The sequence below is a fragment of the Esox lucius genome, chromosome 12 (genome assembly GCF_011004845.1).
Source record: "Esox lucius isolate fEsoLuc1 chromosome 12, fEsoLuc1.pri, whole genome shotgun sequence".
Classification (NCBI taxonomy): Eukaryota; Metazoa; Chordata; class Actinopteri; order Esociformes; family Esocidae; genus Esox; species Esox lucius.
Window position 1 is genome coordinate 13,661,088 of NC_047580.1, and position 243,793 is coordinate 13,904,880.

The 243,793-nt window shown below is 41.1% G+C and overlaps 5 protein-coding genes across 32 annotated transcripts; 1 reads left to right on the forward strand and 4 right to left on the reverse strand.

Moving 5' to 3' along the window:
* Positions 1 to 4,074: 4,074 nt before the first annotated feature.
* kcnq2a (potassium voltage-gated channel, KQT-like subfamily, member 2a) lies at positions 4,075 to 46,253 on the reverse strand. Of its 10 annotated transcripts, XM_020052112.2 has the most exons (18): positions 45,828 to 46,253; positions 35,703 to 35,793; positions 35,338 to 35,464; positions 33,738 to 33,913; positions 33,367 to 33,492; positions 32,626 to 32,736; positions 32,114 to 32,209; positions 31,206 to 31,300; positions 30,376 to 30,438; positions 30,035 to 30,064; positions 29,071 to 29,127; positions 27,628 to 27,818; positions 18,287 to 18,334; positions 15,724 to 15,741; positions 10,838 to 10,940; positions 9,672 to 9,803; positions 7,210 to 7,327; positions 4,075 to 6,987 (listed from the first exon to the last, which is right to left on the reverse strand). In XM_020052112.2, exons 1-18 carry the CDS (start codon positions 46,121 to 46,123, stop codon positions 6,109 to 6,111), a joined length of 2,757 nt encoding a protein of 918 aa, XP_019907671.2. In that variant the 5' UTR covers positions 46,124 to 46,253; the 3' UTR covers positions 4,075 to 6,108. The 10 variants fall into 10 exon arrangements, with proteins under 10 accessions (XP_019907671.2, XP_019907672.2, XP_010874082.2 ...); XM_020052113.2 differs by lacking the exon at positions 29,071 to 29,127; XM_010875780.3 differs by lacking the exon at positions 18,287 to 18,334.
* Positions 46,254 to 51,522: 5,269 nt separating this feature from the next.
* prex1 (phosphatidylinositol-3,4,5-trisphosphate-dependent Rac exchange factor 1) lies at positions 51,523 to 144,911 on the reverse strand. 5 transcript variants are annotated; one of them, XM_034295833.1, is made up of 40 exons: positions 144,076 to 144,909; positions 114,163 to 114,228; positions 113,914 to 114,036; positions 107,334 to 107,438; positions 99,995 to 100,096; positions 99,442 to 99,603; positions 95,048 to 95,181; positions 94,540 to 94,655; positions 92,588 to 92,737; positions 89,494 to 89,641; positions 85,805 to 85,905; positions 84,965 to 85,068; positions 84,134 to 84,183; positions 82,911 to 82,986; positions 82,698 to 82,770; positions 77,638 to 77,783; positions 75,164 to 75,256; positions 73,976 to 74,124; positions 73,677 to 73,762; positions 72,854 to 72,993; positions 71,643 to 71,757; positions 71,308 to 71,492; positions 70,987 to 71,148; positions 70,639 to 70,849; positions 67,573 to 67,846; positions 66,445 to 66,651; positions 62,543 to 62,631; positions 62,373 to 62,455; positions 61,736 to 61,826; positions 61,494 to 61,622; positions 61,335 to 61,376; positions 58,789 to 59,006; positions 58,078 to 58,180; positions 57,665 to 57,808; positions 56,959 to 57,073; positions 56,557 to 56,623; positions 56,273 to 56,448; positions 55,241 to 55,343; positions 54,484 to 54,551; positions 51,523 to 54,207 (listed from the first exon to the last, which is right to left on the reverse strand). In XM_034295833.1, the coding sequence occupies exons 1-40, from the start codon at positions 144,217 to 144,219 to the stop codon at positions 54,165 to 54,167; spliced, it is 4,893 nt and encodes a 1,630-aa protein (XP_034151724.1). In that variant the 5' UTR covers positions 144,220 to 144,909; the 3' UTR covers positions 51,523 to 54,164. The 5 variants fall into 5 exon arrangements, with proteins under 5 accessions (XP_034151724.1, XP_034151725.1, XP_034151722.1 ...); XM_034295834.1 differs by having other exon boundaries at positions 54,168 to 54,207; positions 55,241 to 55,392; positions 144,076 to 144,910; XM_034295831.1 differs by lacking the exons at positions 51,523 to 54,207; positions 54,484 to 54,551 and adding an exon at positions 54,558 to 55,130 and having other exon boundaries at positions 55,219 to 55,392; positions 144,076 to 144,281; positions 144,542 to 144,911.
* Positions 144,912 to 147,563: 2,652 nt separating this feature from the next.
* LOC105013918 (ral GTPase-activating protein subunit beta) lies at positions 147,564 to 181,516 on the reverse strand. 6 transcript variants are annotated; one of them, XM_020051934.3, is made up of 29 exons: positions 181,065 to 181,511; positions 180,062 to 180,285; positions 179,522 to 179,724; positions 177,848 to 178,014; positions 177,333 to 177,519; positions 176,412 to 176,543; positions 175,127 to 175,305; positions 174,699 to 174,844; positions 174,116 to 174,341; positions 170,665 to 170,866; positions 170,184 to 170,351; positions 169,650 to 169,764; positions 169,378 to 169,525; positions 168,090 to 168,154; positions 167,839 to 167,965; positions 166,919 to 167,223; positions 166,560 to 166,708; positions 164,503 to 164,690; positions 164,125 to 164,228; positions 162,243 to 162,395; positions 161,196 to 161,405; positions 160,638 to 160,796; positions 159,735 to 159,903; positions 158,849 to 158,971; positions 158,443 to 158,585; positions 155,625 to 155,730; positions 155,262 to 155,340; positions 154,631 to 154,779; positions 147,564 to 150,959 (listed from the first exon to the last, which is right to left on the reverse strand). In XM_020051934.3, exons 2-29 carry the CDS (start codon positions 180,236 to 180,238, stop codon positions 150,763 to 150,765), a joined length of 4,476 nt encoding a protein of 1,491 aa, XP_019907493.2. In that variant the 5' UTR covers positions 180,239 to 180,285; positions 181,065 to 181,511; the 3' UTR covers positions 147,564 to 150,762. The 6 variants fall into 6 exon arrangements, with proteins under 6 accessions (XP_019907493.2, XP_010874093.3, XP_010874092.3 ...); XM_010875791.5 differs by having other exon boundaries at positions 166,919 to 167,232; XM_010875790.5 differs by having other exon boundaries at positions 162,243 to 162,398; positions 166,919 to 167,232; positions 181,116 to 181,510.
* A 5,323-nt stretch (positions 181,517 to 186,839) lies between these two features.
* On the forward strand, positions 186,840 to 192,902 carry LOC105013920 (RING finger protein 223). Its single transcript, XM_010875794.3, has 2 exons — positions 186,840 to 187,182; positions 191,393 to 192,902. The coding sequence occupies exon 2, from the start codon at positions 191,477 to 191,479 to the stop codon at positions 192,179 to 192,181; it is 705 nt and encodes a 234-aa protein (XP_010874096.2). The 5' UTR covers positions 186,840 to 187,182; positions 191,393 to 191,476; the 3' UTR covers positions 192,182 to 192,902.
* Positions 192,903 to 193,166: 264 nt separating this feature from the next.
* On the reverse strand, positions 193,167 to 242,933 carry ptpn11b (protein tyrosine phosphatase non-receptor type 11b). Of its 10 annotated transcripts, none has more exons than XM_010875796.3 (16): positions 242,761 to 242,933; positions 222,079 to 222,201; positions 216,135 to 216,329; positions 215,230 to 215,422; positions 207,617 to 207,736; positions 207,185 to 207,298; positions 206,301 to 206,397; positions 205,962 to 206,041; positions 205,022 to 205,177; positions 204,422 to 204,553; positions 203,935 to 204,092; positions 202,827 to 202,894; positions 202,115 to 202,266; positions 198,523 to 198,623; positions 198,220 to 198,312; positions 193,167 to 197,247 (listed from the first exon to the last, which is right to left on the reverse strand). In XM_010875796.3, the coding sequence occupies exons 1-16, from the start codon at positions 242,772 to 242,774 to the stop codon at positions 197,238 to 197,240; spliced, it is 1,806 nt and encodes a 601-aa protein (XP_010874098.2). In that variant the 5' UTR covers positions 242,775 to 242,933; the 3' UTR covers positions 193,167 to 197,237. The 10 variants fall into 10 exon arrangements, with proteins under 10 accessions (XP_010874098.2, XP_010874103.2, XP_034151816.1 ...); XM_010875801.3 differs by lacking the exon at positions 242,761 to 242,933 and adding an exon at positions 230,674 to 230,794; XM_034295925.1 differs by lacking the exon at positions 242,761 to 242,933 and adding an exon at positions 226,524 to 226,975.
* Between the last annotated feature and the right edge of the window lie 860 nt (positions 242,934 to 243,793).

Consider the following 243,793-nt stretch of genomic DNA (forward strand, 5'->3'; position numbering starts at 1 on the left):
GTGAATCTACCTGAAAAGTGAAAATGTTTATAGCCTTTTTAGCTCATTTTACCTAGGGGATCAATAATTGTGAAGGGGTATGGGTGAAGATTGGTGACTAACGGATCAGTAAATACAGGTGGGCTGTGTCCCGAGTTTTCAAGCAGAATCCAGATCACCAGCACAATCAGGTGGACTTGAACATGGATGACCAGATATGCCATGTTTCTGCAAATATAATGGTAGATGTATTTGCCTAATGTTCTTTATGGCATGTTGTGTTTGCTAATCCAAGTTTATCATTTTAAAAGGACAAATCATTAGAAAACCCTTTTGCAATTATGTTAGCCCAGCTGAAAACTGTTCTGCTGATTAAAGAAGTTATAAAACTAGATTTTTTCTTTTACCAGTTTAATGTCTGGAGCATCAATGTCAACTTTATTTATTTATAAAGCACATTTAAAACAACTGTCGTTGACCAAAGTGCTGTACAGGACCAAATATCTAAGTATACAAAATATATGAAATTTACAGGTAAAGAATTACGTAGATACACATAAGACAGACAATATAGCAGCACAGACATTTAATGCCAACTCAACTAAGATTAAAATCCAGAGTTAAAATATGCATATTTAGCAATGACTTAAAAGTGTGTATAGTCTGGGCATTTCAAATATGCAGTGGTAGGCTATTCCAGAGGATGGGACCACCCACTGCGAAAGCTCAATGCCCTCTAGTTTTTAGCCTGGCTTTTGGGACAACTAGAAGTAACTGGTTAGCTGACCTCAGTGCTCGGGCTGTAGAATGACAATGTAAAAGTTCAGACAGGTATAAAAGGCAAATCCATTTAAAACCTTAAAATCAATCCTGAAACGAACAGGAAGCCAATGGAGGGAGGCCAAAATGGGTGTTATATGCTCCCATTTTCGTATACCAGTTAAAAGTTGAGCGGCGGCATTTTGTACTAACTGGAGCCGATTTAGGGTTTTCTGATCTATCCCCAGGTACAAGGAATTACAGTAATCCAGCCGAGACATAATAAATGCATGGATAACATTCTCAAAATTCCTCAGAGGAAGATAGACCTTAACCTTTGCCAATAGTCTTAGCTGAAAGAAGCTAGATCTCACTACTAGACTAATAAAACTGAGATTCTTAACAAATTGTCTTCTCTAAGATGCTAGAGGGCCTAGGGTACCAAGAGGATCATTTAAGCAGTCTAAGATAGGCTGTACAGTCTTTAGATGTTGTTTTTATCGGCATGTAAATTTGTACATCGTTGGCAAAGTAATGAAAGGAGATATTGTGTTTCTTAAAAATGGACCCCAAGGGCAACATATATAGTGAAAAAAGGATGGGGCCTAAAATGGAGCCTTGGGGGACCCCACAAGTGAGAGGTGCCGTGGTTGATAAAAATGTGTCTAGGTGGACCGAAAAACTCCTATCAGTCAGGTATGACTCGAACCATTTCAGGACAGTTCTTTTGATGCCAATGGACTGTTCAAGGAGTTTCAAGAGAATCCTATGATCCACTGTGTCAAAGGCTGCAGACCGGTCCAGAACCACCAGAATAGTGGGGCTCCCTGAGTCAACAGTTTCAAAGAGATCATTAAAAACTCTTAAGAGTGCCGTTTCAGTACTATGACGTGGCTTTAGCCAGACGGATACTTTTCCTGGATATCATGATTTTCTAAAAACATTGTCAATTGGTAAAGAATTACTCTCTGTAGTACCTTTCTAGAGAGAAAGGATAGCTTAGAGATGGGCCTAAAACTTTAAAGAACATTAGGATCCAGGTTTGTTTTTTTTATCAGTAATTTTGGATTCAGTCACAGGCTCAAAATGTCCAGAAACAAAGAAATTTCTTCTGAAACTCATCAGTCAATTATTTTTCTGAGAAATGAAGGCTATGTCATATGAGAAATTACCAAGAAACCAAGTAGCAATAGAACAGTCTCTAACCAGAATAGAAAGAAGAGTGGGAGGTGCTGGTGCAAAACTGAGCAAGAAGACAAATACCTTTGAGTGTCTAGTTTGACAAACAGACGCCCCACAGGTACTTTACTGGCAGTTTTATTAAATAATACCTGCAAAACACCAGTTTCAATGTCAACAGTGAAGCGGCGACTCAAGCATGCTGGCCTTCTAGGCAGAGTTGCAAAAAAAAAAAAAGACATAAGGTTTTGTGCCAAAATTGCCTGGTATATGGAACTGTTCATAATTCCCTCAATACTGACTAAGGCCCCGGTTCCAGCTGAAGAAAAACAGCCGCTGCTGCCACCACCTTGCTTCACTGTGGGTATGGTGTTCTTTGGGTGGTCTGGAATGTTGTTCCCACGTGCTTTAGGGAGACTTGATGTTTGTTTTTGCAAACTTCAGCCAGGCTTGGATGTTTTTCTTTGTAAGAAAAGGCTTGCCACTCTACCCCATAGCCCATTCATATGAAGAATACGGGAGATTGTTGTCACATGTAGCACACAGCCAGTACTTGCCAGAAATCCCTGCAGTTCCTTTAATATTGCTGTAGGCCTCTTGGAAGCCTCCCTGACCAGTTTTCGTCTCATCTTTTCATAAATTTTGGAGGGACGTCCAGTTCTTGGTAATGTCTCTGTTGTGCCATATTTTATCCACTTGATGATGACTGTCTTCACTGTGTTCCATGGTATATCTAATGCTTTGGAAATTATTTTGTACCCTTCTCCTGACTGATATCTTTCAACACTGAGATCCCTCTGATGCTTTGGAAGCTCTCTGTGGACCACAGGATTTGCAACTAAGAAAATGTCAGGAAATTCCTACTAGAACAGCTGAACTTTATTTGTGATTAATCAGTCACTTTAAATGATGGCAGGTGTGCAATAACTTCATGAGTTTGAATGTGATTGATTAATTCTGAAACACAGCCACATCCCCAGTTATAAGAGGGTGTGCACACTTATGCAACCAGGTTATTGTAAGGTTTTTATTTTTCATTTTTCCCCCTTGAAGATTTCCGTTTGTTTTTCCGTTTAATTGTTCACATTATAGGTCACATTAAAAGTGGAAAAAGTTCTGACGTGGTTTATCTTTGTCTCATTCTTTTACAACACAAAAACCAGGTGTTTTAACGGTGGTGTGTAGACTTTCAGACTGGCCAATGAATAAAAAGATTAAGATGGTCAAAAGAACAGAGACATTGGACAGGGGATTAATGGAAAAAAAGTGTTATGGACAGATTAATCTAAATTTGAGAAGAACATTTGTGAGATGCAGACCAAATGGAAAGATGCTGGAGAAGCATCTGTCAAGAATGGTGGAGGCAATGTGATGGTGGTAAAGTGGGAGAATTGTACAGGGTAAAAGGGATTTTGAAGAAAGAATGCTATCACTCCATTTTGCAATGCCATGCCATACCCTGTGGATGGCACTTGATTGGCGCCAATTTCCTCCTACATCAGGACAATGACCCAAAGCACAGCTCCAAACTATGCAAGAACTATGAAGGGAAGAAGCAGTCAGCTGGTATTCTGTCTGTAATAGAGTGGTCAGCACAGTCACCGGATCTAAACCCTATTGAGCTGTTGTGGGAGTAAGTGCCCATCAAGCGAATCCAACTTGAGGGAGGTGCTACAGGAAGCATGGGGTGAAATCTCTTCAGATTCCTCAAAAATACCTCAAAAAATAGTCAACTAGAATGCCAAAGGTCTGCAAGGCTGTAATTGCTGCAAATGGAGGATTCTTTGATGAAAACAAGTTTGAGGGACACAATATTTAAATTACAAAAAAATATTTCTAACCTTGTCAATATTACTTTTGTTGTATTTCTTATTCAAACTAATTGAATGTTTGTTTTCATGGAAAACAAGGACATTTCTGAGTGACCACACACTGTTTGAGTTATATAAACAATAAACAGTGAATTATTAGCCAAACTGATGACATAAAAAACAATTTAAAAAGACAGCATCTGGACTGAAACTTTATTAGATACAGAGGGAAAAGACTAACTTCCCCTTGAAATTACTGTTTGATAACATTTTTGTTTTTCTTCATGTGATATACAATTTCATGTGAACTGAGACAGAGTGAAAAAAATTGGAAACGGTCTGTTTTTGGAAAAGTGGTCTTTACCACCCTCTATTGAGATTACTTTTTTACTACACTATGCTGGTTCTGCTTTTCTGCAGTCATCTGAAATACGATACCATTTTGTTTCACTAACAGGTGAAGCAATAATGAAACCGAGCAGAATTTGGTGTTTATTTTTATATTCCTTAGCTGAAATTAGTGGTTATCTATATTAATTGACCATAAAATAAACATCAACTCAATCCCAGTGATGTACAAAGTTTATTTTTTCTTTGTCTTTGAGGAAGAATGTGAATGCAGATACATACAGTAGCTACAGATATTACCAATGTAAAAGCTGTGGTAATTTCATTGGGTTGTACAAAACATGCTGGGAAACATGTATTTCGACAATTAATATAGAATTTTTTGTTGTGAACAGTGCTTAGTACCTTCTGGATCTTCGATGATGTAATGGCATCAACAAAAAATACAAAATGGGTGATTCTGACACCAGTAATAATACTTATGTCCCAGAAAATTAGTTAAGGCTTCATGATGGACTTCTGATGCTACTAAACCAACTAATACTTTTGCTGTCTTCATTTTAACTATACACACAAAAAATAAGAACAACAAATAGTAAAGGTGAGAGTTAAGGTGCATTGGGGTTACATTCAAATGCATGTTTTTCTTTATCATTCAGTGCTTATTAACTTATAACTAGTTGTTTGTGCATATTATCAGAATTCTGATAAACCCCATGAAAAATTATGAAAACTTGCAAGCAAGACTGCATTTATAGAAATGTTCAGAGCTCCTAGACCCAAACTTTAAGGTGAGGATATTTAATTTGAAGTGAGTCATGCATTGTTTCTTGGTTTTATTTTCCTGTTGTTCCCTCTTAGTTAATCTTGTTAATCATCTGTAAAGGACAATGCTTAAGGAATGTCTATTAGTTTAGGACATACTTGCCACCGTCACACCTTTTTTCTACCTACAGCAGTTATTCAAATGTACATGCCATGCAGTTAAGTGGTTTGTCAAAGTTAACTATTTAACAGAAACCAGTGTAAGATAGTGTTGCTGAAAAACTAAAACAGTAGAAAGCATACCTAGTATCCGTTTTCTTAGTTTTACAACTACTCTGAAATATGGTCATCAAACTTCTTTAATCTTGATGATGAAAGTCAAATCTTTCACATAATTTACAAAAAAAATTGTAGAACTATGCTTATTTTTTTCTTCACAGAACTCGTTAAGGCATGCTTTTCCTGGAGTCAACTCTTTGGTTTAGACCATATGCTTCAGGAGGGTGGAACGGCTGCAACTGTTCTCCTCTATTTTCATTTTTGCAATAATGTTTTCTGTCAAGGACTAACGGTAGCCTACATAAACTACAGCACACAACACATCAACATGTTATAGTTTGGCCTTTAGAATTGTTTAGCATCCAAACAAAAAGACTCAATTTTAAATGAATGCATTGTGTCATGTGGTAATAAAGGCAGTGATTGTTTTTAAAGGCTTATCGTAAGGACTATTGGACTATTATATTCACAAATCAGTAGGTCCAATATTTTTTGGGTCCAGAGAAAATACTGTGAGTGTTCAGAAAGCAGGAGAATTATATACTTCAGTTAAAATGAAAATCCTCTAATTTAACATTCAGGTGATTGGACACTCATCCCCCCCAAAAAACTTGGGGAATGCCTTAATGTCCTACACATAATCATACAAGATTCAACTAGACCTTTCTTTTGTTTGTGAACGTATCAGTGAAAAGCAATTCACGTAGGTTGTGTTCCACTGCTCAGACATTCCATGCGTCAACCAATGGTTGCGTGCCATATCATTGACTGTGTCATTGTTTGAGATTACAAAATTATTACATATGACCTCATTCGTTGAAATGGAAAACGCCTATGTAAATAAAAACCTGTTCAGCAGTGCCTGGGCAAAAGAATGTGCCTATAATTTGTAACTGTGTCTCAGCTTGACCACGCAACATCTAATTGATCACTGTATACCTTAATCTTATCCCAGATCATACTAAAGGCCAGTTCTTCCAAACCTAGCTTACTTGAGGGGCGGCCAGACTCTGTCTCCATACCCCCCCGCCCCCTCACCGCTGAAGGAAAGGGGCGAAGGGGCGCCGGGGGTGTACAGGTCAGAGTCTGTGTCCGATTCGCCCTCAGCAATGAAGGGTCTTACCCTGGCACAGAGAGATGCCCCTGCCCCGGTGTCTGCTACCGCCCCTGCCACCCCGCTGAAGAATGATGCCCCAAAGAAGTCCTCCTTGGCCTGGGAGATGCTGAACCCGCTAAAGGAGCGCTCCAGCTCCTCATGGTCCACCGATGGGATGGACAGAGACGTGTCGCTGTCTGCCGCGGGTGGTGGGGCGACGTCCAGCTGACGCCTCTGCCTCCTGTTACGCTTCCTGCCCTGGAACGAGCCCTCCCGGCTGCTGCCCTCGCCCGTCACGGAGGCGGAGCGCTCGTGGATAGGCGGAGGAGGTGGTGGTAGGCGGAACAAGGACGGGGAGTGCTCCCCGCTGCCCCCACCGACCGGCGACGGGGTGTTGGCCACGCTGCTGTTCCAGGCCGGCTGGCTAAGGGGATGCTGCAACTGGTGCTCCCAGGAGGTACAGGGGCGGCTGCGGCTGCCGGACGGTGTCCCCAAAGACCTTTGTTCGGGGGACGACTTCTTCTTCTCAGAGGATCCTGTGGAGCGGAGGATCTCAGCGGCAGAGCAGCTCTTCTCCTCCTTCTCCTCTTTCACATTCTTTTCCACCTCCAGCTTTTCCTTTTCCTCCTTGCTCTCTTCTGGGCTGACGTACGGGGGTGCTGGGTAGACCTCCTTGGAATTAAAAAAGGCCTCTGTCTCAGAGCGTGGAATCCCCATGCGCTGCACGTACATGTTGACCAGGAAATCTAGCTTCCTGTCCATGGAGCCCACCTGCAGGAATAGGGCGAGTCCCATGGAACTTTTACATTATATGGCTTTCCCTTCCAAATGGTAATAACAAGGATTTGGGGAGGGTAATCTAAACACATAATTGCCCTATGGTTTATACACACAACAAAGAAGAATGGCTAAAAGGTGTGCTTTGACAAATGCTTGGCACATCAACATTTTTCATAGTTAGGCTAAGAAAAATCTGAAGAACACCTGCCCTACCCGTTTCTCTACTTTCACCAGACGTCCCATCATGCTTGGGTCGTCATCCTCTTTCTCCCCATCACCGACACTTTTGGCACCTTTTTCCGGAGGACCTTTACCAACAATCTGGTCCACTCTGGTATTTAGAGAAAATGATAGAGGATAAAACATTGCTTTTAATCAAAGAGTCAAATATCTTTTTTCAAATAAATAGACTGACATCACAATTTAAATTGCATCTCACAAATGATTAGTGAAGCAGGCGTATTAACGGTTAGATGTGGAATTACTGCAGAGTTGGTGCAGAGGAATGGGAATGTTATTTGATGCTGAATGTCTGTTTCAATTTGGAAGATATGAATTCCATCCTCATCATACTCGATCGAGAAAACAACAATGACAAAATGAGGAGACAGCATCACATGGCATGCTCACTGTGGTTCATGCTTAATTTCCATTGCATGCTAACAAGGGAGATCTCTCAGCACTGACAAACCCCTGATGTTAGGCTACATGACACATCCCATTAATAATATATTATAAGAATTACACAGCCTACACAGCAAGTCCAGGCTAAAAGATGGCATTGTTGGTGTTCACTTTCACTCCCCATCTAAGATCCTTAGGTGCAGGAACAATGAGGTGTTGGAATTTATTTCTGTGATGCTCACATTCTTCAGATGAGCTGTTTAAAGATTGTAAATTCTTGTTGTATTTCAAAGTAGAGATTAAGAGACCAGGGGAGAGAACATCATCAATGATCTAAAATAATACCATAGAACTAATACGTTATATAATGTGCTAACTGAATAATAATAATACAATTATTCAAGTTAAAGTGTCTTTGAAACATCTAATACCTTTTGCTGATTTCAAGGTGCAGTCTCTGTCTAAAACACAATTGTCGTAGCCACTCATTCAATGCAATTTTCCTACGTTCGCACTGTTGTCACTAGTTATGCAAACTCTTAGCCCTTGGGTGATATTTTATCCCGTATTAAGTATATTGGCAGGCACTCACCGTTAAACTGACCATGTGGTTGTGTGTGTGGTATCACAATGGAATCAATCTGTGTTTTTTGAAGTTTTACTTCATTGACCACCCAGAACAACCACTTAGCATTCGCTAGCTACCTATAAGAGGGAAATTGATGACAGGGAAGTGAAGGGGAGTTGGACTCAATTTATTGACTCTGAACTTTTCATTTGCAATGCAGCTTTTGTTTCTCGAGAGACGCACGGTTTCAACTCATGAATTCGAACAATGCTAATAATGCTATTTCCAGGCTGTGAAAAATGACTCCACGTGTCTTCAAAAACAACAGGGTAAGTGTCATTTCACCCAAATGTGAATCTAGGTCAAACTATTACTGATATAAGTGATCCCTTACACACTGATGAGGGATTAGTCCTGGTCTTAAACTATACTATACTGATTTTTTATTGGTGTCGCATCAATTCCAGATGAGCATCGATGGCCATGTTAGTGTGAAATTACATCCCATTGTTCTTGGGCGCCAAATGTAAATTTGCTGTGCTGAATAAGAAAGCATCCTCTGTACTTATTAAATCAGATATTACTAAAGTCTGGCTTATTTTATTGGAGGAGGTACTGTAGTTTCATTTCTGTCATTAAATTTGTCAAAGAATGAGTAAAGTCACAGAAACTGGCAATTTAGATATTGTACATTGTGATACAATATTTGTAAACTGTACAATTAAATTATCTAAACATGATGTATAGTTTCTTTTGAGGAGCCCACCCTAATCAAAGATGGTCCTTCTGGCATTTCCCAGTCAGTCAAAACCCTTTAAGGAATCTAATGAGAACATGTCCTTATGACGTCCCGTTTGCAGTAAATTGTTTAAAGTTTTGAAGCATATGGTGAATGTGTTGTCATCATACATATCAGAGGATGGCATACATCAATGGGGTGAATGTAAGTTTAGTGATGTATTACATCATGCGTGATTCCTGTGACACAAGAAAGTATCCAGGGAAAGATGGTGTCAAATCTATAGGTAATACTCCACAAGACTAAATAAGACTAGACAATGAGGAATGGCTATTAAATTACAGTCCATGAGGGCTGAAATACTTGGTAGCAAGGCCTACATTAATCCCTTAGGTAATGCAACCTCAGCCTTCACTTTTCTCTTTCTAATCAGGAAAATTTATTTAGACCTGGAACACAAGGTTTAATTACTTAACCAATCCAGTAATTATTGATCAATTATCTACCATGTTAGAACTATTCTATACCCAGCTTTGACACTGGGAATTGAATATACCTGCTGAAATGTGTGTACTGCTTAAAGCCTGGTGGGTCAGTGGATGTTTGAATCAGACTTGCCACCTAGGTTCAGATAGAATTTGTCTTCTTATTGATGTATTCATTTATTCTGCTACGTTCAAGGTTAGCTATAATTGAAAGGAGGGTGTGAATGGATCTGTGAAGGATGTAATGGGATGGTCTTGCCTGGACTGTAGTTGCTTAATCCGACTGAGCATGTCCAAGTGGCCTGCAGAGTACTGCTCGATCACATCCATGACGTCATATGGCCGTAGACTCTCCTTAAACCTCCTCTTTGACACCAGAAACCTCATGATGCTGAAGGAGACATTTCTGATATTAATTATTGGTGAAGATGAGCAAAAAAGGCTTGCAAAATAATGCAATTGTTGTTCATTAGCTTTATCTTACTCTCAAAATATTAGAAAAGTCTAACCTTCAGTTGAGGTAAAGAGTTTCAAGGAAAACATTTTACTCCAAAAAAATAATGTAATAATTATAGGCACCCATTTGAAAATGTAAGTACACCCCCTGGGAAGTTGAATTTTGTGACATAATTGGACACATATTCTAACTACATTCATTGATAAAGGAAATCCAGTTGAACAAATAACACATTTTCACTTAGGGGTGTACTCACTTTTGTTGCCAGCGGCTATATGTTGAATTATTTTGAGGGGACAGCAAATTTACACTGTTATACAAGCTGTACACTCACTACTTTACATTGTAGCACAGTGTCATTTCTTCAGTGTTGTCACATGAAAAGATATAATCAAATATTTACATAAATGTGAGGGGTGTACTCACTTTTGTGAGATACTGTACATTAAATGAGATAAAAGTAAATTTAGTCTTAGTCGCCAAAACTACAATTTGACATCACCACCATCATTTTAAACATCTTGTCAGACAAAAGCCACTACTCTGATCAAGAAAAGGCATCAACCATATAAACATTTAGCAAACTCCAGTCACTGATGTTGATGTTTTGATGAGAGTAAAGGCTTTCTTTGTTAAAGAAAATAAGGCCTTTTTTCTGTGTTTTTCCTTTAGCCGGATTAAAGGTTAAAGCAGGATTAAAGTTAGAATTCTCCTATTTTGAGTGTAAGATTAAATCGTTCCTATAACCTCATGTTCTCAAATTTACCAAGCTGGGCAATCATTTTGGAAGGACCTGTATGTATTTTCCTAAATTAAAGCTGGTGTTGACACAGTACAGTCATTTACTATTCATAAAATCTGAATTTGTTTGAAAGGTTTCAGAATAAAATCACAGAGTTGAGTTCATGTTTCTAAGCTTACAAATACATATTGTTATTGGGGAAAGAAGTTAAATTAAAATCTCTTACATTATTGCCCTGATTGTGACCTTCAACCCAGGAGATAAATCTTGAAGGAATTCACAGTGGCAGCTCTTATCGTCCCCAATGTCTTCCCCTGGGAGGCAAGCCTCTATGGAACAAACAGAAGGACACCACATCAACCACAATGTCAAAGCTTCATCTGCTTTTTCCCATACATATGGTCACTATGTTATTATGTCCACATTAAGCCAGGCAAAATTGGTGCATAGCTGCCACTTTCAACTGTGCAGTGGAAGTAGTAGCACTTACAGCAAGTTGGAAGTAGAAGTACTTTTTGCATACCATTGCATTGGTGGAATTCAACGGTAGTTATTCTGAGTTTTTATTCAATGCAGGAATCCAAGGATATACTGAATATATCTATGTAGCTGAAGTCAAGAAAGCTTTGTGATTATGTCCTCTCCGTCCACCACCAATGACTCAACTTGGCCATGCATCATATTTCAGTTTTAGGTGTAGTTAATCATCTCAAAAGCAATTTCAATATAGCATTTACATGCACACTAATAATTTGAAGTACAAAGTAATTATAGCAGTAGACTCTCATGGCAAATGTCATCATGTAAATACCTGCACATCTTAATCGGCATATGCTCATAATCAACTGGGGGCCATACTAATGAACTTTTGCTAAAACCAATAGTTTAAATCAATGATCTGTTTCTAGTGGACTACAAGCTGAGGAGAGACTTACACATATCTGATAACTACCTCCTTATCAGCCAATTAAAATTGTCTCGCGTTTTACTTCTACATGCTCTGTACCTGACTGCTAATACCTTTCATCTCATATGCCCACCCTTTTTACTCTATTGTACCTAAACTTTGATTAGTAAGTAGCGTACCACTACTTACGTCTGAATGTTGTGGTTAACATTTATCTAAAATTGGACTAGCAAAAAATAGCTTACAGTGAAGTTTATTTCTAATGCTGCTTAGTGTGAAAAAGTAAGCTAAGGTGCAAAAGGAGATTTAGACTTTTAGGCCAATATAGGCTAGTGAGAGTCACAACAGATAAATGGTTTGTATTAGGGCTAATAAGTGCATAAGTCCAATTGTCACTCAGATACTATTTAATTGTTAGGTTTTGGTAATATATTTTTTTAACTTCATTACATAAATTTGCAAAAATTGAGAAAATCTGAAATGGATCAATTAAACTGGCTGGTGGCCAGTTTTATTGGATACTGTTTATAGTGCCTGACTAGTAACTCCGTTCTTTATATAGTGGGTAGCCTCAGCATCATGGTTAATTGTCCAATTTTGGCCTTCGAAAACAGCTGGAAGGTAGCAATTTCAAAACAATGGCTTTAGCAAAATTTCACAAAAATAGAACATGGTTTTCTGGGTATTCTTTTGAATTATTTAGTGCATGCCTCTTAACAGATTAATCAAAGTTCCATCAGGGATATACAAATCTGACGGCAACCAGCAGCCTCTTATATGCGAGTGAAGTGAGTACAAAAACACTTAAAGTATGCATTTAAGACATTATCATTCACATATTATGTCAACACTCCCAATCAAACATTTATTTTGATAGCAGATTTTCAGCATTTATCATAGACCCATTTGATAGCCTAATTTCAGATATCAAAATTATTAGGGTTTATGCTATTTCTGCATAGCATAATGCTATTATATTTCTTTGAATATTCACAATGATAATATTATTCTGTGCATGTTATAGTCCTTGGACTGTTCTGTAGTATAGTGCATACTACTACAGTATATTTTGGTCTATATTTGGTAAGGAGTTGAGCACATTATATAAATAAAATAATGGAGAGCCCATTAGGTGTTTTCATGCATGTTAAATAAGGAACATGCTGAATGTGTGGCTATTAGAATTTACTAGGTTATAATTTGCTTGGCTGACTCAAAAATTACATTTTCCTCTAATCTACATTCACTACATGTGGTATCACCAAAATGAGGGCTGTTAAACAGGACAAAGTAATCAGCAACTTCATAATCTCTTAACAATTACAGCCTCTAGCACATTTTCAAAATGCTGCTTTACTCACGTGTGCTCTGGATCTGGCCCAAACCACTTAATAGGCGGGCAAATATTTTGCTCTGTTGGTAACGCTTAACTTGAATCCTCAGCTCATTCTGCCTCTTGTATTTAACTTGGAATGATAATTGAAGTTGTCAAAATCAGCCAGAACATCTATTCATTGCATGACTCCTCTCAAAAAGGCTGTATCGAATTTGTGGTGATTCTTTTTCAAACACAAAGAAGAAAAGATTCGAAAGAAATGTTCATTTTATATTGAGTTTTTTTTGTGTGAAATAAATCTAAGCATATGTTGTCATGTATCTAGTACAGTACCTGGAATCTAACAATAGCACAACACTTTGCAAATATCCAAATGTTATCTAGTTTATATCAAACTTTTATAGTCTTGCAATTGTTATTCCTTTGGCCAAGTCATCATTGTAAAGGAGAATTGGTTCTAATTTGACTTACCTGGTTAAAGAAAGATTCAATAAACCAAATATTCCCAGGGCTGTCCCCAAAGAAATTTGAAAGACGTTCATGGGAAATTATTTCATGGACCCCTGAAGGTTTTTGTTTACTACTTGGCCACCTCCTCCTAATCATCTCTTTCTTTATACATTCAATGGATATGCAGCTTTTCTTTATGTACTAAAGGTTGCAAATCAAGGCCAATCATGTCCGACCTATTTTCTATCTTTAAAAATATCTAAAAACCAACAATATTGAAGAGAAAAACAAATAGATTTCTCTGAAACGTTATTTTAAAAGATACTGTCAATGCTTTGGTTGCATAATTATGTACACCAACTAAACCTGCGTGGAAGAACCTTTTATATATTATAAAGACGTGCATACTTCTGCACCTGTGGCATCAGTGCCTGAAATAGCCTTTTAGGGGCCCTAAGCAAAATTTGATTTGGTGCCACCTCTCCCATAGCGGTCAGGGCCCCCTAGCAGTTGAGGGCCCTGAGCGATTGCTTATGTCATTTATGCCAAGAACCAGCCCTGCAAGGCATTGACATTTTTCAATTTTTTTTCAGAGAAGAAATGTTCTGACATTTAATAGAAATGTATAAATGAATTATTAAATGAAAGAAATAATTATACTGTGTATACAAAGTGGATGTCAAAAGTCCACACAACCAGTTGAGCCAGTAGGAGCTAGATCAAGTACTGTATGGACGTCAAGAACTGTCACCTGGATGTCGTCTCTCAGGGGAGCCCTCAAGTGGATGTTGAGCAGGGATGGGTGATGTTGAGTGATGTTCTGCAGGATATTAAGCAGGAAGGACGGACGATGAGTGATGTTGTGCCACATGTAAGCCAGTGGAGGGTGCATCAACCTATTAGCTTACTCAAAAAGTCTAAATTTCCCATTTTTAAAAGTCACATTTTTGGTATGTACAATAAGTACTTTTCTTTGTTTTTAATGTAGTTTTTAAATTAATCTTGATTACATTGCATTCATTGTTTTGGTGGGATATTGTTTTTTACATACAATTCTAACAAATCTTTTAGGAAATGTAGGGCTGCTCGGGGTGCAGTGCTCATGTCCAAGTGTCATTTTGCTCATGTCCAAGTGTCAATAAAACACTTCCAATAATTGTTAAAAACAGCCCAGTCAAGCCTGAATTAAAGCATAATATTCACAGAAAGAATAAGTATTATCATAGAATTATAGCTGTTAGAGTTGATGGATGATCAAGTCATAGTCAAGCGTCAACTCTATTATTACATTCAAGATATGCTCTCCCAAACACATCCAAGTCACTCCAATGTTGCTCCAATGCTGACGTCCAGGCTGCTTTCCTGTCCATCCAGACGGCACCCAACCCCCTTATCACATTTAGCTCAACATCACAAAACGCCCAGCTCGCATCCTGCTCAACATCGCTGAGTGTCCCGTCTATCTTGCTCAATGTCCTGCCCAACATCACTCAGTACACATCCATCCTGCTTAACATCCCACTCAACATCACTCAGTGCACGTCTATTCTGCTCTATATCCCTTTGTGTTCGTCCATCCTGTTTAACATCCTGCTCAACAACACTCAGCACCCATCCTTCCTGCTCAACATCCACTCAAAAGCTCCCTCTAGTGACAACACCCAGATGACAGTACTTGAAGTCCATGTTGCCCTGAGGGATCAAGCTGCCTCTCCATGTGATTTCAACTTAACAAAATCTTAAAACCACCCTAATACAATTTACTTTAACTATAATTCTTCAGGACATGAACATCCTAAGAACTTTTCCAGGACATCCCTGGGACCAACCTGGAACTAGAAAATTCCTCGACTGGACCAAGATATAACATTGTAAAGGTGGCCAAAGAGATGTGCAGGGACTGATTGGGATACAGACAAAACCTCTAGGGGACCATGACACAATGTCCTGACCACTTCAGCTAACCTATTTGTGACCTGAAGACATCCTAACAACTTGTTGTTTTTAGAGTAGTAACAGAGGACCTAAAAATATCCTATCATCACCCTCAGTAACACGCTGGGAATTTACAGGGAAGTACATAATCGTCCTCGAGAAATAATTTCATTCATGAAACATTCTCAACATAGAATGAACATAACTGTTTTTCATTCTTTCAATATGATTGTTTGTGAATGGGTAGGAAGGCGAAAAACAATCCCGTTTATCAGGATCTATGTGAAGCAGACTCAGCTTTAATAGATGAATTGCATGAAGCATGAATTCCTATAGTTAGAGGATTTAAGTTAAGTAAGCAAAATGTAGCTAATTTTGACATGCATGCTTTCCAGGGGAGCTGGAATTTGTGAGTATGAATTTAGCAGGTTTTGCTTTTGCTTCTTCTCTACAGCCAACCGTTAATTAAAAAAATTGTTCTTACTTATTAAGCCCTCAATTGCTGCAAAGAAGAGGAGAAATATAGAATAGTATAAATAGAATGACAGCCATTTTATGTAGGCTGTGGCTACAGATAATGTTTTTACCCCTTTTTCTTTAAAACCTCTTTTACAAATCTTGTTATTTTATGCATACATTCTTTGTAACGTAGCTGTTCACATCCTCTCTTCTTTCTGTTTTTGCCCTTTGCTCATCCTCTTCTGAACCATGTCACCTAGTGCCCTCCATAATTATTGGGACAGTGAAGTGTTTTGTCTTATTTTGGCTCTGTTCTCCAAAATAAAATTCTGAGATTTAAAATCAAACAATTACTCTGAGGTTAAAGTATAGATGTCAGGGCATCAAAAGTGTTTCGGGCAATTGGCTTGAAATGTGTTTCTGGTGTGTCAGGTGTGCTCCTTTGCAACATTTGTGCAGGCATAAGAGTGCTGTCAATGTTTAGTCTTGATTCTAGGCTTTGAGTTTGCCTTTTGCCTTTGGATTCAACATAAAGACCAAAGATGTGTCAATAAAGCCGTTATGAGATTAAACATGTTATATATCATAGCCAAAACCCAGGCTTATCAAAACAACTCATTAAAACATAATTAAATAGAAGAAAAGCACTGATTAACTCAGCAATCACAATTGGCCTAGTAGGCCAAGAAAGACCTGAGTGGATAGCCAAAGAATGCTCACCATGATGATGATGAAGATAAAAGGTGTCAGAAGTCAGGAACACTCCAGGAGGAAGGTCTGGATATTTTACCCACTATTATCAACCAGCAGAACTACAGACGCAACACTGCAAGTTGGCCTAAAATAGGATGTACAGTTTACAGTTAGCTAAAAAGTACCCAAAATGGTTCCAGAAAAGGTCTTGTTGACAGATTAGACAAAGATTAACATGTACCAGAGTGATGGCAAGAGGAAAAAGGAAAGGCAACTGCTCAAGATACATAGCACATATCTGTGATACAGTGGAGGGGGTGGAATAGATTGTTCATGTATTGCTGCCACTGAAATTGATTCACTTTTATTAATTGATGACTTAACTGCAGATGGCAGAAGCAGAATGGAAAGGGCTTGACTCCCCAAGTAAAAAGCCAGATTTAAATTAAATTAAGCTTGCCTTTCATTTGTTGAATGCAATTTAAAAACAAGAACTGAATATTGTTGAAGTACAGACCGGCAGAACATTCCCAGAGAAGCTACCCAGAATCTAGTTGGGTCAGTTATTGCATGCAAAATATATGCAACCTAGTACTAAACATTAGTATTAATATTAATTTGTCCCAAATATTTTGATGTTCTGTATGTATAAAAATGTATGTTGTTTTTAAATGGTAAATTAATACCCTCAAATTAAATGTGAGAATCTACACTTTAACCTCAGTAATTGTCTGATTGTCTGAAACCTTTGGAATTTTGAACCAGTGAATCAAATTGCAATGGCTTGCCAGATAAAGCAAGCAAACAGGTGTCAAGGCATTTATTGTTCAATCGCACATTAGAATTGGCTGACCAATGACTTAAGCAACTGAACGTGGTGGGATCGTCAGTGCCAGTAGTATCTCAGAAACGGACACCCTCCTGGGCTTTTTAGCCAAAACACTGTGTTTAGGGTTTACCGAAAATCGTCAAAATAAACAAAAAACATCCAGTAAGTGGCAGTCCTGTTGGCAAAAACCACACGTTGTTGAGGGAGATCTAAGAGGAATGGAAACAGTCCACAAACCTGAGCATTAACGTTTGTTTTAACAGTTTTCTCTACAACATGATGTTTGCAGGAAACTGAGTTAATGCTTAGTAGCTTAGTAAGGCATGGCAATAGTTTTCACAGCTTGGTGTACAATGGGACATTTGTAGGCTACACCGTTGACCAGATAAAGTCAATCAAGGATGGGTGAGTGGCAGCAGAGCAGTGAACAGCTACGTAAGCAGCAGATTGGGCAACAGTTACATAAAGAAACTCCTGTTCATGCACAGGAATCTTTGTAACTTACGCCACAGCAATTTGGGTTCTCTAAAACCCTACATGGGAACACACATATGCAATCCTTTGTACATTCTCATTAATGGGCAAATGAAGTAAAATGGTAAGATGACAAATGTTAAGTCTTGAAATGTTTCTACAGTAGGTATTCTGTCAGTTACATTGCATCTATGATGAGTTTATAGCAGGGCTGCCCAACCATGTTACTTAAGAGCTACTGTTCTGTACACTTTCTCTAAAATCATAAGTATACCTGATTCTATATAATATGGTGATTAAGAAACTAAATCAGGTTAATTGGAAATAAAGTTGGAGAGAACCTACAGGACTGTATATCTCCTGGAACAGGGTTAGGCAGCTGTGCTCTATTGTATCAGATAATGCATATGTGTAATGTTGAAATAGGTTCAGATTTCAATGTCAACATATTGAAATTACAACAGAGACTGGTATAGAACATTCTACACTCCACATCAATATTCCTCTATAGAATCAAAGAATAACAAAATATTAAATAGGTCCCGATCATAAATTGCAGCTAGTAAATACTATGGCCAGGGCTGTCTCTAACCTGGAGAACTCTTCAATCCAAAGTCTTCTTCCTGCATTTCAATCAGCACTTTATGCATGCATGATGTAGAGGAGAGCAAAAAAATCATAAGGATCAGCTTGTTCATTCAATACACAGTATAGAAAATGTAATATGTAGCATACATTCAAAAGTTTGTGTTCACACGTTTGACTGGTAATGTACACTACCATTCAAAAGTTTGGGGTCACTTAGAAATGTCCTTGTTTTCAAAAGAAAAGCACATTTCTTGTCCTTTAAAATATCATCAACTTGATACAGTGATAGACATTATTAAGAAATACAGTGAAGACATTATTAAAATTGTAAATTACTATTGTAGTTGGAAACGGCTGATTTTCAATGGAATATCTACATACAATGTATCAGAAACCATCACTCCTGTGTTCCAAAGGCACGTTGTGTTTGCTAATCCAAGTTCATAATTAAAAAAATCTAATTTATCATTAGAAATCCCTTTTGCAATTATGTTAGCACTGCTTTAATAACAGCGCTGATTAAAGAAGCAATATAACTGGCCTTAGGACTAGTTCAGTATTTTCAGCATCAGATTTTGTGGGTTCGGTTATAGGCTCAAAATGACCATAAACAAAAAACTTTCTTCTGAAACATGTCAGAGAATTGAAGGCTATTCCATGTGAGACATTGCCAAGAAACTGAAGATCTCATACAACGATTTGTAGTACTCCCTTCACAGAATAGTGCATACTGTCTCTAACCAGAATAGAAAGAGGAGTGGGAGGCCCCGGTGCACAACTGAGCAAGAGGACAAATACATTAGAGGGTCTAGTTTAAGAAACATGCGCCTCACAGGTACTCAACCAGCAGCTTCAATAAATAGTACCCTCAAAACAACAGTCTCAACATGAATTGTGAAGAGGTGACTCCTGGATGGTGGACTTCTAGGCAGAGTTCTTCTTCTGTCCAGTGTCTGTGTTCTTTTGCCCATCTTAATCTGTTCTTTTTACTGGCCAGTCTGAGATATGTCTTTTTTTTTGCAACTCTGCCTAGAAGTCCAGCAATTTGTAGTCACCTATTCACTGTTGTTGTTGAGACTGGTACTTTGTGATCCCGCACTTTGCAAGGATGACCACACTTCGTCTTTAGAAAGTATTCAGTTTCTTCACTTCAGCTTCACTTCCTCCACATTTTGTGTTATAGACAAAACTTACAATTCCCTAAAATATTTTCTGTTGCAGTCAATCTACATACAACATTCCATAATGAGAAAGTCAAAACCAATTGTTAGACATTTGTTCCAATTTATTGTGTTAAACCCCCCCAGAAATATCTCATGGACTAAAGTATTCAAACTCTTTATTTAGTAGTTTGTAGAAGGGCCTTTTGCAGCAATCACAGCATTGAATCTCCTGGGATATTCCTTTACCGGCTTTGTATAGCTGGGTTTAGGCGGTTTCTCCCATTCGCTCTGTCAGATTGGATAGGGATTGGATGTTCAGATTTCCCCACACTAGGGCAACTCCAGCATTGTCTTGGCTGTGCACTTCCGGTCATTGTCGTGCTGGAAGATTAATCTTTGCCCCATTCTTATGTCCTGTGATCTTTGAGATCAGGGTTTTACTCAAGGACCTCTCTGTATTTTGTTCTGTTCATTTTTCCCTCCATTCTGACCTGTGTCCCAGTGTCTGCTGTTTTGGTTCCTTCACTGCCCATCATCTTCATAGCATGATGTTTCCACTGCCTTGCTTCACCGTCAAGCCGGGCTATCATAAAGGCCTCATTGATGGAGTGTTGCGGAGATGGTTGTCTTTCTGGTAGATTCTCCCATATCTGTAGAGAAACTGAAGCTCTGTTGAGTTTTCACTTCCATGACCAAGGCCCTTCTTGCCCGGTTACTTACTTGGCCAGATGACCAGATCTAGATTGAGTCTTTGTCAATCCAAACCTCTTCCATTTCACAATGACGAAGCCCCCTGAGGTCATGGCAACATAAGATTTGTTTTATACCCTTCCCTAGATCAATGCCTCAACACAACACTATCTTGGAGGTCTATAGAGAGTTTCTAGGACTTCATTGCATGTCTTTTTCTCTTATATGAAATTGAAGTGTTGGCCTTTCTAAATCATGCTCAATCAATTTAATTTGCCACAGGTTAAGTCCAATTAAGTTCTTAAGACATCTCAAGGATAATCAAAGGATGCACGATGCATCTTATCTCAGTATGGAATGTCATGGCAAAGGGTCTGAATACATATGTACATGAGATATTTTGTTTATCATTTTCAATAAATTGGCACACATTTCCAAGAATATGTTTTCCCTTTGTCATTATTGTGCACTTACACAAGCAGACACTCCAGAACAAAAATGTCCATGACAGTGTAATTCCTTCCAACATGTTCTCCAATATATATATGTAAAAGCTCTGTGCCTTTATTATTGTAAGGAGAGGGTGCATGATTTACTGCAAACAAAGGTGCCAATAATTGTGACTTTTAGGGAAATACATTTCTAATGAGAAATCTGTAATATTAGTTAATATTTCCTCTTGAATCGTTAATGAATTACAACATATTCCACATGTTGAAAAACTGCAACATAGCTCATTATCTGAGTTGACATACTGCCTTTTTTCAGAAATTCATATCACATTGTTTGCCCTTATGTCAGTACATTTGCTTAAATGAAAAACATTTATGTCAATCAACTGACGTTCATTCAGTGAGAAAAGAAATGTGTCACCATGTTAACACTTACATCAATACATTTTCCATCATTTGGAAAACCAATCCTAACCAGTAAATACACTTGCACTGGTTCCTCTCTGGTTTCTTCCTACATTTCAGCCCCTCTTAGGGAGATTTTCCCTAGACACTGTGCATCAACACTTGTTGCTTGCTCCTTGGGTTTTCAGGCTGGGTGTTTTGTAAAAGCACTTTGTGACAACTGCTGATGTAAAAAGGGCTTTATAAATACATTTGATTGATTGCACTTAATGGTAAAAGAAAGGGTTACAATGTTTACAAATGTCATTACATTGCATTGAGTAGATGAGTGTCAACTGAATTGTTTTTGTCATCAGATGGTGTTCAAGAGTTGATGCTTATAAAAACAGTTTTCATTAATGGGAAAAGATGTCAACCTGTTTTCACTTTTGTCATTCAGTGGGAAGACATTTACAGTTTATACTTATGTAAATGCATTTCATTCCATGGGAAAAGATAATTATTGCCGATGTGGTCTCAGGGGACTATGCAGACTATTTTAGGTAAATCCTTGGCTCCTGATTTCGTATGATATGTTACATTACGTTAGGTTACATTACAATGCACTACCACAACGTATAATACATTACGAATTGGCTAAAATACAACATGTTACGAACGCTATTAAAACGTATATGTTACGAATGCTATTCATTAAAATGTGTAATATGTAAACAAACGCCAGACAAACGAATAGTACCAAAACATATCATTAATTTCGAATTTGCACAAAATGCACAAGCAGGGTTTTCAACCAGAGGCATACAGCTCTGAAGGCAGGCGCCCTGCCCACTGCTCCACACAGGGCTGATAGGCTTCAGTGGATTTGTATACCCTACTAAGGTCGACATAATATGTAATTAATGCATTTTAACATTACAGTTAGGTCAGGGTTAAGTATCACAGCATTGGGGATAAGGTTAGTTTTAAGATTTGAGGTAAGCCTAGAAAATGAAAAGATTTAGGTTACGGTTTGGTTAGGGTTAGGTATCACAGCACTGGGGTTAAGGTTAGGGTTTGGGTTATGCTAAGGTATTACAGCACTGGGGTTAAGGTTTGGATTAGGGTTTGGGTTAGGAAAGAAAATCACTTGTAACATATTGATGTTGTAACACCACTACCCGCCACCTCTAACAGGAAGTACCTTTTTGGAGCAGTGGGTAGAGCACATATATGCCGAGCGGAATGACTGGGGTTCGAAACATGGTCTACCATTTTTTTTCAGGATTATTACTCTAACGTTAATTTACCTAAAGTAATATATCCTATAAATTTGTCTGTCAAATATTTACGTAAAATAGTCTGCGTAGTCCCCTGAGACCAGGTTGTGACTGATCAGTAGATATACACATATACAGCAGATATACACTAATAAGCCTTAATATTATGACCACTGACAGGTGAAGTGAATAACACTGATAATCTTGTTATCATGGATCCTGTCAGTGGGTGGGATATATTAGGCAGCAAGTGAACATTCTGTCCTCAAAGTTGATGATTTAGAAGCAGGAAAAATGGGCAAGCATAACGATCTGAGCGACTTTGACAAGAGCCAAATTGTGATGGCTAGACGACTGGGTCAGAGCATCTCCAAAACTGCAGACCTTGTGGGGTATTCACAGTCTGTAGTGGTCAGTACCTATCAAAAGTGGTCCAAGGAAGGAAAAGCGGTGAACTGACAACAGGGTCATGGCAGCCAAGCCTCATTGATGCATGTGGGGAGCGAAGGCTGGCCCGTGTGGTCCGATCCAAACAGACCAGACCAGATCAGACGAGCTAATGTAGCTCAGATTGCTGAAAAGGTTAATGCTGGTACTGATAGAAAGGTGTCAGAACACACAATGCATCGCAGTTTCTTGGATATGGGGCTGGATAGCCACAGACCAGTCAGGGTGCCCATCCTGACCCCTGTCCCCTGCCGAAAGTGCATACAATGGGCACGTGAGTATCAGAACTGGACCACGGAGCAATGGAAGAAGGTGGCCTGGTCTGAAGAATCTGGTTTCCTTTTACACAAAGTGCATGGCTGGGTGCGTGTGCGTTACTTAACTGGAGAACACATGGCACCAGGATGCACTATGGGAAGAAGGCAAGCCGGCGGAGGCAGTGTGATGCTTTGGGCAATGTTCTCCTGAGAAACCTTGGGTCCTGCCATTCATGTGGATGTTACTTTGACCCGTACCACCTACCTAAGCATTGTTGCAGACCATGTGCACCCTTTCATGGCAATGATATTCCCTGATGGCATTGGCCTCTTTCAGCAGAATAATGCACCCTGCCACAAAGTAAAAATTGTTCAACAAAGGTCAGATCCATGGAGGCCCCACCTCACAACTTACAGGACTTAAAGGATCTGCTGTTAACGTCATGGTGCCAGATACCACAGCACACCTTCAGCTCACACCTTTGGCAGCAAAAGGGGGACCTACACAATATTAGGCAGGTAGTCATAATGTTATGGCTGATTGGTGTATATATTGCTGTATAAGGAAATAATTTAAGGTTTGCCAATTCAATCAGGGTTAAATGTTGCATAGACAGACATCAAATGCAATGGGAAACTTGCTTAGAGACATAGACAAGCAGACAGGCGATCAGGCAGCAAAGCAAACCGTCAGATACACTCATAGACATCCAACATGACACATATGCAGGACTACATATCAATTTAAACAGACACACAATTCATGGGAGAAAAGTAGGCCTTCCTTGAAGCCTTGAGTTAAAGTGCTTTAGAATGACATTGGCAGAGTCCAGATACAAAATGCACATATGGAATCATTAAGCAGACATTCCCAATGAGTGCATGCCTACTACTATTTGGCTTCAAAGGGATAATTTGATCTAGATTCATAATTGGGTGAAATAACACATAAATTAAGTTGTTCTTGAAGGCACATGTAGTGATTTTTCCCAAGACATTATTCAACTCTGTCCCAGCCTGGAATTAGCACAATTAGCACTGTCCAAATTCATGAACTGAAAAAAAAGTATCTTGGGCAACAAAAGCTGCAAGTGGAAACCTACTCCAAAACACTTCCAGCTAATACTAGTGGTGTTGTTTAACTCAAATAACTTTTCAATGTTGAATTTCTCAAAATAATGTTTTCATTTTCGCTATATACATTTCATTTTCATCTGAACTGATACTTCATTTGTTTACTGGTCTGTTTTGTTCACAATGGTATAAATGTGCATTTTTTGGCATAACTACAAACAAGCGTTAACAACCTAGACCAACCACTTAGCATTTGCTAGACACCGATGACATCATTGACAAATAACAAAGGCTGGGTCTGATGGCTACAGAAAATAGTTTGCATAGTGCCAATTTGAAGTAATCGAATTCCACTAGCTTTTTCATCAGTATGTGGTCAAAAAGAATCCATGCTAGCGGGGTTACTGAATTGTGTTTGATTTTTTTTGCTTGCAATGTAGCTGTTGCTTGGGACGCACAGTTTCAATTTGTATAATGCTCATAATGTTATTTCCAGGCTGGAACAGAAGTGAATATTTGCTTGTCATGAAAAAGTACTCCATGAGCCTTCAAAAACAACTCAAGGTTAGTGTTAGGTCAAAATATCCCTTTAAGGTCAACCTGGTCACACAGTAAAAAAGCATTATGCCATTAAAAATATTACCTTTTGCCAGTAGGGTAGTGGGGGATAAACACAGGTTAACTGTATATAAAGGTTGAAATCAATTCGCCCCAAAAGCGTAGTTTAGCTTCATGGGAAATAATAGTATTGCAGATCTACTCTATAATTAAAGCAACCAATGCTTGGTAGCAGGTTTCAACATTTAAAAATATTGTGGTGTACATTTAACTATGATTTTCTAGAAGCTTAATACATGGCTTATTTAAAAATATATATATTTTAAATAGACACAATGAGACCATAACTCTACTTAGCAGCATCAAAATATTTGTCTTTCAAAATTACATAATTTTTATGTCTAGTAGCCAGGTCTGTTTTTGCTTCTGATAAAAACGAATTGTTTCTAGTCATGCTAAACATTCTTGCAGGAAAAAGAAGGTAAAACAATGGAATTTCTGTTTTCCATATTGATATATTACCAAGAAAAGACAATGCAATGGGTTCTGTCAAGAAAACCTACTGACAACAATCTACCAAGCTAAGCTACCATAATACCCATAGATTGTCCAGATACAGTCCCTAGCCCATACCCTCGAGAACACTTGTGATCTCATGTATGGACTAATGCAACTTTCTGTTGGTAGGGCTCCTGGCATGTGCCAACAAACCCAAACCTGAGCTCTTCATTCAGCCATTTAAGGCAGGACACAGCCCTGGAAGAAATTAAGAGACCACCGCACCTTTTTCTTTCCTTTTCCAAAAAGTCGAAAAGGAAGGTTTTCAGTGAGGAACAGAAGGGTTAAAATTAAGAGAACACTGCAAATTGAACGCTTCTGTTCCTCATTCAAAACTTTGCTTTTCAACTTTTTTGGAAAGGAAAGTAAAAGGTGCAGTGGTCTCTGAAATTTTTCCAGAGCTGTATATTTATGGAAGAGTAGCTGCCAATTAATTTATTCAAAATCCTAGGTGTATCATTTCAGCATTTGTGTCATGTCAATACTTGATTTACTCTGTAGACCGAGGTGATTTTATAAAGCAGTTTGTAGGAAGGGAAATGTACAACCAACAGTATACCCAATGGGTGGTGTACCTGTCAAATTAGTTTAAATACAGTTGTATAAAATAAATACTAATCTAAAATACATACAATTCTACAAAGGGAATATTTTAATATGGTCCAGTGCAAAGTTAGGAGTCAGGTTTCATACTGATGCAAGATCATTATGGGACTTTTCATCTTCATCTAAGATACTGCCCATAAGTTGCTTGAATGTATTCAACAAATGTCCATAGATTTGCCTTCTTTAAAAGACAAACACCCTTAGACTTTCATGGGCAATCTTTGTGTACTGTTAGCATTGCATTGCTAAACTAGCAACAAGATGCAAAATATTAAATACCATGCAAGCTACAACACACATTATGGTTGCTCAAAGAATAATGATTAATAAAACCAAATATATTCTTTACTCTGTCATCATTAAAAAAAAAAATTCACCTTTCTTGTAGTGAGATGCACTAGTAGAATTACAGTAATGGCTATAAAAAACTGCTAAATTGCAAGCTAGCTACTGCAAAATAACATACCTGTTTTTTCATTTTCCTTCCTGGTCCAGCTGCTTTAAGCTACCAGAGCCCATTCATTTCTGAAGTTGTGCAATTCTTGTTTTGCTGTTTTAAATGTACTTCAGCTCTAATGAGCATGGCTATTTTACCTCATGCAACCAGCTTGCTAGTAGAAGAACATGAAATTAGCACTCAGATACGATTGAAAGTTCAATACTGGGCTGCAGTCACGTCCCAGTTCTCATCGATGGCACTGAGATGCGTGTGCTCAGTATCAAATTCCTGCGTGCCCACATCTCCGAGGACCTCTCCTGAACCCTCAACCCTCGTCAAAAAGGTGTAGCAGGGACTGTAAGTTTTGAGGAGGCTGAAGAAGGCCTGCCTGTTTTCCAAGATTCTTGAGAGCTTTTACCTTGTGAGCATTCTGACTAACTGCACTACAGTGTGGTTTGGTGGATGCTCTGTGGCAGACCGGAAGGCCCAGCATCGGGTGGTGAAAACCTCCCAGCACATCACTGGTGCCCAGCTCCCAACCATTGTAGACCTCCAGCGCAAGTTGCGTCTGCATACCGTGTGCGGCATCATCAGGGACCCCTCACATCCATGCCACAAACTGTTTGCCCTCCTATCATCAGGCAGGCGGTACAGGTCTCTTCGTTCCCACACCAGCAGGCCCAGGAACAGTTTCTTCCCATCTACTGGCACCCTTCTGAACACTTTTCCCCACACTAACCACACCCATCCGCCCACCGCTTAGTGCTGCCTCTCAGGGACCTTGCTGCCATTCTCTCCTTGTACTACTGAACCCTGACACTGCTTTACAAGTCTGATAAGGACGTTTTTCAGTTGCTGCGTGTACGTGTCTACCTCGGAAACTCACTGCTGCTATCCCTGCATTTCAGTTGCACATGCTGCCTTCAATGCCTTCGTTGCATATCTATAAGTCCCCCTTGTAGCCGACATACTTGTCAATTTTTTGCCCTCTTCTATATGCACTTCTGCTAAGATGCTGACTGCATTTCGTTGTACTGTATTTGCACTGTTAAATGACAAAGTTGAATCTAACCTAATAACTGTAACACTGATAGAATTTCAAGTTATTTATTTTGTTGTTCATTTATACCTAGCTACGGTAGTTATTGGATGAGGGCTGGTATAGTTTATAGCTAACGTCAGTAGACATTTTTGGACGACGATACTTGACTAGCATTTGCGCCAGACCTTGCGTTCTGCGCATCGCATACTGCCTATTATGTAAATGCCCCATGATGCTGACAGAGCAGTTACGCTGCGCTCACGAAACAAGCACTAGTAAAATGACTGTGCATACCCCTTTCCCGACCGGCCATCAGCAACACCTGATCGAAACGTCTGAACTATGTGGGTAGACTGGCAAAAATAATGGGAATCTTTTACTTTAAATGTTCTCACCATCTGAGTTTTGGCGCGCAGTGCTGCCCCTGGCTCGGAAAGCATGCATGGCCCCTTGGGCCCTGTCGGTGAAGCTCCAGCTTGGGACTCCCTCTGCCCCATCTTCAGGCCCAGGGGACAGGGCCTTCCCTCTTGCCCCAGCCGCCTTAGAGGGACTAGGATACGCCTTGTCCTTAAGGCTTGGTTTCCGGCTACAGGTAACAGGAAGGGACATACAGAATGGAGTGAACAAACATGAGGGCCATAGAGCTTTTTGGTTATGTTTCTTTTGTGATAATTATCTGGGTTTGAGTTCCCATGATGATATGACTCATAGAAACTGTGCAGTTTGAGAGCTATATAGGGCTGTATGGAACAGTAGCTACTCTCGACAGTCTAGACTGGGTGTTCACTAGGTCTAAGTTCTGTACAGCATCGTATGGATATGGACACAGTCAAAAAGATTGGTGCAAGTGAGTTTGATTAAACTTCAGTAGCATGGCTGGCTTGAGTTTGTTGGCTCTTCACATTAACTGCTAACATTTTAAGTTAAAAGTAAATGTATATTCATAACTTCTCTTACAGAAACTAGAAATATGATGTCTGATATCTGTTCGATTATGTCTTACCTTTATGGTAACTTAAAATTAGGCAATCTCCTACGAGGGAAGGAGCCTTTTCCTTGTGTGCATAGTTGAGCATTCAGCGGTCAGGCAAGCAGCACGAAGCAACAAGCAAGCATGCATGGGAAGCACAGTGACAGGCCTCAAAAAGAAAAAGAATGTGTGTCATGTCTAGTCAGATCATGCAGAAATGGTTTACCATCATGGTTTCCACTGTACTGTATGTGGGAATAATCTCAAACCAAATGCTTGTTAATAGATACCAAAGCAAAACTTAGACTGTTTTTTTCATTTTCAACAAAAATATTAAAAGGGCTGACTGAGCAAAAAGGAGTCAAGCGTGAACAGCAAAACGATAACACCCGGATTCAATCTGAAACAAGACGATTTTAAAGAAAATAAAGGATTGAGCTGACAACTGCAGAGTTGACTGTGAATGGTAATCTCTGCTAGCATTGCCTTTAAAAGTTGCATTGCCTATAACCTGCTTTCAGAATGAATCCAGGCATAAGTCAATGCTCTGTCAAGAAAAATGACGATGTACATCTGTGTTTTCTGGGAAGCTGTTCAGGTAAATGTGCAAAATCTTTAAGGTTTTACTTCAAAGCAAAAATATATATATATTTTTATATCTGTGTGCAGTGGATAAGTAAATGCTACATTTGACTGATTCTGAATAGCTGAGGGGGGTTAAAGAGTCAGCACTATGTACTTTTGTACTTTGTCTACTCAGCTGAATGTTTCAAAAGCGGGAAAAGACAAGAACAGATAATAAATTAAGGACAGGTATAAAGAGACTTGAATACTTGCAGTGCAGATGTTAGTATCTGTGCAACAATACCTATAGGTTCTCGGGAAGCACCCACAAAGCAAGTCGTCTTTGTGTGAATGGTCAATACTGGACATTGGAGAGAGATAGTGGGATGGTGGGCAGTAGAGGAGACACAAAAGATAACATAGTGATGGAAGTAGCTGGCTTTGTAATGTCCTACAAGGACATGTCCTTCATAAGTGTAATTGTTGGTAAAAGGATGGTATGATGCAAGAATGATCAAAGAATATTATGTTATTTCTGTATCATAAAAATGCATTCGTAGTATAACTGATTCCTCTGACAGTACTGGGAGAAAAAAGGTTTTGTAACAACCACTGTTCGGAATGATGTGACATCTTTGTTTTTCTTGCAAAGATCTAGATTGATGATTGCACTTTATGATTTATTAATATCAATACCGAATGAAGTACAACCATACGGCAATCCTCCGATTTTTTGGGTTTTTCGCTGAAAGCTAGCGCAAAGTAGACAGAAATATGTATTACCTGAAAAGTCCAATCACAAATCCAGGGATTTACAGTGATCCATTAGGAAATGCAGTTATGTCACTGCACTAACATGCACACTATGCCAGTGAAGTAATCAACACATTTCAAAAAAGGTTATCTTGGGAACTGAGACTTGAGTTGTGAATAACAGCTTCTGGGTGGCTGTGAGGACAAAGTGATTTTAGCTAGGGTACTGTGGGCAAATGTGTGGCTACTGTTCTTGAAGGAGGATTTGATAGACATACATCCATATCTGACACACATTGTCAAAATCTAGACAAAACATTGGGCTCTCATGCCCCAAAAGTGAGAGGGAGAAACGCAGAGAGAGGGAGAGAGAGAGGAAGCGAGAGACACACATTAGACACACATTCCCTCAAGAAGAGTGCCTCAGCAGCTTGGAGCAAAATTGAAGTGAAGCCAAAAGGGGGTAGAAAAAGAAGGAGTGTGGTAAAACAACAGATACTGATTGAGTCACACACCTGGGGGATGCTTCTGTCTGTGAGTTCTTCCTTTGTTTCCAGACAAATAAAAAACAAACACACACACACACACACACACATTTCTGTGATAGATTTCCATGACCCCAAAGGGCACCATCATTGAGGTTAACAGTAGGGAAGTTGGGTCGAGGCTTAATATCTAAAGTGCTCGATGAAGGTGGCTAAATACCATTAAGATAAACAGGAATAAGCATTTATTTAAGCATCAGTCAATGGCGAAGGGCTTTGAGCAAACCTGATACACTTATTGCTGAGGTGAGATTCTCCAAAATGTAGGAAATCTCCATTCTCTTAATCATCAACCTAATGGATATTCAAACCTGCTGAAAGATTTGGCCTTCAGATTCCTCAAGAGGTCCAGTTGATTCAGGGGAGGTATGAGTCTGTTGAAAAGAAGAAACAGCTTTCACTCTGTTAGGCGCCTCGTCGTCTTTTTATATATCATACAGTATTCAGCCCAATATGAAATGAGAATACCATTGGTTGACACCCCACTTATCTCAGTTAATATAATGTATTGCCATAAGCGTCAACACTATGAGATATTACTTCTAATTCAATGAAATATGTTCCCATTCAATTGGTTGACACTCACTTTATCCCAAAGACAATTTTCTATTTTAAAGCTTCAGCGCTGTGAAATGTATTTTCTCTATTGACTGCAATGTATTGAGAAAAATACCATCAATGTGATATGTAACTTTCTCATTGATTACAATATATTGACAAATCATCAGTCTGGGCAATAATGCCCAAATCTCACGATATATTAAAGATTTATTTTATCGATTAGATATTAATGATGACTAATTTTTGTTTTGTGAAACTTCTAATAATAGTGTTCTCTTAAACAAACAAAAAACCGTAATAGTGCAAATAAAATAACACTGGTTTGAAGCATTATAATTAGATCTGAAATGAAATAACCTTTCTTATTCTGAATAAATTATTAGTAAAATTAGCTGCTTTGAGGAAGCCAGATGTTGCAGTCAGCAGATTATTCTGACAGATTTTAATTAATTTAAATGGTGAAAACCAAACTCTTGCCAGTTTTAAAGTATTAACATTAAATTACATTTAAATTGAATGGGACATGTTTTCCAGAATTAAATAGTACTTTGGTGTTTAGATAGAAAAACATGTTCTGTACCTGTACATTGGGAGGGAAACATTCTCCTCATAAAAATCCCACGTTGACAGCAGATCAGTCCGAGCAAGATTTGTCGCATAAAATCGCCAAGCATTCTAGTTGTGAGACATAAGATGTTATTTATTTGCTTGTAATGGAGACACTGTCATAAACAATAGGATGGTCAATGACACAAGAGGTTATACATTTCAATAAAGTTAAATCAGTATAAATGCCATGACCAATGCATCAACAGACCAATGCATTCACTAACACGATTCCTACCTGAAGTATGTTCTGTTGTTCCTAACCTTTTCCCCTCTGAATACAAATACATTCTATTTAAAATCGTTTCTGTCTTTTCACAGTGATTTTGTGTTCCCTGGGGATGTTCTATGCACAATTTATATATCTGAACCTTTCAAGGTGTGTCTGTCATGTACCTCTTGTTAAAAAGAGGTCAACAGTTGTAAGATGGTGTGCAGACCAAGAATAAGTCCAGTGTAGCTCAGCTGATAGAACAGACTGTGGACAAGAACCAAAATGGATCCGCTCACTCTCTCCAGACAGGAGTGTCTACTGAATGACTTAAATATTCATGTCATTAGTGTGGCTACCTGGATCAGACCAGCTGAATGACTTAAATATTCATGTCATTAGTGTGGCTACCTGGATCAGACCAGCTGAATGACTTAAATATTCATGTCATTAGTGTGGCTACCTGGATCAGACCAGCTGAATGACTTAAATATTCATGTCATTAGTGTGGCTACCTGGATCAGACCAGCTGAATGACTTAAATATTCATGTCATTAGTGTGGCTACCTGGATCAGACCAGCTGAATGACTTAAATATTCATGTCATTAGTGTGGCTACCTGGATCAGACCAGCTGAATGACTTAAATATTCATGTCATTAGTGTGGCTACCTGGATCAGACCAGCTGCAGGTTGGCGTCGCTTCTCAAAATGCTTCTGTCTGTGTTGCTCCTGGACTTTCAGGGCAAAGCCAGACCCAAGGATACCCTGCAGAAGTGTGTGGTGTTGAAAGACAAAAAGAGAAAATCTCAAAATCAATTACACGTAAAAATCAAATGAGAATGTAAGTCTACTATAAGGAAAATAAAATGGAATGGTTATCCCCATATGTTTGGTCAAGTGTGTACGATGGCGTTATGCGCAGAAAAAGTGCCACACTGACAAGCACTATTCTATCGCTCTAAGCATCCTGTTAATACTGAAAATGATGAAAGATTGTTCTGGAATAAAATATAACTTCAAGTGTATGCACTTAGCTTTTAGGCAGAAACTGTGAATAGTGGAAGAAACTATAATAATATTTGTGTATATTAGTAATACTATTAATATTATTATTAAGCGATCAAATTACTGTGTGCACAATATGGGTTTGAATTAGCACCGAAAACATCCCTTAAACTTACAGCTGGGAGTGCAAAGAAAGCCACTCCTATCATACTGAATGTTGCAGCCAGGAGACGTCCATTCCAGGTCTTAGGAAACTTATCACCATAACCTATGGTAGTCAGGGTGATCTAGAAAAAGTGGGGATAATTTTTCAAGAACATCTACATTGATGTATACTGTTTGGTAATAGTTCATTCAACCTTTGTCAAAACAATAAAATACAAAAAAATCCCCTTATAAGAATATTACAAAAACCATTAGAAAGGTACTGGAATGAACCAAGCTGGTAAATGTTTCCATTCCACTGTAAGTTACAATAAAGCTTCACTATGGCTATGGGTCCTGAACAGAAATTTTTTGGAACACTAGGTGCCATTAATTAATTGGGCACTGATTTGAATGCTGTTTGACAACAATCACACTCTTATCTGTGCTCTTCACCTTACAACATAGCTTTACTCAGATGTGGGCAAAGCATAAATCTATATAAAAACCCGACACATACTTAACTTTTAACTCATATTGCGACTATAGGTCACATATTAAAAACATCTGGAAATGTTATGTAAAATATATCAGAAATCATGCTAACAAAACAATTTACAACAGTCCTGTTGTACCAACTTGTACTTTAAATCCATAAAAAGACTGTATACCAACCTCATTACTTATCGTCACTATCCTATAATACAAGATAAAGCTAAAAACCATGTGTACTTTGTCATTAGATAGTTGGGATGCAGTCATGCTTCACTTACCAGCCCCCACCACAGAGCATCAGCATAAGTCTCGAACATCTCGTTGTTGTCTTTCTCCACCGAGTACACCAGGAAACTAGCCAGGATGAGACAGAGAAAGCCTATGTACCAAGCAGTGATAAGCTCCTGGAGAGAAGTGGAACAGGGCATCAGACACACCTTATCAGCATTTTTATTCTAACAAGGGGAGTACAGCTGTGTTGAAAATAAAAACAAACAAAGTTTACTCCTCGAGAACACAACACAGCTTAGTATTTTAATAATTTAATTTGTACATCTTTTCTGCTAAACATTGTCAAGTGTGACAATTATTATTGGCGGTGACTGTGTACCAAAGCAAAACCTATGGTCTCTTTATGTAGTGTGGTCACCTTGCTGTGAGCATAGACCACTGATCCTAGCAGTTTCCACGTGCCCCCACGCCTGTCCATGCGCAGCATGCGAAGGATCTGCAGGAAGCGGAGACTGCGTATGGCTGAGGTGGCAAAGACATTCCCCTGTGATCCAGCAGCCAGCACCGACACGGACGCTATCAGAACCATGATGTCTGAGGAAAAAAGACCGGTCGACACAGGCCTCACCAAACACTACTGAGACTGAGTTCTGTATCGGGTTACAACTATTCTTTTAAGAATTTCAATGTCTGCTCACACGATAGTATAGTAAGTACGCATGAAAGTGTTGGTAATACAAAAGAGGTGTGCAAACTAAGGCACGCAAGCCAATTAATTCTGGCCCATGGTAGGTTTGAGTATAACATGAACTATTTTTTGTGGCGTAAAAAACTCTGGAAATACAAACCTGTAAATGTTTTAATACACTATATGGCCAAAGGTATGTCCTTAAAGGCCTGCCCTCATCATCTGGGGACAGATTTTCAGGTCCAAAGGGAAGTGCTCAGTCCCAGGGTCCTGAGCTTAGTGAAGAACTTGGGTTCATTAATGTGTTGAACGCTGAACTGTAGCTGATTAACAGCTTGCTGCAATTAATTATTCTCTTGTCTAGGTGTGAGAGAGCAATAGAAGGTGCAATTGATAGTGATTGTATGTGGATCTGTTGGGGGTTGGACGGACGGACTATGGTGGTCATCTTAGAGCCAGTATTGTGGACAGGATCAGGGAGGGGTGTCACCTGGTTTGCTCATGTAAATGTTTCTGCTCCTCAAAAGAAGCAGCTCCAACATCTAGCTCCTGTGGATGATATTGTGTTTAATAAGGTGTTTGGTTTAGGAATATACGTACAGTTACAATGAGTGCAACGTCTTATACCCATTTATTAATAAAGCCAGGGACTGCTATTGTAAACTCATCTGTGTTATTGGATGAATGCCAGACCGCTATCCTGTCTATGTTCTCAAAATAGTCCTGCAGTTAGGAATCAGTTTCATCTAACCACTTCTTTATTATGCACAGCACTGGTACTTCATGTTTGAGTTTTCATTTGTAGGCAGGCAACAGAAGAATACAGAGGAATGGCCTATATCCATTCTGGGTATATATACACCTCTTTGAGTGCAGTTTTAGTGTCAACATCAGTTTGTGGTGGGATACAAGTGACAGCTAACAAAATTCCTGAGAACTTTCTTCAGCAAGGTATCCCTTAATAAGTAGAAGGTTATTCTTACAGAAATGTTATATCAAAGATGGGTTCATATAGAAATTGACCCAGTATCTATACAGGAAGCCTAGTGCAAGAACTCTCACCAACCCAGAATGGGCACCATGATCTGACCTCCACAGAGGGAGGTCACAGGTTCATCTGTTGTTGCTGTTATTGTTTGATTTAACTTACTCTGTAAGTCCAAATTGGAGGGGGATGTGCTCCCTTAAACTAAAGATAATAATACTGGTCTCAGAATATCCAAACTTATTAGAGAATGAAGAAATGAGAAAGAGAAGAAGAAGAAGGAGAGGAAAAAGTAAAACAGTTGGTGATCCGGACAGAGAGACAATAGAGAATGTCTCTACTTACCAATGACACAGAAAGGTTTGCGGGCAAATTTAAGCCTCCCCCTCCATCCTCTGTAGCGACAGCAGCAACCTGCAGCCCAGATCCTCACGATGTACTCCACACCAAACACCACAATTGTCACTATTTCCTGTGGAAGATTGAATCCCTGACATACTGCAACAAAACCGCATATGTTCTCACAGTTCAGCATGATTTACAACATACCCAGACGGTTGCTGTACAAATGGCCAAAATATGAATAATATATATTAAACCATCTTTATTTCACAAATTTGATTGCAGCATACTGTCGCTGTAAGCATCAAAATACATTGAAGGACAAGGAGAGAGCACCATGCTTTCGGAGCAAACCTTCACATACATACCAGAATGTACAAAGCAGTCTCTGAGCTGTCCTTGAACTCGTTGATTGTAGCAAAAACAGAGAGGATGAGGCAAGAAAACACCAGCAGGAAGCTGAAAGAAACGAGGGAACACTTAGCTATAGGCTTCTGTTCAAATACTTTACAAAATGCCTCAATCCCTCCTTTTGGTTTCAGCATTTATAAATGAAAACTTTTTATACATAATCCTGTTGTTTCAGGGTACCAAATGGATTGGATTGTCTTGACCAAGTGTTTTTGGTTAGTCAGGTGTGTCCCGCCACATTGTGCAGGCATAAGAAAACTGTCAATGGAGTCTTGGTTCTAGACTATGCTTTTGCCTTTGAAGCTAATGGAGCTCACCTGCCCATGGTGTCTGTCAACACGAGGAAAAGGTGTAAATGCGAGGTCAAGGAATTCAAGGAAGCATTTTATGATGTGGAAAAAAACAGCCAAAACTGTAGACTTACCAAAATCAACCATTTGGAATAAACGTACTTTAGATGCCTGTTAGGACACTATTTAGCCTCAAACCAGAATGGCCATGTAGGTTTTTCCCTTATTTGGCAAAAGGAATGTGTGGAGAATAAAACACCAGCCCATGTTCCACATAATGGCATGGATGTGTATGGCTGCACTTGGGACTGGCTCACTTGTTTTTATTGATGATGCAACTGTTGACAACAATATCATGAATGAATTCTGACATGTACAGAAACATATTGTCTGTTAAAGTACAAGCAAATGCCTTTAGAGTCTTTGAATAGGGCATTGTACAGAATGGCATAGGACCAATACACTGCTATACCTACTGGGGAATTTATGAGGGCCAGAAAGTGGAACGATTTAGTAGCTATGACCAGATGTAAATCCAACTGAATATGCTTTTCATTAGCTGAAGATGAGACATGGCAAACAAACAGCAAAACAAACTGTAACTGAAGATGTCTGAAGTACAGGATGTACAGAGCATCACCATAGAAGATACTCAGCAACTGGTGAGGTAAATAGGTTGCAGATGTATTACAAGTACCAATACCAAACATTAGTGATTAATTTTCATGTTATATTAATCTCTTGCATTCCCCGGTGGGATCATGAATAAAAAGTGTTTTCATTTCTAAATGGTGGAACCATTATGTGCATGAATAACCTAAAATTAAATACAATTGTATTTTTTTGTATAATCCATTTTGGGCTGGATGTGCAATATGTTGTTTATATGTGCATAATCTCCAAGTAAAATCAATATCATACCTCACCTGAGTCAATTTGCCATGAATTTCCAAATATGAAAGCAAGTTGTGCTGATAACCCATTTTGGCTCAATAGTGCCACTTACACTAGTGGCCATAAATCCCAAAATGTATCTTCAATGGGGAAAAAAGTATAACGTTCAAACAAGGAGTATCTCTGGCACTCTGAACAATTTAAAAGAAAAAAAATATTTAAAAAGGTTTATCGGTAATGTATGCTCATATTTATGGCAGTAGTACAGTATAGTACAGTATATATTATGCAAGGCTCCTTTGAAGACCTTTTATGGACATTGTTGGTAAAATTGTATTAGATATGTGACTTAGATTGTACAGAGGTTGATCTGGTGGGTTGAATCTTCTGGCTTATGCGCATGATCAAATCACATTGTAGACCCTTATGTTAAATATTAGTTTTTCAAAAACCTACCTTTTTTCAAAAGATTTTTAATAAACATGGGTTAATTTGTTTTGAAGTATTTAACATATACAGCTCTGGAAAAAATTAAGAAACCCCTCCTATTTTTTCTTACATCAGCATCTCTACATGTATGGCAGCCATTCCATTCCAGTGTCTGTTAAATTCCAAAACAGGCACACCTCATTTTACTTAATGAGGGACTGATTAGGTGATTAACTGAACCAAATCTAATTTAACAAGGAAAATTATAAAAACCACTGCTGTGGTGATCACTATCCTCTTGCAATAGAACCAGCTGGATGGCAAAAACAGTACCTCAAAGGTATTTTTTATTTTTTTTAAACTATTCAGCATGACAAAAGAGTTGAAAAGAAAAGCTTTGAGTAAGGAAAAGAAGGGTTCAATTCTGGCTTTACTGGCAGAGCGATAAAGTGAGCATCAGGTTGCTTCCATGTTCATAAGAACAAGGTCAAGCAACAGACATTGGGGACAACAAAGTTACAGACTGGCAGAGAGCGAAAACGTCTGTCCACTGACTGAGATGACCGTCAACTCATTCGAATGTCACTCAACAACCGTAGGATGACATCAAGTGACCTACAAAAAGAATGGCAAACAGCAGCTGGGAAGCAAAGAAGAGCCAGGCTGCAGTTTGCAAAAGACCATAAGGATTGGACAATAGAGGAATGGAGTAAAATTTTCAGCTTTCCCCAACACCTGGTCGTCTAATGGTTAGATGGAGACCTGGAGAGGCCTACAAGCCACAGTGTCTAGCACCCACTGTGAATTTTGGTGGAGGATAGTGATGATCTGGAGATGCTTCAGCAAGGCTGGAATCGGGCAGATTTGTCTTTGTGAAGGACACATGAAACAAGCCAAGTACAAGGTTATCCTGGAAGAATACCTGCTTCCTTCTGCTCTGACAATGTTCCCCAACTCTGATAATAGTTTTTTTCCAGTAGGACAATGCTCCACGCCACACAGCCAGGTTAATCAAGGTGTGGTTGGAGGACCACCAGACCCTGTCATGGCCAGCCCAATCTCCAGACCTGAACCCCATTGAAAACCTCTGGAATTTCATCAAGAGGAAAATGGATGGTCACAAGCCATCAAACAAAGTCAAACAAGGTCACTTGTAGTGGTCACTATATGTCAACCATGTAGTACTGTACGCATAGTGACATTACAGTTTCATAGTAAGAAACAGTAACCATGTGATCAATGATGTCTGAAGCTTTGTTTGATCGTGTGCTTTTTCAAAGCAGGTTGCAAAATGCCGGCGCCCACAGTTCACTTCGATGCCAAGCGGTTTTCAAACACCAACCTCTACTACCTAATTTACCAATTTTGGGACAATAGTTTTCAGTTGTGAAAACAGCTAGGATTTACAGGTGTTTTATTATGTTACATACAATGCCACAGTGACAATTTTTTTAAACTTCATGTGAAACCAGACTATCCATTGTTGCTATCCAATAATAATTTTACATTTAAGAGCCTGCTGAAAACACCTTACAAACCAATCATTGGTTTAAAAAACCAATATTTATAATATTTGTAATATTACCTTTTTTTACTAAAAGTGCATATCTTTCCGTTGCCCCACAGTCTTTTCCAATGTAAGGGGTTAAAGACATTTACATAAACATTGAAAATGCAATATTAATATCTGACCAGCAGATGTCACTGCTGTGCACTGTCCAAATAAACAGTTTTTCAACATAAGTCTCCAGTGAGTTAAAAAGCCTTGATTGACCATCAGTAGGTAATAGGTAACCTATCGTGCTCCGTTAGCTGGGTGCTATGTCAACACTTACCCAAATTCCCAAGAACTTGGAAGAAGTTATTGCACTGCCTGTACCAAATATCTGTAAGAAAGGTCCAATTCTGCAGACTTCCGTCCACCAAACAGCAGTTCTACAGAAAGCGCTGAATAAGGGCAGTGTTATAGAATAGTAACATTCACTGGGGCTGTGAGAATGATAAAAGTGATAAATGTGTTGTGGGTATAGATAGCTGCGGCAGGACCTGTTTGACTTGTCTTAGGAGAGTTCTTTAGATCACCTATTTTGAAGCTAATCCAATACTGAGATAATGGAGAAAGATAGAGGGGCAGAGGCGAATTAACCAGAAGCTTTTAGGAAGCAGAGTCATGCTACCTAGATAGATTAATCATATGATGCTATGCCGCAAGAGACAGTAAACCATCTCTACCTGCAGTAAAATGTGTTTGCTCCTGCACTGCAGATGATGGTAGTCTGGATACTAGACCACACAAATTCAGTATAAGCTTGTTGGGGTCTGATAAAAGCAATATATACAAAACTAACACCCATTTTGGTTGATGAATGTGTAACGACTTTAAAATAAATATGTTCACATGAGGGAAGTGAAATGAATCATACTTTTGAAAACCTGCAAAGATGTGAAGATATGTGCATTGATTGGCATTATTTATTAATTTAATGAGATACTTTGTATAATCAAGTTAAATAATCTGTCCCCTACTACTCTTTCCTCCGTCCTTTGATCTCTTCCATCTGGTAAATCTGTTTCTCTTTTGTCTTCTGATTCTTCCACACTCACCCTCCTCTCTTCCCTTTCCTCATCTATGTGTCTCCCTGTGCTCCCTGCTCCAGGCCGGCTAGGCCCTCACCACCTGCTCAAGGCCAGCTAGGCCCTCACCACCTGCTCCAGGCCGGCTAGGCCCTCACCACCTGCTCAAGGCCGGCTAGGCCCTCACCACCTGCTCCAGGCCGGCTAGGCCCTCACCACCTGCTCCAGGCCGGCTAGGCCCTCACCACCTGCTCCAGGCCGGCTAGGCCCTCACCACCTGCTCCAGGCCGGCTAGGCCCTCACCACCTGCTCCAGGCCGGCTAGGCCCTCACCACCTGCTCCAGGCCGGCTAAGCCCTCACCACCTGCTCCAGGCCGGCTAGGCCCTCACCACCTGCTCCATGGCTGAGATCATCACTACAAGCTGACAGAATAGGGCTCTGGGCAACTGAGAAAAAATGGAGCGAAACAACATTTCTCAGTGACCTGTTATCCTTTTTCAGCCACCTCTCGCTTCTTCCTCTAACCCTGAAAAACTCTGCATGTTGCATCAAACCCCTGCAACTCAGAATGCTGTAGACCATTCGACCTGTAGCATACAACCTATTTCTAATGATTGTTTTGTTATGTTTTCCCCCATTCCCTGATATCTATGGTCCACCAGTCTTTTGCTGTTCAGGGGGTACTGGGAACTACCGGATGTTTCTCTCTGGCTGATGCCCTGCCAGCTGTCTGTAGTTGAATGTACACATTTTGCATTTTTACTTGCTGATTTCACATTTATCTCTGTGGTCTCCCACTTTTGGTTTGGCTGCTCCCATTGTTTCCTTTTACATAGCATATCATTTTTCTTACATTTGCTCCTCTGATGTAATTGAATCCTATTGAGTGCATTTTGGTTCAGTTTCCCTGCTGGATTACATCGGACATAAGAGGGAAAAGAACGAGGGTGAGTGATGGGAAATTATTAAAGAGGGGTGGGACACTGCTTGCTGATAAGGATGCTCCCTATCTAATTGTAATAGGAGAGATCCACTCTAGCCAAACAAATTCATATCTACGGCCCACACTCTGCAAATGCTTTAGAAGGGAGGTACCTCAAGGATGGGAAGCGAGGAGGGGGGGCATGTCTTTCTTTGTTTTTGGTAATGTGCAGTATGTTCCTTTCTCCTCTGTTAGTAATTCATGTTTTAAAGAAAGGGACTTTTATCAGGCAAAACCATTTCCTAGCAGGTAAGAACAGAGGTAAGTTCTACCAGGTGAACTAACTTGAACCTACCCAAATAAACACTTAACGCTACAAAGCCCAGGCCGTTTTGGACCCCGTATTTCAAGTCCAAATTGAGGATTCATTTGGACTTGAAATACATACAATTGAAAATGTCATAAATCTCATTGGAAAATATCTAATTTGGCTGTGTTAATTATGTTATTTTGAATACAAAATACACCAAATACACAATTTCCTTACCTTAAGTATCTATCTGTTGCATTGAGCATGTGTTAAGATTGGTTAGAATAATATATTATTTTGGATCAAGTATAGAAATCCAAACATATTACCTATTACATTGACAAACATATTTATTCTCCCAATTTGAAGGCAGCCAGAGTGCAATAGAGGAGGACGTCATGCCAATGCCGCATCTTTGCAGGAAAAGTTTTTAGATTGTCTGTACCTAATATATGACACCTAGTAGAGAAAGAGACAGTGTGCAGTTACAGTTATGTTCACTTAGCGGTTTCTACATTGCTACAGTTCATGCCGTACTGTGATACCATTGATTTGGTAACATAAATAGAATATCAAGAGTAACGTCCCATTGTCAGTAGAATTAAATTCCTAAACATCTCCTTAAGTGCAACACTGGAATTACTGCTAATACATCAAAAAGGAAATCACATCAATTAATTCCAGAATTGTGCCTCTGCATACATTTACCTTGGCATGCCTCTGCATGTTGCCGGATGTCTAGACAGTTTCTTATTTGGCAAGAATGGATAAATGGGATTAAAATTGACTTCTTGGAACCCGAAAGAGATGCACATTGGCTCAGTTGTAAATTAAGAAACATTGATCTGTCCTGCTCAGCAAGATGTACATTACACTTGGGGAGATTTTTTGTAATCGGCCCCATGTATGCTAAAGTTGTGTTTTTACATCTTTTAGTTTTGAAGACTACTAGGCATGTAAAAATAGAAGTAGTTTCAATTACAGGGAACACATTCCTCATCATTTGGGTCTAATCCACATGAATGTAGCGTCATAGTCTATTGCAAATGTAGGAGCACATTTTGTCTGCTATTTAAACTTGGCATTATTGCTTCTGGACGTTTTACACAAGGAATTGGATTTTGGATTTTGATACTGCAAAGAAATCATAAATGAAATTAACAGCATCTTTCCATGGTGCCTCTCCCTCCCTCATTCTCCCTGTTCCTCCTTTCTACCTACAAGTAGTAGCCCAAGAGGGAGACTGCATTATGTTTAGTGAGATGGTGGACAGAGGAGACTGACTGCTGCAAGGTTGCTTTGAAAATACACACTTGAATATTTTCAGAGGTTGATCCACCCAAGAACCACCAACATAAAGGAATACATGTCAGTAGTAATTTGGTTTTTTACTTTATTTTGAGATTCACAATTTCCATTTATAGATAGTAATACTATCAACAAGCTTTCAACAGACTATCACTTGATAAACAACTGCTTGCTACAGTTAAGATTAGGGTTAGGTTAAGAATAATGTTTAGGGTAAAGGTTAAGGTTAGGGATAGAATAAAGGTTAGGGTTTGAACGTAGATAAGGGTAAGGGTTAGTAGATAGTTCGTTAAAATACTACAGATATTCAGAAGACAATCTGTAGAGCATCTACAGGCATGCTTTTGGGACTCTCAAAATAAAGTGTTACCAGTCATTTGATTTAAAAGTATACATATTGGATTCATGAGAAACCCAAATAGTGCTAAAAACCTACACATTCAATGTCAGCATAAAATACACACGACTCAAATAAAAAATACAAAATAAATCAGACTTGTGCTATAATCAATGGTTAATAACTTTTGATCCATGTAGCAAGAGCTACACGTCATCAAAGATTACGAAGCTGCAAAAATGACTAGTTTCATGGGGCCATCTGATACCCCCCTTCCAGGCGAGCTCAACACATTCTACACTCAATGGAAAACACTGCAGCAACCAGGAAAGCTTTTATTTCTCCGGCGGTATAGGTGCTATTCTTCTCCAAAGTTCACAAGGGATAAAAGAGTGCCCTTACAAAGTTGCTTATTCAGATGGCATCTCTTCACACACATCTTCAAGCTATCCCTGCCCCGGGCTGTTGTTCCCTCTTGCGTTAAGAAGACCACCATCATCCCAGTACCCAAGCAAACCAAAGTAATGTGCCCTAATGACTTTCTCTGCATCGCCCCTGCCATTATTAATTTCTCTGAAAGGCTTGTACAAAAGGACAATTGCCAGAATCACTGGAAACGGAGGATGCCATTTCTGTCTTTACACACAAGACTGCAAGACATCTACAGTAGAGGACTGCTTATATAAAAATGCTGTTCATTAACTATAGTTCAGCATTTAACTGATGTTCCATCTAAACTTCCAAAGCTCAGAGCACTGGATTTGGACACCAAAATGTGCAATGGATACTGGACTTGGCAGGTTACCAAATGTGGTGTACTGGAAATGTTATGCAGATTTACAATGGTCTGCAATACCATTTAGAGTTAGGATACCCTCAAATGGGTTGACTAATACCTGTATATTCCAAATGTTCATCTGATATGACTTAAAATAATCTAAAATTGAAACTGACAGTCTGCATTTCAAATGAATATTGTGCAATTCTAAGTGTGTATACAATGTATAAAGGACATAATCAAATTATACTATAAACAGTGTAATTATACTGAATTGATTAATTCAGCACGTGCCAATGAGCTAAAGTAGATGAGAAGTATGGAACTGTCCAGATCTCTGTTTTTCTTATCATTTTTAAAAGAAAACTAGCAGTGAACCATTTTCTTAAATTTTGCTGAAGATTTGAGCTCCCTCAGAAAAAAGCTTAGTGAGTATAAAGTAATTGTAAACTGTAAATATTGAAATATCCAAATTAATATTGCTATATTAGTCTGTTTTATTTTGTTTAAATACAAATCTCACAGGTTTTGTCAAGATTTCTCTTGTGGGAATTGAACCACTAACGGGGCTGATTTGGTTGTTCTTCATACTAGAAAATTGTAATCTAGAAATACAGTGAGCTATTTATTCATCTTTAAATTACCACTCTTTGAAGTTTAAAACAGGAATTAAACAAGCATGTTGATGATTAATAAAATGTAGACACTTCCACTAGAAACGGTGTGTTTGAAGCAGTGTAAGGCTTGAATGCAAAGCATGTTTGAAGAATAAAATTGTTCAAAATAACATTGGAGCAATAACAGCTGAATATGAAGGTCTATATTAGATTACTCAAGGGCTATGATCATGGTATAACAAGACATGCAGTGAGAGTGATTCAGTCCACGGTTGTGTCTTCAATCTTCTGAGTGGCGTTAGCTGTGCCACAAAAACCAAGCTGAAGTCATTAGGTCAATATCCACAATTAGAAACATAGGGTTGCTACGCTTTTTGCTATTTTTGTTTGTATTCATTAGGGGGCAAGGGTGGAACAGCTTAAGGGATAACTGCAGACAGCTTATTACATTGTCATAATGCATTTTCTACAAACGTTGAAATTACCTTCTACAGGTCTGCTATTACCCTACAAGCGACTAGTTTAAGGTTCCCAAAAGCTGCCCAAGGTCAAATGAGGGCTGTTACAATATACATTCAGCCCCAAAAGGCAAAGAGCAGTTAGGCTACTGTAGTACTGTTTGTGTTCATGGCATATGCAGGCTTATTCAAGATTTATACACATATTTCCTAGCTTTGTTCCAATATCTGCTTGTACAGATCAATCCTGACCCTTTACAGCATTGCCTCATAAACAAATTAAGCAGTTGAGGTGCATAGCAATTTGACATCAGTATTGCTGATAAGATCTATAGAATGTATCAGACTAAGGCCTCAGCAGTCCCATGATGCTGGCCACCATTACATCTTAATTGACTTAAAGACATTTGGCAATCCACACCAATTAATAACATGGAATGCATATTTTCTAATTAACACATAGTCTGTCACGCTACATTATGCTTTCCACGTTTTGCTTAGTAATAATAATAATAATAATAATACATGGGATTTATATAGAGCTTTTCAATGACCCAAAGACGCTTAGTATCAAAGTGTGTGTGCGTGTGTGTGTTGGCCGGCCTCCCTACACGCTATGCATGACTGCAACGTCCATTAGTGAGTCAATGGCGCGACACATGAGCTGTCCACCAGCCATAGGTGCTGAAACCGAAGGGAGCGTCAAGCAGGTTTCTGGCTAAATAAACATTGATGGGAGGGAGCCTATGGATGGCAGATACTATGGGTGCATTCATTTTTTCCCCAAACAAAATCTTCAATCGATCGATTGAAAATTGAGTTGGGAGAAGAAAATTATGTTTACATTTCGCAACAACTGGACCGCGATAATCATTTAGCATGAAGTTGCCAAATACTAGGCATGCGTCTGAACGATTGCATGTACGTTATGCAGGGGGATGACTTAATGGTTTCCCTATGCAGATACGGGATGTTGTAGAGGTGATTCATAGTAGGCTACGTCAGGTCAACACTTTGGTATCTGCAGAAAATGCATCGCTGAAAAATAATACCTAGAAGTCAAACTTCACACCCCAAATCACTACGCAATCTGGACTCATCTATAATAATAATTGATATCTAGTCTCCACGCTGGCTTTCATTTACATGTGGCTTGATACTTACACATAAGCGTGGTAGATAAACGCCCATCCCCGCGGTCTCTCAAGTGCATTATAAAGAAAATTCTGTAGTTTCCTATAGCTGGGATTTTTCTTGGGCGTTCTCCCACCCCTTACAGCGCTGGATCTCCGTCTGCATAGGATACTGGTCCGTTTTGTGTTTTCCGATCCCGCAATCAGCTGCACCCCGTCCCTGCTTGATTCAGGAGCCCCTGGGTCCAATCCTACAAAGCCGACTTTGTTCTTCTTTTCTCCGGCTTGAGTTGGGCAAACCCCACCGTTTACATTTTTATGCACCATTCTAAAGTCGGTGCGACTTAAACAGGGAGTTTTTAATCTCGTTTCCGCGGGGATGCATCCCTGGTGAGGGTGTGTGTGTGTGTGCTAGTAATTGCAGTCGGTGTCCCCCTGAAACAGCAATGTTCACGCAATTGCGACTCTGCAATATGTAGCCTATACTGAACACGCTTTTCTGTTACCTCCTTCCGGCCCTCTAACAGGCATGTAAGGGGCAATGCGCTTGAAATATTTTACACAATTATTTGCCTGAATTAGACAGATATCAATATTGGTTCAAATGATTCCATTAAATTAGCCCAATTTTCCTTAGAGTGATGTCAAATAGATGCTTTAAGATGTCCTCTGATTTAAACTGAAATATTTCTCATTTGTAAACCAAATGTATGCTAGTGCAATGCAAGTGCCAAGGTCCCAGTTGATTGCTGTTACTCCCCACCCATAACCCTTTGCAAGTTGAATATCAACTTTACCTAGTTTGTGTATTTATGTCCCTATATGTTGTCTTTCAGCACCATTACATCCAGTAAACCCCTTGTACAGTGCCTTCAGAAAGTATTCAGACCCCTTCACTTTCTATACATTTTGTTGTGCTATAGACTTAATTTATAATTGATTACAAACTTTTGTTTTGCCATCAATCTATACACAACACGTCACAATGACATACAAAAAAAAAATATATTGCCAATTTATTAAAAATATAAAACAGATAAATCCAGTGTTCCAGTGTTGTATTGACTTTGTGCTTTCAGGTTTTTGATGTGCTAAAATATAAATCTTCACCCCAGGACCTGTGCGTTCAGGATTAGGTTCATCAAGGACCACTCTGCATTTCGCTCTGTTCATCCTTCCCCTCAATCCTAACAGGTCTCCCAGTCCCTGCCACTGAGAAGCATACCCATAGCATGATGCTCCCACCACCGTGCTTCATGGTAGGGATGGTATTAGCCAGGTGATGAGCGGTACCTTATTATAGCCAGAACTAGTACTTGTTAGTGAGGGCTAATAGTTAAATTTTGGACTCGTCAGACCAGAGATTATTTTTCCTCTTGCTCTCAAGTGTCCTTTTAGTGACATCATATGCTTCCATCCAACCAATCTACCTTAAAAGTGTGATGGATGGAGTGCTGTAGCATTGGTTGTGCTTCTGGCAGGTTCTCCGATCTTTGCAGAGAAACTCTGTGGCTCTGTTTGAGTGGCCATTGACGGATTACTTTGAGTGACGGCCTTCTTGACAGATTACTTAGTTTGGCCATATGGCCAGCTCTAGGAAGAATCTTGATCATTATATACTTCTTTAATTTCACAATGATGGAGCCTTGTGTGTTCCAGGAAATTGAATGTTCCAGGAGAAATAATTATAACCTTCCACAGATCTATGCCTCAATTCTCAGCAGTTTACAGACATTTGTAAACATGCCATTTAGCAAGAGTGTAGAATGCCATTTAGATTTGTCATTTGTACCTGCCCAACTATTTATCCCACTTGTAACATTATATATATATATATATATATATATATATATATATATATATATATATATATATATATATATATATATATATATATATATATATATATATATACACACAGTGGGGAGAACAAGTATTTGATACACTGTCGATTTTGCAGGTTTTCCCACTTACAAAGCATGTAGAAGTCTGTAATTATCATAGGTACTCTTCAACTGTGAGTGACGGAATCTAGAACAAAAATCCAGAAAATCACATTGTATGATTTTTAAGTAATTAATTTGCATTTTATTGCATGACATAAGTATTTGATACATCAGAAAAGCAGAACTTAATATTTGGTTCAGAAACCTTTGTTTGCAATTACAGAGATCATACATTTCCTGTAGTTCTTGACCAGGTTTGCACACACTGCAGCAGTGATTTTGGCCCACTCCTCCATACAGACCTTCTCCAGATCCTTCAGGTTTCGGTGTTGTCTCTGGGCAATACAGACTTTCAGCTCCCTCCAAAGATTTTCTATTGGGTTCAGGTCTGGAGACTGGCTAGGCCACTCCAGGACCTTGAGATGCTTCTTACGGAGCCACTCCTTAGTTGCCCTAAATTGGGTTTGTACTCATCCTTCTTCTTCCTCCAAACACAGCAAGTGGAGTTTAGACCAAAAAGCTCTATTTTTGTCTCATCAGACCACATGACCTTTTCCCATTCCTCCTCTGGATCATCTAGATGGTCATTGGCAAACTTCAGACGGGCCTGGACATGCGCTGGCTTGAGCAGGGGGACCTTGCGTGCGCTGCAGGATTTTAATCCATGACGGCGTAGTGTGTTACTAATGGCTTTCTTTTAGACTGTGGTACCAGCTCTCTTCAGGTCATTGACCAGGTCCTGCCATGTAATTCTGGGCTGATCCCTCACCTTCCTCATGATCATTGATGCCCCACGAGGTGAGATCTTGCATGGAGCCCCAGGCCGAGGGAGATTGACCGTCATCTTGAACTTCTTCCATTTTCTAATAATTGCGCCGACAGTTGTTGCATTCTCACCAAGCTGCTTGCCTATTGTCCTGTAGCCCACCCCAGCCTTGTGCAGGTCTACAATTTTATCCCTGATGTCCTTACACAGCTCTCTGGTCTTGGCCATTGTGGAAAGGTTGGAGTCTGTTTGATTGAATGTGTGGACAGGTGTCTTCTATACAGGTAATGAGTTTAAACAGGTGCAGTTAATACAGGTAATGAGTGGAGATCAGGAGGGCTTCTTAAAGAAAAACTAACAGGTCTGTGAGAGCCGGAATTCTTACTGGTTGGTAGGTGATCAAATACTTATGTCATGCAATAAAATTCAAAATAATTATTTAAAAATCATACAATGTGATTTTCTTGATTTTTGTTTTAGATTCCGTCTCTCACAGTTGAAGTGTCCCTATGATAAAAATTACAGACTTCTACATGCTTTGGAAGCAGGAAAACCAGCAAAATCGTCAGTGTATCAAATACTTGTTCTCCCCACTGTATATATATATATATATATATATATATATATATATATATATATATATATGTTTGCCTTAATTGCACATTTAGTATTGCCATTTGTACTGCATTTGCCTTCATTGCACATCTATACATTCCACTTGTAATATACATATATTTAATACTTGTTCATTTTCTGCCCTCTTCTATTTGCACTTGTCGTTACAATAGACGCTAACTGCATTTTGTTGTACTGTACTTTTTCAATGACAATGAAGTGGAATCTAATCTAATTTGCATTAACTTAACGGTTAGATTTTTGTTCTGACATGCTCTGTGAAGTGTGGAGCCTTATATCAATCAATCAAATCAATCAATCAAAATTTATTTATAAAGCGCTTTTTACAACAGCAGTTGTCACAAAGTGCTTTACAGAGACACCCGGCCTTAAACCCCAAGGAGCAAACAACAGTAGTGTTGAATTTCATATAGCCACGTTTTTTTCTAAATCATATCCAATCAGTAGAATTTGCCACAGGTGGAATCCAGTCATGTTCTAGAGACATCTCAAGGATGATCAAAGCACAAAAGATGCATCAGAGCTTGATTTGGAGTGCCATGGGGAAGGTCTGAATATTTATGTAAAATAGATATTTCAGGAAAGGAGGGTTCAGCAGATAGTCGAACCACAGATTGAAGAGGAACAATGCGGATTCCTTCCTGGTCGCGGAACAACCGACCAGCTCTTTACTCTTGCAAGGATCCGGGAGGGAGCCTGGGAATATGCCCATCCTGTCTACATGTGTTTTGTGGATCTAGGGAAGGCATATGACCGGGTCCCCCGGGAGATACTATGGGAGGTGCTGCGGGAGTATGGGGTGAGGAGGTCCCTTCTGAGGGCTATCCAATCCCTGTAAGTCCAAAGTGAGAGCTGTGTTCGGGTTCTCGGTAGTAAGTCGGATTCGTTCCAGGTGGGGGTTGGCCTCCGCCAGGGCTGCGCTTTGTCACCAATCCTGTTTGTAACTTTTATGGACAGGATATCGAGGCATAGTCGGAGTGGGGAGGGGTTGCAGTTCGGTGGGCTGGGGATCTCATCGCTGCTTTTTGCGGATGATGTGGTCCTAATGGCATCATCGGTCTGTGACCTTCAGCACTCACTGGACCGGTTCGCAGCCGAGTGCGAAGCGGTTGGGATGAGGATTAGCAAGTCTAAATCTGAGGCCATGGTTCTCAGCAGGAAACCGATGGAGTACCTCCTCCGGGTAGGGAATGAGGCGTTACCCCAAGTAAAGGAGTTCAAGTATCTCAGGGTCTTATTTGCGATTGTGGGGACAATGGAGCAGGAGATTGGCTGGGGAATCGGAGCAGCGGGGGCGGTATAGCATTCGCTTTACCGCACCGTTGTGACGAAAAGAGAGCTGAGCTGGAAGGCAAAGCTCTCGATATACCGGTCAATTTTCGTTCCTACCCTCACCTATGGTCATGAAGGCTGGGTCATGATCGCAAGTACAAGCGGCTGAAATGGGTTTTCTCAGAAGGGTGGCTGCCTTCTCCCTTAGGGATAGGGTGAGAAGCTCAGCCTTCCGTGAGGAACTCGGAGTAGAGCCGCTGCTCCTTTACATTAAAAGGAGCCAGTTGAGGTGGTTCGGGCATCTGGTAAGGATGCCCCCAGGACGTCTCCCTCCCAGCTGGGAGGAGACCTCGGGGTAGGCCCAGGACTAGGTGAAGAGATTATATTTCGACACTGGCCTGGGAACGCCTCGGGATCCCCCAGTCAGGGCTGGCAAATGTGGCTCGGAAAAGGGAAGTTTGGGGTCCCCTGCTGAAGCTGCTGCCCCCGCAACCCGATACCGGATAAGCAGATGAAAATGAGATATTTCAGTTTTTCTTTTTCAATACATTCGTACCAATGTCTAAAAACATGTTTTCACTTTGTCTCAGGTGTAGATTGATGGCAAAAAAATGAAGACACAAATATAAATGACATCTATAACAACAAAATATGGAGAAAATTGAGGGGTCTGAGTAATGTCTGAATTTTTTATCATCATGGTTATGGTGTGAGAGTAAAATATACATGCTAGAGTTACAAAACTCCCTCAAAATCTTGTTTAGGCTTGGAGGGCCCCTGTATGGAATCCTTAAAGCCCTCTAGAGACAGTCCTAATGGTAGAGATGGTGACAGAGGCAGTTGAACAGAGCACTTACTACACTTCCAGCAGAAAATGTCTGTGATCCTGTCGAATCAATGTGCAAAGCAACAACATCTGTTTCCATTTTACTTCCTTCAACCAGAGAGTTGACATGATTGATTTTGATTCTTACACATAAAATAGGCAACAAAAAGCAGTGATGCTGTGTGTGTGTGTGTGTGTGTGTGTGTGTGTGTGTATATTTCTTTATAATTCATATGAGTGTTAAATGAAAGTGGTATCAAATAAAAATGAGGGCACATCATTGTGAATAGCATTTTATTTTACTAGATTGTTAAAGTAAAATTTACAAGGGCATTTTCAGAAACAAATATTTGAAAACTTCTTTGTACAATGATTTTCAGGACACATAATTTGCAAATAAATTATGGACAGCAATGAAAAAGTAGAGTAAGTACATGTTACCAGTGAAGACATTTCCCTGTACACCAAAATACAGGATAAAATATCAGCTAATGACTGACATTCTTTCAAAGGCCTTAAAAGCCCATTACAGCCGAAGATGGGATCTTCCTTCTTTAAGATATTACCACAATATTAAGTTGAAATAAAAATCTGAAATGGAGAGAATTACAGTAAAAATACAGAATGCCTGGAATTTCAGCCTGTTTGGGTGGGACGGTGAACTTTGTCAGCTGCATGATGTAACAAGGCTGATTTGATAATAATAATAATGATATTATGACTGATTATCTAGGGGGTGGGCTCCAGACCATCTTATCAACCAATCAGACCTGTTCACTTAAATGTGCTTCCTAATGCCCAAATGACCAGACTGAGCGTATCAGTGCCACAAAAAACTCCGGAAAATGTATTATAAAAATATATAGTAAAACTTAACATTTCTATCAATCAGAGAACTGGAAAGAGTGAAGCACTTTATCAACAGATTACTAATGGTTGTCTTCCTTAATCTTTTAATGACAGCCTTGCCAACATCAGAGGCTGAAAAGACAATTTATACCTGGGGTTCGTTCATCAGGGCATGCATCGGATAATGTGAAAAGAAATAAAAAAAGCAACAGAAACACAAAAGTAAGCCTTTTTAATTGAACAAGTCCAAGTAGTCCCTTCCTGTTTCACTTAATTTTTTTTCCTTTTTCTGCCTAATGAACAGGTCACTGCTGAACTGGAACCTGATCAAGCTTCTAAATAAATAATAAGGGCTGAGGAACTAGTAAGAGTGCAGAATCTCAACAAAGACACAAACCAAGCTGAAATGCAAGTGAAGCCATTTTTAAGTCAAGACAAACAACAACGTCAGTGTGGATGTGCATGACACAGAAATCCATTCCTATCCAAATGTACAATATCAATAAAAATGTTTTTAAATGTTTTACATTCTATATTATCTTCATAAAAATAATAAAATTTAAATTATAGCATTAACTCTGCTGCCAACTGCAGTCATAGACCATATTGGTTACAGTATGTACAAGAAAAAAATAAAATATTCAATAAAATAATGCTACCCTTACTTTACTGATCCCTTTGATGTTGTCATCTGTGGGTTGTTTACAGTACGTTGTGGTTTCACTGCAGCGTGATTGGAGGAATATTTGTGCACATTTAATGTTAAAAAAAATTAAGATCAAGACAGCTAGCTAACTTGAGCTAAATTAAATCAGCTTCTGCTAAAAGTTGACTGCAATCTCTAACTCATAATATTAGCAAATATTAGGGCTGGCAAACTGGAAAAAGACTAAATGGAGGAATTTTATGCAATTACCAGCCAATTCAGGATAGACTAAAAGTGAGATGTATTTAAAGATGTCTTCCAAAAAAGCGTGGATGTTTTCAGTGTATTTTCAACGCTTTCAGACGTTGTATTTGCAAAAAAAAGTGTACTCCTAAAATTACAATACTGTAACTTGAGTCGACTGACTAACTCGGACAGCCCTAATAAATATACATTAATACTTTAAAATGTTTAAAATATTCCAAACTGTTAAATCAAGGTGCAGATTGACAAACACAAACACCTCTGAGATTAGATTAGCTTGTTTCCTCAACAAAAAACAAAAGAAACACTCATTTAGACGCTTGATGAGTTTGTCAACAGATTTAACCCTAGAGGAAATGACAGACAAAATTGAAACATAAAAAAATATATAAGGAGTTATATAACAAAAAAAAGCACGGCATTGGTCCATTAAACACTGCATGGAATGCTTTCAATTCTTTAATACCTGATATTATTGAGGAAATACAAATACTTCTTCTCAAAACAATAAATAACTAACTCCTTCATAGTGTAGTAATACAGTACTCACACTAGCCTATAGTAATTGCACATTCGCCGCAAGCAAGGGAGGGGCTAATGTAACGGGCAGCCAATAGCCTCCATCCATCCATCACTCTATCCCTACCTTCTATCAGTCTATCGCTCTATCCCTACCTTTTATCAGTCTATCACTCTAACCTGACCCTCCATCCATCTATCACGCTATCCCTTACCTCCATCTATCACTCCATCCCTATCCTCCATCTATCTCTCCCTTCTTTACTCCGCTGCAGTGTCTCCAGTTACTGGCGGTCATACTGCAGACCCTGCCTAACGGAAAAAGAGACAAATCTCTGGAGTTGCAGTCCAAGGCAAAGTGAATAAAGATGAATATCTGCTACAGGTAGTTTCGCATTAATCCTGTTAATAGTAGCCTTGTGTGAGCGTCCCTTTCCTACACAGGATTCCCCAGATCCTGTGAGATCTAGACTCTTGATGCACCCTGGGACATTTTATTTGGGGTAGGATAGTTTGTTTGTGTGTGTGTGTGTGACCCATGCTGCATCACCCGTTCATCCTTGATCTCCAGTTACAGAGGCTCTTGTTTATAGCAAATCCAAAAAAAATAGCTTTACTGGGGGAAAACACAGGAGCCTGTTCTTTTATAGGTCTCCATCTTGGGGTGGCAGACATAACTTGAAGAGCCTGTTGGAAGGAAGGAAAATAAGCAATGTTGTTCACAACAGCAATGTCACTGTGGACGTGTGCAACCACAATGTCTGTCCCTGTCCAAATGTACAGTAGGAAAGCTAACATATTTTAAAGTTTTACACTCTACAGTATATTATATTCCTAGACACAATAAAATCTAACTGCAATAAGACCATACATAATTGTTGCCTCTTATTATTGACATTAGTAAATACTGCAGAATCCTGCTGCAGTCATAAATCTGAATGGACTGAATCCTATGGTCGGTACCTTGGGGCAGTGGGCGGCATCTGATCCATCACTTTGAGGTTTTTAGCGGAGATCTCTACCCTGGTGCCCTGTGGATAAACAGCGAGAAAATGTTGAAAAGGTGCCCACGTACTTCTAGCACTGTACTCAAACCATGTAGCTGATCCAACTGCAGCTTAAGCCTTTCAGTTTCAGGAGCAACACACATTGTACATCCATCTTGGAACTAAGCTCAAAAGCTAAGGTTAAGAGTACAGTATTTTATTCCTACAGGAGTTTTCAGTAATGTTACGGTAGACAGAAGATACGTGTTGCCATCTTTCGCTTTCCATTTTTCAGCCCTAGCAAGACAGACCCTTGCATTAATTAGCCACTGACCAACAGAAAACAGAAGAACAGTGAGGGACTACCAGAAACTGTCCGACCAGAAACATTTTATTTTACGGGGTGCTCTAATAAATAAGAGCGGATCGTTGCTAGGGGGGTAAAGCGCTGACGGGTGCAGGTGGGGCAACTAACGCCTGTGGGTGGGGCACCTGACGGCTGTGGGTGGGGCAACTAACGGCTGTGGGTGGGGCACCTGACGGCTGTGGGTGGGGCACCTGACGGGTGCGGGTGGGGCACCTGACGGCTGGGGGTAGGACACCTGACGGCTATTGGGGGGGCACCTGACGGTTGTGGGTAGGACACCTGACGGTTGTGGGTAGGACACCTGACGGTTGTGGGTAGGACACCTGACGGCTATTGGGGGGGCACCTGACGGTTGTGGGTGTGGCACCTGTTTTCGCATTATGTCCATGGTCTGCATGATGCAACGGGGCATGAGGCCGTGGTTCCGCGCCAGGATCATGGCCTGCTCCAGGGTCACGGTCAGGGTGCACCTGCTCAGCACAGGTCAGGGATGATAGGAGAAGGTGTTGGAAAATAACACTGTTAAAGGGGTAAGGATTACTGGACATGAGCACTACACCAGACAGGGCAGTTTACAGTGCAATCAGAACATATTCAGAGCCCTTCACTTTCTTCACTTTTTGTTATGTTAAGTTAGATGATTGATTAAATGTTAGTTTTTTGCCATAAATCTACACACAATACAATATAATGAAGTGAATACACGTTTTTAGAAATGTTCACCAATTTATTCAAAATATAGAACAGATATCTGATGTACAGTACATGAGTACAGAACGGTTTAGAAGTGCCTTTCTTGCAGATCCTCTCAAGCTCTGTCAGATTGTATAGGAAGTGTCTGTGAACTGATTTTCAGGTCTCCCCAACAGATGTTCAATGGAGTTACTCATTGATATTCCCAGACTTGTCTGGAAGCCACTCCTGTGTTGTCTTGGCTGCATTCATTTTAGCCCACTGACCTCCTGGGAACGTTTAAGGCCTTGACACAATTTCATCTCTGAGGTCTACGGAGAGTTCTTTGACTTGGTTTCTGCTCTGACATTTACTGTGAAATATGGGACCATATATAGACTGGTGAGGTTCTAAATCAAGTGCAGTCAATTCTGTTTGCCACAGGCGGATTCCAATCAAGTTCCAGAGACATCTCAAGGATGATCGAAGGACACAGGATGCATCTGATCTCTGATTTGAATTATCATGGCAGAGGGTGTGGATACTTATCAACATGACAGACTTCAGTTTACTTTGGATGTTTTCATTACAGGGTATTGAATGAAGACTGACGCTCCAGAAGTGTAACTAATTATAAGTTAACTCTATAACACAACAACACGTAAAGAGAGTGAAGGGGTCTAATCTGTGGAGGCGGGTTGTGCGCTTTCAAGGTCACGTGACTCACCTCAGTATGCCGGTGGCACACATGGTGATGTGGCAGGCGCCAAGACGGTTGCACAGCTCCGAGGACACACTCAGCAAGCTGACGCCCGAGGGGTGGCCTGCTGTGTTGGGCCGCGTATTCAGGTACGTCTGCATTAGACGACACAGGTCATCCAGGGTGTTGAGGGGTCGTAGGAGCTGGGGGAGCAAGACAGGTTTTTAGTGGTTATGGTCATAAAGGTTTACTCAGACGTTCCTTGTTCTGCCCTGTTTATAAACAGAGAGCATAGTTCCATTTGTGTTCACCTGATCTATCTTCATAGCTGTGGTGTTAGAGTCCGTGGGTAGATTTGACTTTTCCAGGTAAAAAGCCCTGTTAGAACAATAGGATTAATAAGGCTGTAATTCTTTACGAGCACTGTCCTAATCAATTACAATTGCATAACCACAGGCTATTCTACCGCTAATACATTAGTTATCTTACTAAAGGCTTTGCTACCATGTAATAGCTCAGGGTGTCTGTAATTTATCATTATTTCCTAAATGAATGTTAAATGTAAATATTTTTGATTTTGAAAACCCATAACAGGGTGTGTAAAAGTCAGAGACCAAAAGTACTTTTCAATTTCCATATTTAAGACCATTTTAAGTAGAAGGGTGTGTGTACATATTTGGCAACATCTAGATATAAAGTATGTAGATTGCTACCTGAGTTTTCGGTAGTAGGCCTTAACCCTCTCCAGGGAGACAGCATTGGTGCGCTGTTGGAACTCCTCCATAGAAACACAGTCCTGTTGGGACACTCCTTCGGGCCTCTCCAGGGCTGACCCAAGGACATAGAGAACACATTAATTATACAGCAAGCAAAAATCTAAGCCCGCACACACACACACCGATCATAAGTCATAAAACGTATGTGGGACAATTGCAATGGGATCTGTCTACCTCAAGTGAATCTGTATTTAATTCAGGTAGTGTGTTACATAGAAGCACACTGTAGATGGCGATAACAGCCAATTTATTCCTACCTCCTATGTCTCCTAACTGCAACACAGTATTACATTACATGCTTACATTACAGTATTAAAGCATTACATTACAGTATACGTTACCACACCAGTTACCCAAAAGTTTTGGCCCAAAACCCGTTACATCTGTCATGATATTTTACATTTTGTAAGTGTCCAACCCGCACAAAATCTGGCAGATATATTGACAAAGGCTGACCAACTCAATATTTATAATGACTTTTTTTTTTTGACACTGATGTCATTTTTTTGATATCCTGTTATTCGAGCATTAGGGCATTTCCTTGGCCATTCCTTGCTTAAACCTCCTACCATGTAGGGAGTCATTTTGAGTTCAGTCATCACGGAGTGGATGTGGACGAGCGGTCTGTTCGGTTCCTACTCACCCCGGGTGAAGAGCACCGTGTGCAGTTTGAGGCTTCCCCCGTTCTGCAGGCGCGTTGGGAGCTCACTGAAGTGGCAGCTGTCCAGGTACAGAGTGACCCTCAGGGCCTGCCGACTGCCCTCCACGTGGTAACTGACCGGCGTGTCTGGGGAACACAACACGTGCGCGTTGCGGCGCTGCTGAACATGGCGTCAGAGTTACAGGCCCCCCATTTATGAACGGTCTCATGAGTTCAGTCCCCTTTAAACTCCTTTTTGGAATCGGAGTTTAAAGGGGATACCGGATCAGCTCTCCCATTTGCGGACAGATGTGTGCGACCGAACCACCACGTGTCGAGAAAACGTACAATTCCCTTATTTGACCGGCCACCGTTGCTAGGGACATTTGCGGTTGCTATGGTAAATGTCTACTCACTCGCCACCAGGCATTCATCCTGCAGCTGACGGAAGAACACAGTGACTTTGTCCAGGTCTAACAGGGCAGCCTTGGTGTCCTCCAGCATCGTCCTCTCCTCCTCCTACCGAGCAGAGACAAGACAAACGAACGTACTTACAAAGGCCCTCACAGTTGGATCGCTAATCTGGAATCCGTTAATGAATACAGGATTTTTATGATTATATTGACTGAGGGAACCTGAGGGGACCTGATCCTAGTTCTCACACAGGGTCTTCTAAGCGCGCTCTGGGCTAACTCTAGAAGCCTTGGGGTCAAAGGCGACAGCTGTGTGCAGAGAGAGGTTCCGGACAGTGAATGGCACCCTTCTTTCACCACTGACACACAACAGAGGCATTGTAATTCTACCCTTCTACTGTTCTACCGATGCTTCCAGAAACATCCACTGGGTGTCGCATGCCTATCGTCCTTTGCTCTATTTGGCTTTATAACCGTGTCTGTCTTTGCCTTAAGTGTGTGTCTTACTCAATGGAGTTGAAAAGGTAACATGAAAAAGAAATGTGTGAATAAACTAAGTGTTTCATCTCATCTAATGTGGTCTAAAACTCGACCAATACGGCTGCAGAGACAAAAAATCAAATAAATCAGCCAACAGTGAAGGTGCTTTCATCTGGCCGGTGTTCAGCTGCTCTCTTCACAGTCTCCGGATATCCGTGTGCGCCTGACTCTTACCACGTGTGGCGCCAGTGTGGACTGAAAGTTCAGCAGCACACCGATGGCGGCTGACTGCTCCAGCCATTTGCGGCTCGCCTCCTTGCTGTCCTCGTCGTACTCGCCGGCGTTGTTGAAACGCGACCGCAGTGCCGCCAGGAGCTGCTCGGCCAGCGTGCACAGGGCCCCCGTGGCGCTCTGGCAGAAGATGACATCCCGTCGCAGCTGTAGAGTTGTGTCTGGGGGGGGATGGAGAGTCACATTCTGTGGTCTGTTTTCATCGTCAAAACACCCAGAGGACGTAGAAAATCAGCAACATAACCATATAGAGGACAGAGGACAATATACAGTTAGGTCCGGAAATATTTGGACATGGACACAATTTCCATAATTTGGGCTCAGTACGCCACCACAATGGATTTGAAATTAAACGACTGAGATGCAATTGATGTGCAGACATTCAGCTTTAAAGGGGGTGAACAAAAATACTGTATGAAATGTTTAGGAATTGCAACCATTTTCATACACAGTCCCATTATTTCAGGGGCACAAATATAATTGGAAAAATGTATTAACATTAATAAAATGTTCATTTTTAATACTTTGTTGAGAATCCTTTGCAGGCAATGACTGCTTGAAGTCTGGAACGCATGGACATCACTAAAAGCTGGGTTTCCTCCTTTGTGATGCTTTTCCAGGCCTTTACTGCAGCTGTCTTCAGTTGTTGTTTGTGCGTGGGTCTTTCTGCCTTAAGTTGTCTTCAGCAATTGAAATACATGCTCGATCAGGTTGATAACAAGTGACATGGCCATTGCAGAATATTCCACTTCTTTGCCTTACAAAACTCCTGGGTGGCTTTTGCAGTCTATTTTGAGTCATTGTCTATCTGTAAAGTGAAGCACTGGCCAATCAACTTTGCTGAATTTGGCTGAATCTGAGCAGACAGTATATCCCTATACACTTCAGAATTAATCCGGCTGCTTCTGTCTTCTGTCACATCATAAATAAACACTAGTGACCCAGTGCCATTGGAAGCCATGCATGCCCATGCCATCACACTGCCTCCACCATGTTTTACAGATGATGTGGTATGCTTCGGATCATGAGCCGTTCCAAGCCTTCTCCACACTTTATTCTTCCCATCTTTCTGATACAGGTTGATCTTATTTTCATCTGTCCAAAAAATGCTGTTCCAGAACTGGGCTGGCTTTTTTAGATGTTTTATAGCAAAATCTGGCTTTTCTATTCTTGAGGCTTATGAATGGTTTGCACCTTGTGGTGAACCCTAAGTATTTGCTCTCGTGAAGTCTTCTCTTTATGGTAGACTTGGATAATGATATGCCTACCTCCTGGAGAGTGTTCTTCAATTGGCTGGATGTTGTGAAGGGGTTTTTCTTTACCATGGAAAGGATCCTATGATCATCCACCACTGTTGTTTTCCATGGATGTCCAGGCCTTTTGGTGTTGCAGAGATCACCAGTGCATTCTTTTTTTCTCTGAATGTACCAAACGGTTGATTTGGCCACTCCTAATGTTCCTACTATGTCTCTGATATGTATTGTTTTGGTAGTCTAAGAATGGCCTGTTTCACTTGCATTGAGAGCTCCTTTGACTGCATGTTGTGGGTTCACAGCAACAGCTTCCAAATGTGAATAACACACCTGGAATCAACTCCAGACCTTTAACCTGCTTAATTGATGAAAAAATAACAAAGGAATCGCCCACACCTGTCCATGAAACAGCTTTTGAGTCAATTGTCCAATTACTTTTGGTCCCTTGAAAAAGTGGGGGCTGTAATTGCTAAACCCTTCCCCCAATTTGGATGCGAATACATTAAATCTGCACTTTAAGCCCATGTTCATTATTTAACTGTAACTGAACATATTTTGGTAAACAGACAAAATAAAACGTGTGTCAGTGTCCAATTATTTCTGGACCTAACTGTATATATAAGATATTAGGTTAGATGGAGGGGCGGGTATTAGTGGGCGGGGGAGGGAGGGGCGGGTATAAGTGGGTGGGGGAGGGAGGGGCGGATATAAGTGGGTGGGGGAGGGAGGGGCGGGTATAAGTGGGTGGGGGAGGGAGGGGCGGGTATAAGTGGGTGGGGGAGGGAGGGGCGGGTATAAGTGGGCGGCGAGAGGGGTTCATTTGAAGTAATAGGGAGGTAATTGAGAAGTAACATGAGATTACAGCAACAGAAGAGGGAATGGTTAAAAAAGGACAGACAGAGTGGACACAAGATGGGCTGTAAATAGACTTAATATCAGCAAACACACTGACAGAAATACTAACTGATCTCCCCATCAATAATCTAATCTACCCCCCTGAAAAAGTTATTTTTAACCTTGGACCTCAGAGTGGTGTGTAAACTCTAATCAAAGACAGCCAGGGGGTTTACAATCTGCTCCATTATGGGGCTCATTCATCAGGACAGAGCCATTAACAACTGCCATATGGCATAACGCACTTCAAAGGAACACACACACACACACACACACACACACACACACACACACACACAGAGAGAGAGACACATACAGAGGCTGGCAGAAGGTAAGGCTTACCTGTGCATTTGAGCAGGGCCAGAAGCAGCTGGTTCTTCCCATCTAGATGAGAATGATGATTTGATTAGCTAAGTGCTGCATGTGTTTCTGCTGTAGTTGTGTGAGAGGAATGGTTTGTTGAATATGTGCTTATGATGTGTGATTGAGGGCTCCACGGACCATCCACGAAGCGCTGCAGGCTCTCCACCAGAGTCTTAATGGAGCTGGGCAGGTTCCAAGGGTCCTCCTGGATGTTCTGGTTGATGTCGTGTCGACAGCGCACCGTCCAGTCCTCAGTGTGGCGGAACTCTGTCCAGATAAACACACTCATGTCCCCGATTCGTCGACACGTCCGTCTTTCTCTCTAAACCAATGGCATTCAGACATGCCTTACGTACGAACACGCTACATGTAGAACATACCTGGCTGTGTGTGGTCTGGGTGAAAGTGCTTAGTCTCCTCGCATGCCTTGGTCATAACGGGTCCTTTGAGCAGGCTGTTAATGGAGTCCACCTGCAGAGGACAACCAATAAGACACAGCGTTTGGTCTCTCAGAAACAGAACACTTGCGGTGTCCTTTGGAGAGTATTGGAGAGGTGTAAGAGAACGTGATGCGTGTGTGAGAGAAATTCAATTCAATGTGGCCACAATTCCCATTAAGCCACATTGAATTGAATTGAGAGAGAGAGTGAGGGAGGGAGCGACAAACTGAAAAAGAGAGAGAACGAGAGAGTGCCTTTGTGTTTGAGTGGGTGTGGCATGTCTACAAAGTTAAATGTGAAGCAGTAGGCGAGGTACTCCTATGTGTCTGTGGTCATTGGTAGCCTTGCTATGCGAAGGAGGAGGTGCTATCAGTACCAGAAGGCACACACCACAATACAGGCATTTAATTTGTTTACTCAAATAATAATTGTAAATGTGTGTGCGTGTGTGTATTATATTAATGGCAAGCAGTGTCTACAATACACACAACCACAATGTATTAAAGTAGGGCAAAAACAGAGTGAGATTCGTGCTGTCCAAACCACTTAAGGCCGTTACTCAGGTGGTAAATATTACCTGGTTGAAAAGATGCTCCAGACAACCATGCAACTTGTCCTGCTTATCTGAAGGGATCCTCATCTCACAGGGCAACTCATCACCTGGGACAGAGACATGAAAGTACGCTTCAAATGGACATTACTGAGAGAGTATGTTCACCTTTCATTTTTCTATTAACCGCTTCTTACCTGAACCCATCTCGTCACTCCCCAGGTAAGAGCTGTTGCTACGCACACTAGTGTATGACAGGACGGAATCCCTGTTACTGTTGCATTCACTGAAACACACACACACGCATAAAAACATTAGAGTTAATTTACTTCCTACACAGAAAGTCAAATGTCAAACGATCCTCTAATTATGAAGTCAAATAATGTGACAGTATGAATTAGGCAGAGCAAGCAGTAATTAAATGCTTCTGAAAAACAACAGCACTTAACTTTATTGGAGAGCATTCCTCTTAACTGTCGTAACGTTTGCATTGACTTGTAATTTCCTCATACTGGTTTTAGACACTTGCCCTACCCCACCTCGGACTAGCTGGTACTGTACCAGTCTTGTTCAGTAAGGGAAGGGGGGAGAGACAAGTCTCGTTATTGTTTAAATTCAGTCTTGTAAATGTTAAAGGCAGGATTTTAAGGGTCAGTTTAAAGAAAAACATTTGATATTTTCTTATAAATATTTAATTGCAATGGCTTGTTTAACAAAACCAATATGTGAATCGGAGTCATTCCTTGTCCAAGTAAACAAATTGTAATTTAGCATAAACTATCCCGTCAAATGGACAATCTGCAGTTGTTTCACACATTTTTGCTTTATTGAATCATTTTTACTGACCAACATTTTTACAGAGAACATTAAGGCAATGGATGCCTGGCTAAAATAAAAACCTGTCTCTAACAATCACAGGTTGTGTAAAATGCATCAAGCTAATTAACACCAAGGCTGTTATGTTTTATGGTAGCTCTGTCCATGAAGTTGAGAGAAAAAATGTTGTCAAAAGATTAAAGTCTTAAAAAGATAACCGTTAGCACTGAAAACATGTAGAGTGCACCATTTGCAGATTACACACCCACACCTGTGAATGTTTTCTGTGTGCATCATGGAATGATGATTTAATGCTGAGTCATACAAGATTACGAAGCTAGAAATAGCATGATCAACACGCTTCCACATAGAACAATTACTGGGGTTTGCTTTGCTTTGCTAGAATCACCTAGATTAGCTCAGTGACAAACTTGCCAACATGACCTGGAAACCACAGTAAGTCAGCACAGCTTAGTGAGTTGGGGTGTCTGTAATTGCCTGCCCTAAACAACTGTGTGACTTATTGTGTCTCTAAATAGGAAATTGGATCATTCTGGAAAAGCTGGGACTGAACTGCCAACCTTTACGTAATACACACAGGACTTTGGCTTTGATTTTTTCCCCCTCTCTTGCTGTCTAACCCCTCCCCCCTCACGGGTGAGGGATCCAAATTTAGTTGCACCTTGTGATGGGTTTGGAAGGGCCCACCTCTCCAGATGTGAGGACACTGACTGCCTGAGAGACACAGACTAAGCTGGTGGTGTACATTACCACTCTTTCTTCCCTGTTTGGTCTCTTTCCCCCCCCACCTCCTCTCCTCCTCCTCCTTCTCTCCATCTGCTCACCTCCCTCACTCTCCAGTGTTTCACTGTGGTGTCTCTACATATGCTTTCCTCTCCAGGACTCTCCCTGTGTCTGTGGCAGTTTTCTTTCACTCTGTTTCTCTGTCCCTTATAGTTTGTCCTGGTCTGTCTCTCATTGTGTCCTTCTCTCCAGTCATCGTGAACGTTATTGTGTTGCACTGATGAAATCAGAAGTGGGACAGTGTCCATTAATGTGGTATGTACTGTAGAAGGTTTGCTGGCCAAATCAAACTGCTGCGTAGCTCAGCGGTCAGAGCAGCTCTTTGCATCCAAAGGAGGTGAGTTCAAAGCCAGGTCAAGTCTATATTTTGTGTTTTTATAAAAATGTGCAGACTCATTCAAAACAACAATGTACTGTAGTTCGTTTTGAATACATGTCTGTATGAAAGAAGTTGTAAATCCATATACCCTGTCTCTGATTGAGGCTGCCATAGAGAATACTACTTATGATTGAATATGGTGACGGTTTTGTAATTTCTGTATTGTTTATTTTAACCCCAAAAAATACATAAATCCATTAACACGTATGCTTGCATGCTTGTATATGGAAAATCACATGCTGTGCCAATCAGCTGCATGGTGTGTTGGTCAGTATAACTGACCAAAGCTTGAGAACTTGAATCCAGGTAATTCCATTGAAATCAGGCATTACTTAAATGTGCCTACAGTTTACTTTCAAACTATGAATAACTCAACATGATGTAAATGCATTTCCACTTCAATCTGACAGAGATTACATGGTTACTAGGCTACTATGGAGAATTATAATTCTCAGACTGTTTTTGTCATACTATGCTATTTCGGTGAAGGTTTATCTTACACTATGCTATTAAGCAATTACATTTTGTTCTGTAATGTAGCACATTTAAACATGGGTGAATGATATGTCTTGCTATTGAGAGCTGCCAGCTAGTACTCAGCAAAAGTGGGGGACAACATTTTTACTGATGCCTTGTTTGTCAAGATATTTTCATCTGGTCCCAAAGCAACTTTTAGAATTCAATGCAACAGTAAATAAAATGTAAAGTATTTTTTTCAGTTCACTGTTCCTATAGAGCTACCGACCTGTAAGTTTCAACACCACCCTGTTCCTGAAGAGCTACCGACCTGTAGGTTTCAACTCCATCCTGTTCCTATAGAGCTACCGACCTGTAGGTTTCAACTCCATCCTGTTCCTATAGAGCTACCGACCTGTAGGTTTCAACACCAGCCAGTTCCTATAGAGCTACCGACCTGTAGGTTTCAACTCCATCCTGTTCCTATAGAGCTACCGACCTGTAGGTTTCAACTCCATCCTGTTCCTATAGAGCTACCGACCTGTAGGTTTCAACTCCATCCTGTTCCTATAGAGCTACTGACCTGTAGGTTTCAACACCAGCCAGTTCCTATAGAGCTACCGACCTGTAGGTTTCAACACCACCCTGTTCCATTCCTATAGGTTTTCTCCAACCCTAATTTAGCACACCTAATTCAAATAATACCTACTAATACACTGAATAAAAAGCAATAATCAGGTTAGTTACAACTGGGATTGGAAAGAAAACCTACTGGATGGTTGAACTCCGGGTTTGGGCAGCCTTGACACAGAGCGCAGAGCTGACTGTGAATGCAGACTGAGTGAGTTCACTAGGCCCTATACTGTGGGTTGCTGTTGGCTCGGTGTTGTGCTAGCTGTTTTAAGTTGATATAATGACAGACTGAGCAAAGAAAGAGGGACAGAGAGAGGCTGGCTACTAATTTAGCCTCTATTACATATTGCACTCTCACCAGGAGCCAAACACTGCTCTTAGTGGGTGGTAGTGGGCGGGGACCGGGGGCTGGCGCCTGAATGACACCACCACAGCTTCCAACAACCATCTGAAAGAACTCCAGCTGGAGAGGAGTTTGTACAGTGACATCACCAAGGTCACTGGATACATTTCATTTTCAGCTACCCGATGAAGTTCCTTTAAATGTGAGTTGACTCCCAACATCTGGAATGTATTGGGATAGTTGAAGGGGAACCGACGCATCACAGCGGGAATTAGCGGGAAAAGAAAAGAATAGGGGAAGATCATTGTGCTTGGTGATTTCACATGAAGCTGGCTCACAGAACAACAACACTGCTTTGTTTTTCTAAACGTGTTTATCCACTTTGACCACATCCTCGTGAATAGGACAAAAAAAAAATCCACATTTGATTGATTGAAATACATTTGATTGATGCAATATTTAATTGGTACACAACAGTCATTTAAATGTCCTGGACAAATTTCCTTTTTACATAAATACAATTCTATGCATATAAGGTACATACACTTTCTGTAAACAAACATCCCTGTTTGTGAAGTCTGTAAGTATCACCAGAGGCACCACATGACTAAGTCATACTTGCCATAGATGTAAATGTACGTAGTGAGTGTAGGTGATTCTGATCTCACCTGTAGGAGTCTCTGTAGCTCATGGTGTCGTGACCAGAGTCCTCCTGGTCTTCCTCAGTCACCTTGAAGCAGACCCTCTTAATGACCCCGTGCTCCGCCCTGTCCTGGTCCCCCTCCTCAGCGGCCAAGGATGGCGGCTGGCTGGGCTCGTAGGCTGGGGGTTCGCTGCCCTGCGTCTGGGTGGGCTCTGTGATGGATGACAGCAGGCTGCAGTTTCCCCCGGCAGCACACAAAAGACAAAACCCATTGAAAATGAGGTATGATCTGGACATGATGGAGACATATGCGCACAAATCTTTTACACAGAAAAACACACACCGTTAAGAAGCCCTTTGTTTGCTAAATCTTCTCACTGTTAAACAAGCAGGAAGGGGCAAAAGAGTTTGATGTAGGCCTAAGGACGGCTGTGTGGGGAAAACGGTTTCTTAATATTTTGGCTTTCTATTCTCAATCAGAATAATAACAGAGATCGTAATAGAACAATGTAAACAATTAGACTACATTAAATAAAAATGCATTTACACTGAATTACACTAATTTATCATTTGGCAATTCTAAAACACTTTTCTCTGTGCTTACATGTGTTACTTGGGTACTAAAACTATTGGAGTGATTTGAGTAGAGTTAAACAATGAAATTGAACAAATACAGCACAAGTCAGGTGCTGATATTTAGCAAGGGTACACAATCTAATGAGTAGATATACAGTCCGAATTATTCATGGCACAAATCTCACACTGTATTGAACTTTTGTTTTATGGCTGATGCCCAACTAAGCACTCACTCAATGCTTAATGGGAATTGATTACATCTCCTCTACTTTGTCTGCTGTGCAGAAACATTATTAAAGAGAATCCAGAATCTGTTTTCAGGGGAAATGGTTGTTAACAAGGTAACACTCTTATTTTAACACCTGCTCTACATTTACTGGATTGGGAGGGGAATGCAGAAGATTCTTATCAAGACCATTATATGGGTGACATAGGTGTTTATTAAAATATAGAACATTGTTAAAAATGCGCAAACTGAGTGATGGCGGTACAGTACAACCCATTAATATTGGTTACAAGGCCGTGTCTGTTTGTAATCCATGCCGCAAAAACCAGATGTTAATAAAGGAATACTTACACATCGATCTGTGTGACATACTGCTTCATCTCTCGTACGGCGATCTCCAGGCGGCTGTAGAGTCGGATGTAGGCGTCCTGGGTCTCCATGTCCTCCTGTTTGAGCAGGAAGCTGAGGCCCTTTCCCCGCTGCTGTCTACCGTTGGGGCTTCCTTCTCCAGAGCCCTCCAGGTCCCCCTCATCCACCCCCTCCTCCCCTGGGCTGCTGCAGGCATAGGATGGGGCCCCCATGCTGGTCACACAGTGTTGAGTGTGGGACATTGGGTTAAGATTAGCTGTGGAGAAACATGAATAGACAAAGGGAGGTAATAAAAAACGTGCGCAATACATTATTGTTTTTCATTAAGGAGGAAGGCTAATTGAGGAGGAAAGCTAATGATGGTTCGAATGGAAGCCAAAAACCAGATGTTCGGTCTTCATACACAATATCATTTTGACAACCCCACTATGAAACGTCTTAGTACCCATCACAGATCTTTTTATATCGTACTGCATTGCGAGTTAAGAAGAAATGGCTGACATTTCTTCCAACGGAGTTTGAATCCTGGCCTCGGCATACAGACAGTGTCCAGAGGTCCTGTAGAAAGCGTTGCAAATTGAGCGCATGTCAAGTAGGGATATCGGACAGGGTTGCCTAGTCAGTTGTGGTGCAGCTCCTTGAGATAAGTCAGGTGTTTGCCAGCTCAATTGTGTTTTTTTGGCCCCGGAGTGCACCCTATGTGCCCACAGTGGGTTGGCTGGAATGGAATGAAAGGAATGGTTTAAAACACATGAACACCATGTGGGTGAAATGTTTGACACCATTCCATTAGAGCCATTACTATGAGCCTGTCCACCCAAAACAATGATGCATTTGGTCACGTGGTACAAGAGAATACTTCCTGGTTGAGAGTGATAAGCAGAGCGGCTTGCCGAGTTGAGCATCAGAGGACTAGTCTTGTTCTTCAAGAATCCCGAATGTGCTGTGGAGTTGTTGCAATGAGGCAAGGCCATAATCGCCAGCTGAACTTTACAAATTTGGCAGGAGCGCCCACACTTTGTGCACATTGCAACCCTGAAGCTACAGTATAAAATGCTCTAAAAAGCTGATATTTTCTCAACACCTCAGGAAACATTTCACAGTTTCACACAGTTATGACCTCAAACAGTGACTGTGTTGCTATGATGGGCAAAAAATTGTGAAGTGTTCAGCCCGAGAAAGCCTCCTTCCGCTCCACCAGGAGCCTCGGCGGTGCCAATGTCTGGGAGCAACATGGGGTGATGCGTTTTGGCCGAGCAAAACAATGGCTTGGTGAAAATATGTAGCAGGAAGACATACTGGATCTTCAGCTCTTCCAAGTCTGTTGGAAATTGCTGCAACAAGACAGGGTTGTAGGTATAACCGAATGACTCAAAATGGCGGATAAAAAAAGTAATATTAAATAGAGGGGAACCCTATACTTGGTTTTTAGGGCAAGTGCAGAATCGTACATGAATCGAAAAGTGAATGTCTCAGCATGCAGAGCAGATGTTAAATCATATCGTGTCACATCATACTGTGAGCAGCAGACATGAGAGGCAGGTTGAAACAGTCAAACAATGCCAATGGTAATGCCCCAGTCAGACGTCTTCCAGCTCCTGCTCGTCTTGGCTCGACTGCCTGAATGTTTCTGTGGCACAATGGATCTGGTGACAGGCTGAATGATAGGCTAGCACAGCCAAAGACACAGACAAATGTAGAGAGGAAGACTGGATGGGTCCATAAAGATACATAGATCGTCTCTCCTATTATGTGGATGGCTATACCTGTTAAGAGCTCTACTTCTCTCTTGGTCTCTCTCTCTGAAGATATTATAGTATCTGTCCCTCCCACTCTCCGTTTCCACTCTACCTAAAACCTCTAATAATCCAGGGATCACCGTTTCCTCTTTCCTCACGTGCTTCTCTGGAGAATAGTCCACGCATAGTATCTTGGAGTGCTCAGATGTAATCACTCATCAAACACAGAAGATATATACATGTGTCAGCATGGGTTTGGTGGGGGGCGGGGGTGTCGCCTGGGGCTAATAGAGGTTTAATGGGTGACCTATGGAGACAATTACAGTGGTGGGATTACAACCGCTTTCCTGCTAATTTACTATGGGAAATGTCACTGCACGGGCCTCAAGGCTGATATACGAGGTTTGATTCCTCACAAGAGCTCATAAAGCAATTTGCGCTGCGGGATTTAATTGGTCAAAGAGGGTTATTTGTTTAAATGGTGTCTTTGTTTTAAGTCTTAAAAGTAAATCCATCTAAAAGAGGTTGCCATGAGCAGAACCACATGATGAGAGAGATGCAAGACTTAGCTTGCACACTGTCAAAAACGTCTACATAAACAGATTCGCCTCGTGCTTTTACAACATGGTAGCCGAGAGCCGAAACAAGGGAACTTTAGCTAAGCCATTCAACACTAAGTTCTTATGGATGGCTAAGCAGTGGTTCTTTAACACTGTGATGCAGTCTGACGAAAATAGGCTCAAAATATGTTTGTTCTTTTAATTATCCCCCAGAGCCCATAAAGGTGTTTGTTCTTACCATGTGGGCATTCAGGAACAAATAATAATAATAATAATAATACATGGGATTTATATAGCGCTTTTCAATGACCCAAAGACGCTTTTCAAAAACAAGCAAAACAAAGAACACTGAGAAATAAAATATACAACAAAAAAGGGGCTATGGGAAGGCTTGTTTAAACAGAAATGGCTTAAGGCGGAGTCGGAAGGTGTTAAGAGAGTCAGAGTCAAGGATGGATTGTGGCAGATGTGCAGATCGGTACACACGTAGTCCTGCCTGGTGGAGAACATGGCCCACTCCACCCCTGACCCATAGAAACGGTCACTGGTCTATTGTGATCATTTACATTCGGATGAGCTGGGCGGAACACTCCGTCCCACCTGAATATCAAGCAACTGCCTTCACAAAAATAGGGCCAGACACAGACTCTAACATTTCAGAGTTTTACTTCGGTCTCATAGTTAGGCGATATTAAACAAAAACATAAAAACACACACGTACGCACACATCTATTGTCTGCTAGCCTCACCTTGGTCGGGGTCCAGGCCGAAAAAGGAGTTCTTGCGTCCGAAGCGGATACTGAAGGCCCGGCCAGTGGCTGTGGTGGTCTTGGGGTTGGACACCTGCATCAAGTTGATGTGGCAGTTAGTGGGCACAAAGTCCATGCAGCCCAACGGGTGAGGCTGCGCTCCGGCCGATTTGAAGGTAGGGCACGCCTTGTTCCTCAGCTCCAGGGCAAACTGGAAGGGACCAGGCACACAGCTGATGTAAAAGCCCTACATTTACAGTCCAAAGTGATTTCTCTTAATAATAACGTGTGTGTGTGCCTGCAGTTTGTCTTGGATAAAGAGAGAGAAGGAGCAAGAGATAGACCTACCTGCTGGTAGCTTCTGATTCGTTGGCGGATGCTTTCCAGTTTGGTGTCACATATGTTCCTGAACTCAAACTGAGGCATCGACACCACACGGTCGCTCTGTGAGATCAGCTGGCTGCAGTTACGCACAAAATGGCTATCGTTGCTGGCAAAGGCCTCCAGGATCTGACAGGTTAGAGTTGATGTTTTATTTGACTTTGACTTCAGGTCTTGAAGTTCATCGAAATAATTGATGATCTTGGAATCATTAACAGTCAGTGAATAGCAGAGTATGAATCCCCTCCCAATTCTCGCTAACGCTAGCATCATGCAAATCTCCTGTACCTTGGCGGTAAGGCTGAAGCAGCCCTTGGGCTCCACCATCTTCTCCAGGACGTGGCTCTTGATGCCGGCGGTGCTGACGTACTCGTAGACCACGCCGTGCTCCAGGTGCATGTTGTCCACCATCATGTTCACCAGGGACACCGGCTCATCGGACACGGAAAGCCTGTTCAGGCTCCCACTATAGTCTAGACCGAGCACAGGCAAGGTGTTTTACGCGTTTATTACACATTTCGGACGGACGGGCAAAAAACCCCACAGCTACGGTAATGTGATGTTACCGTACTGGACCATTGTTCCACTGTCCCACACTAACGGTGGTGAGGTACACTACACACCTGTCCCATTCCTGCCGTTCTCCTCCGGGTCGGAGCCATTCTCTGCCGGGCACGCACTAAATAACCCGCCGTCTTCCTCCGCCACGTCGTCAAATGTACGGTACACCCACTGGCACTGACAGGACAGACGTCAGGGGGTCAAACACAAGAGGTGGGGGTTTGTCTGCGTACGTGTGTGTGCACGTGCGTGTGTGTGTATATATATATATATATATATATGTGTGTATGTGTGCATGGCCTTCAAAGGCTTTTAAGAGGCCCTATGTGAGATTTGGTTGCTCCCTTCTAGCGCACAGCAAAACAGTTTAGTGCATTATAAATTAACCAGGGTGCCGCAGCAAGTCCACCACCTCTAAGTCTTGTGGAATGAAGTAAGAAAAACTGCCGATGAACAGCCAAATGACAGAGGCATTTTACTATGCTTAAATACCCCCAATTGACTTCCAAAACATATTTGGCTTTTTTTGTCAAGGGCCTTCTAGCAGCCAGCAGTCAGAAGAGAGCGCTTATATGGCTTATGCCTGGGGCCTGTGTGTGATTCACTGGCATCGAGTCACAGAACATGGCACTGGTACAGGAAACACACTGGCAATGAATCAGTCATGAATGAACAGAGACATTAAGAATAGGTCCAAACAGAGCAGCTTTGCTGAGCTGAGAGGATTGGACCAAGTGAAACCAGGGTGAACCTCAACAAGGTTGGGTATCGGACAGGATGAGCCAAGATCAACTTCAACATAGCGGGGGTTTGGACGGCGTTGAGAGGCCAGAGTAACACCGCAGGATGCACCACACTACATCCTGCACTGCCTCAAGCTCCATAAAGCCAACATTATTTGATGCAGTAGGGAAAAACAATTCAACAGTAAACAGTAGTTTTAAAGATTTGAAGAAGTTGAGGATGAAGAATAACTAAAACCCTTGCATGTAACAATACAGAATAGAACCAACTAAGTAGATGGAAAACAACTTGACAATGGTAGAAGAGAGGTAATCAGTTGGGCCTCCTTTAAATGCTACATGAGACTATTTCTATTCTGATCAGCTAGGGCAAAAACTAAACACACACATCAGGGTCACCATGACCAAGATCCGAAAAACGCTCGGGTACACCATTGCGGTTGAATCTGACTATCTTCAACGTTCACCCAACATTGCTTAGATATTAATAAACCAACATAGGTTTCAGGATGGTCCAGACTGTCTCTCACCATGTCAGGGTGCTCCTGTTGGTTGTGGTGGGAGGAGAAGTGCTCCAGGACCTCCTGGTAGTCACTGTGGTTCATACTGCTGCCATTCACCTTTAGGATACACTGACCTGGCTGGAGGCCCGCTGATGCCGCCTCTGACCCTGGAATCAAACAGGGGTCAGGGGTCACATTTAGAGATGGCTTTGTCGGGGTTGCTATGGTTACACTTTATATGGACAGTCAAAATGAGCATCTGTAGTCACTCTACAGACATTCATACTATTGACAAACAATCAAAAGCAAGGTATATGTTTGTAAGGGTTAGAATTAGGGTTAATGTAAAGGTTAGAGAAAGGGTTCAGTATAGGGTTAGGATGAGGGTTAAGGTTGGGGTTAAACCTTAAGTGTTAGATAGTTAATTGAAATGTTATTGATTGTCTGTAAAGTATTTACAGATTGACTATTCAAATAGTGTTTTTCTTCACCAACATTTTAAAGAAACATACCCAAACATTAAATATTAGCGCAACATATTTATCTAGCCTTCATGTATTTTATTCAATTGAAGTTAAGAATCTGGGGTCAAGACATAATACAGTGTGAACATCTGATTAACAGGCAAAAGACCATAAGAACGCGGCCCAGGTGTTTTCATAGAGGAGGTAAGCTGTTATCCCAAGCCTGGTGAACATCTGGTCCTAAAAACCCAAGCCTCAGGAAAAGGGAACTGAAGCTGACAGATGTGTGGCTGGCAGGTAACATTACTTTATTCTGTAACTCCAAGACTGGGGATTTTGGGATGTTCCAGTTCACAGCTGAGTAACTCAGGGTGGCTCGTACTCACCTCTCCTTACAGCATGGACGTGGGGGGGGGCGGAGCCACAGAGTTTGAAGGACAGGGCATCTGGAGTGTCTGGAATCTTCACAATCCTGGATCAACAACTTTGTGATCAGAGACTGGCTAAACACTGAGTCTGTGTCTAGTTATGGACAGATTGTAAGCAAATTAAATGTAATAACACAGCTTTTAAATGATCTGTCTGCTGTATTTTACGGAGAACGTCTGCGTAAAGTGTGTGAAATAAAAAAAGTGTGTGCGCGTATGTGTTCATACAACATGGCTGGATTGCGACTCCGACTTACTCCTTGGCCTTGGTATTGACCAGCAGGCGTAAGGAGCGGCGGATGCAGAAGGCCTGGCTGATCATGGTCTCCACCTCATGGAAGGGCCTGAGAAACACCAGGTCCTCATTGATGGTGAAGATTTTCCTGCCCGGCTGTAGCCCCGCCATCTGGAGGGCAAGGAGAGGACGATAACACCAGGATCTAATGCTACCTCATTCTGGGACATACGGTTTTCAAATGAAAAATTCTGTGTGAACAATTTACAACCAGGTTTAACTTCTTAAAATTCCAGACGGAAAGCATTAAGTAATAATAAAATATATATGCATTTTAATGAAGACAGCATCTGCCAGTCATTTCTGGGTCATTAATGTATATTGAACCGTGACGTTTCTGGTCATGTGTGTTTGTTTATATTTACGTATATATATTTTTTTGGGGCGGGGGGGGCTTGGAATAAAATCATCTGGGCCTAAATTACATCACACACACACACACCCACCCACACACACCTCTCTGGAATGGAAAAAGCGAGCAAGTATGGGCAAGCAATTAGATGGAGGGGACAAGAAACAAGGGTAGTGTGAGTACTAGGACTTAGAGGACAACTGCAGGGATAAGGGTCAAAATGCAGGCTTTAGGGGATAAACGTACGGATAAGGGTCAAAATGCAGGCTTTAGGGGACAACTGCAGGGATAAGGGTCAAAATGCAGGCTTTAGGGGATAACCGTTAGTTATTATTGTGGGGTTTAGGGTGCAACTGCCAGCCTTAGGGAATGTAATGGCTTGTTGAACATATCTATTCCCTTGCAAGACTAGTCCATTCGATTCAACTCTTCAAACAGACACCAAGACACTGACAGGTTGACTGAGGAAAGACAGAGAGTAGAGATAGCATGCTGGCCTCTCATGAGGGCTACAGACAAACAGCCAGACAGACAGGCAGCCAAACAGGCAGGCAGACAGACAGACGTGTTCAGGCCCGCACGCACACACAAACAGCTGGGATGTGCCGTTGTTTATTGTACTGGCAGCAAGGAGAATGTGAGCAGGCATGTCTAATAGGGCTGATCTGAGAATAGAGCCCCTCCGGAGAGGGAAAGGCAGAGTGACAACACCACCGCCGTGTGAATCACTGGGACTAATGGGCTCTGTCAGCAAGGAGGAAGCAGCACAACAACTGTATATGCATGTGTACTCCTCACCTCGGCGTGGGAGCCCCTGGTGACAGACTTCACCACAATGGCCTTGTTTTTCTCCTCCATCTCGAAGCCGTAGTCTTCCTCCTCAGGGTGGATCTAGGATGGAGAAACGATCAATACAGCGCCGACCACAGAGCTTAGAGAGGCAACGGCAACAGACCTAGGTCAGATACCTAGGACCGGTCTGAGTTTATTTGGGATTATTTCTCTATTTAGCACTAATGCAAGCATCTGCAATCTCCCAGTCGGGGTTATTCCCCTGCTGCAGAGTAGTGATAAGATGGCTATCACTAAAGTCTGCTCTAGGAGACTTGCTAACAGTAGAAAGGCTAAGTGTGTTGATCTATCACTTCAGTCATGGCTGTAGGAACTGGGAAAGATTAGCATTAGAGATAATCATCAGAAATGGGGTGACTCCCAGCAAAACAGAACATTTCTACATCCTCATTCTTTTTCCTGGAGAATTGCTGGGAGAGCGAATGCATTTGTGTTAGCCGGTCACAGTACAGCTCAATGCAGGGACTATTTTTTTCTTCCTTTTCTTAGGGGGGGTTCAACCTTTGAAGTGTTCCAACACCTGTTGTACAGTAAATGTCACGTTGGTGAGCTGCACCGCGTCGAAGCATTAAGAGAGGGAGGGATCGAGGCCGAAGGGGGCAAGAGTGACAGGGATGCAGAATGCTAGTTAAGGAGACAGATAAAGGCAGATTCATAAAAAGAATGTGAGGAGTGAAGGAGGGAGAGCGTTTCCAGATTAAGGGAGACAGAGAGAATGAGACGGGGAGCCAGAAAGTTGCACTCACAAGTAAGACTGTCTCAGATAAACCAAAACAACATCACAGTAAAACAGACACCTCCACATTCTTTTCTGCCACGGACTGTCGTTTTTTTCCAAGAACTAAATGAGACTTTTCTTCAGAGTTCATGGAGGGCCACATCGTAGAAAAAACATGTTCACTCAAGGAATAGATGGTTCAGAAGGTCAGAGACCAGTGTCTGGCAGGCCTTGGAGAGCTTTGTACTCGGCCTCTAAACACACTGAAGTGTTGTAAATGAGGTCTAACTGCAGCTCACGTATAGGAAGCGTCTTCTTCAGATCACCCCAGACCAGAAAAAAGACAAGTGCGTTTTTTAAACCCCCATTTCTCCCTATCCCAGTTTCATCACACCAACTTTTATCTTTGGCCCGGTCTCAACGCAGCAACTCCCAACAAGTTCCTCATCGGCATCTGTGCCACGTCATTTAGCGTTATTCCACACCGCTCCTCCAACCATGAAGTCACATGGGTCAAGGCTTGTAAGGGCACGCTTATTGACCTGAAAACCTCAGCTAGCTTTGCCCATAAGGACTCCCATCCACCCGGGAGCTGGTGACACCGTCGAGTTATGGTCCTAGTCTAAGGTCCTAGTCTGTCAGCTTAATATTGACCATTACGTCTTTTATCAACAGCCTCGGCACCATGTTGAGTTTCCAGAATGCACCTGTTTCTCTACGCGACCGGTGCATGCGGTGAATTCATTTGTCAGTTGGCGAGACGCACAGCATTTGGGCCTACAGGGTTGCGTTGTCAATCTGTGCAAAAGGTTGCCACCCAATATGGCCGACGGGCAGGAGTCCCATGTGTTGGATACGCGTTGAATTCCACCACGGGATCAACCATTATCAACACCCACTTCTCAAAAAGATCCTTCTGCGGCAATACTCACCGGATGTGTTTTGTTTATCACACCATTCTCTTAAATACTGGAACAACCGCGTACGGCACCCACAATTATACCAAAGTCAAATGTTCTTACATCACGCGTCTGCCAATGTTCAGGTCGAACAACCACTAAACCTCCCGACCGTGTCTGGATCTTCTACACACTGTGGTACAGCGACAGTAACGAGCAGGATGGCCGGTGGGTGCATTACTGCCCCTCGCCACACGCACACCCGTACGCACAAACACACTGCCTTCAAAGCCATAACCGAGGAGCCGTTTTGAGCTGCAACAGACAATGAAGGGAGCGACACGCCTCCAAGTGGTGCGCTATGTCAACATCCAGATGTGGTTAACGTCTTCTTCCACACACACATCACGTACATACACAGGCTCCGTCCCGCGGGATAGAGGACGGAAACGTGGCTGTTTTCAATCATGCCCAGGCCTCTAGGGAAGACAACTCATCTAAGGAACACAGCGTGGCAGACAAACCAGGCAATGGATTACAGACTAAAGCATACAGCGCTGTCACGATCACATACCAAACTAGGATTTCCCCTCTATCACAGGTTCATGCGACACAAGCTTGAATAATGTGAATGACTGACCCAAAGGACGGGTCACATTATCAGTGGGGTATCACATGTTCGCTGTACTGTTGCCTTGTTTGTGTGTGTTTCGTGCCTGTATATAGCTTCATACATCTGCGTGCACTGCATACATGAATTGGCACGTGCGTGTGTGTGTATGTGTGTGTTTGCAAACGCTTACCACCAGGGACTTGGCCAGGATGTTCTCAATGAGCTTGAAGTCGCTGCGCTGCAGCTGTTTGCTCTTGGAGTTGGTGCCTTCCATCTCCTCATCGGCATAGAAACGGAAGAACTGGGACTCGTCTTTGAACTCACTCTTTTCCAGAACTGTGACAAAGGAAGAAGACACATGTGGGCCACAGCAGCTTTGAGCGCCATCTGAGATCAAATAGCAGGCTATTCCCTATGGGGTACACTGCTGCTGTCTAGTGACTAGATGACAGTTTAAAAGCTGTGGTGAAAGACTTGATGTGAGTTATAGTGTGTGTGTGTGTGTGTATACATACAGTATCTCACAAAAGTCAATACACCCCACAGTTTTTCGCAAATATTTGATTATATCTTTTCATGTGACAACACTGAAGAAATGACACTTTGCTACAATGTAAAGTAGTGAGTGTGCAGCTTGTATAACAGTGTAAATTGGCTGTCCACTCAAAATAACACAACACACCCCCATTAATGGGTGTTCACCAGAGCTTCAAAGGTTGCCACTGGAGTCCTCTTCTACTCCTCCATGACGACATCACTGAGCTGGTGGATGTTAGAGACCTTGCGCTCCTCCACCTTCGGTTTGAGGATGCCCCACAGATGCTCAATAGGGTTTAGGTCTGGAGACATGCTTGGCCAGTCCATCACCTTTACCATCAGCTTCTTTAGCAAGGCAGTGGTCGTCTTGGAGGTGTGTTTGTGTTCGTTATCATGTTGGAATACTGCCCTGCGTCCCAGTATCCGAACAGAGGGGATCATGCTCTGCTTCAGTATGTCACAGTACATGTTGGCATTCATGGTTCCCTCAATGAACTGTAGCACCCCAGTGCCGGCAGCACTCATGCAGCCCCAGACCATGACACTCCCACCATCATGCTTGACTGTAGGCAAGACACACTTGTCTTTGTACTCCTCACCTGGTTGCCACCACCCACACTTGACACCATCTGAACCAAATGCGTTTATCTTGGTCTCATCAGACCACAGGACATGGTTCCAGTAATCCATGTCCTTAGTCTGCTTGTCTTCAGCAAACTGTTTGTGGGCTTTTGTGTGCATCATCTTTAGAAGAGGCTTCCTTCTGGGACAACAAATATGCAGATCAATTTGGTCTGAGCCCTGACAGGCTGACCCCCCACCCCTTCAACCACTCCAGCAATGCTGGCAGCACTCACACGTCTATTTCCCAAACACAACCTCTAGATAAGACGCTGAGCATGTTCTGAGTGGAACCTGTCCTGTTAACCCGCTGTATGGTCTTGGCCACGGTGCTGCAGCTCAGTTTCAGGGTCTTGGCAATCTTCTTATAGCCTAGGCCAACTTTATGTAGAGCAACAATTCTTTTTTCAGATCCTCAGAGAGTTCTTTGCAATGAGGTTCCATGTTGAACCTCCAGTTACCAGTATGAGGGAGTGTGAGAGCGATAAAACCAAATTTAACACACCTGCTCCCCATTCACACCTGAGACCTTGTAACACTAACGAGTCACATGACACCGGGAAGGGAAAATGTCTAATTGGGCCCAATGTAGACATTTTCACTTAGGGGGGTACTCACTTTTGTTGCCAGTGGTTTAGACATTAATGGCTGTGTGTTGATTTATTTTGAGGGGACAGCAGATTTACACTGTTATACAAGCTGTACACTCACTACTTCACTTTGTAGCAAAGTGTCATTTCTTCTGTGTTGACAGATATAATAAAATATTTGTAAAAATGTGAGGGGTGTACTCACTTTTGTGAGATACTGTATATACACACAAACATATATATATATATACACACACACATACATATATATACACACACACACGTATATATATATATACACATATTCACATATATATACAGTACAGGCCAAAAGTTTGGACACACTTTCTCATTCAATGGGTTTACTTTATTTTCATGACTATTTACATTGTAGATTCTCACTGAAGGCATCAAAACTATTAATGAACACATGTGGAATTATGTACTTAACAAAAAGGTGTGAAATAACTGAAAACGTGTCTTATATTCTAGTTTCTTCAAAGTAGCCACCCTACTAGTAGGGCACATACAAAGTCTAAACGGCACACTTTGGTTTTGGCCCCCATTTATCAGGAGCTGAACTCAAAGATCTAAGACTTTCTCTATGTACACAAAAGGCCTATTTCTCTCAAATATTGTTCACAAATCTGTCTAAATCTGTGTTAGTGAGCACTTCTCCTTTGCCGAGATAATCCATCCACCTCACAGGTGTGACATATCAAGATGCTGATTAGACAGCATGATTATTGCACAAGTGTGCCTTAGGCATGGGGGAAAAAATAAAAGTGTTGCGTTTATAATTTTGTTCACTGTATATATACAGCTCCGGGAAAAATGAAGACCACTGCATCTTTTTCTTTCCTTTCCAAAAGACAGAAGGGTTCAATTGGCAGTGGTCTCTTAATTTTAACCCTTCTGTTCCTCACTCAAAACCTTCCTTTTCAACTTTTTTGGAGAGGAAAGAAAAAGGTGCAGTGGTCTCTAAATTTTTTCCAAAGATGTGTGTATACACACACACACACACACACACACACATATATAAATAAACATATACACATACACACAGAAATACAACAGGAAACATCAAATATTGAAACACATCTTTCCCAACCCGTTCTGTTGTTCCTTTCACTTAGATGGTAATCCCCTGTCATTCACGAAAAAGGGACTGTGTTTGTGGTATGTGTGTGCGCGCGTGTGTGTGTATGTAAGAAAGACAGTGAGTGTGCGTGTTACTCAACAAAAGTCAGTCATTGTGCTACTCCTCAGTGTTTTCATTGCCATGCTGGAAGGACACTCTGTTCTTCTGTCTCATCCTGTCTGTCTGAGTGTTTCCACAGAAAACTGCTTCCCCAGTGGTTCCATGACTGGGCAGTGCACTGTGGGCTTGACAGGCAGCTGGACGCTGATGCCTCGCTGATGCCACGCTATTGTATTGTACCAGCAATGGTTGATGGGTGGTGGGGGTGATGACTATGATGGGTGAGTTTTGTCCGCCTGCCTGCCTGTCTAGATTTCTGCTGGTCAACCACTCTGTCCACCGGTCTGTCAGTAAAGAGCTGTGATATCAGGGACAATGGTACCCAGCTGTATTGGAGAGCGTTAAGTACAACAAAAGCCATCACAAATGTAATGTAATGGGAAAGGGTGAACTGTGATTAAGACTGTCAGGCACCAACAAGCACAGTGTGATGATAATCAGTATAGTGGTCAGGAAATGTTCACCTCTCAAGAGAGGGACACAAACAAAAATAATATAAACTGTCATGTTCAGATTGCCCACAAAAAGGCTGTTGCATGCGTTCTGTTTAGTTTTACAACTGTTGTGTGGAATGGTTGGCTGGATGAATGAACTAAGACCAAATATACGCTCCTAGTATTGTGTTTAATCATTCCTGAATGGTTTCCTTTCTTTTGTTTAATTGTTTTGGCCAAAGTTAAGCACTAATAATTTAATTCCATGGGGTATCTGGTGTCATTTCCTCTCTGAGGAGGATACAGTGGGTCAGTAGAGTTTATTTTAGTTCATTGAATAATTGTTAAAGTATGTGGTCTTGAATTCATTTGATTCCTATTGCTTAAGACCCATGGTTGGTAACAATGCAACGAACGAACCAGAACGGCATCCTTTGCAGCCCCTACAAATAAACCTCATATGAGTTGTTGTTTTCTGTCAGTATAGTGATCAGTAGCTTCTTAAACCCCAGAAACCTGTACACTTGTCCGACACCATACAGATTCTCTAAATATGACTATTTTACAAGCCATTCCATGTGCAGGAGTCACATGGCTTTTATATTAATAACTGTTGTGGTAATGAGGATATATTCATTTGATCAATATAGCTATACTACATGGCCAAGAGTGTGTGGACACCTGCTTGTTCAATGTCTCCTTAACACTTCTGGAAAAGATTGGCTTCCATTCAACCACAACAGCATTAGTGAGGTTGGGCACTGAGGTCGGATGATTAAGCCTGGCTCGCTTTCGGCGTTCCGATTCATCCCAGTGGTGTTTGACGGGTTCGAAGTAAAGGCCGTGCATGCCCGTCAAGTTCTTACACACTGATGCATACAAATCATTTCAGTTTGGGCCATGCTTTGTGTATGGGGGCATTGTCATGCTGAAACAGGAAAGGGCCTTCAAACTGTTGCCACAAAGTTGGAAGCACAGGATCTTTGAAAATGTGAGTGTAAACCCTGGGGCAGGTAGCGTTCTCCTGGCATCCGCCAAACCCAGATTTGTCCATCAGACTGCCAGATGGTAAAGAATGATTCATCACTCAAGAGAACGTGTTTCCACTGCTCCAGAGCCCAATGGCGGCAAGCATTACACTCCTGACGTGATCTTAGGCTTGTGGCCGGCTGTGTAGCTAAGGAAACTCATTCCATGAAGATCCAGAAAACAGTTATTATGCTGATGTAGCTTCCAATTTCTAACTCGAAAAGGGGTGTTGCAACCAAGGACAAAGGGGTTTTACGCATTACGTGCTTTAGCAGTCAGCGTTCCCGTTCTGTGAGCTACTGTGGCCTACCACTCCGAGACAGCACTTTCAGCAGCACTAGCAGAGCAGGAAAAATGGACCTGTTGGAAAGGTGGCATCCGATGAACCCTTTTCAGTACGGCCCATTCTACTGCTAATGTTTGTCCATGAAGATTGTATGGCAGTGTGCTCGATTTTACTCACCTCTCAGCAATGGGTGATGAAGTGAACCTACAGTTTCATACCACACAATACTGTGCAAAAGTATCTAATATTTTCTATGATATTGGTGCTAAATTATATAATTTTTGCCCATTTTGTATTAAAGCATCGTATGCCCGTTAAACTACACTTTGGAGTACCATTTTAGAGAAATGAAGGATATTTTACTGGTTCTCACAAGGGATTTCAGGCTGCTTTAAGCTGTACAAGCCTGATGAAAAACGGATCATGCAACAGGCCAAGTGTGCTACATGACCCAGGGAAAAATGACCGGTGACATGTATGTTGTGTACTCACCGTGGTGCATGAAGCCATTGTTGCACAGTTCCACCCCCAACGTCACCGCATCTTCCCGTGTGGAACAGTCTCCCTGGGAGACAGAATGACGCACAGTCACAATCAAGCGTGTCATCTGTTTAGCCTCGGGTTTCTCTTCACCCCACTGACAGAATGGGGTGTAGCGCTTGGAGGCTCTCCACGGCGGTGTGTGTTGGTGTGTGTTCACCGTACCTGTGAAAGAAGCCAGTCGACCAGCTTGCTGGCAGGCACCACAGATTTGAAGGTTTTTAAATGGTGGTCTCTGTCCCTGTAAGAAAATAAGAACAGTTTGGTTTTAACATGCGTCCACTGGGTTTATCGATACTGGCAAGCCGGTGCAGAAGAAATGCAAATGGAAAATAATATCGTAGCTATGGAATGTCCTTTTGCTGGGGCCGTAAGTGTTAAAATTAACACGTCACGTTGAACAATTTGACACGTGTCAAATAAAAAAGGATTATTAAATGTGGCGTGCTATGAATTTGGGGTAGCTTGCTGGCAGTCAGCATGAAAACAATGACCAGAAACTGAACTCAAACTTCAGTTTATGTAAATAAACTAGACAATGAACAAGCGAAGGTCTTGTTCAATATTATTACAGGGCAAGGAGCTGCACGCAAGTGTTTTTTCGCCCGTCGCCATGCTTTATCAGCGCAATACATTCACGTTACAAATGTGAACAGAAAAGTATCTAATTATCTTGTTATTTAAATGAAAATATCTTCCAGATAAATGTTGTTAGAGTAAAGAAGCACAAAGGGATGTCAAGCAGAGGTCTTTCATGTTTGAGATTACAGATCGCTCTCAAGAAAAAAAGAGAGGCTGTGGCAATGTGTGATTGCGTCTTGATTTGTCATCCATTCAGTCTTACTGCTACTGCTGAACGTGACCTGTGGGGCAAAATAGTGAAACAGTGCTGTGTTTTGCAAGGGAGGTGGAACTGGTGAGTAAATGAGTGTGTGTGTGTGTGACCCAGTAAAGCAAACATTTAGGTTTGCTTGCATTTGCCAGCTTCTCTGTCAGAACTGTCCACAAAACCACAAACTAGGAACTCCAAGTTGAATGCTAACACATGAACCCACAGGAGCAGAACTAAACGAGGCAGGGATGGTTGCCAGATTCAACGCAGGGAGGAAAAGGTGTGAATGACATCACGTCAGCAGCAGGAGCTCACATTTGTTCAGTCATTTTTAGACAGAGGTGTGACCTGAATGTGAATCCAGCGTGCATTAGCATGCACCTGGACCCAGGGAGTGAAAGGAGGAGGGAGATGAGGAGTTGAAACAGTGGGGTGAAGACGGGGAGGAGGAAGAGTGAAGATGCAGAGAAGTGGAAGGAAAGAGGGGAAGAGAAGGATGGATGAAACGAGGAGAATGGGCATAGAAGAGGCTCAGGAGGTGAGGAGGGAAACTCACTTGACAACAGGCGTGTACAGGCTGTGCAGACGACAGTAAAGCCTTACACCCTACAGGAAGAAGAAACACAACAAGGTCTGAGTTACTCCGCCTGTAACCGGCAACCCTCAGGCTCAGGAGCAAATTGTAACTTCTACTTATTTCATGTTTTTACATGAAAATGTTAATTGAGAGGAAGTTAGAGGTCACCCTGACAATACAAAACCATAAGCACTGCTGCAGTATAGTCAGTTAGACACTAGACAGATGTTGACTAATAAAGGCCCTAATCTGTGATTGGGACCTACAATTTTGGACAGTAAATGAATACATAACCCTAAACCCGCCACTGGTGTGTAGCCAAATACCTTCATTTCCATATCATTTAACATATTTAAATTGCAGGTATTTGGTAAACAGCACTAGGATTGGAACCAGTGGTACGGTCAGATATGATCGCAAACAAGTTATTTGGCCACATGCATAAGAAAAAAGAAGACTCAGAGCTGTTATCTTTGCAAGGTGAGGTACTGAAAGGTGTTTATTAGTGATCATTTTGAGATTATTTTTGTGTAATACAAAATATTTAAAATGTCTTATCAATACAAATTAATACAATTAATGATCCATTATTTTTTATTACATTTTTCTTTTTCTTTTTTGCTCATTTATATCAAGGGGCCAATCATTTTGGACTTGACTGCATACTAATAAGGGTAAAGGGTAAATATAACTAATCAGGGTTCCAAATAGTTTAAGAGAATGTGGAATCGGAATTTCAGATCACTTTGAGTATAAACGGACTTGGAAGGCACCACCAAACTTCAAGTAGCCTATAGATTGCCACACTACCTTCGACACGATGTCCTCCATCTCGCTCCTGGCCTTATAGGTGCCATCATCGTAGCGGAAACGATACAACACCTGCTCGTTCTTGAACTGGTGCTTGTCTGACACTGAAATGTCAAGCAACAGAGAGACAGCCGGAGAGATACAGATGTCAACAACGGATTGGCATGACAGTTAAACACTCATTACTATAACACATGAAAAGTCACAGGATGGTTATATTAGTCCTGTAGCACACACACACACACACACACGCGCTCGCCAGTGCTGAACAGGACAGCAAGCGATCCTCACTGTACCTCTTATGGTACACAGCAGGGAAACGCTTATAGAACGTCAACTTAGTCAGAGCAAGGGGAGACCTATTCAGTCTAAAGGGAAAAACCCCTGGGGAGAGTATCGTTTTAAACGCTGAGACGACAGGCTGAATCTCAGACACCATCCCCCATTGGCTCAATGTGACATTAGTGTCTAATGGCTGACAAGCCTGTCCCCCGGAGGCCAAAGAAACCACCGCCAGTGGCCCCTGCCATCGTATCCACGGGTTAACATAGGCACTGTCCGAAATATGCAGGTTTCTCTCGGTCTCAAGGCAGGTCCGTTATTGCCTTAGATGCAGGAATGCCCCAAGTGATTCTATCAGTTCCATTCCATGCTTTTAGCGTGTGTGCTTTGAACTCAAAGGAAAAAAACTAATAAAAGTAGTAGTGTGAATAACATGAATGAAAGGTATCGTGACTAAGTGACACAAAATCGAATGCCAACTGCACCCAGGAAAGGCAAATAAAGAGGCACACTGAAAAAGGTAAGATTAGGAAAAAACCAGGATGACTTTTCTCTGACCGTGGTGGATGATGCCGTTCTCCAGCAGAGCTTGACCCAGGTTGACCCCCTCATCTGGCTTGCTGATCTCTCCGCTCTCTATCAGCCACGACACAAACTCACTGAGGAGAAGAACACAGACCTTTTAGTAGAACACAGAAGATCATTTATCATCTAACAAGACTGCATGGCCTTGGCAGTAATCGAACCGTAAGCCACACAGTTCTGACATTACATGAGGGACTTCATGCCCTCAGCCAGTGGGGACGCGGCGTACAGTGCAGTGTAGTGCAGTGCAGTACAGTGGATGATATAAGGTACAGTAGTGTGGAGGCAGACATGGTCACGGCCGATAGATGCAGTCGAAATGCACGGTTCCCTTTGAGGGGGCAACTCCGGTTCTTCGATGCATGCAGGCGCACACGCTGACATTTAAAACAACTTGGTCACAGACACAGGCAGGCAGACACCTCCACTCCTCCCCACCACCACACCGTTGCCTGCTCTCCTTTATCCCGCTCTCGTTCTCCTTCGTTCGCCCTCCCCCTCAAAAGAAGTGCTAAATCAGGTCTTGCGGCGTCACCGTTCATACGGTTTACCGTAACTTCCAGCCTTCTCTCTGATGACAGTGTATTCTCCCTCTTCTGACACCGAGTGTTAGCCCGCTCTTAAGAAAGGAGAACACTTAACTGACCTCTTCCCGCAAATCTTCCACACTGCCGACTGAAATGAACTCACCAGGGAATGGTGAAAAGGTTAATGCGGGCATGTGTCCGAGTGTGTAAGAGTGTGAGTGAGCGTCGCTGCAGAAGCAGGGTAAATGTGTGATTCCTGGTGTGCCGCCTGTGTCTGTTGACATGGGTCAGCGCGGTCAGGTGCTAGCTGTTCTGCCTAAATGAGTTGCCCCGGCGTGCGTGTTCATTCTGAACGTGTCTGTGGGATTTCAGCTCATGTTAACGCCGACATGTACTGGATGTGCGTTCGTGCGTTCAGTGAAACAGTCTGCTGCAAAAGCAGAATAAATATTATTCCTGCCTGTGCGTTCATGCCTAAATGTGGGCGTGTTTGTGCATCAGTGCGAGCGCAAAGCAAACGTGTGGTTTCTGTAGAATGTCCATGCTACGCGGACACCTTCAACCATCTGCTACTACCTTTGCTAGACTGTCCGAATGACTTTGGGCATATTTTAACATAATTAAATAGTCACTCTACCTCCTGACTGGCGATGCTGCTCTTTTAAGCCTGTGACGTGGGGGGGGGGGGCAGAATCCCTTTAGTACACTTCTCATGTGTGTGTGTGTGTGTGTTCGCATGCGTGCGTGCCTGTTAAGTTATTCCGAAGTGACATGCTGCTAATTGACATTGGCAGAGGACTTGACTAGAGTGTATCTGACTGGCAGGATCGTTACATAAGAGCGCTGGTTTATTGTGCCACAGGAGCAGTCACAGTGAGGAGTGTATCACTGCTAATGATGAGAACATAGAACAGTGTGTGCGCGCATGTGTGTGTGTGTGTGTGTGTGTGTGTAAGAATGCACGCGTGTATGTATGAACGCATCAGTACCTGCTAGAGAGGAATCAGCCCCTTGGGGCAACATAATCTTAGCTTGCTTTTATGTAGATTTCATATTGCAGTACTCCGTTTCTAGACTGCAAATAACCAATCTGTAAAATGAATTAACGATGTGGAGCCAGATCTATTGGCACATACAGCATTCACAAAACAGCTCCAACCTGGGTTGCATTTACTAGAGCACAACATAGAAAAAACAGAACACATAAACAATGGTATTTATACAAAACGGCATCCCAATTTCACCAAATGTTTCCTCACCTCCAACATTCGATTATGGTTAGCTTCACCACAGAAACGATCAGCTAGTTCAAGTAAGACAAAGAACGAGACAAATCTTCTGTGGCACACCTGGCCAAGCTGTTCTGATCTATAACACACTGCTCACCCAAATTGGAAGCAAAACCAAGAAGAGAGCATTTTCCCTATTCAACAACCACAGTTGAGCTTGCAGGCATTCCATCTGCCAGAAGGAGTCACTAGAGCGAGACAAAGCAGCCCTGTCTGACCGTTTTCCATGGGAAATTCAAGTCCAATCAGTAAGTGACAACTGTACGGAGTTTGTGAGAGAGAGAGAGAAAGTATGTATGGGAGATTACATTGTACACCGTAGAGACACACACCCATGTTTGTCAACATCCCCACTTCCCATGGATACCTTTAAAACACAGGATACCTTTTTAAATCTGAATGGTTTGTCTTCAGATGTTCAGACACAGCTCGAGCTCAACCCATGCTAATCATACAGACTAACAGTTGACACAGTTGGAAGAACGAGACAAATCTAACTGTACAAACCCATAAGTCTGTGGTGATGTGGAACTCCTAATGTTAAAGAAAGACAAAGTACATCCAACCACCCAAATAAGCTGTTGATGAGGCTCTATCAAAACAGCACTCTGTACCTGATTCATTAAATCCAATAAACGCACAGTGAGCAATGACCCCTCTGGGTGTGAGCTATGCTTATTGATAATCCAATCAAAACACAGAGAGGTTGAGCTCAATAGAAGCAGGAGGGAGTGAGAGGGCTTCTTGTTCCCTCTAAAACAAGATACTGACAGGACATAGGAGCCATCGATTGTACATCAAGCAAATGCACGTGCTATTCGGCTGCAATAGGAGGTGCTTTTTGTGTAAGAACATGAATGAAGACCACATAAAAGCTGCATTCAGAAAAGGAAACAAGGAAATAACGAGGTGAATGATGGCACACTGGGTACGTGGTCATTCTTTTATCAGGACACCGCAAAGGAAAGCTGTTTTACATTACACCTTGTCTGCGATCAAATAATAGTTAACAAAACTAGAGGTTATTCAAATACAGGCATCAAACATACATGAACATATGTTTACTACCAGAAATAACATTACTATAAAATTATTTACAAAATTCTGCTCAGAATCCCCCCCAACCCCCCCCCCCCCGGAACCAGTCAGACAACAAGTGCTTGGCCCCCAGCACAGGGTGGAACACATCACTGGGCCGCACCCAGTCATCACTCATCCACTCTGGGATTGTTCAGCTGATTGTGTAAGGCAGAGGTGTGCACAGTATGGTGTGTGTGTGTACATTGTGAACGCCAAGTTTGTGTGTGTCCATGGGCGCCTGGGCATGTGGAAAAAGGAAAGGCCAGCCGTCTCAGGAAGCGTCTGCTCAACGATACGGTCTGGAAGGGAAACATATAAACCCGTTCCAAGTTAAGGACGTATCATAATGACTAGGGCAGGTCAGGAGAGGACCACGATAGGGGCAGATTAGGCATTCCACCTGGACGCTCCTGACCATTGATTACCTCCAGTGCTTTACAATGGCCGGTAATCTAATGCAGCAGTAATTAGTGAGGATGAGCTTGTGAAAGTGATATGGACAGAACGGACAGAGCTCTTTCCAACATGGCATCCCCGTTGTAATCCACCTACAGTGGATGCATGTTGGGATTTGAATGCAATTGTGAAACGTTTTGCGATTACAATTTTTACAGCCAATGATTTGGTATGAGTTTGTTCCCCAAAGTTGTCTTAAAAGTAATTTAACAGTAGAATGTTGACAATTCAAATGTCATCACATAAACTGAGCACCTATTGCTGTCATCTATCTACCGGAAAAAGCATTTGACAATGAGGAAGAACTCACTTTCCCATGAAGCACTTGGGCACAATGCTCAGTTTCCGGCGCCTGTCCTTGATCAGGTGGCGGCTCTTGGTCATCATATTGTGATAGAGCTTCTCACCCTTCTGGGCGATCATAACGTAGGCGTCCCGCTCCATCCCAAGCTTCAGACCTGCAACCAACAGAGAAACACTGAAGGGTTCAGACATCCAAAGACTTTGCATAGTATTCTCCTGACACTTGTTATCAAAAGGTAAGCTGTTATGAATAGTTATTTAAATATTTCAAACCCAAAAGATAATTTACATATGAATATGACTTATGAATGTATCCTGTTCTGGATCAGGAAGAAGAGAATCTCGGGGTAAAGATAAAACTCGGTGTCGAGGGAGTGGGTGAGTAGAGAGAGAGAGAGAGAGAGAGGTAGAGAGAGAGAGAGAGAGACTGCAGATCATTCCTTTCACTGCCTATGAGACCACAGGCTGATTCCCCTGTCTGGCAGTCTGGCTTAACGTGGAGGTGGGGGGGCTGCAGCTATTGTCTCACAGTGCCAGAAAAAACAAATGAAAACCAAACACAGAGCCCTGAGGGACACTACCATTTCCTCCAGCCGGCCCGTAGACGTCTACACGTCTCAGGCTGTCACGGGGCTGTGAGGAGACACAATGGCCCTGCCTGGAGGGCCTCGTTGGGGTTTCTTGACAGAGGAGTGGAGCATGGAAGCTCGCTCCTTCAGAAGGGAAGCCAGATGTCCTGGTTGAGAACAATGTACTGTGTTAACGCTCACCTGCTAATGTACTGTGACGCCACTTAAGTTCTTATGTCATTAATGTTGAGCCGCCATTGTGTTTACTAAGGTGCAAATTCAGAGGGAGAAATACTCTGAATTATGACAAATATGCAGACAATTCAAAGCTTCAGTCTGTTGATGTTGAGCCCTGTGAATGTACAGCATGCGCACAGAGCATCTAAACCATAAACCTCTCTCTGTTCTAAACTCCATTGTGGGGTTCATTGAGCGGCTTAGCTTCACCCTGGAGCTCTCTGAACACTGGAGCCCCACTGTGAGGCTCTATGACCGGCTACACTCCACCATGGGGGTCTCTGAGCTGCTAAAGTGAACTGTGGGGCTCTGCGCTTTGGAGCTCCATAATCAGGCTCTCCGACTGACCAAATTCCACTGTCAGCCTCTCTGTCCTGTTTAACCATGGAAGTCTGACAACTCCAATTCAATTTGCGGGGTGCCGGAACTGGGCAAGCCTGACAGAAGTGGTGTTGGATAACACCTGACAGCAGCTGGAGTTGTGGACTCATACAAAGAGTGTCATTAAACAGACTCAGGTCTGGTCCTGGTGGAAGGCCCCCCCCGGCAAAGGCCTGCGGGCCCAGCTGTCGCAGCCTGTCCAGAGGCCTCTCCTCCCACTCACGCAGACACAGGCTAACATGCTAGCCCACTCGTTTTCACTCAGTCTTCAGGACAATTCTGATGAGACGAGCCCCACCAGCAGACAGAGTGATAATAATGTGTTTGTCTTGGGAGAATTGGTGCCATCTAAAGTGTGCTAGGGAAAACAGGACTCAAACCGGAGCACAGGAACCAACAAGGACGTGTTCAAGTGGCCACGTTTAAACCTTCCAGATGTGAACTAGGCAGGGGTTCAAGGTTTGGGACGGTTGGGGTTTGAGATGAGGTGGGAGTTGGAGGGGGGCAACAGAGTTGGCCGCATGGCGACTGATCTGACATCTGTTGGCCTAAGCTCAGTTTCTGCCTGCAGTAACCCGATACCCAACAAGGCCCTTGGTACTCTGCAAAGCCCCACTTCCCTTGAGCCACAGGATCGGGTGCCGACACAATGACTTCTGTTGGGATTGCTTGCGCAAGTCAGAGCGGAAGGCTGATTGGTTGCATCTGAAATATTAAAGCCTCGGTTGTTGTAAATATCTACAACACACGTGTGCTGGTAAGTTTAACAACCTCTGGAACTGTTCAAGTTCCATCCGTTCCATTCGCGTAGAGCTTGGGGGAAACTGTTATGATTTCTCACTTCAGCGCTATCACATCTCGCTAGACGACAGCCAGTCAGTAAAAGCTTTCAAGATTTATTGTCATGCCCTGCTGCACACCAAGACAGGTGGCCAATGAGGAACAGGTGTCCGTACCCCACAAATAAAGACACCTTTGAAGTCGAAAGATGGATTTTGGCAAAAGAATTGAGGGTAAGTCCAGTGCTTCTCAGTTTACAATGACATGTTGAACAAGCAACTCATATTCCTCGATAAATAGCACATTTTAAAATGAGGAAGTGGTATTTCAGTGCCATTTTATTAAACAGCGTATTCCACAGTATTGGGTGTAACTCGTTTTGAACACTATAAATGACATATTCAGGCAAACCTGTTCCCAAGTGGTAAACTCATACCGAATGTTGTCAATCAGCGTAGAACACCCAGAACAAGAAATGGCATCATGAAATGTGTTGCCAGCCTCATGTCATTGCCACAACAGAGTACAGATGTCCAGACAAAACAGAGAGATAAAAAAAAGGTTTCCCAGACTGACAGCATGTGATGGGAAGGGTGTCATAACACCCCCTCCACCCCCCCCCACGGCTGCTCCATTTCAGACTCCTGCTGATCAAACAGTCTGTGGATAGAGCGTCTACACATTGTGAATGAAGTGTTCGATAGGGTACTCTCTCTCCTTCTCTGGGTGGTTGGCAAACATGGGTCTTGCAAAGTTTTTTGTAACGGACAACTCTTTTCTCCGAATGCTGAACTGCAGACAGTTATTTTCTACATAGCTTTTGTTACCACAGTCCAAAGTCATTAAATCACTGTGGTTTACAGGTGAAACAAACGGCAACCATGGACATTAGGGGAAGTAAGAGATACCATAATCCACATCACGTAAGGACACCAGGGCAGCCCTGATTAGTCTGAATGCATCCTTGTACACTTCTGTACAGTTAACCACCTCTAGCGTTGTTGAGATAATGCATCCATCTGTGAGGTCAGTAAGACCAGCACCACACGTACCTTAAAACACATCAGCTTCACATACACTCACACACTCAAGGGGGACAAAGTCGAGGACATGCCTCTTGCTTTTTAGACTCACTTTCTCTCTGCTCACGTTCCCTCAAGATGGCGTCGAGCCACTTCTGCTTGTCCTCTGCATTCTTGGCCATGCAGACAAACCACTTGTTTTTGGCAGTGTTGTGGATCTTCCAGCCATTGGTCACCGTGTAATTGTTGCTGTGGTAGTCAGCTGGAGTGGAAGCACACAGTAATTAAGGTCCATTGTACACTACCCACTACATGACTGCATATTCACAAGTGACCGTTCCACGACTTGGAAAAACTCTCTCTAGTCCAATTAAGGATGGTCAGATGGACGGAGAGTTAATTCACAAGGTTGCTTGTTGAAATCCAACGTCTGCAAGCAATCGGTCATTGCGCCCTTGAGCAAGGCACTCAAACGTAATTGCTCCCGTAAGTCACTTGGGGGAAAAGCATCTGCTAAATGACAAAAACGTCAATAACATTCTAATTTTACTAGCAATTTGGCTCCAGGTGACTGTAATGCATAATTAATGAGCTGGTTTAATGGAGGTACATTAGTGCAATGTTAAAAGGTCATATAAATACATGTGAAACCCCAGGACTTAAGGAGGGGGAGGAGCACAGGAAGACTAATGGTGTTTACTTGTGCATGTGTCAAACAGTAGTGGATGTGGAAGGATGGTGATGTTATTGAATTCATTAAAAGGGCTGTGACGGGGTGATTTATGCGCTCACGTCAAATCTCATTAAAACTTCTTCACTCAGTGTCCATTTTACTCCACACTAATTACCCTGAACTGTAAAGTGAACGCTGTTGAAAGTGCAGCTGTTATCAGCGTGATTCGTTGGGCTTCTGCAATGCCACAATCTTAACATCCTTAGACCCATACAAGCTTATCTGGCAGAGTAATGATGGCACATGACCTTAGCCTTACTTTTAGGTCATATGGCCTTTTCTGAGAAACGTACACTGAGAGAACGTGAATAAGTGAGCCTAGGCGGTGAACGGAAACCAGGGAGATACAGAAAACAGCGGGTTTGTACCTACCAGTTCCTATTGCTTAGACCTAAAATGACAAACCCTCAGAGAAAACAACGATGTCTGGGTTCAAACAGCACTCAAACGATTTGAACGTTTGCTTGAGCTTGTCTGGAGGGCAAGATATGTGCGTTTGACCATTTGGGGACCATGTCATGGTTTGTACTGCGCCAGATACGATCAATCAAACAAAAACAAAGACTTTGAAACATTTGAAATAGTATTTGAACCCAGGTCTTGAAAAAAAACAGTTGTCGAGTTCAAAATAAACCACAGAAGAAAAAGGATCACAACAGTGTGGTGAGTTGGTATGTGCCTGCTCTTGCAGCGACAGCATTCATTTTCAGATGTTAATGCAGGTTGTGTATCCTGTCTGAATCAATGTAAGAGCTTATCACCACGAGAAAGCACTCATATAACAGCCCTACCTACCGTTAGTGAAGTGTGAAAAACCTATGCAATCCTTTTATGTCCACACCCAAACTGTAAACATCCACCAGATTTGAATCACCCACCCTAACATGAACTTGTTTTTAGAGGGGCAAGAATTCATATGAAATAAATACTATCAGTTTGTATGAAGCCTATATGATGCCTTTGTCAAACTATAGGACAGAACGCACTGATGTCTTTGTGCGTTTCATTTTCTGCCAGGCCCATAGCAAATTAATGCCAAAGAAATTGAAAGAAAATAAAGACCATGTAATGGAGGATAAATGTGGTCAATGGACAAACAGACATATGGATTAATGAACATCGATGGATGGATTATTAAAATTAATGAAAATAAATGAAATGTGGATTGAGGAATTACAGATGAGCTAATGGTTTAATGAATGGATTCATAGAAATGTGGATAAAGGGATGACATATGGACTAATAGTCAAATGACTGAATGAATGAAGGCTACATGGATGGATGGATGAATGTTCCTATATAAACTGAAGCGTGGTGGGTCTGGCACCAACCTGTTCCATCCTCAACATTTTCCACCTCCATCACCTCGGTGTTGATTCTTCCTCTGAACACGTACAGGGGACCGTTTATGGATTTGGACCTCTTGGTGGACTTCTTCCCAGAAACCCTAACAAATTGAACACAAATAGTCTAAATTAATTTTCCGTGCTCAGGAAAATGCAATGTGCTGCCAGCTTTGGGAATGTTTTTCACACTGCTTAAGCACCTACACATAAATGCACACACTCTTCCTTTAGGTGGATTTGTTTCGTTTGCATACATAATGAGGCTGGTATACACAAGACAAACAGGATTTGGCAATTCACTCCATATTTCATCGTCTGGCTTCTTTCTGCAAGGTGACTTCTCGTTACTGACTGAAAAGCCTGTTGTGCTTCTTCCCACCACTTTTCATAAAACCTTGCCTTCCTCTTCTCCCTCCATGCCCCCTCTTGCGCCTTCTCCATATTTCAGTCAGTCCCACCAACCTCCATCCTTCTTTCCTCCTGCAGTTCTCACCTGGACTTCCTCTTGCAGTAGACCAGGAGGTTGTCAAACAAGAAGAATACTCTCTCCTGGATGTTGCCGGCGGAGATCTTTAGGAGGTTACCGTGGAGCAGCAGTTCGGTGCAGATGTCAGTCAGATTGGTGCCCTGCGGTCAGACAGTCAAGAGAGGAACCCAATAAATCACCAGTGCCTGTCCTCAACTAGGTGTTGTGTGTGTGCCTGCGCCCGTGTGTGTACGACAATGTCTTGGCAAACCATTTTTTAATCTTTCACCCCTCACACAGCATGTTTACCTTCGGAGTGCTCAAAACAAAATGCAGCTGTGTGGATGTACACTTTGGATGACATTTGGATTCCGTTGTTTCCATTTCATTGTCCTAATAGGATGGAATGAACAACAGCCAACACCCTTACTATGACTGTTATGCAAGAGAACAATAGTGTATACAATATGAGCAAGTCCTCCCCTGACCTTTGAAAATAACACGTAACACCAGACAAGAGTCAGCTGTGCACTGGTCTTCAGCTCACAGTGGTTGAACAGATTGCCAACTGGTCCCCCCGAACTGAAGTAAACTAGATATTTTAGTGGACGTTTATGAGCGAATGTTAATGGGAAACTAGTCTAAACTGAGGGGGGAAAAAGGAACACATTTAAAATAGAGCCAGATCAGAGGTCCAAAGGAACATCTGGTCAGACTTAGAACCAAAGCCTGTTTATTTCCCTCCTGCAATCTACACATCCTTCTTGCATGTGAAGTATTTAAAGTACTTGCCGATGTTTCTCTGATAAGTAATGTTGTGGCAGTGTTGGGGCTTGTCACAGACTGCTACAATGTGCAATGACAGGTTGAATGTCCCTGTTATGACAGGGTCTTGACAAGGAACTTTGTTCTCTCTGTAGCCATGCGATAACAAAGCAGATTTTCCAACATGCACATGTAGTAAAATGCAGTAGCATGCATACACACACTCCTTTAAAATCCAATCGGTGTAAACATCCTGTCAATATCCAATGGAACCAAGAAGCTAAGAGTGATAAAGATGTCTCCCAAAAGTTGTTTCAAACCTGCATGTGAATAACACTGTGTGTCACATTCTTCTCCGAGGTCTTCACTGAGAGATTGGGCGGTTTCATATTTCACTGTATTTTTCTGTACATTTTGCAGTCTCTTTGATAAGTCGTGTGGCAATTGAAGCTAGCTGGCATCAAATAGGATTCATAATGGTCCCACTTACGCCCCACTGTTACAGCCAATTAACCTTATCACGACATCTAGCCACAACTTCACTGTTAGACATTAGATTAAGTACATTTACGGGAATATTTTTGGAGCTTTACACTAGCCCAATGGATTCAGGAAGGCTGACCCATGTGATTCTACCTGTAAGTTTGATTGTTTAAATAATGTCCAAAATATCCCTCTGTTCCCAATATTCTAAACTACTTTTTAGAGACCTCCCTTACAGTCTCTGATCAGAGGTAGTGTATCATATAGGGAACTGAGGACCGTTTCAGAATGACAATCCTAAAGATATGCAGAGATTCAATCAAATCTCAAGTAGATAACACCCCCCCCAGTAACATTTTCCTAAACATCTACGCCATGGACAACAAGCCACTGTAACCACCCAAAACCTGACCCTCACAACCATCCATAATTGATTCATCTGACCGAGCAGCTCCCCCCATAAAACTGGATAATCCGCACCCTTCAGGTGCATTCCAGCCAGCCTAGCAGATGGATTATGTTTCGGCAATCGATCCAATTCCGTGTTTACCTGCTAGAAGGCAGTGGGGGCTGGAGGTACAGTGGGAGAAGAGAGCAACATTAATGGGTCTGGGCTGTTGATTCTGCACTCACACTCCCCATTAGGAGTGAGGAGATCATTACACTGGAGAGCGGAGGAGCGGGGGGAATACAGGGCTAATGGGCTAAAGAGGAAGACATGTACGGAGGGGGCATAGGGCCTTTCATGAGGATGGACTGTTACACAGACAGTAGCTGGAGTCTCTATATCCCAATACTCCTTAAATTCCAAGTTCTGACCTCCAGAGCAAAGAGGGGTTGAACTACGGCCCAGGGGCCAGATTCGGTTCGCAAGATGATTTAAGCCGGCCCACGGTACGTACGAGTTTCACTTATCCATGATATTTGCCGTTTTTAATAAAGAGAAAATGATAGACTGGACACGGAATGCCTCAATATAAGGGAATATATATTTCAAAAAAGATGTTCAGGGAGAGATGCCAGAGTAGTCTCTGGAGCCAGACGTCATCATCCACAATCGTTGATTGACTACAGAATAATACAAGACATCATCCACTTGGCATGAATACAGCGGGATCAGCCAGCCACACATCCCTTAACTTCATCCTCAGACCAGGTTTGATTTGCTTGGGCAATATTCAAAAGAAACAAGCCATCTGCAGACTGAGAGTAGATACATATTTTCACTCCACTTGATAGAACCGAGAGCATAGGCCAGAGACATAGTCCTCGCTGTCACCTAAGTGCCAGAGTGGAAAACTGAGCACAGTTTCACTGAAAACAGTGTCTCACAATCCCCTATTAAACAGACCTACTTTCTCCCACACGTAGTAGGTTAATGGAATAAACTAAATAATAAACATGTTATTATTTGATCAAAAACTAGTCTTCAGTTATTAGACAAAGCTGGATAACAAGATAATTCAGTCCGATATAGCACAGTAGGCTTTACAGATATCTGGATGTTTAATCAATGTAATTTATAGCTGGATGACAACTGAACTTCAATCTTTTTCAGGTGTTTCCTAAATTATGTTTGGTGCCTTTGGAGCAATAGACAAGGAGGGAGGAAGTGGTGTTTAGACCAGGAGCCTGGTAGGTGTGCGAGTGCGTATGCATGTGTGTGTGTGTGAGAGAGAGTATAAGCGAGAGATTGCTGTGTGTGTATGACAGAGGATGTGTGTTAGATAGGAAGTAAGATTTGTGAGGCGGAGAGACTGTATGTATCAAGTTATCTGAACTTTAAGGGGAAATGTGGTTTTCCATTAACTGACACAATGGAATTTTGATTATATTCCGGTATCATAAGGTAGGCTTTTGAATATGAACAAATAAAATTAAAGTGCAGTAGCCTATTCTGTTATACAGTAAACCTAAGCAGTATGTATAATTATCCTTGAAATTAAATTGAAATTATGGTATTGTTACAATGAAACCTTGAAAATAAGCACATTTTCAGCAACTTTACACATGTTTGATGCTTTCCATGCAAAATAAATGTAGTAACTTTTTTTTTTGTTAAATGTATTAACCAGTGTGTTTCCTAACTCTCAAATGCCAAAAGTATGTAAACGCAATAACAGACCAATACATTGTCTATAACAAGCTATAAAAATAGAGGACAATCGAGGGATTAAATGGTGGCATATTTCATCTGAGAAATGGAAACGGATGCCAAACTTGGCAGCACTTGTGTGTTTGTGTGTGTGTATGTTGCATTGTGAGGCCCACTGTTTTTCATAGAAGGGCCCGCCATGAGACTAGGCCTCGCCTCTTCAGGCTCTGCCGAATGGGCAGGGTGCCCGTTGGCCTTCCCTCGGCTCCTGAGCGGACGGATTGTCCTCTTGGGGGCCCAGGGGTTCTGAGGAGACTCGGGGGACAAGGGCTCTGTTGTGGAAGGTGTGCTGTGGGCACTACACCCCCACTCCCAAGCCCTGTCCACGGCTTGTCAGGTCGGTGATTGGGAAATCTGGATGAGCTATTCACTACTTAAATGAAGTCTTGTTCAGGGTTTGGTGGCTGTGTGTGTTTTCACATTTTACTGAAATGCAAAATGCTAATTTGACAGAGTGTGTTTTTGGCTTAAGGGATAGGTTAAAAAGGTGCAGCTGAGGGTTTGGGTTTGAATTAGGGTTAGTGGTTAGGATTAGAGTTTGTGGTTAGGGTTAAGCATAGGTTTTAGGGTTAAGGAAATAAATCGCTGAAAGGTGTGGGTGCGATCGGATGTCAGAGAAGGGGAGAAAAAAAAAGGTGGGGAAAACCATTGACAAAACTCAAGACTCTGAGCCTCCCATTTTCATTCATTTCCTATCACTCTAACCAGTTCTATGTAAAAGAACTATCCTGTTGCCTCCCTTTCTTTTTATCCCTCTAGATCTAATTCTCCTCCCTGTTCATAAAGAAACATCTCCCCACATCTCACCCTCCATCTCTCCTTTGGGTAACTGTTTCAGCCACCACCACCGCCTCCTCCTCCTCTCTCCCAGACCTCCCAGCCATTCCAACTAGTACCACTCGTCCCTTCGTCCTACCCGTCCTCCCCTCTCCCATCTCCCCCTCCCTCCCTCCCTCCCCAATGATGACCTACAGACTGCATCTGAGCCCGTGGTCTAGAATAGAATAGACGCGGTCACCTCCCAGCCCTCGATATGTGACTGCAGCTGTTCCAGAGCCTCCAGTTTCTCCATCTGCCTCTTGGTCTCGTTGATGTTGGAGCACACTGCCTTCATGGCCTGCAGGGCCTCCTCCACAGCAGGGTAGTCCGCGTGCTTCTTGGGCGTCCGCTTCAACAGCTCCTAGTGTGGGCAACGAGAGGTGGAGTGCGGTCAGCCGCCAAGCCCAGAGCCACGAAGCAGCTCATTGTAGGAGTGCTGCTCGGTATATCTCATTGTGGTCTAACACGTGAACCCGTTCCCAGAGCAACTGTCCTCCTCAGACATGTTTTGGTAACGGTCATTAACCCGTTGAAAACCAACTAGCCACCAAGGCTCTGACAGTACTACAGTATGTACACAGACATTACCAGTTGTCCATGTTTTGGAGGACAGTAATGCTGTGTTGGTTGGGGAGCGCCATTATCGTATGCATAATCAAAAAGTCTGTGATGGTGAGATTATACACCGTCGTCTGTGTATGTATGTGTGTGTGTGTGTGTGTGTGTTTGTCAGTCATGCAATGGGGCCTTACTTTGAGCAGGAGAGGGTACTTGCAGATTCTCTGAATAGGCGATAACAGGTAGCCCTCCAGGGGAACGTCTGTGCTCTTTTTCCCTCCCAACAGCATACAGTGCTGAAACACAGACGCAGACCATCTGTCATTTATCAACCAAAACCCAACAGTAATTATTCACAGTTGCATTGAGGTCAGGTTGCAGCCAGGAACTAAAATCAAGCTTGAAAAAGAAAATCACTTAGGTGGTGCAACCCTTTCAGATGAACAGGACATGGGCGAACAGCTAGTGGGTTCTCATCTCTGTACTGTTTTTTTCTAGCTATGTGTCTGTCAAGTCCCCGCGGGCAGGCAGTTTTAACTAGATCAAAGGCCAAACTAGACATGCTGCATGAAAATGCTAAACTAAATGCACTACATTGGTCAGAATAGTGCACACGTTTCATTTAAATTCCATACCTCCAATGTCAAGTTCATGAAGCCCTCTGACATTAAAAGGGAGTGTCATGTTCATAGCATTTTAGGTTGAAGCTTACAATTGGGGGGAGCAAAACCTGTCCTCAAAAATGACTGCAGAATTCTGGTATTTAACAGATTCCAGTTGACTTGGCAATCTTGATGCATCTCTCTCTCTCTCTCTCTCTCTCTCTCTCTCTCTCTCTCTCTCTCTCTCAGCCTCTGGGTTACCATCTCTCTCTTCTTGAATGAATATTTCAATTGTATATATTTGTTAATACATTAACACATGGCTATCACAGTCCTCTTCCATTTTCAATGCTACAAAGAGTCATTTTTGATATAATCTGTAAAATGTTACATTTAATTACGAAAACACTGGAGGCAGGTAGCCTAGAAGCCCTATCTTATAGCAATACCTAAAAAAAAGAGAGAATTATTGTTTCAGTCTTTGAGGGATCATAACTAGGTAGCTAGTAATACGATTGTTCTCTCTCATTCTCTCCATAGTAATTAGATTTTGTCTCAAACAGGGAAATAATTTCGGTAGATTGCATGATTGTATCTGATGAATGAAGACAATTTGCAAAGGTGGATAAAATATTTTCATGACCTGATGCTGTCAGACATTTCTAACGTTGCCAGCATGTTCCTTAGAACTCTCCTGTTAGTTGCATGCAGTCTTACAATGTTGTCATTTATTTTGGGATTTACGATAATTTCAAACTATAAGTTGTAGATAGACCAGAGGCCCTATCAGATGGACCAAAAATACAGATAATTTTATTATAACACTTCATCTGTTGTGAGAATTGATTAACTAATTTTAGTAAATGAATGCATACAATCCATATTCATTACAAACAACTGTAGATATTTGTTATATTATGAAAAATAGTGAAAATAACTACATTTAGGGAAATAGTGCATCTTGGAGACATCTTTGTTTTACAAAATGTATTAAAACTGTCTAAACTGTGTTTTCTCTAAATTAGTTGTGATGTTTAGTGCAGAATTTGCTATTATATACAATGTAAAGTTTTGTTTTGTTGTCCGATAATCATCCGTTTACATCTCTTTGAGACCTCTCAACTCTAATCCTAACTCTATTTCACAAAATGATCTAAAACAATATCTTAACTCTATTTTTCCAGCTGTATATTGATAGATAATGTAGAACATGCTATGACATAGCATGAGAAGTGTAAATGTAGACAACATAATTTTAATGGTCTCAGAAAATCATACCTTTACAACCCAATAGGGCCTCTAGGAGACCTCTCTTAACCCACACCATAAATGTCCCTAAATGCACAAAGTAGACAATGCAGCAAAAACTAGATATTTTACACAGGGGTCAGGGGTGCTTCCATTAGGATGAATAGAGGGTAAATGCTTTGTGGGTTAATTTTCAGGATCAATAACTAAAGAATTTCACAGTAGAAGTGTCTGATCTGGTTCCAACATACATAAATTAGTGTGGAGTTGCTAGATTTAATCCTCCCAAAATGTTACCTATTGTTATTTTGGTATGGTTGAATGTATTTTACAAGGAATAATTTTTGGTCATATGTGATATTTTTCATATAAAGCTGTAATGGCCCATTGGACAGTGTCCGAGTGCAAAGAGGCCCTATAAATATTGAAGTAGCCGAGATGCCCTGTTGGTAGCAAAGATGCCGTTACAGCCCTCTCGCTCTCTCTCGCTCACTCCCTCCCTCTCTCTCCCACCCTCTCTCCATTATTTCCATCTGCATGCCTTCAGCCAAACTCCCTCTGTGTTCTTTTCTATGACCTCCTTTCAGCAGTTTCACTTCAATTCTCTCTCAGCATTTCTATGGTTTTGTTTTAATGTTCATGCTGAGACGGCGGACATATTCAGTTAGCCTGTAAAATAAACATAGTATAGTCAAATACAGCAAAGTACTAAGTCAAATGGACAAAGAAGCCAATAGCTGCTCACACAGGGCTGTATCACAAATGTCATAAAAATGATTATAACGCATAATATATACAGTGGGGAGAACAAGTATTTGATACACTGCTGATTTTGCAGGTCTTCCCACTTACAAAGCATGTAGAAGTCTATCATTTTTTATCACAGGTACTCTTCAACTGTGAGTGACGGAATCAATACGGTGTAGTTGTCCTGTCCCCTTTACATAAAAGCATCCCCAAAGAATGATGTTTCCACCTCCACGTTCCACGGTTGGGATGGTTCTCTTGGGGTTGTACTCATCTTTCTTCTTCCTCCAAAGTGGAGTTTAGACCAAAAAGCTCTATTTCTGTCTCATTAGACCACATGACCTTCTCTCATTACTCCTCTGGATCATCCAGACGGTCATTGGCAAACTTCAGACGGGCCTGGACATGCGCTGGCTTGAGCAGGGGGACCTTGCGTGCGCTGCAGGATTTTAAGCCATGACGGCATAGTGTGGTACTAATGGTTTTCTTTGAGACTGTGGTCCCAGCTCTCTTCAGGTAATTGACCAGGTCCTGCCATGTAGTTCTGGGCTGATCCCTCACCTTCCTCATGATCAATGATGCCCCCGAGGTGAGATCTTGCATGGAGCCCCAGACCGAGGGAGATTGACCGTCATCTTGAACTTCTTCCATTTTCTTATAATTGTCGCCAACAGTTGTTGCCTTCTCACCAAGCTGCTTGCCTATTGTCCTGTACCCCATCCCAGCCTTATGCAGGTTTAGTATTTTATCCCTGATGTCCTTACACAGCTCTCTGGTCTTTGCCATTGTGGAGCGGTTGGAGTATGTTTGATTGGGTGTGTGGACAGGTGTCTTTTATACAGGTAACAAGTTCAAACAGGTGTTGTGAATACAGGAATACAGTGGAGAACCGGAGGGCTTCTTAAAGAAAAATTAACAGGTCTGTGAGAGCAAGAATTCTTATTGGTTGGTAGGTGATCAAATACTTATGTCATGCAATAAAATGCAAATTATTTATTTCAAAATCATACAGTGTGATATTCTGGATTTTTGTTTTAGATTCCGTCTCTCACAGTTGAAGTGTACCTATGATAAAAATTACAGACCTCTATATGCTTTGTAAGTAGGAAAACCTGCAAAATCGTCAGTGTATCAAATACTTGTTCTCCCCACTGTATATATATTATTGTGTATATATATTTTTTTATATATACACACATGCATTACTATATCACTCAGCATTACTAATTAGCTACATTTGATGAATTTGCTTTCATAGAGCAGAGAACTTAAGAATATTATGTTTACATTTTTTGTTAGTAGTAGAGTTCCCTGGTCTAAACCCTGATCGATGAATACCCTGGTCTAAACCCTGATCGATGAAAGACCCTGGTCTAAACCCTGATCGATGAATACCCTGGTCTAAACCCTGATCGATGAATACCCTGGTCTAAATCCTGATTAATATTCAAAATAAGATTCAGTCAGAAAAGAGCGTAACTGCATGCCAGTGATCCTAAAATGTCTCAGGAATAACTGGAGATTAAAGTTAGATTAACAGTATAGACCACTGAACCAGCATTAAAGTTGCAGCAGTAAACCAGGAGGCAGTTTGTCCGACCCAGTGGACTTCATTGTGCTTACAGTTCTGTCTAATTCTTTAAAGGTAAACTCCAGTCACATCATCATCCATCTGAGGCGTCAGGTGAAAAAGTCCCACCTTGTAAACAAATCATTGGTTTAAAAGAATGACATCCGATTCTAGTCTATTAAAACAAAGTTTTAACTGGGATCGGTGAAATGTCTGACAGTGTGAGGTTCTTTCTAAACAAGATGAGATCACTTTTCAAAACAGTTTGTCTTTAGGGGAGCTTGGCAATTTGAATACGGTGATCATGTGACTGGAGTTCAACTTTAATGAAAGAATTACAGTCAGTCTTAGGATGGGTGATTTAAAAATAAACTTGTGGGTGCCACCCTAGATTCTAAAAAGCAATGCATTTCAGAGACACATTTTTCACAGAACGTTCAACTGAGCATGGCACATTTTGACACTGTACTAGAAATATGGTTGGGATGCTAAAAAGAAAAACGATGAAAGGCTAAATCTGGTAAAGAACAAAACAACTCATCCTGTTCTTAATTCCAATCTGAGAACAAATGTTAACCAAGTACATGCACAACTCACTGTTAAAGACAGATGAGAAACAAAATGCATCTCTTCTTATCTTCAAAAGAAATACACATATTCAAATATTCTATTCAATCAGCTCGGACAGACAGAAACACACTTCCTTTAACATAGCTCTGACAGACAGAAACACTTAAAGTCATGTTATCAAGCTTATGTTCTAATGATAGGAAATGAAACTATATTTACTGACTCAGATCTGAGTCGTTCATTAAAGAGAGTGAATCTCTTAACTAATATTGTTAATTATTATTTGCTGGACCTACTGGAATGATAAACTAAAGTCAGATGCTCAGTCCACTACAGACAGGTGGTCAGAGTCCACTACAGACAGGTGGTCAGAGTCCACTACAGACGGCGGTCAGAGCCCACTACAGACGGGTGGTCAGAGTCCACTACATATGGTTGGTCAGTCCACTACAGACGGGCGGTCAGAGTCCACTACATATGGTTGGTCAGTCCACTACAGACGGGTGGTCAGAGTCCACTACAGACGGGCGGTCAGAGCCCACTACAGACGGGCGGTCAGAGCCCACTACAGACGGGCGGTCAGAGCCCACTACAGACAGGCGGTCAGAGCCCACTACAGATGGTTGGTCAGTCCACTACAGACGGGCGGTCAGAGTCCACTACAGACGGGCGGTCAGAGTCCACTACAGACGGGCGGTCAGAGTCCACTACAGATGGGCGGTCAGAGCCCACTACAGACGGGCGGTCAGTACACTAATAGAACAAAGAGCACCTTCTTAAATTGAAGCTTCTCAAATGCAAACCCAGTAGAATGTGGCACACCACAGGGTAGTCAAATTGGCCCTCATTCTTTTCTTTTTAACAACGGCCCTCCACTTACCTTGAATTGAGCCTTTTTTATTGATGTACACTGAAGACTCAACATCATGCATCTTACTCAACAAGGAAATTACTGAAATTCGTAAAAACTAGCTAAAATGGGCGAATAACAATAAGCAAATCCAAAAGAAATCTGAAACTAAAACCATCATATCTGGGACCATTCACATAGTCAACCCTAATACTCTTCTAGAACTTTTGGCAAATGTGATAACTGAACAAGTAGAGGAAACTGAAATGCTGGGTTTTATTGAAGACGGGAAAAGGACCATCAGTGGTGAGGCTTGACTCTGATTGTTTTTTATAAGGACATCAATTACAGTCGGTCCAGATAAAACAGCATATACAGCACTTGGATGCACATGTGGGGCAAATGTCAATTACATTCAGTACATGTCAGACTGTCCTGGCACAGAACTGACTGCATCGCTGTTGGTCTTCCTGCCAGGTGTGGATGTGTCGAGGGTTCCAGTCTGTATTTTTTGTCAGTTGGTACATATTTCAAACACACAGCAGAACCACCTAAGCCATTGAACTAGAAGTCTCTTTACAGTCCCCAAGTACAGAAGGGAAGCTGGGAGATGGGCTGCTCTGAATACAGCTATGACAATATTTGACTCATCCACCCAAGGTTATTCTAGATGATAATATAATCTGATTTTAACAACAGATAAAAAGGAACCGTGAACTGACAGACAGTTATAAACTGACAGTTAGGAATTATGGACTACTACTGTGTATTTCATTTTGTTGTAAAATTTATATTTTCATGGCCTGTACTTTGGCATTTCTGTTTGGACCTGCTGCCGAGGCAGGTTGTAATGGGAATCCTAATGAAATACTAAAGTATTGAGCCATCAGCCCCATTAGACACACAAGGCTTTGTGCAGAGCTAAATGGTAGATCATAAGCATGCACTATTGTGGAATACAACATTTTTAATGATTTCTATTAGAGAAGCATCCATTTAAAGAAGATGGTTGGGGATTTTGACGCTACAGGATCAGCCCTGTAAATCATTTGGATTAACTGGTATAAACATATGAAGAAATAGACTAATCCAATAGTAGAACCAACAGGTCTGTCGAATAACTAGTGTCACAAGTGTATTAGAAGTCAACAATGCGTGTGTGATACAGTGGGACTCAATATGAATGCAAAACCTACACCCAAACGTGGTTACTCAAAAAGCCTCCAGTTACAGTTTACAGGAGCTCAGACTTGACTGATACTAACAATTCTACTTAATTCGAACGTGAACAGTCTCTAATTGACATCAATTCATGACAATGTAAAAATTCAAACGTTGAGGAATTTAAAGTTTAGATTTCGTCCAGTGTGATTTTCCACTAGCAGACGGGTAGAAAATGTCAACCTGCTCAGCTCTTCCAATGCACAGTAGCTAATCAGCTTGCACCTAACGTTACATCATTTCTGGAAGCCCAGTCAAAGGCAGTTCCTGTGTTCATTGTTGAGGGGCAAGAAAGGGTGTCAAAGTGTGTTTAAAAACAAGGAAACAGCTGTACTTGTAGTGACAAAATGGCCTTGTTGGTTACATTTTGAGAAGGCCAGAGTAATCAAGCGACCTCAGTACAATTCCTGTTCCTTTTCAAAAAAGCATAAACATGTAAAAAGAGGTTACATTGATGAAGATGAGGTTAGGGTGAAGATTGATTCAGGGGCCAGAGGTGAAAGAGGAAGGAAGAGAAGGACAATAGAAAAGATGTGAAGCAGAGGAAGAGCACCAGGGAGATTATGATGAAAGGAGGAAAGAACAGAAGAAAGGAGAGGTGGAGGATTTTAATGGATAGAATGAAAAAAAAATACAGAACAGAAGGAGAAGAAACCAAAAGCAATTGAAAGGGAAAAAACACAAAATGTCATGGGTAAAGAATGTGTCAGCGGCTGAATCCTCACCAGAAGGAAGGTCCTGATCTCAGGGATCTTGTTGAGCTCCATCAGCAGCCGCAGGGCCTTCTCGTGGTTACTGCAGTACTCTCCGTACACAGAGAACCGTTCCCTCTGAAAGGAGAAGACGAGGAAGAAACAAGAAACGTCAGTGCAAAGATCAGGAGACAAAGTGACATCCTTTCACTTGACTATATGACCACTGTAAAGGGCGTACTTGTTTGGGTAAAAACTGCAAAGAGAAAGCACAATGGAGAATGTCTTTCATACTGGTGGCCACTGAAGGCTTTCCGTGTGCTTACGTGACACACTGTAGGTAGAATTAACTACCACTAGGAACAATGCATAGGCCATGCTTTCTCCTATTTAGAATTGTATTTAGACTACTAGCCAAAACTCTGGTGTACCAGCAATTAGGAAATGAAACCTACAGAGCAGGGCCTCTACACTCTGTCAAGGTTGGTGACCGAAACTGTTGATGTCACCCGAAACAGAGCGGGAAGTGAAATTCGATCTTGAGCACATAAGCTATCCTTACAACCTTCAAAGAAACACTACTCGCTCTCGGTCTCTCCATCTCTCTCAAAATGTGGATATGTCCATGTAAAGTAGCTCCTTGTCAGGATGATAGAAATTCTCTGTGAATATTCCTTCCTAAATTAAAAGGTTTTAATCCTTATTTTACAAAGTAAGCTGACAAGAGAACAAGTTCTACTTGACAGCCACAGCTGGGGAGAAATTCAGGATATCTGCATTGTTCAGGAAAATAATCACCAATTTGGTCACTAACCTTTCCGTTACTGGTCAGAGGTTCTAATCACTAGTCCACCTGTCACAACAACATGATGTGATTATACATTTTCTGATGTTTTCTAAATACTGTAAAAGCTATCCATAATAACAATTTGTACAAGTTGCACAAATTTGGTTGATCTCAGTATCTTCCTCTGTTGCCCTGTCTGTCAGTTTCCTCACTATTGATCTTTCTGTTTCACTCAGTTTCTCTCTTCTCATGGCCCCGTCTCTCTTCGTGTCTCTTTCTCTCTATCCCACAGTGTCTCCATCTCTCATGCCCTCTCTCCATTCCAAATGCTGACTATCAAAGCTCTTTGGAAACCCAGTATATCAAGTGTCCAGGCTTCTACAGTCTAGTCGTCCATCCTTCTCTCATTCCTGTGTCAGGTCGACATGGCAACACAGTGGGGAGAGAATTAACCAGACCTTTATGTAACAATATGTTTAGCCTCTCCCCAGTTCCAATGACAAGGATATATTCAGTGTGTTAGCGTGTTCTGTACAAGGTTATAATCGTTAACGAAAACGAACGAAAAAACGAAAACTAGGTGGGAAAAAACAGTCGTTAACTGAAATAGAAATAAAAACAAGGCATTACAAAAAACCATAACTAACTAAAACTGTAATGTGTGGTTGACAAAACTAACTAAAATCAAATAAAATTATAGAGTAAATGTTCTTAGTTTCGTCTTTGTCAATGTCTTTCCTTTTTTAACGCTATTTAAAACACGCAGAGTATTCGCTCAGCTGTGTTTCCTTTCCTTGCTCTCCCTCCGTCTCTCTGTCACTCACTAACTCACGCACACGCGCACGCACACGCGTGCACACACACACACACACACACACCGCGTCTCCATGAGAACGAGTGTTCGACGTTGAAGCAAGTTTGCGAAAGGTTGGTATCTCGTGAACACCTGTACACAATCACACATTAAAAAGTGGTATAAAAATATTTTTAATTCTGAATATAATTTTGTCAGTGTGTTAATGTCTACCCGAGAAGCGATTGCGCCTTCAATAGAAAGTTAACTAGTCGCAAGTTTGAGGTAAAATGCACTTGGGTTGTGGATGTCAAAACACTATAAGCTGTGATTCAAATATTAAATAATGTTATGTCATTTTTACTTTTACACTGAATGTTTGCTGCTTCAATCCAGATGAGTAGGCAGAAGGCTATTAGAATAGGGTGTGAAAATTGTACAGCTGTGGTATTTGTATAGAGGGTGAATTCTGTTTAGAAGATTTTTGGTATGGCGTGCGGATTTTGTAAGAGGTAACATTAACGTTAAAGGAATTTCCATGGGGTGTGAATTTGGTAGGCCTCTAGGGTGTTAAATGTGTATATTTTGTGAAGGCGTGAAACATATTTAATATAATAAAGTTCTGTGTAACATTATTAACGAAGGAATTATTTTAACTATCCCTTTCAGATACTTTTTTCAAAACATTAAAGCAAATCTACTAAATAGCGATCAGATGGCTAAAAACTTCATCTGCATTTTGAGTTCTATCTATTTATGCTCTTGGCAAAGGTCTTAACAAAACTAGTGCTAGACATATAAATGTATGATGATTCATGGTTATCACAGGTTTTGAGTGCTAACATCTGTGAATCTGTGCCTTGCTCCAAACATACATATCATAACACTTTGCCCTAAACAACATAGTTTTTGTTGAGTTATTATTACACAATACTTTTACTGACCTTTTTGAATCTTGCCCCTGACAAATAGCCCATATTACAAAAAAGACTAAAACTAACACTAAAACTAATAAAAACTGAACTAAAACTAAGCATTTTCAAAAAATAAAAACTAAACTAGCAAACCCACTTTAAAAACTAATTAAAAATAAACTGAATTTGAAAACAAAAAGTCAAAACGAAATAAAAATAAAAAAGTATTAAAAAATTCAAAAAAATAATAACCTTGGTTCTGTAGACGTAAAAACAACATGGCAGAGACACAAACGCACACGCGCGCACGCACACGCACCAAAGTTGGCAGGGAAGCAAAGTTCACGACATCACTGGGAGCAACAGCTGGGCCAGCATATGGAAACCTCCAATCCAGTCAAATTTAAAACACAAATCAGCAAAGGAAATGTTGGAAGTTGGGCCTGATTTAAAGGACCACTTGTGCTCCGAATATCTCAAAAAGTGTGCTTGTTCATCTTATAAACATTTGCAAGTCTTCCTTCTCCAACGTGGAATTTCAGTGGGATAAGGGGGAAATATCCACTGTAACACAGGGCAAATAAGTGTGTCAAAGCATAGTATGTCTCCTTAATAAGGGCCCTAATATAATGACTGTGGGCTCAGGGAGGAAAAGGCCTCGGTCAGGGGACGGCCCAGAAATAGAAATAATATTGATGTGTATGAATTTCCCTTCAGAATTCAGATTCTCTATTAGTTTTGTACTGTAGGTGGGTATGTGTAATCCTCCCCCTTACAACAATGTTTGTTTTAATGTTGGCCAAATGTTCTGGGCAGGTTTGGGTCAGTCACCGCAAAATACTGATGTTTCAACAACACGCACGCCTAAAAGTCACCTGATGCAGTTAAACGAGTCCTAAATACTGGAATGGAAAGGACTTGATAGAGTGGATACATATTTATCGGTGGACGGGGATTGTAGTTTATTGTGAATCACAACATTTGGTTATACTACGGCCAGAGCTAAACTGAAAAATACCAAGTTTGACATCGAGATAAGAGGAGCTTCAGGATGCAATTGTCTGGCTTCAATTGATAGCTGAACAATGCTGGAGGTCAAATCAGATCACAGCCGGGGTGTCAAGGGTCAAGGGCACAGGGCGAAGGGCACCAGGCAGGGAAAGCAGATTGGATGAGATGTGTGAGTTGAAAAGAGGTCACAACAGAGGAATGCCCTGTGACGGATACTGTCTGGAGTTAGAAAGCTGGCCATCCTTCTCTCTTCCAAACACAATTATTCTGACAGCTCCTGGTTTGAGGATTCTACCGTGTACTATCCAATTCGAAAAACAAAGCTTGGTTACTACACATCACAGCTCCGTTCAACCATTTAGCCCTTTCTGACCTCAACGGGGGGAAAATGTTGAGGTGATTTAATCACTTCAGTTGTCCAATCCTTACCCTTGAGAACTGGCTGAGTATAGAGTATTTGAGAGTCTTGTCCTGTCTTTGGTAAACTCTAACATCATACATCTTGTTGTTTTTGATTCATCTCCCCATACATTCATCTACCCATATCAGCTGTCTGGAGAAGGGTGATGCCCACAACCATTTAAAAATCATTAAAAAATATATAGATAAGCCAAGATATACAAACCCGATCCAAAAAAGTGGGGACACTGTACAAATTATGAGTAAAAAAGGAATGGAATAATTTACAAATCTCATAAACTTATATTTAATTCACAATAGAATATAGATAACATGTTGAATGTTGAAAGTGAGACATTTTGTAATGTCATGCCAAATATTGGGTCATTTTTGATTTCATGAGAGCTACACATTCCAAAATAGTTGGGACAGGTAGCAATAAGAGGCTGGAAAAGTTCAATGTACAGATAAGGAACAGCTGGGGGACCAATTTGCAACTTATTATGTCAATTGGCAACATGATTGGGTATAAAACGAGCCTCTCAGAGTGGCAGTGTCTCTCAGAAGTCAAGATGGGCAGAGGATCATCAATTCCCCCAATGCTGTGGCGAAAAATAGTGGAGCAATATCAGAAAGGAGTTTCTCAGAGAAAAATTGCAAAGAGTATGAAGTTATCATCATCTACAGTGCATAACATCATCCAAAGATTCAGAGAATCTGGAACAATCTCTGTGCGTAAGGGTCAAGGCCGGGAAACCATACTGGATGCCCGTGATCATCGGGCCCTCAGACAGCACTGCATCACATACAGGAATGATACTGTAATGGAAATCACAACATGGGCTCAGGAATACTTCCAGAAAACATTGTCGGTGAACACAATCCACAGTGCCATTCGCCGTTGCCGGCTAAAACTCTATAGGTCAAAAAATAAACCGTATCTAAACAGTATCCAGAAGCGCAGGCTTTTCTCTGGGCCAATGATCATTTAAAACGAACTGTGGCAAAGTGGAAAAGTGTTCTGTGGTCAGACAAATCAAAATTCGAAGTTCATTTTGGAAAACTGGGACGCCATGTCATCCGGACTAAAGAGGACAAGGACAACTCAGTTTGTTATCAGCGCTCAGTTCAGAAGCCTGCATCTCTGATGGTATGGGGTTGCATGAGTGCGTGAGGCATGGGCAGCCTACACACCTGGAAAGGCACCATCAATGCTGACAGTTATATCCAAGTTCTAGAACAACATATGCTCCCATCCAGATGTCATCTCTTTCAGGGAAGACCTTGCATTTTCCAACATGACAATGCCAGACCACATACTGCATCAATTACAATGTCATGGCTGCATAGAAGAAGGATCCGGGTACTGAAATGGCCAGCCTGCAGTCCAGATCTTTCTCCCATAGAAAACATTTGGCGCATCATAAAGAGGAAGGTGCGACGAAGAAGACCTAAGACAGTTGAGCAACTAGAAGCCTGTATTAGACAAGAATGGGACAACATTCCTATTCATAAACTTGAGCATCTTGTCTCCTCAGTCCCCAGATGTTTGCACTCTGTTATAAAAAGAAGAGGGGATGCCACACAGTGGTAAACATGGCCTTGTCCCATCTTTTTTGAGATGTGTTGATGCCATGAAATTTTAAATCAACTTATTTTTCCCTTAAAGTGATACATTTTCTCAGTTTAAACATTTGATATGTCATTTATGTTGTATTCTGAATAAAATATTGAAATTTGAAACTTCCACATCATTGCATTCTGTTTTTATTCACAATTGTACATTGTCCCAACTTTTTTGGAATCGGGTTTGAACTTAAAAAAAAAATTGAAGAAAAAATGTAACTATTTTTCATTAAATATGTCATTATTAATCAAAATCTGGGAAGCAAGCAGTAGTTTTAATTACATAAATGCTCCTGCAACTACTACCTTGATTTTCACTGCTTTATTTGCATATTTAAGACAAAACCAATAAACAAAAAAGAAAAGCAATTCTTAACATTCTTTAAATTGATATAATATAGATATCTTCTGATTTTACTATATGAGCATGAACAAACACAATTTACAACATGCTTTCTGTCAACTCAATCAAACGCCGCTCTTTCTACAAAGTCCCTTCAGTGTGTGTGTGTGTGTGTGTGTGTGTACACGCCCTCCGAATATGTGTTTGTGTTTGTCTGTGTGTGTCCCATTGATGACTGATACACCATCTTTTACTCCGACACAGGCAGCTCTTTGTTGTCCCTAAGGGCCAAATGGGTTCAAAAGGGGGGAGGAGAAGGGGGGGGGGAGGAAGGGACGGAGGAAAGCAATCTGCTGAAGGGGATGCCAGTGACAGGGGCCTGCATGGGGCTGGAGGGGAAAGGATAGAGGGGTCTTTCTGGCTGACAGGATGCAGGCTTTTTCCATGGGGGGAGCGGGATGGGAGGGCAAATTAGTGAGCGAGGAAGAGAGGGAGAGGATTGTGTGTATTGGTTTGTGAAAGAGGGAGTTGTTAAAGGACACTTTTCAAATTCATTTTCACAGCATCAAGTAGGGTTCATGGGAAAAGTGAATGGGGGGGCACCGAGCAGAGTACGCGAGACAGAGAGAGAATCATTGAGAGAGAGAGAGACAGAGAGAGAGCACGGATGTGCATGCGCACGGATGTCTGTCTTCCCTGTCCATTTAAAGCGTGCCTGTACATGGAAGTCGGTCACTTACGAAGGTGAGGAAGACGTGTCCGAGGGCGTGCCCGGGCTGGGGCTCCGGCTGCAGGCTGGCCTCCACTGCGGACAGCACATCAGTGTGAACCTCCAGGATCGCCTCGATGTTAGAGAACAGTATCTGTGGAAGCAGGGAGGGGACGTTTTCTGAAGGTCTACTCCCTACACACTGCCTTACCAGGCCAAACAGATGGTCAGAAGCATTTTGGAATTTTGGTCAGATCATAAGAACAGTTTTCCTGTTTACCTTGACATGCTCAGGCGCCAAACACTGCCGGTCTTCGGGAGTTTGTCTGATTCTGTGCAAAAAGGCCTGCATGAGGATAAAAGATGACATCATACAGTAAGTGGTATGAACACCAAGATGGCCATGGGGAAATGCAGTAGAAATTTTAGTTCTGAGGCGCAGGTTGGGTATAAACTTCCTCCTGTGAGATTCATAATTATTCTGAATTAACATAGGCACATTCAGGTCTACACAAACAACCAAATGGACACGGATAACAAAGGAACTAACACACATCTGTGTTCTCCTTTAACTTCGCCTGACATACATACCACACAGAATCACCATGAAATGGGTAGCTACTACAACAGCAGTAATAATAAATACATTTATTTGAAACAGCGCTTTTTAGACAACATCGTAAGTGGAAAAGTTCAGGGAGTGATGGTGTTTCACAGTTAGACAGTGCTACTCAGTAAGGCAGTAGACTGAGTGGAAGTGGGTCAATGATACAGTTAGGTGGGACACATCCATTAGACTGAGTTTTTCCTCAGGCACCTGTGTTTGAGGTTCACAGCTTACCAGCCCACCTGGGTTGTTTAATACTCCCTTCATTAGAAGACACCTAAACCGTGCACTTCTATAAATACAATACCTTTGTCAGTTACCAAGCATCCCACGTTTTCATATCCAGGATGTAGTGTTACACGGTAATAAACCTTATAATGAGAGCCATGTGTCTCTCTGGAGAAACAATGACATGTTAGTCAAATCCTTCACAGAGAGAACAAAGGACATGTAGAAGAAAGACTCTCTATCTCGCCCTCTGTGACAATGTGTACAAAGTTTCTCACCAACATAAGATTAAGCTTGTGAAATCAGAAAGGGAACCAGGCAAGCCTAGTTCAGCCGGCCCGCAATTAGAAGTGATAACTGTTGTTGCCCTCATTAGATTCGAACCCGGGTCTCCACGCGAGAGGCTGTGTCTTTAACCACTAGGCCACAGTAATATAATGTCACGCGTTAACATCATGCCAAGTTTGAATATTTCACCACACACCATTAAGCATTGTGTTAACTAACGTTTTTTAGTTCACCTCCACTACAAATAGCATCCATAAAATGTATGGCTTTTGCCGCTGACCGTTTTAACAGCTTATTTGCCAGTAATAGGCTTACTAGTGTCTACTAACTTACTACTCGTCAAGTGAAATGATGAGAGAATCGTCGAAACCCGTGCCCAAGGGGTTTTGATCTAGTCTATATTACCCCAAAATGCTTGCATGAATGCGTACTTCGAAAACGCACCAGAAATAGTCGCAATCCGTAAACAGTTTTAGTTTAGGCTAACTATTACGTAGCTACTGAAGGTTGTAGACAGCGAAGTTTGCCTATCATGACCCAAAAAGCATGCAAGGATGCGTACTTCGAAAATCCACCAGAAATAGTCGCAATATAAACGTAAACAGTTTTATTTTAGGCTGACTACAAGGCAGCTACTGAAAGTTGTAGGCAGCAAAGTGTTTGTCAGTCCGGAACAAATCCTAATGGATAATTTGATTTGACCGTGACGAGTCCCGAACGTGGGACCTATCGTGTGCAGGTCCACGTCACTTAACCACTATGCTATTTAACAAAAGGGCAACCAGTCAGTCAGTCACTCGCTCAATCAGTAAAGAAACATTCGCTCTTGGCCGAAGCCGCTTACGCGTTCTGGCAAAAATGTCGGGCTGCAACAATTATTTGATAAAAGTCGATTATGTCATTACTGATTCGCAGAGGCTTTAACCGGCTACAATGGAGGGCACTCGCGTACGACCAAAAACGTCAAAAGCACTGTATGGGACCACTTTACACTTAGGAATTCATCGAAAGCAGTTTATTGCGAACGGAGAACAAATTTGCAACGCAGAACTCTCATGGCATGGGAGCACGACTGTAATGCATGAGCATTTAAAGAGAAAACACGTTGTAACCGTGATGACAGAATATGAATAGTGCTTAGCACGGCAAGTTTATATAATACGAATTCGTCATTCGTTATAATTTGTATTTATGGAGTTACGTTTTTAATTGAGAAATGTTGACTGCATGGCTGAGTTAACGTTAATGTCAAGTTCTTCACCAACAAACTGATGATCTACTTGAGCAGTTGAGCAGCTCCAGCTAGCTAACCATTCACCACCTTACTGATAAATGAACCCATCAACATTTTTATTAAGTGCAGCCCTAAAAAATGTGTGGCACTTTCAATGACTCAGCAGGCACCTATGCATTAAGCTTTAATGAATAACTGACCGTCTTAAATCACACATCAGCATATAAAATACTGACGCCACCTCAGTCAGTCGGCCAGTCTCAATCTGACAGTTGGGAAAAATATATTGTCTAAATAACTAGCAGTTACATACGTCAACTTAAAACAGCATGCAGTGGTCTTGAGAGCTGCGCTGGGACTTGGGTAATTAGAGAGCATAATGCAAATACTCTGGTGGACCACCATGTACATGCAGAACCTGTGGTTGATTAAGCTTGCCTGGTGTAACAGAGCAATAAAATAGTGGCAAAACTGCCAAATTCCACCTGACTGTCTCTTCAAGCTGACAGGAACAACCGCTTGCAGTTTTGGAAAGATGTCAGAGTGCCTGGTGCTGTGTTGCATTCATTTTGGCTAGTGCAGGATGGGTGGATTGTGCTCCAGGCATGACATTCTCATTAATCCACCCATATGGTGACTTTTACCATGTCCATGTTGAGGGAGCCCATTCATGTGGAATATTACCCCCTGGCATCTTAGAAGGAAGGCCAAGAAAGGACTTCCCCACTTCACGTGAGGAGTAAAGGGGGATAGGCACTGAAAGGTGATCCAAGGGCGGAAAAACCATCATGGGCAGTAAGGGGGGATTGGAATAGAAGAGTGGGTGAAAATGTGTCTCAGGTCACAATTTACTCACGGACGCTCTCACTTTTAAAGGCCTAAATGTGCCTCACAGATGTGAAGGGTTTTGTACAAGTGTGCAAGGCTGCAAGCAACAAAGAGGTCTATTCAGTGTTTGGGTAAACCCCAGACAACAGCAATTCTCGCCCGGGATGTATTGGCTATCGGCAGTGTTCCGTCACAACGTCTGCGCTCGTTTATGTGAGCATAACAGGGAAGAACCGTCCTATCTCCAGGCGCCACGTGCCACCACAGGAATCACAGAAAGGGAAACAATAAGATCAGATAACACACCGGTCAAAATTGTAATTCAACCTTTTGCAGGTGGATGTGGCTTGAATATCGACAGCGTCCTTCTAAAAAGACAGGTGGTTGGTGGATAAAAAAAACAGAGGAAACAATAACATGAGGAGAGAAAATACATCTCCGAGCCATGCCAACAGAAACCCTCCATTGGACATGCATCTAAACGACTAATTCACCTGTTGTTTCCAAATAAATGCAGCTGGTAGATTAGGTCAGATAAGGGTGTTCATTTTCATATATCCATGAATCCGGTTGGCTCTTCAGCGTCTGATGTCAGTGCAGTGTTATTGAGGCTTTGGTTTTCCGTTCCCGTAAGGTCAACCGTTTTGCTTGTCGTAAATGAACAAATCAAGGTAAGAGAGAATGCTATTGTGGTTTCTCTCAAGGGGAATTAAATTGAAAGGCGGAAGGTACGCTAGCAGAGGACTGGACTGACCTCTCTGTCAGGAATGCTGTGATTGGATGAAAACAGGTGTTCTTGGGGTCAGCGGTCTCAACTCAAGCCCCTAGGCTGAGACAGAAAAAGAAAGCTTTTTAAATGAATGTATGTGGGCCTGGGATTTTGTGGTGGCAAAGCAGTATAGCACCAACTGAGGGACTTTATAAACCAGAAAATTGAATATATGTCAGTTAGAAGCATTATGGATGTCACGCACAACAGGGGTTACCGGGTTCTTGGGAAGACACCATGGGTGAACCATCCCAAATCTCAATGTCCATAATCAAAACCAGCCTATGTTTAGGATATTGTCGAAAATCTTGATGTTTGTATGGATGTCAACCCAATACGCTTATATCAGCATAACTGCATTGTAACAAAACAAATGATGACTACTAAGAGTGAATTACTGTACACTAGCTATGCCATAAAAGGAATGGGAGTGTTGTGGCATTCTGCAGTCACCTCTAAACCTGAAAAGGTCAACATCTAAAAATGTCATGAAGACAAAAACATAAAAAACAAAGAAATCATGACAGATTTGACAAGTTAGAGGTTTAATAAAAATACTTTACTGTGCGCCAAGTCATAATTCTACCCACCATGTGTGCATGAACATGTATTTACATTTTACAAATTTAGCAGACATTCATACCCAGACTGATTTGAAGTAGGGAGGGCATGACCCTTTTCCCTTCATACTGAGACTCAGTGGGAAGTAGCTCGGCAAATCGGGCTACTTTGAAACCGATCTTGCCGGTGAGAATACAGTATGTTGACAGCGGGGGGCAGGGTTTAGGATGACTGAATGCACTGCTGCTACCATGAAATAGCTTTGTTCATTTGTATGAATTGTGTGAACTGTGACCTGCTTGTGATTGTCAGGCAGGGAGGCAGACTGTTACTGAGTGAGCTATAGGGAGGAGAACAGGAGCTACAGATGTGTCTGTGTTGTTGTGTTGAGAGTGGCAGCACACAAATAAAGAACTAAACTGCATTCGTAGCCCATTTATGGTGAGAAAACGTGAATGGGATCAAACTGCATTATAACTCGGGCTGATTACTCATATTTTGAAACCAACATTATCAATTGGAATTAGTACAGAACAGTTGATCCATTTGATTTACTAGGGCAGAACCACATACTGCAAGCCTGCACAAACAAGCCAACTATCTATAGATAACTTAACATACACCCCCCCTCCCCCCTTGCAAATACTCATAGTAAAATACACAAGTACATTTTTCTGCAGTTTTGAATAGGTTGTCATTCCCCCCAAGGCCATGCGATCTGATTGGAAAAACACTGACCTCAACATAGCCCATAATAACCATTTCACAACACATTAGTTATGTCTTAACGTAAAAGGTCCGGAGTTGTACATGCTTTACCAGAGCAGGGACCACTCAAGGTCCCACTGAGGGGAATGGGAATCAACATTTGGTCTGGCATAGAACTATGGATGAAAATGAAAAACTGAATTGACCCCCAAACCTGCCAGTAAGAGACACCTGACACTGACTGTCATCCACTGTGCTCTTACAGATGGCTCAGAATAGCACCAAGGCTAAATTTAGCTTGATCATCAATACACAATGTGCTAATAAGAGCACGTCAAATGGTAGTCTGATAGCCAGATTCAAATTCTGGTAATTAATCGTCTGCTACTGTACGGAGCAAGGACAGGAGCAGCTGTTTGATGGAGCAGGTTGTGTGGCCTGAGAGCTAGGCTGTAAGGCTTTTTTGGCACTCCAAACATAGATCAGCTTCAACCAGCTTATTCTCAAGTCTGACCACAAGACAGGCCAGTAACAAAACAGTCAGCAATTTCTGAATTGTTCCTGTTGAACAGAAAAACTAATCAAGCACCTGAGATGGAGACAAATTATATTAATCAAAACCCTGAATGTCTGAAACAATAGGCATATTATCTAAACTTACAGTTTAGCTTTTGTCTGGAGATCCAATTGATGAGTCTTTAACCTTGTGTGCATTGTCAGGGCTTGGTTTCCAGGGTGCATTCTACACAAAGGCATTTGATAGAGACCTGCACACTCTTTCACCATTGTGTCTGTGGTGGCGTGTTGCCATTACCCACACATTCAGAATATACACACACACACACACACACACGTTAGTAAATTATTCCCATTTCCCTTTGTTGTTTTGGTTACTTAAAATGTGTTTCAACTCCCACAGAGGGGGAAAGGTGTTAATATTACATAATCACATTCACTGCCAAAATTGACCCATCATGATAAAAGAGCTCAGACTTCCGGTACTAGACAAGTTCCTTCAAGCACATGAACACCAATGAAAGGAAAACTGTGAATGACCTAATTCACCACAAAATGTCATCATAATACACATCAACATTGTTGCAATTGGGAGGCATGCAATCAAAATGACAAAGCATACCCAAACCTTAAACCCAACTGTTACAATTACCCTAAATAACACAACCAATATGCCTAAACTTAATCTAAACCTAACCTAAATTTAACCCCTATTGCCTAGACCTAAAACTAACCCAAATTGTGACCCAAATGCCCAATTATATGTTTTACCCTAAACCTAGCCGCTTAATCGAAAATAATATATTTCCTTGTGGAGATCAGACTGTCTAAATACACACTTGAGCCAGATTTCAATTGCTAAATAAACCAAATAAATTCCTCTATCGTCCAGACCCCAATACAGTCCACATCTCATTTAAAAGCCCTCCCTTTTCTTCTAGCTATACCTCTGAGCCAGGAAGCCAGAGGGCTTTGTCAGTATTGCCTCAGAGATGTGCTTTTTTATTGCTCCCTCTGGTCTGAATATATTCTGGCCTCCCCTCCATTCCCTCATCCACCACTCCCCTCCTAAAAGCCACTTTCAACTCATTACTGGGCCTGACACTGGGGTCTATAGAACAGGAAATTATAAAATCCCACCCCACCTATACAGGTATTAAGAAAATGTCATTAGCTTTGTATATTAAAATCAGTGTCACTGGGTCCATTTAATTGTTTTAGCTATATAAGCAGAATCACCATTTTGAAGACACCTTTATGAGGCACTGTTTCTTCACACTAGAGCATTATCTTTGCATTTGCATGTAAGCCTAAGACTTTTCACAAACATAGCACCCCTTTCCCACCTCATTAACAAACACTATAAGTCAACGTGCTGACTTACTCACCGTCAGAAGTAGGGCTGCACGATATATCATTTCAGCATCGACATTGCGATGTACGCATCCGTAATAGTCACATCGCAGAACGTGCGATTTAGTAAGGTAAACATATCATACATTTTTCAAATGGAAAATTAGCACTATACAGTGGGGCCAAAAAATATTTATTCAGCCACCAATTGTGCATGTTCTCCCACTTAAAAAGATGAGAGGCCTGTAATTTTCATCATAGGTACACCTCAGCTATGACAGACAAAATTAGAAAAAAAAATCCGGAAAATCACATTGTAGGATTCTTTATGAATTTATTGGTAAAATCCTCTGTAAAATAAGTATTTGGTCACCTACAAACAAGCAAGATTTCTGGCTCTCACAGGCCCAAAACTTCACAGGCTCCTCTGTCCTCCACTCGTTACCTGTATTAATGGCACCTCTTTGAACTTGTAATCAGTATAAAAGACACCTGTCCACAACCTCTAACAGTCACACTCCAATCTCCACTATGGCCAAGACCAAAGAGCTGTCAAAGGCCACCAGAAACAAAATTGTAGACCTGCACCAGGCTGGGAAGACTGAATCTGCAATAGGTAAGCAGCTTGGTGTGAAGAAATCAACTGTGGGAGCAATTATAAGAAAATGGTAGACATACAAGACCACTGATAATCTCCCTCAATCCGGGGCTCCAAGCAAGAACTCACCCCGTGAGGTCAAAATGATCATAAGAAATGTGAGCAAAAATCCAAGAACCACACGGGGGGACCTAGTGAATGACCTGCAGAGAGCTGGGACCAAAGTAACAAAGGCTACCATCAGTAACACACTACGCCGCCAGGGACTCAAATCCTGCAGTGCCAGACGTGTCCCCCTGCTTAAGCCAGTACATGTCCAGGCCCGTCTGAGGTTTGCTAGAGAGCATTTGGATGGTCCAGAAGAGGATTGGGAGAATGTCATATGGTCAGATGAAACCAAAATATAACTTTTTGGTAAAAACTAAACTTGTCGTGTTTGGAGGAGAAAGAATGCTGAGTTGCATCCAAAGAACACCATACCTACTGTGAAGCATGGGGGTGGAAACATCATGCTTTGGGGCTGTTTTTCTGCAAAGGGACCAGGACGACTGATCCGTGTAAAGGAAAGCATGAATGGGGCCATGTATCGTGAGATTTTGAGTGTAAACCTCCTTCCATCAGCAAGGGCATTGAAGATGAAACGTGGCTGGGTCTTTCAGCATGACAATGATCCCAAACACACCGCCTGGGCAACGAAGGAGTGGTTTCGTAAGAAGCATTTCAAGGTCCTGGAGTGGCCTAGCCAGTCACCAGATCTCAACCCCATAGAAAATCTTTGGAGGGAGTTGAAAGTCTGTGTTGCCCAGCAACAGCCCCAAAACATCACTGCTCTAGAGGAGATCTGCATGGAGGAATGGGCCAAAATACCAGCAACAGTGTGTGAAAACCTTGTGAAGACTTACAGAAAACATTTGACCTCTGTCATTGCCAACAAAGGGTATATAACAAAGTATTGAGATTCACTTTTGTTATTGACCAAATACTTATTTTCCACCATAATTTACCAATAAATTCATTAACAATCCTACAATGTGATTTTCTGGAAAAAAAAATCTAATTTTGTCTCTCATAGCTGATGTGTACCTATGATGAAAATTACAGGCCTCTCTCATCTTTAAGTGGGAGAACTTGCACAATTAGTGGCTGACTAAATACTTTTTTGCCCCACCGTATCTGTCTGATATAAGGTCATTTACTCTGATTTATGGGTTATTGGATACACAGTTTATTATTATTATAATTATTTTAAACACGGTTAGTTGCTGCACTTAGTTGACATGCAGGCTCTGCTTGCACATGACGAAATGATGGGCGAGGAACAGGCAAAAAAGACCGAAATTGAGAATTTGGTTGCAAAAAGAAATGCACCGTCAATTACATAGAATATTTTGGCTACAGACAGGATGATGTTGACCAAAAACAGGCACTTTGTTGAGAGTGCCTTGCAATTGTTGCCACAACACGACCAATTTGTTCGATCATTTAAGGTGGCACCACAAATCTTCATATGACGAGTGCAAAGCATATCAATGCTGTCCAAAGCAAAAATCGATTTCGGATGCATTTTTCAGTATTACACCATACGAGAAAGGTTCCAAACGGAAGAGAGAAATCACAGATTCAATAATAATTCACGTCGCCAAAGACATGGTACCATTTAACACGGTTACCAAAGACGGTTTTAAAAACATTATCCAGTCGCTTGACAAGCAGTATGTTATGCCATCACGCAACAATTTTTCTGAAGTTGCCATCCCAGAGCTGTATGAGAAATGCAAGGCACAAGTTGAAAAGGGCTGTCACAAGTGGAATATTATACAGCAACAACAGACTTGTGGTCCAGCCGGACAACGGAGCCCTACATAAGTTGGACTGTACACTTTATTAATGCGGACATCCACCTAAAAAGTCGCTGTTTGCAAACTGCATTTTCCCAGAGAATCATACAAGTGAGAACATCGAAACAGGGATGAGAGAAGCTTTAGCTGATTGGGGCCTAGATGAGAGTTGTCTAGTCTGTATTACAACAAACACTGCCGCGAACATGGTGAAGGCTGCCGCCCTGAATAAGTGGACCAGATTGCAGTGCTTTGGCCACAGACTGCATACTATTACTGTTACATATTATTACCTAGCAACCAGTTCTGAAATATAACAATTTTCATGAGTTTCATACATTTTAATTGTAGAGGATGGGGCAGGGGAAGAATGTAGGATACATACTGATAGCCAAAACTCTTTCTGAAGACATACTGTATTTTTTCATATCGCAATATATAATTGCATTTTGAATTGCTATCCTTTGTATGGTTTGTTAGAGTATTGAGAGGGAATGATGTCCAAGGTTTAGGTGTAAATTATTTGCTGTAGTTTATTTTGTCATCTTCATGCAGAACCAAGTGCTCAAGCAGGAAGTGAAAACAGAGCAGTCAGAAATGTTGAACAATAACATTGCATTCAAGGATGAAAAATGCAGTGTCTTATGGGTAGATTTATTGATCAATTAATAATAATAATTATGATTAAACCAGCACTTAGTTTTATAAACAAGGAATACGTTTTTACAGGTCTCTGGATCTACATTCTTGAATTGCATCCCCTCTGCTATGCTGCTCATACCAGGTAAGGTGAAGAGGATCTTATCTGCTCTGTGAAACAAATACACAACCATTCAAAAGTTTGGGACCACTTAGAAATGTCCTTGTTTTCTAAAGAAAAACTAATTTTTTGTGCATTAAAATCAAATAGATCAGAAATACAGTGCAGACATTGTTATAAATGACTATTGTAGCTGGAAATGGCAGATTTTTTATGGAATATCTACATAGTCATACAGAGGCCCATTATCAGCAACCATCAATCCTGTGTTCCAATGGAACGTTATGTTAGCTAATCCAATCAAAATAGCAGTCCCAACGTCAACAGTGCAGAGCAGACTCCAGGGTGATGGCTTTTTAGGCAGAGTTACAAAGAAAAAGCCATAACTCAGACAAGCCAATACAAAGAAAAGATTAAGATGGGCAAAAGAACACAGACACTGGACAGAGGAAGACTGGAAAAGAGTGTTATGGTCAGACGAATCAAGTCTGCCCATAACATAAAGGAGAGCATTTGTCAGATGTAGACCAAATGAAGAGGCTGGAGGAGTGCTCGACACCCTCTGCCAAGCATGGTGGAGGCAATGTGATGGTCTGGGGTTGCTTTGGTGATGGTAAAGTGGGATATTTGTTATCACTCCAAGGAAGGTTATCACTCCATTTTGCAACGCCATGCTGTACCCTGTAGACTGCACTTGATTGGAGCCAATCCCCTCCTACAACAGGACAATGACCCAAAGCACAGCTCCAAACTATGCAAGAACTATTTAGAGAAGAAGCAGTCAGCTGGTATTCTGTCTATAACGGAGTGGCCTGCACAGTCACCAGATCTCAGCCCTATTGAACTGTTGTGGGAGCAGCTTGACAGAATGGTACATAAGAAGTGTCAATCAAGTCAGCCCAACTTGGTAGGAGGTGCTTCAGGAAGCATGGGGTGAAATCTCTTCAGATTACCTGAACAAATCGACAACTAGAACACCAAAGGTCTGCAAGGCTGTAATTGCTGCAAATGGAGGATTCTTTAACAAAAGCAAAGTTTGAAGGACACTATTATTTTCAGGGTTAAAATTAATAGACCACTGCAAATTAAACGCTTCTGTTCCTCACGCAAAAGTTTCCTTTTTTTAAAAGGTGCAGCGGTCTCTTAATTTTTTCCAGAGCTATATACTGCAACAAAAAAATACAAATCACACACTGGCACACAAACAATTTACTATCACCCACCACAAGTCTTTGAACAGGAGATCGCCACGTTAGTTACCAGTTAAACAACTTCAGTGAGTGTATAGGCCTCCCAGCTCAGCGGTCTGGCCAAAGCACGGCACGCATATGTTATGCACCTTACAGCACAGCAAGAGTTTTAGTATTTCAATATTATGTTAATGTCATTTAAATTAAATAGTTTTCAAGACAATTGTTGAAGTCGAAATAGGCTTGTGGGTGTAGATTGCAACTGAGATTCCCTCTAAATAATGGCCTGTGAGTGTAGATAACATTCACAAAACCGAGATAGCAACATATTTTTTTAATGTTATCAGGGAACCCTCCAAAATAGAGTTCTCAAAGGGATACCCTTAAATAAATAATTGTTAACAAAAAAAAGGAAATAAATAGTCGGCTGTTGTTTTGATGGTCTTTTGTATGTGGCCAAAGACAGAGCTTTTATTTTTCTGCAGAAATTCTTTGAAAAGAGTATCTTCTTTCCAAATAAGATGTGCAGTGGCTGGAAGGGGAAGGGGAAGTAACCAATGCAGACAAAGCATATGAGACACGCTCGCTGGCTCATGACACATGCAGCGAGGAGGATGTCCCATCACAGGAAACAAAGCTTTGTGAATAGGAAGTGTGAAAGGGTCATGTTGGTTTGAAATGGCCAGGCATGTATGAAAAATAATACATTGCAACAAGTGAGCATAGAGCTATAAAGCGTACAGCATGGGCTGGGATTGAATTCATATTACAGTAATTCCACCTCAGAAAGCACATAAGAGGTTTGGGACACCATCTCAGATTGTCGTGAAACTAGTATATGGTTTGAAATGCTTTTACTACTTTTTTGTTTAAAGATTAACTTTAAAGTTGGTCATTCCCATTCATAGGATTCACATATTCAACACTTTTTCCCAGGATCCAATTCGGACCAAACCTGTTCTTAACAATGATTCTGTTCTTAACAAAACTGTTCTTAACCTGATGTTGGGGAATTCAAATAACTAGTCAAATGCCACCCACAAACCAAGCCCATACCAATATCCAATTCTTTTTGTTTGACAAATTGAAAATAAGTTTAGTTTCGAGCATTATTTTTCTTTCTTTGTAATGCAATCCCTTTGAATCTGGTGATGTTTTCCCCGGTTCAGATGAATGTTTCATTTAAGTTAGGTTTATGTTCCATCATATAACCTGACATTACCAGTTTCTGATCAACAGAATGGTGCCGTTTCTGTTAAAGCAGCAGATATCCAGCTAGAGGTTGCCAGAGAAACATTCAATAGAAATAAAAAATTAACCTTTGCACTAACTCTGTGAAAGATGCCACCAAAAAAGCTCTTCCTTAATCTTCAGCATACTGACACCTTTCTCACCAAACATTAGTGTATTTAAAATGGTCAGGACCTGGTCAAAAACATCAAGTGGTCAGAACCAGAACAAATAGGAGCATATCCATAATGTGGTCAGAGAACAAAGTATGTAAAACGACCATTGGGCTGGGCTTTGTGGGTGGCGTTTGACCATTTTATTAGATTAGAGGACAGCATTTCTCAAAATTTGATCACTGATCAATCATGTCAACCAAAAATGTTAATCATATCTGCTGTCTACCTACAGAAACATGGTGGATGTCATGGTGTACTGAAATTACATGGAATGACCTAAATTTGGGAAATTATCAGAGCATTAATTATGTAGTTCTGTAACTTGGCAGTACTGTGACATTCATGCTTCATAGTATGCAGAAAACATTTGGGCCCACAGATGAGATGAATGCAGTACTGTGAATACAGGCCAAATTAAATGCTTGATTGATTAACAATCACAACAAATCCTCTGATGCAACCATTAGAGCCATTTGGCTGCCTTCTTATTGATACTAATTATAAAATGAGTTTGTTACGAATAATGCAGATGACATCCCCCACACGTTCATGTCGTAGATTAAAAAGAAGAGCATTTGAAGCTAGTAGCACCACAAACTAGAGTAGGCAACGCCCAATAAGTACCACAGATGGAGAGTAGTCTTTCTCTGCCACAAAGTGCAGGAGGTACAGTCAGGGAAACCCTGGGAGGGTGTGGTCCAGTCTCATATGATCTGCAGCCAAAGGGTTAGATGTGGATTGGTGACCAGTTTCATCTTTTGTTGTGACTTAGCGAAGCGAGGAGGGGCTAGACGGTAAGGTGTGAAACGGCAGACAGCCCATATGTTGGTGTCGGGCTCTGATTTCGCTCAACTGGAGAGTGAAAAGGCCTGCTGCCTCCCAAGTCCACCCTTTAAATGGCCTGGCTCTCTGTCACTGGTTATGTTTTGAAATGGAAAGCAATGGAAATTCACCCATCTTCTTGGAAGGACAGGGAATAAACTACCTGCTCTGTTTCAAAACCTCTTCTGTTTAGTGTCTCCTGATCATGGCCCTGGTTCTAAGCCCCCTTCTCCAGCCTGAAACCAGACTGAGTTAAAGTGATCGCCCTGAGCCAAGCTTTCATAGTTCAACATGATTCAAACCCTTAACTAACAGTCATAACCACAATAACTTTGAGGTAGACAGGTGGCAACTTCCAATTAGTTTAAATTAGCATAGATTTTAAAGTTGCTTTTAGATCTAATTAAATTGACAATGGTCTTGTTAATAATAAAAGGAATATATTCATAAACCCCAAAACATGCGGGAATGTATGTATATGGATAGGTCTTAAATGTAAACGTGTTGTACAGTAGAAATATGAAAAGATTATGTATAACCATGGTTCTGGGTGAAACGGTTTGGTTATCATAGGGAAATTGTGATCAAAGGTAAGGAAACACCAGTTCAACTGACACTAAACTGAATCCCCAGGTCCCCTGAGACTAGACTAGATTCTGTTCATTAACTACACTGCCGATTTAGGCGACCGTACATTTACTGTACTACAGCCATATTTGGTGATAGTAAAATATTCTCTTTATTTGTTTAATAACAGGGTAATATGCCTGAACAATGTAGGGCAGGTGCAACACACAGAAATGTCATTTTTGGAAGCCTCACACAAATACAGCCGTTCTTTACACAGTCCAAAAAAGGCCCATTCAAAATTGCAATCTGGGTCAGGTAGGCATCATTTGAATGTTTTCCAATTGCAAACAATGTAATAAGCATAAAGTGCAGGAAATAAGATCTTATAGAGTCCGGTTTCTACAAGGCTATGTCAGAGAAACAGAGTAAAACTACATTGCCAATAGAAAGTTGAGTGCATTCCAGTGAAACGTTTGTTCACAATAGACAAGATATACAGTCTGTCCAGAACCACCCAGAATGATTCCATGTCATCTTGTAACTATGCATAAAACTGTGATTAAAACCATTTACACTGTATGTTACATTTGCTTTAAGAATGCAAAATGGTTATTTTAAGGGCTTGGCTGGATTGAATGAAATCAAAGCGGTATTTATACTATTTCTCAGCATATCAACATTCAAAAACACATAGTCCTTGTAACTTAAAGCATTTCCCTCACCGAGACAACAATTAGCTTGTGGGATGGGGCAATTACATACTTTGCAGTTTAGAGAGTTCAGAACAGCTATCAGTCAAAACCCATAAAGGCCTTGTCACGCAATTGAGTCGGGTTTGGAAACAGAGAGCAACAACAGTAATAAAATACCATACAAAATCTACTTTGTTGTGAAACCTAAATTTGCACATTGAGTTTGGGATTAAGTAATAGAGAAGTGGATAATTCTGCCATGTCATCACAGCCTGTGGGACAGTTCCAAGTTGTGAAAGTGGGGCAAAATCTCAGATAGACAGTCAGCTGAAATTCAATCAGCTGGACCAGCAAGGCTTGGAAGTGCCAACAGGCTGCTTTCAGCAGAGGTGCCTTGGGAAGGATTTCAAGTGGGGTCTGCTCATGAAGGTGCAACGTTACAGAATGTTCCGCAAAAAATGTTAGAGATTGCCTGGGACTTTGTCAACTGTTCTATTTATGTTTTTATCTGAAACATTTAGATTGTTTCCACATTCTGAATTCAAAAAAGGATTTGAGAGAAACATTTTCTTTTAAAAGGGTTCTATAGCAGAAATAAGGGGACGCATGAGACCAACTCTTAAACCATTTGAGCCCGTCACCTGGATTTAGAGCTTTCTACAAGGATGATATTAGGTACATCTCTGCCAATTTGTGAAAGGTCTCAAAAGGATGTTATTCAGTTTCGTTTGGGCAATCATCTGACTACTTTGTCCATGAATCGACATTTGTTGCAAAACCCATGTGTGCTCATTTCACACATTTTGAAGTATTGACCTGAAGGCCAACAGTGAAACATCCGAACTTGCGACCATGGTTGTCGAAGTAGCACACATTGACATGTATCTTTTGTGGATCACATGCCACTAATACTGTAGATGGGTATGCAGTACAAAGAATGTGAAGATGAAAAGAACTGGGGGTTTATATAGAAAAAGGAAGTGTGTGCATATTAAGACATTACCAAGGCTTCAGTCTCTTGGCAGAGTATCTCGTGATTTCTTTCAGTGAGAGTCTAAACGTTGGCTTCCTGGTGTTGCTATACAGCTTGGGGAAGTTCATTTTGGAAAAGTAGGAATGAATGGATTGTGACTGCCAGTGGCAGCTAGCTGATTAGATGTCAAATTAGAACAACCACCACCTTCATCTCTCTTCACAAGGGCACTTTATCGATTTTTTGTGTGGGACGGTATTTTCTTTCTTTCTTGTTTAGGTTGTTTTTTTATAAACTAAACAAATCTATCAACTAACATGTTTCAGGAACTGTAAAAGAGCACATTATCCACCTAACTTATGTTTCTAGCATTGCCAGCATAGTATATTTTAAATGTTTGTCATTTCTATTATTTTGACACCATGTTCCATAGGCTTTCATACAGTCTGAAATTGCTAGAGAGGTTTTGCAACTCAGAGCTGAGGACTGAGGGGAAGGAAGGGGGAGCACAAGTGGTGGGGGAGGTGAGAAAAGAAAAGAAGAAGAAAAAAGCGGAAGTTAGAAAAGGGGCCACATGGCCATTGTGGCAGGGCAGCGAGGACAGCGTGACAGAGGAGGGCTGGAGGAGGACAGCCTGACAGAGGAGGAGGGCACACAGTAAGCAGGGGAAAAGCTGCTGGGCACATTTTTCAATGAACTGTATCACCATTGGAATGCAGCATTTTCTCATCCCATTATTAAGGGAAGGAAATGGCAAGCCCTTCTGTTTCAGGTGGCTGTGGCAGATGTTTGGGGAAGTGCTTACATTAGTGTTCTGATGAAAGAGATAATAAACCAAGTCTTTGTTGTTATTCAATCTGGGTATAGGACCATTGACAAAGTGAAACCAGTGTCTGCGTCTTCATGGTTCTCTTTTCCCTGTGTATGTGTGATGTCCAAGGTCAGTAATTTTTTTTTTTTTTTTTTTACTTTCTCTGGTAAGGCATCCTAAAGACCTTCTTAACTGGACACCACACACTCCTCATAAGTGGAAATCCCTGATCTGAAGTAACCAGGGAAGAGAACAATTCAACATATTACACTTTATTAGCAGTATAACTTATTGGGTCAGGTAGGCCATTCTTGCATCAAACCTTTTCAACAGGTTTGAACATTTCATTTACAGGTTGTCTCCTGGGCTTGCAAATGGAATACAGGATGTTATAATAGATGTATTATATTTGTAAATACATGCTAAAAATCCCACCCATAGGGACATTATTGGTAAGAGGTCTCCCATGGCAATCTAGCAGGTTTACATAACCCAGCAGGGGAGCAGATAATGAGAGACAGTGTTTTTTGTTTGCTCACCAGCGAATGGCTAGATCAGCATTCAGCAGCTATAGCCTTGACAAGGACCAGGCCAGCTCACAGGAGACTCTGTATCAATAACACGGCCAAGCGCTACTCTTGTCAGATTCTCTACCCAACCCCCTTTTCAATTCGCTCCAGTTCCCACACCAGCAGAAACTGAACCCCCTGAGCTAAACATCTCTCTTCACTGCTTCCACCACAGGCACCCCCCCCCCAAAAGAAAAACAACAAAGAGCTAAAAACTGAATATTCAGCAAAAGACAGACTCTTCGTTTTTTGTTGGTAAGAGATTTGGCGCGGAAAGCAGAGAGGCCATTTTGGGTCGACATGGCATGAAATTGAATAAATAAATGAAGAAATCCCCCCTTTGTGGCTGGTCCACAGTGGGGCGAGAGAAGGGCCCCTGGTGTCACCACGGTGAAGGGAGCCCTAGCAAACCCCTTTTTCTCTCAAGGCCATAAATTATCCAATTCTCCTCTCCCCAAATCTCTTCTAAGACCTCCCCTTCTCCCTCACTCTCCTCCTCTCCCTATATGCGACCCTCTTGGCTATGCTCATCAACCACACAAAGTCCCCATTGAGTCTTGTGCCTGTTCTCTCGCTCCCTCTCGGTCTCTCGCTCACTTCCGCTTTAAAGGGCGTTAAAGTTCACAGCTATTTGAGTGGCGGCTATTCCGCATGGGCATAAGGGGCCTTGTTACTGGGGGACAAGTCTGGACCTCCTTCCCTCTGTCAAAAGTGGAGTAGCAGACTGGAAGACTAGATCAGAGATTTCCTCTCAAAGACAGGAGAGAACCTCTGCTGACCAGTCCCTGGGGAGCTTGGTTCCAGGAGGAATTACATAATAAACGTTTGCTAGTTAGTCACAAACCAGTCTTCACATACATCACACCGTCTGAGGGCTGGCGTAACTCTCTTTAGATGCTGTGCATTCTAATTTGGTTGAAATCCCTAAACTAATTAAAATATTATTTCCTGATGTGTTCTATAACCATGATTAGTTCTGTTATGTCTGTAGCCCAAAACAAATGAGAAAGTCTTCTCTCAGGACACAATATGTTGTGAGATGCAGTCAGTGCATCTCGTGTTACTACTAAGCTAGCCATTAAGTGAGTTAAAAATTCTACTACCTACTGCAGCAATGATGGAGTACAGCTTGTCTTCTGAACCAGGGCAATTTTAATGGCCCAGTAGGCTTGTCCAATTGGAGGACAGGGTCTTTTTAACCATCTAATTTGGGGGCAAGTGTTCTTGATTTAAGTCACTGAACGAGTAATAAATCTGTTATAAATATGCATACGAGGGCTTGGCTCTTTCCAGTCAATCCACTGTTTGCCACATAATTATGCACCGTTACTTCCCACACCCATGCTCTAACACACACACACACACACACACACTCATACACTCACACACCATTTCATTATTTACCCGGTGATTTAAAGCAGCAATGTGGAATGGTAGACAAACCATTCATAAACGGATTCAAACATTTTTCATCTTTATTACTCTAGGACCAAGTTTTAGCTAAAACAACAGTGGGCCGGAATCAATCTAAGCAGTACATGTGCATCCGAAGTAGTGGGTTTGTCTCCTAGACCACCCAAGGCCACAGAAAATTACTTCTAAAAAACAATTAGAAACACCCAAAGCCAAATCTTTAAACATGCCTTTCAGTGAGTGTGGCTTTTCTGCGCTGGACAGGGATGTGATGGTTGATGCCACACTGAGAGGTGACATGTGGCACACTCCAGACGTCCCAGGACAGAATGGAGAGGCCATCTGGAGGTGTGTCCACTGTGACAACGATCAGTTGGACACAGAAGAGGGAGAGTGAGCTGTCAGACAAGACCTTGTCTGACAGTGATGGGAGACATTTGACTGGTGCATCTCCACTCAGCCCTTTGTATTGCTGTAAAATCGCTATGATATCCAGGAGAATGTGATTAATGGAAATACATTTGGAGTAAACAACAGTAAATCTTTAGTAGGCAGACAACAATGGACCAGCACAGTATGATGACACTGATTACGTAGCTATTTTATGACCTTTACACATCACTTTGGTAGCTCAAAGTAATACGTATTGCTACCTGACAAATAGTATCAAGTTTCAAGGTTTATTTGTCAAATGCACCGAACAGCACAGAGTCATCCTGCACAATGAAATACTTGACATGGCACCTGACAACTACGTAGTGAGAATTGAGAAGAGAAGCAAAAATAAAGCACAAAATAAAGCAATAATATACATAACACTGTACACTTGCAGCAGTTTAAAAAGTACTGTAAACTTGCAGCAATGTTGGTAGTAGTGTTGAACATAATGTACATTATTGCAATACTTGCCATATCTATAATGTAAACTAGCAGCAATTTGTCAGAATTATTGAATATTATAGATACATATGAGTGCAATAAGCTTATGAATGGTGACATGGCATGCTACAACAACGTAGTGAAAAATACAGAATTGTGATGAAAGGTAGTGATTAATGAAAGTGTTACCACTTGGAGATTAAATGTTGGGACGGAAGGATTTCTACTTCCATGTTGAAGAAAGTAGAAGGAATATTTCTGCAGCTTTGGTCCTGACAATGTTTAAAGGGTAGGTAGAGCAATTTAACCGACATTTGAACAAAGGCAGGTGAAATTACTATCACCAAAGTATGAAAAAAATCTATAGCATTGCTATGTCTGCAGAGTTTATTTGAAAATCACGTGACTTGAGCCCGAATCACTAGTTTTTGATTTTGCTTTGAATACATCCAACGATATGCTTTTTATATTTTCAGTTCCCGTTCAAATGATACTTCAGGAACATGTTTATTGTACTCAAGTGAAACAAAAATTGCTGTGTGTACGCTATATGTTATTCCCTTTTGTGCAGGAGTGAGGTCTCACATAATTTAAGGGGAGGAGTAGGGGAGGAATCTATCCACACATATCCCCAATATTGTGTACTAACTCCTGCCATTTCAGAACACTTAGTTCTGTGATAACATTTGGATGTTGCATTTAAACAACAATGTACAGACAGGTGACAAATTACAAGAAAAACCTGAATGCTTGGGGGGCATTTTCCTGGCATGGTTGGGATCCACTTGACCCCTTTGAGGAATGGGTCACTGCAAATCATTACAAAGTTATTCCAAGTGATCACCTTTATCCTGTGGTGAAACATTTCTATCCTGATGGGAGTGGTCTCTTCCAGGATGACAACGCCCCCATCCACAGGTCACTGAATGGTTTGATGAGTATGTAAATGACTTGTTTCATATGTTCTTGCCTTCACAGTCACCAGATCTCAACCAAATTAAACACCTATGGAAGAACTGGAGGGTCAGACAGCACACTCCACCACCAAAATACCAAATGGGGGAAATCTCTTTTGAAAGAATGGTGCTCCATCACTGAAACAGAGTTCCAGAGAGACACAGAATCTATGCCAGTGTGCAGGGAAACTGTTCTGACGGCTTGTGTTGACCCAACACTTTACTAAGACACCATATTGTTTTTTCTTAAAATTTGACACCCATCTATATATTTATTAAAACTATATTGCATCTCAACAGTTGCTAGTATTTACTCATTCCATTCCCGTTACTGCATAAAGCATCATTTAGACTTTAAATAATTCTGATTAATACACATACATATTTTTACTGGTTATTAGTCTTGAGAACTTCCCTGTCTGTCTTAAATGTTCAATTTAAATGTCTGTTAACCAGATTTACATTTGGGTGTCCACATGAGGAGTGAACAACTTTTGGGTAGGTATTATTTATTCAGTTATGCCTTTACCGTGAACCCACAAGGTACCGGGTTAATGCATTCAAGTCCAAGGAACTAAATTCTGTGAGTGCAAAGTTAACATGCCATTGTTTTAAGATGACTTTTGCATAGATTATTTTTTATTGTGACATGGAGTTGTCTGTGACAAGACAACCTCCACTGACAACTCCTGGACAGACTTGGCTATAAGGCTCTGAGCGAAAGGTGACTCAATGACCAGTGCGTTCCCCAGGCGATCTCCTTCTGATTGATGAATGCATTCTTTCACAAACCGATTGATGTTTAAAGACATTTTAGGACGCCTCACCTACCGACGGAAATGGCGCATTCTGGTAATGTATTTACCATAATGGCTTATATCGCCTCGTTTTGCAAGATTCTGCTTAATACAGTAAAAGAAAAACAGAGTGGCTAGCACAAACATAACAGAAGCAGACACCTATTGGCTGGTCTCAAGAGACAAGGCAACTAAATCCAAAATTCCTAACAATAACCAAGGATGTCCTTTGCGGGACACCCAGGCACTCCCAACAAACCTTAACCAGGATGAGGACCCTTGTCACAGTGATGCAGCTGATATAAGGCAGTGACATTTAAGAATGAAACAGATTAAACGAAGCAGCTCTGAGAAGCATTGTTCAAGGCCCCTAAGCCTCTAAGACTGAACAGTTGATGGGATTCCCATATGCCCCTATCTGATTAGATTGAAGCATGCCATCTACAACAAAAAGGGAGTTTTATGACTATAGTACACCAAGTGGAAATACATGACTTTTAGACATTGGGTGGTGAAATCTACTTACCAAATCAATTGTTCACATAATGACTAAGTGAGGATCAAAATGTAAGTAAGAATACGTTCCTGAAAGAGAGCTCCCTCAATACAGTTAAATGTTCAACCAACCAGTCACTTGTTTAGGAATGCGTGTCAACATGAGGCACATCAGTAAGCTGTTTTAAGGTGAACAAAAAAGCAATGGAAACTGACACACAAACACACACCCACACACACACACACACACACACACACACACACACACACCACCCTTTGGCACTGTTCATGGTCAGAAGGCATGTCAGGATGAACAGACTATATCATATGGTTTGGACAATTTCTCTCAATATAACAGTGACCTTCGCCCTCTGGAATCAAACATCTGTTTCGGTTTGACAATCCTTACAAATGTTCTGGGACACTGCTTCTGTGCACAAACACTTCCAGGTAATTTACAAAAGGGGGTGATGATAATTCAACTCTCGAAGCCCAGTTCCACTCTATTATTTCATTGCAACCGTCTAATCAAGTACTGATTTAGACCAGGAACACCAGTTGGGCGAAAGTAATGATGAGGTAGAACAGAAAATCAGCAGGCTCTAGACCTCATAGGGCAGGAGAATACACCCGTTCTAGAGGTCTCTCAGTGTGACTAAAATACCAATAGAGTCAATTAGAAACTTCTACAGGCATCTTTGCAACCTTTCACTTGGATGAAGAATAGAAAACAGTCTGTTCATTTAGTAGGTATTGTCTTGCTCTGGGAAAATCCTTGTCCCTCTTTTGTTTGGGTGCCGATGTCATTGCGACATTGGTGGTCTCCCTTTGCGGTCTGTAACAAGGGAGGCCATGTCGCTAATTGCATTATTCATTTAATTTGATGTCACAGAAGTGCCTGCATTCAAACTGGACACACCGGCGTAGACTTTCGCCCAGGTCCCTCACCCAACTAAGACTTGGCAACACAGGGCACTTGAGAGCTTCACTGACTCATAACAGGGAAAGAGGTATTACACCAGACACAGCGTTGCTTTGGCTGTGGTACTGTACTCCCACAAATCTCCCATATAAACAAAAAAATGAGTCGCAATCTTAGCTGCAGTGCCACTAGTATCATTAACCGACAATGTTCATTAAGTCAATGGTACAATCTGGATGGGATGATGGTTTTTTTCCTGTCTCCTGAGTTCAGCTGTTAAGATGAAGCCTGATTTTTTTTTTCCCTCAGAGATTATTTTTCTCAATACGTCCTGGCGATAACAGACAAAACTGATAACTCAAGACTAGCTCCCAGATGTGGAGTGTCTGTCATCAAAATACATGACATTTTAATTGTGGAAGTGTGATGATTATTATTTCGGCACTACATATTTGTAGGCCAGAATAAAAGCCCTAAATACCCACAACTTGCTGATGTAAATAGTAAATTTCTATGTAATGGATGAATGACAAAAATGAGCTCGTCATTTCCTCTGAAGTTCAGTGGCAAACACGAATGCTGCTTTAATATAAAAGGTTTCACTGGGTGCAATTTCTGCAAGATTACACTATAAAATACTCAGCTTGAGCGTTCTTTAAACATTAGGACAATATTCAAGTGTATAGATGTCCGAATTCAGAAGTGAAAAAAAGGGGTAGACACTAGGAACATAGTATAAAGGATCTGTTCTTCAGATTAAATTATGGATTACAACTGAGTGAATTGAGATTAATCTAATACAGACAGATGAATGCCAAGCTTGATCTACGCTTCACTCTTATGCTAATCCTTTCTTGTTGGCACACACACACACACACACACACACACACACACACACACACACAGGAAATACGTGTAATATTTAGAAAACATAGCCGCAGGGCGTGCATGACACCTCTGTGCTACTACAGAGGTTTAGACATGTTACCTAGATTCCTCAGATTCCTGATGCGGTCTCATGCCTCAGAGACAAACGGCTTAGGTGTGCACATGACAGAAGAAAGAAAGCAGGATTAGTTGGGGCTGACACTTCCCACTTCTTGTGCCACAGTGTGATGTTATCGGTTGGCTTGGCACCATAACTGCAGTGATAAGGAACTAATTGTCCAGAGTACAAATTGTGCTGTAGCGACTTAAAATTTGGATTTAAGGAGCATGACTTCAAACGCATACCTCCAGTCGGGGGGGTTAACCTTTGACCTTGGGATATCATGGAACAGTGGGGCTTGTTTATTGGAACCTTCAGGGCTGGAGACAAGGGGGCAACACAGAGTGCCTGATGGTGTGTAACTGTACTGTATATAAGCTTAGGGGAGAAGGAGCAGGAATAGGATTTGCTGAGCCTTAAGAAGCTATTCAATCCGTGGGCAAGTTTCAAAGGCAAGGAAAAAGGCAGCACTGCAGTAGCCTTCAAAATGTTTTCAATAAACAATGCTTACCATGCAGAATACAGAAGAAACACAAATGGAAATGAAAGGCCATGTCCTTACACTATAGAAAGATAGCTGTAAGACAACTCCACAGTTACAGAATTAAGTAGACTTAGGTTTTCACCTAAAAATGTAAGCCAAACAAAAAAAACACTACGCACAATGACTACTTCATGTTTATTTATCTTACAAAAATTTTACCGAAGAACTCTGATGAAAACTATGGAATAACAACCTAATCTCACACAGCATTTAAAGTGATCACGTTTTCCAAAAATGGAAATATCGGCTCAGAAATATAAGATTTAAAAATGTGTCGTTAAAATAGGGCATCAATCATTCAAATCAAATGTATTTATAAAGCCCTTTTTACAACAGCAGTTGTCACAAAGTGCTTTTACAGAAACACCTGGCCTTAAACCGCAAGGAGAAACAACAGTAGTGTTGAATTTCAGCGGCTAGGGAAAACTCCCTAAGAAGGCCACATTTTAGGAAGGAACCTAGAGAGGACCCAGGCTCAGAGGTGTGACCAGTCCTGTTCTGGCTGTGCCTGGTGAGATATTAAGAGTCCAATTGGAATAATTAATAAATGCATGTGGGCTAAATAGAGAGTCTATTTAAATTTAGACTAGGTCAGAAGTATGACCAGATGGACAAGGACAGGGACCGCAACGGGCCCCCCAAACCAGGTACTCCGCAGGTGTGGACCAGGACCTCATGTCCTCCTAAAGTTTAAAACAGGAAGAGACTGGGAAAATTCAGAAAATGCATCCCTCAACAACGATTTATAGTGGAGAAGGAGAACTGACCCAATCCCCCAGCATAATAGTATAGCAGCGTAAGACCTTGGAACTGAGACGGGGGGTCCGGCGACACTGTGGCCCTACCCGGGGGAGGCCCCGGACATGGCCCAACAGGCAGGGAAATCAATCCACCCACATTGCCAGGCATCAACCAAAGGGACACCCACCAACTGCAACCACCCTGAATGAGGGCCGAGTAGTGCCAGCAGAGTACAGCCCAATTGCACAAGTGTGCAACAGAGAGACAACAACAAGCCAACAACAAGGCATCAGCTATAACATGAAACCTTGAGTTAAATTATAGATGATTATAGAACTAGGGTTAGTGAATGTAGTAGGGCCGCAACAACGAATCGATAAAGTCAATAATAAAAAGTAGTTTGTTGCAAACACAGAACAGATTTGCAACGCAGAACTCTCATGGCATGGCATGACTGTATTGCATGAGCATTTAACGAGAAAACGCGTTATAGCCTTGATGACAGAAGATGAAGTGCTCAGCACGGCAAGTTAATATAACACAAATTAGTCATTCATTATAATTTGTATTCATGGAGTTACGTTTTTGAGAAATAGTTCATCTTGAATGCATCGCTGAATTAATGTCAAGTGTTTTACCAACAAACTGGGGATTTACTTGAGCATGTTGAGTTTATATACATCTTCGGAAAAAATTAAGAGACCACTTTTTCGTTCCTTTCCAAAAAAGTTGAAAAGGAAAGTTGAGTGACAAACAGAAGGGTTCAGTTTGCAGTGGTCTCTTAATTTTAACCCTTCTGTTCCTCACTCAAAACCTTCCTTTTCGACTTTTTTGGAAAGGAAAGAAAAAGGCGCAGTGGTATCTTAATTTTTTTACGGAGGTGTACAGTTGAGCAGCCCCAGCTAGCTAACCATTCACCACTTTACTGATAAATTAACCCATTAGTGTCACATTTGGTGAGTTCTATATTCATCCACAACAGAAACGTTGAGAAATTTAAATGCATTACAATTTCCATTAACATTTACAGTATCAGTCACAAGTCTTTCAACCAGCTTCATGATACTCTGGAATTTCTTTCCAAAAGTCTTAAATGATATCATGATAACCCTTTGAACGTTATTATTAATTGTTTCATAACTACTGCCTACAGGCAGAAGGCATTGTAACAGGATTAGATTAACATTGAAAACCTTTATTTTAAATAAAATACTTAATTGCTATTTAATTCCAGAGTGTATGTATTTTTTCTATACAATTAATCGATTAATCAAAGTAGTAATCAACAGATTAATCGATTATCAAAATAGTTGTTAGTTGCAGCCCTAGAATGGATTTCTGGTAACAGAACTTACAATATATAATTACATCACAGGTCCTGATTTGTACTTTACAGCAGATGTTCATAATTATGGATAGGAAAAAACGATCACGTGTTTGGACATTGCAGTACAGTAGAGTAAAAAGTACTATAAAGTAGGGTAGACAGTACTGCACATTACTTACATACAATACTACTATGCTGCAATGAACGTCACCAGGTACTGTAATCTACGGTATCGCTCTAAAGTACTTCATTTATTCAATCTAAATGAAGACAGTGCACATAACAGATACAGACAAGTTAAAAGCGCAGGTGTGGTTGTAAGAGGGAGGGGTTTTCCTGTTTCAGTCTTTCCACCAGATGACAGAAAAAGAAAAACAGTTGAACAGTGGAAGTGAAGATAGTAGGAGTTGACCCAACTGTGGTTTGGGACACGAATTCTGAATGGAGCCAAGCAAGGGTCCGAAATTATGTTACATGTTTTTCTGTATCTCCATTACAAATTTAGTAACCGAATTGAGTTTTGAACACTTTAACAAAATTGAAAAACTGAAATAAATGAATAGGTAAGTGTAGCCTTACTTGACACTTTGATGAAATGTCACTATGATGATCATGATAATGTATTTCTAATACCTTTTAAGAACATAACTGCTAGATGTTTTGTAAGGACCCCTTTTCATTTGTTTGATCAAAAACAAATCTTTAACTTAAAAATGACTTAATAGTGCCTAAAAAGAAATTGTTAGCTTTAATATCTAATTCAAAGGTGACGTGCTACAATAAACATGGTGCTCAAGGGTCTCTTCACATGGAAATGGTCTGTTGCCTTCTCAGACCCGACCAGATATGGAACCCTTAGGTCTTCATTTGTTACCCATCAGTTATGAGGCCTTTAAAGTAATGAAGTGGATTTAAAGGGCCAGTAAAAAAATAACCTGGAAGTCAGGAATCCAGGACCAAGCAGCAGTAGCCACCCCAGAGCTTTTACTCCAGCTCCTCAGTGAAAACACGACAGGGCGTTTTCCCCCACACAAAATCTGGTTTGTTAGTTAAAGCCCTGTATTTGGGGTTGCACAAAGTTGAAGCCACCGGAGCAGTGAACGGAACAGGAGTTATAAACGGATCTATTTATAGTAGGAGACAAGCGGACAGAGAAACCTGATGCTGGTCTATGCTAGCGTGGAGAGATGGAGGGACAGGCACAGGAGAGACAGAGAGACAGAAAGACAGAGAGAGAGAGGTGGGGGCAGGTTAAAGAGGAAGCTCAAGGCTGACTTCCTGCGTGTCTTCCTGGGTACTGAACACAGCCTTGTGTCATCCTGTTTGTTCAGCAAGCCTTGTCACTGTCCCCACCGCAGCTGGCTGGCCCACAGGAGTCAACACCAGCTGGGCAACAAGGAGAAATAAAGAGTGGATTTACAGTACCTTTAAGAAGGAACGCACAGGCATATCCTAGGTCATATACTCCCTGGTATATGAAGGAACTCAGGCACGTGCGTGTGTGTGTGTGTTAGTTGTTGCCTAAACCACCAAAGTCATGCCTGAACCACTTCCACCTTTTCCACATGCACACATTAGACAATGGTTGTGAACTATTGTCTTCCCCAGATGATCAGACCATTATAGAGACCCTTACTGCCATGCAGCTGTTGAGGGTGATGTCACTAAACACATTCATGCTGCAACTTACATTCTGTTAAGAATGTTGGAAAAGTCTGGTTTGGAATTCTCTGTAATCAATCTCACGACAATCTGATGAGAGCAGAAACAAATAGTGCTGCCCTCTTTTTGCAGAACTGACTAAAGGAAACAAGCCAAAAATAATAAAACAAACAGATTTACCATACATGGGAAATGCCAGTTATGACTGAAAATTATAACGCAAATGCAAATTTTTTTAAAAGATGTGCAGACTTGGAATGACAGCATGAAGCTAAACAAATCGTTTTATGCCTGGCTTTCACCCCTCACCTCCCCCAATCCATGTGTATCCCCACCCCCGCCCCCCACCCCCAGACAATTGGATATCCTCCCTGGCATCTGTAATTGCCACAAGATGAGTGACGCGGTTTACAGGTGACAAATGCATGAGAAACATCTATTGAGCGTCAATCCAACTCCTCGATTCCCTGTGTCTGTGTGTGCTTGAAGACCCAAATGAGTGAGGTGGCAACACAAAGGGAGTTGGAAACAGAAGAGATGGGGAGAGCAACAGGGGGCGGGGCTATTCTTCTGTTAACAGTAGCACCTCCATTTCACCCCAGTCTCTCTCAGAAGAAAAGGAGTGTCTCTCAAAGATGGAGCACTAATGAGCTTTGGGTGGCACACTGGGTGACATGATGACTAAAAATTGCAATAAAATAACAACATAGGTAAAGGTACTGTAAACGCTTATTCTCAAAACTGGCCTTTAGACCCATGTCTACCTAAGACGGAGGGAGTGAAGGAAGCCATTGTTGGGCACAGGGAGCACGGATGAGGTATATAGAAATGCCATGTGTGAACTGTTCTAAATAAGTCAAATAGGTCCTTGTGGATAGAGTTGCATTGTTTCTTAAACCTTGAAGGCAATACATTATATTGGTAGACATTTTAAAAGGAAAAATCTGAGCACTGTTACCATTTGAATTGTGTGTAAGTCTCTAGAGTTTTTATTTTAGTTTATGTTATTGTTAATAAAACACTAAACATTGTAAGTCTCTAGAGTCCCTCAAAAGCCTCCCCTGAGGTGGCATGAAAGGGTCAGGTAAATGCTGCTGTTGAGCTACCCACCCCTGGGCCCATCTACACTTGAGAACGCAGGGGTTAAATTAAGAGATTTAAGACATGATGTAATGGAAGGCAAAAGGCAGGAAAGAGGCAGAGTGAGGGAGGTAGGAGGATGCGATTGTTATCATTTTTGCTTTAAGAACACCGAAGTTTGAGTCATGGGGATTGAGTTAATTCCAGCATAGAGTATCAATTGACTGACAGCCCTCTATTTAAATGTGTAGAATGAACTGTGTCAACAGGTACTTTGTATCCTATAGCACGTGACCTCGAACAGTTGTATCATGTATCTTCTATCATTCATCAACAGATCGTAGAGGCGACGGCGCGGATTACGGGAGAACCAAGAGACTGGAAACAAACAGATATTACAAGGAGAGGTGACAAATTAAATTGCCACCTGCAGCTGGTCTAGACTCGAGCTCGACCTTCTGGCACAGTCATGTGCCCGCGGGTGACGGGCGAAATATGAGCCCATTCATTATTCAGATGGGATTGTAGAAAACGTTACCTAACACTTCGCCTACTGTGAAGAACTGATTAACAGCCTCAGAAATATCAAAGAGTGAATATGGACCCAATTGCTGTCTCGAATGGGCGGCGCAGCAAGGCTACATCATTTCTATTGAATTGCGAACTGTGCAAATACACGGTTTCAAGGCGTGCTGGGCTTTTATCAGAATATAGGGGCCGTCCCTTTAACTGCAACACGGACTGGTAAATAAAGGCGGCATATGAAAAACATTCCAAGAAACAAACGTTTCATCAGCCCAAGTAATTTCATGCCTGTTTATTCGCCTAAACGGAAACACTTAAATAGAGAATTAAGGACACCGTTCTAACATGCTGTCATAAACAGATAGGTGAAGCGACAAAACCTATTAGAGGATGTTGAATTTAGATATAAATGCATTCCGCAGCTATAACAAGCTGACATCACAGGCAATTTGTGATAGAATGATTCATCAGCTGAAAAATATTGTGTCAGGTATGCCTAGCAACAGGTTAAATTGAGGCAAATCAAGCGCATTCAAAACTTACCGACTGGAGGAAAAGCAATACCCGAACGTAATCCCTCTCTGTGTTCAAAATTTCATTTAAAACACAGAGCCTCAGGCGTTGTTGGCGGTCCGAATCTTTGGTGCCGTGGACACCGCCGTTCTCATGTTGCCCGTCTTCTTCCATAATCGATCGTTATTCAACGAGTAGGAAAACAACTCCTCCAATTATTTAGTAGAGTTGGGTTACTGCAAAAGTATTCCGAGTTAGTTGCAGTTTAAGTCCATTTTGCAATAGCGTATCCGCAAACACCAAGACAACGATGCGCAGTGCGTATGTGTCTTATGCTTTAAATTAACGTCACCAAAAGTAACAAAACAAAAACACGCGCGTCTTCAGACTTTCTAGAAAAGACAGAGAAGCCGCAATCACTGAAGATTGACTGCAGGTCGATTTGTAAAATCTGATTTCCCGACAACAAAAAGTGAGGTGATAATTTACATCTTACCATATGATAGGCTATCAGATATCTAAAACACAGTCTGTAAAGTTGATTAGTTGTATGTCAACAGAAGTTTTCAAGAAACTACAGAACATGACGATGTAGCGAGCACAGTTCCGCAGAAGGCTGTCTGAAAAACGCTTGTTGTTCTTGCTTGGGTTGGGACTGAGCCGAGCAAAAGCATGTCAGTGGATGCTTTCAGAAGTGCAGCAGCTTATGAGTAGATACCGTCTGTCAGTTATCATAACGATGTATGGTCTCTATCAAATAAAAAAAAATTCACCAAAGAATTTGATCACGCGTTCTACGATGCATCTTTCCAGCAATAATCTATGTAGCAAGAATTTCTCAACGCTACGCAACGAGCCCATTTGGAAATAGTAGGCTATATCGTACGTATATAGGCTACGTCTGTCGACCATGTGTCAATACTAACAGGATATAACGCTGCGAATCAGCTTTCTCCATTCAATTCATATGAGCGTAACATTAGATCTTTCCAAAATAGTGAGACCCATCAGCTGTTTAAAACACATTTTTACCCTTGTCTAAAAAAAACGAGTGGTTGAATCACGCACGGCAGGAGTACATTGTGAAAAATAGTTTCGTATTGCAGACAGTGTAAATTTAGCAACCAGTGATGGAATGTTCATTAGGCTACATTAATTTAAATATTATTGATTTATAGCTACAGGCCTATCTACACTGTAGTCTATATGCTTCAGTTATCTCAGCTTTTATTTGAACTATTCTGTTTTTATCCTATAAAATATGCAAATGAACACTTTGTTAAACCTTCAGCGGATATCTGCCTAATGGGGACACCAACGGGGCAATACCCTAAAAAATAAACGCAACATTAAAATATGCTGTCTGGGACATTGAAGATGAACACATTTTAAGCATACCGTTTCGATCTGGATGTTTGATATATTGATTAAATCTATATCTATATGTTGAATCACTATCATACCTTATAAAGACATAAAATTCCAAGTTTGAAAGCGAGTGGTTTAGATAATATGAAGCACATCTGCGCATTCAGGGTGTGGACAAAATAACGGAAACACCAAATGGAAAAGGACTGTTACTTTGAAGCAACTTAATCACAATTCCAGCCGCAGATGCAGAGGTCACATTAGGTTGACTGCCAATTACCAGTTCTTATGTATCAGCTATAAAAGAGGTCTGGCAATTTGCACTTTGTTATTTGAGTTTTCAAAGCAACATTAAGCAGCTAACAGTTCCAAATAGTCTGTGCCTGAACTGCAGATGCGTCGTTCACAGCAACTGCCGAATTTGTGAAACAACCTCAAAACTCATAAAGCATATAACGAACATGGACAAAACTGCGTCAGCGTGTGATCGTAAGATGAAGTTGACCGATGGGTTGACGGACACTTAACAGAATAGTTGTTCAATGCCCCAAAAGCACACACACGAAAATCACCACAGAATTGAATTAGTACCTCTGACACGGTCTCAACAAAAACTGTACATTGTGAGCGCCACAAAGCTGGAATTTATGGCAATTCAGAAACCTCTTGTATCCAGGCTCACAAAGATGTATAACTCAATGTAAAAAGCACAAAACCTGGACCCCTGAGTAATGGAAAATTGTAATATGGCCGGGTGAGTCATCTTTCACCATATTACCTGTATCTGGACAACTGTTAAACATGGCTGGGGATCTGTGACATTATGGGCGGTCATATTTGCAGGAATCATTGGGTCAGATGATTGCTCTGCATTGTCATATAACAGCCAAGGAATATGAGGCCCTTTTGCAGGACCAGGAGCAGCAGGTGCAAACAGTTTCCTCATAATGTTCCAGTATTCCAGGATTATAATGCCCTCATAAACACTGCTAAAATAATTCAAGAGTGGTTTTATAGTCACCAGAATTATATGAAATGCCTCTCACGGCCTCCTCAGTCACCATTGAACCTTTGTGGGAAGTTCTGGAGTGCAAAGTAGATTCCCACCACCTTCATCCCTCAATGAACTGGATCATTTCCTTCTAGTATGGTGCAATATCCCACTGCACACAGTTCAGGACTTGTATGACAGCATTCAAAGGACTGGAGCTGTTCTGAATGCAAAGATTGGCTATACCCCTTATTAGGCCCTTAATATGATTATATTTCCATTATTTTGTCCACCCCCTCTACACGAAGTAGTACAACATTTTTGGGACCTCTTTTGCGTTAACAGCACTACTTTTACGAGAAATGACCAAAAATCCCAGAATGCAGCTTTAAAGTGTTAATCCCATTACCAGAAATGTTGTGAACCAATTTGTTTCCATCCTGGTCAGTGAGTGGTTCTTTGCCAAGATGATCTTCGACCAGTGTGGCATATCGACAAGCTGATGAAACAGACCAATCATACGCATTGCGCATCGTTCTCTTGGTGTTTGCGGATAGGCTTTTTCTAAATGGACTTAAACTGCAACTGGAGCACCTTGTGCTCGGGACAATAAAAAATAAATAATAATAATAATAATAATATGCAGTTGCGTCACACACAAAAAATCCCACAGATGGCTTGAATATTCCTGCAATCGGCAAGCAGACTGTAGGAATATTCACCACAGCTGCTGGCAGAGAGTTTAATGTTGATTTTGCAGTTTTTAGAGAATTTGGCAGTACTTCCAAACAACAACTTTAAATTTGCAGATCACATTTGACCTGTGGTATCTAAAACCAGCCACCCAGCAGCTGATGAAATTGTGCATTTGCCCAACCTATGAATTTCACAACAAACTGTCTCAAAACAGCTTATCTACATGCTCGTCATTACATCAACGGTTTTAAGGGTAAGGTACCATTGCATTATGTGAAGGACTATCAAGGACAACAGTTCTGTACTACCAATGGATAGAAGTGCTGTAGTTGAACACCATAAGCAGAATTGTTCAGTTTAGAAATGTGAGTATGATGACCTCTAGTGGATTCATTTGTAGCACAGTAGACAACATCGTATTAAAAACTACCAAATGACTAACAACCCAGTGATTAAACGTTAGTGTGATTTTATTTTACTTTATTCTTCCAAAACAACAAAGTTTGGGAATTAAAAGAAATTGAATGACTATTAAAAGTTTGAATCAATTCAGGTTACATTCATTATCCAATGTGATTTTCCCAGACCATTGCATACATACATTTTCTTTGCTTTTTTAAATTAGTAACGCAACAGACCACTGACATAATGCACACTTTCTTATATTTACATACCAGTCTTTCTTTCTATACATCAAAAGTCATTATTACCAAACAGAAGTAATTTAGGATAAGATGCAATATTGATTAAGCAAATGCTTTAACTATTTATTTCATATGTACTATACCAAATATTTTTTCGTTCAAAAGCACATAAAATCATAAAAGCATAAAAGTAACCCATTATGTATTCAATTAAAGATGGAACAAAAAGTCAGACTAATGGGCAATTTTTGCATACACAGATTAAGTGTAGTCCTGGACTAAAATCTATGCTCAAAGGACTATGAAGGACTAGACTTTACCTGTGTCCACATAACCAGCCCTACGTCCTTTTGTCATTCACATTTCACATGATATTTCTAAACTGCAGACCTGTGTAAAACCAAAATAAATATACAAAAGAACAATAATTAGATTTGCTCAGTGCATTAAGACATCCCATGAGAAAAGTTTTAGAAATATGTTGGAAGGGATTTCCCCTTTTTTAACCATTGCCATAAATAAAATATTTCAGACAGTAAGTAAAGGGTTTTTGCTTCAGGGGTTTTAAGAACTTTAAGTAAACACAAATCGGTAAACCAACTGCAATATGCAAAAAATTAAGATTGTATACCTGGATTTTTAATTTTCTCATAATTCCAAATAATATGTAACTACTTTTCCTATTTTATCAGTAAACATTACCATCCAAACAAAGTGCATTTTCACATACCCTTTGTTTTTATGGGATGCAAAAATAGTCTAGAGATAATTCACACATTCAAAAATAACATTTTCTCAGCATCCAAAGAGGTGCATTTAAAGAAGAGTAATACACATTGGCAAAAAGTGTACTTCAGAATTTTAAAGAACCATTTCACTCCACAAAAACAGGCAGTACCAATGTTGTTTATATTTAACAAATATGATGCGATGGCACTGAATTAAATGGCATCAACATAAGTGAATTTCATTTCTTTCAATCAAACCTAAATCATATAAATGACAAGGTGATATTGTCAACCAAATGTAAATCCAAATAAGGTCACCGTAAACTTGTCATCCATCATAAATACTGTAGGCCCTCTATTGCTGTGTTTCAGGTACTAATCTGAAACATTTCCAAAGTTTTAGAGTAATGTGGTTCCTATTTTGATGAAGCTTTGCTCATGAAGGCTACATCCAGACTACATTTCAGACTAGCTGGAGCCACTGGGGGGTGGGGGTCTAAGTTTTACCCGCTCAGCTTCAGGCACACTTGTGCAAATCGAGAAGGGGAACGTGCACACCAAAATGAAGGGCCAAGGGGAACATGATTGTTTGGGATTGAGCCTTTGTTCCTGGACTAGACAGGGATTCATGTATTGAATCCAATGGGGTTAGGAGTGACTTTGCAAAATGTGATTGGCAATACGGTGGTGTACTTTTAAAAAAGACAGACCTCTATGGCAAGACGCATTATCGACCCAAGTTCTCAAAACTGAAACTAGTGGTATCTAAAGATATTGTGTGTGATGAGACCGAAAAATAACCCCTCCCTGGGGGACAACAAATGGTTGAAATGTCTGTACCTAGTGGGACGTACCATCAGCAGAGAGGAACGGTATGTACCGTGTTCCCTTTCCAAGATAGACTGTCTCTGATCTCACTGACGCTGCATACAGTAGAGATATCCCTTTGCATGGGATGAAGAAACATTGCAGATGGAAAGTTCACATCAACATGGTTCTCATAGTAAAATAGTGCATTACGAACCATGTCAAAAATGGTCCAGAGCTGGAAAGAATTATACTGGTCAAGTTAACCATTTCATTGTAAGAACAATGTGTGTGATATCTCTGCAGCCGACCAACATTAAAGGGATAGTTCACCAACACACCTTAAGGTTCTATGAAAACCTCAGAATTACGGTAGGATACAGGGGAGAAGCAACCATTTAAATGCATTTACTGATTTCAATTAATCTTCGGGTAGTTTGCGTTCTATAGACTGAATATGCAATTTTCAGCATTTTTTTCTTTTTTAAAGGTAGTGAAATATACATGTTTTTGTAAGAATACAAATATTTTAAAACTGCCTGTTATTTGCTAAGGCCATACATAGTATTTACTGTAGGATTCCCTGCATCTTCACCATCATCATCATCATCATGTCTTTAAAGGGTCAAGAGACAAAACTCTGTATACTTTTTGTGTGAAGAGGCATGGCATCCATTAAACCCTTAATTCAGTTTGTGGCGTAGTGGCATTCCAGTGGTGGAAGCTGCTGCCTCCTGGGCACATGTAACACTGGAGCATGGGTTTGAATCTAGGCCACTTCATTTACAGCAAAACACTCCAACTTTCTTAACGGTCTCCATCCAGTAAAGCACATAAAATCCCTAAACACATCATTAATCAGTTAATAGTTTGTAATGACTAAACACTTTCAAGGTCATGTATGGATCCATCATGTAAAGTTGATTGATCCAACTGTAGCTCCAGCACGGTATCAGCCTACATGTTTGCCTTTAAATTCCAAATTCTCATCTTCTGCCTAGCTGTGTCAATATGATCACGTAAACCTATATAATTAGTTTGGGGCGTACGTTTAAAGTACATCAAACCACAAACTCAAATATGAAAGATGTAAAGGCCAATTAAGTCAGTCAATTTCCATCACAATGTAAAAACAACAACAACAACAACAACAACAGAAAAACCGGCCAACTAGACTGTTCTATTGCGTCAAAAACTGTTGCCACAAGGCAAACACTAGTAGGGATGTGCAGTAACTGAACGTACATTGACTGTTGCATGACAGAGATAAACAGGGGATTAGTGGCTTGGCTACCATGTGGGCACTACCAAAGTAACTCTAAACACATTGCTCTCAACGTTAATGGCAGCAATGTGTTTGATATAAATAACAAAATAGAACCGTATAAATATAGAGCATCTGGGGCTGTGTGTGTGTGTGTGTGTGTTTAGGACAGAGACAGGCTGCAGTCTGTGTGTGTCAGTGTTTTTAAAGGAGGCGGGGTCAAAGGTGAATAGGCCTCCCCTCTCCCACCTCTCGGAAGAGCGAGGTGTAGAACTCAGGTTCCAGCTGTTTGTTGCGGTAGCGGTGAACAATGTCAGCTATCTTCTGTTTACGTCGAACATGCGGTGGGCTGTACGTCTCGCTCTCCAGCCGCTTCCGCCGGCATACGTTGATCACCGTTTGGCGCACCAGAAATCCTGGTAGAAAATACCAAGCAAAGAGTGACATAATGAGACAAAAAAAAGAAATGGGACTGGTCCTAATCACAAGTGGTTTTTAACAACCCAGGACACAATGACGAAACCACTAACTGGCCCAGACCTGTCAGTGTTCCGTTGAATTACATTCATTTAGTATATAAATAATTTGATGAAAATACATGAATCAAATATCAGTTAAGGAGTGGGGGGGGGGGGGGGGATAAGTCAGCATAACATACAATCACCTCCAACGATAAAGATGAGTAGGGCTGGATAATAAAGATTGTTGGTAACGGATGTCATTATGGATTAGTCACTTTCCACCAAAAACCTCAAAGTACTGTATGGGACCACTTTACATTTAAGAACTCAACCAAAGAAGTTTAAAGCAAACGCAGAACAAATTAGCAACGCAGAACTCTCATGGCATGGGAGCATGACTGTAATGCATGAGCATTTAGATAGAAAACATGTTGTAGCTGTGATGACAGAATATGAATAGTGCTCAGCACATTTTTCGAATTTCTCCATAATTCCCGTCATGATTTGAATTTTAGCTTATGGAAATCAAACATCCAGTATCTCAATATATTAGAATATTTTTTTTTTTACAAACATTAACATCTCAGGTTGAAATGTCAACCTGAGAAGAGCTTTATTCAGTTAATTAACTCCCTGAGCCTTCAGTACACACAACCACAATCATGTGGAAGACTGCTGACTTGACAGTTGTCCAGAAGACACTCATTGACACCCTCCATGAGGACGGTAAGCCATAGAATGTCATTGCTGAAAGTGCTGGCTGTTCGCAGAGTGCTGTATTAAAGCATATTCTTGGAAAGTTGACTGGAAGGGAAAATTCTGGTAGGAAAAGATGCACAAGCAACAGGGATGACCGCGGCCTTGAGAGGATTGTCAAGCAAAGCCAATTCAAGAACTTGGGGGAGCTTCACAAGGAGCGGACTGAGGCTGGAGTAAATTTTGCATTTCATTTGGAAATCACAAAGAGTGGAGAGGCACAGAATCCAAGTTGTTTGAAGTCGAGTGTGAAGTTTCCACAGTCAGTGATGATTTGGGGTGCCATGTCATCTGCTGGTGTTGGTCCACTGCGTTTTATCAAGTCCAGAGTCAATGCATTGGTCTAACAGGAGATTTTACAGCACTTCATGCTACCATCTGCTGACAAGCTTTATGGAGATGCAGATTTATTTTTCCAGCAGGACTTGGCACTGCCCTCAGTGCCAAAATGATTGTTAACTGGTTTGCTGTCCATGGTATTGCTGTGCTTGATTGGTCAGCCAACTTGCCTGACCTGAACCCCATAGTGAATCCATGGGGTATTGCCAAGAAGAAAATTAGATACACCAGACCCAAAAACACAGATGAGCTGAAGCAACCTGGGCTTCCATAACACCTCAGCAGTGCCACAGGCGGATTGCCTCCATGCCACACAGCATTGATGCAGTAATTTGTGCAAAAGGAGAACCAACCAAGTATTGAGTGCATAAATGAACGTACTTAGGAAACCTTTGCAGGTTTTGAGTCAATTAGCTGATTTGAGGTCGACATGTCTGTATTATAAATTTTGTGATACTGGATTTTTTATTTCAATGAGCTGTAAGCCGTAATCATTAATACTGAAATAAAAAAAGGCTTGAAATGTTTCACTTTTGTGTAATGAATCTAGAATATAGGAAGGTTTCACTTTTTGATTAGAATTACAGAACATTTTAAAAGAATCCACAATATAAACATTCTGAGATGCACCTGTATATTCCACCACAACAGAAACGTTGAGGCATTTAAATGTATTACAATTCCATTAACATTTACAGTATCATGATACACCTCATGATACTCTGGAATGCTTTTCCAAAATGATGTTGTTATAATCCTTTAGTTTTCACACATGTTCTTATTTGTTTTATATCTACTCCCTACAGTTGTTTTAATGAAAGCATTGTAAAAGAACAAGAAAAACCCTGAAAACTTTCATTTTAAATAAAACACATGCATTTAATTCTGGATTAATCAATGTAACAATCGACAGATTAACCGATTATAAATAGTTGTTAGTCGCATCCCTAAAGATATGGAAAAAAAACGATAGCATTTAATGATGAAACTACACTCACCGACAACTGAATTAGGTACGCCTGCTTGTTAATGCAAATAGCCAGTGAATCATGTGGCAGTAACTCAATGTATAAAACATGTAGAGGTGGAGTTGTTATTCAAACGAACATTAAAGTGGGGAACCAACATCCTCAAAGCGACTGTGGTATGTCTTGGTGTCAACATGGTGGTTTTAGGATCTCAGAAACTGCCGACTTGTGATTTTCACACATCAGTGTCTAGAGTTTATCAAGAATGTTGCGATAAACAGAAAACAACCAGGGAGTGGCAGTTCTTATCAGTGAGATGTCATTCAGTGGAGAATGCTCGGACTCATTCAAGCTGTCAGAAAGGCCACAAACACTTGAATAACCGCTCTTTACAACAGCGGTGTGCAGAAGGGTAGCTGCGAACACAGAACGATTACATACAAATACAACTGCGCAGACAAAACGTTATATATTTTTTCAAAATGATTGGTGTCAAAATTACTGGGCCTCCTTATGGAGTCTCATTAAAAAATATATACATGTCTTAAGGAACTGTATTGTGGCCTTTCATGGCTTTCTTTTTCAGTTAGGAACGAGAATAAAGTAACACACAAAATTATTTTGTCATCCATCCAAGGGAAAGAACTTACAAAGGAGACAAATGGTCCGTGACCTTCATTAATTAGGCAATGGGTGCAAAAAAGCTAAACAAAACCAATTATACCACTTAAAGCAGAACTGTGGTAAACCAGCTGGGTTGAGGACGTAAGCGTATCTTGCCCAGATACACCACTAGTTGGAAAAATACAAAATAGCTCTCTATCTAGGGTAGAGAAAGAGGGCATTGGAATTTAATCTAGCGGTAGAAACAGAAGGAGATATTGGAATTTAATGAACAGGTATAAACAAATGGAATACATGCAACTGAATATAGAGGTAAAGATGGTGACAATGGAATTTCTTTTGGCGGTAGGGACAGATACAGTCAGTGGAAATGTATCTACAGGTTGAGACAGACAGGGAAAATGGAACTTAGAGATAGAAACAGAGGGAGTGGAATTAAAAGGGAAATTTTACCACTGCTCTATTTATTTACCTATAAATTGCCTGTTAATATGGTATTAACATAACATGTGCCATCAAAAGTGGGAATTTCCTTACGCGACGCAAGTACGAACAATTCTGTATTTCACAGACCATGATCACTAGTGTGATCCAGCAATCTGCTAAACACAAAGGCCACAATAATTAGAACAAAACATGACTACAATGAGGTAAATGAACGTTCCTGGGGCTAATTTAAATACAATACTGCTGTGGGGCACAACGGCCTAAAACTCTCCACTCATTCATCATGTCGGGGGGCGTCAAAATAAATACAAAAATACACCCCCAAAGAGTGTCCAGTGGGGCATTTTCCCTTTAATGTTAAGTCAGAAATAACAGAGGAGATGAAATGGAACTTCTAGAGGTAATCTAGATGTAGACATTGAGGTAGATAGAAGAACTTAATCTACAGACATGAGAGTGTGAGGAGATTAGATAAAGAAAGCTTGTGGTCACCTAGTGCTCTGCGGCTGACCACCATGCCATCTACCAGGGGGATGACCATGCTGAACTTGCCCATGGCCCCGTGGAGCCTAACCCGAAACAAACCCGTCCTCAGGGGGTGGATGAAGATCAGGGGCATCTCCTTCTCCAGGAGACCAGATCTGAAGAACCACCAGGAGAAATGAAGTAGAAGTGATTCCATTTGAGACACATTTTACACAGCATTTTACAAAAACATCATCAGATATTTCAGGAAGTCATGCATCACTGGAAATAATCTGAATTTATTAAACAGTTTTAGTAACATAGCCCCCAACCAAAGAACTGGTTTCAGCAGACATTAGCTGTTAGAGAATTAACCAGAAGGTGTCTAAATCAAATCCGCAACTTATTCAGCGTGAGTCAATCTGAATAAGAGCGTCAGCTAAATTACAAGTGTAAAATGCAGAACTGAGATGTGCAAAGGACAAATCATTAACATGATTTATTTCATGTATGGTTTCCTAGAAACAAAAGTAAATATAATGTTGCTAATATTGTTTGGATAAGATTACCTGAAAAATAACAAAGAGATAACATGCAACTGATTACACCACAACGCTGAGCTTTAAAGGACGGTTGGGTGTGGCCCGTTGTAGCCTACCTGCAGGAAGTGCTGTTGTTAGGGTTTGCCTCCAAACCTGTACTGGTTTCCGCCAAGAGATCAGACAGGGGAAAGTTGTCTAGAGAGAAAAAAATAAACAGGGCAATTTGAAAAGAAACACAAACAGTTTCAACAGAGTGGGGTTTTGTTTTTGGTCCCAACAAATCTTCTTGAATTTTTCTTTGTAAAGTACACATTTATTTCAAATGTCACATTGTCCTCATTTTATGCTGGTAAAGAAACTTTACAGAACTTTATTTAAACAGTACAATTGACTTCAGAAACAACATAGGGCAACTATGACGTACTACGAAACTGTATTAGAGGAAGCAAAGCTATTAGGGGAAGAGTTTTTTTTTTTACCGATGTCATCGTAGCGCTCCACCCAAACCACCAGCACCTTGGTTTCAGGCCCTAGCGGAGGAGCAGTCTTTCCTGTGGAGGACCTCTTGGTCTTCACCATAGAATTCTGCCAGACAGAAAACGACCAGTAAGAGATGTCAATATACAGGTGCAGGCATGTCCAGATACCCGATGTTTCATTTATTCCTCAAAACAATGCAATAAACAGAAATTCTAATATGTGAACCATATTCTATTGTAATACTTGGAAGTCCCAGAACAGCATTAATGAAATCCAATGCGTACCCATGGTGATGTGCTACAATTGAAATCATGTTTTAGTCAATTATATATTTGGTCTTAAGATTTTTTTTTTCATCGACAGCAATCCAGTGCGTCTACTCTGTGCAATGACATGCCACTAATATTCAGACCACATTTACAGGGCTATTTTATATAAATGTTGCTGTTCCTCTTTGTTTTGTCCGCATTGCAAAGCAGCAATTCAAAATAGCATGTATATTTCTGCACCCTCACTACTTGTCTAACAGCAAATTATCATAAGACAAAGTTGATTTTGTTCATGCAAAGTTTTTTTGCTTGTTGTTAAATGGTAAAACTGATACGATAACATTATATCTATAACAGAACCCAACTTCCTAGTTGTCCGAGGTGAATGGTTCTAACCACTAAAGTAACAGGCCAATTAGTTTTGCATGGCTTGTTGCCATTCAGAAGAATTATCGCCTTTTAAAGTGAGAATTGAATAGGAAGCCTGGGGGTCAGAAAATAATAAAACAGGATCTGTACCACCAGGAAGAAGTTAAGATTGTGAAACAAATACAACAACACTTCTCCCTTACAAATTTAGTTTTATTAATTATTGTTATGCGTGGGAAATACAGTGGGGAGAACAGGAACCTGCCGATTTTGCAGGTTTTCCCACTAACAAAGCATGTAGACGTCTGTAATTTTTATCATAGGTACACTTCAACTGTGAGAGAAGGAATCTAAAAAGATCCAGAAAATCACATTGTATGATTTTTAAGTAATTAATTTGCATTTTATTGCATGACATTAGTATTTGATACATCAGAAAGCAGAACTTAATATTTGGTACAGAAACCTTTGTTTGCGATTACAGAGATCATATGTTTCTTGTAGTTCTTGACCAGGTTTACACACACTGCAGCAGGGATTTTGGCCCACTCCTCCATACAGACCTTCTCCAGATCCTTCAGGTTTCGGGGCTGTCGTTGGGCAATACAGACTTTTAGCTCCCTCCAAAGATTTTCTATTGGGTTCGGGTCTGGAGACTGTCTAGGCCACTCTAGGACCTTGAAATGCTTCTTGAAATGCTCCTTAGTTGCCCTGGCTGTGTGTTGAGTCGTTGTCATGCTGGAAGACCCAGCCACGACCCATCTTCAATGCTCTTACTGAGGGAAGGCAGTTGATGGCCAAGATCTCGCGATACATGGCCCCATCCATCCTCCCCTCAATACGGTGCAGTCATTCTGTCCCCTTTGCAGAAAAGCATCCCCAAAGAATGATGTTTCCACCTCCACGTTTCACAGTTGGGATGGTGTTCTTGGGGTTGTACTCATCTTTCTTCTTCCTCCAAACACGGCGAGTGGAGTTTAGACCAAAAAGCTCTATTTTTGTCTCATCAGACCACATGACCTTCTCCCATTCCTCCTCTGGATCATCTAGATGGTCATTGGTAAACTTCAGACGGGCCTGGACATGCGCTGGCTTGAGCAGGGGGACCTTGCGTGCGCTGCAGGATTTTAATCCATGACGTCGTAGTGTGTTACTAATGGTTTTCTTTGAGACTGTGGTCCCAGCTCTCTTCAGGTCATTGACCAGGTCCTGCCATGTAGTTCTGGGCTGATCCCTCACCTTCCTCATGATCATTGATGCCCCACGAGGTGAGATCTTGCATGGAGCCCCAGACCGAGTGAGATTGACCGTCATCTTGAAGTCTGTTTGATTGAGTGTGTGGACAGGTGTCCTTTATACAGGTAACGAGTTCAAACAGGTGCAGTTAATACAGGTAATGAGTGGAGAACAGGAGGGCTTCTTAAAGAAAAACTAACAGGTCTGTGAAAGCCGGAATTTTTACTGGTTGGTAGGTGATCAAATACTTATGTCATGCAATAAAATGCAAATTAATTATTTAAAAATCATACAACCGTCTCTCACAGTTGAAGTGTACCTATGATAAAAATTACAGACCTCTACATGCTTTGTAAGTAGGGAAACCTGCAAAATCAGTAGTGTATCAAATACTTGTTCTCCCCACTGTATAAACAACTGTGAATTGCATATAGCTTAGGACCCACTACCAAAGAGCCATGACCTTGCTTAATGCTGATCAGTAGCTAGCGTGCTGGCCATCTGACCGGTGACTAATGGACAATGCAGGGTACACTTTCAAACAGGAGTGGAAGATTACGAATAAACAAAGCATATTAACAAGTTAGCAACTATTAACAATGAGTAGCTAAGCTATCGTCATCCTAGCTCAATGAATACATTTCCTGACGTTTGGGATGTTGATTACTGTATAAACAAAACAGTTTTATGCATGCCTTGGTTTAAATGTTAATTAAATTCAAACCAAATACAAAATCGTAACAGTTCAAATCTAAGTTAATTATATGTAAGCCTTACAACTATGGATGAAAACAGGAATGGAAACAAAACTGGCAGTTAGTAGAGTGTGGTAATTGTAAAGCCAGGATCTTTGGTTCAATTACCCGGACCATCAATGCATAAAATTGATGATAAAACTGTCCATTAATATTATTATATTACTTGTAGGATTGGTGCAAATTACCCGTTGAGAAGCTGCTAGGTTGTCAGAGTTGTTGGGGAAGAGCTCCAGGGTTAGATTTGGTTGATTTGCTTGCTTTTGTATACTAGGCAGGTCTGTGTGTGTATCCCCCTCAACTGTAGAATCACTTTGCACCGAGGAATCCTCTGTAAACACAAAAACTGCGGTCAGACACACAGGCATGGACTGAAATGAAGAGACACTTATAAAACATCTCATTCACAAGATCTTCCGTTAAAATAAGACCCTGTCCCAGGCCATATCTATTCTGCAGCTCCAGACATATGCCACAATCAGAAATTAATGCAAAAGATTCCATTCGATTGCGTTCAAGCTCTGAAAAAAACTCATTTTGAGGTTAATGTCCATTTAAGACAAGATATTTCCAGATATTAATAGAAAGGCTGACCTGAGCAGTCCGTAAGCGATGGAACAACAAAGGCGATCTCGGTCAAAGCGTCAGCGTAATACAGAACCTTCTTCTCCCCGTTGAATAGAGAACCACCAGTGTCCTCTGGTGGAACTGCCTCTTCTATGAGGAAATTAAAAACATTAAGATTGTCTGAGATGTACAATTAGAAAATAGGTAAACAAATGGATACATTTCTTTGGTTTCATCACCATGGCTTTATGAATCATACCCTCGACTGACACACACAGAATTAGGTTTAAAAAAAATAAGGATGTACATTTCAGTTACTCCAATATTTCAGGGATTCCCAACCTTTGTCCTCCAGGGTCCTCCATTTCCCATTCAACCATTAGGTTGGCAATCCTTGCTATATCCTATAGCTCCAATCCAAATCCTCTATCCTTGATGGTGTGGTATATCCCCACCTCTCCCCAGCCGTGAGGATGGGTGAAGGAGTGTTTACAAACTATCAGGAATGCCAGTGGTCTAAGGTAAATACGCACTTTAATTTGCTTCCAAATACATCTTGTTCTCTGTATCATGGATCAATTCTCAAAGAAGATACACATTTACTAAATGTGTATCTTCAGACCAGTAGTAAATTATACGTTTTGGAGAGACAATCCTTGCTACAGTTTACAAAGGTGTTTCTTCTTTGTGTTGAATCTATAGCAAGAGCAATACATACTCCGGGACATAAAGCTAACGCTATGGATTTAGCTCAGCGAGCTAGCACTTTCAGTGGTTTGTGTATCAGGCTGACATTGTGGATCAGGATGGATCTTTCCCTTTCCAAATACACACGCTGTTAGCCTTCTGTGGTGCACCAATAACCACAGTTTAATGTTGATTATCAACCTGACCACTGGGATTGGTGTATCACCTGTCTGCTGGGAGTCATTTTCACTGCTGCAGAAGTTAAGTGACCAGCTGGTATCCAGGTGTCCGGTCCAGCCGGGGTGCCGACCCACGTCCACGGGCCAGCCTAGGGACAGAAGAAACTCCAGGAATTGAGGCTTGACGCTGGATGAAGTCTCCACATTCTTCAGAATCTACCAATTACAAAGCATCATTCACACAATGGATTAAGGATTAACCAACCACAATGCATCACATAACAGATTAAGGATTAACCAACCACAATGCATCACATAACGGATTAAGGATTAACCAACCACAATGCATCACATAACGGATTAAGGATTAACCAACCACAATGCATCACATAACGGATTAAGGATTAACCAACCACAATGCATCACATAACGGATTAAGCATCCAGCAATTACAAAGCAAAACTGAGTAGATCAATATGTGAGATTGCAATATACAAACAGAGTACCCATGCAGTGTGGCATGGGGGGCACCATAGTGGAGCTTCGCCCTAAGGCACCGCACAGGAGAACAGCAGGGTTGCTGAACGCAGCCCAAACAAGGAGCCCTGACAAGCCACACCTGGAGTCCATCAGCAAGAACAAAAGGGACTCTCAGACAGGTATGTCGGAGAGAGTCTGGAAATGCTGACTGTGGCTTTTTTGTTCCCTATGTTCCAGAGAGTGAAGGTGAAGCAGACTGAGCCGACTGGCCTCTCCGAGGCCTGCGCTCCAGCTACCCTCGTTGACCGCTTGCTCTTTGCATGTTTTTGTTTTCCCTTTTTTTCCTAGTTTGTGTTTAGATTTATAATACATGCCCAAGGGCTTCCCAGCATCTCCACGTCAGGCCTCTTTGTTCTCTGCACCGTTACAGTAGGCATAAACATCTGTCAAAGGAATGAACAAGCCCTCACCTCATGGCTGGTTTTCTGTCCTGCCCTCACATAGAAAACAAAGACTGTGTCAAAAGGTCGGCATGGTAACAGGTCCAGGTAGGCGATGTCATCAAAAAACCCAGGCATGGAGGACTCCAGTCCAATAAGGTGTGGTGGTAAGCGACTGTTGCCCGGTTCCTGGGGGAAGAGTCCAAACAGGTCAGAACAACATCTGAAGAATGACAGCACAACATCAGAACAACGTCAGAACAATGTGAACAGGCCGTGCTTTAGATTTAAGGCCCATTTAAAATCCAACCCACACTAGACAAAGAAACCACACAATTAAATAAACTACATTTTCCATATAATACAGTGGCAAACCACTGACACACTATATAGTTGGTAATTAAGGACACACTGATATAGACTAGCTCAAAAACATGACAAATCAAAAGCATAGCCTAAAATGCCCCATCTAATCTAATGGTGGGATGGTAGCAGCCAACAGAAGTTCATTTTAATTTAGAATATCTAGATGTGTCAAACGGTCTTGAAAAGGAAAGAAGCACATCCCTAAAAACAACATATCCCAACCTTTAGTGCCTCCAGAGACAGGAAGCCGAAGTGTGAAAGGAAGAGACGGGCAGTCTGAAACTCCTGGGCAGGTGGAGGGGGTTTGCAGTCGGTCCGGGGTTCAGGGAAGTACTTTGAACTCCAGACCTCCTCGCTGTGGCGCTCTAGGGAACACTCAAACTCGATCTGCTTGGTCATCATGCTGCGTAGCCTATCATGCTGCATCTCCAGCTGAAAACAGGAGGGTCAAAGTCAAGTGTGTGATTGCAGGCAACTGTAAGTATGCAAAGAACACTCACCAGGATTGGGGTCACTTCTCATTCTATTCAGAAAGTCAACTGAACAACCAATTAAGAAGTCAGATCTCAAGAGAATTAAAAGGGAATACACCCCAACACTGTTACAGACATACACACAAATCACATTTCAAAATGATCAAAATAGATCATTTATGACTGTGTGTACCTGCAGCTGTTCCCACTGTAATCTTATATCCTCTTAAGTACCTACACCACAAATAACCACGGCAAACAAGATCAAATCACTGTCAGTCTTAAGGCTTCAGTTTAAAGGCCAAAAAAATCTGGCTTTGAAATAAACGAGCCCTAAGTAACCCAGGTAAGACTGCTTAAAGAACCATCATAGTGTACGTTTTCTCCATGTTTTGCCCGAAAGCCCTGTCCTCCAATCAATGATCTGGTTAACCTTTGACCCGTCTCCTGAAGCACTGGGTGATCACTTGTGGGTGATTATACTTCAGTGGGGATGTCAAACAGGCCTCATCCTGCCAGTTCATAAAAGACAATTCCACATCAACAACAACACACCCCAATAATATTACTTGAAATAAAGCCTGGGTAACCCTATCATTTTACTCTAGTTGCACGCTGCCTAAAAGGTTCTCTCAAACATGCATTCAAGATATTCCATTTGAGCTGAAATTAAGGCAGCTGAAAGAGTCAATCAGCCGCCTCTACACACATTGATCCATCACCACGGGTAGCTCCCATGACCGTAAATGTAATCTAACTACGGTTTTCATTCATGGCGCAGTTGCATCAAGTTCACCTCCTTGTTGACAATGTCATCTAGGTCCGGGATGCTGATATCGGCTTTGACCAGAGGGATCTTGTCCACGTCTTCAGGGAAGGGCCTCTGCTTGATGTTGTAGTGGATCCCCACATCATTGTTGGGTGCTGGCCGGCTCTCAGGCACAAACATCTGCTGTAGGAGAGTAGGAGGGAAGGGAGCGTTTCAGTATGTTTTCTGATTAGTTAGGCTCATACCCATAACTACAGCTACAAGAAGGACTGCAGTGTACAGACAAAAGAAAAGACAAAAGGAGAGAAAAGCTAGTTGAAAAGTTATCATGGTCTTGAAAGCTTTAGACGGTGTTGGCTCTTGGTAAATGCTTCTTCTGCTGGCATCCAATGGGCAGTACAAGGGACGGACGGCGGTGGCGCTGAATGTGGCACATTTAGATGAGCCGTTTTATTGCTGACAATTCCCCATCTGAAGAGACATCCGCATTACATAACTAAGGGAGAAATTGTTAACTAAGGCTACCGTGGTGAACTTTCACCAAGTCACACGTGCACGGTCCTGCCTTGTCCCTCCCTTCATCCCTTCAGTGCTGGAATAATAGTTCATATTTTAATCAATACGCAGGGCAGGGAATCAGCCTCCCACAGTCCAAGGTGGAGAACTGCGGACTTTGCGGTAGGCCTGCAGTAATTGTACATGTAAGAACAGTGCAACACTTAACCAACTGAAAGAAATACACCGCGAGATCAACAGGCAATTGCTTTTGACCACAGCATTGCTGTGATAAAAAGTAGTTGACCCCACCTTCTTGTGTATACTTTCTTAAATGTTGGCATTTAAGTGAATGGGTAAGTGTGTTCAAACCTTTAACGGATACTGTTACATCTTCCAAACAACTGATAAAATGTGGTCAGCCTTAGCACACAGTGCAGGGCTCCAAACTGCGACTAAAATGGTCGCATTTGCAACCAAATATATTTATTTGTGAGTGAAATTTCTGCCAAGGTCGCCATTGGCGACAATACAAATGTACTCCCTTTGATTGTAAAATGTGCATCCTATGTGCATGTTTTATAACCAGTAGCCTATCGCTTCATTTGTTTTGTTAACGTCATTCATTTGTACATAGTCTGGCCCCCTTCCACTATGGCAAACACTAAAAATGTTCTTGACCGACCGATTAGAATGCTCTATTTGAAATAACAGCCATTTCGAGCCACGCCTGCAATTTCCGCCTTTTATATGCTATTGTCTATGGTTTGCAATGAGACATTTTAATTGTTTATTAATATACAAATGTTTTCTGTCGGCTGCAAAAATTAGGTTGACGATAGCCTACTGACTTGCGATCTTGTAGGCTAGTGAACGCGCAAGAGAGAAATGCACATTTCCTACGGATTAGGCTATTTAGTTATTATTATTATTTTTTGGATAGTTCTGTTTAGAAACAGCTTTCTGCAGATAATAGATATATTTAAAATGTTTCAGGCCTGTGAGGCGAGTAGGCTACGGTTCGGTTCATGTTGATTAATCTCCAGTTCATGCGCCGTAGCCTTATGTTGTGATTATTTATTCGTCTGCTATATAAAACATTTTATGTATTAAATCCAGGATAGTGGTTAATAAAAAATGTATTAAAATGAAGACAATTAATACAAAACGAAATTTGTTTTAATAGGCTTTGAGCTTTCTGACTATATAGTTCATAAGTCGGAAGAGGAGAGACATGCACACAACAAGGTGAATAAAAGTAAGTGCATTGTTATGTGGCTCTTAAAAAAATTATTTGGCGCCTGTTTTTTTCCCCTATAGGAGCCAATGGCTCCTTCATTGATTTTTTTGTTTGGAGCCCTGCAGTGAGTGGTGGATGTTTCTGCAGAGACCAGGTTGGCCGACTGGGCCTCACCCTCTGGTTGGCCCGGGCTGCCCTGGGCTGGTGAAAAAGTTGCATGGTCCAAGCGTGCCGACCAGTCATGCCGCGGATCAGGACAGTCACTGAAGGGCTAGGGTCTGAGGGCACAGGAGAACCTGTTACACCAAGGATACAAGTAAAACCAGTGGAAACCACACTCGCTGCCTGGCTAGCAACCTGCCATTGAAATGCTTACTAAGTTATGAAGACAATAACCTATCGGCAGCTAAGACAAAAGTATTTAGCTATTCACTTTAGCTAGTCCAAATGAAAAACTAGTCTGGAATACAACATCTGAAACTACAATAAATATCCGGAATGACATGAATCATTACACAGCCGCATAGCCACCCCCCCCCCCCCCCCACTCACTCTGTTCGTTGCCCAGCGGCTGCTCTAGCATGGCCAGGATAACAGAGTTGTCCAGGACAAAGTAGCGGAAGTTGCTGGGCCCTGTTGCGCTGAGCCGGGCGTAGCGGATCAGAGTGTCCTCATTCAGCAGGCTGCAGGTGGAAGCTGGCCCGCTGGGGGAGGGGAAGGCCCCCAAAACCTGCATAATACTGGACAACAACAAAACCACCATCAGGAACACCAGGGATCCCCAGACAGGAGCAATACATATTCAAGTTCCATTAGCTAATGGACTGTGTAAATCTGCAGTGTTATGTTCATTACAGCTGACTAGCAAAACATTTTCAGAGAAAAACAATTAAATGTAAATGTATTAGTAGTCCCACCCTGTGTGAACCAACAACCCAGGTGTTTAGTTAAGGCACTAAGGGTGTGGTATACTAAGGCACTAAGGGTGTGGTATACTAAGGCACTAAGGGTGTGGTATACTAAGGCACTAAGGGTGTGGTATACTAAGGCACTAAGGGTGTGGTATACTAAGGCACTAAGGGTGAGGTATACTAAGGCACTAAGGGTGAGGTATACTAAGGCACTAAGGGTGTGGTATACTAAGGCACTAAGGGTGAGGTATACTAAGGCACTAAGGGTGTGGTATACTAAGGCACTACGGGTGTGGTATACTAAGGCACTACGGGTGTGGTATACTAAGGCACTACGGGTGTGGTATACTAAGGCACTAAGGGTGTGGTATACTAAGGCACTAAGGGTGTGGTATACTAAGGCACTACGGGTGAGGTATACTAAGGCACTACGGGTGTGGTATACTAAGGCACTAAGGGTGTGGTATACTAAGGCACTAAGGGTGTGGTATACTAAGGCACTAAGGGTGTGGTATACTAAGGCACTAAGGGTGTGGTATACTAAGGCACTAAGGGTGTGGTATACTAAGGCACTAAGGGTGTGGTATATGGCCAGTCACCATTCAGCAAACCAGAAATGTCAGCGCACAAATATAAAGGTGAGTCCTGTGGTACGAACTCTGTCATACAACCCTTTTACTGAAGCAGAAAAAAAACATTCTAGTCTATTCATTTTTACGCTGTAGTTCAGATGTACTCATAGAAACAAAACAAAAAGGGTTAGGGTTACACACTAGGGCTTTATTGCTACAATTTCATGTGTGTAGTCAGAAACCGGTCCAAATACACGTTTCAGTAACCCCACATTTGTTTATCGAGGCGTCACAGCGCTTGGAGCGAGAGGCAGTGTCAACACGACGTTTATGGAGAAGATGCATTAGACAGCGGCTTGCTTCTGGGACCACAGCCGCATGCTCCACTGTGCATCCAGTTACCCATCATATCAAGTCTGGATGAAGGTCTGTTTTACAAACTCTGTGGTTTGCTTTTTAAAATGGTTCATCCATTATCGTTTCATGTATTAATTCTGAGGTAATGACTGAATCCTTTCGGGAATCATTAATAAAATAAAAATAAAAACGTGAAAACCGATCATGTACTTACACTTAGTTATATGGTATATGTCAACACTATTAAAACAGAATAAAATGTATTTGCCCTGTTATTAAATGAATCCACATTAACTCAACTTCCATGATAAATTGCAAAACGAGGTCACTTCAGGCAATCTATCAATGGTGGAAGTTGCAGCGACAGCACGGGACATGTGCTCACCCCGTTCCATGTCACACAGCCAGTATACAGGATCCCGTCATCTAGTGCAGGAGTTGCATTGTGACAATGTGATGTTTCCGGGGCTCTTTCAGGCTTGATAAAGCTTTGATTTGATGAAATCTTTCCAGCTGAACATCAGCTGTCATTTGTCTACTGTAAAATATTGTAAATCCTTATGTACAGAGCAACAGATAATGAAGACAATAGACCGAAATTGCAATGATTTACTTAGATGGAACTCAAGTTTAATAAGTTGACAAAACTGGGGAAAGCGTTCTGTCAACAACAACAAAAGTAGTTCAAGGAAACCAAACATTGTGATTGGATCCGACCCCCCCCCCCGGGTTAAAGCTCTGCTGGGTTGTGCAGGTTTAACATTCTCACCAGGAGAGACTGGCCTCGGCTGCATCCTTCACTCTCATGGAGGCAGGGTTGTGCTCCTTCTCTCCCTTGCGCTTCACCTCCTGTTCTTGTTTGGACTTGCTGCCTGAGATACCCAGCTCCACAATCTCCAACACCTCCACCAGACAGTCCTGATGGAGATGTGCAAATGTTTTCATTCAGACAGTAAAAAGAACCAATTATTATCAAACAAAAATTCATGACAATCAAATGTTATGATCAAGTTTGATCCGTGACCTAAGCGCGCCCGTGGCCAGAAACACTGTCCCTCTAATAGAGGAAATAAGGCTACTATAAAAAGTGTTCCTTTTCCATTTTCACTGAAGACAGAGGTGCACTACCTTCTCATCCAGCATGTTGGGATGCTCAGTCAGCCACACACACAGGCACTGGAAGGCCGCGACGATCATAGAGTGGAGGTCTCTGGAGTGAAGGGGTGCCGGACGACTGCATTGGTACACAATGTAACCGCAGACCGAGCCGAGCGCGCGCTTCCGGTCCGCCGAGTCCACGCTCGCCTTCACCTTGGCCAGGCCGGCCAGCAGCTCCAGGGCGGCCAGAGAGATGCTCATGTCAGACCTCCACTGGGAGTTCAGCCTCTGGGTGACCAGGTGGATGCTGCGCACAAGGAGGCCGGCAGCCGTATCTGGAAAAGCTAGAGGATGTAAACCCCGAAACAACCACCACCGAAACACCACCACCGAAACAACCACCACCGAAGCAAGACAGAGAGAACAAAGCTGCCAGTTAGAACTAACTGTCTAATATCTTGTTCTATGTCACCTTCCATGTGCAACTGAACATGCAAAAACATTAGAATTCACGCAGTATGGTAAGACATTTTTCGGAGAACTTTATCAGTCTCTTAAACTTAGGACATGCAGTCGTTAAGCATCGAAGGATAGTCTTCACCCACTCTTGCAGCACAGCAGCACAGCATCACAACAAATAAGAATGGTTGCACCACATACAGATCCTTTTTACCCAGCACTTTTTAACCCTGTATATCACTTTTCCCACGTTGGCTATGAAAATAAGTGTTGCATTTTTAGAAGACTAACCAGATGGAGTTAGTACTTATTAACGGTAACATTAAAAACATTCAACATGTGTTATATGGCTACAGCAGTAATGATTAGCAAGTAACATGGCGGCAATAGCTTAGGTCAACGTAATTGTTACCATGCTAATGCTAACTTTAAGCTAACAGTCAAATAATGGCCATCATGCTAATGCCACATAATTTATTGTACTCTTTTACCATAGTCACGGAGTAGAGCCTGGGACGGGCGCTCGGAGTCTGGGCTGGTGGCCTCTGTGCCAGTGCTAGTGAAGCTGATTCCACTGCTGGTGCGGCTGTGCCCAGTGTTGCTGCCATCCACACTGCCCTGGTACCACACAAACACAGGAAACCAGGGCCTTAGCCTCCACACACCACTTTACTGCAACACGCTGACCCAGATTTATTTGTATGTCAATGAGAGTAGGTAGGCCATAGAACCAAGGTTGTACCGTTTCAGTTTGGGCACCTATGGATTCCAGCAGTGCAGAGTCTTGAACAATATTGAGCATTGCACCTGGAAATATGAAAATTATGGATTTAAGACATGAAGAGGTAAAAGGGACAGAGGGCTGTATTTTTGTCCGGCAGGGCAGGGCATTTGTTACTGCTCTGAGTTTTCCAAACAATCAGGTTTGACTGGTAATTCACACGGCTTAAATTAGTATTCTGCACTAATATGGGATGGGTGGCCATATGAGAAGTTTCTTTAAACGCATTATGTGAAGTGTTAATTTCAGGCAGGCATTAACAATAACGCATGCAATTTGTAATCCCAAAGATTTTGATACGGTTACATTTTACACTGATGTATTGTAGTAAAACATTTATAGATCATGTTTTAAAGCTTGACAGCTTGTTTATTTTGCCTAGTTAACAACATCCCGAGTTCATAAAACAATGTATTTTGGAACAGTTGAGGGAACATTCTCCCTTTCTCTTTGTTCAAGGATGCATCAATAAATTGTCCCCCAATTGGTATCGGCCCGTAACTGCTTTAAAATGGATTCTAGTGGCCAGAGTCTTTGTGAAACAGACACTGCAGTGCTTGGCATTTTCTAAAGGGAATAATGTCCGGCAGCTAGGTTTAGTCAACAAAACAGATTGTTACCAGCCTAGCTTCGTGATTTCTTTGACTAACTTGATTTGCAATTAAGTCACAGACCAAGTTGAGGTAAAAGTAACAAAACATGTTTTATCTCCTGAAACAATATATGTAACCTCTTTTGAATTAAAGGTCATATCTCTGACAAGATACACTCTGCTCCATGCGGTCCCAAAAGTACACTAGTCCAACAAGGAGCTGAACAAGACAGCATAAAAAGAATGTACATCACAAACAAGCCCTAGTGCATTAACAAGCCTACAACATTTGTATTCATCAAGCCCTTTTACACCATTGCCAGCCGATCATTCTTCACTGTGAAAACAGCTAAATATTTCACACACCCTAAACTCCATGGAACTACCGCAAGCCCGAAAAATGTCCATTGAATTTATGCTTTACAGAGGCTACGAAAAAGAATTGCGAAAAAAGCAAGTTGGGAAGGATACTGTTATGTAAAGTAAAGTCTGAAAAGGCTGGAGTCAACTACAGTCAAAAAGGGGATAAAGACGACAAAGAACAAGTTTGGAACAAACAGGAGGAAAGAGCAAGGTAAAGAGAAAACTAAGGATAGAAAAGACCCGAAGAAATAATGACAGAAATGATGGTGGAAAACGATAGTGACAGTTGAAGACCTAAAATGAGCTGGGTGTTGTAGGGGTCCGTCTCCGTCTGCAGGGCTCCGATGAGGATATTGACCAGACGTAGTCTCAGGGACAGGAAGGAAACGGACTGGTCATGAGGTGACCCATCATCTTCACTGAACTTCCCCTCCAGAAGAACCTACACATCAGGAAACAATTACATTCAAATGTTTGTGACAAGACTAGAGCATGCAGTTGTCACAAGCCATTGTGACCACTGCTGTTAACACAGTAGTCAACATTGGAACTTGAAAGAGATATACCTCAGATTGGATGTTGCCAAAGTGGTGTGGAAGAGGCAACATGGCCAGCAGGATTTGTATGGAAGCTCTCCTCAGATCTGTGGGGTTCACGTAGGGCTTGAACTTAGACAACTCCCTGGAGCAGAGAGGGACAGTATCCTAGAGTTAGCTTTACTAGAGCAGGAATAGGCCACTCAATTTGGCCACGGGACAACTTATTTTCAGCAGATCGTCAGAAGGCCAGAAGATATAAATATATTCAACACTGCACCTCAAAAAGAGATTGTATTTAAAAAAATAAATATGTTATGCTTACATTACAGTAAAACCCCACATCATAATGTTTCATTCTTTTTGGGATGACTTGGAATAGATTTCCTACATTAAACGTACTGAACTGAAAAACTTCAGTGTTCGGTGCAGGGGTCACATTCCGTTTGATTTGACTTACATAAACTATTTGGTCATTTTAAATCTAGTTTATGTAGTCAGTAAGCCTTGTTCAAGTTTGGCCAATTTAGACAAATATACATTAGATATATTTTGTATGGTCACCGGTCTGGCAAAATGGTCTCCAAAGCTGAGATGAAGTAGGGGACCACCACATTGACGCCCTTCAGGTCAGAGCAGAACAAAGAGGAGGAGTTGAGAATGATGCTGGCCAGCACAGGTCTGCAGATGAAATCCCGGATTTGGAGGCCCTGTATCAGAACCATGTAGAACCTGCAGGGAAAGACAATATTTTAGACCAAAAACAGATTCACAGTAACTGAACTTGCAGCAGATTAAAACATTAGTCCAGGTAGCTATAAATAATTAAAGCCCAGAGCTAAGCTAGCTCCACAGGCCCAGAGCTAAGCTAGCTCCACAGGCCCAGAGCTAAGCTAGCTCCACAAGTTGCCCTACATGCAGCAGTTCTGCAGACGTACAGGCACGTTTGTCACGTGGTAGAACATTAGTTTAGCATTCTAGCAAATAGGCTTAGCATGCAACTATTCAAGTATGCTAGTAAATTAGCATGATTCTGCCAGTTTACCTGGAAAGGTAGACTGGTAGAATATCCTCTTCAGTCTTCTTACTGCAGAAGATGCGGCACAAGGTGCCGCAGGCCTCAGCACGCCCAGCCTCAAAGCTCTCTGGGAACTCATTGGCATCGAACATTGGGTTGGACACCACAGAGTCAGTGGACATCTGGGAACCCTTCCTTCTCAGCTCCAGACCCACCTGAGTGGCTATGGCTGGGGAACAGACAGGAGGAGTGACAGGAGTTAAAGAACACCAGAATGAGACAGGTGGCTGTCTGCATAAATATAACAACGTAACCATACAAAGGTAAATACTGTACACGCAGCACACAAACACACACAAAGGGTCTTCTGAACAACAGAGTTTGCCAAAAAATTGTTATCAAGGGCTAAGCCAGTGGTTTCCAACTCCGGTCTTTGAGTACCCCGAACAGCACATATTTGTAGGCAAACTCAAGTCAATAAGGGCCTGATAATACGTTGACAACTTGAATCAGCTGTGCTTGGCTGGAGCTCCAATAAAAATGTGTACGGTTGGGGGTAATGGAGGACTTGAGTTGGGAACCACTGGGCTAAGCGAAGGGAATTGGAGTTTGAAACATTAACGTGAAATGTAATTAAAAGTTCAATCAGCAAGGGAACTTTCGCTGTAACACTGAAATGCCAGCACCTACACATTGTACTGCTTAACATCAAAGCATGCCTGAGGATCTGCCTCTGGGGCCACTCAATCTATATTTTAAACATTCATGTCGCACTTTGTCAATTATGTTAAGACTGAACAACCTTTTCAAGAACTGGATAACTGCAAAATCTGTGTCAGCTCCCTTATACGAGCATAATGATGACATTACTCAAGGTACAAACATTCGCCACATGCATTGAGGAATGAAACATCAACAAAAAGTAATATGTGAATGGACAACAGGAGGACAAATCATAAGAGAACTATGAGCTAAATCCAGGGCAAAAAAATATAAATAATAATAATAATTAGTGGATTCTTTTTTTTTAAAGTAACTGAAATAGTGCCATCGTCTGAAACTGGCAGCAATCTGGACAGTGCCGAGGCTGTGTGCTCCCATTAAATTTCCAACCGCTTAACATTTAGAGAATGTTGGTGCAACGCTCAAATGACCATGACATAAAACATAACGATGACTGGCAATGATGACCATGGAGAAATTAAACCAAAACAGGATTTAAAGAACAGATTGCGAGTCAAGAGAAAAGTCACGGCTCCTACTTACAAGATTTATAAGAAAGGAGAATTTGGATAAAAGAGGCTGAAAGATAACAGAAATAGTAGAGACACAAATCAAAGCATTTCAGTATTTTTCTCAATTCATTCTTAAAGCATGAATTGTGTTTTTTCTGCTCAATGGATGACCTGCCACCCCAAAGCTGCTGAAACATCCAACATAGCAGACAAGAGTTGGCATGCAGGACAGACACACCAAAATGAAAACATGAAGAGATAAGAGTCCTTGGGGATCATGGTCAAATTGCCTTCTTTTTCTATCTTAATGTCCTCAATCAGATTTCCTCAAGCCTGATTTTGAAGAACCATATTATTGCAGGTCTTTCCCCAAACTAAGTGCCATTATACCTGGGTCTTCCTTACAGTGGATTAAGAGGAAAAAAAAATGTAAGAATAAAAAACCTGTACAGAATAAATACATTCTTTTGCAATATTGTACATACAGTGCACATAAGTTTGCAAACCCCAGCAGAAATTGTGAAATTTTGGCATTGATTTTGAAAATATGACTGATCATGCAAAAACAATGTATTTTATTTAAGGATAGTGATCATGTGAAGACATTTATGATAGTTGTTTGGCTCCTTTTTGATTCATAATGATAACAGAAATCACCTAAATGGCCCTGATCAAAAGTTTACATACCCCTTGTTTGGCCTTGTCACAGACACACAAGGTGACACACACAGGTAAAAATGGCAATTAAAGGGGAATTTCCCACACCTGTGGCTTTTAAATTGCAATTATTGTCTGTGTAAACAGAGAGATTGCTAGCTCTCACGTGGATGCGCTGAGCAGGCTAGATACTGAGCCATGGGGAGCAGAAAAGAACTGTAAAAAGACCTGCGTAACACAGTAATGGAAAAGGATATCAAAAGATATCAAAAGCCTTGCAAATGCAAGTCAGTACTGATCAATCACTTATTAAGAAGTGGAAAATCAGGGATCTCTTTATACCAAGCCAAGGCCAGGTAGACCAAGGAGTTCAGCCACAACTGCCAAAAGAATTGTTTGGGATACAAAGAAAAACCCAAAGGTAACCTCAGGAGAAATACAGAATGCTCTGGAAAAAGATGGTGTGGTTGTTTCAAAGAGCACAATACGATGATAATTGAACAAAAATGAGCTACATGGTCGGGTTGCCAGATAGAAGCCTTTACTGCGGCAATGCCACAAAAAAAGCCTGGTTACAATATGCCCGACAACACCTTGACATGATACACAGCTTCTGGCACACTAATTTGGAGTGACGAGACCAAAATAGAGCTTTATGGTCACAACCATAAGCGCTATGTTTGGAGAGGGGTCAAAAAGATCTAGAGTGAACATAATACCATCCCCACTGTGAAGCATGGTGGTGGCTCACTGATGTTTTGGGGGTCTGTGAGCTCTAAAGGCACTTGGAATCTCATGAAAATTGATGGCAAGATGAATGCAGCATGTTATCAGAAAATACTGGCAGACAATTTGCATTCTACGGCACGAAAGCTGCACCTGTGACTCTCTTGGACTCTCCAACACGACAATGACCCTAAGAACAAAGCCAAGTTGACCCTCCAGGGGTTACAACAGAAAAAGGTGAAGGTTCTGGAGTGGCCATCACAGTCTCCTGACCTTAACATCATCGAGTCACTCAGGGGAGATCTCAAACATGCAGTTCATGCAAGAAGACCAAAGACTTTGAATGACCTGGAAGCACTTTGCCAAGACGAATGGGCAGCTATACCACCTGCAAGAATTTGCCGCCTCATAGACAACTATTACAAAAGACTGTACACAATATTAAGAACTAAGGGTATGCAGACTTTGGAACAGACTTTGGAAAAAGTTAACTCAAGTAAATGGGTAAGTTAATCCAAACTTTAGACTGGTATTATAGATGAATAGTTTAAGATCCCCTAGGATATGGATCTACTGGAGCAACACTGAGAAACAGTCACCCCATCGTTTTATCATATCCTACGCTCATAAGTCACAAGACTATATAAAACCACCAAGAGACATGAAAAGATTTAATAAAATGTTAGACTAATGCATTATCTTCCTGAAGTCAATGGAGTCTCCACATAGTGCTTGATGGGAAAATATGATCCAGACACAGGAAACGCACACACACGCAACTCCCAATGGAACCCAACCTCCCCAAGCACCTGCGATTGCAGCGTGTCTATCCAGTCAGGCAGGACAGGGTCAGTGCTCACCAGTCATGCTGGGGTCTCGGCTGAGGCTGCTGTGGAGCTTGCAGTGCACCAGGGCCGCGTCAAACAGCCACTGGCCGAACAGGTTGAGGATGCTGTTGACCTTGGGCCTGTTGGGGGCGGGCAGGGGCCGCGTTTCCCAGCTGCTCTGGTTGGGGCTGGCCAGCAGGGTTGGGGACGATGACGACTGCTGCGACACAGACACTTTGGCCGGCTGGGCTGCGATGACCTGAAGTGGAGGGGTCGGTGGGAAGACTGGTCAATAAAGTGGGTTAGCAGAGTTCGGAAACCGGCAATTCATTTACATTTTTGTCATTTAAAACATGCTCTTATCCAGGGCGACCTACAGTAAGATTCACTGGAGTTGAACGGAAAGCTATTAAAAACCGGGATTTCTGTGTTTCTATCTCAACACAAGTGCAAACCTTGCCCAATCTAGAACTCCAGACAGACGCCAAAGTACTGAAAGGAACAGAAATAATACTTGAAACCAGATCTGCGGAAATTGGGTGATGACGCAGGCCTAAGCAGAATAGCGGCCATGATGACGTAGAATGGGATTGGTGTAGGCTATACAGTTACTCACATTGGAACTCTTGCTGGTGGTTTTGGTGACCACGGTGTGCCTCTGCTTGCGGCTGTGTGGAGGGGTGGTGTTGTTGGAGGGTGGGGACATGCTCAGTCTGTTGACCGGCGTGGGTGGGGCACTGTCAGCCCGGAGCCGTGAGATGCCTGCGGAGAAGGGACGGATCCCAAGAGCCACACTCGGTTAATGCTGCTAACGATTCGTATATTCACGAGGTAACCTGCAATTTAAAACATGTCACACTACGGTGATTTAAGCAGATGCTCTGATCAGTTCAAACTACTGACAAAGACAAATTCAGACCAGGGTGTGGGGGTCTATTAGATTTACATTCAGTAAATCCCTGAAAGTAAACAGCCTTTCAGTGAGAACGGAGGGCTTAAATGGTCCCAGATCCTGAATGCACCGCAACACAGAGCTCTTCTCACCTAGAAAGGCCTCCACCAGTGTGCTGACCCCCCGCATGGCCCGGAAGAAGATCAGTGGAAGCTGCCTGAGGCAGGGGTGGAGCACCACCTCGTGGGGGATGCCGCTGGAGTTCAGGAACTGTTCCTGGAACTTGGGCGTGGTGCTTACCAACGTTGGGTTACTCAGGTCCACAGGGTTGCTATGGAAACCACAAGGGACAGGACTCGCAACTTATCCATCAAGCCGTTACTCCCAAAAACAGATGTTTCAGCGTTCGTTGGCTATTCCCATGGAAACATAGGGAATAGGGAATCGATAATGAACATCAAATTACATTAAATACAGTGAGACACAAAGATTGGTTTGGACGGTAGAAAGGGTTCACACCATTTCAAATGAACCAAACTAAGGTGAACCAAGTGCCAGAGTTTTGAAAAGAACGCTTCAAACCAATGTGGTGAGAAAACCACCCATTTCCTAGGCTTGTGTTTACCATAAGCTCCCTGTGTCACTCCCAAAGCCCTACATATATATCCCATAGGCTTTGAGTGACCATCCCCAGCAAAGTTAGTCCCATTAATGCCTATTAAAATATAATACTATTGCACTCCAATTTAGCCATGTTTTTATTGCAAGTGGGGGAAATGTATTTGGTCAGAAAGAAGAGGTCCTCACTCACACAGGACTGTAGGATAGAGGTGCCAAGAGGACAATATTTCCACATGTGTGTATCGCTATTTCAAATCGATAAGATGTTGATAGTAAAACTGTTTTGAGCTCAATATTTAGGGTTGAGAATAGAAAATGAAAACCTTAAAAAAAAGATATATAGTAGATATCTTACAAATAGGGCAGCATGATACAGAAAACATTTAACTGCACATTTCAATTAAAAAAAAGTATTATTGTAATTTGACTAACAATATAGATAATCAATTGAATTAACTTTGATGCTGTTATTTGTGGGATGGGGGCATGATTTTTTTTGTGCTAGAAGGAATCAACCAGCCACATGGGGGTGAGTTGCTCACTCATACCAGCAGACAGACACTATGAGAATCATGAGGGAAATTCCCTTTGTTGTTCTACTAATTAATTTCTGTACAAAGAACGTGGATGTTTAAAAAGTGCAATATTCACCAGCCCTACTCCCCTTATGTTTTCCGCACAAAATGGCATTACATGGCTGCAGTCTGGAGATCTAGAAGTGTATTTTTATATTCATATTTACCATGATAAATATAAAATGAATGACAACAGAAGGCAGCAACTCTCCACTTTTCCACAGAAACAGAAGATCTCTACCTCAGCATGTGGAGGAAGCGGAACCAAGTCTGTGCCACACAGTCGTTGTCCATCTCCACTGGAATTAGGTTGGTGTCCTCCTCAGGGACTTTAAACTGAGGGAACGAGGGGCCCTGGGTGAATCGCAGCATCCTGAATGGAAAAGACACAGGCACATAATTCGGCCCATTTCTTATATTGTGTCCACACTTATCTTTCCTGTAAATCAAAAGGCAGATAACATATCTCTGCTACTTGCACTGAACCACCTGTACATTATTAGTTTAAATGTCAGCAGAAGAACCTTTACAGGCAAAATGCCACCTGGCAGACCTGTCCAAAAGTGGAATAACCTGAATTTGCAAAAGACGTTTTAGGTTGTCTAGTTAGGACATAGTCGTTTTTAGAACAGGTAGCAAGTCAACGCCATGTCCCAATCTGTTAAGCATTATCTATCTGGACTAGATTCAAGATAAAATGTAAAGAAACATGATTAACTGGATTTCCCAGATCTACTGATTTGATCAGGCTACAGTCTAGAATCAGGAGACATTTTGGATTAAGTCAGTTACCTGGAGGCTAATCACATAGATCCAGGACCTGGTTACATTTTGGATTAAGTCAGTTACCGCAGTGGTTCCCAAACCTCTCCTGGGGCCCCCCCAGCCATTCCTTCTTTAAGATGTATCCCAGAGCTAGCTCACCTGATTCAACAAGGAAGGGTTTGTTAATTAGTTAAGTTGATTCAGGTGTGCTAGCTCTGGAATACATCTAATAGATGGAATGGCTGAGGTGGACCCAGGAGAGGTTGGTGAACCACTGAGTTACCTGGAGGCTAAACACATAGCTCTAGGATCAGGCTACAGTCTGGATTAAGTCAGTTAAATGGAGGCTAAGTACATAGCTCTAGGATCAGGTTACAGTCTGGATTAAATCAGTTACCTGGAGGTGAGAGCACAGGCCACCCTGCTCCACTGCTCCACTACAGGGGGATGGTGCCGCCAGTTGGCCAGCATTTCTCTGGCGGTCTTCCAGTAGGGCGGAGTGGGAAAGCAGCGGGCGCAGGCCAGTAGCCACACCTCAAACAGCACTGCCATCAGCTTCTCTGCCAGCTTCTCTGCCACACCCACTAGGCACCGACACCGACCAAGCATTAATCGTTTCTTGTATTTGTTGAACCTTTCATTAACTCAAAGTTCAGTCAGTGACTATTTCACTGATGTAGCCTTGTTTTGAAGCACTGATTGCCAGCTGGCAAAGCATCATCATGAAGTACATAAAAGTAACCAAAGGTGTTCATTTTATACCAGTAATAAGCAAACGGAAATGAGGGACAACCAGGAACAAGAAGGATAATTTGTGTTTTGTTACAAAACATGATATCAAAGTTCCTTGGCCAAATGAACCTGATCCTGAAAAACTGAGAAAGTGGCTGGATGTGAGAGGACAGGGCTTACCTCCAATGGTGGGAGGAGCCAGTAGTGTGTCATTGATCCGGAGGAGGAGGAGCAGAAGAACCTCCCAGGTCTCCCTCACCATGGAGACAGACTCCCTGGCCAGCTTCTGCACCGCTGTCAACACCTGCTGGCACAGCCGGATGTGACTCAGACTGTGTTGTTCTGGCCTAAAAAAGGGGGTGGTCAACAGAAGGTGTGTCAGAGAGATATAAAGACAAGTAGTGTATAAGGGTGAGGGGGGGGGGGGGGGGGGTTGCAACTGACAACTATTTAGATATTTTCTTTTTTATACATTTTTTTCATTGATTAAATGGATAGATAAAATACATCAACTCCAGAATCAATTGAAAGTATTTTATTTAAAATAAACAAGATTTGTGTTTCTTATCCTTTTACAATGCCTTAATTAAAACAACTGTAGGCAGTAGTTAGAAAACAAATAAGAACATGTGCAAAAACTAAAGGGTTATCATGATATCATTTTCATGAGTGTTGAAAAAGCATTCCAGAGTATCATGAAGCTGGTTGAGAGACTTTTGACAGATACTGTAAATATTATTGGAAATTGTAATGCATTTAAATGCCTCAACATTTCTGCTGTGGATGAATATAGAACTCACCAAATGTGACAATAATGGGTCAATTCATCAGTAACATCGTGAATGGTTAGCTGGATGGAGCTGCTCAACTGCTCAAGTAGATCACCAGTTTGTTGGTGAAGAACTGAATGTTACCTCAGCAGTGCATTCAAGATGAACTATTTCTCAATTAAAAACATAACTCCATGATTACATATAACGAAAGCACTATTCATATTCTGTCATCACAGCTACAACGTGTTTTCTATCTAAATGCTCATGCATTAAAGTCATGCTCCCGTGCCATGAGAGTTCTGCGTTGCTCATTTGTTCTGCGTTTGCAACAAACTACTTTTGTAGAGTTCTTAAAGTGGTCCCATACGGTACTTTGAGCTTTTTTTTCTCACAACTTTGCTATGGTGTTATCCTCCACCATCTTCCATAATGTATTTTTTTGCTGCGTCTTGTGTAGACATGACTCTATAATGCCATTCGTTACCAACAATTTTTGTTATCAACGTTATCGATTTTCATTGATTAGTTGTTACTGCCCTAAGGGGATGTACACGCGTTCTGATTGGGGGAGAAGTGTGGAATTACACCTTGTCCCATTGACCTGATATTGTTCCGTGAAAGCTCAGATGATGCAGCATGGCACTCACACAACCAGTGATGTGGGCTAATGAGAAGTGTGTGCTCACTACTGTAGGAGTATTCTGCTAAACTATGCTAACATTAACGCACTTATAAGAGGAAACACTCAATAAACAGGCAACGTGAATAAACCACCATAGCTTACTTTTTTCCATGTCATTTCATTCAGACAGTGCACTAAAGACTGGTCATGAATTCCTGGGTCTCAGTTACCCGGAAAGATCTTGATTATACATCACATTTACATCTTGCTTCAACATTAACTGATTGGGTAGTTTACTGAAATACTATATAGAAGAGATCAAAACGATATTGTCAGAACTATACGACCAAATGTAAAGGCATGGATCTCACCCCCCCCCCCACCACCAACACTAATCACCAAGTTGTCACTCAATCACGGTCAACATATGGGAAAATCATGCCGCACTCAGCCCCGTACCTGGGTAGGAAGACGTTGTACAGGTGCTTCAGGATGACCTGGACATACAGGTTTGGCTCCTTCACCACCGGCTGTGGGATGGAGTCTCTCTGTGTCACCAGGGCCATCATCCAGTCTGTGTACACGTCCACACATAGCTTCACCGTGTCCCCCTCCAGGGGAAGAGTTAGGCCATAGCACAGCACCTCCATGGTCCACTTCACCTGTAGAGAAACAGTTCACCTCAGAGAAACAGCTATACCTGATTCACCCTATATATTTCATGACCTGCATTTTCAGAAGTATTACATGTATTTGAGATATACACATACATTTCGTATACTGTTTCCACTGTGTAAAGACAAGTGCGTTGCATTTATTTAGTCTACTACGCCTAAGAGACACCGCAGACCTTGCGAGGCCCATTATTCACTAACAACTTGAGGCCAATGAAAGGAATGTACTATCTGTGAGTGTCTTGTTTTGTCTGTTTTTTATCTGTTTGTTTGTCTGTTCTCGGGCACTATTCATTCCAGTCCACATCAATGGTAAGCCTCTCACCTCTTTGTCGGTTTTCAGGATGTTCTCTGTGGCCACAGGGCTCATGGTCGTCCCCAAGGGCTTAACCACTGCATTGGCCACCTCCAGCCCCACGCCTTTAGGGAATGTGTGCAGGACACTGAGGTGGCCCTGGTCACTCTGCACCACTAGGTGCAGCGAGCGCCAGTCAGAGTACATGGTGCAGCAGATCCACTCTCCACTCTACTGTTTCCACCAATCTCCACCTGCACAATCCACACCCACGGGGATAAATATAGCAAATAAGCTAGTTTTCTATTATGGTTTCAGATGTTTGATGATTGTCATTCTATGTGCAGTCAGTGCGTGTGGAACAAAGGTCTAACAAGAAAGAAAAACTAACTAGAAATAATGTTAAGTTAATGTTAGGCCTACCGCAGTTAAAAGTTGACTGTGAAAAGTGGGCGTCAGTGGTTAACGTTAGTTAGAATGGCTAGATACTTCAGTTACATCAATTACAAAAGCAATTAATTACTGTAACGCGTTACTGAACACCAAAACAGCCTAAAGAGACGAGCTAACCTAGCTAACACTACCATGAACAGTACGTTTCCCAATTAACGTTATGATCTATAACAGTAACACACACCGTAAGAAGCATAACATGTTGGATCTGATATTACTTCAGTATCCTGTTTAGCTACTTACACCAGGAAGCATCTGTAATGAGCAGATAAAGTAGGCTAACGTTAGAAGAAAGCTCTGCAATTTACCTAGCTACAACAACTAATTAAGTCCGTACATGAAATCTTGCACGTCTACTTGTGTATAATACCTCCCAACAACAAATTATTTCGTTTCTATTGAATGATTATCCGTAAGTAGGTAGGGATCTAGCGATCTTCAGCTAATAGGAAGCTGTTGTCATGTAGATAGCTAACTACTGTAGCTACCAGTGTTGGCTAGTTATACTAGCAAACGTTAGCTAGCTAGTTACGAACTGCTTAAGAAATTAAATGTACAGGTACATGTCTTTTGCGTTTACCTGCACCATTGAAAATAGTCTTCATAACGACGTCATTTGTACTGTACTCACATACGTATTAACCTAAAATAGGCATCATCCGTCCACAGTGTCAAGCCTAAAAGAGGACTGACTGGTGTGCTGATTTGGCTACTACCTTCAATCCAGTCATGCAAAACGAGTGAAGCTAGCCACTACAAGCATTTGCCAAAATAGTGGAATCTGCGTTAGTCTTCAAAGTAATAGTCTCCAATTGAAATAGTCGCAAATTGATACGAATAGTGGAATCATTCCAAATTACAATATTTAAACATGGTTGGGATGTTTTCATTTAGCCAATGTAAAAACAACGGTATTCGTGCAGGACAAATTGAATTACTGTACACGCGAGCTCTGTTAGGATTTCCCTATGGAAATAAATGTAAATACGCTAGAACGCAACAATAGGGTATCGCTAGGTCGAGGTACTGCCCACTTCAACTGAAGCTAGTTACCATAACGTTTGGACACAATAGCCCCAATGTTTCATCTTCAAAATAAAGGTGCCCTATTGGAAGTATTGCAAGATGTTACTTCAAGTGGAATAATGCCAATAATGGGCTCCATGGTGTGGTTTTGAAATAGGCCTGATCTACCAAGTGGTAAAGAGTAATAACTTGGTGTCTAACATTGTGTCTTCCTAGTTAGGGGCATATATTTTCAATAGTCCACTTCACTGCTAAAGGAAATAACTTGCTGCTAGATGATTGGTGATCTACAAGGTTTAAGGGTCAGCGCAATTAGTAATTGTTTTTGTAATCAGTGGCAGTATCAAGGGGGAGGAGTTTTCCCTTGCTATGCAGTGATCAATTAGCTTTAGTACACATTTCAATCACAAATTCAACAACAAAGATTAGGGATCTTTTTTGAGTGACTCATAAAGATGGTCGGTGAAAAGTAGAAGGGTAATAATAACAAATCTGACATGGAGTATCACTTAAACATTGTCAAGTGCATAATAATGCTGTGGCTGATGTATTACAAACTACACAGACACATTACATATATTTATCTTTCTGAGCTGATTACCAAGAAGACGGTGCTGTTTCTGGATTGCCAAGTTACAGTTTTCCTCTCCATGCGAGGCATCTACCATACATGATGTTAGGAAAGCACGGAACATCAAAGATTACAGCCACCCAGGCTGTGGTCTGTTCACACTGCTGCTGTCTGGTAGACACTACTGGAGCATCGGAGCACGCACTTCTAGACTCACAGTTTTTGCCCTCATGCCATAAGGCTTCTCAACCAGCAAGACTGATCTATGATCATATGAACATTCCAAATGCTCTGATGTCTTTCTATGTACCTTAGTATATTTTAATGTACTATTTTTAGGCATATTACACTTATTATATTTATAGTATTCAATACTTGTACCCATTTTGTTCATATTCACCATTCTACAGTCTTTAAAATTTCTGCTAGTTTACATTGTTATGTATATTTTTGCTATATACATTTCCTAATTCTTAATGCATAGATTTCATGTGCCATGTCACAAGAATTTCATTGTTCAGAATGACCTGTTTTATTTTAAAATTGAAATAAAATGACTTTAACATGGAAATGTTATGCAAACCATAAATAGCCATACATTTGTTTTCAATGTGAAGATTGCTGAGAAAAATATCTACATTACTTGTATTTTTTGGATGGTTTTTGAATGATTTTGCAGAACCATCCAAAAACCGGCAACTTGTGTATTTCTGCTTAATTAAGTGTCCCATTGGTCATTCAATCACACACACACTAAATTAGTGTGTGCAAACATGGCCCAAATGTTGTACTTTAAATCTGCTTCCTTCATTATTTTGTTAAATCAATCACTGAGAGCAATAGAGTGAAAACCCTGTCTTGTCCGTTCATTTACCTCCAAGTCAGTGATTAGGTCACTTCTTGAAAGTACAGTGCATTGATGCTTTATACCACCAGAGGGCACCCTTCTCCCTTGTTACACAAAACATTTAATTCACACTGAAACCACAATGGTTAAAAATTATCATCTTGACGCATCACGCAGAATTTAGTTAGTGTAATGTTCTGAATACATTCCATCAAGCTTTCCATACATAAAGAATAAAAATTAAGTTAACTAAAAGTATTGGAAAAGCTTAGTGCCGTCTTATTTGGTTTAACACGTACCTAAAACAGAGTCTGTTGAACAAATACTAACACATTTAAAAATGTACTATGACTATACTAATTAGCATAATTAACATGATTAACATGAATCAACCCTATATCGTGAAGTGTTCTAGATAGAGAGACCATACCATCTTTTCTTCCCCTTTAGGCTATCCAAACTGAAAAATCAGCTATGACTGTATCAATTTACGTAATTAGCATTAATTAACCCAACACAGTATCTTCTGAACTATTCAATCTTGAGAGAACAAATCAGCTTTGTTTTATATTTTGTATTTCCATAATTTTGATTTAACCATAAAAAATATATTTTGGACTGTTCAAGCTAGATGGAACAAACCAGATTATTTTCACATGATGTCATTAATGTAAACAAGCTGGCAAGCACACCATGTTTACTTCAGTAAATATTTTTTTTCCTGAATGCATTTACATGACAAACCATTTGTTCTATTGACTCAGGGTTGCATACATGTAGAACAGCGATTAATTGCTGCATATATATCATGCAGCTATATTTTGTATGTATTGCCATTATCCTTTCCTTGCCCTTACCAATGCCATTTCTGATGTCTCCAGTGACAATAACCTTGAACTCAGGCCAGTAACAAAGTTTTCATCTACTGTCAATCTCATGCCCTCAATTAAATCTGAATAACAAGAAGTTAGCTGCCAGCTGAGATTTGCTTTGTACACTGTTCAAAAAAAATGAAGGGAACCTTTAAATCACACAGGTCTCAATGAACAAAATATATTAATGATCAAAATCTGTACTGTACATTGTTCAACCTCACACTGAACATCAAAGTAAATAACTGAAAAGACTGGCTGTTCCAACTTGTGTGAATTTCATCATAGCAACTCATGATGTGACTCAGTTGTGTGTATGGCCCCCACGTTGCAAACCAGTCACGCTGGATGACTTTGCAGGCAGCATAACGTTCTCAATGGCATTTCCAGACTCTTTCACGTCTGTCACATGTGTGTCTGTCTCATAGTGTCTATTTCTGACAGTTTGGTAAGAAACACACCAGTAGCCTGCCGGAGGGCTCTGGCAGTGCTCCTCCTGTTCCTCCTCGCCCAAATGAGCAGATATTGGCCCTGCTGCTGGGTTGATGCCCTTCTACGGCCCTGTCCAGCGCTCCTCGTGTAACAGCCCATCTCCTGGTATCTCCTCCATGCTCTTGAGACTGTATTGGGAGACACAGCAAACCTTGTGACGGCACGCATGGATGTGCCATCCTGGAGGAGCTGGACTACCTGTGCAACCTGAATGGGCTGCAGGTACCACCTCATGCTACCATTAGTGACAAGGACACCAGTAAAACATAAAAGTAGAGAATAATCAGTCAGGAAGGTTAAGGACAGATCAATTGTCTGTGGCAACCACCTCAAAACCATTCCCTTTTTAGGGGTTGTCTTGCTTTTGCCTCTACAGTGCACCTGTTGTCAGTTTCATTTGCACCAAAACAGATAACACTGATTCACAGTCACGTATGCTTCCTAACTGGACAGAGTGATATCCCTGAAGTTTAATTGACTTGGTGTTATACTGTGATGATGACATGTTCCCTTAATTATTATGAGCTGTGTATGTTTACTGAACTTAAGCTAATAAATTTACATCAAAAGCTTTTGATTTACTCCTTTAACAACAATATTGGTTGACTTTAACACTGGCAGCTTTCTGGAGGAAAAACATGTGGTCTTCAGTACAGTCCCTTATAGAATTATTGACAACCTATTTAAATATGAAAGAAAGGCAGTGACAACATTTTGTTTTTCAGCTTGATCTTACACAAAAAAAATCTAATGAACCTAAAGTTTAATTGAGTGAAAATTGTTAAAAGAAAAATAAATCATGATCAAGGAATAGTTTTTAGGTTATACTGTTATATTTTCAGAGTCCAAATTTCCATCCATTCATATTCTATTGATACTTCTTTGAAAGTTTGTTGAAAATATTACTTCCTGTTGATAAGAAACATGTTTAGAGTAAGTTCTAGGGTAAGGGTCAAGGGGGTGTCAGGGATAGTGGATAATGAATATGTTTCAGACTCACCCCACAGGTTTTCAATGGGGTTTCAGGGGACTTTGATGGCCATTGTAAAAGCTTTAAGATGTCTTGGTGTGTGTATTCTCAGCTGTCTTCAATTAAGATGTACAAGTTCAAACATAGCATGTCACCAGGCTAGTTTTATGTTGGGAAGTATGTTTATTTATTAGTGTACTTTCCCCCTCCCTCCCACCTTCAAGCCCCCAGACCTTCACAATCAATGCATTACTGTGCTGATTTCATACAGCAGAATTTGCATTTCTGTTACTTAATAACAGGTATAGGACACAACAGCTGACATCACTATCCCAAGGTATTACCAACGGCCCAAAACCATATTATTCACACCTGATTTCAGCTTCAAGTCATCGGCCTCTTGGAAATCCCACAGTTGGTTTGTGCTATTCTTGTACAAGTCCATTATTAAGAAATTCAGAGAATACTCTGTGAATCTGTCTAGAACAGGCCATCCTCGAAAACTGAGTATCCAGAGGGGAGGTGCACAAGGCAGGAAAGCCACCAAAAGGACTGTGGGAGTTACAGTTATCCACGGCTGAGCTGGGAGACACTTTGCATACTGCAACAATAGCCCTGGTGCTTCACAAAAGTGGCCCTTATGGGAAGGTGGTAAAAAGAAAGCAACTTACATTGAATCACACCTAGAATCTGCTAGAAGGCATGTGGCAGACCATGTGTAAAATAAATCTTGGAAGAAAACCTGTAGTCTATAAGAGACCTGAGACTAGGGAGAAGATTAATCTTCCAGTAGGACAATGTCCAACACTGGATTGGCCCCAAAAAATATCCTGGAGTGGATCAGTCAAAGTCTGGACCTCAATCTAATTTGTCAAAATAGAAAATTGCTGTTTGCCAAAGGTTCAGAGACAATTTTGAAACGAACAAAGGTCAAGAATTGTTGTGTCCAGATGAGCAAAGCTGGTTGACTTATTCAAATAGACTTATGACTGTAACTGCTGCTAAAGGTGCCTCTACAACATATCAAATAAAGGTTTTGTATTTGTAATTAATTTCAAAAAAAAAAAATGTATTTTTTTCACTTTGACATAATGGATTTCTTATGTTGATCAGTGGCAAAAAAATCTGAATTAAATTCACTTTGATGTCATGTGAAACAATCCAAATGTGGAAAAGTCCAGGGTGGGTGAATACTTTTGAGAGCCACTGTACAACTAGGCTTGTTTAAGTCAGAACAGTTACAGAAGCTTATATCCTGTTTGCCAGACGTTTGGCAGTAAGGTGCACAGGTAATCCCCCACGACAATGTGGTAGTTTATCATAGGATAAAAGCAATAGCAACATCTTATTGGATTTGAGAGTCTCAGGGTGTTTGTGCTGGTGCATGTTGGTGGGACATACAGTGTGAGGGAGAGACAGTCAGAGAGAGGGAATGAAGCAAGGTGGTTGAATGGGAGTTTCAGGTACCGAGCCAAAGTGTCTCTCCCTCCACGTGGAGTCTCCTTAGCCCCTCCCCTACATGACTCCTCCTCCTTCACCTTGAAAACTCCCTCAGGGCCAACTTACTGTTCCTGCATATCAATGTCATTTACATAGAGAGCTGAAAAGTGAGAAGTCTGAGCGGGGCAGGTGAGAGACGACCAAGGGATACAGTGAGAGTAGGACCCCCAGGCGTATGCTGATGCTTGCACTGAGGCTACTAATGAAAGCTTTGTGAGCACACCTGCAACAGCTTGACTTTCACGTGTAAAACCTGGCATAGCACCCAAGGACCGGGGATTACCTCCTCTGTGGGACCCCGCAGTCATAGAACTTGATCTAAAGATGTGTTTTCGTCTATAGAAGGTTGGACCAAACCAGAGAGTTCTTTAATACACTACAAAGACAGAGAGAGTAATCTGGAACATCCTAACTGTACAGGTAAGAACAAACGTGATGAAGAACTATGTAAAATTTGTTTAGCTTATACATTAAGGCTGCAGACAATGTTTTGGGTTATATTCTGATGCAAAATCTGTTATGGAAAGTAGCAACAATTAAGAGATAATGTGAGATACTGTGAGCTAATGTGTAAATATAATTATAAATAGTAAATTTTTTATTACTTTTTCACATTCAGTCAACTTACCCATCCATATGCAAAGTATGCAGCAACTAAACGCTCAAGTTCAAAGTCTACTTACTTTTCCTTTTAAATTGTGGAACAGGTAGAGCAGCAATTCAAGAGAAAGGCAGTTTAACTGTAGAACCAAATGACCTCAAAATACACACAGCTGAAGAAGACAATGGATACGCTTGTCAGATGAACACAACGGCTGCTGCCCTAAAAAGTCAACACACTGCCACTGGCTTGCATTGTACATATTGTTTCCCACTGTACTTAACATTTGCCTGGTAACACTATCACGGTTGTGTTTTGACTTATAATCCCTTAAATGCATTTATAATAGGTTTAAAAGTTATAATGCAAATTTTAAGTTAAAATAATGTTACGGACGTTATGATGTGCCCACGGTTCCACTTTGATGATCTGAAACAACAGTGATTTGTGAACTGTCTCAGCTCACCCTGCATGTTTACATTTGGCCGTCACAAAACCAGGCCAGTCAACCGGCCGCAGGGAGAAAAGGTGCTGCTGATAGTCAGTGTGTTGTTTGGTGACAGGCAGGGCAAGGAGGAAGTGTTCGGTTCAAACTTCAGAGTGCACCAGTGTGGAGCCAAAGCAGATGCTCTCCTGTCTTCCTTATGGTCCTGGGGTAGATAATCAGGAAATACTTGCCTGACCCAGATTAGGTTAATGACTACTGTTAATGGTCCCACAACTTTGTGCCCCTGAGCAACGCACTGTAAATAGCATTACGGTTTTGGCCTGGGGCTCTGTTAATGTTTGAAGCACAAACAATGGATGTGGGATTGTAGAGTAAACAGGGTGTTTTTCAGCAGTCACCCATGTTCATATAAAAGTGCGGTTCAACTGTTGTAGAAATACAGTCCATTTTACACATTGCGATTTTGATTCCTTACCTTGAAGTTATAGCCATTGGACAAAGGATAACTGCAATCCATATTGAGTGCTGTGAAAGTTAAACAACGCATATCCAAAGTATATGTATGTGTAGATGAAGGTTGGATCAAAGCCCACAGGCCACAGACATTCTCATAATCACCAGTTTATGGATTGTTTGCCATATCTTCCAAAATCCGAGCAGTACGCTGTATTGTAGTTAGCAGACTTTGATTAGTGCTAAACCCTTCAGAGAAAGGGGTCCAGAATGACTGCTTCCAAGGGTCTTCAGTTGTTGCTGTCTGTGACATATCTGAGAGGGAGAGCAATATTGAGAGTTAGAGAAAAAAGAAGAGGCCTGGGCAGAGGCTGGTGCTTCAGGAATGCCAAGGGTAGATGAAACGATGAAAGGAGAAATAGAACAAGCAGGCACATTGTGTCAGCTGGCCGGACAGAGAAAGACAGGGACAGCGGAGGGACTGCCTCCCTGGGGTGTGGGGAACACCTGCAGCTCTGGCTACGCTGGCAGAGTAGGAGTTGGCCATTGGAATTGCCTGTCAACATGCATTGGATTTACACTACACCAACGTGTATACAGTGTCTTCGGAAATTATACAGACCTCTTCACTTTTTCCACATTCTGTTGTGTTACAGGCTTCGTTTAAAAAGTATTACATTCATTTTTGCTATTAGTTTACACACATAACCCAATAATTACAAAGCAAAAACATGTTTTTAGAAAGCTGTGCCAATTTAGTGAAAAAAACAAAACAAAGTATCTTATGTATTTAATTAAGTATTGACTTCATTTTCAGAACATTGTAGAAACACTTTTGGCAGTGATCACAGCTTCCAGCCCCCTTGGGTATGCCTCCACCAGCTTTGCACACCTGGATTTGGGCAATTTCTCACATACTTCCTTGTAGATTCTCTCAAGCTCTGTCAGATTGGATTGGGTATATCAGTGAACCGTGATCATCAGGTCTCCGCAGAGACATTCAATCAAGTTGAAGTCTGAGTTTTGTGGAGAAAGGGAAGGAGCCTGAATAATGAGTTACCTCCAAGTCACCCATGCACAGTGCATCTCAATGCCACAGAAGAGGCACTGTGATCAGCTCGCCCCTGCTGTACTAGCCAGGGGTCCCTCCACCAGGTTAGTGCCCATAGGCAATGGAATGGATGCCCCCATATTGGCCCAAAGGGTCATCCTCAGGACATGTAGGCTGCTGAAGAGCTTCACTGAATTGTCTAGGCGAAATTTGGTTAAGACGGAGTGAAACTATTCTCCCCTGTGCTACGACTAACAGGCAGGGAGAAACAGACACTGTGATTCCCGGTGACTGTTGGATTATGGGAGAGCAGCAGTGCAGTGTTGCAGTGTCTTCTACCTCAACTGCACCACCAGACTCTAATCTAACCAGACTCAAAGGCATCAATGATTTTGGAAAACATGAATAGGACAACCAGAAACGTCAGAATCTACTGCTTTGAAATGGACAAACAGATTGGAAACTTGGTCAGAACTTGTAGACTCTGAAAAACCCATTAAGTGGCACACATCTCTAGACTTGGTCATAACATTCTTACCTTCTGGGGCAGGAGGAAATAGCGTCTCTACCAGCTGTCCTGTCCTAAATAATCAGAATCGTAAATAACCAGAAGCGCCATTATCTCTTGGCAGAACAACGCTAAGCCTTGGCAATTGATGACACTGTCATTCCCCCGAAGGGTAGGGAAGGCACAGCAAACGTTAATGTTTAACCTGATACATTTACCACGGTCCCACAGACCCTTGCCCAAAACTAGCAAATCCATGTGGCATGGTCTGCTCTCCAAATCTCAAGTCTTAGTGATAGCCTTCATTACTTTTACATTTACCAAAATCTGTAACCACCTGTTAGCTAGATGAGAGTATAGTTTGTGTTTGCAAAAACCACGATACCAACCTATCATTACACTCAACACCCATTGGTAAATTCCCTGAATGTAGAATAATGCTTTTGTTTTCATATTCAGGTCTATATTCTTAATATATGGGTATCTTACTGCTCAGCAAAGAATCTGAAAAGCGAAGAGCAAGCCTTCATTTAAAGCATCTTGCACCTGGTAACTGTCCAAAAGGGAACTAGGAGGTTATGGAGAAAGTGAGGATGGACTATGATGTACAGTTTGGGTTATAGTTTAATCCACTAATATTATATCCGGTTAGGCTTCATCTTAGTCACTACTGTTTTATAACCATGCAGTTTACAGTGGATGATGGTCCGAAGGAATTAGAGTGATTCAGTCTTATTTACAGCTGAAGAATCACCCTCACAAATATTTTCTGTAGTTGACCAACACATTCACTGTTTTGACTGTTGAGTTTCAGATTGTTGAGACTACATCATACCACTGGACGATAAACAAATTCTTTGTTGTCAGTAAAGAATATGACCAGAGGGGTGTCATTTGCAAACTTGAGTGGTTTGTCAGATGAGACATTGGATGTGCAGTCATTGGTGTTTCAGACTGAGTAGAGTAGGAAAGCACACCCTGGAGAGAATACCATGCCCCTGTACTGAAGTAAAGGGGGTCTCATATGTATTTTCCCAACATTAAATGCTGTGAAAGTGGTGAAGTGGAAAGAGGATGCAAGAGCATGTCTTTACAATTACATTACAGACATTACATTACTGAGGGCCTTTACAGTGGGTTTAGTTGGAGCTACAACATCAAAGTGAATGGGCATCAAACATCCCTGTGCTGTATGAAGTACAATAAGCCGGGAATTACGTGTTGGTGTGGTCTGACTTAGGATAAGTACATACAGCACTGTACTTAAAATGTTAATTATGTTTATTGTTAATAAATAATGTATTTGTCATGTATTTGCAAATACTGTATAATATAAATCTCCTAAGAATAGTTCAGAATGGAATAGTGTCATGATTGGAACACAAATGTTACTTCATGGTGCCACAAACCTGAAATACTGACAGTAAAATGCTACTAACCATTTGAGATTATGTTCACACTGCACTGCGTTAAAAATTGATTTTACCCTGTTATACTGAAGGAATAGGCTAGAAAATGTATCAATACTGTACATTAATACGAGATATCCTGTCATTCATTCATTCTCAGAGAATCCACAGGGACACAGAAGAGAAAGGGGGGAAAAGGGAGTACCAAGCCACAGACAAAGAAAGGGAGAAACGGATAGATAACATGGCACAGATCCCTCAGGTGTGGCACACCCAGTTTCTGCCCCAGGAAGACAAAGTGGACTGGGACAAGAAGGTATCGGTGGTCAGCCAGCCAGAGTGCTCTATCTGTTACAACACCTACGACAACGTCTTCAAGACGCCCAAGCTGCTGCAATGCACCCACACTTTCTGTCTGGAGTGCCTGTCGCGCCTCACGGCGATTTCCCTCCAAGAGCAGGAAGGAGGAGGCAGCAGCAACATCCTCTGTCCCTTCTGCCGCCACCCGACCCCGATACCTGAGGAGGGTCCTCCGGCCCTAGCCACCAGCCGGGAGGTCCTGTGTAAACTGCCCAGCCACCAACAGCACGAGGAGCCTGTGTGGCTGGACGGGGAGAAGCTGTGCTACAAGCGGGACCTGGACGCTGGCCCCGGAGCCTCTAGCTCCACCTCTGCCTTCTGTGTTTGCATCGACATCGGGGCCAGCAAAGCAGATGAGGTCCCTGCTCAGACGCGACCCCACCGCATGGGTTTCGTGGAGTGCATGACCGACTGGAAGAGGCTTCTCCTCTTCATCACGCTAATGGTGCTGATGGCGGTTATTGTGCTGTGGCCCCTTCAGTGCATCGTCACCACAGGAAACATGCGTTGCTTGCCGCGCTCTGACGGCTCGGTACCTGGCTCTGGCATCACCACGGTTACCCCATTTACCACGATGAAACGCCTTTAATTAAAAGACTGTATGTAATATGCCAGATCCCACTTCTTCCAATGCCACACTGGTTTACAAGCACACAGATCCCCAGAGAGAGCTCTAGTAAGAGGCTGATCTACAGTATCTATTCTGTGTCATCTTCTCCTCTTTTGCCTACAAAGGAATGAACTTCCTTAAGTCAGGAAATACCTAAAATGCCACAGATAAGAAAATGGATGAGGGGTCAGACGTAAGTGGCAGCACTACTAGAGCGTGTTCTCCCACTACATGAACAAAGACAGATTTCAGAACATTGTATCAAGGAAGATTGACTATTGCAGTTTATTTTGAAAAACAAAAACTCCATTCATTTTTTTTGTGCAATTGCTAATGGTGTGCTTAAAATTTGTAATTAAATACATATTAAATTCATACACTATCACTAACTGATTTGTAGAAAAAATACAGTATATTTGGATGAACCATGTTGTAGTGGGACATAATCTCTGTGAAATCTATTGATATCTAAAGTATTGGCCAATGAGAGTGACAGTAATTGGGTGATTGTTTATTATACCTAATGCAACTTTAATCTGGACTTTGCTTCACAACACATTGAATGCAACTGTGTATCCAAACCAAAACAGACACTCACAGTCAATGATTTAAACTCAAAAAGCAACTTGATCTGTGTTAATTGACTGATTTGTATATTTATTTTTGCCAAAACAAGCTTAAACTGTAAGTGTATGTAAAGGAGATTGCATTGTTTTGACATGTTTTTTCTTTGTTTGTTTTTTACAGTAAATGTAAAACAACTCTGTAATGGTCAGTTTATTTTGTGAAAAATACTATGTAGCTATCTTTATTAGATACACTTTGTACAGCACTCCTTTAATACATATTGAGCAAAATAACAACAAAAATATGTCATCATGGTGGGAACTAATTCCCTCTGGACTGGCATGCGTCACTTTCTGTTGGATCTTATTCCGACATACCAATTACAAGTCAGTGACTAGTCATTTCCCTATACACATCTACTATTACTAACCATGTGCTTTTTATTACCTAATTGGAATATAATTAACTACTTCTTTGTAAAATAAGGAGTGGACATAGAGAGTGGAATTTCCAGTAGGAGTGGTTCTTCCTGTATGTGGGAATTTCTACATAAATGTTTATTATGAAGAGCAAAGGTGAAGTATGTGGGAGAATTTGAATTGCAGTTCCTTGTTTATATGATCCTATCCTCTTTCACAAAACCTATTGGATGGGTTTAAAATGTAGAGATCTATTTTGGCAAATAGTTCAGTTATAATATGTTGCTGAATTGTGTTTTTGAGATGCATGGTAACAGCTTTTGCATTTTTACTTTTACCTAGTAAATGTCTAGTGAATTGCAGAAGACAATAATAAATAAATATTTACCATTATGAAAAGACTGTGCTGTCCATGGACATCAGGGACAAATCACATTTTACAGAATATAAGATGAGCCTAGAAAAAAAATACCATAGCACAGAGACAGGAAAGAGAAATGGTTTATGTTTGGTTATTCCTTCATTGGTTTTTTATTCAATGTTTAAATTAAGTATTTTACCATCCAGTCAAACTCATTGCATCGTTGCTATACGCCTGGACAGAAAAGGTTTGGGCTAAGCCAGTGCAAGAAGGGAAACAGTCATCATCCGAACATAGGATCAGTCAATACACCACTACTCAAATCAAGCATATTGTAACCAACAAAGGAAAAAGGAGTTTTGAAAAATATGTTGACATGAATATTCAAGTAAATTTAAGGAGCAGAAATAAAATTACTGATATTATTACTGTATCCATCCCAGAACAACCTGCTTAATGTAGCTTACAATTTAAAATAATAATAATTATTAAATATAAACAAAATTAGAATAATGAAATTCTAATAAAATATAAAATGCATCAAATGACAATAGGATATTTACAATTTGAAACTCCTCAGAAAATTTAAAATAAAACTCACAAGACTGATGTCACTTATAGCAAGACATATTGTGCTCTTTAAATAGCCTATGAACATCCTTACAGTTACAGATCACGAGCCCACAGCCAAAGCATTTAGCAGTTTTTAATAGAATTTCAAGTATTTGGTGTTTGGGCACATAGTAATTTCCACTTCAGTCAAATTTTCTATTAGTTTCCAACTGACATTAATGCATGATTAAGTGAAAATTAAAGTTGGATTCACACCTAAATGTTTCACCAAATCATACAAAATCTTGACCCTTACAGGCAGAGTGAAATACAATAAAAACCATAATTAACATTAGAATGATCATAATTAACAGTGCAACATAATTAAGAAAACAGAAACCAAAAATGACATTTTAATTCAACGGACAAGATTGGGAGATCGGGAGGCAATTGAAGGGATCGGTTCACAAACAATTTCCGTGTTCACTTCAAAAAAGCATACCACTTAATTTAAACATACCTGAAACTTCCAGTGACACAGGTTATTTTACCAGTGATTTCAGAATATAGCATGAATATTACATCAACAACTGCAATAGCAACAAAAAAAAGTCATCCAATAATACTTTCAGAAACATCAGATTAAAGGAAATACTGAAACAACATAGTTTCAGTGTTGATGAATGTTACTGCATTGGCGTTAGGATGAGACGTAGTTGTAAAGCCTGAACACTATGGACAAGAACAACCCTACATAAACAACAGATAACAAATATCAGCCCCTGAATAGCCAAATAACTGGGTTGTTCAAAAGGAAGAAACCATTGAGCCGCTGGGTTAATCCAGTGTGAACATATTTAATGTCATTTTCATGCCTGTATATGAGAGTTAGCCGGACGTCTGTCCAGAGAGAAACCCCTACCCATGATACATCATATGACATCATCAATGACGGCTTTTACTCTCCCAACATCGTCAATCCTGGATTATAGCCATCTTGTAGATTACTTTTTGGAGACAAAACCTATTCTTTAATCTTGGGCTGTAGGCCCATCTGGCTCAGTAATGAATGACTAAAGACTTCATGGATGGCAGCCCACGTCAGTGAACTTCCTGACTTCTCTCCCATTTTTGGTTATCCTCTCAATTGAATATCCATCTAGTCTGTGACAACTATGTGGAATTTGTAACAGCAGCTATGTGAGCGTGATACAGTATTAAAGACACTATTTGACAGGATTTCCTATGATCTTCTATATGATCTTCCTAACCTTCTAACTTACCTTCTAAATCTGCTTTGATCTAACTGTAGAACAAAACTGAATACCTGTGCGTATTAGGTAGAGTCTCCAATAATCATTAATGGACAATAATAGTTTTCCAACCCTTCAGGGGTCTTTGTGAGAAGAACCGCCCCCGGACCCATTCGGGATCCGCTCTTATCTCAAAAACCCCACTCAAACTAACAACCCAGAAGTCAAACACAGCATGTTTTGGAAGGGGTTAGGAGAAACTTGTCTGCGATCCAGTGGGACTGAACATGTTTCTTTGTTACGCCATTCAATTCAAAGGCAAATAATTTATTATGATGCCAATATAGTAAGAATCTACACACTGATTTTATACTTGAAAGCATATTATAATAAAATAATAATTAGGTAATATTTAAAAGTGTGTTCTTTTGCATATCCCACAGTCCCTGAGAGAGGTGTCAGAGCCAGGGGATCAGAAATGTTTTACAGCCTTCCAGGAGCATTTACAGTTTAATGTCTTGCTCAAGGACAGGATAGAACATCAGATTTTATTACCTAGTCGGCTCGGGGATTCGATTTCGCAACCTCGTTATAATGGGTGAGATAAAACCCATAAACCTGAATATAAACCAGAATCTGGTTTAAAGGTGTAACCCTTTAAATATTTTTTTATTTGGAATTTGATTTCATTCTGAGATAATACCTTTTGGAGTTTTCCCAATTTGCTAAAACATTGAAATTGTCCTGTACAAAGTGACTCCACTAATAACAAGAATCAACTGATAAGACAAGGACTATGACAAAATAAACTGCATGAGTAAGTTGGAACTTCAAGCTCCCTCTCCTTGTCAAAAGGTTATGGGAGTATTACACGCAGCCATTTCAGACAATCACAAACAGGAACAAAACTCAGGCCCCAGCAGCTACAGAACAGGAGCTCATTAATCTTAAAATCTTTGAATAGGCTCTCGTTACCTGTGATGGTGGTAAACATCTTCTATTGGCACAAAAGACTATTGGTAGGACTACTGGGGAAAATCAAGAACTTCTCAAACTATATTGAGACAATACTTCCCTGTACACAAACATGGAAAATGTCCACATCCAACCCTGAAATCAGCTCCTCACTCAAAAAAGGCCCTACCATGCAAATACCATGACCTTCCTTGTGCCTTTGAAAATGGAGCGTTTTCATGAAGGATGGGAGAGGGTTGCGCAAGGAGTTAGCTTTTCTGCGCCAGTGCCTTGTGGTAGCAAATCACTTCAAATTACACCACCATCAATCAACACCACACTAATAACCGCTGCAAGCAAGTAAGCAAGAACAGAACATTGCTAGAATCATTGGTTCATCTAGATGACAGTCAGCGGGGCGTGGGGCTTCACTTTTTCATGTCCCGTCCAGCTTGTTTATGGTTAAACATCATGTAGTGAAAAACCCCCCAATCACTTGAACATTGATATTGCAGAAGAGTACACCACTGTTTGTTTCTTATGTCAATTTAGTTCGAGGGTCTACAGAAATTGACTTATTGGGTTAGTTGGTGGCTGGGTGGTTTGGGCGATGAAACGGAATAGCTGTGTGAAAAACCAGGGGGGCAGGCACTTTGTTGGTACACAGGAGAGGTTGAAGAGTTTGTGAAGCCAAGGAGACATCTTAGTGAGGGCAAGAGAATGGTGGCGACAGAAGGTCAAGAGCGTTGGGCTGTACCCCTGTCACAGTAGAGGGGGAGGCTCCAGGCGGCCAGCCATGGCAGCAGAAGGGAGAGACACTAAGAAGGATCAGCACCACCACCTTCACCCGAGGCAGGGTCCACTGCCCGGGGGTCCAGGGCCAGAGGTCCACATGACCCCCATGGTTCAGGCACTGGGAAAGTGGCACCTCAGCTAAAACTGAAGCACACACAATGGGACACTTATTTAGGCATACACAGAAACGCTTTCCATATACACTGATCTCCAAAGGTATATAAAAAGTATATAATTAGAATGCAATTGTCTGCGTCCAATGGACATCACCTGGTGCTGTTAAAATCAATGATAGCAAAAATAAAAATGCTATTTTGGAATATTTCTGGACCAATTGACAGAATGTGGGATTTAGGTTACTTTGAACTGTCATGTATGTTATCATACCCGTTTAGAAAATGTGTTGTATTTTTAAGACAAATCAAAACGTGATGCATTTTTACATCTTCTTTTAATGCATGACATACTAAATGCATTTGGAATACACATTTGTATGAAAATAAATTATTTGTCAGTTTCTTAAAATGACCTGTGCTTTTGATACTTAACATATGGGGACAACCAAACATGTATTGTCAACTTTTCCATATGCTAAACTTATTCGAAAACATTGAACTTTCTGTCTTGAGTTAACGGAACAAGCAGGGACCACTTGGCTATAGACAATGAGCTTTGTATTTCCTAGAAAAGCAAAGGCTTAAGAAGATTTTATTTCCAAGCAAATGTGCATGTACAATATATGCACTTACCAAGTTTATGTAAACTTAAAATGCAACATTCCCCTCACTGTTTTCTGTTGTAGAGCAGTACTTATATATATAAAATATATATATTTAAACCAAATTGTTAAACCCCCTAGCCTTCAAAGAATCTGAATATTGTTTCTTATGTATGCAATTTCTGCCACTTTTCTGTAAATTGTCAATGGGGTGATCATGTGACTGGATTGCACCTTTAACTATGAACATAACAATAATACTTAATTAAAGCCTTTCAGTCTGTCACTTTACAACTTGCTAGCACGCATAACCTCTATAACTTAAAATTGAAAAAGCCATAGTAACAGAGAACTTACAGAGAGGTTGAGAGAGGCAGAGATCGATGTCTGGCCATTACCTCCTAGTGTTACTACAACTCCCAGAGGTCTTTGGGTTGGTCTTGATGTTCAAGTTCTCATACACGTTACAAGGGTCGTCGTTTGTCAACCTTCTTCATACAAACACATGCAACACAGACAAATCATGGGGAGCAAAAATTATCTTTAATTTAAATTTAGACAGTAGTAATTGATAGTGATAATTTAGACAGTGGTCATTGCCATCTGTATATGATACAGATGGCAGAAATAGTGTGCATTTAGAGAGAAAAATGTAGGTGTTGTCCGTGGATTGCAGGGTGTATATTTGTAGGTCTACTCACACAGAGGAACGTGGCACAGAGGTCATGTTGGTTTTTGATCGGTCATTGGTCATTGGAGGGGATTTGATATTGGAGTACTCCCTCTCCTTTGTCTTATTCTTCTGCAATGAAAACAGCCACATAAACCACTTTAACTAAACATTGAGACAAGATAACATAACATATACTGTTCCAGCCAACATGGTTTCACAGATCAGACGTTCCATAGTAAACGTACTTCTGGGAAATATTTGTTTAATTTCACATTTGGTACCACAACTAGCAGTGCTTCCCCTACTTTCTTTCCCAACAACGACACAAAGGCTCGATGGGAGAGATGCTAAAACGTACTCTCTGTACACCTCTCTTGATTGTCAACTGTATTTTCTTAACATTATTTGACAATACTGTAATAACATCATTCCCTAATAATAACATGAATCCCCGTCAATTAATCATTTTCTAAAACTGTTCATGAATCGCCTCCCAGACTCCTAATAAAAGCCACTAACTACTCACTAATGAGGGATGATGGAATTCCATGTACAGTATATCACTGTGTGTTGCATTGGGGGTTAAAGAGGTTGTAGAAAATATAGTTTTGATGGATGTAGCACCCAGTGCCCCATGATTTAACATTAGATCATCCCTATTAGCATACACATTCTCCCCCACAGCATCACCTTCCAGCCCGACCATCAGTTCATCCACTGGGTCATCATCAAACTATATAGAATAGTCAAAAAAATAATGAATTACAGAATTTGTCTGTTTAAAATGGTTAATGAATTTAAAGAATACAAGAATATGTTTGTATTGAAGGTCTTATCATACGAAGAAAACAATTAAGAAAATAATACAAAGAATGATTATTTCTAAGAACACAGGCTATAGTATTTTCATTTGTTTATTAGGCCCTACAAATATACAAAATGACAATTACATAGCCAATCTACAGGTGAAAAGAATAGTCTATAGGTGACATGAATAAGTTATTTCTCTAAACGAATAGACTATGCCAAAAGTGCGTTTTTGCAGGTCACTTCTGGGGGTTCTAGTGGGGCTATCGAGTTGATTTCAACACCAATGCATAGCTCTTGTCTCCTAGATTACTGACATATAAGGTGTGTCTATAGGACATGAATAAGTTATCGAAAAATTGAGAGGAGTTATTAGAAAAAGACACATTTCTCCAAATGAATAGGCTACAAAAACAGGGCGTACTGCAGGACTCTCCCAGGACTCTTGTATTTTGTTTCAATATTAGCCTAATTAATTTGTTGAATGGTCACGGAAATCTTGTATTTCATTTGTAAGTAAAAATTCAACCCTGGCTCTGATTCGCATTCATGCATTCAGTGAGGGGTGATTAACGCCTGGGTACCTTTAGTGACTGTACCAACGCTAAGTGGCATGTGCTTTTGATGGATAAGATAAATAGTCTCTTCGCTTGCGAATTTAGAATTCTGACAACGGAACAATGTTATATACGCCTATTTAGGAAGGAGAGTGTAACTTTGAAATGTTTTATTTTAATTACAAACTCAAATGCCAATTGGCGTAGGCATTTGGCAATTCTAATGTTAAGCTATAATAATTTCTCAGAGTGCACAACCTTATAATATTCTTTACCTTCCATAAAGTATTATCTAAATAGTAATTTTGTTTCATTTATATTATTTCACAGATTTTCCTATTTTTCCTGGGAAATGGTACACACTATAGATACACACTGCAGACATTTATTTTGAAGGCACAATAACATAGTTAGAAGTCTTATTGTTGCTGCAAAATGTACAGTGTACAGTATATAATGTTTCACTGCAAATTGTTGCTGCAAAATGTACAGTGTACAGTATATAATGTTTCACTGCAGATTGTTGCTGCAAAATGTACAGTGTACAGTATATAATGTTTCACTGCATATTTTGAAGCACAATATGAAAACCGGAGGTCTTATACAGTATGCTGTTGCTCTGCTCTGATGCTCAACTGTACTCAACTTTGGAAAAAATAAATAAAATCATACAAATATTCTGTTTTTCTGTGGTGGCGCATCACATTTTTGCAATAAGAGGGAAGCACTGACTAGGGTCAAAGGTGAGCACCATTACAGTTAAATAGACTGACTGACTTACAAACTGGGCTGTATGTTTGGCTGACGTTAAGCTGGCAATAGTGTCTTTGACAATTTGTTGGCAGTTTAAAATAGGTGTAACCAGTGCTCTGCATTTTTCAATCTGATGAGCATGGTAATTTACCTGTCCTACAGGAATTGATCCAACTTTATTTCAAGTTATTCTGTGACTCACAAAATATTCTATAACGTTGAAGTAAAAATGTTATTCTACACATTTATAAATTACAAAAAAACAAGAAACCAGGCAAGCCTAGTTCAGCCGGACCACAACGGAAAGTATTGACCTCTTGAGATTTGAACCCGGGTCGCCCATGTGAAAGGCTGTGCTCTAACCACTTGACCATAGAGCTCTACTTTCATTGCATTTCAGTATAGCCTCTATCCTGAACAAATCATTGTTTGCCACTGGCCATTTGAACAGCTTATTAGCCAGTAATCGGCTTTACCAGTATCTACTAACTAACTGGAATAGTCATAGGAATTGAGCAATTGGTAGCGAATCTGCCAAAGCTATTTCATTTTAGGGCATAAGAACATATTTTATTCTTTCATGGCATAAAAACATACTTTTTTCTTTCATTCGTGAATGACACTGATAAAATAACTTTTAAGAAAGGTGACGATAACACATTTTTCATGAAGTGAAATGACAGGAGAATTGTGAAATCTACAATAAATAATTAATAAATGTCATTGCTCTCAATAGATTAAAACTTAGGTCTTCCACATAAGAGGCACTGTCTTTAACCAGTACGCCACAGCATTACACGTTTCAGCAGTCGCTAGATTCCATCGAGGATTGTGTTAAACTGACTAACGTTTCTTATTAAGTTCCACTATGAACTGTATTGCTTTTGCCACTGGCCATTTTAACAGCTTATTAGCCAGTAATAGGCTTACTACTATCTACTAACTACCTAGGAATAATCATAAGAATTGAGCAATTGCTAGCGACTGAAGATGAACATTTCCATGCCAGAAACAACCACAATATAACCATATACAGTTTCAGTTAAGACTTACTATAATGTTACTACTGTTTGTTAAGCCAGCAAATGTGTTTGTCTATCCTGACCCAAACGCATGCATGGATGCGTACTTCGTAAATCCACCAGAAACAGTTGGAATATAACCGTAAACCAGCAATAATTGAATAAATAATCAAATATGTTAATACAGCATTTTGATTTTGAAAATGTGTAATAATACCATCACTTTACCCTGAAAGATCAACAAAACATTTAGTTTTTCAACAATGTTTTGATGCACTGGGTCCCCCATGACAAGAAAAACACCAACAGAGTGCTATGTTGAATTAAGACTACATTTCAAACTTCACATGTGTAGCTGCAAGAAAATCATAATGAATTATACTACTATTGATCTTGATTTTACACACTGACCCTTTTATTTACAGGAAGTAAGTTACTGTACTTCCATTTTTACACCTACTAGTGAGTGTTTGGTTAGTACCTGCTCCTCCTCAAGTCTCTTTTGTGCCGTGTCAATGTACTGCTGGACAGCCATATATATGAACTTATATTGGGCTTCAGTCTGCACCATGCCTGATCGCTGCTGACGAACCCTCTGGATAGTCTTAGGGATGTCGATGTCACAGTCTAATCCTGAAACATGCACACAAACATGCACAGGTCAAAGGGGAGCATTGTTACACATATTTGTCACAAATCCTATTGGGTCTGTCTTTATGTTTCTGCTGAAATCGTTTGGATAGCGTACTTACTATTATTGGGTTGTTTGCTTGTCCCACCTAGCTATCTTAAAGGTGTAGTCCAGACACATTATCATACCATTGAAGTAATACAAACAAACACACACTTTTTTAAAAGAAAGTGATCTCATTCTGACATATGAACATCAATCCCAATCGAAATAAGTTTCAGATATGAAGCAGGTCAATTGGGGATGCATAGCTCTCAGTTACAATAGGCCAGAATCGAAGATCACTCTTATTTTGTCTTGTAAAACAATTATCTGTTTGCAAAGTGGAATTTTTCAACTGGAAAGAGATATCAGAGGAATGATCATGTGACTGGAGAGCACCTCTAATACAAAATAATACATTTTGGGTTAGAGCGTCTGTTAAATAATTTTTTAATATTTGGATATGAACCATCTGCGATTTTTATGTTTTACTAAAACTAAGGTCAGAATCATAGCTTACCTTGTCTGTTGATTATGTCAATGAGAATATCAATGACAATGATTGTGCCTGTTCTCCCAATTCCTGCACTGAAAATAGCAGCATATTATTACATTTAGGATGCATGTTTAAAACAGACATACTGCCATCCTGATAAAGTTACAAGTTAGGTTCTGTGCATGTGCACACATTATCACCGTTGGCTATTAATGATGAAGTCTGCAAGTTTTGGCCACTGGTTGTAAAAGTAGTGCTATCGAGCTAAAAAACGCTGCCTGAAAATGGTCTAATCTATCTCATGTGTGTCAATGTGTGCCCAGTGTCCTCAAAACCACTTTAAAACTTGCAATTTCATGCAAAACTGAGGGATGTTGGTGATTCTGCTTATTCATAGATTGCATCTCTGTCACTCCCTCATGCTGTTGCCATGGTTACTAACATTCTACATACACTGCAGCCATACTGAAGACCAGAAATAGAAAATTAGCTAATGATTTAAAACAAGGGCTAATTACAATTTTGTCTAAATTACACTGTTGGGGCAGGTAAATATAACAAAATGGCTAATAATAGAAAAAAATGTTTACCAAATGTACTTTGTCAGATGGCAATGTTATCACTAGCTAGAAAATTATGTAAAGAATAACTAGCAATGCTAATGTTAACTAGCTAAAATTCAGTGGACTCTCCTCAATATTAACAAGCTAGTTAACATTATATTGTATTAAAATCACATTGATTACTTTAGCTACTAATTATTTGCCTTGAGAGGTGGTATTGTCTTTTCAAGCCTTAGTAATACACTTTAAATCAAATCGTCATCAGCTCCCACTGAAGAAGCAAGTTAGACATCAGTCCCAAATGGAATGTTCAAAACAGTTTTGTGCAATCTATGAATAGATAATGCTCATATAAACAATATAGAACAACTTCAGCCAAATATGGTAGGTAAAATATACAAAATATACATTTTGCAAAAGTCACAGACTACATCTTCAATAATCATTTAGACTCACAAATATGAAAAAATCGGTCCGATAGGCAGTTGAGCTTCATGCTTAAAAAAATAAAAGAAATGTTCCCTATACAAAATAACACTGATGTATGCCCCCCCCTTGTGAGTTCTTACCTGCAGTGGACCACAATGGGCCCGGTGTCTGGAATGGCGCTCTGTGTACGGTTGACCTGCTCCAGGAAGCTGAGCACACCTCCGGGCTCGTTGGGCACACCATGGTCAGGCCAGCTCAGGTACTGGTAATGCCAGATATACCTCACTGGCTCCCTCTGCTTATAGGAAGAGATTCCGTTTACAGGAGCATTAAAGCAGCTGTTTAACCTGGTATTCGGCAGGAGACTTAGTTAGATATTACTTCATGTGATAGAACCGTACTTTATGACTAGTACCTTAAAATAATATACAAAAAAAGTATTTATGTCATTGTTAAATTACAAAATTACCATGGGCTGCAAAACAATGCATAACTTTAATTGCCTGGTTGTCTCTCAAGAAATGAGTGTGGTACGTATCATGAAGGACATTTTATACAACCTAAACCAAATTCTTCAATTGGCCTCAATGTGGCAAATTAAGATAATAGTGTCCAAATCTGTCTTACCCGGTCTAAACGTGTCACCTCCAGTTCCCTCAGGATGTAGTCTTGAGCTGGATGCTCCTCCACGTTCTTTACACTCACTTTCCCAAAGTCCTTAGTGGCGTTAAGGTCAGGCCAGTAGCGTACACACTTGTTCTGACAAGAGGAAATCATTAGACAATTAAGATGGCCTGAAGGCCTCAAGTATCTTTACAATCTGCTTAGCTGTCCTCCTTTCTTGATCTGACCAGCCCCCTCCACCCCACTGTAAGACCACAGATCTCTAATACATGTTGTGTGATTTTTCAGTTTTAGCCCCTATGACTGACAGCCCAATTTTCATCTCTCTTTCCACTAATTGGTCTCAACGATGCCTAACCACCCATAATATGTATCCATCCACGGATGTATTTCTAAACACATATAGTGTCAGTGGGAGACTCCACACCTACAGAATTTGTTTTACATTTACATGCATTGGAATGCCTGTTCTAATAACTCTATCCCTTGTTTCTAGAAAACCTTTGTGAAAAAAGCCAACTTGGATGACCAACACAAAGGAATGTATATGGTGAGATAGATGAGTCTGTTATTGGCCCACAAGTGTCTGGGTCTCATCCTCACCCGCCCTCTCTCCATCTCCTTGGTGGTCATGACAATGACGTGTGTGTTCTCCTGATACACCATCTTCCAGAAGTCCACCACAGTGTTTTGAAGGCAACCCTGCGTAGCAATGAACAACTTGCCCTCCTCCACATGACGGCCTTCTTCATGCATACTCTGGGGAAGAAAAATGTTTCATGTCATGAGAACATTGGTAGCCTGGTGGTGGTGTGACTGTTTGTGCTTTAGCTACTAATTGTGTTGGTGCTTTTGGATGCCAATCATGAAAGAGTTGGCTACAAAAACACATAGGCTACAGTATAGTGTGGGAAAACACTGGTATAGTGTGGGAAAACGCAAGATAACAGCTTAACCGCCTTTTAATTTGGACGCATAGGTTGCAGTACCTTTGATTATTTTTTACACCACACCATTGTGAGATCAGGTATAGGTCCAGGACTAAATGTAGAGATTATAGCTTACAGTCTCGGAAACTACCAAAGTATCCAATGTTCAGATCTGTTTGTAGTTAAGTGTTTCACAGAGACCATCAATTTAGATTTCTGGCCACTGATTTTAGAAGTTGTCAAGTCAAAACAGGTTTGCAGAAATTGTGTACTGTGCTGTTTATTTGCTAAAATCATAAAAAACTGTAGCTTTCCAACTGGCTAACTGATATTAACTAAATTGTGATTCGACTTATGTACATATAAACAATATATTACACATCCAGCCTAAAATAGGTGGCTTACATTTGGTTTTTGTTATTTGCAAGTTCCATATTTCATCTTTAACAAAATAGGTGTCACACATTCCTGTAATTAAATGCTTTAATATTTAAGTATAAGGATATTAAGGGGAAACTGACTCAAGTGGACGTTAGGATTTGCTCCTGATTGCCATGTAAATGATTCCACTCAGCTATAAACTACATCCCTAAATTCTAGAATCCAGAACTCACTCTGATGTAGTTGGCATTGATGTAGTCTGAGCCAGGAACATCTGCATCTGCTTCTCTGATTTCCACCCGCGTGGTGTCAACTGGTACACAGATACACAAGAATGACAGCCTATTGTAACATCAGCTGCACGCACGCACGCACGCGCACACACACACACACACACACACACACACGAGCACACACGAGCACACGCGCACACACACACACACACACACACACACACACACACACGCACACACACACGGACACACACACACTGACACACACACACTGACACACACACACTGAAACACACAGGTTTAAATGACAGCGGGTAATGGAGACATTATTTCACTCACAAGGGAGGATGTTCTTGTATCTGTTTTTGCTTTTGTTCTCTGCTCTCTGTCCTTCCTTCCTGGGATAGAGAAGCTTACACTCCTGCTGCTGTAACACCTGAAAAGAGACAGAGGAAAGAGAAACATTGGAAACGTCAGTTGCGGCATTTTTCCCCGAGACTCTATGGAACAGGAACTCACAAATGTGAGCCACAGACAAAGCATAAGATGAAATAAATATTGTACTACAAACATCCCTCTGACATGTAAATGTGATGAAATCATAACCTAGCCAGAATTTTGCAGGATTCCTTTGTAAATTTAATCAGATAAGCCACAGTGTGTTCAAATGAAAATAAACTAGTGAGCTTATTGTGTAAACTCTGCTAGAAAACCTCTGAAATATACTTGGCTGAATACACCTGAAAGTGAGTATTGTCCACTCTTCCACTGCCACCCAAAAGGGACAAAAAGTAACATGTCTCCTCATAAGACGATAAAGACACAGGCAGTCAAATTCTGTCATTTTTCACTAAATGATCTTTTGACCAAACAGATTAGCTCCAGTCCCATAACCAGACTATGACAGGAATCACTGATGTTTACAAGCAAATGTGGTTAGGCTTTAAGTTTTCCCCAATATATATTTTTGTCTTAGTCATGAACTCCATGTTTTGGAATATGAGATGCAAATTATGTCCCTCAAACTCAACTCTGGACCTCAAAGTCCTCTGTTTTTTCATTTCAATGCCCTAATCACTGACTTATTTAGAACTGGGACACCAGGTGGGTGCAATTAATGATCAGGTAGAACAGAAAACCGTCAAGCTCTGGACTTCGTAGGGTTAAGTGTTTTTGTAACCCTGGTATATGTGATCTAGAATAATTTTAACAAACTCTCATACCTCAAACTCTTCCCAGAACCCTTGTTTGGGTTTCTCCGAGTTGTCTGCTACTTTGGTGAGCTCCTTTACCCGATTCTCAATATTGGCTGCATTTATTCTGGTGGCATTGAAGGGCTTTCATTGGAAAAAGGAAAGAGAAACACACTAAGACAAAAGACATGAAAGCAGACATCCTCCTGAATGTACTCAAGTCTTTTCATGACTCTAGTAGTTTTACAGTGTATTCAAAATAACTTGTATACGAATTAGTTTCGGACCCTTTTAGGGAATCTTTCCTAGCCACTGAGCACACTGTGACAACTGCTGAAGTAAAAAGTGCTTCATAAAATAAATCTGACTGACTGAAAACACGTTGATGCTTCCATTTCCTGAAAAGAGTCTGTTTCGGAAATGAGAGACTACCAAGATGTATCTCGGTCAGACATTATGCACCTGTTTGAGGTGAACAACGATCCCACTCTTCTCCACCATGGGGTTCTTCTTGTAGTGGTCCACCAAGTCAGTTAGGGTGTCAAACCTCTCGCCTCCTCCTACGTCATATTTCCCATCCTGCTGGAGCCACACATATATTGGTAGAGGGCACCTCGACATCAAGATGTTTTCAGACTAGCAGAGTATAACCCCTGAGGACAAAATATTGGCTGTTGTGGACCATAAGGTGATGTATCTCCACAAAGCTTTTTCTTTTATAATGGGATTGGTCAAGTAATGTTAGTTGAATAAATCAAGCAAAGGCTATGTAGATAAAAGAAATACGTTCACGTGGAGTAAAACGATAATATTTATGTCATCAGGTATATTTACGTAAATAACTATTTAGGCCACCAAGCAGACAAGTGTTTGGAACGGAGAGCTGTCCACAGAGAGTAATGAGAAGGCTTGCATTTCTACCTCACGTGTTTCCCTCTACTGTGGGATTCATAATAGATCCTACTCATTGAGAAGATTAGAAACGTCTAGTTGCCATTTAATTTCAAGCATGGATATTCCCAGGAAAGAGATTCACCATTTTAATCCAGTGGGTAAGACATCAAATGTAATTTTTTTTAATTAACCACACGTTCTGTCATTCTGTAAAAATAAATCCTCTCTCTTCTGTCCTCCTTTCACTCTCATCTCCTCTTTCCAATTACCTTTGGAGGCCAGAATGGACAGGGAAGGGGGTGAGAACATTTCTTTAAAAAAAGAATCCTTGCTTAGGTCAGGTTGGCTTTGAACGTCATTAAACGGTTAATTGGAGCTTTGACAGCCTGAAACCCTTTCATTTACACTTATTCATAATAACATTTAAATCTGAAGGAAGTAAAGTTTGAAATATATCAAGAAAGACCAGAGAAAAATAAGACATGGTTCACTGGCAAGCTTAGGGGGCTCTTACAATGAGGATTGCCACAGGGCCCTCGGTCTGCAAGATAGCCCAACAGCAGGTAAAGAATCCCCTGGAGGCAAGAACAACTCACCATCCACAAGGTTATAGTCAGCCTGGAAACACCATTTATCAGCAGTGAGTGCACACCTGGCTGGGAAGGCATACAACAGCGTAAAACAGACAAACCAAAGGCTTCCTAGCTATAGTGGACCATGCACTTCTGAATAAAAGAAATCACTTCTAATTTGATTTGATTAAAAGATTCCAAACTACTGAAGTCAGTTTCATTGTGGATGGCGATGAGTCAATGTCGAACTGGTGACCTGATCCAGTGACAATAATCTGGAACTTGATTAACACTGACAAAACTGTGGTGGCTGAATCTAGGATATTCAGCCACCATGAGATTGAGTGCTCAGATGTTAGTTCTCCTCTGGCAGACGGGCAGTAAAGGTCAATCATGAATGAAAAGTCATGCCACCTGAACAGTTTCACCATGCAATGACCCTCAGCAACCAGCCATCTGTCCCACAGAGAATAATAAGACTATACTCACCACTTCAAGCCATCTCCACACTGTAAATTTAATAGCAGCACTATACTTATAACTCTGCTCCTCTCCCTGCATCCAGATATACTATACTGAAACTGTAATGTGTACATTGTATCTCTTTGTTTTTTACACATCGTTTTTGTATTTTTGTCTTACAGATTCTTGCATAATGTTCCAGTATCTTTTTTAGCTGAATTTAGCTGATTTAGCTGCATATTAATCTGCTTTGGTCTTGTCAGTTCATCTGTAACACATGGTGTCGCTATTGCATTCTTTTGTGCTTTTGTTTCCAATTTGAGCTCAGCTTTTCTGTTCATCATTAGCATGTTCTCTTCTAATAAAATTAACATGAATGTCTTTAACCTTGCCAAGATCGGAAAGCATTGCTGTTTCTCTTAGTGCTCCTTCAAAGATTCCATTAACGGTGAAAGGTCAACCCCTTTTCCTGCCATCTCTCAGTGTGTTGAATGCATATTTTCCTACTTATTGATCCCTCCACATAAACATCAAAGTCACATAATTTAGCCAGTACTCTTAATACATTCACACAAGTAATTGTAGTCTTGTCTTTAGCCTGTCCACCTTGTATAAACTTGAGCTTTTCCAGTCCAATATTAATATTTTATAAAGTAGATATTGAGCATGGCTACAGTGCAAATTCAAAATTTTCTCCCAGGAAATTGGCAAAGATTCTCTATACTGCAATGATAAAACATACAGCAGCTTCTCTTTGTGGCTGCATGTGTTCCAATATAGAAACTAAGCTGCTTTATGTTTCTTTTCCAATCACTGTAATTCACCTTGTCTGAGACCTTGAGGTAAGTGTGTACAGTCCTTCATCTCTAGTCACAATCATTGTTGTAGTCTGTAGTCTGGTTTCTAACTTAACTTGGTTTTATTTATCATTTTAGAAATGCAACCACTAATCAAAAATTAAAAGATTATTCCAGAGAGGATGGGCCGGTCGGAAGTGAAGATGGGGAGTGGTTCACCACTCTGTTAAAGACAGTGCGGCAAATAATGTCACAATTCAAGAATGACGTACCACAATGTAAAATTGCAAAGAGTTGGGGGATCTCATCATCTACGGTACAAAATTACATTAAAAGATTCAGAGAATCCGGAGAAATCTCTGCATGCAAAAGACAAGGCCAAAAACCAGTATTGGATGGCTGTGATCTTTGGGCCCTCAGGTGGCACTACACTAAAAACAAACACGATTCTGTAGTGGATCATTGCATGGACTCAGGAACACTTCTGAAAACCATTGTCTGTGAACACAGTACATTGCAGCATCCACAAATGTAAGTTCAAACTCTAACATGCAAAGAAGAAACCATACAGTGGGGAGAAACAGCATTTTGCAGGTTTTCCCACTTACAAAGCATGTAGACGTCTGTAATTTTTATCATAGGTTTTCTTCAACTGTGAGTAACGGAATATAAAAAAAATCCAGAAAATCACATTGTATGATTTTTAAGTTATTCATTTGCAATTTAATGCATGACAAAAGTATTTGATCAGAAAAGCAGAACTTAACATTTGGTACAGAAACCTTTGTTTGCAAATACAGAGATCATACGTTTCCTGTAGTTCTTGACCAGGTTTGAGACAAAAAATCAGCAGTGTATCAAATACTTGTACTCCCCACTGTACTTGAGAATGCTATTCATAGACTCAGCATTCAAAATGGTCATCCACTCTAGGCTGGCCAACAAACTCCATGACCTGGGGATCAGCCATTCTCTCTGCAACTGGACTTTGGACTTCCCAACCAACAGACCCCAGTCTGTCTGTTTAACAAACTTCACCTCCTCCACCCTGATCCTGAACACTGGTGTTCCACAAGGCTGTGTGCTGAGCCCCCTCCTGTACTCCCTTTTCACCCACGACTGCATTCCTGTACACACAGTTCCAACACCGTTGTCAAGTTCACAGACGACACCAAGGTGGTAGGCCTGATCAGTGACAATGACAAAAGTCAGCCTACAAGGAGAAGGTCAAGCGCCTGGCAGCGTGGTTTGTTGATAACAACCTGGCCCTCAATGCAAAGAAAACCAAGAAGTTCATTGTGGATTACAGGAAGTCTAAAGGCTGCAGTCACGCCCCAGTTCTCATCAACGACACTGAAGTGGAGCGTGTGTCCAGCTCCAAATTCCTGGGTGTCCTCTCCTGGATCCTCAACACCTCAGCCCTGGTCAAAAAGGCGCAGCAGTGCCTGTACGTTTTGAGGAGTCTGAAGAAGGCCCATCTGTCTTTTAAGATCCTTGTGAACATTTACCACTGCACAATCAAGAGTATTCCGACTAACTGCGCCCCAGTGTGGCTTGGCGGATGCTCTGTTGCTGACCGGAAGGCCCTGCAACAGGTGAAAACCACCCAGCACATCACTGGTGCCCAGCTTCCATCCATTGTATCATCAAGGATCCTTCACATCCATGCCACAAAATGTTAGGTCTGCTAGGCTCCTACCATCAGGCAGGCAGTACAGTTTGTTTCGTTCCTGCACCAGCAGGCTCAGGAAGAGATTCTTTCAATCTACTGTAACCCTACTGAACTCTGTGACCTAGAGAACTCTGTGACCCATCACTAACTATACCCCCCGCTCTCAGGGACCTTGTTGCACTACTCCCTTTGTACTACTCTGACACTGCCTTGCAAAGTCTGATAATGGAAGTTTCCAGTTGTTACAGGTACGTGTCTACCTCAGGAACCTCACTGCTGCTATCCCTGCATTTCAGTTGCACATGCACCTTGCAAAAAGTATAATCTAATATAATCTACAGCAACAGGTCTCCCAAGTTCCTAAACACTTTGTTAAAAGAAGAGGTGATGCAACACAGTGGTAAACATGCCCCTGTCCCAAATTATTTGAAATGTGTTGCTGGCTTGATTTTGTGTTGCAGGCATGTATTTTTCAAAATGTGAAATGTATATTAAATACAGGGATAAATTATTTACAGTTTGCTGCATTCTGTTTTTATTTGCATTTCACGCAACGTACCAACTTTTTTGGAAACAGGGTTATATTTTAGATCTCTCTTCTAGCCACATGTTCATTCTTAGATTGATAATCTCATCATATATCCAAGTACAGTTGTGCACATACATTTGCATATCCTGGCAGAAATTGAAAATATGACTTATCATGCAAAACAAACTGTATTTTCTTGAAGGATAGTGATCATATGAAGCCATTTATTATCACATAGTTGTTTGGCTCCATATTAAATCATAATGATAACAGAAATCACCCAAATGGCCCTGATCAAAAGTTTACATACTATTGAATGTTTGGTCTTGTTACAGACACAAAAGGTGACACACACAGGTGAAAAGGGCAATTAACGGTGAATTTCCCACACCTGTGGCTTTTCAAATTGCAATTAGTGTCTGTGTATAAATAGTCAATGAGTTTGTTAGCTCTCACCAGGATGCACTGAGCTGGCTAGATCCTGAGCCATGGGGAGCAGAAAAGAACTGTCAAAAGATGTGACAACTGCGCCCTCTGCTGCCTCTCCTCCCCCTGCAGCAGACAGGCTCCAGCGTTCGACGTCACCGGCCTTCTGACACCACCGTCCATCTCATCATGCATTTCACCTGTGTCTCGTTTAGCGCACCTGGATCTCATCCTCATCATTCCACCGAGTATATATGTTCCCTCTGCTTCCCCTGTCTTTGTGTATTATTGTCTCTCTGTAATGAAGAGCAATGTTATGCTTCGCCATTTGCCACTATTAAACAAGAAAACACAACAAGAAGTTACGCTTCGTTCTCCTGCACCTCCTTTCACACTCGAAGCCGTGACAAAAGACCTGCGTAACAATGTATTTGAACTTTATAAAGATGGAAAATAATATTAAAAGATATCAAAATCCTTGCATATGCCAGTCAGTACAGTTCTATCACTTATTAAGAAGTGGAAAATTCAGGGATCTCTTGATACCAAGCCAAGGTCATGTAGATCAAGAAAGATTTCAGCCAAAACTGCCAGAAGAATTGTTCGGGATTCAAAGAAAAACCCAAAGGTAACCTCAGGAGAAATACAGGCTGCTCTGGAAAAAAACAGTGTGGTTGTTTCAAGGATGACAATACAATGATTCTTGATTAAAAAAACTGAGCTGCATGGTCGAGTTGCCAGAAAGAAGCATTTACTGTGCCAATGCCACAAAAAAGCCTGGTTACAATATGCCCGACAACACTTTAACACGATTCACAGCTTCTGGCACACTGTAATTTGGAGTGACAAGACCAAAATAGAGCTTTATGGTCACAACCATAAGCGCTATGTTTGGAGAGGGGTCAACAAGGCCTATAGTGAACAGAATACCATCCCCACTGTGAAGCATGGTGGTGGCTCACTGATGTTTTGGGGGGGGGTGAGCTCTAAAGGCACAGGGAATCTTGTGAAAATGTATGGCAAGATGAATGCGGCATGGTATCAGGAAATGCTGGCAGACAATTTGCATTCATCTGCACGAAAGCTGAGCATGGGACACTCTTGGACATCCCAGCACGACAATGACCCCAATGAACCCGCCTTGTTTTGTTTATGATTGTGCCATTCTGTTATGATCTACATTTGAATGTGAATCCCATAAGAAATAATTATGGGATTTGCCTGCTCTCTCATGTTTTCTTTACAAATGGCACATATATCACCAATTCTCCAAGCATATGCAAACTTTTGAGTACAATCTACTTTAACTACACCTCAGGCGCTATGCCCAACATTACATTTAGTCAAATGGGGTGACCGTGATTTCTTTTGTACTGTAATTGTAACTAAGTGATTTGTAAGTGGCTGACTGACAGTTGTCCATCTTTGGAATTGTATTATGGGACTGGTTGTTTCTGTCACTGGTTTAGCTGTGTCTAATATTTTTATTTTGCAGCTATATATGAACTATTCTTGGGTCACCTGCAGCTGCTGTAAGCAAGGAGGACAACTCCGATTGGCTTGTTGGGATAAATGTATGACAATGTGCTTGCTTCGTAAAAATGCCAACACATCAGCCTCAAAACATCAATACAAAAACAGAAATGACACAATGTATACACTCTTTGAAAGGTTTGGAAGTTGGTAAATGTATGCCTAGTCCTAAACTAAAATAATCAAGTTCAGTGAAGCTTTTTTGTCAAAGATTAGGCTTAATCTGTGTCTGCGAAACCACTATGACATTTATCTGGATGACAATTTAAACAACACAATTTACTATTCAGACTTGGAATGGGAACATATCGCTGCAAGAAAGGCGAGAAAGCAACATGCATTTGCTGCCCCTTGCCCTGTCAAAATATGTTATAAGTGTTCCTCATTACCTCCAAAGGTGATGGTAGATATTTAAAATGTTTAGCTCACACAGATCTGGCAACAACCACTGCATGACTTGGGCCGGAACGATCCGGAACAGCGTTAGGCAAACAGCATTCCGGTTCTTTTTTTAGGCAAGCCTTAATAACACATACATTTCTATGAACATAGTCTAATGTGCAGTTTTGTCAGTTCCTGCACTTATTTTATCCCAAGTCGAAGGCTGGCAACAACTCTTTAATTTACATAAAACTATTGTAGTGTAAATAGTGCCTTGGTCTTACGTAATTGCATTAGTGAGAACTCAGCATTTGAGATTAGTTGGAGCTCTGGGGAGATAACTACATGTTGGAAGGTCATATATAAGAGATTTCATGCTACCATGGTTTTATTTAGATTAACAAGACTTACAGTGATTTATAGTTTACAGTGTAAACGGATGGAAATGTCAATACCTTCCGAGGTAACATGAAATACTTTCCCGACATACTTCTGAGGAGTGAGTGGTGACGTAGAAAGCCTGGTTCTTAAAATGTATATTTCACGGAGGTTTGGATGGTACAGTGATTTACGACAAGTTACATCTAATCAGATATGTTAAAAAGGACAGATTATGTGGTTTTATAAAAATCTAGCCCACTAATACATTCCATAAGAAGTTCAGTGAGATTTACCATGCATCATATGTTCTACGTGTAATTAAAACAGAAGATGTAAAACAAAATAATGCTAAGTAGAAAAGGAAAACAACTGCACTCGTTTGAATACGTTTAAGAATGTAGCTTGTGTGAGGCCCTAGCTTTTCTTACCTGGTATCTAATCATGACATGGGTAACCTTTGTCTTGCGGTCCACATTCTCGTGCTTCTCCTCATTGGTGAGAACAGAGAGCACAAAGTCACCCGGTTTGCTCTGGCTCTCACGGACCAGGAAACTGCCAGGCTTGCCTTTATCCATGAGCAGCTTCTCAGCGTCGCGTCCGGAGAGGTGCCCATGGTACCACCTATTATAGAACAGTATTTAATTGGCCCTTTAAAACCCATAGCGGCTTCAACTGCCTCCCTTTAAATTACTGTAATGGCCACAAACAGCCTTTTCTCTTAACAATAGTATTTGTGTAAAAATCACAAAATGTATTAGCTAAAAACCTGCTACTGTATTTGGATATACATGAATAATTGCTTGCTCAGTCTCATAACAAAAACAGTTGTTGTGTTTAGCTGTATAGTAGGCCAACTAGTTGGATTTTTAGAGGGAGAATAGGGGTGAGGCGGAGGAAGAGGCTTAGGTTGGGATTCACATTGGGCTTCTGGGTTATAATGTATGTCCCCACAGGTATAGAAATTCCAAAAGTGTGTGTTTTCGACTCTTTGAGCTGGTGCACGTGATGCTGTTATTAACGTAGAAATCGGAATTGTGTGTGCTTCGGCATGTCTGTCTGTATGAGGACTGTTATGCGAATGTGTAGGAGGTTCCAGCAAGAGATCACAGCAGGTGTTTCATGGAGAAACCACAGAAACCACGCTCAACAGAGATCACACACTTTTCTTGGAACTTGATACAAACTGAAACAATGTATGGCGCAACATGCGAGCACTGAGACAATTTGTGACAATTTTAAAAGGGTGCATGTGTGTGTGTCATGCATGCACGTATTTGAGTGTGCAGGCGTGCATAACCGTATTTCATGGCAAAACCTGGGTGTGTGTATGTACCTCTCAGAGGTGGGGTCCTTGCAGTTGAGTGGGTACTTGAGCTCGATAACATCCCCATTCCTTTCTCTGAGGAGGTCCTGCTGCTCTGTGTAGTACTGGACCAGCTCTGCCAGCGTAGCAAACTTCTCCCCTCCATACAGGTCATAGTAATCCCCGGAGTTCTGGATCTTAATGTGGGTGACCTCATCGTTCCGCCTATCTCACACACACACACACACACATTATGGGTTAATTAAGCCCATACTGGGTGTACCCTTGTACCTACATTGACCAGCATACAAGTGGGAACTGTTGCCTATGATCACATGCCTGTAGTCTGTGCACTGTGCCTAAGGCATGTACACAGTAGGGGAGGAAGGAAAGTGTTATGTGACATATTCATTTGGAACAAACTACAAAAGACAATGCAACTGTAGAAGTTCAATCTATGATGGCATCCAGTGTTCTGACCCCTAGTGAAGCGCCACACCTCCTCAATGAAGCCATTTCCAATGTTTTAGATGCTTCATGTATTACCTGCTTCGTGTTTTAATGTGTTTTCAAAACGTGTGCGTTGCTATTTTTGCCTGGTCCCTCTCGAAAAATAGACTTTGTAAAGTGTAAAGACACAAACAGAAATACACAAAAAGGCATGCATGTATACACGCACACAAACGTCAGAGTTAGTCCTAGTGCAGACTGTTCTGATCATTATGTAACAGCTTGATACTACATGCATCAGATCATAGTTAGGTCGACTGAGGTTAGTGTTGCCACTGTACTGGGTGTGCACGCATGCGAGAAGAGCAAGAACAAAACACCAAGAAAGCCCACATGAAAATAATAGGTTGATGTGGTCACTGGTACCATGAACACACAATCATTTCTGCACGGTAGGAAACCGTTTGTTCATGAAATCTGTATGGAATTAAGATAAATTCCATCTAAGAAAAACCTTATCAGACAAGATTATCCCTCTATAATACCCTGTTGATTTCATATTACGGGCTTAAAAGAGATTGATTTGGAGTGAATATTTGAAAGCAACTGGTTTATGCTAAATGCAGCTGGCCAGACAGACCCACAGCCCAGACAGGTTCATACAACAGTCACTGCCACTTTACCCTGCCTATAAACACAGTATTCTACACATGCACACGGGACTGCAAACACACAACACATAAAAAATATATTATCAGTATTGAAAGTGAAGAACAAACCCGGTTTAAAGGAAAGCTACTTAATATGCTTTAATTTTCCATTATTCATTTTCCAGTGAAAATGTCAGAGCCATATCTTTCTGCAACATCAAGCAAAACCAACCTAAAAACACACGCTTTCTCTAAGTACACCTACACATGGAGAAGTCGGTTTTTGAGCATGCAGCAAACCACAACTCCCACTCCACACACTTTTACAAAAAAAGATAATGGCTAGCGATCTAACACCGGCAGTTAGGAAAGTGACAACACTGCACATCATGCAATCGGATCGCTAGTTTGAGTGCAATTAGCAAGCCCTCTCCCCGCAAATTGATGATCAAGTAACAGTAAAATAAAGTGTACCAAATCATATTTCTTTCCTTTTCTCCCTGTCTCTCTCACTACCATCTCTCTTTTTGTCATTCTCTAGCCTCCCCCTCTTTCCAACTGTGCTTCTAATCTCTCTCCATCCATTTCGAACCTGCACTCCCTGCTTCCCTGTAATTGTGTTATGAATGTTTGAGTGCCGCAGTATGCCTCCCTGTCTGAGTCTACTAATAGCCTGTAGAGTCTGCAGTGTGTGCATGTGTGTGTGCGCCTTTCGCGCACGAGCGTGTGTGTGTGTGTGTGTGTGTGTGTGCGCGCACATGCTCTGTGTTTTGTGGGAGTTTAACACGATTAACGACATTGCAATGAGCCAAAACCATCCAACTAGATATGAGGCCCACTGCAGATAAGATGGCCTCTTACACACTTAAAAACATAGCACACACAATCAACGTGTCATAAAGCATCTATAAGTCATAGTACCTTCTCTTTACGTAATACTTTCCATAACATTTCCATTGACGTGTACAGACAGACAAGCTGAGGGAGGCTTATGGGCTTGAAACGGGTGACATTTACCCGCAGCCTTTTGGCCAGGCATTTTCCGTCTCCATCTCAACCTCTCCTGACTCGATCACATGGAGGCGTGTCATGTGCCGATTATTCCTAAAAATATTTTATGAATAAGCAAGAGATCAATACATTTACACTATACGAGGTAATACCTATACATTTTAATGATATGGTATTACAATGACAATTTGCTTTTGAATGACTGAAGAGTGTTTCAGGTGTCATGTCCGAAAGTATTTTGTGGACAGAACTGGAAGGAATGATGGCCAAAGGTGGTGTTGAATTTGGAAAGGACCACTGTGTGAGGTTTCTACCAGTGTCCCTTTTTATTGGCTCGGCAGATATTTAGGAACAAGCAGAGGAAGACGGGAGACTTGCCTAAAAGGGAACTGTAGATGAGCTGGTGTGAGTCTGGTGTTGAGTGTGCAATGAGGGCCAGTGTGCCAGAGTTAGGAGTGTTGTAGTTATTGAGTCAGGATCACATTGATCAGTGTTCAATGACCAGCTTAATAATATAGTCATGTTACAGATACAGATGTTTGCTTGACACAACTGTGACACCTTGAATGTAAAAAAAAAAAAAAAAGCTTTTAGATGGATTTCCAACCATAATGACACCAGTGTACAGAATGTGGGTGCTGAAAACAAAGGATAAAACAGTACATCACCTTAGCCACATGTCTGTGGTAGTATTGAGTGAGAACACTATGCACTTATCAAATGAGATCAACATTTTATAGGTCTGTATTGCCAATACAGTTAATTGATTGGATCTATAAATAGCCAGACTGCAATGGAAATATGTCTAATGGAAGTAAATAGAGGCAACGTTATATTACCTAATACAGAGAGAAAATCCATTGGCAGTCCCAGCTAATGCTCTCTACAAACATCTCTACCCTCTGGGTTTAGTTAATAGGTGTATGGAGAATAAAACATTATACAAGAACATACACCACCGCTGAGAAAAAAATTAATTGCAGCCCATGTCCCATTAAAACACACTAAGACTTTTGCTCAGACAATTACATATGTAAGACAATAAAATCAACACTGGCCTTGGGCATTACAACCGGCCCCAACGTTTACTTAAAGATGCAGTCCAAGTATAATAGTGTAACTGAGGTAGCATTATAGTATAACTCAGGTAGTAAAATAGAATAATGGTACTTATAGATTATGCAATCAAACAAACTTATTACACATTCAGACCAAAACAGAAGGTTTAAAAAATGATTTACTATTTGCAAAAGTCCCAGGCTTTGACCAGACCTCCCTTTATATTATTTCAGATAACAAAAATCGTAAAATTCCCAACTGCCATCCAGCCAACAGAGTAGAGGGGGAGATAAGCACAACCAGAGTGGGAGATAGCACAACCCAGCAGGCAATTAGGACAAGACAAAGACAAGGACCCAACCTCATCCAACATCTAAAAACATCCTGGTTTGATAGACACTCTAATCACTTGGTAATGACTCTTAGTAATGGTTGTGTGTGTATTTTCGTTTAAAAGATAAAATTAGGACCAATAGTCCTTACAAGGACTGTAAAATATAAACAATTTGCCCTTCTTAGAAACAATTTGTCAAGAGGGGCTAATGTTAGAAATGGTAGGTTTAGGCAGTATGGATTAGGCTTAAGCATTAGAGCTAGCTTAAGTTTAGGCACAACTGTTATTCAGGTAAAGGTTAGGGATAAGGTTCGGGAACAAGGATTTTGGGGAATTCTTTTCTCCACAAGGATAGAAATAGAACGGTGTGTTTATGTTATTGAGAGTGTTTTTGGTATCAGTATGTGTTCGAGAGTGTGATGTGCGAGTGTACGTATGTGCAGGAGTAAGAGGCGGGTAGCTTCGTCTAGTAAACCATCACAGTCACACAAATGCCTTTGTTAGAAAATTGTGTATCCATTGCCTGTGCATAGCCAATTTTTTTTCGTCAGTGCATAGCCTATTTTTTAAACAGCAAAACATAAACTGCTGCTGATGCTAACAGTTAGCTTTCCCCCACCAACCTAGTCCAAAGTAGCCTCTGTGGTAGCCCAAGAGGGGGTGGAGGTCAGCGCATGGCCAACTGACACTGCGCTTCAGCAGTGGCTGTGGTCTGAACAACAACCAATCCACATACGTGGTTAACACACTCACAGGCAGTTAGGAACACCTCAGTCACCACAAAGCCACAAGCAGCAGCCGGGACAGGCCTCGACATGGGCCTTAACGTTATTAAGAAATACTGCCTGGTCTGACACTCACCACTGCTGCTGCCAGGCTAACATCCTTCTCTCTCTCCCCCCATCTCTCTCTCTACCTTGTTATACAGTATATTCTCTGCCCTCTTCTCCTTCACACACACACACACAGTCCCTCCCTCTCTCTCTTCCTCCCTTACACTCTTGCTACAGAGCGGCAAGGTTCTGGACCTTTTCCAGGAACCTGTCCGACTGATGAGCCTTGTAAAAGCTTCCGTTGCCAAAGCAGAGCCAATCTCTGTAGTCGTGCTGTGGGAAGTAACATAGAGGTTTACCAGAATTACATTTTGTATTTAGCTCCCACGTTGAATAAATATATTTATATGTACCTAAAATCTTTGACGTTTTTCCAAATAAAATACATTTTAGATAATTTTTTATATTTTTGGTTCAACAACTAAATTCACTGATAATTAATGTAAATGGAACAGAGTTGAATGTGAATATTTTTTAAAAGGAGGGCAAATAAATTAAATACAATTGAATATCACATGCTTCATTAACCATTGTTAAACGTCAAAAAACTAGTGACAAAAGGAATATCATATACACAGTAATACAAATAACATGAATTCACTTTCTCCACATTTTGTTCAGTTATAGACTTAATTTATAAGTGATTACATATTTTGCCATCAATCTACACAATACCCTATAATGACCACTGGAACAGTTTTGGTGGTTCCAAACTTCTTCCATATCACATTGGAGCCCATAGTGCTCCTGGGAACTTTCGATGCCTTAGCATTTTTTAGAACCTGTCAGATCTATGCCTTGACACATATCAGAGGTCCACAGAGAGCTCCTTGGACTTCATGGCTTGGTTTTGGTCAGGGAGGTTTTGGTACCTTGCATTTAGCCTAGAGTTTAATATGGGTTTTATTAGACCATAGAATCTTGTTTCTTATTGTCTTAGAGTCCTTTAGGTGCATTTTGGAAAACTCTCTCTGGTCAATCTATAATAAATTCCTGATTGGTGGAGTGCTGCAGAGATGGTTGTCCTTCTGGAAGGTTCTCGCATCTCCACAGCTCTATCAGAGTGACCATCAGGTTCTTGGACACATCCCTGACCATGGTTCAATGTCACTGTATCTGTCAGTGTACCTTTCTAAATCATGTCCAATCAATTCAATTTCCCACAGGTGGATTCCAATCATGTTTTAGAGACTTCTCAAAGATGTTCAAAGGACACTGGATGCATCTGAGCTTAAGGTGAAGTGTCATGGCATCATTGTGGGGTATGGTGTTTAGATTGATAGCAAAAAATATGTAATAATATTTTTCATAATATTCAGACATAAGTTTAGAATCACAATAACAACAATTGATGACCCAAAAGCAAGCCTCTCGCTTGCTCTCTAGCCAGATTGCTAACTGAGAAGTGATTATTTCTCATTTCAGTTTACCCTGTTATGCACAGATGACATGCAAATTCACTCATGTGTTCATTTAACCATTCAGCTGGCCTGAAGAGACAACGTTAGGAGAAAGCGATAGGAGAGCACCATGCTAACACACAGAATAAGCATGTAAATGTCCCCATTTTACTGCCAAATAACTCCCAACATATTTTTGGAATCAAAGATGTTAGCTGGGAACATGCAGGCCCTTACCTAACGGAGAGAGTAAAATCCCCTGGGTTGCTTTTGCTCGGCCGGGCTAAGAAACTGCCATGAACACCCCGTGTTAAGAGGAGCTGCTCTGCCTCGATTCCGGTGATGTTGGGATGGAACCACCTGTAAGAACAGAGAAAAAGTGTTAAGCAAAGTCCAGAGTCACTTAGCCGGAACAAATGTTTCTATATCCATCCCTGAAGGAATGAATGGCGTCAACTTTTTTTCCAGCCCAGCACTTTGTCCAAGAACAGTATAATCTGTTGTGATTATTTCCTAGTTAAAAATGTATTGATTTAGTTTCAATTACAGTAGTTAAATTCACATATTATATACAGTGAGAACTAACCATCTGGACAGCAGAACATAAACAATTACAGAACATATAATACCATCTTATTTCAGACAAAACTGAAGTCCCAAGACACGCAGGGATTGGCAAGGAATAATTAATTCGATATTCATTATAGATCTACCAGCAGAATGTGAGTTGGGTAATATAATTCATATGCATGTCTCTCCGATCTACCACAAATGACAATACATCTTTTTTAATCCAGTAATTTTCTTTGTGAGCTGGTTTCACAAGAGATGTTGCTGCTTTGGTTTCCTGCTGACTCAATTAAGTGAGGAACAGTAGAGTAAAAATTAAGAGACCACTGCAAATTGAACACTTCTGTTCCTCTCTCAAAACTTTCCTTTTCAACTTTTTTGGAAAGGAAAGAAAAAGGTGCAGTGGTCTCTTAATTTTTTCAAGAGCTGTATATGATCTGTTGCCAAGAAAACATTGAGCCTCGGCTAAGACATTACGGAATGTTTGGTCATGTGACTAAGTGTGTCAATAAAAATTATTGCGATCTGGCTCAAATTATTTCGATCAGACAATTATGTAGGCCTAATTGCCACAGACCTAGGCATAGCCTCTATGCTCAGTTTGCAAAGATTGTAAAGAGTTCATTCGGCTGACTAATTTAAATAAAAAACATTTGATGGATCATAAAGTTTGTGTTTTATTGCTGTTTAAATGTAGGCTATTATATGGCTATTTAAAACATAAGTCCGGTAGCTGTTCTATATGGCCGGAATTCTGGAATTTTAATGGCCATATTGGCTGTCAAAAAAAACTGTCTAGCCTAAACTCTGGCCCTGTCTTCCTCATTTGGAGCACGGACACCCAGCGCTTGACTTGGGCCGTGACGGTTCCAGAACGGTGTTCCATTACTTCTAATTTCAGGCAAAGAGCGTTCCATTTCCTTTTATAGACAAAAGAGCCATCTGGGAGGTCTGGGATAGGCTGCTTTAATGGAACAAGCCTTATTAACCATACATTTTGATGAACATTGTCTAATGTGCAATTTGTCAGTTCCTGCAGTTAGTTTATCCCAAGTCAAGTGCTGTGGACAGCTCTTCCTTGCTGTTATTGTCATCACCTGTGTTCCCTATCACAGTCCCTGTTGAAGTTCTTCCACCCCTCACAAATCTTGTTTGGATATTTGTTTGGATATGTTCTAGTGTAATATTGTTCTATTTTGTGTCTTGCTTTAAGTTTCTGTTCTTAAGCTCTGTTATGTGTAGTTACTAGGAATGTCACGAGAACCGATACTTCGGTATTGATGCCAGAATCCTGAGAACATGACGGTTCTTGTTTTTGTATAAGAATGGCATCACTTTTCATGGCATTCTGAAGAAGTTAGAGAAAGTAAGAGTTAGAGACATAGATTATGAAAATTGTAACAAAATAATATCTAAGTGTTTGGATATCCCAGTGAGCACACTTGGATCAATAAAGAAAAAAAAGAAGGGGTGGGACAGAAAGGAGGAATGAGTACGGGCAAAAAGAAAAGGTGGGAGTGGAGTAAATGGATGAAGTCTGAATTCCAACTACTAGTGCAATTCACCAGGACAAGACTACACATTTTGACAACTGTGTGCCTCAGTAATAGCCTTAAGTATATATTACCGTTCAAAAATATGGGGTCAATGTAACGGCTGCTTAGATATGTTCGGCCATGGCCGGCCATGGCCTTGGTCGTTAGATTTCTATGATCTGTTCTAGATTTTCTTCAGATTACCTTAACAAATTGTCAATTTGAATGCCATTGGTCTGCAAGGCTGAGATTGCTGCAAATCAAGGATTCTTTGGTGAAAGTTTAAAGGACAGAATTACTATTTCAATTAAAAATCATTATTTCTAAGCTTGTCAATGACCATATTTCCTATTCATTTTGCTATATTTCCTATTCAAACTTACTTCATGTATGTTTTCATGGAAACCAAGGACATTTCTAAGTGACCCCAAACTTTTGAACGGTAGTGTATAACAGAATATTTTAGACAATATGCTATGACTAGATACAGATCTGGATTTTAATATGCTATGAACAATTAAATATATATAGTATATGTTACTATGTAAGGAACCATTACTTCAAGCTGCGTTTAACAATCTCTCTTATTAAAGGTTACTGGCAAGAAACACCAGCATGCTCATTATTTCTGGGTTTGGGTAAATCAACAAATCTGGATAGTAAAGAAGAACTGAGGAGTGTCAGGAAGTAGCTACAGTGATATGTAGTTGTGTTGTAAAAGATGCCAGTACATTCAGAACAATTAACATGTGTTAAATGGGAAGTGCAGTGCAGTTTTCTTTTGTTTTTTCTTTCTTTAAATTTTTTTTATATTTTGTTTTTTTAAAGTTTTTTAGGGATAAAAAAGGCTTTACAGCACAAAAGGATTACAACCAATCAGGGTTATATATGTAAATATCTTCAAATTTGTTTTATAATGCCCACAATCAGACTGAGCATGTCAAGGACCAAATCCATGTGACCAGAATAACAACTTGCATTTGGTATCTGTATTTATTAATATTTAAAGACGTCTGACACTGACTTGAAATGGAAATGTATACAAACTCAAATTCAAATATTGTTTCATGCTAATTACCCAAAGAAACAAGCATGGAAAATAGTTATTCCATTACTCAGCCCCCTTGTCTGGATTTCCATCCAAGCCAATCTAAAACCTAGAGGATTGTCCCTAGAGGAGTTCAAAGGACAAATTAGGATACCGATACAGACAATTGATGGATGTTTGCCTTATGTAATAAAACAGACCAACACTAAGTGCCTGGCTGAACACACATCTAGTTTTTTTGCTATTGTTTTCAAGATATTGACAGTTATTCTCTCTGTCATTTATGTTTTGTCTTACTTTTTTTTTTTTATCATGGAAATAAAAAAACAGTTCTAAATTGATTGACTGGTGGAATAGAGGTTTAAAAAAACAAATTCAAGGAGGCACACAAAAATTATTACAATATATTTTTGAATTACTTCAAAAGAGTTAACAGACTCTTTGATTTATAAAAAAAATCTTAAAAAGACTGCATTGGGGCTTTTTGAGAACAACTTGATACAAAACATCTGATAGAAGGGCTATTTTCATCAAAAGAAAGACCTAGATGTATCAACTAGTGATTAAACACATGTTGAAAGGGATTGTTGAAAAGGATTTTTACACAGACTGACATTTATAGAATCAATGAGTCAGATAGCACATGGATTTCCACAGCAAAATGCACTTTCCTCCCCCATGCTTCCAGAAGAACTATGGAAACCAATTCAGGCAATAAAAGAAATACAACAGATACTCTAATTACAATTTCATTATACAAGTGGTTGGACGTTCTATACAGATGCTGACTTAAAAGTTTATTTCTAAGAAGCGCTGCTTCGGAGATGGCAGGGATAGAGTGCCCTGATGAACAGCACCGAATCCCTGATGAACAGCACCGAAACCCTGATGAACTGCACCGAAACCCTGATGAACTGCACCGAAACCCTGATGAACTGCACCGAAACCCTGATGAACTGCACCGAAACCCTGATGAACTGCACCGAAACCCTGATGAACTGCACTGGCACCCCGGATGAACTGCACCGAAACCCTGATGAACTGCACTGGCACCCTGATGAACTGCACCGAAACCCTGATGAACTGCACTGGCACCCTGATGAACTGCACCGAAACCCTGATGAACTGCACTGGCACCCCGGATGAATGGCAATGGACCTCTGATAAAGAGATCTGGACTCCTGATAAAGGGCACTGGACCCCTGATGATTAGCACCGGACCCCCCCCCCACCTTCATTTCATTGCCTCTACTCCATCTTTCCTTCTCATGCTGAGTGCTCAAGCTGGTAATAAAACCCCCTGCCTGTAAGGATCTTCCATGAACAGATTATAAAGGTCCTAATGGAAAGAGGTACACAAGTTTAATAATTTACTAGTATTCAAATATATAAGGTCAACTTTCTATGTCCTGGCACAGTAGTGAGTATTGAGTCTTTCCATTGTAATACCCTGGACAACAACAGAGGAACAGTGACTGTATAAATAAGATAAGGATAGCGACAGACATATTAAGTCTAGATCTACTCACAAGCCTTGTGGGACATCCGTACAGCCTTCAAGTAGCCGTGAAATACACATTCTTTCATATTTCTGCTTGATGGAGAAACTGTGGATCCAATTTAATCGTACTCGTGGGGAGCTGGAACTCAAATGCGGGGTAAACATCTGAATCGATAGAAGTTCCTACAACCTCAACTAAGTGAACCCAGTCCTTGGAATGGCGGGTGGTTATCCTGTGCCTTTGCTCCGGACCTCTGGTGGAATGACACTCAAATCAGGACGGACCAGGCTTTAGTGATGGCTCGTAATTCACAAAGTAGATTCACATGATAGTAAAAGAGACAGAGAGACAGAGTATCAGAAAGAACGAGAGCGGGTCAGAAACCGAAATAGAGAGATGACGACAGTAGACAACAGTCAGTGGCGCTGGGGGAACAGACGCAACCAAAGCCCATGAAGCAGCAGACATCTGCGGACTGACAGCGGCCCAGATTGCACCTGACCCCGTTATCCACCCCGGCACCAGGGCTTTTTCTCATTCCAAGCCCAGGAGATTACTGAGGAACTCTTCAAACAGCAGCAGCAAATTGTAACCGATTACTACTGGCATCCACCACGGGATTAGAGCACTAATACGGGGCTGGGGGGGATTGAACAAGGCTCTCTGTGACTTCATCAAAGGCCCATGCTGCGACATTAACAATGGACTGCAATGTATATCAATGGAAGGATGATTGCCAAAGAAGATTTATTTGGGGGAAGGTTGTTCCAGGAAAATCTGTAGTGAATTGCGATTCATCACAATTTCAAAAGGGTGCTCAAATCGGGGGAAAATAGTAGTTTCCATTAAAAAAGCATTACATTGACTTATATGCACACTGGTGCTTTGACTGTATGGGACAGAAACACAACATGATCAGCTACCTGAGAATGTTATTGGTAACACAAAAAGGTCACTATGAACACCCCCCCCCCCCCCCCCAAAAACAAATTGCAGTAATTGGGTCAGTTTTCCACTGAAAATTCCAATTTGTGCATTTAGCAAAGCAGTCACCTTTCACGGATGAAGTTCTATGGTGTTGTGTTCCACAAAATATTATGAGTAATGTGGCTGGTGACTAGTTTAAACCATCTATAACATGATTCATTTAAACTACATAGTCTGCTACTGAACGGAATAAAACATATCTGGTAATATCAGGCATAACTTTCCGTCAAATGAGGAAATGGAAATGCAACTCCTTGCATTATAATAACTTTGACATCTCAATTGGTGTGTGTGTGTGTGTGTGTGTGTAACAACACATAAACACACATGACATAATGTAGAATAGTGGTTACTGCATGATCCACCAGACTTAAAAGCTACATATATCTATATAATATCCTAGGCCAAAATAATGCTTGTGGTTCTTTAACAGCTGAAACATGACAGAAATATAGTGTTTCATTGATTTTGTGTATTCATAATTTTTACATTGTACACTGCTCAAGAAAATGAAAGTGAACACACAAATGAAACATGAACATAATATATTAAAGATCAAAATCATTACTGTACATCGTGTAATTCATTGAGAACAAAATGATGTAAAAACAGTCAATGGAAACCAAAAGCACCAACCGATTCACAGCGAAAATCTAAGTAAACAATTTAAATCACAGGCTGTTCCAACTTGTGTGAATTTCATCATGGCAACTCATGATGTGACTCAGTAGTGTGTGTATGGCCCCACGTGCCTGTATGCACTCCTGACAAGGTCTGGGCATGCCCCTGATGAGACAGTGGATGGTGTCCTGGGGGATCTCCTCCCAGACCTGGATCAGGACATCAGTTAACTCCTTGACAGTCTGTGGTGCTACCTGGTGGCGTCGGATGCAGCGATACATAACGTCCCAGAGGTTCTCAACTGGACTCAGGCATTGTCCTGCACCGGGAGGAACCCATGGGTCCACTGCACCAGAGTAAAGTCATGCGATGTGTCTGAGGATTTCATTCCAGTACCTAACAGCAGTCAAGGTACCGATGGCTAGCATGTGGAGGTCTGTGAGACCCTCCAAGCATATGCCTCCTCAGACCATCACTGACCCACTTCCAAACCGGTCACACTGGATTATGTTGCAGGCAGCATAACATTCACCACGGTGTCTCCAGACTCTTTCACATCTGTCACATGCTCAGTGTGAACCTGCTCTCATGTGTGAAGAGAACAGGGCGCCAATGGTGGACCTGCCAATTCTGTTCTCTGACAAATGCCAATCAAGCTGCACAGTGCTGGGCTTTGAGCACAGGTACCACTAGAGGACGTTGGACCTCATGCCACCCTCATGGAGTCTGTTTCTGTTTGGTCAGAAACATGCACACCAGTAGCCTGCTGGAGGTCGTTTTGTAGGGCTCTGGCAGTGCTCCTCCTGTTCCTCCTACCAGAAAGGAGCAGATTCTGGCCCTGCTGCTGGGTTGATGCCCTTCTACAGCCCTATTCAGCACTCCTTGTGTAACGGCCCGTCTCCTGGTATCTCCTCCATGCTCTTGAGACTGTACTGGGAGACACAGCAAAATGTCTTGCGACGGCACATATGGATGTGCCATCCTGGAGGAGCTAGACTACCTGTGCAACCTGAATTGGCTGCAGGTACCGCCACATGCTATCAGTAGTGACAAGGACACTAGCAAAATGCAAAGCTTGAGAAGAATCAGTCAAGAAGGATAAGGAGAGAGCAATTGTCTGTGGACAACACCAGAAAAACCATTCCCTTTTTGGGGGTTGTCTTGCTGTTGCCTCTCCAGTGCACTGTAATTTGCACCTAAACAGGTGACATTAATTCATAATCGCTTATGCTTCCTAACTGGACAGATTGATATCCCTGAAGTTTAATTGTCTTGACTATACTGTGATGATTACATGTTCCCTTTTTTTGAGCAGTGTATTCCACTTCTTTCCCTTTCTAGTAATTTTATACAGTATTCCATAATGATATAATCTAAAAGAGTAAATCCTCTAAAGTCACAAGTTTTTTGTTCCTTTTGACCTTGATGTCATTCTAATTTTCAACAATGAGCTGGAAGCGATTGGGGTTAACTGCCTTGTTTAGGGACAGACTTGCACATTTGAAAAGTTGTTGGCACTGGGATGGACCTTGCAAGCATTTTTACTCACACTTTTACTTTGTGCAGCATTCTATGGACATGAAAGGTCTTTTGGGGTGCTGTCATGTTCAATGAACAGGCAATAGAGAAAAGTATAGCTGTTGTGTGCTGACTGGGACCTTGTAGAGTAGGTCTCCATGGGACTGTTGACTGAGGTGCAGATTAGAAATAATACTGTTACTAATCAGAAATGTTTTACTGGGCCATGGGAAAACATTTGTCTTCCAATCAGAAAAGAATGTCATGTGTTACTACAGTAATCCCAGACAAGCAGCTTTTTAAGTCAGGCCAGCACTGCTGACAATCATGTTAATTGATGAAACAATGGAGGCCCACTCACACCATGAAGTCTTTGATCCTGTTTAAGCAGGCAACAGACAAACTTCGAGACCCTGGGAATACGTCGTGCTGTTATTACACCAACTTTTCAATAACACTAGCCCTTTTTCAGCAGGTAGAGAAATGTTTTGGAGTAGGCTAAATCACATGGGAGCACAACACATGAAACAATGTTCTGAGATGTTTGTTTTGTGACTGAAACTTAAAACAAGCCAAATAGCTTTGTGCCCATTTCCGGTCAATATCATTTTCTGTTATGGGCTCTAGTTTGCAACCCCCTCCACAATACACACAGAAAGACACCCATACACGACTGCCTGATGGCCACAGATCAGTGGTTAACCCTGGTTTTACCTCTGACCCCTCAATGGAACAAAGAGAACTGCTCAGAATTGACTGCCCTGCTTGTCCCCTCTCTCTCCCTGGCTTGACAAGAACTAACCTCAAGCAGTAGGGTCACTCCCCTCAGAAAGTCGGAACACCACACATTAACAAACACAACCACCCAGCACCACCCTGTCCACTGAAGCCAAACTCTCCAAAATACACAGAAGGGCATTGACTATCAACTACGGAAGCATCAGACCAATTCACCAACTACAAAACAGAAAGCATCCACTGGTAGGACCCATGTGGGCAGAATAGTTAAGAACTGTAGGAAGTGAATGAGATGCATTTTTTCTTTTCCTACCTCACCATTGTGGTCGGAGCTTGTCAGAGCCCCACGTTCAGTTGCCTCAGAGTTTAGTAATCCAGCCCCGGCTAAACCAGCAGAAGAACGAGGGGGAGGGCAGGGACCCGTGGGGGTGCTGCCGTTGTGGACTGGAGCAAGAGAGGCGGGGGAATTTAATCTGGGATTTGGATGAGTGCGAGCAGCCCTGATAAGAGTGCCCGTCTGGTACTATCACCCTCTGGGGACATAGATGACGCGGCAACGTCTCCACGCCAACCAATGACTCCTACTTCAGCCTTCCTTTCTTAAGCCGCTTTGAGCTGCCCGTTTGAAAGGGAGAGCATCTGACAGAGGTTGTTCTATGGTCCATACCTTGTGTGTCCTGTTCATACTACAATTAATACATGAAACTAAAAACATCAATGCGTTTCCCAATAATGGTCATGCCGGAGGACAATTCCTTCTCATCACAGAATGTACAATATCAAATAAAAAAGGGACTGTGAATTTGTCAGAATGATCTAGAAGATGATCAGGCCACAAAATTAGGGATTTCAGTGACTACACTCTCAATTTATAATCAATAAGTTGCTAATAGGCACATTATGCATTTGCCAAATTACTGCAAAAAAGACTATAACACCTGTGGTCAATGTGTACCAATTTTGGGGAAAACTATCTGAATAAAACTTGCCAGGGCATCTAACCAGTATGATTATATGCTACAGCACTAGGGGATGTAACCGGTTCCATCGCAGGTACTACAGTACCTGCGTAGTTGTTGTGGCAAGACTTGGGAGTTAATATTAGGAGGGGGAAGTGCTAAAAAATTTAAAGAAGGAGACCAAGTTTGTTGCACTGGTCCATCAGATATCTCCACACATTTAGACTAAAATGTATGGGAATGAGATTAAGCAAACATGGCGGATGAACAAAGTTAGACATGAGAAGGAGAATGACAAGGACAACACCAAATATTTTTTTATTCCAACATGAAAGTAACCTTCTTTTCTATTGCTAATCCATGCCCTTTAATTATGAAAATGAGATACATTATAATTATATAGGTCACACTGAAGGCAAGAAAGCAGCAGACCTTCCCCAGACAGCTCATTTCACTAGCAGCCTGTGCCCAGACAAGAAACCATAAGGCCAGCTCATTAAGAGTTTCCCCTTGTAAGCCCCTTTCTCAAGCTTGATCCAGTCCCAGAGCTCCTATTAAGTCTGCCAAGAAGAAGCTAACGGTTAACAAGTTCACCCTTAAAACATGATGCCATTCTCTATGCCCCTTAATTGGCATAGAGAATGGCATGCTTATAGTATAAAATAAGCTTATACTATGCTTATAGTATAAAATACTATAAGCATAGTTAATAATGGTTTGTAATTGCTTATACATGCTTATAAGTTACAAAACATCATACATGGATGCGTTATACTGAGGTGTTACAATGGCATTCATACAATATTTCTCCGATCCATGTAGCCCTTGATAAATTAACCACATTCAACATATTGAGGGAGTGAAAAAAAGTTTCAACAGGTGTGCTTGTCTACAGGTGTGTGTTCTGATGAGGGATCTCAATCACAAGAGCTGTTAAACACAGTATCCATGAACATATGATGGACTGGCATGTAGATGTTTCGCTGAAATTGGGATTGTTCTTTTTATCAACAATGATTTGGCCAGTTAGTGTGTAAGTCTGGGGCAAATGTGTTTGCCCTTTTTTTCTTTTTCTGTGTGCAGAGTTGAATGATTAACTGGTAGAGCCCAGGCTTTCCCCATCTCTCACAGAGAAACCGCTTTCTGGATGAAAGCGAGAAACAACGGGAGAACGTTGTAACTCATTTTGTTTGTGAATATCATTGGACAGGTTAAACACATTTCAAAGTATAAAAACACCTCGAGTATGTCCTTTCTATGGTGTCCTCATGCTACAAATATCAGCCTCATCTCTCTATCCTTACAGGACATGACTGCCGAAGTGACTCAGGGTTTTCCAAGAATAGGCATTCCCTTGACAACTACCACTTCCCCGTATCAAGCATAGAGCACCAGCAGGGAGCAACAGAGGGGAAGAGAGAGAAACTAATGTTGGGAGTGATATAAAAAAAAAATAGCTAAGCAATAACTAATGGCTAAGCGGGTGAACACACCACAGAGCTTTAGCTTGCTAAGACAGACAGGGGAAACAGAGGCCCCACGTGCATCCAGCATGCTGGCTTGCAATCCTCTTACATAATGTCTCAAGTTCAATACAGCCTGGGCTATTTAAAGCCCTGGCTAGGCATGGTGACAAAAAGGTGATATACTTAGTGCCCCCAACGCTGCATGAAAGCCCCGTAAGGGCTATATCGGTCACATACAAGCCTGGGGTGTTGGTTTTGGTCATGTTGCCTGTATTTTTAGCACAACTAATGATACTGGGGTATTTACATCCAGTGCAAGCCCAACCTCAGCAGAAAAATGCCTTACATCACTATGAAGCCAGCTAGTGACTAGAAGCTAGCACTAAGCACGTCTGTTTCATTTTATTTCATCTTGATTTAAAGGGGAAATAGACAATTTCTACTGTACTACTAGCATAAATACAAACAAAAATGACCAATAGACATCTGCAGTGAATTATTTAAGTTTCAAATATTGTTCCAGAGTGCCTGAGACATTCCTTATTGAAACTTTCTTGCCGGTCTGTCTATCCGTTTACATTGACTTGTAATCCCCATATACTCCCTTTAGACATTTGCAGTACTATCCTTCCCACCCTAAATCACACTGGACTAGTTAATACTATTCCAGTCTTGTTGGCTAAGGGAAGACAAGGACGAGACAAGTCATGTTATTTATTAGAGGCAAGAGTCTACGAAGTGCCACCTCCTTAACCAGGAAAAGGCAGCTGAGGTTAGAAACTAATTTCTGTGTGGCAAATGGGAAGAGGACTGCAGGAAGCAGTCAGAGTTCACAAACGTAGTAATAGTACAAAGACAACATATCAATGACAACTGAAAAATATATGACCAGTTTGAATTTGATGCCAGCCACACATTTCAAAAAAGTTTGGAGAGAGGCAACAAAAGACTGGAAAATTGTCATGCTAAAAAAACAAAACCTGGTGGAATATCACACAACTAATTAGGTCAATTGGCAACAGGTCAGTAACATGATTGGGCATAAAAAGACCATTCCAGTGAGGATGGGTCTGTCAGAAGTGAGGATAGGTAGGGGTTCACTCTGTGAAAGACTGCGTGGGCAAATAGTGCAACAGTTTAAGAATAACGTATCTCAATGTAAAATTGTGAAGAGTTTGGGGATTTCATCATAAACGGTACATAAATTCTTTAAAAGATTAAAGAGTATACGGAGAAATCTGTGTATGCAAGGGACAAGGCCGAAAACCAATATTGGATGGCTGTGATCTTCGGGCCATCAGGCGCCACGGCATTGAAAACAGACACAATTCTGTAGTGGACATCACGGCATGGGCTCAGGAACACTTCTGAAAACCATTGTCTGTGAACACAGTTCGTTGCTGCATCCACAAATGCAAGTTCAAACTTCATAAAAAATCCATCAACAAAATCCAGAAATGCAGCCGCCCTCGCTGGGTCCAAGGTCATTTAAGATGGACTGAGGCGAAGTGGAAAACTGTCCTGTAGTCTGATTAATCAAAATTAGAAAAACATTTTGGGAATCATGGAAGCTGCATCCTCTGGACTAAAGAAATGACCACTCAGCTTGTTATCAGCGCAGTTCAAAAGCCAGCATCCATGGCGGTATGGAGGTGCATTAGTGAACGTGGCATGGGTGACTTGCACTTCTATGAAGACACCATTAATGCTGAAAAATATATACAGGTTTTGTAGCAAAATGTGCTGCCATCCAGATGACGTCTTTTTCAGGAATGGCCTTGTTTATTTCAGCAAGACAAAGCCAAACTACATTATGCATGTATTACAACAACATGGCTCCATAGTAAAAGAGTCTGGGTGCTAAACTTTCCTGCCTGCAGTCCAGACCTGCCACCCATTGAAAACATCTAGTGCATTATGAAACGAAAAATACGACATAGGAGACCCTGAACTATTCAGCAGCAGAAATCCTATATCAATCAAATTTATTTATAAAGCCCTTATAACATCAGCAGTGGTCACAAAGTGCTTTTACACTTTGACACCCAGACTAAAACCCCAGGGAGCAAGCAACAACAGTGTTGAAGCACAGTGGCAAGGAAAAATTCCCTAAGAGAGGACAACATTTTGGAAGAAACCTATCAAGCAATAATGTGAATACATTACACTTTCAAAATTACAGCAATTGGTCTCCGCAGTTCCCAAATGCTTGCAGAGTATTGGTAGAAGTACTTTTTTTGTATTTTTCCAAAAACAATAAAATCTCTCAGTTTCAACATTTCATAATTGTCTTTCTAATATTTTCAATTAAATATAGGGATAAATGATTTGCATATCATTGCTTTGTTTTTATAAGTATTTTATGCAGTGTCCCAACGTCTTTGGAAACAGAGTTGTAATATACCAATAAAAACACACATAGTATTTGTCAGATTTAAATCCAAATTGTTGGATTGTTTAGATAAAAAAAAAAAGAAAAAAGGTCCAGTTAATGACAGAGGGAACTTTCTAGTTATTGCAACCAGGAGATCTCCCAACCAGAAGAGCGTCCCACTCTGAGAGTGGAGGTGACACCTATAAACAGGGTTGTGGGTTTGGGTGCCATGGGGACTGATATTGGAAGTTGAGAATATCTTGCTACGACAAGGTAGTTCAAAAGCTCTGGTTGAAGGGCCATTGATTCCCCTCTCCTCCACAATTCGCCTCAACAAAACCATTGCTGGATCTTAGCAACCACAATAAATTAAGTGACCCTTAGTGGTGTTCTTTATATGTTATCCATGTACCCCTCCTGTATGAATTCAAAATGCTAATGTGCCAAAATGCAGCCCTAATACCTGAAGTGCCCTATGTCCATGGAAATCACGCCTTTACGCTTTTGACATTTTCAACTACCTCATTGGCTTCCGAGAAGCAATGGATGTTAGATGTTCTGAGCACAGTGGAAAAAAGGGTGTCTAATTTATCGAATTATTGTACATTTTTGGGGAGTTACTTTGGTTGGCCTTTACACTCACAACCCCTGCTCGACTTAAAACTAGCTGAAAATGACAGTATGGTTCATAAGTGTCATAACTGGAATGCAGTGGTGGTACTTTAACATACTATATATATTACATCATTGCTCACACTGTCCACTTCAACAGAGACATTTTAGATAGGTTTGTCAAGTACATGAAAAAAAGATGACCACATCCTCCAAATGTGGCAACTTTAGCAATTTGTTTTGTAGTCTGAGTGAGGGAAATAACTGTACATTGGGAAGGCTATATGTGTTCTGAAAGATTAAACTTTGAGAATAATGTAATTTACAACAAATAAAGAGTATCTATTGAACCCATTAACAGGCCCCTTGCCATTCTTCTGTTAGATCAAACATTTTCAACTAAAACATTTTTGGAGAAATGTATACTCCCCAAATGTGCACTTATGGTTCGATAGTTGAAAAGTCTTGTAATTGATCAAAATGTATAACCCCTGTGAATAATGTAAAGTTTCAAGGGAAGACATTCGTTATACCCAGAGTTACCCTGAACAGAAAAGCCTGCTTCTGTCATATTGTGAAGACCATTTGCTGAAATGCCTTGTGTGATGGAACATTTTAGCATTGCAAAAACAACAACTGTTGGGTGGCTGTGTTTCAAACCAAAGAATACACGGGTGCTTGCATCAGTTCCTCAGCGGCAAAGCTCAAAAAAAGCACATTACATTTGAAGGTTCTATAATAAAACTGTATTGCACTTAGAACTATACACAGATCAGCCATAACATTATGATCCCTGTCAGTGGGTGGAATATATTAGGCAGCAAGTGAACATTCTGTCCTCAAAGTTAATGTTAGGAGCAAGGAAAATGGGCAAGCGCACGAATCTGAGCGACTTTGACAAGAGCCAAATTGTAATGGCTAGAAGACTGGGTCAGAGCATCTCCAAAACTGCTGCCCTTGTGGGATGTTCCTGTGTTCAGTACCTATCAAAAGTGGTCCAAGGAAGGAAAAGCGTTGACCTGGTGACAGGGTCACTTGAGCGCGCACCCACCTCACCAACTGGACTAGAGCCGTCTCAGACAAACGTCGAGGTGAGGGCTTCTCCTACACACATATGTGCACAGATCAGAGACATTCACTGGTCTCACTGATGCAGAGAGCGAAGGTTGGCCCAGGTGGTCCGATCCATCAGCACTGGACCACGGAACAATGGAAGAAGGTGGCCTGGTCTGATTAATCACGTTTCCTTTTACATCATGTGGATGGCTGGGTGCCTGTGCGCCGCTTACCTGAAGAACACATGGTACCAAGATGCACTATGGGAAGGACGCAAGCCGATGGAGGCAGTGTGATGCTTTGCACAATTTTCTGCTGGGAAACCTTGGGTCCTGCCATTCATGTGGATGTTACTTTGACACGTACCACCTACCTAAGCATTGTTGCAGACCATGTGCACCCTTTCATGGCAATTGTATTCCCTGATGGCATTGGCATCTTTCAACAGGATAATGTGCCCTGCCACAAAGTATAAATGGTTCAGGAATGGTTTGAGGAACACAATAACGAGTTCAAGGTGTTGACTTGGCCTCCTAATTCTCCAGATCTCAATCCAATCGAGCATCTGTGGGATGTGCTGGACAAACAGGTCCGATCCATGGAGGCTCCACCTTCAACTTACAGGACCTAAAGGATCCTCTGCTAACGTCTTGGTACCAGATACCACAGCACACCTTCAGAGGTCTAGTGGAGTCCATGCCTCAATGGGTCAGGGATGTTTTGGCGGCAAAAGGGGGACCTACACAATGTTAGGCAGATGGTCATAAGGATATGGCTGATCGGTCTAGGTCTACATACAGATAATACAGTGTTTCCCAAACCTCTCCTTGGGACCACCACGTTTTACATTTCTTTTAATGCTTAATACACATGATTAATTTAGTACACATGATTCATTTCTGCCATGTCTGCGCTTTTGGCAGTCAAACCCCTACAGGAAGTCAGCTCCTGATCGGCCCAGTCAAATCTTCTCTCTCCTTGCAACCCACAGAACCCTACCTCTTCTACCATAAATAATTACAACTACTCCTTCTATTGCCTTCGTGAATTAAAGCTCGGTATGTTTATTATTATTGGCATTACAACAATTATTTCAGGGAAAAAGACTGTAGGCATCTGTTTTTCAGATTCCAATTCGCATAAATAAAGCGTAGGCCATAAAGTGGGGAGTCAAATGCATAAGGCTCCATGGTGCGGAATGACCAGATATCTGGATGTTGAAAAGTGCAGAACTGTCTGCAGAAATCTTGAAAGACATTTTCATGACAGCTTTGCCAAAGCTATTGGAGGCACATATCCCATCAAGACCTTGACCCTTTTCTCGGAACCCACTTTGTACAACCATAGATAACGTGTCAACATCTTTTGCAACGTGGAACATTATAGCATTTATTTAATGGAGTCGGTTGCATAATGAGTTGAGGATGTAAATGCATCAGAGATTGATGTTGGCCTTTGCATGTCAGTGCTCTTGCAACGCTTGCAGATTACCCTCGCTCTCGTTTGTGTGTTTGTAACCAAAGTCAATACAAACTACCGAGGTGAAACCCCTCTTGGGCACTAAACCCTTTGACCAAAATATTATCATTCTCATCACTCATTTTGGGTAAAAACCCACGAATTGGCAGAATCATTTAGGAAGAAGGATGTGAAGGTTTGGCTGTTGCATTAAGCATAAAAACACATTAAAAAAATGTGATCACTTATTTGCCCTCATTAAATTCCTGAATAGATTTAAAGGAACGTAGTAACAATGTATTACCAAAATCACAGACATTTAGCAAATTTCCAAGACATGATAACTTGAATTCAGTTATCGCCCAACCCTACTCATTAGCAAGTTAAATTTTTTTATCTGACATCATCTAGAAATGGAAGGTTTAAGGCTGTGACAAACAGAATTGAGTGAACAACAAATGGCAGGAAAGTTTGAAGAATCAGATTCAGAAGAAACCAACCAATTTAATCACATCACTGGAGGGTGTGTTTCCGAATGCTGTGTTTAATTAATCAAACAGGTGCTGGAAATTATATATAAGTATGGTAACCTGAACCAAACAAAGAAGGAAGAGGAAATGTGACTCTATTTGTAATTATTGTAGGACTCCACTTTTGACAGCATTGTGAATTCCTGGACATGTTGGAAAGGCAATCTTACTTCTCCACATGGTTAGTTGTTTCCCTCACCATCTATGAACCCTGGATGACTCACTGTTTTCAATGGTTTCAGTCCATTTTGTTGAAAGACAGGGCTTCTTCCAAAGAAAAAAGGAGTCAGAAGAGAGTTCCAATATTGGAAAACTTTGAACTGCTTCATTTGAATGGACCAAATTAACCAGTAAAATATGAGTACAATATGAGATGACTCCAGCGATAGATAAGCTAATGGGGTCAACTTAACTAGTTAATTCCACACTAAACTCCATTTTGATAGGCATTAAGTCATGCTTATGACAATGTAATGGTGGCAACAACCAAGCTTACCTTCTATAATGTGTAGCTGAATGATGAAAGAAGAGGTGCACATATGTGATATTGTGATTTTTCTACTGGAAGAATACAGCATGAAAGCACCGACAGCACATATTACAGAAAGTTTGGGATATACTTTACTGACAATAAGTCCCTGAAGCCCTTCAACTCACTCTCACTAATAGCTCACCTGAAGTGATTTAGTCACTAGATCAAATTTTTTGGATCTAGTTAGATTTAGGTCTTTCCAAGATGGCAACCATGCTACGCTAAGACGAGTGTGTCAACAACTGTTCTCCTGTGGTTCACAGGAGCAGGAAATACTGAGCAACAGATGCAACAGAATAGATGACAAAACATGGTAAGATACCTACACCCACTAAAATACTAGACTGTTTCAATACTAGCATTACAATACCCAGAAATATCCCCCGGGACCCCTGCTTATTTTCTGTGTTAGATTTGGACAGGGACCCGTCCAGAGGGCGTACTAGCTCTCCATTTGGGAAACTGCTTTACAGTTCCAATGTAAAACAATGCAAGCTCACAGGCCAGAATGAACGCACAGCTAAAGACAAAAACATTGATCAAAACAGAATGCAGAAGAGTAAACATCAACATCCTTTTTAAACTAATCTTCTGTTAACGAGGCCACATTTGTATGCGACAGATTGTGCTTGATTGGAGATTCACATAAATTCTCCATTGAGCTTGATTTTTTTGTGTCCGGGAGTAGGCTAAATCTGTATCTGTGAAACTGCCCTTACATTTTCCCGCCAACATTTAGCTGTATGACTTAAGATTTTAAGGGTTGTAGCACTTAACACTTAAAGGGGCACTGTGTAGAATCCTGCCTCTGACACTCACAGGACTGAATTTAAACAATAACAAGACTTGTCTCCTTGTCTTCTGTTACCAAATGAGACCGCAGTAGTCTTAACTAGTCCAGGGTGTTTCAGGATGTGTGGGATAGTACTGCGAGTCTAAAGCAAGTATGAGGAGACTACACATCAATACAAACGAATAGACAGAAACAGCAATTAGTAAGATATGTTACTTATGCAATTATTTTAATCCAATATTTTACATATGTGTGCGGAAGATCCTGCAGTGCATCTGTAAAAGGCATTTCATGGAGGTATATAACATTTTTATATTCAGGCATTGTGTAATGAATGTGAGATTATTTTACCTTTTTCCTTCTTAATTATATAAAAAAAACGATTGAACTTCTTGTTGTTTCACGTGGTTCTGGACATTAGTAGAATAAGCTATGACAAATGTGAATTATGTGAATTATAAGAGGCTTGGGGTGGTCTAGCAGTCTAAGCCATTGCCTCGGTTACACATATCAATCAATCAATCAATCAAATGTATTTAAAAAGCCCTTTTTACATCAGCAGTTGTCACTAAGTGGTTTTACAAAAGACCCAGCCTGAAATATGCTACATACACTGTGACAGCATGGGTTTGAATGTGGTCAACAGCTATCTGAGCACACATATGTTTCTTTCTTTCCCATTGTTGTACAAAACATCAACTCATCAGTGATAGGATCACCTTTAACCAACCAGATTATCAAAGCCAATTATGAAATGTCCATTTGTTTCTGCGTCAGAATTATTAGATTGTTTTTATGATAATACTGTTGTCCTGACAAATGATCAGTTAACTTTAATGTAATATTACCAGTGCACCACTATGACTATCTTGGTGAAGAAGCCCTTCTTCCTCTGAGATTCTACTAAAACAGAATGTCACTGATACTCAGATCATTCACTTTAATAAATATGTCAAACTAAAACCTTTAATGGAAGGTTATGAAGCCATAGAGCTTTCTATCTTTAACAAGTTCATCATTTTATCAAATTATTTCTATAGCCTTAATTTATCATTTGTTCATAATGGGGCCTAAAAAGACACCTGTGAAAGTTCTTAGGAAAGAGCCAATGTGCATTTCAATTTTGACTTATGAAATAAGGCTAATGCCACATTTATGCAGTATTTATGATGCTGTTATTTTGGCCAAATTTGACATAAATGAATTACCATGCTATGTTTTCATAGTAGATAACTTAAAGCTTTGTTTCCTAAAGGACTGAATTACTAAACAACATTGTTCTTATCTAACATTAATTAGGTCTAATATGCTCACACAACTTTAATTCTACCATACTGAGGCCAGCCTGCTTTTGGACATTTTATGTGATGTTTCTGTCTAATTTAGAGCTGACTGACATTGGAGAGTCTATGTACACAGTCAACTCTTAGATTGCTGACATGCTGTGTTTTGAGTCCATACTTTTTTTGATAAATACTTCTCACACAGACTCAGAATACTGGAAAATAACAATATTGGGAACAATCTCAAGTTTACTTCCACACACCTTGTGTGAATCCAAATACACCCTCCCTTGATTACCCTTTGTTATTACTAATATTTCCAGTTTATATATTGCAGTAGAACTGATAACAAACCATACTAACCTGAAGTTACTATACTATAAATAAATGACATTTGCAGATCTTACTGGCTGATATGAGGGGAAACATCTCAATTATTAACTTAGTTGCAAAACGCACTAGTCTTGTTCAGATTACAAAAGTATTGTTATTATTTATTTAAGTTAATTAAACCACGACCTTGCTGAACAAAAATGTTAAAACGGTGTCATTTAAATGTCAACAATAATTATAATAAATCCAAAATGTCAAGACAAATAGTTTGTCAAACTGATAATGACAGTTATGTAGGTTAACTTATTTACAGCCTCCCAATACAATGCTGTTTGAAGACCTGTTCAAGTGACTTTTTTACGTTACATTTACTTTAACATGTTTAGCTAGATTGACCGAGGTTAAAATGTAACCATTCGCAAGTAATAAGGGACTCAAACTAAATTTTAACATGTTTTTGCATTGCAACTACGAATAAAAAGTACAAAAACTCTGCGAAAGCCAAACCGAGCACCTTGATATTACAGCTAGACTAATTTCCTGCACAGCAGCTGAGACAGAAAAGACAAATAAGAGAGATGTAATGATATTGCAACCCCCTTTTAACGTCTCTTTCGTTTTCCGGATTTTTTTCGCTCAATAACATGCTATTCAACAACACATTAGTTTTGACATGTCCCATGTCCTGGCTAGCGAAACATTGTCAGACCAAAGTAGGCTAGCTTATCCCACCTAAAATTGAAATCCATACTGCGACTCTGAAATCACATATAATAACTTCTGCAATAACTTACAAACACATGATACAAAGCAAAAATAAAAAAATAAAACAAAAAAACGAATGAAGCAACCACTGTGGGCTTCGTCTGTTTTAAATGATCTGAGACAGCCTATAAACGCGTGTGCACGTAACCGCAAGTCCGCATTAAAATAAATTGTGATACGCCATATATAATGGGTGAAAGGACTGTTCATTCCATAATTTTCGATCAAGGCAGTCTTACCTACGAGACGTCATTGCAGAAAACTGTCCTCGAATGAGATGGGAAAGTCGGAAAAAGTGATCCTTCCCTTCACGTTTTCGCTGTGTCGCTGTTGGAGAGCATGCACTCAGGAGGGCGTTTGTTGAACAATGTTCAACTCCAAAGACATCGCCGGATACCCCGCCTCCGAAACCTAGTCAGGGATAATTATTCTACGACGGGTCGCTGCGTTAGGTTACTAAATCGTAGGTTTAACCCAGTAAACAAAGGACGTTGAAAACACGTTTTTTCCAGAAGTTGGGGTCGAGGTTAATTTTAGGTTCTGAATGAAAGATAAAATAGATATTTTATGGTCACTCATTCTATGGCCAGTATTCAACTGCACAAGCAGTTGAATACTGGGGCTAAAGGTTCTAAGAAAAATAATACACTGTGGAATTTTTTCAGGGCTTAGAGGTTAGATTGTAGGGCCAGTAACCGAAACATTGCTGGTTCAAAACTCCAGTCTGACAATGTGGAAAAACCTAATATTGTGCCGCTTTTGAGCAACAGTTTAGGAGAGGAAGGTTCACTCTCTTCAGGCACAGAGGGCCTCTGGCAGAACATGGCTTGATAGGATGTCATAGACAGATCTAATGCAATAGAGATCTTCCAAACGTCAGACTGTGTGATCTTTCATTTGCTCCAATATTGTCACCAGGGCTGTGCACAGACCTTTCGAGGGGCCTGGGCTGAAATTACAAAAAAGTGCTCCTGGATAAATGCTCGCAGCTACAGCTTCCACAGTGTGCATCAACCTGTCAGATGACGCATATACTTCTGGGTGAATGACACGTGACACAGACTGAATTGTGGGCACCGATGGTCAGTAAGAGGCAGGGACTCAAGCACCCCCTTGGTTCAATCTGTGCCCCTGACCATCCTTGCTTGCTCATCCTCTACTTCTGCTCGCATGGGTTTACTTAACTCTGTATTGCAGAGGTTTTCATTCAGGCTTCTGATAGAAATCTTAATTTTGTTTTTCTCACTATACAGGGCGATGCTGCACAAGGTG

What these genes read in the sequence shown, in the direction of transcription:
- LOC105013918 (XM_010875790.5), bottom strand. Translation starts at nt 180,238, where the DNA reads ATGTACTCTGACTGGCGCTCGCTGCACCTAGTGGTGCAGAGTGACCAG. An exon ending in CGCTTCCTCCACATGCTGAG is followed by an intron (nt 175,306 to 176,411) that starts GTAGAGATCTTC and finishes TGGTTTCCATAG; the next exon opens with CAACCCTGTGGACCTGAGTA. An exon ending in GCCGCTGGGCAACGAACAGA is followed by an intron (nt 164,229 to 164,502) that starts GTGAGTGGGGGG and finishes CTGTGCCCTCAG; the next exon opens with ACCCTAGCCCTTCAGTGACT.
- ptpn11b (XM_034295925.1), bottom strand. Translation starts at nt 226,660, where the DNA reads ATGTTTACCCCGCATTTGAGTTCCAGCTCCCCACGAGTACGATTAAAT. An exon ending in ACGGATGTCCCACAAGGCTT is followed by an intron (nt 222,202 to 226,523) that starts GTGAGTAGATCT and finishes CTGTTCTTACAG; the next exon opens with GTGGTTCCATCCCAACATCA. An exon ending in TCAATGCCAACTACATCAGA is followed by an intron (nt 205,178 to 205,961) that starts GTGAGTTCTGGA and finishes TTTCTTCCCCAG; the next exon opens with AGTATGCATGAAGAAGGCCG.
- kcnq2a (XM_020052112.2), bottom strand. Translation starts at nt 46,123, where the DNA reads ATGGTGCATAAAAATGTAAACGGTGGGGTTTGCCCAACTCAAGCCGGA. An exon ending in AGACTGCTTTGTACATTCTG is followed by an intron (nt 35,465 to 35,702) that starts GTATGTATGTGA and finishes AATCTTCCACAG; the next exon opens with GAAATAGTGACAATTGTGGT. An exon ending in AAGGCCAAATCTTTCAGCAG is followed by an intron (nt 30,065 to 30,375) that starts GTTTGAATATCC and finishes CTGGAAACAAAG; the next exon opens with GAAGAACTCACAGACAGAAG.
- prex1 (XM_034295831.1), bottom strand. Translation starts at nt 144,219, where the DNA reads ATGGAAGAAGACGGGCAACATGAGAACGGCGGTGTCCACGGCACCAAA. An exon ending in CACATATCGAGGGCTGGGAG is followed by an intron (nt 95,182 to 99,441) that starts GTGACCGCGTCT and finishes GTCTGACCGCAG; the next exon opens with GGCACCAATCTGACTGACAT. An exon ending in GAACGGCATCATCCACCACG is followed by an intron (nt 85,069 to 85,804) that starts GTCAGAGAAAAG and finishes TTGACATTTCAG; the next exon opens with TGTCAGACAAGCACCAGTTC.
- LOC105013920 (XM_010875794.3), top strand. Translation starts at nt 191,477, where the DNA reads ATGGCACAGATCCCTCAGGTGTGGCACACCCAGTTTCTGCCCCAGGAA.